The sequence below is a fragment of the Dromiciops gliroides genome, chromosome 3, assembly GCF_019393635.1.
Source record: "Dromiciops gliroides isolate mDroGli1 chromosome 3, mDroGli1.pri, whole genome shotgun sequence".
NCBI lineage: Eukaryota > Metazoa > Chordata > Mammalia > Microbiotheria > Microbiotheriidae > Dromiciops > Dromiciops gliroides.
This window is the reverse complement of record NC_057863.1, coordinates 102,569,942-102,858,299: the sequence shown is the minus strand read 5'-3', so window position 1 is coordinate 102,858,299 and position 288,358 is coordinate 102,569,942. Positions and strand designations below refer to the sequence as shown.

General features: G+C 35.3%; 1 protein-coding gene and 1 long non-coding RNA gene across 8 annotated transcripts; one reads left to right on the top strand and one right to left on the bottom strand.

Annotated features, from left to right (window-relative positions):
• Positions 1–116,736: 116,736 nt before the first annotated feature.
• On the bottom strand, positions 116,737–239,659 carry PCDH17 (protocadherin 17). 6 transcript variants are annotated; one of them, XM_043992995.1, is made up of 6 exons: positions 236,884–239,659; positions 229,090–229,134; positions 202,049–202,107; positions 201,744–201,916; positions 144,348–144,431; positions 116,737–121,433 (listed from the first exon to the last, which is right to left on the bottom strand). In XM_043992995.1, the coding sequence occupies exons 1-6, from the start codon at positions 239,470–239,472 to the stop codon at positions 120,751–120,753; spliced, it is 3,633 nt and encodes a 1,210-aa protein (XP_043848930.1). In that variant the 5' UTR covers positions 239,473–239,659; the 3' UTR covers positions 116,737–120,750. The 6 variants fall into 6 exon arrangements, with proteins under 6 accessions (XP_043848930.1, XP_043848931.1, XP_043848934.1 ...); XM_043992996.1 differs by having other exon boundaries at positions 201,744–201,913; XM_043992999.1 differs by lacking the exon at positions 144,348–144,431.
• A 3,381-nt stretch (positions 239,660–243,040) lies between these two features.
• LOC122746911 lies at positions 243,041–272,469 on the top strand. Of its 2 annotated transcripts, none has more exons than XR_006355589.1 (3): positions 243,041–243,492; positions 269,609–269,692; positions 272,402–272,469. It is a non-coding gene; the product is annotated as an uncharacterized LOC122746911 (long non-coding RNA). The 2 variants fall into 2 exon arrangements; XR_006355590.1 differs by lacking the exon at positions 272,402–272,469 and adding an exon at positions 271,326–271,432.
• Positions 272,470–288,358: the final 15,889 nt, after the last annotated feature.

The following is a 288,358-nucleotide window of genomic DNA, read 5'->3' as shown; positions in this document are numbered from 1 at the left end:
ACAACTAGTGGGTGGAGCACCATGCGGTTTGCGGAGCCCCAGGCCAGTGCACAATGAGGTTTTTCTTTCAAATTCTAGCCAAAAGATGGGGTCATAAAAACCTCAAATAATTAATTCTTTACAACTACTACTTTCATCTTGAGTGTTGCCCTGTTGTATATTGGATAGAAAACTAGCCTCAGACCAAGGAAGACCTGGGTTTATGTCCTGCCATTGGCACATACTAGTTGTGTGACTTAAATCACTTACCTTCTCCGGGCCCTAAGTCATTCTCCTAGACAAAGAAAGCAGGGGTTAAAAAAAAGAGAGTGAACCACTTTTGTTTTTATTCTATTGTCTTTTAACTATTCTGAGCAGAGTTCCTATGTTTTCTTTGATACTTCTGTTTCTCCTCATAACATTTAAGGAAACAAAACCAAACCTCCCTTGTTATCCTTTTCTTTTTTCTTGCCAGCCTCAGTGTAATCTGAGCTTGAGCATTCCTGAAAATGTTCTTACAGGACCATGACCTGATTTCATATTCAACCTCCATTACGTTTTTTTTTTCTTTTATCTTCTGTATATGTCTTTTGTAAAGTGTAAGTTGGTTGTTGAGTTCTCTCAGCAGTCTTTTTAGATAGCATTCATCTTCTCATCCTTATTCAATTGTTTCTCTTTGAGTCTTTGGAATTTAATTTATGATGGCTTCCCATACTACCTAGGCTTACTTCCCCTGGAGAATTTTAGTTCATAGATCTAACTAATCCGTTTTCTGAATGCTTTGAAATATATCTTTCCAAAACTAAAATGCAAGCCTAATGATGCCCAGATTTCCTTAACCTCTCTAACATATATTGCATGATACAATGATCACTTTTTAGTTTCCCATGATTTCCACTCCAGAAACAAATTCTTCCTAAGTGAGAATGCCAGCTCCAGAATATAATTTATTCTCCATATTTTAGGAGGGAAATTATCATTAAGTAAAGCAATTATTGGCTGTTCCTTGGGCAGTCTAAGTGACCTTCCAGCATATTTTCTTATAACTGAAGTCCTTGTCGTTCTCTGTGCCATGCTTGTAATCTTTTTTTTTCCAAAAGTGTTTATTAATTTCTTCTTTTTGTCTTGTTAGTTTATATATACTCTCAACTGAATATCATTTAGGTACTATCTTGCATTGTCCTTTATTTTACCTAAATGTTCTCCATCATGCTTCCTCTCTCTGATCCCTAAATTTCTTCACACTAGTATATCTTTTAAATCTAAAATGCTACTTCTTCCTACTCTTTTGATTTACACTATTTAATTTGATTAAGGTATTTTACACTGGAACAATATTTTAGGCTTGAGTGTAATCGATTGTACCAATGATATCTATGAGGTCAAATTTCTGTTATATAAATTTCCTTTCTTTTATATTTGAAGGTCTTTCTTGTATTTGCTTGATTATTTACTATTTGTGATTTAAATAATTATTTATAACCACTGCATGGTTTGAAGTTTGCATTAGACCTGTTTGGGTTTATTGTTGATATTGTTGTCATTTCATTTCTTTTCTTTTCTTTTTTCCTGGAGAGTATCTGTTGACTTTTTCCACTTGACACAGTCTTTTCTATGTTCAAAGATCTGGGCAGATTTCTTGAATTATTTCTTGCATTGTGTCATTGAGGTTTTTTGAATGTTCTTCTATGAGGTATATAATCCTTAAATTGTTTCTGTGTATCCTGTTGTTGTTGTTGTTTTAGATCAATATGTTTTGCTAGTAGGGATATCCTATTTCCTTTAATGTCATTTTTTTCCTTCTCTTCTAGATTTTCCTTTTCTTCTGTGTGTCTACATTCTCAATAAGTTTTTTGTCCATTTGTTTCTTTGGTTAGATTTGCCACCATGGATTCAAGTGCGTTTTTTTTTTTTGTTTGTTTGTTTGTTTTTCCTATTCTACCAATTGTTTTTGCTGTGTAAGTCATTGATTCTGCTTTCACAAAGCTTATTTCTCTCTCTCTCTCTCTCTCTCTCTCTCTCTCTCTCTCTCTCTCTCTCTCTCTCTCTCTCTCTCTTTTTTTTAGTGAGGCAATTGGGGTTAAGTGACTTGCCCAGGGTCACACAGCTAGTAAGTGTGTGTTAAGTGTCTGAGGCCAGATTTGAACTCAGGTACTCCTGACTCCAGGGCCGGTGCTCTATCGACTGTGCCACCTAGCTTCCCCTTATTTCTCTCTTAAACCATTTAGGGACATTCTACTGTGTCTCCCTCCATGCTCTAAGGAATACATACAGAGGGTCCTTTGCTTCATCAAGTATTGATTTACTTTCTTTTTTTCTTGCAATATACATTCATACATATTTTTTAATTAGATGACTTTGAGGTGAGCTGATATTCCCTTCTGTTATTAATACCTCCCTGTTGTTTTATGTGCCTTTACTCAAGATCTTTTTTTCTTCCTCCTCAGATCTTTGGTAATTTCATTTTCTCCCATAAAATACTTTATTGAAAATTATTTAATTCTTTGCCCTTTCAGTGCCGTTACCTTTATCACTGAACCTATCTGTGTCTTAGTCTGCATTCACACAGCTAATTCAGCATTCACAAGCTTCAGTCTCTGTGCCAGGTGACTTCTGGTGAGGAAGTCCTGCTACAAGAGAAAATGTTTAAGAAAGAGAGGAATCAGATTTGACAACATAGATTCAAGGTGGTGTTATGAACAAGATGGAAAACCAGATACTTTTTTTAATTTTTACAACCTCTAAAACTTTTCCAAAAGAAGAATTATGTGAAGGAGATAAAGCAATTCCAGTTGTCTCCACTAAGATATCAGGAAACCTAATAAGGTAACTCAATGGACTAATAACAAAGAAGGCCCCTAAGGGGTCATCAGGTGAATGTGAATCTGAAAATTCAACTAGTATCAATATGTAGGGCAGAGGTCATATCCTTTGAGGATCTAATCCCCCATATCTATAGAACAGCCCCATTTAGCAGTGTAGCCATTCCATCAATATTGCTGATGTGTTTGTTATGATCTATGAACCGTGCTAGGTTAGTTCTTAAGGAGAAAGAAGGGACATTAAGGCACACATTTACTGAGATATGAGTTGCTCTGGCTTCATGTTTTCCATACATGTGCATTATTACTCTAGTAATTTAAGTTTATGTTGAATCTCTCCCAAGGACACACTGTACATTTGTGTGAGAATGTGCATTAGAGTGGGTAAGATGTTAAGTAATTTTTATCCTTTCTTTGCTTTCTGGTAAGTAAATGTTTTGATTAATAATTAATGGAGTCATCTTGTCTGATTCATTAAAGGGAAATATACCAGTGAGAGGTCATAAGCTACAGTTTTAGGAGGGTATACACCTACCATGATTATCCCTAGGACCTTGAGAAAAGAGAGTTCTAGCAGCTACCTTCCAGTTGCAAATCTCTAACCTCCTCTAAAGTTAGGTTAATACTGGAGGGAGGGAGAGAGGGATGGAGGGGGGTGCTGTACAAAGCAAGGACTGGGGCAAAGATGAAAGTGAGAATTCTGACACCTAAGCTTTTAAATCTACAATGCTACTTTTCCCTGCTCTTTTGATTGATACCACTTAATTTGATTAAAGTATTTTATTCTGGATAGCCACATACACATGCATATATGTGTGTATGTGTGCACATGTGTTAACATATATTCATATATGCAATATGTGAATGCATTGTGGATTTATGTATGAATTAAGCATTAAAGGCATTTTTGCCTGGTAACTCACAGGGAAGATGGCAGAAAGCCTCTTGATGAGAGTGAAAGAAAAGAATGTAAAAGCTAACTTGAGACTTAACATTAAAAAAAAAAATCTTAGCAATTGCTCCTATCACTTCCTGGCAAATAAAGAGAGAAGAAATAGCAGTGTCAGATTTTGTATTATTGGGCTCAAGAGTCACTGCAGATGGAGATTGCAGACATGAAATTAAAAGAAGCTTGCTCCTTGGAGGAAAGGCTATGGCAAATCTGGACAGCATGCTAAAAAGCAGAGACTTCACCTTGCTGATAAAGGTGTTTATAGCCAAAGCTATAATTGTTGTTTTTTGGGGGGTTTTGTTTATTGTTTTTTCCCCAGTAGGAATGTATGGCTGTGAGAGCTGGAATATAAGGAAAGCTGAGTGCCACAAAACCAATGATTTCAAATTGTGGTGCTAGAGAAGACTTTGAAGAATCCCTAGGACAACACGGTTATATCAGCTAATACTTAAAGGAATTCATTCTGGTTAATCACTGGAAGGTTACATTCTGAAGCTGAAATACTTTGGCCACACAGTGAGAAGATAGGATTCATTGGAAAGGACCCTGATGTTAGGAAGTATTGAAGACAAGAGGAAAGGGGGATGGCAGAGGATGAGAAGGATAGATGGTATCATGGAAACAATGAAGATGAACTTGGATAGACTTTGAGAAATAGTGGAGGATAGAAGGGTTTGGTTTGCTATTTGTCACAAAGAGGCAGACATGGCTGAATAACAACTCAGAGAGATGGGGAGTAGAATAAAACAGCTGACTGGCACACCTTTTCCGTAGGAAAGGAGATGAAGCTAAGTGACATCTCCAAAGCAAACAAACCCTGCTATGGTATATTGGATAAATTTATGACTTTGTGGCAACAACTAAATAAAAATAAAAATCTGATGAGTATGCTCTCCAGAATCAATTATGCTGGTCCCTGGAATGCAGTCCATCATTTAAACTTACAGCCTATAAATGAAAGCTTTGTAGGTTCATAGATCTAGTTCAATGCTCTCATCTTAAAGATGAGGAAGCTGAATTTCAGTGAAGTTAAGTCTTAGGTCACTCTTTTTTTAAATCATAAAAGTATTTTATTATTTTCCAGTTACATATAAAGATAGTTTGCAATATTTGTTTTTTTTTAATTTTGTTTTTTTAATTTTTAATTTTTTTTTAGTGAGGCAATTGGGGTTAAGTGACTTGCCCAAGGTCACACAGCTAGTAAGTGTGTGTTAAGTGTCTGAGGCCAGATTTGAACTCAGGTACTCCTGACTCCAGGGCCAGTGCTCTACCCACTGCGCCACCTAGCTGCCCCAATATTTGTTTATATAAGATTCTGAGTTCCAAATTTTTCTTCCTCCTTCCCTTACCTCCCCCTCCCCAAGACAGAAAGCAATCTGATATAGGATATATATGTACAATCACATTAAACATATTCTGCATTAGTCATGTTGTGAAAGAAGAATCAGAACAAAAGGGAATAACCTCAAAAAAGAAAACAGCAACAACAAAAAAAGTAGAAACAGTATGATTCAATATGTGTTCAGATTCCACAGTTCTTTTTTCTGGATATGGAGAGCACTTTCCATCATGAGTCCTTTTGAATTGTTTTCTATCATTGTATTGCTGAGGAGAGTTAAGTCTATCACAATTGATCATCACACAATGTTGCTATTACTCTGTACAATGTTCTCCTGGTTCTGCTCATCTCATTCAGCATCAGTTCATGCAAGTCCTTCCAGTTTCTCTGAAATCTGCCTGCTCATCGTTTCTTACAGCACAATAGTACTGTAGCACATTCGTATACCACAACTTTTTCAACCATTCCCCAGTTGATGGGCATTCCCTCATTTTCCAATTCTTTGTCACCACAAAGAGAGCTGTTATAAATATTTTTGAACACATGGGTCGTTTTCCCTTATGATCTCTTTAGGATACAGAGCTAGTAGTGGTATTGCTGGGTCAAAGGGTATGCACATCCTCATACCCCTTTGGGAATAGTTTTAGTTCACTCTTATTTTTTTTTAGTGAGGCAGTTGGGGTTAAGTGACTTGCCTAGGGTCACACAACTAGTAAGTGTTAAGTGTCTGATTCCGAATTTGAACTCAGGTACTCATGACTCCAGGTCTGGTGTTCTGTCCACTACACCACCTAGCTGCCCTAGTTAACTCTTTTTTTTTTTTTTTTAGTGAGGCAATTGGAGTTAAGTGACTTGCCCAGGGTCACACAGCTAGTAAGTGTTAAGTGTTTGAGGCCGGATTTAAACTCAGGTACTCCTGACTCCAGGGCCGGTTCTCTATCCTCTGCACCACCTAGCTGCCCCCCTAGTTCACTCTTAACAGAAGATACCTGGCAATAATTTTTGACACATGTCCTCAGACCCCAGAATCAATCATCTTTCCACTGTATCCTGCTGGCTAATAGGATCTGCTTTAGCTTGTTTTTCCTTGCTAAAGCCTTTAGGAAGCCAAGGTCATATAGAAATCATGAGAGGGCATTGGGACAAGTATTCAGTAGTCAAATTTCTAACAGCCAGGAAGCCCCTATTTATTTGGAAAAATCCATGAAGTGATGACAAGGAAATGAAAGATATCAGAATGAATTCATCTGTGTGTAATATTTAAAATCACATTTATAGATTATACTGAATGGAAACAAAACCAACAATTATCAGCCAGAAGCCCTAAAGTTAAAAAGGTAATATTGAATAAGGAATGGTTCTTTCAAAGCCTGATAATATACCAGTGCTCTGAAGGAATAAAGAATGAACTAAGGAATGTAAAAAAAAATTGTATGATAAGGAAAGGAAAAGTGGTAAATGAAAAGAAGATTGCAGAAGAACTTAAGATAAATAATCAGACCTTTTTCAGGCACATAAGGAATAAGAGGTCAGTGAAGAAAAGAGTAGAGTTTCTTACAGGTGGCCAGAGCAATTTAACTGACTGGAAAAAAAAGGCATTTCTAAAACAAAAATCAAATGAATTCTTTGCCTTTCTGTTCTCACCAAGGTCTAGGGGTACAGAAGTCAGAAATAGACAGAAATCTCAGGGGAATGAAACATAAAATATGGAAGGACAACTGGATCATACCCAAACAAGTGTCTGAAGAATTAGAACATCTGAAAGCTAAAGAGAGAAAGGAAGGAAAGAAATAGAGCCAGAAAACATTTATTGTCCAGATGCTTAAGAAAGAGACAAAAATGTTTAAATGAAAAAGAGAAAATATTTGGAAATGGATCTGATCCCTTATTGGCAACTAAATCAAGAAAATCCAGCTACTTATATAATGTGATTTCAAGAAAAAGAGAAGCTTACCTGCTCACACAGGTTTTCCTTATTCATGTGTCCCTATTTGGGGGGGCTAATAATGATCATACTCATTTGTTTAGCACTTGAAGTTTGTAAGACAGGTTCACATTCATTATTTCATTTAAATCTCACAAAAACACTAAGAGGCAAAATCCTAGAACCTGAGGATTGGTAGGTATGTGAGATGTTTTAACTTCTACCTCCTAAATAAAGTATGGATTCCCTTTGTCTAATTTCCTGACTTCTAACAGTCATTTTAATTCAATACATAATTAATTTTCACTCTCCAAGTCAGGTGGGATATTATGGATATATAATTATGTATTTATCTATAATTATATATGTGTGTATATATGTATACTGCATATATGTATGTGTGTATAGTTTTCAAGGAACTTGGCTCGGTATTAAGGATATAATAAACAAAAGTAAAATATTCTCATCCCTTAAGGAGGTTACACTTTCTTGGGGAACACATGTATACCTTTGTAAAGTTGGGAATGTCAGTTTCCAGGCCCTACTCTTGCCTGTTTCTATTAATAACAAAGACAAAAATGGTAGAAGCCTACTTTTACATAGCACTTTGCCTGAAAATTTTGTGACTGAAGTTAATATAATGTTGGTAAGATCTTATGCTTTTCGTAGGGATACTGTAAGTCACTATCATTGCATTATCATTAATATTAGATTTACAAAGATTTTTTATGAGTAGAGCAAATCATGAATGTGATTTGAAAATAATATCAGATATAAGGTATACATGTGAAATTATATAAAACATTTCTATATTATTCATTTTGTAGCTGATGGCTCAAATTAAAAAATGAAAGCAAGAAAGTGAAAGAAAAAAAAAACAAACCAACAGCATGTTTCAGTTTGTGTTCAACCCATATCTGCTGAAAAAGAGCAGATATGGGTTGAACACAAACTGAAACATGCTGATAGTTTTCTACTTCAGGAAGGGGGGAGGGAGGGAAAGAAGGAGAGATTAAATTTGAAACCCAAAACTTTATATTAAAATGTTAAGATATAGTTTTGAAGGGACACTGTTACAGTTAGTAGTAATATTATTCTAATATTAAATTATTGATAATAGAATGACTAGGTGAGAATGGCACATGTTCATACATATACATATTGATATGTGTATATAAATATATATAACACAATACATATGTATATATTTTAAGCAAATGAAAATTGTGTAAGTTGCAAGATCATTAATTTTTGAAAACTTGTCTATTTGCAAAGCTGTTGTAAAGTCAAAAGGCTGCATCTGGTTAAATCTGACAGATAAAAACAACAACCATAACAACAAAATTGTAGACTGTTATCCTGACTTGAAAACTTTTGTGAATATAGATGGGAGTTTTGCAAGACTCAGTTCTAGAGAACAGATTATAGTTTACTAAGGCACCAAACCTTGAAGGGGGTTTCTATCTCATTCAAGTCCTTATGATAAGGATCAAAAACTTGAATTGGATCAGATATGGGATTAATAGCCAGTGCAGAGTAGAGGACTATTTCATAGTTCTGTAAGAAATATACAGTAAATGATTTCTTGAGGTTTCATTCTAGGTCAGCAGTTTACAAGCATTTTTTGCAAACCTCAAGTGAAAATGCTTTACTTCTCTGTTGATGTTAAGATAATAAATGGGACAACCTACATATTTAATAACATCTGCCTCTTAGATATTCTCCACATACCATAGTTATGAACCAGTTTCTACTCATAAACAAGCCTCTTTGAATTTCCTCTGTATCTGGGAATTTTCAACAAGGACATATTTATCAGTATGAAAACAACTAGAATGGTAATGGGTGTTTCTGATCATTTGCAGAAATAATTAATGAATGTAATAACATTATTATCTGTCCACTGGTGCAGTTTCAAATGGTCCTAATCTCTTGTAAGCAAGCAGAGGGACTGAATACAATATTGCCACTGTGAGCAGCATTTTTTGGTTGGCCTTAGGCATATTGCAGCAGTTTTATAGCAGTCACAAATTGAGACTCCATCACTGCTTACCAGGAGAGATCTGAATGTACCTTTGGACAAACGCCCTGATAAGTTTCCTAAGCGAGTTGAAATAACCTGTGTTGGAAATGAGAGCGTATCATACAAAAATGCCATGCAGAATTCAATGAATTGCATTGTACCAGTTCTCCATGATGATGGGAAAAGGAATATAATATCTGAATAAGTACTTTTCTAATAATTTATTAATGTTAAATTAAGGGAAAATAAAAATTATAAGTAAGGGTTTAGAGTACAGAATTATACAAATTTTATCTTGCCCTCTAGGGGACTATCTTCAAGGTTAAATCTTGTGACACAATGTATTTTTTATATTTTAAATATTTTATTTTCCCCAATTACATCTAATAACACATTTTAGCATTCGTTTTTTAAGCTTTTGAGTTCCAAATTCCCTCCCCATCCATATGAAATCTTAGACCAAGACATATTCCTACTTGGCCACTATTAGTGGTGTATGTTCTTGCTTTTGTATTTGTATCTCCAGAATTTAGTACAATGTCCAACATATATATCAGGTGCTTTGTTTTTCATTTACCCATGGCTGCATTGTGCAAGAGAAATGGAAGAAAGATGTTATCAAAGAGAAATATCACTAGGAAAGAAGGTGGGAAGATATTGTAGACAAAGTCAGTGATAGCTGTGGAATAAGATGTTTCCATTGCAATACCCAGAATATCAAAAGATTTAAGGGAAGGTTTATAGAACATCAGATGCCCCAACTCCAGATGATTTATGGGAGTACATGGATAAGACTAGAATATAATGAGAAAGGATTGATGGTTGTGACCTTTATCATAGAGGAAGTTCCCACATCATAGACAATACAGAATCATCAAAATATCAAAGTTCCAAACAAGTGCCAAATGTACAAGAAAGTGAAAAACTATTTTTTAATTATTTATTTTAGTTTTCAACATTTGTTTAGATAAGATTTCCAATTTGAAAAACTGTTTTTTAAAATACCAGTAATCTGAAAACAAGTTAAGAATAGTTTCACTATATTTTATACTCAAAAGTTTATAAAATTAGTTTAATTTTGATTTCATGAAAACATTTTAAATTAGATTGTTTTAATAGAAGCAGGATTTTAATAAATGCTTTTTAATTATGATAAGACCATTGAATTGAATACTATAAAAATGCTCAAATGTTTTCCCCTGATCACCATCAGTTGGTTGGTCCTATGTGATTTGTTTTAAACAGAATTAATTATTTTCTAAAGGTTGAAAAATGTTTGTTCTGTATTTGGACAGATTTCAATTTGGAAGCAGGTCAGATTTTTAACATATAATAATAATAGCTAACACTTATATAGAATTTAAAAGTTCGCAAAGCACTTCACAAATGTTATTTCCTTTCATCCTCACAACAATCCTGGGACATAACTATTATAATAATTATTATTATTATTATCATTATACACATTTTACAAATGAGAAAATTGAGTCATGCACGTTAATTTTGTCCATGGTTATGTAGCTAATCAGTGTCTGAGACCAAATTTGAACTCACAACCTCCTGACCTTAGGCTCCATTTCCCATCATCATTTTTTCCACTACATCACCATGTTGCCTATGCTCTAATGGGAGGTATATGACTAAGCAAATACTTGAATAGATCTATAACTGGCTCATAAGTGAAATGAGTATAGACTACAATTCTGAAGACACACTGTTACATATATATGTGTGTGTGTGTGTGTGTATGTATATGTATATATGTGTGTATATATATTATAGCTGCTTCGATAGCTTTGAAATGTTAAATTATCATGAATTAGCATCAATAGGATCATGATTTTAGTGGTCCTAGAAAGCTCATAAGTTTATCACAGATGAACAAAGATCAATCAATCAACAAGCATTTAAGTGTGTGTACTGTGCTAGTTATTAAGGGACACAAAAAAGGAGGGGATGAAGCAGCCTTTGCCCTTAAGGAGATTAAATTCTATTGGTCAAGAATTACAAGGTTCTTACAAGAGTGAGCAATCTCAGCAAACAATATTGACCAAACTCAGAGAATGCATAATGAAAAAACAGAGTATGTCTGTCATTGAAATATAGGCAATAGCATCTGAAATTCAGTTCAGATTTAAAAATGTATGAAGTGACTACATGAGAGACATATAATTATGCACTGGAATAGGATTTATTGAAGGGACATAGAAATTGTTAGTAACCAGAAATTAAAAATTCAATGAGTGTAGTTGATTGTTGATGTTGAATTGGTCGCATAGTCCTGAGCCATACCAGATCCTTGACTCCTGATTATCAGGGGCCATAGAAAAACAACCTTGCGTGCACTGGAAGCCGTCAAGACCACTACTACAAACAGTGAGTGATTCATCCCACACAAATAACACCAGAGGATAGAGTTCATTATGCCACCAGGAATTGAGGAGAAAAGCCCTGCCATAGGTGGATTTTTTTCATTGAAGGTAGTTCCCATAAAATGAGTGTTTACAGCCAAGCCTATGACTCTTGTCTTGGTGTTTTATCACTCTGTCAAGAGGAAATTCCCTCTTCATAGGACCATAAGAGGATAAATTGGGAGCTGTAATGGACTTTATGGACCATCTAGTCCAACCCCCCTAATTTTACAGATGAATAAACTCAGAGAGACAAAGTAATTTTTCCAGGGTCATGCAAAGAGTAACTAGTGGAGCCAACATAGTCACCTGAATCCTCTGACTCTAACTTCAATGCTCTTTTCACTCTACAACTGGTGTTGTACAAAACATCTGAAAAAAATGAAATTCTATAAGCTAATGGAATTATCTACATGTATTACTTATTTGATGGGAAAAGCAGAAGCAACAAGGAACTAATTTCTGAGAAACAGAAACTTGGGTAGAAAAGCAAACTTAAGACATGAATAAATGTCTGGCATATAAAAAGTAAAAGAATGAGGATTTGGGACTTGAAATCTATTATGACAATAATATCAGTTATTAATTAGACAAATACTACATGAATAAAATGTTTATAGTTAATATATTAATCAATTACCATTTCAGAAAATCATCATATTAGAATGCTTATGCCTATAAACATTACACATTAATACCTTAATGATCATTTGTTCTGATACCTCAATAATAATAACCTATATCACATCCTAAATAAATGGTTATCAAGTCTCTAACTGAAGACCTTTAGTGATGGGAAATTCATTACTTCTAGTAACAGTCCATTTCATTTTTGAATAGCACTGTTAGAAAATTTTCCTCATTAGATTATGACATTTACCATTTGCCACTTATACTCTTTGCTCCTAGTTCAATTCTCCAGGCTCAGGAAAAAACAAACAAACAAACAAAAACAAGCTCAGTACTCCTTTCAACACACTTCATCTTTTTAAATATATGAATAAAGTTGTACTATTGCTCTCTAATTCCTCTTTTGTAATAGATGAATATTGCTGGTTCTTTCAATCACCCCTCTTATGGTATGATATTGAGTTTGCTCACCACCCTGTTACCATAAGCTGTACAGCTATACTCCAACTTGAAAACATCCTTCCAAAAATGTTTTGTGCCTAAAAGTGGATTCAGTGCTATTAATGAGGTCTGACCAGAGAAGAAAACAATAGGAATACAGCTTCCCTTGTTCTGGCTATACTGCTTATGCTTCTCTGAACTTTTCATGTTTAACATTTTTTATACTACAACAAACCATTAAATTCATGTGCCATAATTTTGCTTAGCCATTCCTTAATCAATTTTGTTTTTTTTTCTGCCATAAAAACTGAACAGAAAACCTTTTTTTTTTTGGTGGGGGGGAGACAATGAGGGTTAAGTGACTTGCCCAGGGTCACACAGCTAGTGAATGTCAAGTGTCTGAGGCTGGATTTGAACCCAGGTACTCATGAATCCAGGGCCAGTGCTTTATCCACAGTACCACCTAGGTGCCCCCAGAAAAACATTCTTACAGAATCATGCTACCTGAACATCCTCAGTTGCTTTTAAAAAATCTCCTTCTGTATCTACCTTTTATTGATCTATGAATTACCTATATAGGTGTAAGTTCCTTCAGGCCAAGAACTGCCTCACTTTTTGTATTTGTATACCCAACACAGTACAATGCCTTGGACATAGGAAGTCCTTAATAAATACATGTGGCTTGCTTCATTCATTATCCATACTGGTATTTCCTACTTGATCATAGGAAATATTTGTAGTTATGTCACCAGAATTTTTTTTCTTCACAACTTTTAAAATGGCTACCTTCTCTGTAATAAAAATGACTCACTTTCATGTAATATTCTCAAGTTTACTGAGCAATTTCCTCCAATATACTATTCCTCCAATATACTACCTAGATAGTATATTGATTTCATTTTATATTCAAATCTCAGAAGGTCTCATGACTTCAAGATGGACAAACCAATAGAATCTTAAGCCACGTGATCCTATATATGTTTTCACTGGAAAACTTTGAAATCTCCTGAGAGCCTAAGGTAAACAACAGACTACTTCTAACATTTCCCTCTTTATCATGAATTGTAAGGTGATAGGAGCCTTATCTCCACGGATTCTGGTCAAATCTGTTCTTTGAGAACCAAGGTTGTTTGTTTGTTTCATGTCTAGAATAGTAGTTATTTTCATAACTTCTTAAGCTTTCTGGGGAGCAGAATATTGGTAGTGCTGGTCAAGAATTATCTACTGCTCTGCTTTTTGAAGAAAAGGGACTACAGCATATGTCAGCATAGTTGAAACTATCTCACATTTCTCCATCCTGCCTATGGACCATCTTTGTAATGTCCTTTTGCATTTGATTCTTCTGATGAGGGAGACTATATTATGTGGCATTGAATTACATTTTTTTTGTGGGACAATGAGGGTGAAGTGACTTGTTGAGGGTCACACAGCTAGTAAGTTTCAAGGGTCTGATGCCAGATTTGAACTCAGGTCCTCCTGAATCCAGGGCCAGTGCTTTATCCACTGTGTCACCAGCTGCCCCTTGAATTACTTTATATATTTCAAATCAAAATAAATTGTTGCTATTGTTTCCATTTCTGTTTCTCCCATTATTGCAGGGCTTCTTAACCTTTACATGGATATAGTTGAGAGGGATCAGTCAACTCGGGTAGGGAAAAAGGAAAAATTAAGTGTGTGTGTGTGTATATATGTACATACACATATATGCATATATGTACACACAAACATGTGTATCTATGTATATTCACACACATATATATGTTTCTTTTATAACCTTATGTAGTTTATTTCATTTTTTAAAATTTATAAAGATTCCGTAGGTTTCACCAGACTGACAGAAGGGTCTATGATATTAAAAAAAGTTAAGAAATCTATTTCTAGTGAACCTTGCCCAAATGTTCATTTTTCTGCCTCAACTCCTTCTGTTATTGCACTTAAAAAAAAAACACCAAATATTTTTATTTATAGTTTTGAGTTCCAAATTTCATCCCTCTTTCCCTCCCTCCTTTCTCCCCCCTCCAGGCTACAAGCAATCAGATTTGGGTTATACATGAATGCACTTCTTCATGGAAATATATATTCATATGCAAAACTGCTCATTTTAATCTAATGCATTATTTTTGAATATAGTATATTCTCGTGTTGTCATATGCCATTCATGAGTCATGTCCAACTAAATCTTATTCATGAGGTTCAATGTATGTTCTTTAAGATAAATTATCTCTTTTATTCCTGTGGGGGTGGGGGAGGAACATTCCCTCCAGTGAGGTAAATTTGACTTCTTTAGATTTCTAATTCATTTCATTTATTACCCATACTCAGCACATCTTTTTATCAGAATCTGCTTTTATATATATATATATAATAGCCATTCCATGGGTCTTCCTTTTAAAATGTAAAAAAGGGGGGCAGCTAGGTGGTACAGTGGATAAAGTACCAGTCCCGGATTCAGGAAGACCTGAGTTCAAATTCGGCCTCAGACACTTGACAATTACTAGCTGTGTGACCCTGGACAAGTCACTTAACCCCCATAGCCCTGCAAAAAAAGGGGGCTTCAGTTGTTGGGGGCAGGGGAAGACCAGGAAAAGGATTTGATTAAAAAAAGAGAGATGAATCTTGATCTGTCAGTGAATCTGATGATCAATAAATATCATTCCCTGTGATAATCATTGTGGCACATTTTTGTGACTCTGGGTCCAGTGCTCTATCCACTATGGTACCTAGCTACAGAGGGAGGAAAGAACAAAATGCCTTTGTATAGCCCAAAACAAGTTAGTCTAAACACCAGATAGTAGCTACAGTATAGGAAGAATATCAGAGAGGTGGCCAGCAATTCACAAGAGAACATATTATAACTAGTATTTAAAATAATAACAAGCATTTATATTGCACTTTAAGGTTTGAAAGGTACTTTCAAAATATTATCTCGTGTTATTCTCATAGGTCCCTTGGGAAGTAAGTGCTATTATTACTTCCATGTTGTAGATGAGGAAACTGAGGCAGACAGGGTCCATGGTCAGATAGCTAGTAAGTAAGTATTTGAGACTGGATTTCAATTTGGATATCCTGACTCCAGGTCCAGCTCTCTATCCCCTGAGCCACCTACCTGCCATATATAATAGGGGCCATAAATCCTACCTCTGACCACAGATCGTTATACACTTATGCTCAAAGCATGGATACTGGGCTAGAGGTACAAATGCCAAGTATCATCAGAAGGATCACCAAGTCTTTGTGGGATGATGACTCATGACTACGATATGGCTTAACAAGGGTATTTATTTAAAAGTAACAGGCAGAGTAAAAGGAAATGCAGGATGATCAGCATTGTATAAAGAATATAAAATCACATGAGGAAAACTAGAAATTAGAGGAACAATGGTGAGAAGCATTTTGGTGAAGATCAATAGAAACAAAAAGAGAAGTGATATTGTCATCAGGATACAGAAAACCTAATCAGAAAGAAATCAGTGAAGAATTTGGGAAAGAGATCATAGGTTAGTTAAGAATATATCATATTACATAAACATCTTCTACCATCAAAATGATATCTACTGAAGTGATTTACTACCAAAAGCAAGGAAGCTAAATTCTTCACTTTCCTTAATTTAAAAAAATAGGAATAGAAAAGGCATAAAAATCAACCTATTTACATCAGTTTGACACATGAACATTTTGTTCATTAAGGGAGTTACTATTCATCAAGACTTCACTCTTCTCTATACTATATCTGTACTATATGCCTTTTCTCCTAGACAAACCTGTGGCTCATCACCTTGGGGATTATAGTATAAATCATGGCCCAAAAACAAAGCTCTGAAGCTTGGGGGCTTCTCCTTAATCTAATTATTTGGATTGTTTCCACCCCACCCCCAACTCACCCCCCCACTGAATGTTTCCACCTAAACCATCAGAATTTGGCATATTATTTTCTGCACAGAGTTTTCCCTGGGAATATCAGAATTTGGCTTCAGTCCATGACTCTACAAACAAGAGAGAAGAGTGCTCAGTTTTCTACAAGCCCTACGGCTAACAAAACCTGAAAATAGGACAAGCATCATTTATTACAGCGACAACAACAATAGAATGCAAAATTACTTATCCCAGATTCCATAAATAGTGGCCACAAACCTCCTCCCCTCCCTTTCCCACTTTGAAAAATGCAACCTCTGCCAGGTACTTATATATTTCTTCAGATTTTAATTGCTACCTATCCTGGTGTTGATCACCTTGTTCTTATCACTCTGAGGAGAAAGCATTAAGTATTACTAGAAAGCCAAGGATTCCTCCCCTCAAGTGTTCCCCCTGTGAAGTTCTCCAGACATACATCCCTAAAAGAGAAAAGCACTAGGAGCTGCTAAAGAATTTATTCCCATACCTTACTTTACATGAGCCACATATCTCACAATACCAGTGGAATCAAGTTTCAAATTTCTGCCTCAACATATTGGTTTTATCACTTGCTTCTCCTTGACTTAAACTTGCTTTTGGTCACTTTAAGGAACTCCTTGGTCATTTAACTACTACTACATTACAGCTGCTGTCTCTCAATACTACTTTGCTATTTAGTTGTTTCAATTGTGTCCAACTCAAGGTGAAACCCATTTGTATTTTTCTTGCCAAAGATACTGGAATGGTTTGGCATTTCCTTCTAGAGCTCATTTTATAGAATAGGAAACTGAGGTAAACAGGGTTAAATGACTTGCCCAGGTTTACACAGCTAATGGGTATCGGGGGCTGGATTTGAACTTAGCATGAGGAGTCTTTCTGACTCCAGGCCCGTCACTCTATCCACTATGTCACCTAGCTGTCCTCAATACTGCAGAATTCAGTTTTTTCTAAGTAGTCCCTGCCACTAAACTATTGCCTCCATTTCTTGCTTATTCCTGAGGCTACATAGCTTCCTGGAGCTGAAGGGTTCTTGGAACACATGGTTCCCTATGGGAACTATATTGATATTCAAACTTCCTTTGAAGGAAATCCTTCTGTTTGATAGGCTTCTCTCCCAGATCCTCAATAAATTAACCAATCAATAGATAAACCATAAAATCAATAAATATTTAAAGTACATACTTAGTACTACATACTTATATAACTAAAAGGGATATAAAGACATAAATGGAACAGTCTGGGATGGTTATTTCAAGGAGCTAACCTCTTTCAAAGAGCTAATATTCTATCATGGAGAAAACATGTAAGTATAGAAAATGGTACCAAATAAATGTGTGAATTATGGAGGAGGAACTACTGGGCAAGGCAGGAGAGATCAGAAAGTATGTGGTACATGAGGTGAGTTTTGAAGAAAACAAGATATTCTAAAAGTAAGTGTTGAAAAGAAAAGCTATACCAGGCAAGGTGGACAGTCTCTGTAAACACGGGAAGATGAGAAATGGAGTGTCATGTGAGAAATAGGCAGAAGAACATTTTGGCTGGACCATAAAGTGGGAGGGGGTAAGGGGAGTAATATATAATAAGGCTGGAAATACTGATAGAAGCCAGGTTTTGAAAAGATTCCAAAGTTAAACAGAGGAGTTTATTATGTATTGCTAGAGGCAAAAGATAGCCATTGAGTTTATTGAGATGGGAAATGATATGGTCAGATCTGGGCTTTAGGAAAATTACTTAGCAGCTCTGTGCAATATGTTTTATAGTGGAGAGAGACCTGAGTCAGGCAGAACAATTAGGAGGCTATTGCAGTAGTCCAGGTGAGAGGTGATGGAGAACTTGATCTTGTGTGGTGGTGGTGTGAGTAGAGAGAAGAGAACACATATAAAAAAAATGTCATGGAGGTAGAAACTAGAAGATTTGAGGCAGCATTTCATGCCAGGTATTACTGACTCTAAGTTCAATGCTTTATCCAGTACATCAGTGTTGTCAAACTCAAATAGAATCAATGATCACTAATCCATACATAAGGATCACTGAGGGCAGCATACTGACTCAGTTTTAGAATATAAAATTGTTAATGTTTTATTGTGGTTTTATTTATTTTGTTTAACATTTCCCAATTCCATTTCAATCTGCATTAAGCCACACTGCTTCTCAACTCCACCATGCTACTTCTTCACTTTTACATCATCTTTCAGCATCTTGAGCCCTGAAGAAACATAATACTATTTTGAAAATCCCTACTAATTTCTACCATCAGGAAATTTCTAATCTAGAATAAATGGGGACATCATTTAGTCTGTGCATCAATTGTTGTTGTTCATTCTTCGTTTTCAAAGAGGACCGGTGGTGACATCACAGGATAATGTCTTAACTTGCATGTGAACTGGATTTAAGTGAAGCAGAGTCGCACAAAGTTGTCAGCTTGATTCTCTCTTCCAGAGTCATCAAATTCCAGTAGGAGGACAGAAGTCAAGATGGCTGGTGATGGTGATGGCCCTGGATACAGTAGATGACCTTGACATTTTCAATGTCATATCAAGCTCTAGCCACTTCACAGTGCCTGCTTTGGTGACTTCATGGCCATTGGAAGAAATTGTTTTCTTCTACTCATTCTGTTGGAGGAAGTCTCATATGATAAGTGTATACATCCCCCATTTTACCAATACATTTGAGGCCTATCAGTAACTCTCAACCTGGTTTAGCCCATCTGCCAAAACAGTTTTACTAGAGTTCTGGTTTTGCCACATATATATCATAATATAAAGAGAAATAGACTTGGAATAATAATACATTAATGGCTTTCGAATACAAGTTTGCTACTTGTTGCTGTGAGTTGAAGAAAATCTCTTCACCCCAAGGCTCTGTTTTTACAAAAGGAAGGTATTGAAGTAAATATATTTTAAGAACTTATAAATCTATGGAACATTGAAATGCTTATACTGCAGTACTGTGAGGAATAAAATGAGCAATCATGTTCTAGAAGACTAATGATGGGGCATGTTTCCCACCTGCTAGAAGAGAAGTGATTGACTAAGACTGCAGGAGGATCCACATATTCTGAAACATGATCAATGTGTGAATTTGTGTTTCTTGATTATAAGCATTTATTATAAGATAACTTTTATTGGGCAAGTAGAGAGTTGGAGGGTGGGGCAGTAATAATGGTGCCAAAAAAGAAGAAAAGAGCTTAAATTAAATAATTATTTTTAATACAAAGAAGAGAACAGAAGAAATTCAGAAGAAAAGACTGATGAACAGGGAACTTCTGTTATTAAAGTTTTAAAATTAATATGACTATTAAGGTCAGTATATAATTAAAATCGTGGTTTCATATACAAGCATTTATCTTCTTTAAAAATTGAATGTTTTATGTTTATTTATGTTTATAATAAATTTGAACCTTGGGGGCTTCTCCTTAATCTAATTATTCGGATTATTTCCACCTCATCCCAACTCATCACCCACACTGAAGGTTTCCACCTAAATCATCAGAATTTGGCATATTTTTCTGCACATAGTTTTCCCTGGGAATGTCAGAATTTGGCTTCATATACAAAGTCATATGAATTCAACTATTTAAAATTACTATTAAGGGAGACAGAGGCAAAATAGCAGAGTAAAGGCAAGGACTCTCCTTCAGTCTCCCAAATTACCCTTCAAACAAATATAAAATAACACCTTGAAATGAATTCTGAAATGGTATAACAAGCAAAAAGATGTGGTGAAACAATCTTCCAGCTAAAGACAAATTAGAAGGTTGGTAGCAAAGGTCTGTCTCTCACTGGAGTGAAATTGAAGCACAGTCCAGCACAGGCTACACCCCAGCAAGCCAATAAAAAACCTTGAGGCTGCAGATTCTGGAGCTCTCAGTGCACAGATGATAAAGGGTTGGGCAACTGGTCAGAAGGAGGTTAAACAGAACCCTTTGCTGGCACTGAATATAGGACCCTGTTGCATTGTCCATATGTGGTTCTGTATCACAGTCCCAGGGCAAGAAAGAGCCCTGACATATTAGAGCTTGTAGCTCACTGACCAGAGCAGAGGGCATGAGAGCAGTGACCACACTCTCTTTATAATACCACCTTGAAAGAACTGAAAATTTATACATTCCCAGAACTAGCTGTGAAAATAGCTACCAAAAAAAACCCCTAAAGCTTGGGGTCATGGCCCCCATACCCCAGGAGCACAGATTGACTTTAATATGAAGTTAAAAGTCAAGAAATAAGCTAAAAAATGAGCAAACAACAGTAACAACAAAATAACCTCGCCAGAGAAAGTTAGTATGGTAACAGGGAATATCAAGGCGCAAACTCAGAAGGCAATAATGTCAAAACAGCTACATTCAAAACGCTAAAGAAAAATTTGAATTGGCTTCAAACACAACAAGAATTTTTTTAGGGGTGGGGAAGTTAAAAAAGGATTTTTAAAACCAAATAATAGGGTAGAGGGAAAAAAAGGGAAAAAAATGAGAGTGATACAAGAAAATATGAAAAGAAACCAACAGCTTGTTAAAGGGGGCACAAAAATAAGCTAACAAAAAGAATTCCTTAAAAAGCAGAATATTAGCCAAATGACAAAGAAGGTACTAATGATCACCAAAGAAAATGATTCTCTAAAAATCTGAAATTCATAAGTAAAATCTGGTGACTTCATTGTGCATCAAAAAACAATCAAACAAAATCAAAAGAATGAAAAAATGTGAAATATCTCATTGGAAAAATGACTGATCTGAAAATTCAGTGAAGATGATTTCACAATTATTGGACTACTTGAAAACCATTATCAAAAAGACCCTGGATATCATTTTTCAAGAAAGTATCAAATGAAAAGGCCCTGATATCCTAGAACCAGGGAGTAAAATAGAAATCAAAAGAATCCACCCATATCCTCCTGAAAGAGATTCCAACATGATAACTTCCAGGAATATTATAACCAAATTCCAAAGCTCCCAGGTCAGGGAGACAATATTGCAAGTCGCCAGAAAGAACCATTTCAAATATCATGGCATCACAGTAAGGAAAACACGAGCTTTAACAGGTTCTACATTAAAGGATAAGAGGGCTTGGACTGTGATTTTCTGGAGGCCAAAGAAGCTAAGATTACAACCAAGAATCACTGAACCAGCAAAACTGATTATAATCCTTTGGCTGGATGGGGGGGGGGGGGATGAATATTTAAGGAAATAGAAGACTTTCAATCATCCCTGATGAAAATACCAGATCTGAATAGAAAATCTGACTTTCAAATACAAGACACAAGAGAAGCATAAAAAGATCAACAGGAAAGAGAACTCATAAGACATTCAATAAGGTTAAATTGTTTACATTACTAAATAGGAAAATGATACTTGTAACACCTGAGAATTTTATCACTATTAGGGAAGTTAAATGGAGTATACATAGGCAGAGGGAATGGGTGTGAATTAACTATGGAATGATATCAAAAGTATAAAATTAAGGAGTAAGGAAGAGGGATTCAATGGAATAAGGGGGAAGGGAAAGATAGAATGGAGTAAACTACATCAGATAAAAGAGTAAGGAACAGGTTTTATAATGTGAGAGAAGATGGGGAGGGTAGCAGGCAATATTTGAACCTTACTTTTTTTGGAACTGACTCAAATATGGAATAACATACACATTCAGTTGGGTAGAGAAATCTACCTTAACCTATAGGGAAACAGAAGAGGAGTGGGAAGAGAGAAGAAGGAAGAAAGCACTTATTTTTAAAAGAGCAGATTGGGGGAGGAGATGATCAGAAGCAAAACACTTCTGAGGTGCCAGAGGATGAAAGGGAAAAGAAGGATAAGCATGGGAAAAATAGGATGGAGGAAAATATATAGTGAGTAAACATAACTGTGGTGTGAATGGGATGAACTCACCCATAAAATGGAAACATATAGAAAAATAGATTAAAAACCAACACCCTACTATATGTTGTTTAGAAGAAATACACCTGTAGAAGAGAGACAAACACAGAGTAATGTTAATGGGCTGAAACAGGATCTATCATGCTTCAGCTGAAGTAAAAAGGAAAAAAAAGGAAAGCAGGGATAGCAATCATGAACTCAGTCAAAGCAAAATCAAAAAGAGGTCTAATTAAAAGAGATAAGCAGGGAAACTATAGTTTGCTAAAAGGTTCCAAAGACAATAAAGTAATATAAATACTAAACAAATATGCACCAAGTGTTATAGCATCCAAGTTCTTAAAGGAAAAATTAAATTAGTTACAAGATGAAATAGAAAATAAAACTACACTAGGGGGATCCTCAAATTATCCCTCTCAGAATTACATAGTTCTAACCATAAAATAAACAAGAAGTTATGGAGAAGAACAGAATTTTAGAAATATTTGATATGATAGATATCTTGGAGAAAACCAAATAAGAATAGAAAGGAATATCCTTTTTTTTTCTAAGCATTGCATAGCACCTACATAAAAACTAACCAAGTATTAAGGCATAAAAACCTCACAACCAAATACAGAAAAGCAGAAATATCGAATATATCATTTTCTGATTAAAATGTAATAAAATTACACTTAATAAAGGGCCGTGGAAATGAATTAAAAGCTTATTGGAAACTAATAAAATCTTAAAGAATGAGTAGATCAAAGAACAAATCATAGAAGCAATCAATAATTTTATTAATGACCTAACATTTATAACTCTAAACAATTACATTACATTGTTGTTTGTCCTTTATTCTCAAAGAGGAACATGATAGATGTCATGACTTGCATTGAATTGATTTAAGTGAGGAAGCACTGTGCAAAGTCACTAGCCTTACTTTCTCTTCTGGAGCCATCTGGGTTCAATGGCTAGACAACTAGAGATGACCCTGGATGTTTAAGGCAGCTGGGTTAAGTGACTTGCCCAGGGTCACACAGCTAGTAAGTGTCTGGGGTGAGGTTTGAACTCAGTTCCTCCCAACTTCAGGGCCAGTGCTCTATCTACTGTACCACCTAGCTGCCTCTTAAACACTTACATCAATAAAATAAAGAAAGTAGATCAATGAATTTGGGATGCAACTAAAAGTATTAGAAAAAGAACAAATTAAAAATCTCCAATTAAAAATCAAATTGGAAACCCAGAAAATCAAGGGAGAGTTAAACAAAATCATAAAAAGCCATTTAATTAATAAAGATAGGAAGTATTTTAAAAATATATAATAGGTACACCATTGTCTAATTTGATTTTAAAAAAAGAAAAAGGACAAATTACCAGTGTCAAAAACAGAAAATACCAAATGAAACAGAATTTAAAGCAATTATTATGAGCTATTTTGCCCAATAATAGAGTAATAAATCTGAAAAATTAAGCAAAATGGAGAAATATTTACAAAATTGTAAGTTGCCCAGGAAATTGAATACTTAAATAACCCTATATTTTTAAAAAGTGAACAAGCCATCAATGAACTCCCTAAGAAAAAATTTCTAAGACCAGATGCTGTCACATAGGAATCCTAACAAATATTTTAAAAACAATTAATTCTAATGGTATATAAACTATTTGGAAAAACAGGCAAGGAAGGATTCCTACCAAATCCTTTTATAACAGAAATATTGTGCCAATACCTAAACCAGGAAGAGCAAAAATAGAGAAAGAAAACTATAGATTGATTTCCCTTGTGAATTTTAATGCCAAAAATTTAAATTAAATGTTGGCAAGGAGATTAGAGCAACATATCACAAAGATCATATATTATGACCTAGTGGGATTTATACCAGGAATACAGGGATTGTTCAAGCTTAGGAAAGCTATCAGCATAATTGATTATAATAATAAAAAACCATCTCAATAGATACAGAAAAAGCTTTTGACAAAATACTACACTTGTTCCTATTTAAAAACACTAGAAAACAAAGGAATAAATGGAGCTTTCCTTAAAACGATAAATAGTATCTATCTAAAACCATCAGGAAGCATTGTTCCTAATGGGGATAAGTGAGAAGCCTTCCCAATAAGATCAGCAGTGAAGCAAGGATGCCAATAATCACCACTATTATTCAATACTGTGCTAGAAATGTTAATTATAGCAATAAGAGAAGAAAAAGAAACTGAAGGAATTAGAATAGGCAATGAGAAAATAAAACTATCACTCTTTACAGATATGATGGTATAGTTGGAGAATCCTAGACAATCAAGTAAAAATTTAGTTGAAACAATTAATTTCAGCAAAGCTGCAGGATATAAAAATAAATTACCAACATTTCTATATATTAACAATGATATCCAGCAGCAAGAGTTAGCAAGAAAAATTTCATTTAAAGTAACTGTGGACAATAAAAAATCCTTGGGCATCTACCTGCCATAATAAACTCAGCAACTATATAAACACAGTTATAAAATATTTTTCACATAAAGTCACAATGAAATAATTGGATAACTATCATTTGCTCATGAATAGGCAAAAACAATTTAATAAAAATGACAATTGTATTTAAATTAATATAAATATTTAGTGCTATCCCTATGAAATTACCAAAAAGTTATTGCATAGAGCCAGAAAAATAATAAATAAACTTATCTGGAACAACAAAAGGTCAAGAATATCAAGCAAATCAATGATTAAAACGTGAAGGAAGGTGTTCTAACAGTACTAAATCTCAAACTGTTTTACAAAGAAATAATCATTAGAAAAATCTGGTACTGGCTAAGAAAGAGTGGTGGGTCAGTGGATTAGATTTGATATATAATACTCAGTAATAAATGACCATAATAATCTAATGTTTGATAAGCCCAAAGATCCAAGCCTTTTGGACAACTCACTATTTGACAAAAAAAATTGATGGGAAAAATGAAAAGCAGTTTGGCAGGAACTAGGTATAAATCAACATTTCACACCTTATACCAAGATAAGGTCAAAAAGGGTACCTGAGGGGCAGCTAGGTGGCGCAGTGGATAAAACACCGGCCCTGGATTCAGGAGGACCTGAGTTCAAATTTGGGCCCAGACACTTGACACTTAACTAGCTGTGTGACCCTGGGCAAGTCACTTAACCCTCATTGCCCTGCCAAAAAAAAAAAAAAGGGTACCTGATTTAGACATAAAGGATAATACCATAAGCAAATTAGGGGAGCATATAATATCTTAGTTGTTAGATCTATGGATAAGTTACGAATGTATTACCAAATAAGAGATAGATGGATCATTTTGATTAAACGAAATTTAAAAATATTTTTCACAAACAAAACTAGTTGAAAAAGAAATTAACTATTTTTTTATTACTTTGATTTATTTTTAGTTTGGTTTTAGGATTAGCTTTAGGAAAAGCTAGCCCTAACAGCTAAGTCAAGTTAACTTAGATCATCTGTTAAATATAGGTTACCTATAGATTTAGTGAATAGATAGACTGAGAAGATTTTATCATTTAGTAACAGATAATTTAGAAGAATAAAATAATCTAAAGATTACAAGGTTTTTCAAAGCGCTAAACTTCCCTTTCTAGCAGACAGAGGCTGTTTCCTTTTCTAGCAGCTGGGGAAAGGTTAGTCAGAGACTAAGTTCCCCCCACCCCCTTTTTTACCTTGAGCTACATTCTAAATTGAGTAATTAAGTATTCTATGGGAAGATGGAGGGATGGGGCAGAGGTTAAGAGGTTGTAACTGCTAACCACCAAATTCTTTTTCCCCAATACACTTTTTAGGTTTCAAAAGGCACTAACTACTTGGAAGAAAGGGCATTTAGCATAGGATTAAGGAAATCTGGGAGAAGCTAAATAGTCAGGTGACCTGTCTTGTCCAATAGAACTAAGTTCAAGTAAATTTTTGTCATTTTTTTCCAATTCCTATTTTTTATTATAAAATCCATCTCAGTAAATAATTCTGTTTTTTTTTTTTTACCTCTGAGGACTTAGGTGACCTGGTTTAATATACAAATTCTAATTTTGAAAATTAAATCATAGATGGCTCAGTAACTTTGTCCTCAGTTTCTTTTTTTCTTTCAGATAATCAATTTTTATACAGTGTAGCCAAGATTAGAAAGAAAGAAAAAAAATGGAAAAAATTTACAGCAGTTTCTCTGATAAAAGCCTCATTTCTCAAATATATAGAGAACAGTCAAACTTATAAGACTGTGAATCATCACCAATAGATAAATATTCAAATGATATGAACAGGCAGTTTTCAGATGAAGAAATCAAAGCTATCTATAGTCATATTTTAAAAGCTCTAAATAACTGTAAATTATAGAAAGGTAAATTAAAACAACTCTGTCACACCTATCAGATAATCTAATATGACAGAAATGGAAAATAACAAATATTGGAGGGAATGTAGAAAAATTTGGACAGTAATACATTTTTTGGGGTAGTTGGGAACTAATCCAAATCATTCTGGAAAGCAATTTGGAACTAAGCCCAAAAGGACATAAAATTATGCATACCTTTTTACCCACCAATACCAGTACTAGATAGGTATCCTGAAAAGTTTTGTTTTGTTTTGTTTTTAAGAAACTAGCGCCGATACATACAAAAATATTGATAGCAACTTTCTTGTAATGGCAAAGAATTAAAAATTAAGGGGATGAGGGGCAGCTAAGTGGCGCAGTGGATAGAGCACCAGCCCTGGATTCAGGAGGACCTGAGTTCAAATCTGACCTCAGACACTTGACACTTAATAGCTGTGTGACCCTGGGCAAGTCACTTAACCCCAATTGCCTCACAAAAAAAAAAAAAAAAGAAGAAGAAGAAGAAAAAAATTAAGGGGATGTCGGGGCAGCTAGATGGTGCAGTGGATAGAGCACCGGCCCTGGAGTCAGGAGTACCTGAGTTCAAATCCGGCCTCAGACACTTAACACTTACTAGCTGTGTGACTGTGGGCAAGTCACTTAACCCCAATTGCCTCACTTAAAAAAAAAAAAAAGATTAAAAAAAAAAATTAAGGGGATGTCTATCAACTGGGGAATGGCTGAACAAATTATGATATATGATTTTCATGGAATAATATTGCACTATAAGAAATTTTAAGCAGAATGCTTTCAAAAAATGAGTTACATGAACTGATGCAAATTGAAGTGAGCAGAACTATAACCTTCTTAGCAGTATCAGCAATATTGTATGATGATCAACTATGAATGACTTAGCTACTCTCAGCAATACAAGCAATACAATGATCCAAGACAATTCTGAAGGATTTATAATGAAAAAATGCTATCCACCTTCACAGAGAGAACTGATGAAGTCTGAATAAAGATTAATGAATACCTTTTTTAAAATTTTGTCTTGTGGATTTTTTTTTTGACTGTGTTTTCTTTCGAGTTCTTGATATGAGGGTAGGGGAGTGAGGGAGGAAGAGAATTTGGAATTCAACATTTAAAAAAAATGAATATTAAATTGCTTCTACGTATAATTTAAAAAACATAAAAGTTTTCTTAAAAGTTCAAATGGACTCTTTTTAAATTTTTATTTTAAGGTTGGTGTTCTAGATCTATCAATGATTCCAAGGTAAAAACTTAGCTAATTTTGTATCCTATAAAAAGTCAACTTAATTTTAACCTGCCTCACTTTTTTTTTTAATTTCCCAAACAGAAGTAAGGATGTAGATATGTTTCATAGGCCAAGTGAGGAAGCAACCCACTGAAGCTCTCACAGATTTCCCCTCTAAACTGACATAAAACTGCCTCTGAACTCACTGAGGAGCAAGGAAACAATCTACTAGCCCAGCAGGAAAGGTTTGTCTTACTTAGGTGAGAGGGAAGTGAGTTCCAGGAGCAGCAGCGACAGAAACAGCTTCTGAGCTCACAGCAGAGGCCTACAACAGACCTCTGAGCCTGCTGAACAGAAGTGAAGCCCCACCCAAGCAGGTCAGCAATAGATTTCCACCCCTGTGACCTCCCAGAAGAGAGACTATTTCCAGAGCAAAACCATCCCCAAGAATTTAGCAAATCATGACAAAATTTCTATTGAAGGGCCTGTTAACAGAGTAACAGGTTACCATAATAACCCAGCAGCAGGTTGCCACCACAGGGCCTGAAGATCAAAGGGATCACTCCTCCAGGGCCTGGCTGACATGAAATGAGTAAAAAAAAAAATGAAAAACAACAATGAAAAAGTTTGACTACTGACAGCTACTTCAATAAAAGGAAATCTCAAGACTAGAGAGGAAGACAGTAACAAAATGACTACAGGTGAACCTTCAAAGAGAAGTACAAATTGGCCTCAGGCCCTAAATAAATTGCTGAAAGAGCTTAAAAAAGGACTTTGAAAATCAAATAAGAGAGGTTGAGGAAATATTGCAAGTGATGCAGCAGAACCACAAAAAAGAAATACAAAATAATAATATAAAAATACAAAAAACAACTGAGGAAAATAACTCTCTAAGGAACAGGTTTGACCAAATGGAAAAGGAATTACAAAAATCAAATGGAGAAAATAATTCTTTAAAAACTAAAATCGAACAAATGGAAACCAGCTACTCTATAAGACACCAAGATGCAGTAAAACAAAATCAGAAAAGCAAAAAAGAAAGAAAAAGAAGAAGAAAATGGAAAAATTTCTCATTAAAAAACAACTGACCTAGAGAATAGATCTAGGAAAGATAATATAAGAATTATTGGACTACCTGAAAGATATGACTAAAAAAAAAAGCCTGGACAATATCTTTCAAGAAATTATCAAGGAAAATTGCCCTGAAATATTAGAACCAGAGGGCATAATAGATATTGAAAGAATCCACCAATCACTGCCTGAAAAAGGTCCCAAAATGAAAACTCTCAGGAACATCATAGCCAAATTTCAAAACTCACAGATCAAAGAAAAGGTATTGCAACCTACCAAACACTTTTTTATGTTTGGGAGATTTAAAAAATAAAGTGAGGCAGGTTAAAATTAAGTGACTTTTTATAGGATACAAAATTAGATAAATTTTTACCTTGGAGTCATTGATGTAGAACATCAATAGTAAAAACAAAAGAAAATAGTTCATTTAAATTCTTAAGAAAACTTTTATGTTTTTAAAATTACATGTAGAAGCTATTTAAAGGGGCAGCTAGGTGGTGCAATGGATAGAGCACTGGCCCTGGATTCAGGAGGACCTGAGTTCAAATCCGGCCTCAAACACTTACCACTTACTAGCTGTGTGACCCTGGGCAAGTCACTTAACCCCAATTGCCTCACCAAAAAAAAAAAAAAAAAAGAAGCTATTTAAGGTATGATAATATTTGGAGATCAAAAAATTGTAATATAAGTGATTAGAAAGTGTATATATAGATAGAAGGTGTGATCATCAGGTGAAATTGATGATATAACAGCATAGAAAATAAAATAAGGGCTAAAAAGAAATTGCATGGAAGAAGTAGGAAGGGAGAAACTGAATGGTGTGAACACACATACACAAAGAGACATAAATTAACAAATTAATTAATAGATAAATAAGTAAATAATCATAATGGAGGGGAAGATAGGAGACATGGGTAAAGATTAAACCTTACTCTCATCAAAGTTGGCACAAAGAGAGAACAACAAATACACTCATTTTGATATAGAAATCTATCTTACCCTATAGGGAAGTTCAGGTAGGGATGATGATAATGGAAGGAGGAGGGATATTGGGGAAGGCAGTGATCGTAGGTAAGGCAGTTGTGGGAAAGAAGAAGGTGAGGGAGTAAGAATGGGAAGGATAAGTAGATAAAAAAATAGCATGGAGAGATATAAGCAGTTAGTCATTGTAACTATAAATGTGAACACATTTGAGGTAGAGTGATACACGTGGGGTGAATGTAGAGAGTTGGAGTGGAATCTATTATGCTTTAGCTGAAGCAAGGAAAATTGGGGTAGCAATTATGATTTCAGACAAAACAGAAGCAAAAATAGATCCAGTTAGGTGAGATGGGGAGGGAAACTATATTTTGCTGAGGTGTACCATGGACAATGAAGTCATATCAATACTTAACATACATATGCCAAGTGGTATAGTATCTGGGTTTTTGAAGCAGTTGAAAAAGTTGAAATATCTCTAGGAAGAGATAGATTCCCAAGTGAATTTCTACCAAATTTTAAAGAACAATTAATCCAAATACTATATAAATTATTTGAAAAAATAAGAACTTCAAAAAAGCTTGGAAAGATAAGTATGAAATGATGTATTAGGAAGTGAACAGAACCAAGAGAATACTCTACAAAGCGACAGCAATATTTTTTTATGAAAAACTGTGGATGACTTGACTATTATCAGCAATGCAATATTCCAAGTCAATTCCAAGGGAATATTGATGAAACATACTATCCACCTCCAGAGAAAGAACTGATATTGATGGAACAGACTGGGGCATACTATTTTTCACATTCTTTCATTAAGTGACAAATATGGTGATGTTTTCCATGATCATATATGTATAACCCTTATTGGATTATTTACCACCTTGGGGAGGGGGGAGGGGAGGGGGCAAGGAAGGGATAGAGATTGGAATAGAAAAATATAAATGTTTAATTTGGAAAGGTGCGGGAGGGGTATGCTGGGAAGGGTACAGGAGGTATATATGTATTTATACACACACACACACACACACACACACACACATATATATATATTGTACATTTATGAGTTATTTGGGTATTATTTATATAGTAATTGTATCTAAACAAATTTGTCATATAAATTATTTCTATAAATTGATATGTAATTGTTATCTATAGAACAATTATTTCAGGAATTAAAATACTAAATTATATGTATTAGAATATATCTAGGCATATCTAAATGTAATAATGTAGAAAATTTCCATTATATATGTCATATATGTGTCTTTGTGTACATTATATCTATGTTTGATATATGTATAAAATATAATTATATATCACAAATAAAATTACAATTTTAAGAAAGAAATATAACAGGAGATGCTGTGTTAACCATGCTTTATAAATGCAAGAAGTAAGAAAGTAGTAAATAACACAAAAATAAAGTACGTGGCATTGTAGAACTAATCAATCATAAAAGCATTGTATGAACTTTTATTTCAGGCCATCTTCAGGCCCCCATTGAAAAACAAAACAAAACAAAACAAAAACAGTGGTCATTGGTTCACAAAGTAAAGACATTTTCAGTACCACAAATAAGGATATTGTTAACTTTTGAGAACTCCTTTTTCCTTCAAGCTTGAAGCTAAAAATGCAATATACTTGAAATAAGATTCATCTAGAGCTTCCAATTCCATTTTTGTTAAAGGCTTATTGTTATTAAGACATGAAAACATAAAACAATGAATGTCTTTAGACCTTTAGAATCTATATTTAGTATTGGTTCCATTTTACACTCCAAATTGGGAGCCTAAGGAGAATTAATCACTAGGATTACAACAAACCATTTTTCAACTGCTTCAAAAGCCAATTAGAGAGCATTTGTCTGAGAAAAAATAGTGACTGGCTGATAATATCTTCAAGTTTTCCACAAATGTTGGAAATTTGGACCAGAGGCAGGTGTTTTACAGAAGCAAAGTTGTTTCACACACAAGATAGAAAGGATATTAGTCATAGATGCATTGTATGCTTGACATTGGGTCATTATCTGATGTCATGTACTCCTCAAGAAGAAATATTTGGCTATACTCATTGGCATGTAGGTAAAATTTTTTTTCTAAGAATATTACTGAGATATTCAAGGAAGAACTTGTCATGCTATATACCTTTAAAGAGCTGCAATCTTTCCCAGCACCATGCTCGTATCTTTTAGGTTGTATCCAATTTTGGTGAAAATATTTTAGTCTATTTGTCAGAGAATATTGGAAACTCCATCTTTGAAAATGCAGCATCATTATCTTTAGGGATAGTCCTATTCATTTCAGAGCAATCAAGTATACAACCAATGCATCAAGAGCTCATAAGTGTACAGATCTTGAAGTTCCCGTTTAGCTTGTCCCTGGCTTCAGTCATGGCTTCACAACTACCACTCAGAGTTTATTATTGAAGATAACAGAAAAAGAAGCAATAAATTTGTTGGAACATATACAAAGTAGTTTTTTTCCTATAAATTAGCAAAAGGTAGGTTGGGCCACAGCAGATTAAGTAGATTTTCAACTGACTGAAGGAATGTATCCTCATTATATGTCATGTCAACTTAGAAGAAGGTCTTGAATGATATATCATAGGGCTCTGCCATGAGTCATTTTTTGTTCAACATTCAATCACAAACCTTTTTGAAACCACTGGTGACATTCTTATTAAATTTATATTATGACATGAAGTGAGGAGAAATAGGCAATGGATTAGACAAATAAAGTATTCAGTAAACTCTAGAGAATTTAAGGGGCAGCTAGATGGTGCAGTGGATAGAGCAGTGGCCCTGAGTAAGGAATACCTGAATTCAAATCCGGCCTCAGAGACTTAACATTTACTAGTTGTGTGGCCCTAGGCAAGTCACTTAACCCCAATTGCCTCACTGAAAAAAAAAAAAAAGAGAATTTAACAAAATAAGATGCATCATGAAGAAGTAGGGTTCTTAGTATTTGAAAAAACTATAGTAAAATCAATTAAATAAATATAAGATAAAGATAATGTGGCTAAATGGTTTATTGATCATGTGATAGTTGAAAGCAAGAGTTCAAGCAGCAGTGTGCTATGTCTCATTACTTCCTAGCTTGTACTACAGATGTTTTCTAACATTCTCATCCTCAGTACCCTTTCCAGCCCCCTTCTTTTCAGCTTTATTTTATGTATTTTCTTGTTCAATTAGAATATAAGCTCTTTGAGGTCAGGGACTACTTTTCTTTCTATTTGTATTTGTACACCACAAAACTTAACGTGGTGTCTAGGATATAGAAAGTGCTTAATAAATGTTTGTTTACTAGTTTATTTGATATGTGGTTGTATTAATAAAATGAAAGTATTCCTAATAAGACATGATAGTCACACTCATCACTGGTATAAAGATTACTGTGTTCAGTTCAGCTCTACTTTAAGAGAGATGTGAAAGAACTGAAGTGCTTCCCATGGAAAGCAACCAGCACATTGAAGGGTATACAAAACCATTTTATATTTAGGAGAGTCATAGAAACTGGAGATATTTGTACTGGGATGAGAAGATTCATTGCTGGAATATTTCTTTTCAAACAAGTAAAAAAAATAGAAGAGAGACTGGATTGATTCTTCTGGACTCAAGAGATGGGAAGCCAGTTGGAGGTTTAGAAGACTTAAGGCTCACTCTACAGCAGAAATTTCTAATATTTGTCCAACAAAGGAATGAGGTAATTTATAATGTAGTAAGCTCCCACATACTGAAGCTGATAAAGCAAAGACTAGGAGAACACTTGTCAGGGTTGTTAGGGAGGGAATTCACAGTCAGATAAAGAATCAGGCTTAAATAATCACCAAAGTCACTTTCAACACAAAGATTGTGTGATGCTTTATTCTACCTTGACACAGGTTTTAAAACCCCTTGTCATCAGTTCCAGATGATTGTTAGAAAAATCACTTTAATTAACACATAGCATCATTTTACAGAATTAGTTCCATCTCTCACCTCACCCTCCCTATCCAACATTGTTTTGCAAAGGGGTTGTTGATTAAAAAATATTTCATGAATTAAATCATTAAAATTATATTTGAATGGCAGAGGGCTGCTCATGATTTCCATTCTATCACTTATTATGTTTAAAGACTTTCAATAATATTTCCCTTTACACTCTGTTCCAGTCAAATAAACCCCAATTCTTTATAATCATGCTTGACTAATTGTACAACATAATCTTCATTAGTCCATTTCTATGATGGCGAAATATAACATAAATCATCTATACATAAAAATGGCACTCTTTGCAAATAGAAAAGTCAATTTTTCATTGCATAGTGGTGAATACTTGTCAACCTCATGCCACCTTGTTTTCCCTAAGCATTTTTTCACATGTTCTACTAAACATCTTCTGCATGTCCAACTTTTATTAACCATCAGCTATATGCCCAACAACTTACTTTCCTCAAGAGAGAAAAGCTTTTTATGTGTTAGGGGCTTAATAATAGTTTCAATGCCTTGACAATGGTTATGAAGTAGATAAATCTTGTGGAGTACTAGGGAAAGGGAAAAGTGGGAAGTTGGTAAAAGATCACATAAAAAGTACTGTGGATAAATATCAAAAGTGGTGTCTTTGATGAGCAATGTTTCCAAACATCTAAATAGATGCATTTATTGGGAAATTTTAAAAAGCTTCTCTTGGCAAACGTTTCAATAAACTGAATTAGCTTAATCATAACAATCTTTATATCAGGTTTATAATGTATATGGTGCTTAGAGAAGAGCCAGGTAAATAGCCTGGTCAAGTTTTCTAAATATAAGATCCAAAACTTTTTAACCTGAGGTCCACAGAGCCCCACCAAGCAGGGAATCCATTGATAGATTTCAATGGGTCTGTGAACTTGAATGAGAAAAAAGATATCATTATTTTATTAATGTCTACCTGAAATTTAGCATTTCTTTGAATTATTAAAGTTGACAAGAAAACTATTATATTATCAGCACATTACTTTTCACTGATATAAATCATAGATATTTTAATACCACATAATAATTTTACATAACCTTGATACTTAATTTACACTCATCACTATTGTTATAGTTAAAATACTAGTTGTTAGAACAAACATGGTCACAGTCATCTTATTTACAGACTATATTTTAACATAACTCCTTTCCTTTGTTTTTCTATGCATTTTTGGGGGGGTATGCATTTTATTTTATACATTTAGGAACATCATTCTAAAAAGGAGTCCAGGAGCTTTACAAGAATTCCAAATGAATCCATGGCCAAAAAAAAATAATAATTATCTCTATTGTAAACATTGGAACCCATTTTTCAATTTATCCATATGACAAATGTTTGATGTCCAGAACAACTGATGTAAACCACCACAACAACAAAGATCTCTACAATACTCTGTTTCCTAATTGATGTTTAAATTTTCATTTCCAAATTCTATCCCTCACTATAGCCTCTCCTCCATCCATTGAGAACACAAGCAATATGATACCCATTATGCATGTGATGTCATGAAAAGCATATTTTCATATTAAACATATTTTTTAAAAATTGTGAAAAAACCTTCCATTTGCACTCAGTTAATTAGTTCTCTCTCTAGAAATGGAGAAGAGTGTCTATTATGATTCTTTTGGAAATGACACAGATCATTATACTTATTTGAATAGTGTGATGTTTAAAACTAAATGTGTGGTCACCTTAAATTAGAAGCATTAACACCAGTCTTTGGGCATTAAGCATTTATTAAAACATACCATGTATTAGTAAAAAAGAGAACACCTGGGTCAGAAAGTTAAGAAAAGCCCTATCTAGCCTAGAGCTCCAGCCTGGTCTAGTTCTTCCTTAAGTCCTCCACCACAAGCCTGCTTTAGCCACACACTGCTCCAGCAAACTACATGTGGAAGCTTTTTATAGCTCTGGAGGAGAGGCGGTCCTTACACACTGCTTCAAGCTGATTGGTTAGCATCATCCAAATCCATTGGTTCACTGGACTTGAGAATGGTCTCATGTTGATGTCATAGTCCACAGCCTTTGGGAACAACGCCCCACTCAGGGCCAGCCAGGGTGTGGTCTCGATTTAATCAACTAAGTAAGTTCTCAGTCAGTCTCACCCAATTCAATCAATTCGAAATCAATCTTCAGGTGGGGCCCCTGGGCATTTGCTAAATCCAATTATTTTCTCACAGTAGTGAAGTATTTCACAGTTGATCATAATTACAATATTGCTGATACTATGTACAATGTTTTCCTGATTCTGTTTGCTCCACTTTTCAGCAGTTCATATAAATCCAAAGGTTGTTTTTTTCCTGAAATATTCCTTGTCATTTCTTATAGCACAATAGTATTCCATCATAATCATATACAACAATCCCCAATTAATGAACATCCCCTCAATTTCTACAACTACAAAATGAGTTGCTATAAATGTTTGTGTACATATATGTCCTTTTCCTTTTTCTTTGATCCCTTTAGGATACAGAACTAGTACTGGTATTGGTGAGTAAAGTTTTCATGTTCTATCCAGCATTTGTCATTTTCCTTTTCTGTCATATTAGGCAATATGTAAACATGAGGTGGTATCTCAGAGTTGTTTTAATTTGCACTTCTCTAATTATTAATTTACAAAGTATTTTTCATATGACTATTGGTGACTTTGATTTTCCCTTTTGAAAACTGCCTGTTCATGTACTTTGATTATTAATTAATTGGCAAGTGGCTCTTATTTTTATAAATTTGGCTCATTTCCTTATATATTTGAGAAATAAGACCTTTGTCAGAGAAAATTACTATAAAAATTTCCCCAGTCCACTGCTTTCCTTCTAAATTTGACTGCATTGCTTTTGTTTGTGAAAATCTTTTTAATTTTATATAATCAAAATTATCCATTTAATCTTCTGTGATCCTCTCTATGTCTTGTTTGGGAATAAACTCCTCTCTTCTTTTATCCATAGATCTTACAAATAATTTATTTTCTATGATTCCCTAATTTGAGTATGATATCATACTTTATTTCAAAATCATGTACCCATTTTACCTGATCTTTGATAGTGTGAAATTTTGTTTTATACCTAATTTCTGCCAGACTGATTTACAAGTTTCCCTGCAGTTTTATCAAATTTGAATTCTTGCCCCAGTAGTTTACATCTTTTGGTTTTTCAAAAACTAGATTACTGGAGTCATTTACTTTTGTATATTAGGTACTCAATCTATTCTATTAATCAACCAATATGCTTATTAGCCAGAAGCAGGTTGTTTTATGATTACTACTTTGCAGGATAGTCTGAAATCTGGTACTTCAGACTGGCTTCCTTATTTTTTTCATTGATTCCCTTGATATTCTTGAACTTTTATTCTTCCAGATGAATTTTGTTATTTTCCCTGTTCTATAAAATAATTATTTGGTAGTTTGGTATGTATGGTACTCAATAATTAAATTAATTTAGTCAGAAATTTCATTTTTATTATACTGACTTGGCTTACCCAGGAACAACTAATATTTCTATTTAAATTTGTCTTTATTTGTGTGAAAATTATTTTCTTAATTATGTTCATATAGTTCTTGTATGTATCTTCGCAAGTAGATTCTCAAGTATGTTATATTATCTACAATTCATTTAAATGAAATTTATCTTTCTATATTTTCCTGCTGTTGTTTTTTTGGGGGGATAGGGAGTAATATATAGAACAGATGATTCAAATGGATTTATGTTATAGCTTCTAAATTTCCTAAAGTTGCTCATAGTGGGGGGGGGGTAATTTTTTAAATTGATTCTCTGCTTTCTTTAAGTATACCACCATATCTTCTGTGAAGAGTGATAGTTTTATTTTCTCATTGCTTATTATTATTTCCTGAATTTATTGTCCCATTTTGTGGATATAGCTAACATGTGTAATACAATATTGAATAATAGCACTGATAATGAAGATGCTTGCTGCACTCTGACATTATTGGGAAGGCATATAGTTTATCACCATTGTAGATAAGGCTTGTTCTTGGTTTTACATAGAATTTACCAATTTATAATTTTAAGGAAAGCTTTATTTATTTCTATGTCCTCTAGTGTTTTAAATAGGAATGAGTGATGTATTTTGTCAAAAATGTTTTATCTATTGAGATAATCATATGACTTTTATTGTTTTTGTTATTGATATAGTCAATTATACTTATAGTTTTCCTAATACTGAGTTAGTTTTGCATTCCTGATATAAATCCCACCTAGTGGGATTTATAGTAGTGTTTTTAGGAGCTATTTTGTCCAATTATATGTTAATAAAACTTAAAAATTAAATGAAATGGATATTTACATAAATTAAAGAGTGGTGAGAAATTTATTTACATAAATTAAAGAGTGGTGAGAAAGTGAAGTCAATGAGTGTAGATTATTCTTTCTAGGAATCTAGATGTCAAAACCTTTCTTATATCATTCTTATTTCATTATAAAAATGAATTTTTTTCATCCCTTTCTTTGGTGCTTCCAGGAATTCTTACTGGGCTTATATCCGGTCAAAATTTTTCACTGAGGTTTTCCTTTTAGTAATTTTCACATTGTTATCTTTTTTGCAATGTATGCCTTGAATTTCCCTGTTACTAAAATAGATTTTAGTAGTAAGAATTTTTTTTGTTGTTTGCTCAATTTTCAAGCCTGTTTTTCCACTTTGAACTTTATGGTAGAGTTGGGCTCTGCTCACCTTAGGATGATCAACGTCCCAAGCTTTTAGCTTTTTTGTCCTTCTGTTTTCACAGTTAGTATTGGGAATCTATTTCAGAGTTTCCAAGGTATTGTGATCCAGGGTCATGACTCTCTTCTTCTACTCTCTGGTTTTATCTAGGTCAGGGTATTGCTTCTTTGCAAACATAAGTTTTACTACTCTTCTCTGACCTGGAACTATTACAGGAGCTGCTATTCCTTTGTGACCATAAGCACTCCCCTCTGCTCTGAAATTGCAGTCTGAGACTAGGTGATGAGCAATGGAGTTGTCAAACAGGGCCTGTCCTGCTTCAAGTCTTATTGTCTCTGAGGGATGAGAGCTCTGGAAACTGCTTCATCTATTGTGGTTGGCTACAAGGCCTAAAGATGATGTAGCTGCACTGTACCACAGGCCAGCCCTCACTTCAGTATCACAGACATCTCCTTTTCACCTCCTAAATCTTCATGGGATGAAAAAAATGTCTCACCTTTACCTTTTGTTGTCTATGCCTCTCCAGAAATTGGTTTGACACATTATTCTAAAGTTACTTGGAGAGGAATGTTGGGCAAGAAACTTCTGCCATCTTGGCTCTGCCTTGTGTAATTATAGACTTAAAATCTCTTTCTTTATATGACTTTCACTGAGATGTGTAGGGGGTGATGATTCTATTTTCAGTCAGTTATAAACCTTTCTCCAATACTTTTTTAAAAAATAACTTAAATAATTATCCATTCTTTGTACAGTGGTCTGAGGTATGAAGACATGCAGTTTTCGAAGTTATGTAATTTAGGAAGCTTCATCTAGTTACATATAAAGACAACTAAAATTCTTGAACTCATACTGATATACACTAAAAACAATATGCTGAATCAACATAACTTGCAAAAGCTCTCTGAAAATCTAACAGATTGTTGTCTGCCAGGTATTTCTCCCTGGGATAAACAAAAGTAGAAAGTTGGGAGTAATTTAATGAATGTGGTCAGTTTATGAAGCCAGATGAGATAATATAAGTCCCAAATTATTGGCCTTTTCACCAACCAATTCATCTTAATTGGAATTTCTTTGTAGTAGAAAAACCTGAATCATCGTGATTTTATAGAATAAAAAAATCATCCAAATTAGTAATCTGGCCTTGTTCAGACAAAGCAAGGACTCAAATAACTGAATTATTCTCTTTTCACTAGATTATTGTAGTAGCCCATATTTCTTGAGATTTTCCACATTTTCTTGTTCACGTATCAAGACTATATTAGCAAATCAATAAACACTTTATACAATAAACCAGGTATCCTGCCAAGTGCTAAGAATGCAAATACAAGCAAAAAGTAACACAATTCCTTCCCTCAAGGAGCTTAAAGTCTAATAGGGAAAGAAAATGCTTGAAAGGTAACAAAAAAGTCAGGGTTTGGGAGAGTCAGAAGTGGATATCAGCAAGGAACAAAGGATTAAACATGTTTGGCCTAGGTTCTTTCTTAAAATGATGATTCCCACAGAACTGACCAATCAGAGGAAGGGCCAATAAGGTAGAAGAATTTTCCCATGTGAGAAGACTATAAGAGAGAAGGGAATATTTCAAGTTAGAAGGCTGCTGGGGTAAAATGGCAGACTTATTTTCCAAGGTGAGAAGGTTGCTGGGGAATATGAAGAAAGATTTCCAGAGTTAGGAGCAGAATTCAGAAAGGAATGAAGGACCAAATTAACATTGAGTAAAGAAATAAAATCCATCATATTTTTTCAAATTCCAAATCAGAAACAAAATCTCAGAGTTGCAAGGGATGTCACTGTCTATTGTATCCAACCTATACCTAAAAAAGAATCCCTCATATGATATAATTGACATATTGGGTACTGAACCCCTCCAAACAAGTGTTCGTCCAACCTTTCCTTGAACTCTCCAGTGAGGAGAACCCAACAGCTCCCAAGAAATCTGATTTCAGTTTGTTTTAGGTGTAATTATGAGGAAGTTCTCCCCCCGTTCTTTCAAAACTTAATTCAAATGCTGTCTTCTATATATAGTATTTAATAACCTTTCCAATTATGTGTCCTCCCTCCATAACAATATTGTATTTATTTTAAAACATGACTACATCATATTTCTTCAATATTTATTATAATATGTATATATGTATATATACACATATAATATATGTGTATGTATATAGAATATATGTATTACATATATAATACATGCTATACATAATATAATATAATTTTTATATACATTTTTCCTTTCATAGAATCTAAGTTCATTGGGAGTAAAGCATGCATCTTTTAATTCCCTTGTACCTTCACCAAAAACCTAGTACAGTGCTTGCCCATCTTAGCTCTCCCTCCCTGTAATTACAGACTTAAAATCTCCTTAGTTAGGGGCAGATAGGTGGCTCAGTGGATAAAGCACTGGCCCTAGATTCAGAAGGACCTGAGTTCAAATCTGGATTCAGACACTTGACACTTACTAGCTGTGTGACCCTGGGCAAGTCACTTAGCCCCACTGCCCTACCAAAAAAAATCTCCTTAGTTATTATGATTTTCACTGAGTATGTATGGGGTGACAATTCTATCTTCAGCAAATTATAAACCTTCCTTCAATACTTTTTAATAACATATAATGATCTAGTCTATTTAATAAATATATGCTAATTTATATTTTTATTAATATTATCAAACTTTCATTTACCTCCTTGCAACTTCTACTTTTGAGTTTAGTCCTATCCTGTGTTGAAGCAGATGATATCTAACCTCTCTTGTCCAAGTGAAATAGCCCTATATAGAAAGAGCTTGAATTCCTCAGCATGGTGGTTGCTTTCCTCTCCATATTCTCCAGCATCTAGTTTCCATTATTAAGTTGTGGCACTGAGAATTGAACACAATGAACCATATATTGGCTCATTTGGTAAAGTATGGTGGGACTATCACCTCCCTATTCCTGGACATCATGCTTCTCTTAAAGTGGTCTATAATTTTATTATCCTTCTTGGCAATCATATCACACTGTTTACTCATACATAATTTTCAGTATATTAAAAACCCTTGAGATCCTTTCAGTTGTACTCCTGTGTAGACACACATACACATCTTGCATTTGTGAAACAGCTTTTAAGAATACAAATACAAGACATTATAGTTATCCTTATTAAATCTCACATTTACTTGGCTCATTGTTCTAATATGCCAAAATCATTTTTAATCCTGACTCTGCTATTCTATAATTTACCCATTAATCTCAGCACTGTGCCCTCAGGAAATTTTATAAGCATGCCATCTATGTCTTTATCCAAGTCCTTGATAAAAATGTTAAATGTCCTTGGGCCATATTCAGATTCTTTGGACACTCCACTAGAAACCTCCTTCCAAGTTGACATTGAACCAATTTTTTTTAAACATTCAGTCAATCAATTCCAAATCTGCCTAACTGTGCTAACACCTAGACCACATATTTTTATATTTGCCTGAGAATTAGCATGACAGACTCTATCGAATTCACCCAAATTGCTGTATCAAATTATTATTAACATATTGCAAACTCTAGCCTTCCCTTGATCTATCAGTCTACTAACCCTAAGAAGGAAATGCCATCAGGCTGGGTTGACCTTCTCTTGATAAAAGCATGTTGGTACTTTCTGATGCCTGCTGTCTTTCCTTGATCTTCACTAATCTTTTCTGGGAAACTTTCAGTAGAGCTTCAATTTGACCACAGGTGCCTGGCACTGAGTATAGGCAATGTCTGTAGTGAAAGGTATTTCTAATTTCTTATAGAAAGTGTTCAGAGAACTTCAAGGGAAAAAAGAGCTAAAGAGAGAGAGAAGAGACAAAGACAAAGAGATTTAGCATGACTCATACCTATGGGACTATTATTTGGCTTCTTTGTATTCATGCAGTGCTAATAATTTCAGATGTTGAAACAGCAGCACCTTTTGTAATTTGGGGCTTCATTAACTTTATTTATTTATGTTTCTAATATGAGAAGCAAAAGTGTCTGGACTCTAAGACTTTGCCACACTATTGTCAAGATATAATAGTATCCTAGACAATGAGTTGTCAGCATTCATCAATAGGACAAGTCATTAGCACATCTTCTTTTCCACACCTTTTAATATTATTGTTGTTCAGTTGTTTTAGTTGTGTCTAACTCTTCATGATCCCATTTGGGATTTTCTTGGCAAAGCTATTGAAATGGTTTGCCATTTCCTTCTCCAGATCATTTTTTTTTTCAGATAAGGAAATGAGGCAAAAAAAGTTAAATGACTTGCCCAGAGTCACATAGCAAGTAAGTGTCTGAGGCCAGATTTAAACCCACAAAGAGGAGTCTTCCTGATGTTGGGCCTTGCACTCTATCCACTTTGTCACCTAACCATCCTTCCCTACCTTTTTTTAAATTTTTTTTTTTTTTTGCAGGGCAATGGGGGTTAAGTGACTTGCCCAGGGTCACAAAGCTAGTAAGTGTCAAGTGTCTGAGGCCGGATTTGAACTCAGGTACTACTGAATCCAGGGCCAGTGCTTTATCCACTGTACCACCTAGCTGCCCCCCCCCCTTCCCTACCTTTTAGTCCAGGGAAGATGTGGTGAAATGGGACTGGAGACATGATAGAAGCTAATGAGGAAAACAAGTGTTGTAGATCCTCCTAGTAATTTTAATTCCTAATTTTTTTTATGTTCTTTTTCCATTCCTAGACAGATTGCAATAGGTTGATGAGATTTAATGGGAAGGGGGGGGTAGGGAGGAGAGGGGGGATACCCAGAGCAAAGGTTTTGAATAGAAGATTAAAAGAAACAGATCAAGGAAACCTGAATGTGACAATGGGATGTTCCATAGCTCTAAAAGTTTTGACAGGAATAATCAAAATCAAGCTCGTTCTCTGTTAGTTTCTAAATTCTTCTCTCCATCTTTTTTTTTTTTTTTGGGGGGGGGGGAGTTGAAATCCTGACAATGCTTACTCTTCTGTCATTCTGAACCCTTTTCATTCTTCACAACCTTTCATAGTGTGGTAAAAAAATATGAAAGTTTTTAACAGTCGGTTAGGATAACTGAAAGATGCCAGTTTTTTTTTAAGGACCACCCTTTTGGGGAGGAGACCAACGGCATGAGCTACGCACTCGACTTCCGGGGTGCAAGGTTAAAAGACAAGGAGAGAACGGAAGTAGGGTCTTTTTCCTGCTCTGTTGGTCTCCTGACTGCGCTGCACAGACGGTCTCTCTCTCTCCAAAGGTGGCCTTCGGTTTTGGTGAGTTTTTATAAGGAATATAGACTAAGCTTAGACTTAAGACGATTTGTATTGTGTTTCTACTTTCCTATCCTTCTAATCAACATCACCTTGTGACTACCATAATAATAAAAGGTCTATCTACAAAACCAAAAGCTTCTTCCATTTACTAGTCTGGGAGATAAATTAAGGGAAAGGTTAAGTAGGGGAGATTTATGATCTAATATCCAATTTTAAATCTCACAATAGGCAATTGACAGTGGTTTTCCAATCACATCTATCATTCCTTTCAGTCCTCAGGAATATAGTTGATTTGAAACTCAATAAGTAAGCTCATTAAAGACAGCTGGGTGATCTCTTATTATCTGGGGGTGGGGCAGCTAGGGGGTGCAGTGGTTAGAGCACTGGCCCTGGAGTCAAAAGGGCCTAAGTTCAAATCTCACCTCAGACACTTGCTAGTTGGGTGAACCTGTGCAAGTCACTTAAGTCCAGATGCCTTAAACATCCATGGCCATCTCCAGTCATCCTCATATATATCTTGCTACAGAACTCAGATGCCTCTAGAGATTGAGGTTGGTGAACCTTGCACAGCCCTCCCTCACTTAAATTCAATTCAGTGTAAGTAATGACATTGTTGTGTTGTCATGGTACTCTTCAAGTACACAGGACAAACAACAACCCTATTAGGGTAAAAATTTTAAAGATCATCCCGGAGTTGCCAACCTTTGAAAGTCCCTATAGCCCAGGGCTTTTCAAAAAAAAGTAAATCTTTTGATAACTTATTTAAATAAAAGAAAAGAAATTCAAGAAACAACCTTGCATATGCAATTGATAAATAAAATAGATTATTCAATGTTTCTTTTCCAAGATTGCAACAATGATGATGGTGGTGGTGGTGGTGTTGATCTGTTGCTGCGGTTGATACTGCAATTAATAATAATGTTAAATAGAATTGCTGAGAACTGTGCTAAGCATTTTACATATATTATTACATTTAATTCTCACAACAATCCTAGGAAGTAGGTGTTAATTTTTCTTTTCATATTACAGATGAGGAAATTGAGCCAAAAGAGGTTAAAGTGACTTGCCCAGGGTCACACAACTACTAAGAATCTGAAGTTCAATTCCACAGGTCTTTCTTTCTTCTTTTTTCTACACCACACCTTTTCATCAGTGTCCTGCCTTGAGGCTCTCAAATGTTTCGAGTTTGAATTATTTTATTTAATTTTCACCACTCAGAGATAGAGGTAATAAAACTGGAAATTCGCTTTACACTAGACAAAACATTGTTTCCTGTTAGATACGAGTGAGTTCAAGCAGGAAATTTTCCTAAAAGGGTTGTCCTGGGTAAGTAAGGGAACAGGGGAGCTAGGTGGGACAGTGGATAGAGTGCTGGTCCTAGAGTCAGGAAGACTCATCTTTAAGAGCTCAAATCTGGTCCCAGATACTTACTAGATCTGTGACCCTAAGCAAGTCACTTACCCCTTTTTTGTCTCAGTTTCCTCATCTGTAATATAAGCTGGAGAAGGAAATGGCAAACTACTCCAATATCTTTCCCAAGAAAACCCCAAAGGGTGTCACAAAGAGCTAGACATGACTGAGAAAAATGACTGAACAACAACTAAGAGAGCAAAGCAAAATTTAGCATAATTATAACTTCAATATCCAATAGCCAACTTAGGAATTCTATTTTTTGACCCTAGGCTGAGAAGACTATGCAAGACTTGTCTCCCAGGAATAGCTCTTATTTGGCATGTCACAAGCCACTAGTGAGTGAAATACATATTAGGTATGTATATCTTACGTTTGCATTTACAGTAATCTGTAAATCTAATTTTACCTGATGGGTCCCCAGATGAAACAGAAAAAACAAATGAAAAAAAGAGAAGTCACAGACCAAAGCTCACCCCACAACACATCATCAAATACACTATAATATAATCCTTCTGGATATTCCTTCTTTGCCCTTATACCCTGGTGGTTTTTCAGTTCTCCAGAAAACAAAACCAGGCTTTTAAATTCTTCCCTTTTTTTCCTTATTGACCCTCAACCCATAGTTTTTAAGCAATCTGCTAAGAAAAACCCAGAAAGAAAGAAATGTGGGGGTTTCTTCTGTCAGAGTAAACACAAATGTAGGAATAGAAAAAAAATTCTCTTGAACCATGTTAAAATGTCCAACAATGTTTTTGTCAATTTTACACATATATGTATTTATGAAGTATGCATGAATATGCATGTATAAATATGTATATATTACTGTTCATTGCATTAAAAATAAAACTACTAATTGTAATTGCTATGTGTGCAGATGTGTTTAAAATGATTGTACCAAATAATAGTCCCTTACATGTTTTCCTTTTTTTTCTTTTTTTTTTTGGTGGGGCAATGGGGGTTAAGTGACTTGCCCAGGGTCACCCACCTAGTCCTTACATGTTTTCCTAAAGACCACTGCATTTGTCGCTATATAAATTGTGGTACTTTCATTGTATCTATATCTGCAGTTGGGCTCTGTAAGTTTGATGCCCCCAAAACAAAGAAATAAATAGAAAACAACAAAGTCATTGAAAAGATTAATCTATATGGCACCAACATAAATCTCTTTTTAAAAGGGCAAAATTAAATATGATAGGTATCCAGCAAATATGCTCTTGAACCACTTATTGGATCTCTAGATCCTCTATACCACCAAAAAAACATTTTCACAAACATAGTTTATTTGGTTAACTAAATTAGATTATCCAATTCAACTAGTTAATTAGAAAATAATTTATATTTCTAGACCAGCCATTCTTAATCCTACAATTGTGGGCCAGTGATGAGATGCCCTCCACAAGTAATGGCGAGAGCAGTAAGCAGGAGGTTGCCATGCAGAAGACATGCAAGAACAGCGACACTGAGAAGATCACCGAGGACTCGGCCGTGACCACATTTGAGGCCCTGAAGGCCCGTGTGCGGGAGCTGGAGCGGCAGCTGGCCCATGGGGATCGATACAAATGTCTCATCTGCATGGACTCCTACACAATGCCTCTGACATCAATCCAGTGTTGGCACGTACACTGTGAGGAGTGCTGGCTCGGGACCCTGGGAGCTAAAAAGCTGTACCCTCAGTGTAACACCATCACAGTCCCCGGAGACCTGCGACCGCATCTACTTGTGAACCCAGACACCAGGACCAGGCCTGAGCCCGCCCCCAGCCCTGTTCACCCACCACCCAAAGAGACAGACACACGTGTACACAGGCGTGCACACAGGACTCTGGAGCCAGAGTGGAGGGTGTGGAGCAGCCCAGCCCCCCTCCTGCCCCTGCCCCACCCAGCCCTGGCCAGCTCTGTCCCGCTCCTGCCCCCGTGTGTCTGCAACCGGGCGGGCCAGAGCGCTGGGTCTGGCTGCACACAGGCCATACATACAAGCACATGTAACATAGACCCTGTATGTTTACAATGTTGTGTAGAGATGGGATGGACTCTCCCTGCCCCTGGCCCTGCCCCCTCCCCAGCCCTCCCTGGGTAGTATGTTTTCTTCTTCCTCCTCCTCCTCCTCCTCCTCCTCCTTCTTCTTCGCAATGGGGATTAAGTGACTTGCCCAAGGTCACACAGCTAGTAAGTGTCAAATGCCTGAGGCTGGCTTTGAACTCAGGTCCTTCTGAATACAGGGCCAGTGCTTTATCCACTGCGCCACCTAGCTGCTCCTGTTTTCCTCTTTCTTAAAGGAGGCCCCGGCCCCTCCCCACACTGGTCCCCTGTGTCTGCCAGAGGTGGTTTCCTGTTCAGTGGTGTATAGTTCTTCATTCGGCCCGGGCAGCGGGTCCCGTCTCCATCCGTTCTGGGGCTCGCCTGCTCGCTGGTCAGTGCCAGGGACCAGGGCTCCTTGTAAGGAAGGAGTGGGAGTCCCTTTCGGGGCAGTGACCCTCCAGAGGGGAGGGGCTCGACCGCCCCGGCCCTGGCCTGCCCGCCTGCCGCCCACCGCGGATGCTGTGCTGTGATGCTGTGTCTGTATATCCTCTGCCAAGGTACTTGTCCTTCCTGTTTGTAAACTCCATTTGACATGAATTAAACCAGTGTACGCCCCCCCCCCCAAAAGAGAGAGAGAGAGAGAGAGAGAGAGAGAGAGAGAGATCTAAACTAGAAATATGAACTTTGGAGTCCATCGTGTACCATAAGTATGAATGGGAGTATGAAAAAATAAAAGAAGTAGGAAGAATAAGAGGGTGAAAATAATAAGAGGAAGGCAAGGAATAATGAAGAAAGAGGAGGAGCAAAAAGAGGAGAAGGAAGAGAAGACAAAGAAGAAGGAGGAGGAGGAGAAAAAGGAAAAATGAGAAGAAAGAGGACGACAAGGGAAGAACAAGAAGAATAAGAACAAGAACAAAAAGAACAAGAACAAGAAAAACAAGAGCAAGAACAAGAAGACCAAAAAAGAAGGAAGAGTATCAAGAGGAGGAAAAGGGAAAAAGAAGACAAAGAAAAACAACAATAAGAACAATAAGAATAGTAAGAAGAGCAAGAACAAGAAGAACAATTACAAAAAGAACAAGAAAAACAAGGAGGAAGAAGAGCATAAGGAGGAAGAGAAGAATAGACAAGATTAGGCCTCTAAGTAATGTCATGTTAGAATGAATTGAATGATTGAATTAAGAATGACTTACTTGGGCAGCTAGGTGGCGCAGTGGATAAAGCACTGGCCTTGGATTCAGGAGGACCTGAGTTCAAATCCAGCATCAGACACTTGACACTTACTTGCTGTGTGACCTTGGGCAAGTCACTTAACCCTCATTGCCCCTAAAAAAAAAGAATGATTTACTAAACAAATTTTCATATTGTGGAGAGAAACAGGTAATACACAGGTATGATATTCATAGTAACAAAAGATCTAGATTTGAATCATGGTAATATTTATTGGAATACAAAGCTTTATGAGCCATGTCTTGCCAAAAAAAATTGAATGAGTTTGTATTTTACTTGCTTCAAGATAAAATTTTAAAAGTTCTATTTCCCATCTTAATGAATTTTTGTTAAAAATGTTAATTGATACATTTTGTTTTATATCACCTACATTCTCAACATATCCCTCTCCTCTCAAGGAAATGGTACTCAAGAGAACAATTTCTGATAACAGGACCAATATAATAAAAGACAAAAAAACATTCAGCAAATATCAACCAAGTTTGACATTATATTCAGTCTTCCATATTGTAAAGAAGAGAGGGGCATGTATTCTCAAATATCTTCTTTCTAAATAATCTCAGACATTAGAATTTTATAGCAGTTGGTTTAAATTATTATTTTGTTGTTTTTCTTTATATTTACATGCTTTTAGTCATTATATATACAGAATAGTCCAAAAGTATTAGCTAAAATGATACTAAGATTTTGGGACACCCTATATCATTTTCCTGATTATGCTTAATTTATTTTTATCATGTGAATTGTTTAAAAGTAAATGCATTTATTATTTCTAAAATCCGTATTCCTTTATGAGCCAGTGCTTTTTAAAAATATGATCCTACTGTAATCATGTCTCTAATAATATAGAGATAGCCATATTCATGTGACCTGGATATCAAAGATAAGCATTTCTAAGTAAATATAATATATAAATATGATGAGGCAAAGCTGTGTGAGATTTGAAACATACATCTTTGAATGTGTAGAAAAAAACACAGGACAATAAATTCAGAAACTTTCAACAGTCAATATCAAAATCTTGGCTCATTTTGCACATCTAAGTGAACAATGCTTTAGAGGAAAATGTATAATTTGAAAAAGTTGCTAAGACATATCCTTGGCTTGTTCAGATTGTGGAGAAACATTTTGCACAATATTTTTTTCTCCAAAGTCCAAGAGGTTTCATTGTTCAAGATGTTCTGGCTTCAGCAATTAGAAAAGATATGCATCTTAGCTTTGTACTCTAAATGAACTAGTCTGTGTCCCTTCAGAGGTTTTTTGGCAACACAAGAGTATGTGGATTATGTGAGATAGGAAGTAAACAATAGAACTGCATTTCACAACCATATCACATGCATCTCTCTCACTCAGATTTGTTTTTACACATTCAGACTGTCCTAAATTTACAAATGTTTTGCATTCCAAAAGCTAATCTGATTTTTTTTAACTAGACAACAAATTTTCATGGAAAAGAAGTCATCATTTTTTTCTTCTCAGTTTAACCCGCAAAAGCCTTATTGAACCCATAATATATCTGATGCATAGCATTCATAATACTAATATATTAAAATTCAATAAACTCTATAATCAAACAGCAAATATTTGTTAAACACACATGATGCTAGGTGTTTGGGATATAAAGACCAAATGAAATTGACCTCAAAGATCATACATCCTATTGGGTGGAAGTATGCACATATATTGAGATAGGTAAAGGATTGATTAAATGCTTACTATATGTCAGGCATTGTGCTAAGGACTAATAAGGGAAACAAAATGGTCACTTCTCTAAGAAGAGTTGAAGAACTTTCAAGAAGAAAGATGAGACATAATAGAGCAAAATTTCTTAAACTGTGGGTTGAGACCCCATATGGGTTCCCCTAACAGAATGTGGGGGTCGTGAAAAATTTGGTAACTGTAAAAGTTTATGTATACCTATTTCAAATACCTATATAGCTGGGGTCACATGAAAATTTCTCTGGCGATAAGGGTTTGCAAGTGGAAAAAGTTTAAACAGCCCTGTGATAAGAGGACTAGCAGAGCCAGGGTTTGGGGGATGACCAGGGGGTTGTAAAAACAGGGTTACTGTGGCATGAAACTGGTTTAGAACATGATAAAGTGAAAGTGTATCAGAGCCCAGCTTCCCAGGTTCTGGTGAGAGGGAAATGGAGATGATTTCCAGAGTGCAGGTGGCATTGTGTAAAGATGATGCACATATATGTGTGTGTACATATAAACATGCAGACACAATAAATACAGGGTAATTTGGGAGGGAACCGCTGATTTTGAGAAAGATCAGGAAGCGTTGAGGCATTGAATGGCAAGTCTATATATAACTACATTTGTAGTTTATTGATAGAAACCAATAGACCTAGGACAAAACTATATGTTACATGAGCTGAGTTTTGAAGGAAACTAGGGATTCTAAAATGAGATGGGTAGTGAGTACATTCCAGGCAGGTTGATATCATGTATGAAAAGGTAAGAAGATGGGAGATGTATTATTATGCATGGAGAATAGCAAGAATGTATTTGGCTGGACTGCAGAATCTATGGTGGGGAGTAATTTATAATAAGCATGGAACAATAGGTCAGAGACAGGTTATAAAGGACTTAAAATGACAAACATTGGTATTTTAATTTATTGAGCAGAGGAGTGACATGGTCAGAACTATGCTTTAGGAAAAATCACTTTGGTAGTTTTGTGGGGATAGTATTGAGGCAGAAAGTCAAAATAAGGGGTTGTCATGATAGGAGATGATGAAGCTTGAAATTGAGTGATGGCTATGTGAGTGGAGAGAAGTGGATATAAACCAAAGATTTTGAGGAGGTAAAAACAATCAGATTTAACAGACTGCCTGCATGCCATGAGAGTGAATGAGAGAACCAGCAAGATAACCAACCAGAATGACTGTGAATATGGTGGTTTTCTTGACAGTAATAGGGAAATTGGAGAAAAGTGTGTAATGGAGGAAAGCTAACAAGTGTTCTTCTGGACATGTTAAGGTGGCAATGTCTTCTTTGGAACAACCAATTCAAGATGTCCAAAAGGCACCTACTGATATGGGATTGGAACTCAGGAGAGATGTTTAGTGCTAGACATATACTTCTACTAATCATCTATATAGTGATGATAATTAAACCCAGATGGGAGCAGATATGATCACCAAGCAAGAAAATATGGAGGGAAGAATAAAAACCCAGATAGAGTCTTGGAATACATCCATTGTTAGTGTGCAGAATCTTAAAGATACATTAATGCAAGTCATTCCCCAAATGATAAAGGGTCAGAGGATATGAACAATTTTCAAAGAAATCAAAGCTACCTATAATCATATGGAAAAATGCTCTAGAAAACTATTGATCCGAAAAATGCTAATTAAAACAACTCTGAGGTATCACCTTACATCTATCAGAGTGGCAAATATAACGAAAATGGAAAATATTGGATGTTGGAGGGGATATGGGAAAGTTGGATTGCTAATCCACTGTTAGTGGAGTTGTGAAAAGCTCCAACCATCTTAGAGAGCAATTAGGAACTATGTTCAAAGGGCTCTAGAACAGGCCATATCCTTTGATCCAGCAATACCACAGCTAGGTTTATATTCCAAAGACATCACCAAAAAGAGAAAAAGACCTATTTGTACAAAATTTTTGTGGTGGGTAAGAATTAGAAATCAAAGGAATGCCCATTAATTGTGGAATGGCTAAACAAACTGTGGTATATGATGGTGATGGATTATTGTCCTATAAGAAACAACAAGCAGGATGATTTCAGAAAGGCCTGGAAAGACTTGTATGAACTGATGTATAGTGAAGTGAGCAGAACTAAGAGAACATTGTGCACAGAGACAGCAACATTGTTTGAGGAAGAACTGTGAATGACATAACTATACTCAGTGTGAGAAGATAATTATTAATAATGGATTTCTTGGGTGGACACAGGGACCCATTCTTAGTCAGCTTTCTCTTCACCCCCACTTGAAGGTTTAGTTCAGTAACTCAGGCTGGTCTCTTTCAGATGCAGCCCAAAGGTGCATTAGAGATAAGACTTCCTGTGTCTAGGCCAGGGAAGTAGAGATTAAAACCACACCTATTTGAGTGAGCCTTTGCCCTCAAGGAGTCTGTCTTTCACTAGACCCTGATGTCATCAGGCATGGTACAGCTCATTTTAATATGGGCAATCTTCAGGTCATGTCAACCAATGGAACTGAATGATTCTAGCCAATTGCCTTTGAGCAGTGTGTAAGCACCGCCTCTATCTAAGGAGGAAGGGGACTGGACCACAGGAGGCTTGCTCTCTCTTGCTCCTGGGACCCTCTTGAACTAGCCACCAGGCTTCTCCTCTTGTGCTTGGCAAAATGTGCTGGGTCTGTAACTGCTCAGGCTTGTAAGGCCTGTAAGTAGTGGCCAATTCTTTAGTAATATGTGATCCTAATTAATAATAAATGCTTACTGCCAAAACTGGTGCAATAGCCTTTAATTTATAAGTAGCAATATTTTTAGGAAACCCAGCTAGTCCCACAATACTTCAAATGACACATCAGTAACACAATGATACAAGACAATTCCAAAGGACTAATGATGAAATATACTATGCACCTCCAAAGAAACAACTGATATTGATTGAAAACAGACTGAAGAATGATATTTTTCACTTTCATTTCTTTTCTTTTATTCAAGTTTTCTTTAATAAATAAAATATGGCAATATTTTACATAATTGCACATGTCTAACCCATATCTGATTGCTTACCTGCCTCAGAGAGGGGGTAGGGGAAGGAAGGATAAAATTTGGAACTCAAAACTTTAAATAAAAATGTTTATTCTTTTTCTAAAAAAAAGATATGGTAGGGGGCGGCTAGGTGGCGCAGTGGATAAAGCACTGGCCCTGGATTCAGGAGTACCTGAGTTCAAATCCGGCCTCAGACACTTGACACTTACTAGCTGTGTGACCCTGGGCAAGTCACTTAACCCCCACTGCCCTGCAAAAAAAAAAAAGATATGGTAGGAAATTTGTTTTATGACACAAATATGGTGGTGATACCAAAACCAGGCAAAGCAAAAACAGAGAAAGAAAATTATAGACCAATTTCCCTAATGAATATTGATGCTAAAATCTTAAATGAGATATTAGCAAGGAGATTACAGCAAGTGATCACCAGGATAATACACTATGACCAGGTGGGATTTATACCAGGAATGCAGGGCTGGTTCAACATTAGGAAAACTATTAACATAATCAACCACATCAATAAGAAAACCAACCAAAATCATATGATTATCTCAATAGATGCAGAGAAAGCTTTTGACAAAGTACAGCACCCATTCCTAATAAAAACACTAGAGAGTTTAGGAATAGGTGGAGCTTTCCTTAGAATAATAAACAGTATCTACCTAAAGCCATCAGCAAGTATTATATGCAATGGAGATAAATTAGAGGCCTTCCCAATAAGATCAGGGGTGAAACAGGGATGTCCATTATCACCCCTATTATTTAATATTGTCCTAGAAATGTTAGCTTTAGCAATCAGAGAAGAGAAAGGAATTAAAGGAATTAGAGTAGGCAAGGAGGAAACAAAACTATCACTCTTTGCAGATGATATGATGGTATACTTAAAGAATCCTAGAGAATCAACTCAAAAATTACTTGAAACACTTAACAACTTTAGCAAAGTAGCAGGATATAAAATAAATCCACATAAATCATCAGCATTTCTATACATGACCAACAAAGTCCAGCAGCAAGAGATAGAAAGAGAAATTCCATTTAAAGTAACGGTAGATAATATAAAATACTTGGGAGTCTACTTTCCAAGACAAACCCAGGAACTCTATGAACACAACTACCAAACACTCTTCACACAAATCAAATCAGATCTAAATAATTGGAAAGATATCAATTGCTCATGGATAGGCAGAGCTAATGTAGTAAAAATGACAATACTGCCTAAATTAATTTACTTATTCAGTGCCATACCAATCAGACTACCTAAAAATTATTTTATAGAGCTAGAAAAAATAATAACAAAATTCATCTGGAAAAACAAAAAATCAAGAATATCCGGGGAAATAATAAAAAAAATTCACAGGAAGGTAGGTTAATGGTACCAAACCTGGAGCTTTACTATAAAGCGGCAGTCATCAAAACTATCTGGTACTGGCTGAAAAATAGAGTGGTAGATCAATGGAACAGGCTAGGCTCAAGAAATGCAGTAGTAAATGACACTAGTAATGTAGTGTTTGATAAACCCAAAGACTCCAGCTTCTGGGATAGGAACTCAGTATTTGACAAAAACTGCTGGGAAAACTGGAAGATAGTATGGCAGAAATTAGGCATAGACCAACATCTGACACCTTATACTAAAATAAGGTCAAAATGGATACACGATTTAGACATAAGAGGTGATACCATAGGTAAATTAGGAGAGAAAGGAATAGTCTACCTATCAGATCTTTGGAAAGGAAAACAGTTTATGACCAAACAAGAGATAGAGTATATTATAAAATGCAAAATGGATGATTTTGATTACATTAAATTAAAAATTTTTTGTACAAACAGAAGCAATGCATCCAAAATTAGAAGGGAGACAGAAAGCTGGGAAACAATTTTTGTGGCCAGTACTTCTGATAAAGGCCTCATCTCTAAAATATATAGGGAACTAAATCAAATTTATAAGAATCCAAGTCATTCCCCAATTGAGAAATGGTCAAAGGATATGAACAGGTAGTTTTCTGATGAAGAAACCAAAGCTATCTATTCCCATATGAAAAAATGCTCTAAATCTCTAATGATTAGAGAGATGCAAATTAAAACAACTCTGAAGTACCACCTGACACCAATCAGATTGGCTAAAATGACAAAAAAGGAAAATAATAAATGTTGGAGAAGCTGTGGGAAAATTGGAACACTAATGCATTGTTGGTGGAGCTGTGAACTGATCCAACAATTCTGGAGAGCAATTTGGAATTATGCCCAAAGGGCGGTAAAGCTGTGCATACCCTTTGACCCAGCAATAACACTTTTGGGTCTTTTTCCCAAAGAGATCATGGAAAGAGGAGAGGGACCCACATGTACGAAAATATTTATAGCTGCTCTTTACATGGTAGCAAGGAATTGGAAGTTGAGGGGGTGCCCATCAATTGGGGAATGGCTGGACAAATTGTGGTATATGAATATAATGGAATACTATTGTGCTGTAAGAAATGATGAGCAGGAGGAGTTCAGAGAAACCTGGAGGGTCTTGCGTGAGCTGATGATGAGTGAGATGAGCAGAACCAGAAGAAGATTGTACACAGTATCATCAACAATGAGTGTTGATCTACTGTGACAGACTATATTCTTCTCACCAATGCAATGGTACAGAAGAGTTCCAGGGAACTCATGATAGAAGAGGATCTCCAAATCCAAGGGAAAAAAAAAAAAAAAAGAACTGCGGAGTATAGATGCTAGATGCTGAATGAACCATACTATTTCTTTTGGTTTTGGTGCTGTTGTTTTTTTCTATTTTGAGGTTTTTCATCATTGCTCTGATTTTTTTCCTCTTATAACATGATTAATGCAGAAATAGGATTAATGTTATTATGTGTATATATATATGTATATATATGTGTGTGTGTATATATATAATATAATATATGTGTGTGTGTGTGTGTATATATATATATATATATATATATATATATATATATATATATATATATATATATATATATATATAACCTATATCAGATTACCTGCTATCTAGGGGAGGGGGGAGGGAGGGGAGGGAGGGAGAAAAATCTGAAATTGTAAAGCTCGTTTAAACAAAAGTTGAGAAATATCTTTGCATGTAACAGAAAAAAATAAAATACTTTATTAATTAAAAAAAAAAGATATGGTAGGGGCAGCCAAGTGGTGCCATGGATAGAGCACCGGCCCTGGATTCAGGAAGACCTGAGTTCAAATCCGGCCTCAGACCCTTGACACTTACTAGCTGTGTGACCCTGGGCAAGTCACTTAACCCCAATTGCCTGACACCCTCCCCCCCAAAAAAAGATAGAGAAAGTAATCAGATTGGTAGGAAAATAACAGGAAATAAGAATGTCCTGAAAACCTAAAACTGGAAAAAGTATCCAGGAGAGGGTGTTGTTTGCTCTTTCTCAAAAAGAATCATGACATTGGGGTGATGTCATGACTTGCAATGAATTAGATTTAAGTGAGGCAGGGCTTGTCAAAGTCACCAGCCTCAGGCTCTCCTCCAGAGCCATCTGGATCCAGTGGCAAGGTATATATCAGAATGACTGTAGATGACCCTGGATGTTTAAGGTAATTGAGGTTAAGAGACTCCCAGGATCACACAGCTAGTAAGTGTATGAGTTGAATTTTGAACTCAGGTACTTCCAACTTCAGGGCCAGTGCTCTATCCACTGCACCAACTAGCTGCTCTACCAAAGGCTGCAAAGAGGTTAAGAAGGATCAGGATTTAGAAAAGTCTATTAGATTTTGCAGTTAAGCAGGTTTAGTTGAATGTTGAAGTCATAGCTAAACTGGATTGAAAAGCAAGTGAGAAGAGAGGAAGTGTAAGCACCTAGTAGACTTTTCTCCAGGAGTTTAGCCTATTTGTTGTTTAAGGCTCTTCAACTTGCTTAAATTCTCACTGCTCTAGATAATTTTCTAAGACTATAATTTGCAGCGGATAGGTAGGTGGCGCAGTGGGTAAAGTACTGGCCCTGGATTCAGGAGGACTTGAGTTCAAATCTGGCCTCAGACACTTGACACTTACTAGTTGTGTGAACCTTGGCAAGTCACTTAACCCTCATTGCCCCGCCTTAAAAAAAAAAAAAGACTATAATTTGCAGAGAAGGTGCCAACCTACTCTAGAAGTGGGAACTTCTTGTACTAATGAAATCATAGGCCAAGTCACCATACTTTTTGCTATTTTACATGTTTTACTTCTGTTGGGTAATGTACAAATACGTTCAATGAAATCTCCATTCCTGGGATTTAATCAGCAAAAAAACTTCCCATATCATTTCTAACATGGGTCATATCATGTCAGGGTCCTAGGGCCATGTCACTTCTCTCAAGGAGAAATTCATTGTGGAGCCTTAAAAAAGCTCCCAAGTTGCTACTTCAAATCTGCATCTTTAAACATGGTCCCTTGTTAATATGGAATGAAGAATTTAAATATTTAATTTGATCCATTTAACAATAGCATCCTATTTCTCAATATCAATCAAAGTACTTACTCCTAAGAATAACTCAGGATATTTAACAGGAAAATAAGTATATTTGTGACATGGTACACACTCACACTTTTCTTTTTCCCAGTAGTTTGTGATTTTGACCACATATCTATATACCTAATTTTTTTTTGATGATGATAAGAGAAACAAGTAGAGCTATATAGGAGGAAAGGGAAGGGACTGGGAAGGGAAAAGAAGAGGGAAAAGCAAAGGGAGGAAGGAGAGGTAGCAGGAGTAGAACAATACTGGATTTCAACAATTAACTACTTAATCTACCAAAATCTAATTCACCTAAAGCAATTAAAGGGCAGCTACAATCAGTAAGTTAATCAATCCATCAACACTTATTTTTTAAAGTGCCTACTATATGCAGTTCCTATTCTAGGAACTGAAATTTAAGAAATTGGTGTACATTGAGATAGTTTTAAATCACTTAAGGACATTTTTCAAGATCTGAAGAGGAAACCTGATAATGATTTGGACTTGATTCATGTTTTACTAGAGAGAAGCCATGGATGACTTCTGACAAGAAAAGTAATAGAGTTAGTTGGGTTCTCATCATGGTATAATGGGAAAAAAACACTGGATTTGGAGTCAAAAGATTCTGAAATCTGAAGAAACTGAGTTCTTCCTCTTAGTAGTTATGTAATCTTGGCTAGGTTATTTTAATTTTCTCCTTCTCGATTTCCTCATCTATAAAATTAGGATAATAATAGTTACAGTACCTATTGTTATGAGGATCAAATGAGATAATGTATGTAAATTGCTTTATAAACTATAAAGTACTACACATTTATGAGCTATTTTCCCAGTTTCTGATCCTGCTTCTGGAGGTTCACTATCCCTAGAATAGAGGGGGTCTGGCTCTCTACCTCATAGACTGGGCTCTCATTGGTCAGTCTTTGCATTAAATTAGAATGAATAATGATAAAAGAAATAACATTATCTTTGTAAAATAAAGGGAATATAGATAGTTATTTTCCATTTGCAGTGGAATGCTAAATAAAACCATTATTTCACCTTTTTTTTCCTATGGCTTTTGTTTTTTCTAATATGATCCCTACAATTGTACAATACAATAGTTCCTACTTAGGCAGTTCTTCTGTAAGAATGCCCATTCTGAGATGTTCACATGTTTTTCTTTCAACTGTAAATGCACTATACATGGGCAATGGCATTACCTTCACCATATCCTCAGTAGTTTAAAACCTAGAACAGTGCTTAGTTCATAAAGCACTGCAGTAATACAAAAACCAACTGGAAAAGCCAAATGGGCACTAAAATGTGCCTAAGGATATTATCCCCTTCACCAGTGCAAGTCAAGCAGCCCATAATAACTTGTTGGGGTTGAGAAAGTTCATGCCAAAAGCTGCTGATTTCCCTTGGGCCAATCAAAATGATGGAAACATTGGTGCAAAATCACAGCTGAACGGGTTTAGTCCTCTCTTCACTAGCTACAGATGGCATGTAATTTAGGAATGCCCATTTGGTGAAATTTACCAGTTCCTCTAGAGATCTCACATATGGGTTTGCATTTAAAAAGCAATTGCACCACGGATAGCTTTTTAAACAACAGATGTAAGTATTGACAGTAAAAGGATGTCCAAAAAGCAAAGTGTGTCCACATAAGAAAAGGGAAGAGTTTATGTTATCCTTTATAGCACTCTGTGTGGCCTTTCAACTTCATAAAAGAGGACAGAAAATAACTATAAAATCAATGTATACAGTGCTTGCCAAACCATCTAAATTAGATATGAGATTTTGTCTTTACACTTTATGACTTTCCAGCATTTTACTTTCCCCTCCCCCCGACTTCATATATCACAACCACAATCTTAAATCTCCTATGTGTATAGATGAACCTTTAGAAAAGTGGGAGCTCAGTACTTGCTTTTTAAATTTTTTTTTTTTTTGTGAGGCAATTGGGGTTAAGTGACTTGCCCAGGGTCACACAGCCAGTAAGTGTTGTGTCTGAGGCCAAATTTGAACTTAGGTACTCCTGACTCTAGGGCCAGTGCTCTATCTACTGCGCCATCTAGCTGCCCCTCAGTACTTGCTTTTAACAATATTGGTTTTGTTTCCATGAAGCACACAGTCAAAGAAACTGATCAAATCCTATCATCATTTATGGATTTTGTGTGTGTGTGGGGGGTCTGTTTATGCATATGATTCTGAATGAACAATTTGCTGAAGGCTACTGGTTATGAGTTGTAAAAGTAACTAACTCTATACCTGTCTTCCTTCTTTCCATCCTTCTTTCCATCTTTTACTTTTTCCCCTTTTCTCTTTTTAGAATCAATTGTATAAAATAGCCATCCTGATGGAGATGAGCAGACTGAATCAGTTGCATTGACCTAATCTAGCAGCAAAGCAGGCAATCATATCTTCAGTGAATTTTCATAGAAATACTTGATTTGTGCACCATACAGCAATAAAGTTTCCTGGAGAACTTTGTACCTAATTTCCATTCTGATATTCGAGGATAGTTTTGCTGTGTATGTCCCCTGTGGAGTACAAGCCCTTGTTGGTTTTTATTGAAGGATATCAACTGATAAGTCTCTCCTCTTCACAATAGCATACCATATGGAAAAGAACTATAATTAAAAGGTTGGTTTTGGACATAAGGCTTTTGATACTGATTGTTTCTTGATTGGATAAAATACTATGTTACTTTTTCTCCCAGCTTCACATGCAATGGACTGGAATACTAATAGCCATGCAAATGATGACATTAACAGGAAGATTCCATTTTTCCTGGCTGCTTATGAATAGTATCAGCTGAAAAATTGCTAGGGATTGGGCAGCTTTTGTTTGCGAGGTGGAAAGCTGGGCAATTGGTGCTGTCCCAGAAAGCAAGAGAAAATGAAATCGGTTCTGCAAAGCGATGAACAGATTTATATTAGTACTGAAATATTTATAACACCATTATATCTGTGTAGTGAGGAAGCAGAGTATGGAATGCCCATATTCTTCAAGTACATATTCAAATAAGAGACCTGTTATCATGCATCTTCTTCCATAGCCAGATATATTTTGATTCTGAATATTTCCATAGAAATTACAATATTGCCAAAGTTTTAATAAGTTTTGATTATTGGGCTAGTTCAAGTGGTTTCCAGTTTGACAGAAAAATGTATATCAAAACGATGAATGTGTATATGCACTACATCAATAGGCATAAACACAATTGATTATTGAGCCTCCACCTTAGGCAAGGTACTAAACAGGAGAATGAACACTATGGTATCTGCATTTTAGAAATTCACAACTATTTTTCTTATGAGATATTTAAAAAGTAGCTCTATTAGAAGTTGGAGGATTTTTTTCAGGTTTTCCTTCATGAAAGAAATGAACTTTGAGGTTAGTTTTGAATAAGGAGAAAGAGGACAAAATACAAATGCAGCATCAATCCAAAAATACAGCCTACAGAAAAAGAACTTCTCCTGCCTTAAAGAATGAAGGTTGTTCATAAAATTACTGACAATTATATAGTGTCTTATATCTACAAAGCACTTAACATACATTATGTTTTGATCATCCAAATTCTGTCATATAATAAATGTAAGTATTTATTGAGTATTAGGGAAATACAGAACAATTAAAATTATGCTTCCTGGATTCAAGAAATTAGCAATGTAGTTGGAAAAACGGAAAGAATAATATATAATTAAACAATAAATTTGTATTGCTCAGTCATTTCAGTCATGTTTGATTCTTTGAGAGCTGCATTTGGGGTTTTATTGGCAAAGATGTTGGAGTAGTTTGCCATTTCCTCCTCCAGCTCATTTTATAGATGAGAACACTGAGGCAAACAGGGCTAAGTGACTTGTCCAAGGTCAAACAGACAATAAGGTGCTTGATGTCAGGTTTAAACTCAGATCTTCCTGACTCCAGGACTAGTATTCTATCCCCTGTACCACCTAGATGTCCTAAACATTAATAACATGGTAATTTGCGTGTGTGTGTGTGTGTGTGTGTGTGCGCATGTGTGCATGCACATGTATGCACTAGGTGTTTAGATGAGGGACAAATCAATGAGCATTGGAAGCTAGGGAAGATTTTTTTAAGAAGTTGATGTCATTGGCCATAGGGCTAGACTGCTGGACACATTTTGCTGAGGCCCCCAGTGCTTCATTTCTGATGTTAGAAAGTAAAGCCCAATAGTACCTAAGGTGGTGCTACTTAGGTATGGATAGAACATTGCTTTTTCTGACAGTTCTCAGAAATAATTAAAGGCAATAATTATAAGTCCAAGTAATAAATAGTATCAGCTGGTGGTAAGCAGATACACAATCCCCCACCCCCCATCTATTAAGATATTAAAGTGTTCTCTTCAGAATGCTAGTTTTCACAGAGGTCGTTGTCATCATACCTTTGTGATAATTAGCTTGTCCAGGAACCCTGAATGTTCACTGTTTTTATTGATAGTTTCACAAGCTGTTTATGTACTACACCTGATTAGAGCTATTGACCCTTCTTCAGGGTAGGCAGATATTGTCTTTCACATGCCTCAGAGAAGGGTGTTGACTTTCTTGGTGGATGTACTAGAGGGACTTAGTCTTAGGGTAATGGAGCCATGACATTTAGGATAGCTTGTACTCAGATTCCTATAAGTTTTGAGAGTATACTCATACAAAATATATGTATGTGTGTATGTATATGTGTGTATATATATATAAATATATATATGTATGTGTGTGTATATGTGTGTGTGTGTGTGTATGCATTTATTTGTTTGCTTGCTTTTGCAAAGAACTAGAAACAAGGAAAGAGTATCTATCAATCAACCAATCAATCAACATTCACTAATCTCCTACAATGTGCTAAACCCTAGGAATACAAAAGGAGTCAAAAGAAGGTCCCTGTCCAAGGAGCTCACAATCTGATAGCAGAGACAAACAAGCAAATATATACAATCAGACTATATACAGGATAAATAGGAAATAAATAACCAATGGAAAGAACTAGAATTAAGAGGGGTTCTTGTAGTTGGGACTTAAAGAAGCCAAGAAAACCAGTATTCAGAGATAAGGAGAGAAAGCATTCCAGACATAGGGTAAAGCCTGTGAAAATCCCTGGAGCCTAGAGATGAAGTATTTCACCTATGGAACAACAAGGAGGCTGTTCTCATATCTAAGAGTATGTATGTAGCAGGAATTAATTTGTAAGAGGACTGAAGATATGGGAAGTGACTTAGTTCTAAAGATCTTTGAATGGTGGACCAAGGATTTTGTCATCCATATTGGAGGAGATGTTGTTGAGTGGGGAGGTTTGAGTGTGACATGGTCAGAACTGAGCTTTAGGAAAATGACATTGGTGGCTGAATGGAGCATAAATTGAAGTGGGGAATAATCTTGAAGCTGGCAGAACCACCAACTGATTATTGCAGTAGTCTAGGCATGAGGTGATGAGAACCCATACCAGAATGGTGGCAATGTCAGAGGAGAGAAGGAGGCTATCATAAGTGTTTTTGAGCTGGGCCTTGATGAGTTGAGAGGATTTAGAAGGGTAGGCAGTAAAAAGAAAAGTGCTCATGGATATAGGGACAATGTGAGCAAAATCATGGAGGTGAGATAGAAGTACAATCTGTTTACATTATGGCAAAGACCATCCTGACAAGCATAGACACCTCATGTTGTTGAATAGTGAAAAAGAAGGTTAATTAGGTCATTTATCTAAGACCAAATTCTCTCTATAATTTCTTATGGTGGAGTGAATATGACCTTATTGAAAGAGTAGTCTAGCAATACATAAACTCTCATGAGTACAACCAAACTGGAAATACTTTGACTATGGGCAGACAGATTATTTTTGTCATTTGATAAGCAGACTAGCCAAATTTGGAGTACCATATAACCAGTAGCTTGGAGATGACATCATCATCATCACCACTATGATCACCATCATTATTATGTTATAGAAATTCAGGAATTATCTATTAAGAATTTGAGAAGACATTTTAAAAAGTTGGAGAGAAGAATCACAAATGAAATTAGATATTTTGATGCATGGAAGTAAAGTAGGCTATGTGTGGATGTGTGTAAAATGAAACAGTGAATTCCTTATACATTATTCACACAAGATAGCCTCCAAGCCTGAAATGTTCTCTCCCTATTTCTGCTTCTTAGTGTCCTTAACTTGCTTCAAAATTCACCTAAAGTTATGGAAAATGGAACATCTGCTGATTTCCCCCCTCCCCCCTGTTAGTGATCTTCAGTTCTTTGAGTTAACTTGTATTTAAATAACAATTCTCACAGTGCAACAATAAAATGAAGCTTCCTGAGGACAGGGAGTTTTGTTGTCTACATTCCCAGTAATTACTTAGAATAGCCCTTAATATTTTTTTAACTTTATAAATAATATTTATAAATAATATTAATTCTTTTATTTTAATCTAATTCAATGGAGGCAATCATGGATAATTCAAGCTAAAATCAAATACAGAACCATTGAGGGAAAGGTTTTGAGGGAAAATATTCAATTCAACTGCCTACTTTTCCAAATTATCTAGGGAATGGCTCAATCATTCACTTCACTGGTATCCTTTGAAACTTGAGAGAAATGTACTATAGAAGAAAGCATTAGTTATTTTGAATCAGAAGATTAGCTGTAAAATGGGGATAAAATATATTTGCTATCTTTATTAAAGGACTTTTTCGAGGAAATTGCTTTACATAATTTAAAGAGGTGCATAAATCTAAGTTTTGTTGTTGTAATTGCTCATAGGATAAAATATATTCCCCTTAGTTTTGCATTTACAATCCTTTACGCTCTGGCTCCAACCTACCTGTCTAGGGTTATTGCATAGTCTTCTTGCTGTTCTAAGGTTGTTTTTCAATTGTGGCTTACTCTTTGTGACCCTATTTGGGGTTTTCTTGGCAAAGACATTGGAGTGGTTTGCCATTTCCTTCTGCAACTCATTTTACAGATGAAGAAACTATATTACTATGTTTAAAGCATAGTAAACATATTACTTTTTAAAATGCTTTATATTCTAGCTGGTCTGCTCACTGTTTCTGAAATGTGGCATTTTATTGCACATCTCCACATTTCTCCAGAGGCTGTGCCCTCCTGTTATTAGAATGCACTCCCTCCTCACCAATGTCCAATAAAATTTTTTGCTTCCTTTTAGGCTCAGCTCAAGTACTATCTCCTACAATGAGCCCATGCTAATTATCTTTCCCAACCCAGAAATTACTTAATATTTTTCATATACATTTCAAATTTATATATCTATGTTTATGTCATTTCCCTTTAGAAGACTGCAAGCTCCTTGAGGCCAGCTACTCTTTTGTATTTTTTTAATTTTTGATCTTTGTGACATATAGGCCAGTGTCAGCATGTAAAAGGTACATCATGAATGCCTGTTGAATCAGATTAAATCAAAAAAAGAGAAAAAATGCTCAATGTGGTTTTATTTAGTCCTGAATTCATCACTAATGACTCATTACCCAGATAATCAATGAATTATGCACTTTGTCTTTTTGAAATCATTATTTTTAAACATTCATAATTTTTTGCCATAGACATAAATGCTAGTTCCTGTAATCTGTCAGAACTTCTACTAAGTGCCTTGACTGGTTTCTTGATAAACTAACAAAAAATAAATAGATAAATAAATGTAGGAATATATTAAAATAATAATAATGTCAAAAGCTACAGTTTCTTGCAAGCAGATCTCAAGATGTTGCCTACTTAGATATTCTTTTGAAATAGGATCTATTCAAATATTGGGTAAGAAAGACTCTACTTCCTTTGTTGTGGAGATGGTTAAGGGTCTTAGTGTATTTGAAGTGAAATTTGTAAATGCAAGAAGAAACAAATTTTAGCAGAAAAATCTTTGGGAAATATAGCTTCATACATTGTGCAGCTGTGAACTGGTTAAACCATTCTTGAAAATAATCAGAAACTCCAAGAAAAGTGATTAACCTGTTCATCCCCTAGCTACGAGCAACTGGATATATCCCCAGGGGTGGGGCAAGTTGGAATTGAGGCTCCTCTGAAATTGTTCAAGTCTCAGGGCTCTGAAAGCACCCCTTTGGCTGCTGCTGGAACTGATGGAATGGCTACAGGGTATCATCACCCAGCCCCACCACCTGCAGCTGACATTGAATAGTAAGATTTTCTAGGTATTCAACTATCAAGGCCGTGATTAGTTCTGGCTGCTCATCTTCACTCAAAAAGATATTTGGGTCACCTTCCACAAGCCCATACTGCACCTATCCATCAGCACCAAGGTTGTTGCTGGCTGAGGGAAGTGATGCCCCCTTCACAGAGCACTGCTGTCACTATGAGACAAACAGGAACCTGTAATTGGAGATCCAGAATCAGAAGGAGCAAGTGCAAGAATTACTTTGGGACCTCACGAAGCACCATTCCATCATCAAGGCAGACATTATGAGTGACATCCTCCAGAAATCCCTGCAGGTGGATGGGAATATCACCTCCAGGTATACCTCAGTAGGAATGCTGAGGGCTGTCTTTGAAGAGACATGAGAGGAAACAGCAGATAGTGGCAACTGAGCAAGAAATTTATAAATCCCAGCTCTATGATTTTTTTTCAGCTGAGACAAGAGAACAGCTATTTGATCAATATCACCAAGTACATCACTTATGTTCCTTCCATTATTAAGGTGAAGGAATGACTAGAGCCCAGATTCCAAGAACTTCTTGATGAGTGGTCAGAAAACCTGCAAAAAATATATGAAGATATAGTGATGATCAATGAGTATCAATCCAGGAATGAGCCAACAAGTAATGCTGAAGAGAAAAGTGAAGATGCTGGTATCCAAAAAAGAGAACAACCAAATTCTGAACAGATTATCAGAATAACTCCTGAAAAATAAAGGCCATTAACAAATCCAAAAAGAAATGTGGGATAGGTACTCCCATTAGAAAAGTATTCACAGCTTAGCAAAAGGGAATTTTCTTATCAGGCTTTTTTCAAAAGCAGATTTAAAGAAAAATTTCCTTCCATTATACTTACTAAATGGAAAGGATAGTTTTGCTAAAATAAATTGTGAGCTTAGCTATTAGGGTTTTCAATTAAAAAAACAAATAAACAAACAAAAAACAGGGTATATGCTCCAAAGAGGTCAAAGACCTTCCAAAAGACTCACATTCATAGCATTTTGGTCTTCAAAAAATCAGGTAGTAAATTGTATATCCATCAGTTTGTATATGGTGGGAGAAATTGTGGAATATCAACATAATAGAATTTTGTTGCAAGAAATATGATTGCTTCAGAAAAAAAGTTATTACTTGTATGAACTGATATAGAACAAATTATAGAGCACTGAGAACAACAGGTAATTGATACAATTATAAAAGACAATACCATTGGAACTTCTAGGAGCCAACATGGAGGGGTAAGCAGTAAATCACTAAAACTTTCCCATATTCACCTCAAAAAAAAAAAACAACATAAAATAGTGCCCCCCAAAAAATCCTGGAACAGTGGAACCAGCAAAAGGATGGGGGCAAAATAACCTTTTTAGTACAAAAAACTTGGAAGATTGTCTATCTTGCTCAGTTAAAAGGGGAATGAAATCCAGCACAGGAAGCATCCCATCAAGCCTCACCTCACCTCAGCATTGCATTAGTAGATCCTGAGCCCCAGCGCTATGGAGCAGGCAAATGCCAACACCAGGGCACCCCACATAGCCAGGTGAATGAACAGAATCCAAGAACCAGCATATGCTTCAACTTAGTCCTGGGCAAACAGGCAGCAGACAGTGGCAAGACCACTGGTCTTCAGAATAGTCCCAGGCAAACAGGTAGACATCAACCCTATGGATTCCTAAGCAAACAGGTAGCAGCCAGCAGTGAGGCCACCAAATGCTTCAGTGTAACCCCAGGGAAAAGCAAAAACACCACATAGGCCTCAGCACATGCCAGAAACCAGCACTAAAACTCAGCTGACCACCAAGTTAGCTGCCAGAGTCCTCTGGCCTTCAGTAGCACCAGTCACCTTTACCCCACCCCCTCAACATGGCACTAGACATTATTGTCTCCCATGGGCCTCAGGGAAAAATCAGTGTGGCATCATGTAGACAACCAGGAACTGCAGCCCCTGGCACAAGAACTTTGACACAATGCCCACTCTGGGAGCAGAGCTCAAATTTAAAAGAAAGGGGAAAAGGCCAAAAAAGATGAACAAAAAGCATTAAAAAAAGAATCTGAACATAAAAAGTTATTATGGTGACAGGGAAGATCAGACATCAGACAAAAGAAACTAAGAAGACAACAATGTCAAAATACTGTGAGGACCAAGAAAGCATGAGGTGACCTTTCTGAGATTTCAAAAGTCAGATTGGTGTCTTAGAAGTTGCCTCTATTCATAGACTGCCTTTAAGTTATGCCAATAAATGGACTTGAATGTGACCAGCCAATTAGCTTGGAGTTGTGTGTGGGGACTGCCCTTCTTCCTGTTCGACAGGGTGCTTCCAGGGGAACTGAGTGGGCTCTTGCCTTTTGGAAGCACGGGTGGCTAGGTAAAGGAGCAGTTTTTCTCGGTTTTTTCCATTCTTTTAGAGACATGCTTTCTCTCTCTCTCTCTCTCTCTCTCTCTCTCTCTCTCTCTCTCTCTCTCTCTTTGCTTACTTCTGTTATACTTCAATAAATGCTTAAAAGCCTAAACTGTTGCTGAAGCTCTTAATTTATAAGTAATTCCTAGCTAGTTCCCCCCCCACACACACACACACACACACTGGGGATGGGGGGCAGGGAGCAGGTAAGGACACACATATTAGATTTTAATCATTACAATGCCTATGGGCAAAACCCGAAAGAAAACTGGGAAGTGGTCCCAAGCCCAGAAAGAATTCATGGTAGAGCTCATTAAAGATCTTAAAAGTCATATGAGAGATAGAAGAAAAATTGAGAAAAGAAATGAGAGTGATGCAAGAGAATTAAGGGAAAAAAGAGTCAACAGCTTGGAAAAAGAAAACAACTGATTAAAAGTAGAATTAGTTAAATAGAAAAGGTCATACAAAAATTCACAGAAGAAAACAACCCCTGAAGAAGTAGAATTGGCCAAATAGAAGAGGAAGTACAAAAGCTATGTGACTGAAAATAATTACTATAGATACAAGTTTTGGACATGCTTATATTAATTTATCAATATGATAAAAGTAAGAGATAGACCACGTGTCTCACTTTCCTCTCATGGTCCCAGGTCTAGTAGTAGAAGAGGCACAGAGAGAACTTCAGTATGCCAATTAGTGCAAGCAGAAGAAAAACAACCAAAAAGCCCTGCGTAGTGTTTTCCAAGGGTTTTTATCCATTTTGGGATTATTATACATTAATCAAAGCAAATTGGTTCACATCCCTGAAATCTATTGGTTGGCAAGATTGGAGACAAGGCTACATTAAAATGAACTCCAAAGATGACATCAGAGAAAGGAATTCAGGACCTCCACTCAAGCTGATCAGGGCAAAGCCCATTATCTAGCTGTGGTTCAATCAGTAAATTCTTGGGCCATCTGGATGAAAGGATCAGTCTTCACCAAAGACTCCTTTGTGAGCTTGAGAACTTTGACTTTTTGGAGTGGGGGCAGGGGGAGAGAGGGAGAAAGAACTAAGAAAGTGATCTCTAGGTCCCCCAATATATCAATTATTAATAATTATTTTCTCACAGCTAACTGAGGAAAGCAACTCCTTGAACGTTAGAATTGGGCAATGGAAGCTAACTACTTAATGAAACATCAAAAATCAAACAAATTCAAAAGAATGAAAAAGTAGAAGAAATATTAAATAACTCATTGGAAAAACAATTGACCTGGAAAATAGATCTAGGAGATAGAATGTCAGAATCATTGGACTACCTGAAAGTGATAATTAAAAAGAGTATCTGTACAGAATCTTTCAATAAATTAATAAGGAAAACTGTTCTTGATATCCTGGAATCAGAGGGCAAAATAGGCATTGAAAGAATCCACCAATCTCCTAAGAAAAGAGATACCAAAATTAAAACTCCAATGAACATTTAGACAAATTGCATAACTGTGGGGTCAAGGAAAAACAAATACTTCAATTGGAAAGATTTCAATATCAGTGAGTCACAATCAGGATGACAAAGACCTAAGCAACTGCTAGATCAAGGGATCAGGATTCATAACACCTGATATTCTGGTCTGCAAAGAAGCTAGAACTACAATAATCACCTACCTGGTGAGATTAAGTATAATACTGTGTTGTTTAAAAATCTAAATGTGGGTTCTAATCTGTCCCCCCTAGTTTTGGGGGGGAAACTGGCTAAAATCACTGATAAATTCACTAAGAGTTTAGGCTTTTATGGGTTTATTAAAAGATATAAGATAGTAAAGAGAGAGAAAGATTGAGAACAGAAATCGTAGCCTTCCTAACAGTCCAGGTGAAGTCCTGCCACCAAGCTGATGTCTCAAACCGAAAGAGCCTGTCTGCCAGCCTTTGCTTTCTGCTTCCTGTCTTCTTCCCAGAAATGGGAAGTTCTTCAAGTTGTTTGGCTAAGAGCTTTCTCCTGTTGATGTTGCAGACCATAGCCTCTGAGAACACACTCTCCTCAGCATTGGCTAAATTTAAATTCAAGATCTAATCACCTTTAAGTTGGTACTTAGTAGTTCCACATTCACACCCAATTCAAACACTACTAAGTCAGTCAAGTCTGGCCCCTGGGCTTCTACCAAATTCCATTATTTTAACATAATACTAAAAGGGGGGAAATGGTTATTCAATGAAATAGAAAAATTTCAAGCTTTCACAAGGAGAAGACCAGAATTGAACAAAAGATTTGATCTCCAATATCAAGACCCCAGAGAAAAACGAAAAAGGGTGGGGGGGAGGGAAAGAAAATATAAGGGATTCAATGGGACTGAATTGTCTATGTCTCTACATGGGAAGATCATGTTAGTAATTCTTAAAAATTGTAACACTAATAGAACAGCTAGAAGGAATATGCATAGAAAGAGGGTGCAGTTTTAAGCAGGTAAAGCAGATATGAGGTGAGTTTGAGGGAATAACATAGAAATAATTAAGGGATGAGAAAGAGAAGTACACTGGATGCAGAAGGAAGGGATAGATAGAATAGAGTAAATTATTTCACATGAAGAGGTACAAAAAAACCTATTACAGGGGAGGGAAAGATGGAAGGGTGGGCAGGCAATGGGTATTGCTTGAACCTTACTCTCATCAGTATTGGCTCAAAGAGAGAATAATATACACAATCAGTTGAATATATAAATCTCTCTTACCCAACTGGAAAGTAGGAAGAGAGATTTAAAGGTGGGTGGAGACTGATAGAAGAGAGGGCAAAGGGCAGACTGGGGAGGTGGTAGATGAAGACAAGGGTAAAGAGAGAGAGAGGACAAACAGGAGGAAAAATAGGATGGGGGAAAATACACAATTAATAATCATAATTATAAATGTGAAAGAGCTGAACTCTCTCATAAAATGGAAGCAGATAGAAGAATGGATCAAAAAACAGAATCCTATAATGTGTTGTTTACAGGAAATACACTTGAAGCAGAGAGACACAGAATAAAGGTAAGGGGGTGGATCACAATCTATTGTGCTTCAGCTGAAGTAAAAAAAAAAAGCATGGATAGCAATCCTGACCTCAGACAAAGCAAAAATAGAACTAATTAAAAGAGATAAAGAAGGCAACTGCATCTTGCTAAAAGGTACCATAGACAATAATAATAATAATACTAAACATATATAGACAATAATAATAATAATACTAAACATATATACACAAAGTGGTATAGCAACCACATTTTTAAAGGAGAAGTAAAGTGAGTTGCAGGTTCATGACCAAATAAGAGATGAAGAACATTACGAAATCTAAAATAGATGCTTTTAATTATATTAAAATTAAAAAGCTTTTGCACAAACAACCAACGCAACCAAGATTAAAATAAAATCAGAAAGCTGGGAAACAATCTTTATAGTATCTCCTATAAAGACCTTATTTCTTAAATATACAGAGAACTGAGTCAAATTTATAAAAATACAAGCCATTCCCCAACTAATAAATGGTCAAAGGGTATAACAGGAAGTTTTCACATGAAGAAATTAATAGGCATATGAAGAAGTATTCTAAATCACTTTTTTTTTTCGGGGCAATGAGGGTTAAGTGACTTGCCCAGGGTCATACAGCTAGTAAGTGTCAAGTGTCTGAGGTCAGATTTGAACTCAGGTCCTCCAGAATCCAGGGCCAGTGCTTTATCCACTGCACCACCTAGTTGCCCTCCCCCCCCCCCAATAAATAGTTTCTTGCTGAGGGTTTTATCTTGGTTCAGCCCTGTGGGAATTTATTGCCATGGGGGACTTAAAACCTTTCATATGCTGACTCCCTCCTACCTTTCCATTCCACTCTTTTTTTTTTTTTGTGAGGCAATTGGGGTTAAGTTATTTGCCCAGGGTCACACAGCTAGTAAGTGTTAAGTGTCTGAGACCAGATTTGAACTCAGGTCCTCCTGAATCCAGGGCTGGTGTTCTATCCACTGCGCCACCTAGCTGCCCCCTAAATCACTTTTGATTAAAGAAATACAAATTAAAACAACTTTGAGGTACCACCTCATACCTATTAGACTGGCTAATATGAGAAAAAAAGGAAAATGATAAATGCTGGAGAGGATATGGGAAAATTCAGACACTACTGAATTATTGATGTGATTGTGAACTGATCCAACCATTCTGGAGAGCAATTAGGAATTATGCCAAAAGGGCAACCAAACTATGTATACCCTTTGATCCGGTAATATCACTACTAGGTCTGAATCCCACAGATATCACAAAAAAGGGAAAAGGACCCAGATGTGCAAAAAATATTTGTAGTAGCTATTTTTGTGGTGGCAAAATATTGGAAATTAAGGAGATGTCCATCAGTTGGGGAATGGTTGAACAAGCTGTGGCACATGAATATAATGGAATACTATTGTAAAATAAGTAATGGTGAATGGGCAAATTTCAGAAAAAAAAAAAGAAACCTGGAAAGACTTGTATGAATTGATGCAAAGTGAAATGAACAAACTAGGACAACATTGTACACAGTATCAGCAACACTGTGTGATGGTCAACCATGAATGACTCAGCTCTCCTCAGCAACACAATGATCAAAGACAAGTACAAAAGGCTCACAAAGAAAGTTGCTATCCACATTCAGATAAAGAACTCATTGATTCTGAATGCAGATGAAAGCATATTTTTTTCAGTTACATTTTTTCTTTTTTTTTTCTTTTGATGTTTCTTCTTTCTGTTAAGGGGTAAAATTCTAGCTAGTCTGTCTAAAATAGCCAATGAGTGGTCGCCAATAAATTATAAGCTTTAGCAAGAGTTAGACTTTTAAGCATTTATTAAGGAGAATAAGAATTTGGTAAAGAGAGAGAGAAAGGCCTATATTCCTATCTATTAAAGGGAGAGCACATTTCTAGCTCCACTCTCCACCAGAGTCCAGAGGAAAGAGAGCGCGAGACTGAGCGCCAGTCTCTTCCTTCCTCCTCCCACTAGCCCACGTCACTTCCTGACTCCTGGTCTTGCCCTCAAAGACCTTCCCTTCATGGGCAGAACTCTTCTACATTAAGTATCCAGCAGGTGGCGTCATTCCAATCGTTACAGTCCCCCCTGTTGTTCCTCAAGAAACAAAATGTTTCCTTGACGGAACAGTAAAAACAATATAATAACTATTGCTAACTAATAATATGTGAACAACAATATAGAAAAGGAAGAGAGGAAAGTTTTGTCCAGAGGGGCGATTTTTTTTGTCCTCATGAACCGACGCTTTGACATTAGTCTTGCAAAGGGAGGGCCTCTGCAGAGAATACATGTTACAGATGGTGTATATTATAACAGAAAGAGAAAAAAACCAACAAAAAGAACAAATCAAAACTGTTCATTTAAAGTCTCTGAAAGTCTTTTCTCAGATGTCCTCTAGGTGTAGTCGTGGAATGGAAGTCTTTTCAGGGGTTGATGTGTGGATACTGGTAATCAGCCAGGAAATTTCCTACAAAATTGAGCTTAACACAACTTTAAAATAGCTTTGTCAATAATCAAATCAAACAATGAAAGTTCTCAAAAACATGTCTAAGGGAATTCAGAATCTTAGTTGTTACACATGAAACATATAATAAAACAAAAATTGAACCATTCTTTAAAATTATAATATTACTATAGTCCCCCCTTATGGAGGGTATTTGAGAAGACAATTGCTGCGATATTAATTTTTAAAAATAATTTTTATCTTTGTTTCATCACTTTTTGCATCATCTGCCTAATTATCCTCATGCCATTATGAGAAATTAGAAAATCTAATATAATTGGTAACAGGTGTCAAGGCCAAATTCAACACTGTTATTTATCATGACACCTGAGATAATTATGGGGGTTACCATAAAAGAACAGAGAAATGATGGGATATGAGCATTCCCACACTTGAGCAATATGTACTGCCCATACAGTATGCCAGGCTTAAAATAGGTGGATGGAATATATGTCCATGCCACCGAACATATTGGAAGAAACTGAGTCAGACTTAATCAGATGCATGGGATTGAGATGTCCATGGCATCAGGCATATAGGAGGGAGCATAGAAGCCAGGTGTAGAAGTGAGATGGGTGGGATGAATACTTCCAGCCATCTGTACAATATTGTGGGGAAAAAGAGAATAAAATATTAAACCAAGAGAATCCAACCTCAACATTTGTCAAAAGCTGTTCCCTCGGCCATACCTTGACTTCATGCATGTCTCCCCTCATGTGACAGTTCAGTGTCTGCTCTTGCATGTATTCCTCTTGTGATTGGATGGCATCTTGGCCAACTGGCATCTGATAACTCAGAATAAAGGCAATTAATGTCTTAAATGATAAGTTCCCATAATCCAAGTCTCATATGGATTTAAAATTGAGGATAATAAATGATTGCAAAAAATGTGAATACATCTTGACTCAAAATATAATATATAATTATGCAACAATTTCAAATAATACCCTTTTTTTTACTTAGTATACAATTACTTTTGTGAAAAATCAGAACATACTTAAATACAAGTTAAAGCACAACAGAATCTCAAAGAACTTTTTTTTTTTTTTGAAAATAGAAAACTTTTACAAATGTTCCCCTCTTTTTTTTTGGGGGGGGGGAATATGCTTATCAAAAATAATACTTCTAGAATCAATTTACACTTGCCATGGCAACCAATTTGCCAGGGAAATGCTTTAAAGAGTTTGATCAAATAATCAGTTGAGAAAAAATAACAAAAACAAACAACTCAGAATATGGGAGCACAATACTCCTAGAATTAACATTGTATAATAAAATCAAAACCATCTTGCAATGTTTCAAAATTAGATAGACAAATGAATAGAAGAAAATACACATGGAACAATAAAAGACAATGAAATTCAAACTAAGGAAGTCTAAATGAATGTGAACTTAATATTAATAAGAGTATTATAAAATATAAACTTGATCACATGACTATAAAAAGCTTTTACAAATATTCTCCTTGTTTTAAAAACTAAATATAAAACACAATCTCAAAAGCATGAAAATCTCTATGAAAATAAACCCATACCATTAATTTCAAAATGTATATATAATAGCATAGAAATCCTATGTAACCTCTGAACTGACATTATTACTCTGAGTGAATTCAGAACACTTTTGATTCCGATATCTAAAATCCCCAATACTCATATCAATACCTTGCTGCTTACTTCTACATTTCTGTAAAATATGTACCCTTCCATGGCAAAAGAAGCAGAGTCTTGAACTATGGTGATGATTGTCATTCTTATTCAGCTTAAGTTTTTCTTCTTTAACCCCTCTATATTGTCTGTCAGTCTTTTCACCATACAAATGCTTTATAAGATTACTAATTAAAGACAAAAGCAGGTTAGCAAAATTATGAACAAAACAAGCATATCTGGAATTTAAAGAGTTTTCTAAGATTGTCTCAGAAGCACAGCCAGCCTGGGGAAGGGCTGAGCCTGAAGCTGCAAATGTAGTTAGAAAAAGTTGAGCATGCGCACCAGATCTCTGGACTTCCCAGGCAGGGGAAGCTATGGGCTTGGCCATAGGAGGAGTAGAGGGTGGGGTCTGGAGAGGAGGGGAGGGACCAGAGCAATTTGAATCAGACTTGATTTTGAACTCAGGCCTGGATTCCTCTTCCCCCACTTTGCCTCCAGGTGCTAGGGGATTAAAAGCTTCTAGAGGGTGGGTCATTGCCTCCAGGCATGCAAAATTAGAGCAACAATTAGTGTTAGAACTGGGAAAAGCTGCGGGAATCTCTTCAGGTTTCTCTGAAAAAGCATGGTTGGGAGAGGGAGAGATATTTCCTTGTGTGAGTAAGTTGCTGGCTCTTTTAACAAAAATAAAAAGAAAAATAGAAAATCCACAAAAACAAAGCATTAACATGATCTTATCTCCCATTTGTCCGGTTAAACAGACTAAAATCAAAAATAGGATAATTAGGGAGTTTAAAAGGTCCATTCGAAAAAATTTAAAGGAAAACACAGCCAGTACACCAGTACTTAGCAGTTAAAAGGGTAGGGGAAATTTCTTACCCAACCGGAAGATCAGAAGTGAGGTTCAGCTTTCCTCTTCGTGGTCAGCCATCTGTTAAGGGGTAAAATTCTAGCTAGTCTGTCTAAAATAGCCAATGAGTGGTCGCCAATAAATTATAAGCTTTAGCAAGAGTTAGACTTTTAAGCATTTATTAAGGAGAATAAGAATTTGGTAAAGAGAGAGAGAAAGGCCTATATTCCTATCTATTAAAGGGAGAGCACATTTCTAGCTCCACTCTCCACCAGAGTCCAGAGGAAAGAGAGCGCGAGACTGAGCGCCAGTCTCTTCCTTCCTCCTCCCACTAGCCCACGTCACTTCCTGACTCCTGGTCTTGCCCTCAAAGACCTTCCCTTCATGGGCAGAACTCTTCTACATTAAGTATCCAGCAGGTGGCGTCATTCCAATCGTTACATTTCACAACTGTGACTAATATGGAAATACATTTTGCATGATAGCACATGTATAACCTCAATCAAATTGCCTACCATTTTAGGAAGATGGGAAGAGAGGGAGAAAATTTTAGAACTCAAAAGCTTGTAAAAATGAGTGATAAAATGAGTCTTGATATGTAATTGGGGGAAATAAAATACTATTTTAAAAAATGCCATTTAAATCTATCAGATCAATTCAAAGATTAATCTAAATATCAGGAAACTGACAGTGAAACATACTACTGTCTTCAGAGTAGAAAGGTGGGGAACCATAGATACAAAATAGAAAATTCTTTGCCAGATATCTCGATGTTTTGTTTAATTTTAGTTAGCTTTACTTTTTCATTATCTTGGAGGATTATATGGGGGAAAGGGGGACAGAAGGTTACTGAGAGATGAGAGTTGTTGCTATTCTTTTTCCATAAGAAACATCATTGAACTTGGAATTAGAAAACCTGGGTCTGAGTCCTGGTTCTTAAATTTCCTAACTGTAAGATCTTGAGTAAGTCAGTTAATCTTTTTCATGATCTGCACACCTATTTTGATCTCTGCACCTATAAAATGGAGACAATTATATTTAACCTGTCCAGTTTAGGAGTTGTGGGAATTAAGTGAAACAAAGTGTACAAAATACTTTGTAACAGTAAAACAATATATAAGCATAATTCCCACTACAAAATTGTTGCCATGTATTAGATACATGGAGAATAATCTAAAAGTAAAGCAGATTAGTCATCATTCCAAACTGTCAATTCAAAGAAATGTAAATAATGATGATTTAAAGGTGTGTGATTCCTCTTCCTACTCCACAGATACATGTGTCTATAGATCTTTTTGATGACTAACATCCAGTCCACTAGTTTTTTGTTTGTTTGTTTGTTTTTTGTTTTTGCAGGCAATGGGGTTTAAGTGACTTGCCCAGGGTCACACAGCTAGTAAGTGTCAAGTGTCTGAGGCCGGATTTGAACTTAGGTACTCCTGAATCCAGGGCCGGTGCTTTAACCACTGCGCCATCTAGCTGCCCCTCTGCACTGGTTCTTAACCTTTTTATACTTCTTTGGCACTTTTGGATTTGTTTGTTTTTTTGGTTTTTTTTTGCGGGGCAATGGGGGTTAAGTGACTTGCACAGGGTCACATAGCTAGTAAGTGTCAAGTGTCTGAGGTCGGATTTGAACTCAGGTCCTCCTGAATCCAGGGCTGGTGCTTTATCCACTGCACCACCTAGCTGCCCCCTTCTTTGGCACTTTTGGTACCCTGTGGACCTCTTCTCAGAATAATGTTTCTAAATGCATAATGTAAAGCATATAGGCTTACAAAGGAAACCAATGATATTGAAATATATCTATCAAAATTAAAAAAGAAAAAGAAAAATGTCATAGACCCCAGATTAGTAATTCTTGGTAAATTATATGCTATCTGTCAGTTGGAAAAATGGGAAATGATCATTTCTAATAATGTTTCTTTATTTTCTCATGATGAGATTTCTGTAAGGCATAAAATAAGTTAGAATATGTCAACAGAATTCTTTCTCCAGATTGGCTTTGCATTTATAATTGTATCTTCATTAAGTTTACTTGGTAATTTTATTTCCTTTTGGCCTCTCTAATCTTCAGTGTTCATATTTAAAATCAGATATCAACAACTGCACTTTAAACATTCAACATCTGGCAGTTTTCACAAATAGAACATGATCTACAGGCATTTGACCTTTGCCTTGACATTCTAAGGCTTATAGATTCATGAGGCAACCTTCAGCCATCCATCAAAATAATAAAAATTAAACAGTGCAAAAAGCATGGGACAATAAAAAGTCACATTGTAATCCCCCAAAGATTAATTCTTAAATAATGATGTTATTGTTGGGCAAATAAACATAGTTGCAAAATATTTATGACCAGAATTAATATGATTCCATGGGGAATTTTGCCTCTAAACAAAAAGACTAAGAAAAAGATAGCATAGTCTCCTTAAGGATAGTGACTGTTTTAATAATTGTATTTGTTTCCCAAAAACCTGGTGCATAATACTTGGAAAATAATAAATTATTAATAAATACTTGTTGCTTGATTGTCTTTTAATCATTGTTTAAATCTTAATCATTAATTTGTATATCAGAAATAATGCTAATATTAATATTTTTACTAATAATAGTAATAGTAATAAATAACCCTTTTTAATTCCAGCCTATTATTGGGGGTGGGGAAGGGCAGTAATGACAAATTGTCAATCTGGCAATTTGCAATTAATAATCTGATGTTACATTGTTAAATCCATGTGCCCCTGAAATCATTATAGTATCTGTGAATGCATGACAGAGAAACATCAGGAAATGGGATCTCCAGGGTATGACTAATTGGGTCATCACTTCTATCAGTGGAATGTAATTACTCCAAAGAATTCAAACCCAACTCTAAACCATTGTGATGATCAGCTTGATATGGAGGACAATGGAGTGAGTGATAATTTTTTGTTATAAGAGAAGGCTAGACTAAACACCATGGCTTTTTCTAGGAAAGATACACCAAGCATCAAGCTATCAAGGGAAAAAAAAAAGTTCTTGCTATATAAATCAAGCAACTTACTGGCAGCCCCATAGTCAAATCTCAATGGAAAGAACGTGTTTCAAGCAATCATTACCTTGACAATATCATTCTTACTCTGGAATAAGAACATGGAGTATAATGGATTTATCAAGTATTCAAACAAAAACTCACACAATATTACTGAAATGTCTGTTGCCCCTCTCCCCCCCAAAAAAAAAAAACTATCAGAAGATTAATGCTTCCTTGTCCAAAAGATGGAAGAAGACTGTTCATACTCTCAGATTTCATAATAACTACATTAACATTTATAGCCATACTTCCTGAATAAGCAGATGCAACTTTCCAGAGCTATTGTGAAGGATGATAATAGATATGCACTACTATATAGAATGTAAATGATACTGCTTTATCTCCAGATGGAGCCTGTGTGAAAGCTAAGATCCAAAAGTATAAACTAAAGATCCTCCATGATTGATATTCACATGAGTATAACCAATGATACATCAACAAAGATTCATTAAAAAGGCTGAATCAAGCAGATTCATACACTGTAATGAACTGCTTCATTATAATGACATAAGACCATATCATTGCCATCAGAAATTACAGAAAATTTATCTTTAATGACTACAACTATTAACTGGAAAAATTATGCAAGGAAATAATAGAATTTGAGCAAAAAATAATTTCAGGACACAAAAGTTTATACCTAATAAATATCTAGAATTTCATGATCACGTGGTTAGAATTTTATACCAGAAGGTTTGCTATCCTTAATAAACTAACAGTCAACAAATTACAGTACTATAAATACAAAAAATCCCAAATATAGTGGAGATAAATTGGATTAGTATTGGGGAATGCTCAAATTGTCTCCTATCAACATCTGGACATAAAACTAAAATATGATTTTTTAAAAACTAGTTTATGTAGAGATGTTTGCATGCAAAGCATTAGTAAATTCAAAACTGTGTAATGAAAAATTCTTAAAATGAAATCTAGCAGAAAAAATTAAAACTATATTGGAACTGGTAAAGGTGCATGTAAATTATTATCCTGTCTTTTGTTGGAGTTAGCCTGGATGTGTTTTCAGTGATTCTACCAATTAGCCTACAACCAAATGCTTTCATTTTAATTTTTAAAAAGGGATTGTTTTATCCTACTTTATAATAATATTCCAAACATTAACTATAAAAGAAGAATAATAGTATAGTAATTTGTCACAAGACAGTTTCTATCTGAGATTGAGTATAAAGATAAAAAGCATAGAGTCGGGGCAGCTAGATGGTGCAGTGGATAGAGCACTGGCCCTGGAGTCAGGAGTACCTGAGTTCAAATCTGGCCTCAGACACTTAACACTTACTAGCTGTGTGACCCTGGGCAAGTCACTTAACCCCAATTGCCTCACTAAAAAAAAAAAAAAGCATATAGTCCTCTGTCAAATCTTAAGTGCTATGATTCTGCAAGCTCCTTATGCACATGATATCATAGAACTAGATAGATTTTCATCTTCCAAAAATCCCCCAAAATGTGTTATACTTTGGTTCAAAAATCCATTTGTGTGTGTGTTTGCGGGGCAGTGAGGGTTAAGTGACTTGCCCAAGGTCACACAGCTAGTAATTGTCAAGTGTCTGAGGTCAGATTTGAACTCAGGTCCTCCTGAATCCAGGGCCGGTGCTTTATCCACTGCACCACCTAGCTGCCCGAAAAATCCATTTTTTAAGAGCACAGTGGGATAGGCACAGCTAGATGAAAGTTCATCTAGAATGATAGTTGACTGAAAACTCTAGATTAGATAATACTTCAATTAATTTTATTTTGAAGGAAATGGAATCTTAACATATACTAATAGATGTAGAGTGTTCTGAGTAGAGAGATGTACTCTGCCTAAGTCAAACCCAGCTTAAATTCTGAGGTTGTATTTTTTTTTTTTTTTGCGGGGCAATGGGGGTGAAGTGACTTGCCCAGAGTCACACAGCTAGTAACTGTCAAGTGTCTGAGGCCAGATTTGAACTCAGGTACTCCTGAATCCAGGGCCAGCATTTTAACCACTGCGCCATCTAGCTGCCCCCATGAGGTTGTATTTTAAGGAAAACACCAATAAGCAGAAGAGGAGGAGGAGATAGAAGGAGGAGAATTAGACAAATGAGAAGAGGAGGAAGAGGAAAAAGAAGAAAGTGGAAAAGGAGGAAGAGACGGAGGAGGAAGAGAGGGAGGAGAGGAGAATTGTTGAGATTTATTTATATGGCGCTTTTGGATTTCCAGAGCACTTTACATTAAATTGTTTCATTTAATACTTATGATACATATTGTAGGACAATCCTATTGTTTTACATTCATGTAGAAATTGAAGTTGAGAGAGGTTCAGTGATTCAGTGAAGGTCTCCAGCCAGTAAATGGCATAGTTTGAGGTCAACATATCTGTTCCACATACATATCCAGTGTCTTTCCCACCAATCATAACTCCCTACAGAATTAAAAAAAAAAATGCTGGTAGAGCAGTTGAAGTGCTTTCCTCACAACAAGCATTGTTATTCTTCTTGTACTGCTGAACCTCAGCTCAGAATTCCTCATTGGCTGTGACCTGTATTAGACTAAGCCTGCAAACCCAGTTATACAGTTTCAAATTCAGTGGTTTATTTTTCTCTCCATTAGACTTGTTTACATCTCGAAGGTAGAGTTGCATAAGTACACAAAGGTCGTACACAATTCTTTGGGATTTGGAAGAATAACTTCTGGCTCATGGGGTGGGAGGTAGTTAATGAAAAGATTCCCCCCAAAAAAGGTGTATTTGAATTAATCCTTGAAAAATGGGTAGAATTACATTAGGAATAGATGGGCTTAAGGTGAAACAATTGAACACATTTAAACTTTGAGAGAAATGAACAAAGACACAAAGGTTAGAAAGTATGGAAATTTTTGGGAAGAATAGCAAGTAATTCAGTTTGAACATAAACAATGTGAAAAAGAGGAGGGGGAGATAAAGTTGTTAAGGAAAGTCAGATCCAAAATGTGTGTGTGTGTGTGTGTTGATGGGACCAGGGAATTGAATGTCAGGCTATAGAGTTTAGACTTTATTCACTACAAAATGAGGTGGTATTGATTGAAAATATTTGAGCAGAACAGTGTTTTAAACAGAACTGCACAGTAGAAAAATTAATGTTAAAAAGTGTTGAGGATAGAGGACAAGAGAAGGGAATGAATTAAGGCAGTTAAGACTGAATAGGTACCTATCATACAATTCCAAATTAGGGCTGGCAAAGAATAAGGTTCATTGTATTTTCCCTTTCTTCACATTAGTTTTATATATATATATCCCAAGGATCATGTCAGATTACCAGACAGCAAGGTCTCTGTATCTCCTCCACCAAAAGGTAAACAAACTGCCCTTAAGGGTGAATAAATGGTTGGTTATAAAACCAACATTATTTTGTATTTTCTGTATAATATAAATACCTTTGGGAAATAGTGTATTCAGAAGCCTACTAGCTCCATAGAACTGCACTTTTCTATGTTTCAAATGCTACTTCTCTCTGACTCAGCTTGTATCTTAATCTATGAAATAAACTTTTTTTTTACCTATATACTAAATATTGATGAAGTGTCTTTTTTTTTTTTTTGCCTTGACAGAGTCATTTAGGTTTCATAGTCCATGGTTTGTAGTCCACAGATGTAGAGCTAGGAAGAGACCTCAAAGCATGTCATTTTCCAGTTGAGGAAATGAAGTCTCAGATTTTAAACTTTCCTATAGTCACACGTTCCATAGCTGTAAGAGCTTGGACTTGAACCCAGGACCTCTGAGTCCAAATCCTGTCCCCTTACCACTACTTAGCAGTACCTGTTGGAAATAGAAATGCTAAGGATGGCTTCTAACATGAGAAATCAGCCCTGAGGGTTAAAGGTGAGGGAGAAGTGATGATAATTCTAAATAAAGTCAGAAGTATGATCATTGGAAGAATGATGGCAAGAGTAACAGGAAGAAAGTGAATAAATTATAATAAATGATGGGTTTAGTTTTATGAATAATAACTAAATTTTATATAGGAGAATAAACAGGAACTGAGGGACCATCCTTGAATCTATCACAAAAGAAAGGTTCTTGGGGCTTGTTGATATTCAGTCATGTCTCCATGATCCCATTTTGGGGTTTTCTTGACAAAGTTAAGCAGTCGTTTGCCATTTCCTTCTCCAGTTTATTTTACTGATGTGGAGCTGAGGCAAATACCATTAAGTGACTTGTTCAAGGTCACATAGCTAGTAAGTGTTTGAGGCCAAAGTTGAACTCATGGGAATGTCTTCCTGATTCCAAGCCCATTGTTCTATTTACTGTGCCACATAGCTGCCCACAGTTCTTAGGACACTTAGCCCTAAGCCAGAAAATTATATCACAGGTACATTGGACAGAAATATTTTGTTGGAAAGTATTCCCTTAATGAAACAAAATGCACCAGTATGGAGTAAATATTCTCCTGAAATATTTCTTCAGGGACAACCAGTTCTGTTGTTCAAACACTACCACCCACCTCCATATGCACCAGCTTACTCTATGCCAAAATATTTTTTAGTCATTTGTATAGTGTTACTTTTTTAAATTTAGTAGTAGGGTGGGTATTTTTGTTTGTCCACTATATAGATAAGGCCTTAAGCTGTTGAGAAATGTATGTGTCATACTTTAAGGAATATTGAGAAAGTGTATGCAAATGGGGAATTATTGACATTACCCTCATTCCTCACAAACCATGGCAACCCTTGCTAAGTTACTAGGTTTCATAGCAGAACTAAGTTGAGCTTTCCAGATAATTAATACAAATAACACTTTTGTGAAATATGCCATTTTCTCGCTTCCTTTTGAGAGAAATAATTTATTCCCTAGAAAAAAAAAGTCTGTCATCTTGGAATATTTCTTTCACTGTGGTGTTAGCACATCTTCTTGGCAGTTGATTAAAGCTTCAAGTCTAAGCTATGAAGATTATTCTAAATATCTTATTTTTCCTTAACACCAGATTTCTGTTCAAACCAGAGAGATCATTACATTCATTCATCATCATTTGCTTGGGAGTCTGCAGTATGCCAAAAATAGTAAACACTTGTGGAATATATTGTAATTGAGAGAAACAGTAAATTACATTCTAAGTATTCGTCAAGGTGAGAATGAGATACTTCAATGCTTATTCTTTTGTCCTTGTTAGGAGCTTTGCCAAAGCAGAGAAAAGTGGAGTTGTGAAGTCTGAGTCATATCTCATCTACCCTTCTCTTAGAATACCATTAGTCCACATAAGCACTTTCTTTCAACACAGAATTCCCCTTGGTATGTCAAATTGGCTTTAGCCAACTGATCGACATGAGTTCTGCTTAAATTCAAAACAGTGTATTTTACCAAACCATCTTTACTTGAAAATTCTTTTGTCACTTTTATAGAACATGGTCTACTGTAATCCATGAAGTTTATGTGTTTCTTTCCTGGGGAGAATATAACTAAGGAGCAAGGAAAGAGGATGCAGAGACAGGAAGAACTGGAAGTACCTGATGAGGTCTCAGGAACTCTTTTTGGAGTATAAAGGAAACAGAATTTTTGGACAGATTTATGTGGAAAAATAAGATGAACAAAGGGACTCTCACTTTCTGCTATAGCTATTATAGCTATCTGAATTGAAGCAACAGAATTCTCTACTCCTATTTACCAGGTAATGACCTTGGCTTGAATGTGACTGGCCATTGGAAATCTATTGCAATGAAATATAATTATAACAAACAATTATATGTAACTATAATGAATAATTATATATAACTATAATTACATAGATAATTATAATTATAGGAATTAGTAATAAATGCATATCTGTGTGACTTTTTAGGTTGCAAAACTGAATAATAAACCTTTATTGGTTTGTTGAAGAAGTAAGAATGTCTGAAGGTTTGCAGGGGCTTTAGGGGCCTTCGCATTTTGCCAGAAATGTGAGTCTATTCTCATTCAATAAAATGTGCTGGTTTTTTTTTTAATTATCTCATTTTAGTTCTATCTGTAAAGGTGTTCCCACAATTTAAATCAAGGCCCTCCATCCAGATAACAGAAAGGTCATCAGCATTTTATATTATTATAATTTCTTTCTGTTTCTTTTAAAGCAGGCTTTGAAAAATTACTATGGACAATCAGTACTGGGGTCCTTATTTTTTGTTTTTTCTTTATTTTTGTTCTGTTTTCAGATTAAATGAAATTTTATTAAGTAAATATGGGGAATGATTGAATGATACTAAACCTATTCAAAATTTTAAATTATACAGTCATTGCTATTTATAGGATTATTACTATGTTTTTGGGGGTAGATATTCATTCATTTCATTTAGAGTCAAATTTATTGGCATATAATTGGGTAAAATAGTTCCTAATAATTGTCTTAATTTCCTCTTCATTGGTGGTGAGTTCATCCTTTTCATTTTTGATGTGAGTAATTTGGCTTTCATTTCCTTTTTTTGATCAAATTAACCAAAGGTTTATCTATTATATTGTTTTTTTTTCATAAAACCAGCTTCTAGTTTTATTTATTAATTCAATGGTTTTCTTACTTTTAACTTTATTAATCTCTCCTCTGATTTTCACGATTTCCATTTTAATGTTTAATTGGAGATTTTTAAATTGTTCATTTTCTAGGGTTTTGCTTTTTTTAGTTGCATGCCCACATCAGTGAGCTGTTTTTTCTCTATTTTATGAATGTAAGCAATTAGGGATATAAATTTCCCCCTAAGAACTGCTTTGGTTGCATCCCATAAATTTTGATATGTTGTCTCATCATTGTCATTTTCTTTAATGAAATCATTGATTCTTTCTATCGTTTGTTCTTTGACCCATTTGTTTTTTAGGATCAGATTATTTAATTTCTAATTGGTTTTTTATCTCTCTTTCAATTGTCTATTATTGAATGTCATTTTTATTGCATTATGATCTGAAATGCATGTGTTTACTATTTCTGCTTTTCTGCATCTATTTGTAAGGGTTTTATGCCCTAATACATGGTCAATTTTCATGTAGGTCCCATGTACTGCTGAGAAGAAGATACATTCCTTACTATTCCCATTCGGTTTTCTCCAGAGATCTATCATATTTAACTTTGCAAGAATTTTATTCATTTCCTTAACTTCTTTCTTGTGTTTTTGTTTTGTTTTTTTGTTTGTTTTGCAGGGCAATGGGGGTTAAGTGACTTGCCCAGAATCACACAGCTAGTAAGTGTTGTCAAGTGTCTGAGGCCAGATTTGAACTCAGGTCCTCCTGAATCCAGGGCTGGTGCTTTATCCACTGAGCCACCTAGCTGCCCCTTTCTTGTTTATTTTTGGTTAGATTTATCCAGTTCTGAGAGGGGAAGTTGAAAGATAGTTTTATTATCTATGTCTCCTGTAACTCATTCAACTTCTCCTTCAAAAATGTAGATTCTATGCCATTTTGGTGCATATATGTTAAGCATTGTGGTAAAATATGAAAGTTTTTAACAGTCGGTTAGGATAACTGAAAGACGCCAGTTTTTCAAGGACCACCCTTTTGGGGAGGAGATGAACAGTCCGCCTGCTGCGCATGTCAGACTGCCTGCCGGGTACAGTCCGCCTGCTGCGCATGTCAGACTGCCTGCCGGGTTTTTTTTTGACTTCCGGGGTGGAGAGAACGAGAGTAGCCTTTTTGCCGGCTTGGCGGGACTCCTGGCGGCGCGGCACAGACGGTCTGACTCACTCCAAAGGTGGCCTAAATCGGTTTGGTGAGTTTTTATAAGGAATATAGACTAAGCCTAGATTTAAGACGATTTGTACTGTATTTCTATTTTCCTATCCTTCTAATCAACAACACCTTATATACAATAAAGGCTCTATCTAGAAAACCAGAAGCTTCTTCCATTTACTAGTCTGGGAGATAAATTAAGGGAAGGGTTAAGTAGGGGAGATTTATGATCTAATATCCAATTTTAAATCTCACAGCATTGATATGGACTTCATTGTCTATGGTACCTTTCAGCAAGATATAGTTTCCTTCTTTAACTCTTTTAACTAGATCTACTTTTGCTTTTGCTGGATTATTACTATGTAACAGCCACTATACTAAGCACTGAATATACAAATATAAACAAGAAAGACACATGCCATCAAGGAGCTTACATTGTAACAAGGGAGGAAAACTACATTTGGTAAATGTCTGTCTTTAAAGATTTGAAATTTATGACCAAAAAGCTGTGTGTTGTCTCTTTTAATTGTTGGTATTGTTTTTACTAATAGTCTCTACTTTCTCATCTCTAATCCAGATAATTTCGATGTCCCCCCCCCATCCTTATTTAAAAAACAAACAAACAGTAGAGCCTCTTTTAAACTATATGGGGAAATAAGGAGTAAAATTTTGCTCCTCTTATCCTGGTTCATTTCCTGGGCTGCTATTACCTTCTCTTTTACAGTCGCTAAGTCTAATTCTTTCCTGTACACAAACAATGAAAATGACATTATTTTTTTCAAGAATTCATGGGAAAACCGTATCCTGATTTATTTTTTCTTTTGATGTCTAAATAAGATAGATAATTTCTGGTAGCTGCAAAGTGAATTCTTAATCTAGAGTACATGAACTTTTAAAAATATATAGTTTAATTGGTTTTTAATGTAAATGATTTTATTTGTAATATTATGTATCTTATTTTATGAATTTAGAAACAATATATTAAAGATAGTTTCATAGCCTTTACTAGATTGCCAAAGCACTCAGTAATACCAAAAAAAAAAAAAACCCCAACATGTTCAGAATTCTTGGGTTGCTTGGTGCCTTTATATACTAGGAGATGAAACTAATTAACCATATTATATAGTACACGGCATGAAGTCTCAATGGGAATGTGTGTTGGTTTCTTGGATGGCTTTATTCCATTCCTCCCTTCTATACTCCTTACTATTGGGACAGCTAGGTGACACAGTGCATAGAGCAGTGGCTTTGAAGTTGGGATGACCTGAGTTCAAATCTCACTTCAGATACTTACTAGCTGTGTGACCCATGGGAAGTCACTTTACCCCATTTTCCTTAAACATCTGGGCCCATATCTAGTGGTCATGACATATCTTTCCACTGGACCTAGATGGCTCTGGAGGAGAGAGTGAGGTTGGTGACTTTGTACAGCCCTCCTTCATTTAAATCCATTTCACTGCAAGTCATGACATCACTCCAGATGTCATGGGCCTCTTGAAGAATGAAGGACAAACAACAAGAACATACCATCACATTACCTGCATGGTCCACATACACCCATGGAGTGTGTTACACCATACTATGGCCTCCTACGATTGGAATGTCAAATTGCTGTTATGCTACTCCACTGTTTATTCCAAGGGCAGAGGAGAACTTGGCTCATAAAAATATAAGGAGTTTAATATTAAATTCTAAGAAGGCAGCATATACCCTTAAAGTTAGTAAAATGTTCTGTTAGCCACTTTACATAGCTAAAACTTCAGAAAGAAAAGAATTATTTTTAAAATGGAATAGAAACAGCTTTGTGAAAACAATAAAGTCCCCTAAATATGAAATTCCCTAATGGAAACAACAATGAAATCTCACAATCTTACTGTAAAAATAATTTTAACTTTTTGACTTCCAAATTTCCTCCTATTTTCTCCTCCCCACCCCTTAAAAGGCAAGTAATTTGATATAGATTATACATGTGCGTTAATGAAAAACATTTTTATATTAGTCACATTGTGAAAGAAAACACAGACAAAAAAAGAAAAGAAAAATAAAGTGAAAAAAGTATGCTTTGATCTGCATCAGTTCTTTCTCTGGAGAGGAGGATCTAAATTTTAATTATTAAGTTCTTTGGAATTGCCTTGGATCATTACATTGCTATAAATAGCTGTCATTCACAGTTGATCATGGGACAATATTTCTATTACAATGTATAATATTCTGCTTTGTTCTACTCATTTCACTTTGTATCAAATCATCTAAGTCTTTCCAGGTTTTTCTGAAAGCATCCTGCTTGTCATTTCTTATAGTATAGTAGTATTCCATCACCATCATGTAACACAACATGTTCAGTGCCAATTAATGGTCATTCTCTCAATTTCCAATGTTTCCCACTACACTAAGAACTGCTATAAATATTTTTGTACATATAGGTAATTTTCCTTTTTTTTTTTTTATTTAATCTTTTTGAGATACAGACCTAGTAGTTGGTATTGCTGGATAAAAGGTTATACATGGTTTTTAAAGCCCTTTGGGGATAGTTCCAAATTGCTTTCCAAAATTGTTAGATTGGTTCACAATTCTACCAACAGTCCTTTAGTGCCCCCAAATTCCCACATACTTTTCAACATTTCTTATTTACCTTTTCCAACATATTAGGCAATCCGATAGGTATGAGGTAGTACCTCAGAGTTGTTTTAATTTTCATTCATCTGATTAATGGTGATTTAGAGAATTTTAATATGACTATAGATAGCTTTGATTTCTTCATCTGAAAACTGTTTATATCTTTTGATCATATCTCTCTGTCTCTCTCTCTGTCTCTGTTTGTGTATGTCTCTCTCTCTCTCTCTCTCTCTCTCTCTCTCTCTCTCTCTCTCTCCCTGTCTCCCTGTCTCTCTGTCTCTCACGGTCTCTGTCTCTTTCCTTTTACCTCTCCCTCCTCAAAAGCATTTTGCTTTTGACCACCACCACCCCCAATCCTTACTCCCTTCTTTCAGTACCCCTCTTCTCTTATCCCCTTTCCTTCCTACTTCCCTATAGGGAAGGTTTTTGTTTTTTGTTTTTTGGTGAGGCAATTGGGGTTAGGTGACTTGCCCAGTGCCACACAGCTAGTAAGTGTCAAATGTCTGAGGCCAGATTTGAACTCAGGTCCTCCTGAATCCAGGGCTGGTGCTTTATCCACTACACTACCTAGCTTCCCCTAAGATATATTTCTATACCCAATTAAGTATGTTATTAGTTCTTTAAGTCAATTGTGATGAGAGTAAGGTTCAAGTTTGCTGCCACTCCTATGTTTCTCTCCACTATTAAAACTCATACCTCTTTTATATAAGATAATTTACCAGATTCTACCTCTCCCTTCCCTCTTCTCCCAGTGCATTCCTCTTTCTCACCCCTTAATTTTATTTTTAGATATCATCCCATCATATTAAATTCACAACCAAGTGCTTTGTCTATGTATGCTCCTTCCAACTGCCCTACTAATATAAACGTTCTTAGGAGTTACAAGTATCATATTCCCATGTAGGAATGTAAACAGTTCAAGCTTATTGAATACCTTAAGATTTCTCTCTCCTATTTATCTTTTTATGCTTCTCCTGGGTCTTATATTTGAAAGTATATATATATATATATATATATATATATTAATTCAGCTCTGGTCTTTCCATCAGGAATGCTTGAAAGTTCTCTATTTCATTAAATATTCATTTTTATCCTGAAGGATTATACTCAGTTTTCCTGGATAGGTGATGCTTGGATGTGATGCTAGCTCCTTTGCCTGTCAAAATATCATATTCCAAGGACCTTTTATCCTTTAATTTAGAACCTGCTGAATCTTATGCTATTCTGACTGTGACTCCATAATATGTGAATTATTTCTTTCTGGCTACTTGTAATATTCTCTCCTTGACCTAAAGCTCTGGAATGTTGCTATAATATTACTGGAAGTTTTCATTTTGGGATCTCTTTCAGGGGGTGATCAGTGAATTCTTTCAATTTCCAATTTGCCCCCTGGTTTTAGTATAACAGGGCAGTTTTCCTTGACAATTTCTTGAAAATTGATGTCAAGGCTCTTTTAAATTTTTTTATCATGGCTTTCAGGCAGTCCAAAAATGCTTAAATCATGTCTCCTTTATCTAGTTTATAGATCAGTTGTTTTTCCAATGAGGTATTTTCTTCTCATTTTTCTTCTTTGATTTTGTTTTATTGGTTGTTGTGGTTGTTTTTGTTTTTGTTTTTTTGATATCTCATGGAGTCACTCCCCCAATTCTAATTTTTAAAGAATTATTTTCTCCAGTGAGCTTTTATACCTCCTTTTCCATCTGAACAATTCTACTTTTTAAGGAGTTCTTCTCTTTAGTGGATTTTTTGCCTCTTTTAATATTTGCCCTATTTTGTTTTTATGATTTTTTTCAGTATTTTTTGTGCCTTCTTTAACAAGCTGTTGACTCTTTTTTCAAGTTTTTTTTACATCACTCTCATTTATTTCTTTACTTTTTCATTTACCTCTTTTATTTGATTTTTTAAATCCTTTTTGATCACTTCTAGGAATTATTTTTGGGCCTAAGGCCAATTCATATTTTCCTTTGAGGCTTTGGATATAATACTTTCTTCCCCATAAAGGTATTTTATTATTTTACAGTTACATTTAAAGATAGTTTTCAACACTTGTTTTTATAAGATTTTTAGTTTCAAATTTTTCTCCCTCCAGCCTCCCCAAGACAGCAAGTAATCTGATATAGGTCATATGTCTACAATCACATTAAACATATTTCTGTGATAGACATGCTATGAAAGAAGAATCAGAGTAAAAAGGATAAACCTCAAAAAAGAAAAACAACAACAAAAACAGTAGAAATAGTATGGTTCAATCTGCATCTAGATTTCACAGTTCTTTTTTTTTTATTATTTCTGGATTTGGAGAGTGTTTTCCATCATGAGTCATGTAGAACTATCTTGGACCATTGTATTACTGAGAAGAGTCAAGTCTGTCACAGCTGATCAATACATAATGTTGTTGATACTGTGTATAATGTTCTCCTGGTTCTGCTCATCTCATTCAGCATCAGTTCATGTTAAGTCCTTCCGACTCTGAAATCCACGTGTACATTATTTCTTACAGAAAAATAGTATCCCATTACATTCATATACCACAATTTGTTTAGCCATTCCTCAATTGGTGGGCAACCCTTCAATTTCCAATTCCTTGCCACCACAAAAAAAAAGCAGCTATAAACAAATTTGTACATGTGGATCCTTTTCCATTTTTTATGATCTCTTTGGGAAAAGACTTAATAGTGCAATTGCTGGGTCAAAGGGTATGTACAGCTTTATAGCCCTTTGGGCATAATTCCAAATTGTTCTCCAGAATGGTTGTATCAGTTCACAGCTCCACCAACAATACATCAGTGTTCCAATTTTTCCACAGCTTCTCCAACATTTATTATTTTCCTTTTTTTTGTCATATTAGCCAATCTGATAGGTGTCAGGTGGTTCCTCAGAGTTGTTTTCATTTGAATTTCTCTAATCAATAGTGATTTAGAGCATTTTTTCACATGGCAATAGATAACTTTGATTTCTTCAGCAGAAAACTGCCTATTCATATCCTTTGACCATTTCTCAATTGGGGAATGACTTGGTTTCTTGTAAATTTGATTTATTTCCCAATATATTTTAGAAATGAGACCTTTATCAGACATACTGGCTATAAAGATTTTTCCCATTTTTCTGTCTCCCTTCTAATTATGGATGCATTGCTTCTGTTTATACAAAAACCTTTTTAATTTAATGTAATTGAAATCATCCATTTTGCATTTCATAATATTCTCTATCTCTTGTTTGTTCATAAACTATTCTCCTTTCTGAAGATCTGAGAGGTAAACTATTCCTTCCTCTCCTAATTGTGGGGACCAATTTTTAATTGGGGAGTGCTAGCTAAGCGGCTCGCTGCAATATTGGGTCAAGGAAGGAGACTGGCAGCCTCCCTCAAAACTGAACAAGATTTATTTTAACGATAACGAACTTAAAAAAAAAACGCAAACAGGATCAGTAGGATCAAAGGAAAGGAAAGAAAATGGGGAAAGGGAAATTATAATAGCTGAAAAAATACCACCGCCCAGGAATCAGCTGAAAACAGGCAGCAGAACGCCTGTCGCTTTCCAGCTTCCACCTAGAATGCCCAATTCTCCTCCCTCAAACCTAGAAACACCCCACACAGCCCCAGCCAATGGGATGGCCGCTCTAATAGTCACATGACTGCCCTCACTAGGCTTCCAATCATTATAATTTTGCCAGGCCCATGTAGGCACTGGTGAGTGGTGATGATGTGAGGTGCCAGAGCCCTGGCAATGGCTACAATTAGTAGGTGGAGCACCGTGCAGTTTGCGGAGCCCCAGGCGAGTGCGCACCAAGGCATAAAAATCTCAAATAACAATTAATTCTTTACATAATTTACCTATGGTATCACCTTTTATGTCTAAATCATGTACCCATTTTGACCTTATTTTAGTATAAGGTTTAAGATGTTGGTCTATGCCTAGTTTCTGTCATACTATCTTCAGTTTTCCCCAGCAGTTTTTGTCAAATACTGAGTTCCTATCCCAGAAGCTGGAATCTTTGTGTTTATTACACAGCACATTACTAAAACCATTTACTACTGTGTCTCTTGTTGGATATAATTCTTTAGACTTTGTAGTCTTCTGAGTTTGTGTTTTGCTCTTTCCTCTCACCACAGAACTTTCTATGTTCAAGTTCTTTTAATTTGATTCATTTTTCCAGTATTTTTCTTGAATTTTACATTCATGTTATAGCTCGGCTCTGCTCCCAAGGTGGAGGAGGTACTTTCCCAAGTTTCAAGTTTTTGTGCTGTTATTTTCAGGAGTAACTCTGTGGGAGTGTAAGTTTTCAGTACTTCCAAGGTTGTATCAGCTGAAGAAGAACTCTTTTAGCCTGTACTCTAGTCTGTGAGTGAACAAAAGTACTCTTTTCCATCCTGGAACTATGACCTAGATCGATCACCACTACCTTTCTACTTCAGATTTTAGTTAACTAGTCCTCTTCCTCAGCTAGGACTACACCCCAGAATCATGTATTTGCAATGCAACAGAATCTTGCACCCACTGTCAGCAAATGGTTCCCTGAAGTCTCCATCTGAGCCATTATCTTATCCCTTTACTATCCATCCCCCTTCTTTTCTGTCTGTGTGATAAGAGTTCTAGAAGCCATTGCTAATAGATTTAGCTGCCCACAAAGCTTGCTTTAGGCTTTCCCAAACACTGCTGCACTGAAATGTTCTCTGCTCTCATTACAGTAAGATATACCTTTCCTGCTGACCTGAGTTGTCTTGGGGCTGTTTCAGAATTTGTTTTGAGACGTTATTTTAAAGTGGTTTGGAAGGGAATTTGGAAGAGTTCAGCTAAGTCCCTGCCTTTATTCTGCCATCTTGGCTGTGCCCACCCCCTCTTTTTCTCCTGACACATTCTCTTATCTTCTTTTTCTTTGCTCCGAGGCCTTTGAACTCTGTGAATCAAGGTGTTATAGTGATCTTCCCGAGTAGGCTATAAATCTTGGTAATGAGATGTTCATCAGTGAAATTGCTGCAAACTAGATTTTCCAATTTAACTGTTTCTCTTATCATTTAACTTCATTGGTTTTGTTTGTATAAAAACTTTAAAAATTTTTTTATGTCATCCAAATTTTCTAGTTTATCTTCTGTGATCTCTATTTCTTGTCTGGTTCTGAATGAAAGGTATTTTTTTTTTCCCCTTGCACTCCTAATTTGTTTATGATATCACCTTATATCTAAATCAAGTACACATTTAGAAGATATCTTGGTTTCCCATGGTCTGCTAGCATGCTTTTTCCTGTTTCCCCATTTTTTCCCCTCAAATAGGGTTCTTAGACCAATTGCTTGGATCCTTGGGTTTATTATGCTTAGGAATATTGTATTCATTTTCTTCTAGAAACTGTTACCTAACCTATTCTGCTGATTAATCTCTCTAATTCTTAATCCATACAAAATTGTTTTAAGATATTTCATTTGAAATATATTTGGAGTGCCTATCCCTGTTCTGAGATATTGGGGAACTTAGCTGGGATTTCTAATATATTGCTACTTATAAATTAGTCTATTGCACCAGTTTTGGCATTAAGCATTTATTAATTATATTAAATGTTAGTAAAGAGGGGCAGCTAGGTGGCACAGTGGATAGAGCACCAGCCTTGGAGTCAGGAGTACCTGAGTTCAAATCCGGCCTCAGACACTTAACACTTACTAGCTGTGTGACCCTAGGCAAGTCACTTAACCCCAATTGCCTCACTAAAAAAAAAAAATGTTAATAAAGAGAGAGAGTACATTGCTGAGAATTAGAGTCCCTACACACCTAGTTAGAGAAAGAAGAGAGAAAGGCTGCATGGCTGCCTCCTCCACAGTCCCATCCAAGGGAGCAAGAGCAAGGGAGAGAGAGGTGGTTCTTTCACACTGCTCCAAGCTAATCAGCTAGCAACATTCCAATTTATTGGTTTACTGGATTTGAGTGTAGTCCATATTAAAATGTGCTGAGGTCAGAGTCCAGAGGACAGACCTAGTGTGGGGAAAGGCTTTTGGGGAGGTGTGGTTTTAATCTCTATTGTCTCTACTGAGTTAATCTGATTTCCATTTTCTAAGGACTCTGGGCGGCTCTGAGAAACCAACCAGAGCTTCTGAGTGAGGGGGAGAGGTCCCTGGATCCCTCAGAAACGGATTATTAATAATATTTTCTCACAAAGGATTGCTGCTTTGTGATATAAATTGAAAGTTTGTAATTCTGGACTATCTTTATTCATACCACCTCCCTCCAACCTTTATTTTTCCCCCTTGGGAGTCTTGCCTTTTGTTCTACCAGATCCATTTTATTGTTATGTTTCTAGCTCTAAAAAAACACTACTTTGTTACCTTGATTGACATAACACTGATTACATAAATTAATTTAGGTTATGTTATCATTTTTTCTTGTATTTACTTGGCCTACACATGAGCAAGTTATATTTCTCTTATTATTTAGGTCTGTCTTTATGCAAAGAATATTTTATAGCCAATGTTCATATAATGCCTATATATGTCATAGCAGATAGACTCCCAAGTATTTTATATTTTCTGTAATTATTTAAATTAAAAAAATTTTCAACTAGTCTTCTTGGATTTTGTTAATAAAAAGAAATGCTTGTAATTTACATGTTTTAAATATTCTGCAATTTTACTGAAGTTAATTATTCAATTAGCTTTTTTATTTGACTAGAATTCTCTAAGTAAAAGTAAAAAAATCTCTAAATAATCTGGAGAGACACAGAGAGAGAGAGAATTTTGTTTCCTCTTGGCCTATACTTATGTCATGGGGGAAAATGGGGTATGGGGTTTTGGGTTAAGGGTTGGGGTTCTTAGGAATTCCTCTTTAACTAATTACACCCTCTTGCACACAAAAGCAGTTAGAATAAGATGGTAGTTTATTTAGGGGCAAGGGAAGGGAGGGAAGAGAAAACCATGAAAGAAATCCTTGGACTTCTCATGGGGGAGAGAGGTTTGGCCCAAAGCATGTGCTTTGAAATACCAATCTCCTTGAGCAGGACACTGGCAGGTACTTTTATAGAGGACTGATGAGGGGTAACCCATCTGATTGTGGAAAGTTCCTTTAGTGAAGGAGGACCATCCCCCCACTGGTGGTGGCTGGGGGAATTGGGTGAGGGTTGGCTGAGGATCTCCCAAACCATCTCTTCCAGACACAAAGGAAGCAGCCACCACCTAATCTTATCACCCCAGGGTTGAGGGAGACTTGAATGAAGGGTGGAGGTCCTGTCTGGAGCTAGCTCAGTCCTATCTGGTTCTGCTTATCTCTCTAGGCATAACTGTCCTCTGGTTTAGTTTCTCAAGGAGAAGATTCTTTGATGTGCCCTAGAGAACTTCTGGGGTAGTCTGGGCCCATAACACTTATTTTCTAAATTTCTTTTTTTTTTCTCCTAGCTATAGCTGCCATTTCTAGCTTTATATTGAATAGTAATCATGCTAGGGGACATCCTTATTTACAAACACACTCTACCTTATCACAGTAGAGATAATGTTAGATCTTGGTTTTAATTACCTTTTACTTACATTTTAAAATTCTGTTATTTTAATCTGGAATGGATGAGTATCTTTCAAGATCTTTTTCTTCATCCATTGACAGTCATATGATTTTTATTATTTCTTATTACTATATGGTTTGTTTATGTTTAGAGTTGTTTGAATAATAAACTATCACTATATTTCTAGTATCTGTTCTATCTAGTTATATTGTATTATCTTTGTCATTAAGTTTATTAATTAATATTTCATTTGTTTATTAGGATCATTAGGGATATGATATATACATACATACATGCATACATGCATACATATTGACTCTGATTTAGGTATCAAGAATAATTTTGTATCATAGAAAGACCTTGGCTAAGAACCTCTTCTTTTCTATTTTTTTTTCAAATGGTATATGCAATATGAAATAAACTTATTTTAGTTTTCCAAAAGAATTTTTCATAAATTCATCTAGTCATTTTTTCCCTTTTAGGAGTTAAATTATCATTAATTTTTTTCTTTGTTGGGTTCTTTGAGACATACATTTCTTCCTCTGTAAATCTGATAATGTTATATTTTTGTTAATATTTATCCATCCATTTAGATTGCCAGTTATATATGCACATAATTGGTTAAAATATTTCCTAATAATTATCTCTTATTCCCTGGCTTTGAATTTTACTATTTTTGATAATTAATTTGGTTTTCAAGTTTCTTTTGAAAAATCAATTGGCTGTACTTAGTTGTTTTATATTTTTAAGGAGATCTTAGTTTATTTTTTCAATTAGATTTTTTGTTTTCAATTTTTAAAATCTCTTGATTTTTCAGGATTTATATTTTGGTGTTTAATTAGTAGTGACTTAATCTGTTTATTTCACAGGGTTTTGTTGTTGTTGCTGTTGTTGCTGAATGTCCAATTCATTGATCTAATCATTGGGACTTCAGTTCTTGTTGTTGTTGGAAGATGCCCAAGACTGGCAAACTTTCAACATCACCTCACAACATTCTCTCCTTCATGATTGGTCGATGGCATTGGAGATCATGAAGGACACATCAGGTTGAAATAATCCAGCAGTAATGTCTACTTCCCACACTGTTTGAGATTCTTAAGAGTATCCAAATATGGGAGTATAATAGAGTTAAGTTGATTTAATCTTGAGGCTTCAATCAATGATGGGATCCACAGCCTTGATGTCTCTAGCCAGCTGATTGATTAGGTTGATGGTGGCTCAGACATTATTAACACCCTTATTTTCTCTCCCTAACCCACATCACTCACTTTGCACACTTGGTCTTAGAGCTCAAAGGACTTGTACTACAATTTGGAGATAAAATGAAATAAAAACTTGAGTTTTAAAGGGAAAGAATGAAAATATGCAATGAATACATGGGAGCTCTTTACAATGGTAGGGTGAACAAGACCAGAGAAAACACCCTAGCAGAATACCAACCACTACACAAACTTGAGTGCATAATGCCTCTCAATTTTTTTTAAACATTGAACTCAGGTGGCCAGGATGGCCCAAGTAGTCCTATCAAATGGTAACTTCCTTTGTACCCAGGAGTTTTCTAGTCTTCTGATGGAGGCATGGGTTCAGACAAGACTGTTTTTAGGGAAACTAGGTGACATGGTGCATAGCTGTGCAACCCTTGGCAAGTCACTTAACCCTATTTGCCTCAGTTTCTTCATGTGTAAAATGAGCTGGAGAAGGAAATGGCAAACTATTCCAGTATTTTTCCCAAGAACAATCCCAAATGAAGTCACAAAGAGGCAGACACTACTGAACAACAAAAAAGCTATATCCCTTGCCTTCTGGATTATGATAGTACAGATTCTCTCCACCATTAGTGGCAATCACTGCTACTAAATCATATGTGATCCTGATTATGATTCCTCAGTACCTCAATATTTCATTTCTTTCTGGCTGCTTTATATATATATATATATATATACACACATATATATATACACACACACATACATACATACATATACATATATCTATATATATACACACATACATACATACATATACATCTATATATAGATATATAGATATATATGTGTGTGTGTGTGTGTGTATATTAACCTGGAATATATGGACTTTGGCTATAATGTTCTTGGGGGACTTTTCAGTTTGTGGTTTACTTTCATACCTAACTGGTGATTTTTTTTTCTATTTTCACTTTGCTCTCTGATTCTGAGATGTGGGAAAATTGCATAATTTCTTCAAATATGATGTCTAGGTGCTTTTTTTTGTCACAGTCTTTAGCTAGTTTTAATGATTGTTTAAAATTTTCCTCAATCTGTTTTTCTAGGTCAATTGTTTTTCTGTGAGATACTTTACATTTTGTTCATTTTTTTGTTCTTATTTAAAATTTTTTTGTTATCTAATGGAGTAATTATATTCTATATGATTAATTCTAACTTTCAGGGAATTTGATTCTTGGCATTAATGTTTTGTATTTTTGGTTCAGACTGTTAATTCTCTTTCCAGTTCCCTCGCCCCCCCAACTCTCATTTTTGTTCCCCAATTTTTACTCTAGTGCTTTCATTTGTTATTTTTTTTTTTAATAATTATTAGCACTAACAAAAGAAATATAATTACTAAATCTCTTCCAGCCATTCCATTTTGAACCTGTTTCTTAGTTGTGTTTTTCTTTTAGTCTTGGCTTATAGAAATTTTGGAATCATTCTTTTTCTTTTCAGTTTATGTTTTATGCATCCCTGTTGACAAATAGGCCTTTTATGAAGGTATTTGTTTGTGTGGTTGTTGGTTCATTCTTATAGACTACTTCCTAACTTCAGACTCTATGTGAGTACTATGCTCTGCACATTTTGAGAGAAATTGTATGTTTTTGAGCTTGTATCTTTCTGGGTCCTTGTGTTTGCTTGAATGGGGTAATGAGTGTTGTGTTACTATAGATCTCAGGTATAGTTTCAGCTATGGACCTGCAAGATTTCAATGCTTCCAAAGTTGTCTTCTCCAGGGGGAGGGTTTATCACTGCTTTACTGTTCTGAGTTCTGCAACTTCATGACTTGTATTTGAGTCTATCTGACACAACTTTTGACTTGCCCCTTGTTGAAGTTTTAGTAAAACTGATGTTGGACTTAACCACTATTAGCCAATTGGCAAGCTCTTCAGGTTTAGAAGTACAGGGTCCTAAGAGTATTTTATTTTTGAGACTACTGCCCTGGTTTTCTGCTGCACACTTCAGATTGGCCTAGAGAATAGAAATGAGACCCTATTTTGCTTCTTGATTCAGAACATATAGATACTGTTTGCTTCTGAAATGACCACTTTGTTAGTATGTGGCCTAGAGCCCATGGCCTCTCAAGGAATGACTGAAAGAGCTTCTCATTCCTAGGCACAGGTCCTCTCCTCATTCTCTCTGGGATCAGTGGAAATGAATGACATGAGATGTCATTTTGCATCTATTCCTCTATCCTGCATAAAGTCCATGTCCCCTCTATAGGTCTGGGTCCACTTATTTCCCTAGGGCACAGCTTGGTTCTTTCAATTTGTAGACACTAGAATGTTCCATGCAGCACACTGCTGACCAGATCCCCATTCCCAGTGGTCTGTAGTTTTATCTGTCTCTTCTCCCTTTATCCACATGGGGTGAAAATATGACTTGACATATTTTTTTTTTCCTTAGATACCTGATCTTCCCTTAGATCTGGTCCATTTGAGATATTTGTGGAGGATTTATGCCTGGGATCTTGGCTGCAACTCTTCCTATAACTCTTCCAGCTTGATTCTGCCTCCTCCATTTTGAGTTTTAAAGCTCTATACAATCTGGCCCCAACCTATCTTTAGAGTCTCATTGGATATTCATCCTCTTATACTGTGAGATTCAGCACCACTGGCCATATCCCAGTTGCTCACTACATTGACACTGAATCTCCCATCTCTTTCTTTACATTAGCCCTCCTCCACTACTCAGAAAGCACTCTTTCCTTCCTTCTGCCTCAAAGAGTCTCTCTCTTAGTTTAAGTGTGAAGCTCAAGACCACCTTCTGCATGAACTCCTTCTGATCCTCCCTAGTGATAGTGCCCTACTTCTCAAACATTCTTCATTTAATTTAGCTGCGCTTATTTATATGTATTCTCTTTATATTTATTCTGTATAGCATCTATTTCAACAGATATCTATCTGTAGCTATAACTATCTCTACATTCCTATACTATATATATTCCTATATTCTATCTATAGATATATCTATTGTGAGAATTAGAGTGCTACCAACCTGTTGAGAATGATACTGCAGGGAAGCTCCTACATGTGACTTAGCATCCGGAAGTGACCTTTCTGGGGTTTTGAAGGTCATATTGGCATCAGGAAGTGGTTTCTGCCACCAGTAGGTCCTGTCACTCAGTGTTACCAGCCAATTAGCTTGGAACTGTGTGTGTGGACAGCTCTGTTTCCTGTTTCACAGGAGGCATCTGGGAGAAGCCGCAGAGGAGCAAGGTCTGTCGGTTCCAGACTGTGGCTTGGCAGCAGAGACAGGCAGAATAGGGAGAGTAGACAAATCTCATACTTGATCCACATTGTTTCTCTTTACTAACACCCTAATATACTTAATTAATACCTTAACGCCCAAAGATGGTGCTATACATTTCTAATTTAAGGCGACAACTTATTTAGATTTTAGACATCACAGCTAGAATTTTAGACCTTTACACTATCTAGCCATATCTATCTTTCTATTTCTATACAGATAGCTATCTACAAATGTAGATATAGATATAGACATCAGATTGGATAGGATATGAATATAGAGACAAATATGAATAGATACAATTATAGATATATATGGATATAGGGAAATTTAGATAGATATGATATATAGATATATCCATTATATATTGGATATAGGCAGATACATAAAATAGGTGTTATATTTATAGTTCTTGTCTCTCCAATCCATTAGAATGTAAGCTGATTCAAGAATGACGTCGTTTCATGTCTTGCACTTATATCCTCTTCACAGAACAAGTATCTGCCTCAGTACTTTTTGGCATGTAGTAGGCAATTAATAACTTGTTAATTAAAGATCAATTCCTAATATCAGGAAGGAAAAGCAAGCAACAAGCTGCATTTTTTAAAATCTGGCCTCTGATGGTCCATAGCATTAAAACCAAAAGCTTAAAAAGCACCTAAAATTATAGCAAAGGCTAGGTCAGGTAGTTGAAAATTCATGAAGTAACAAATGGAAATATGGAGAGCAAAATTGCACAGCATCTCTAGAGAAGTCCTCTGCATACTAGTATACTGGAACACCCTTTGAGAATTACTTCCTTGGGTGACAGCAACAAGATTTAAAGATTGGTTTAGCACTATACCACCAAACTACTTCCTATTGGTCATGTCTTTCATTTTTTTAAATACTAAAATACATCTTCATTGAATGATGACACAAAGTAATTAAGGATATTTTCCATGCTACCAAGAAAGTATGCTATAGTAGATAAAAAAAAAAAGTGCTGGATTGGGTCACAGATGTGTCCTGAATTTCAGTAACATTTCATGCATTTATTACTTGTGTGAACATGCATGTCACATTATTTCTCTGAGCCTGTTTCCATAGCTGTAAAACAGTAAAAGTAATACTCACTTTTAAAGACTGTTAAGAATAGCAACTGCCAGGTTTCAATTGTTATACTTATAATTTATTATTAACTGGATGATCTTAATGATTAAAGTAGTCATGTTCATATATAACTTCTTCTTTATGTAAAATAGGTACTCCTGAAAAAAAGTGGTTTATTATGCTGTAAATCATATCATATTACTTGGTACTTGCCATTTAAAGGAATCCTATTGAGGGTATTTTGTTAAGCAAAGAATTATTTTATAATGGGAATAATCATATATAATTTGTCTTTTGTGTGAATCAGAATTTTTAAAATAAGTTTTGCTGAAAGTAAATTACATATGGATTGCCATTGGGGGCAGCTAGGTGGCACAGTGAATAAAGCACCAGCCCTGGATTCAGGAGGACCTGAGTTCAAATGTGGCCTCAGACACTTGACACTTAATAGCTGTGTGACCCTGGGCAGGTCACTTAACCCTCATTGCCCACCACAAAAAAAACAAAGACACAAGAAGATTACTGTTTCTTTCATATATAATTTTAAAATTATCAGTATCTTTTTTAATTACCAAATTAATTTTATTACCAAATATTCCCATATATTTAATATTTAACTTCTAAATATTTTCCTTTCCCCTTCCACTATTATTTAGAAATCCACCTCTTGTGTACTATGGGGTTATCAGAAGTGACTGGTTGTCCTGGAATTTTTCAGTTCCATAGGGACAAACATCACTCTTCCAGCCTTGAGAAATATTTGTAATTATCATGGACCTTGAATCCACGAAGGATAGAATTGAGTTATCTACAAATTTCTTAAATATATATGCACAGTCTTACAAGAGATGGAGTGAAAATGTTGAAAATTTCAAAAGCTAAATAGCAGCAGTAGTTGGTCAGTTGATCAACAAGAATTTATTAAGCACTTATTTTATTAAGCATTTATTCCGGGCACTGTGCAAAATATGGAGAAAATAAAGGAAAATAAATGCAGTCCTAAACTCTAAAGGAGCTGATATTCTAATGGGGAGACAATATGCAAATAACTAAGTACATACAAAACAGATGTATGTACTTATTTGTGGTAGATGGAAGGTGATCTCTGAATAAAGATGGGCATTTAATGGGAACAAGAAAGACTTCATGCAGAAAATGGATTTAGTTAAGATTTGAAGGAATCCAGAGCAGCTAGGATCAAGGAGGTAGAGAATTTCAGGCATAGAGACAACCAGTCAGAATGTAGGGAAATGGAATGTCTTGTTCAATGAATTTCAAGGAGGTCATTGATCATAGAATATGTGAAGGGGAGTTTTAAGGGTGAGAAAACCTGTTAAGGTAGGAAGGGGCAAGGCTATGAAGGGTTTCAAATCAAACAAAACATTTTTATATTTGGTCCCAAAGGTAAAATAGAGTCACTGTTTTTTTTTGTTTGTTTTGTTTTTGTTTTTTATTGAAAAGGGTACAAAAGCCAGACTTTGCCCTTTAGGAAGTTCACTATTATAGCTGAATGGAGCATAGACTAGAGAGGAAAGTGATGAAGGCCTACACCAGGATGGTGGCAGTGTCAGAGGAGAAAAGTGAGGGGAAGGGATATTGAGAAGATAGAATCTGCAAGATTTGGCAATAGATTGGATAGGGGTCACCTAAGTCATGAGCCTGATAGAGTAGGAATGATAGTAATGCACAAGTTGGGATAAGAAAAAGTGCTTTGGGGGAAATTTCAGCTTGTATAAATTTCATTTAGGATTTCTACAGAGACAAAACTCACAAGATATCTTGGGGTTTACCTAATTGATGTCTTTTGGAACCATTCCTTAAACCTAAATAACTCTGGCCCTCAATGATGGCCAACAAGAGGTCTCAGTCCAGGGTCTCATTTTAACCATTATTTGGCCCTCTAGATGTCTCAGAGTGGGAAAATAGCAAATTGTTTCTCTTTTGGCCAGAAACCCTAACCCCTCTATTTTTTTCTTTTGACTAATAGAGGCCCTTTCTTTTGGTCCTTTTTTACCCAGCTTTAATCACTGAATGGGAATTGCCTCAGGCACACTGGGACCTATGAAAGACTTTAGCTTAAAAGGCCCAAGGTTCTCCCCATGTATCTGGACCATCTCCAGTCACCCCTGATTTAGATATTGCCACTGAATCGGTGGCTCTGGAGAAGAGAGTGAGGCTGGTGACTTTGCACAGCCCTGCCTCACTTAAATGCAATTCATTGCAAGTCATGACTATCACTTCTGGATGTCATGGTCTCTTGGAGAACAAAGGACATAAAACAGGGGCAGCTATGTGGCAGAGTGCTGGCCCTGAATTCAGGAGAACATGAGTTCAAATCCAGCTTCAGACACATGACACTTGCTAGCTGTGTGACTCTGGGCAAGTCACTAACCCTCATTATCCTGAAAAAAAAAAAAAAAGGACACACAACAACTAACATTCTGTGAGTAATAGCTGCCACTGGAGGAAAAGAAGAGAAGAAGGCCTATGACAGTCTTGTAGGGATGCTCATTGTTAGCAGGTAAAACCCTGAGTAAAGATCAAGCAAAGGAGAATAAGGACGTCAGAACTGTAGGAGGAAAATCAGGAGAGAACAGTGTGATGAAAAACTAAAGAGAAACAAATTCATGAAAAAGCATGATTCACAAGGTCAAATGGTTTTAGGAAGTCAAGAAGCTGTAGTCTGAGAATAAAGCCATTGGATTTGGTAATAAGAAATCATTGATAACTTTGGAGAATCTACTTTTCAGTTGAAAGATTGAGGTCAGAAGACAGAGCACAGAGAGAGAAAAACAGGAAAGCATGTGGAAGTATTCATTGGAGACAACTTTCTTGAGTTTAGACAAAAAAATAGGAAAAAACATATAGGATATTAAGTAGTGAAATGGAAAGATGAAGTAAGGATATTTTCCCCTGAAAGATGGGGTATTACAGAGACAGAGAAAAAACATTTCATTAAAAATAAAATGTATTAACCCAATTTGGTGGTATATATACATAATGGCCATATTAGGGTCCCTCTGCAAGAATAAAATATGAATTTGCTCATCTCTTTTTTGAGAACAAATTTTATTATATAATTACAATAGCATTCAGTTCTATTTTTGCCCTATCCATTACCATTCTCTTGTTTTTAGCTGAATGAACTATTTAAATTCTCTTGACCCCTTAGTTTCCTTATCTGCAAAATGAGAGTGTTGGGGTGCAGCTAGGTGGCACAGGGGAATAAAGCACGGCTCTGGATTCAGGAGTACCTGAGTTCAAATCCGAGCCTCCGACACTTAACACTTACTAGCTGTGTGACCCTGGGCAAGTCACTAACCCCCATTCCCCAAGCAAAAAAAAAAAAATTGAGTGTTGGCTAAGAAGACTTCTCAAGGCTAATCCCAGTGAAATTTAGGGTTTTATTGTTGTCATTTTCAGTCATGACCCCACATTTGTTTTTTGGAGAAAGATACTGGAAAGTTCTGCCATTGCTTTCTCCAGCTCATTTTAGATAAGTAAACGGAGGCAAACAAGTGTCTCAGACCAGATTTGAACTCAGGATGATGAGACTTCCTTGAACTTTAGGGCCAGCACTCTATTTGCGCTACCACCTATCAGCCCGCCACTTAGGGTTTTTCGTCTTTCATATTTAATTTGGGTAATACTGAAACTTTTATAAGACCTTATTTGAACAAGTCTTTAGTTCTTTTTTGAAAGGATACTAGGAGAGAATTGCCAAATGAAAGAATATCTTCCCCTGCTCTAAGAGCATGCTGTGTGACCTAAGGTTTTGTGAGATGGGGCTGGGGTCAAATGGGGAGTTTTTGGTGAGAGACTTTGAACTCAAGACTACATTTCCCTGACTTGTCTCTCAGTTCTCTGAGTGACTTTGTAATTTACATTTTAATTTTTCTCCTTTGAAACTTAGCTTGATATATTTGCATACTTAGTGTGGGTCTTAAGAAGCCAATGCTTAGCAAAGATCTGCAAGAGCAGAAGCTGCATTTTTTTTTCCTTGCCATAGGCTTTCTTTTCACTGTTAGTTAGCACTTCACATATTTCTTGCTTAAAAATATTTTAGCAGTTTCTCTATAATATTGCCTAAAAAATCTCTACTTCCTTTTCCAAATTAGTCTATCTGACATATAAGTACATATACACACAGTACATACACTTTGGATGATTCTCACTCTCCTCACATCATTCCTGATCTTGTAATTACAGGTACTGAATTTTACACAACGCTGAAATCAAGGATAATCAGATGCCTAATGTAACTACTTTCAGCAAACACAATTATAAATGATTTTGAGTAGAATCCGAGGAAAGGTCAATTCATATCTTAAATCAGGAATAGTTGCTGTGGAATACTTATTTGTCCTAAAAATTGCATTAAAACAATAATCTTTTCTAGTGGTTGACTTGACTTTTGAAAAATCCATAGTTTTAACAACTATCTGAATCATATAACAAGACTCAATTACACAGGTGGTATTGACTGATGTATTTAATAATGTAATAAATATGCCAACCCTGACAGAATTGTTAGTTTGGATATAGGGCAAAATGCCATTTGCCTGCTAAGTTGGCTAATGAAACATATTGCTTACAAAGTGATGAGACCTGTCAAGCAAATTTATGGTATACAATATTATAAGCTACCACATATTTTAGTAGAGGCTGGCACCATGGGCAGCATGCGTTGTGCCCACTGTATTTGCAAAGAATAAACAACCTGATGGAGGGAAGGGCTGACTAGGAAGCAATCCATATTATACTCTAATTGGACACCACTGAGGCTGTTGGTATTTCTTTGATCCAAATTTCTTCCTGTGTGTCTCCTATATTCTACATTGAAATGCAGTTCTTCACTTCAAATTACTCAGCCCAAGGAACTTAAAGAGATTTTATTCTCTTGAAGGGCTTTAACACTGCGATTCGGTTATAGTTGCTTAGGGCCTAGCAGAAATTGGCAAAGATTAAATCAGTTTCTGGGTTGCAGGATTGGTGGCCTAGAGCCAGTTTTAATTCTGAATGCATGGCATGTATGTTCTGGTCTCAATTAAGCCATATTTGTGCTTCTACATGCAAAACTCAGCGACAGCTTTATATAACATATGTGGTTACAGGTACTGGTCATCAGAGATTCATTTGAGTCCCAAAACTATAAAGCGGTATGGGTGTGTGTGTGTGTGTGTGTGTGTGTGTGTGTGTTTAAAGAGTAGGGAGGGAATAGCAGATTTTCCTGGTTTGTTGCCCCCTCCTTCTACCCTATCCATACTAAATTTTCATACAACTTATCTGATGGCGTTTTTAATAAGAAATAACAGGGAAAGAATTTGTCTCATCCTTTCAGTGGAAACTAACTAGAGAATATATGAAAATGATTGCACTCCAGTGTTCTTTGCTTCTTCCAATATATGTTAGACATAAAAGCCTTTCATAAAATCTCAATTATTCTGTTCTTTAAGCTAATTCTGAAGAGTTATAAATCAACATGTAAACTGCAGACCAGAGAAAAATGAGTTTCAGTATCCCAAACAAGGATGAGAAAGTTTGATTGGATTATCCTGTATGGGTGCTAATTTGCATCATAGTGCTGGTTTTACTAGGTGGTACCTGACTAGAATATTTTGCCCCCTAGAATCATTCTGGGAAGAGAGCAAAGCCTTTTTGGGAGCGTGTGTAAGCCTGCTGGAAGCAAACATTTTCAAATGGAACTACCGCAGTATACTAAGCCTTGTTTTGGGGGAAGAAATCAATGTATGCTTTCTTCTCATTTTATATACTAGTTTAGCGGGAAGCTAGCCAATTTTTTTTTTTTTAATGTGGTGATATTCCAATGAAAAAATGGGGGTTAGAGCAACAGGGAAACATGAGAGATGATGGACTGTCTAATGTATGGCTTGAACTCTCTGAACTTGCCTGTGAATCCACCCACAGATTAGGGAGACAAGAAGAATCAGATTCAGATGGCCGTAAAAGTCACAATAAAACAGACAACTCTTGTATATTTATAGTCTGGGAGCCCACACACAAGACCCCTGCTGCAGTAATAATTAAAAACAACCACAACAAACCTCTCAACTAAGGAGGCTAACTTGAAAAACAAGGCACAAGAAATCCTGACCCTTTTTTGTTCAGACAAGAAAGCACATTAGTTGAATGATTGATTTGTTTTTAAATTCTTAAAAAAATTTTTCTCCTCAGCCTTATTTTTGTTCCCCCCTTTCTGTTCTCTTTCTGTTCCTTTTGTGAAAATACCTCTTAAGTTAGTTTGTCTACCCCTGTATGTTTAGCTAGAAAGACTGGGTCAAGAAGGCAAGAGACCAAAGAAGAGACTTGGATTGGCTTTCATTCCTTGCTAAGCTTCTTTAACCTTCACATTTCGCCAGTTAGATATAGGAATTATCTGCTTTTTTGAAGACAGAAAGATCTCAGTCTAAGTTTGGCTTCATGCCTACTCTGCTTTTACAGTCACTTTTTTTTTCTGGAGTAAACACAAACAGAATCAAAATAATCTTCCAAAGAACAACCCAGATCTTGGAAGTGACACTAGCATGCCCTTTGAGTGGACAAGGGTTATATGTATGCACTGAGGTCATATATAATGTAGATGAGCTGGTAGGGATAGACATCTCCTTAATTTATTCATTGTACAGTGTAATGCCAGCCACCCCCTGCTTTTATTATACCAATTTAATGCCAGCCATTTCCTGTTTTCATCTAGACCATTGTAATGCTAGCCTCCTACTGTTCTCATTAGAGCAGGACTGTGTAATGGCAGCCACCTCATGTTTTCATTATAACAGAGCTGTATGGTGCCAGCTGCCACTTGTTTAACTTCATTGAAGAGCATTTGACCAGAGAGTGAATAATTCCTATGAACTAATGGCAAGCAAGGCAAAGGCCTTAGAGGTTCTTGAGAAAATGGCGGTAAGTACAGCCATGACATAGTGAGCATTTGGCCCAAAAGACCTCGGTGATCTTATTAATAACAAGAAAATCAGATACTGATATAGATGGCAAAGATTGTTCTAATGAGCATCTTAAAAGATAATTTTTACCATATGTGCTCAGAAAAATGTGCATATATGTGTTTGTATACACACCAAAATTTTTGTTTGTTTTTAATTCACTTAGGGGACATTTTCTATTAAAAACCTTTAAAAATCGTCCCTTTAGAAGTGAAACAGCCTCTACTTCCATTTACCTGGAAGCCTTAATGTTACATAGGACAGTGTCTCTTAGGAGAGGCAACTTCTTAGGACTTCTACTTCTGTCAAGTAACAACCTCTTGGGATCTCAGATTCATCATCTGAAAAATGAGAAGGGCTCATAAGTTGGCCATAATGTCCCTTTTATTGCTAGACTTCTGGTCTATCTAGAAGAATGACTATTTTACTTACATGTTTTTTGTTGCGGTGGAAACATTTACAATGTCCTATGTTATGGTTTTCTTGTTCTTATTCATTATGTATCCAAGAATATTAAATGACCAACAATATAAAAATGAAATGTATCCATTCAAATGCCTGAAGTTGTTGCTTTAGGCAAAGGAGGGAAATCACTTTTAAATGTATGTTTGTTCCACGTTTTTCATCCATTAAAAAAGGAAATGTTATAGATTTTTAAAAAGCTTTCTGTCATCCTCAGATTGCTGTATTATTAGCATTTCTGAATAGGGTAATTGACAGATGTGTATAAGTTTTGTTAAAATGATTAAAAGCTGTTGAAAATCATAACCTGACAATGTTCCCTGGGAAACAAAGACCTATCCATCTGTTAGGGGACTCTCTAAATGACTGTAATGAGTCACCTTTAAAATGACAGCTGTCACCCCAGGATTTGAACCTTGAAGCAGAAGAAAAATATAATGAATATGGTTCAATTAAAAGAAAAAAAAATATTTTCCCTCTTTTGATCACTTGTTGTGGACAGGGAACAGCCCCATGTTATAGGGTAATGTTATCTGCAAGTTCAGATCTGGTCCAAACCAAGAAAAGACAGTTCTTCAGTTGGCATGATGTTCAGATCCGATAAACCGTGATATATCTGCTTATATCTCATCACTTGTCTCTTGCATTTCACCGTATTATGATAGAGTACATTAGTATCACTTGAAAATATGTGCAATGCTGAATTTTGGCAACTTAAAAACAAAATGCCACTAAAATACTGGAATGAGAATTTTGTCTTTATGCCAAATATTCGATGACCTATTAGATTTCACCAATGAACAACAAGCTTAATACAGGTAGAGCCTGGGAAAAAGTGTGTCTTACTTCTTTTTTTTCTGATTTAGATGCCCACAATCTGATCTCCTCTATTCTGCTGTATAGTTGAAGGATGATAGGTAAACTCATAACATTCTTTGGAAAATAAAATGTGTATTCCAGTATGCAAAGGGACTATTAAGAAGTAAATTAGGTTGAACAATAGTGGTAAACCAGCAATTATGTCATTCTTGTTTTTTTTTTTTTAATAGGGAGATTACAGCACAAATAAAACTGAACAAGTTTGCTACACATGTTTGAGCTAATAATGTGAGTCACCAGAGGAAGAACAACCAGAGGAGTTGTGATGTGTACTAGTTAATCTAGTATGAGCTTTAGGATGCAGCCTTTAAAGACATGAAGTGCTGAGCAAAGCACTCCTGGTCTGCTGGCAAGACACAATATTAATTATTATTTGTAACAACTTCCATTTTTACCTAATTGTCATATATCTGGACATCCTATGCCAAATAAATTCCTTAATGTGAACTGGGAATGTTGATTAATATTTATGCTAAGCTGCCAAGGTGCATGCTTTTAACATTGTCACTATACAGGCCTATTACACTTTCAACATATTATCATTATTATTTGTAAAACAGTGTCACTTGAAGGGTAAACTCATAAAGTGTGCATTTTAACTGCCTGCCACCCCCTAAAGATTTGTAAAATGATACATGTCATCAAGAGAGACTAAGCTTAAAAAAAAAAAAAAACTTGCTAACCTATCCCATCTTTCCAATTTAACTTAGAAAGGTTAAGCTGAGGTTCTGGCACTCTATAAATGATGATCATGACAATTAACAACAAGAATTATTAACTATATTTTATAGTTGAGGAACTGAGGCAGTGAGAAATTAAATGACTTGTCAATGAGGGGAATATCATAGAATCATAGAATTTCTCACGGACATTACTCTATTTTCAATTCTCTCACTTTTTCAGAAATTGTTTCTACAGTCTTTCTCATAGTTGGTTCTTGAGTCTGTCTTTCCAGTGACAAGGATTAAAAAAGAGTCTTCCTTTTCCTATGTTGGAAATATATAATTGTTGGAAAATTCCTTTGCTGAGCTTGTGATGTGTGTGTATACACACATATTGTATGTATATGCATACAAATATGCATACATGTATGTATATACACATGAATGCAAATATAGTGTGTGCACACTTGTGAGTGTATATATTTGTATTCAAAAAACAATTTAAAGAACTGTGACATGACCCCTCTAATCGCAGTGAGAAGTGAACATGCAGGGCAAGAGCTAGTTGGTTTCTGAAGGCTGTGGATATCAAGTGCAGATTGCTAATCAGAAGGCATGGTACATGTCCACTGCCATGCCTGGGACACATGATTATGGGATCATAAATCTAGGTTTGGAGGGTCTTTGTGGTGATTGAGTCTAACCTCTTTGTTTTACAAATGAAGAAATAAAGGCAAGTTCACACAGCTAATTTGTACACTATTTTTTACCATCTTGCAGTGCTAGCATAGGGAGGATTGGTGAAAATGAGAGTAATGAGCCACATTCCATTTACAATATTCTATCTAGTCATAAAGGGTCATTCCCAAATATCTGATAGTTGAAATTGAAGCCTGGGAAGGGGCAGAAAACAACTCATATAAGGCATTAACCCTGATCATAACTAAGAATCAAATGTCCCCAATAAAGAAACAAGATTGAATTCCCATGGTGACTCTAAGCAAGGATACAAAGATGGCTGGGAGTCAGAAGCAACTGGGTTTAACAACCTTTTCTTCTATATATTGGCTGTGTCACTTGGGGCAAGTAACAAGTTCTCTGAATCTCATTTAATAGCCTCTATGCTCCTAATAATAGATTATATTGATATTGCACTTTATGCTTTACAGACTTAGTATCCTAACAAAAATCAATGAGGTTGCTGATGAAAATATCCAGTGTCTTCACAAAGAAACTTGTGTTCAGAAATTTGGAGTAATTTGTACAGATTCACTTAGCTACTGAGTAGTAGAGTTGGAACTCAATCCCAAGCTTCTCTGTGTGATTCCACTGTACTTCCTACCATACTCTCCATCAATTCAAGTATTTTTTTTTTTTGCTGGGTTGTAACTAACTCAATAAAGCCAATTAGACTTCAATGTATCCTTTATAATAGCAAAGGACTCAAACATTTTCTCCCTAACATGACCAGGGTACTTCTTTGGATATAAGGGTTGTTTTTTTTTCTAAGTATGCAGGTAGTCACCAATACACACACATGCACCTTACTGAAATTGAAAACAAATGATCAAAATTAGGGAAGATGAAAGGAAAAGAGAAGTTGCATAGGAATGCAGAATATATTTCAAAATATTCAGTTAATTCTATTATGAAAGAAGAAACATTTTGGATGAAACTAGACCTAAAAGGTTGAAGGAACTCTTTTCAAAGAAATATATTAGTTTCTCAATATTATTAGCAAAATGGAGAGTGGTTTAAAAAAATAAGATTTAAAAATCTAATAGAAAGGGCACCAAGAAATTTAGCAAGCAGTTGAACAAGATAAATCAATCAATTTATATTGCTTCTCATCAATGTAGAACTTGTTTTCCTAAACCTTAAAAGTGATTGTCATCAGTTATGGATCATTAAATTGTATTTTTGTCTTTCTTATGGATTAATTTAGTAATGCTGGGTAAATTATAACTTCTTTTAGAATAAAGGTTAGTCTATTGTTTGAAGGGATAATTGAAACCCAAGGAAGAATATTGATTATTTCTCAGTGTATCAGGAAACAACAACAAAAAAGGTCTAATACTTCTGGTTAGAGATGAGCTGAGATAAAACTGACTAAATATTTTAGTCCCGTTCAATTCAAACTTAGATTGATCATTTCTTTGATTATCTTCTCTCTGTGTATGAATATATATGTACATGAATATGAAATCCTTTTTTAAAGATTTCTGTTACTTTCTGTACTTAAATTACCTGACAGGTTGGCTATAAACCCTCAAGGAGGCAGCCATACATATTTTTTTCTTTATGTAAACATCACTAGGAACAGATTCTGTTTTCACAAGTAATGATGAGAATATAGACTAGGCTGAAAAAATGCATAGAAAATTGATTCTGTTTTCTCCAATAAGGTAAGGAATAAAGAGTAGCTATAATATTTATATTTTAAATATTAAAAAGATTCTTGTTCCTAAAAAGATTCTTCTGAATTTTTAACTACCACAAAGTCGAATTTATGAAAAACAAATATGAGTGTACAAAAATTGTTTTGTTCACATTTCTTATTTGGCAAATGAATGCTATGTAACTCTAGTGTCAATTTTCTATTTGCTTGATTTGTAAAAGAAATTCCATTTTGAGAAAATAGATGGTAATATAACATAAATTAAAAGTGGCAACTTGAAGACAGTTATGTAAAACAATCTCCACATTTTAATTAGTCTTTTTTTTGAAGAAAACACTATTCATTTTTATTTTGCTATGAAATTTGAGGAAAATAATTATTATAAACTGACTGACATGTGAAGACTAGGAAACTGCACCTTCTAATTCTGGATAGACCAGAATCCAATCACTAAAATATAAAACGAGTGCTACCTGGAATTATCAGTAGGCATAAAAAATGAACAGAAGGTGATATTTTTCCTTCTGTGAAGTCCCCTACAAGCATCTTGCGAAGTGTGTCTTAAAAGGTTTAAAGATGGTTCATTAACTTTCTGATCTATTTCGATGCGCATTGCTGATACCATCCTGACCTTTAAGAATTCAGGCTACACATCTTCTGCAAAGAATATTCTATGTTGGTGTCAAGGTAATTCAGCCTTTGGGTTCTTATAACTGAGAAAATATGCTTTAGGTGTCTTTCATATTTCGTTGACAGGGAATAAAGCTGGGATAGTAGTTGTGTAACTAACTCTCTATAGGATTTCTGAGTGAGTGAAGATCTAGGAACCTCTAGTTAATTGACTACCTGCTACATAACAATGGGCTCTCTACTGCATGGTTTTGATGTGCAAAGAATCATTCTTGAGTTGGTTGAATTAAGAGCTTCATCACACATATAGTCAGGGACTGGATTGGTATAAAATGGACCTTTCCTTTACATAAGAAATCTAGCCAAATCATTTCTGTTATACTTGCAGTTAGTGACAAGAAAAGACCAAAATAAATGCCACATACACTATGGAACATTTTGGCAGGACTATATTGAAATGATCTCCTTGATTCTTAGTTTCTAACTTTCCATGAATTAAATACTGCAATACAAAGTTCAGACAATAGAACATTTTTCTGAAAGACATATTTCCTCCTCTTCTACATTATTGTCAGTTTTAATCTTGCTACTTTGATAGTAGAAATATGGAAGGTTGGTTTGCTTAGGCCACAAATTAAAAGAGAATATGAAATATGTATTGAGATAAAGGTAGACTTGCAAAGAACTGAGTAAACCAAAATGGCAATAAAAAATAGAAACACACCTAAGGAAGTCACCGTATTGTAAGGTGCAACGTATTGGGTTGTGTGAATCAGGAAAGTTTTGTTTTTTCTTAGTTTCACTCTTGTGATTTTGGACATCACTCTATGTTACACTTGACTTCTCTGTAAAATGAGGGGATTCAAATACACAACCTCTAAGGTTGCTTGCAGCTCTAAAACTCCTAAATAAACTATTTCAGATGAGCTATGCAGATACTGACTAAAGAAAATTCCTGTTGGATGAAATCAAAGTCTCACCTGACAGGCCATAGATGTATTATAAAATGTAGGCCTATTATAAAAAATGAGGGTTAAGTGACTTGCCCAGCATCACACAGCTTGTAAGTGTCAAGTGTCTGAGGCCACACCTGAACACCTGAACTCAGGTTCTCCTGAATCCAGGGCTGGTGCTTTATCCACTGTGCCACCTAACTGCCCCCCAAAACAAGATATTTTAAAAATGTTAATTATACCTTAGCCATAGTGGTCTTGTTATTATATGGCTTAGAAAATGTTTTCTTTTTAAAATATTCTTTTTTTTAATTTTAATTTTTTTTGGTGAGGCAATTGGGGTTGTGACTTGCCCAGGGTCATACAGCTAGTAAGTCTTAAGTGTCTGAGGCTGGATTTGAATTCAGGTCCTTCTGAATCCAGGGCCGGTGCTCTATCCACTGCGCCACCTAGCTGCCCCTTTAAAATATTCTTTAAGTGACTATGTACCAGATTACAGAAGAATCATAGTTACATGTTAAATACATCATGACTAGGAAACCTTATCTGTTTTTCTCTCTTTTTCCAAAAATTAATGCCTAAGTCTACCCATTCCTTTTTTTTTTTTTTTTTTGCGGGGCAATGAGGGTTAAGTGACTTGCTCAGGGTCACACAGCTAGTTATTGTCAAGTGTCTGAGGCCACACTTGAACTCAGGTTCTCTTGAAGCCAGGGCCAGTGATTTATCCACCCTGCCACCTAGCTACCCCTACCCATTCCTTTCTTAACCCCATTAGTTACTTTTAGGTTGGTCTGAACAATGTAGTTTCTAACTTTTAAATCTGACCATAAGAGTGTGACTTTGTCATTTGATAATTTGAATACTCAGGTTTGATGTCACTAAAAGGTAGCTTTGCTCTTTCATTGATTTCTTTGAGGGTTGATCTGTTGTGGAATTTATATTATTTTGTATTCCTTCAGCCCCATGGTCACTGCATGGTTGACACTTTGATCTCTCTAAATCTACTGATTCTAAACCATCATGTTGAAAAAACACAGAAACACCACCTCTAATCAATGAAAAAGGAAGATATATATATATAGTCTTGCCCTTTTCTCTTTTTTGCATGACCAGAGAACTTGCAGTAACAGTTGCATTGCCACAAGTTGCTTTTCCAAAATAATTACCACCACGCTCCCTGTGGTATGCAGTGTTTAACACATTGCTTCCAGTGTTAATGAATGCAAGAGGAGGCAACACAACTATTAGTAATTGCTTTTTTATTCGTAGTCCTCATTTTCCAGATAGGTCACATTAAACACAGCCATTAGACAATAGCGTTGAGATAATCCATACAATGTATGCTGCTTTTGTTGTCCTTGTTCACCAATTGCTTGGTGCAGCTCAGAACGTTATGGGGATGATGAAGCTGATAAATGGGAATTGCCAACCTGTGGAAGAATGGGGCCAGGGGAATCAAGACTTGAATCAGGTCTCATTCAATTATGTTTCAAATCAACAAATCTCGATAGCCAAAACTCTCATCTGAATTAATGCTCTGATAAATGTTGTCTGTTGTCAAAAGGAATGTAATTAGACAATAATGAGTGCATGTATATTATGCCAGACCTCAGACTACTTGTTGACCTCAGCAACTTCTACTCCATTAAGCAACATTCAGTTTTGAAGCTGGTTTTAATAAAGCATCCTGCTCCATTACTAGTCATCACATGATTTTTTTATGGCCACATTTCTAAATGGGCACCATCTACAGGCTCTAATGGCACATCATAGTTAAAAAGGTCTCTGCTAATTGGGGGTATCAAGATAAAGTCAATTTTCTGACCATGAATCCAGTTAATTTATGGTGTGGTGAGTCAACCTTAGCATACTATCTACAATAAGGTTCACTAAAGCCATGAAAGCAAGACTATGACAGTATTCTTTGAAACTGTTGGAGATTCCCCTTTAGCATTTACCTTGAGAAAGACATAAATAACACTGATTCTTCTTCCTTCTAACAATATTGTATGCAATATTATTATTAATAACCAACTGTTAGAACATTATCTTTCAAAAGTTTCCACAAAATGCCATTTCTTCTTCTTGACCTTGAGAATAGTGGTTTTTAAGCAGGTGAGAAATGAGCTAATCATTAAAGTTATATGTATGTATGTGTGTGTGGGGGGGGATCAATTTAAGGGTTTGAGTTTTTTTTTCCTATTTTATATATGATGTGTGGCCCCTTCAAATTCCACTGGTTGATCATGCACTGCCTGCTGATCACAGGCTCTTCCAAAAGTGTGAAGTTGGCAATCTCAGATGGCTTCATGGGAAGCAAAGCACCAGAGGTCTATGACAAAGGTAGCTGCTGGCCAAATGAATAAAAGCAAGAATCTCTCAACTCAGCCAGAAAGCTTGGAGTCATGGGTGCTGAATTACCTCAGTCAAGTAAATAAATAATCACTACTAAATACATATAATGTGTTAAACACCTAAAGCTAGGAAATCACTAGTGACAGAGAGCCTAAAGGTAAATTCTTCTTACATTGGCACAACCAATTCTTAAAATCTCATGTTTCACGGTTCATTTGTTTTTAACATATTCAGACACATACAATGAATGATGTAGCTGTTTACTCAGGGTTAGGAGTGTTGAAAAAAAAATGAACCCTATTCACTTTCAGTTGATTTCATGTAAACACCACCTTTGATTTTTTTTTTTTTCTGTGTAGATCTCTGTGTCTAGTAAAAGAGAGACAGTGCTTGGTAGAACTAAATAGCAGAGTCACTTCTCCATCAAATTTCAGCTATCAAGCTAAATCAACCTGTAGTCTCCTGGCAAAATAATATTGTATAACAGAGACAACACATTTCAGATACATAAATTGTCCAAAATACAGAGAGCAGCTAGGTTCAACATGTACAAGATCCCTTGTATTGTTTTCTAATTTAAATATTTAAGAATAAAAACCAAGAGCAATGCTTTGGAAAAGCTATTACCAGGAACCAAAGACAATTCTTTGTAAGGTCGTAAGGCTGATGAGATTTGATCACTCTTCCCTCTGAAAACAGTTTTGCAATGAGGTACTGTCCAAAATCACGTCTGAAATTGATGGAAATAGCTTAAACAGAATTTTGTGAGGTCTGAAATTGCAAAACTGAATTCATATCATTGATGATTTTTTCAAAATGTAAGGACTTCAATACATTTATATTGTTTCTACACTGGCTTGGTGACCAAAAAGGAAGGCACGGAGTTCTCCACTATTCTTGTAATATTGTATTCTCTGATCCAGTGCACAAATAGCTTTCATCTAACTCCACAACATTTTGTAAGGTATGGTCCTGATAATCTGTCATAAAATTGTAAAATGACAGATATTTTAAAAATTCAAGGGAAAAATAGTCAAAGCACTTTCTCTTCTCCTGATTCCTCTTGAATGGGTTAATTTCATGTTTGATCATCAGAAATTGTAGGATTTCCCATTAATATTTGTAAGTAATTTTGACGTTTGCCAAAACCCACAGCAGAAAGTACAAAGAAAAGGTAGGCAAGTATTGGTCACTCTTAAGCTACTCCAACAAAGAGAGCAAATTAGCTCTTCAAATCAGAAAGAATACGATTTTTTAAAAGCTTGTAATCTTAAATAAGATTGCACATAGGAAGAAATCATAGGCAGAGACAGTGCTGGTTCCTAGACATGCACAAAAGCATTCTCATGCTTTGGAGACAGAATGGCAGCGTGAGTCTTGAAGTCCTTAAGATACTCAGAGCAATCAATCAGGGCCATTATATCTACACAAACAGAAGCTAAGTGTATTGTTGTGAGGGGAGAAAGAACCCAAAGAAGTTCCAGGTATTGGTTCAAGTGGAATTTGTGTTATTACACATGAATTTTCAATAAGAAATTTCTACAAGGACTTGCACATAACCATGACTGATGGATGTATTTTCTGACCTTTTCAGTTAGCTCCATCAGCTCACTCAAACACATTTTGAACAGATTATGTACTGTAGTACTTGCTAGACCATACATTAAACAAGAGACTTTGCTCTGAGGCACTGCTTCCCACACTCCATGGGGAAAAGGAAGCAGGAAAAAACAAAACTCATAGAGTTCGACAGCTACCGAGGCAACACTTGCCATTTACAATATAAGCCCAAATATTTTTGCAACACAACTATATATTAATTTAATAAAATACACAATATAGCTCTTATACACTCAACAATTTGGCTCATATGCACTGAATCTGCAATAAATCAATAAAAATATGTCATTTGATGTAAACACATTGAATCTTCTTACATTTGCACATTTAAATGGTCATGTGATTCATGTATGTCTAGGACATTTTCACTTTCCTGAGCTATTTTAGTGTCCACAAATGGATAAAAAAGTGTTAATAATGTTAATTTTCTCTGTATAGTACCATCCAATGGTAACTATTTTTTTTCTCTGAAAACTTCACTATATTTCAAGTTTAAAACATTGATCATTATTTATATGTTTGTTGGACACTAAAATGCTAAATAGGCATTTAAACCTTTAAAAATTTTCTTCTTTAATGAAGTGAAATAGTAAATGTGTGTGCAGGACAAAATGGACTATATTATTTTTACACTTAACTCTTATATGGCAGGAAGTGTATTACGAATGACCAGGATATGCTTTCTTGACTAATGATATGGAATGTTCTTTGTGTGTTCGTGTGTGGCAGGTAACTTTATACAGAAACGTTTACCACAAATGTGTGTTAATGTTTGGCGTAGCTTGGACTACTGCAAAGATCTTTTCAGGACTTTCAGTAGAAGCCTGTGATGACTGCTGGAAATCCATCACACATCAAAATTTGTCAACCCTGCTTTTCACAGGGTTATAGGTAAACAGTAAAGTCAGCATTAATCATGGAGGACAGTCTTACAAGGATCAGAAAGATTTCATTCCTCTCATCTTATTCCTTCTTAACAAATTGTCAAAAGATGTTTCTCCCTCCCTCTTTTTCTCCTCTCTCTTTTTTCCTGTCCTTCTTTAAGCATACTTGACTCTGTCCTAGTGTAAGTTTGGTCAAAATGAAACCAGTGTTATCTGTGAAAAAGAAACAGCAGTGAAAAGAACATACTTGTGGGCACTTCAGATGTTCACTAAAAGCCTTAAAGCAGCATTGGTCTTCGTTCATCCCTGTCAAACTGTAATAACCAGGGGGGATTGTTTCTAAATCAACAGAAGAGGCAAGAAAATGCCAATGCTTTTTTTTTTTTCTTTCTTTCTTTCACTTTCTCACAGCCACAGGGTCACTTCCCCGGCAATCCTGTAAAAGCTTATCAATTTCTCTCACAACTTCCTCCGCATCCACTGACTCTCTGCCTAGATCCCGGGTGGAATGGTCTAACTGCTCAAGAACAGAGTCCATCTCATTGGAATCTCGACTCACTCGGGAATGCACATCCGCAAAGACCCTAGCCATCTGATCGGAGGCCATGAACGCAGTGTCTCTTGACTGCTTACTAGGCGACAGATACTGACTGTCAGCGGACAGGTACTGGTTGCTTGCTTCTGCCAGAGTTCCTGGTTTGGCGTCACAACCATCAATCGGTCCTTTAGTTGAGGTGCAAGGCTCAATGCATGTCTTGGTTGGGCTGCTTGATGCTGAGGGAACCTCTTGGAGAAGAGGGCTCAGGGCACGTTTGGCTTTTAAATAAGGTTTAACATTGGCAATGAGAATAGTGTGCTCTCGCTTGTCTTTTCCAAATGTACAAAAAGTCTTTTTCCCAGTGGGATTCACAGTTTCATAAGTCTCAGTCTCAACATTAGCTTCCACTGTGGGGACAAAGAGATTTGTGCGGTAATCTGCATTTTCAGCCTGATTGGTTGTAGGGAACTGAGGCATCCAACACCTGTCGGAATGACCAAGCACTCGGCATTCATCAGTACAATTAACGCACTCTTCTTGTTCTGCAAAACAAAAGAGAAAACAAGTCCAATCATTAGCTATCCCCTTAAATTTCTATAGAGGCAATGATCAGCTCTTAGTGGGCTTGCTTGACCTCTGGTATTTTAATTAAAAAAAAGAAAATAAGGAAAACAAGACAATAATTAAAATATTTCAGTAGGGTTGCATAAACCTTCAGGCTCAGACAATGGTTTTATTTAACACAATTCTCTAGATATTAAAGAATTCCCATAGCCCAGAGGAAGTGAAAGGCTGCCACTGGAGATTCATTCTCAACAGAATTGAGAAAGCTTCCCCATAAACTAATCTGCTGCAGAAATCAGTTAGTCTTTGTTCAGGAAAACTCATCTTAGAAAACGGTGAACAGTACTTAAGCAACTCAAAAGGCATTATCAGGATTAATTTTTCAAATCAAATAACAGGGCAATGACTGGCTTTCAGACTTTCATAAAAATCTTCAAGCTGGTTTTTCATGTTTTACCTCCACTTTGCTTGTAATTGTTATTTTGGGTGACAGTCATAAAATAAAAGGTTTTCTTAAAAAGTCTACTTTTCCTGCTGAGAAAGGAGAAATGGAATTTTCTTTCAGAATGCATTATGAATAAGCTTGTCAAAAAGTGCACACTGGTATTTTATTAGATATGCGTATGGATCATGTAATCAGTTTTCTTCACTCCTGCTTTTGGTTTTTAGTGCAAGTATGTGAAAATGGATTTGCTCAAGAGATAGAGCTCAGAATGAATGACAAATCATGACATTCTGTTTCAAATGATAATGCTTTCTGCAAGAAATGTTGCTTCCCTGTTTTGCCAATAGGCATATGGAGTATCTAAATAAAACTTTTTTTTTAATGACTGCTGTTTCAAAGATGCTGAACAAGATAATAATAAAGAAAGTCTCTCTCTCCTGTGCAGTTTAATTGACCCCAATATTCTGAACTGTAACTCTGGCCCAGTAAGTTGTCTAAATTGGTCCAACTGTCCAAAATGACTACTTTTGTTCATGTAGAAAGAATAATTGATTTAAAAACAAACAAACAAAAAGAATAATTGATTTGAAAACAAACAAACAAAATAATTGATTTGGGAGCTAGTGGACTTTGGTGCTGGATAGCTGATATGCTGCTAAGTAACCTTTGCCAACTTACTTTTCCTCTCTCTGGCCTCAGTTTCCTTATCCTTAAAAGGAAGGAGTTGGGCTAAAATTTATAAATTCCTTTCCAATCCTAAATCTCATAATCTATGGAAGTGATCCTTTCTGAGCCAATGGACGCTCCTTGTGAAGTAAAGATATATGTCAACATAAGGAAACTAAGATCGTCTGTACATTTAAGAATCCTAAGAGTTACTCTTTAATTGATGTTAGGTAATATCTTCAAGTGGTAAGTACTAAGAAAAATCCCTATTAGCTTCCACAACCAGTTTTTTTTTTAAATAAAAAGTATATCCTCACCCCCTAAGTGACTCACAGAATTGGGGCGGGGGAGAAGTAATACAAAGATAGATTACAAACCTGGGTTTACATTTGAAATATACACATATTTCCAGATATAAGAAAATTACTTGTAAAATTCAACTTTATGAAGTTCTTTCATTTATAAAGGGAAGTTTCTGAAAATCTTGACATTATAGAAAATTATGTCATATTTCATAGCATGAAACATTCACACTTCTAAAATGGCAAAAGTATTTTGGAACATTGTCTCACTTTCATTTAGGTCAATTTTAAAATTTTATTTTCAGTGAATGAGCTAGAGTGTACACACATATATACATATGTTAAATATATATATGCAACAGACTGTAAAAGTAAAAGTTAGTTTGTAGTTAATATGAACAAATAAATTGATATGTTCTAAGCTATGCATAAACACACACACACACACACACACACACACAAATCTTAAGAATTCATCAGACTCTCAAAACAGTCTATTGACTGGTTGCTCATCATACTGATGTTTGTGACAACCACACTTGTTTTCTAGAAAACTTTCTCTATTTTTAAGGGATATAGGGCAAAAAAGGACAGGACCTGCTTGTTAAACTAACAAAGTTTAATGTGCACAATTTGTATTTCCTCAGCCTTCTTGACTTGAGAACCACAAATCCATAGTACTATCTGGTTCTATATCTACTATTATACTCACCTATCACAATCATGCACAAATAAACACCAATGAAAAAAGTCACTATCCATTGTGCCTAGCAATACATTTACATATTTTAGAGCTTGAAGTTCCAAGTTTTCAACAGCTACATACTCCTTGAAATAGCATAATACAATATTATATTCTAATCTTGACTAATCCTTCATTTCTGTTTAGGTAGCCTGTCTGACATTGGCTGAATTAAATATGAATAAAAAAGAAAGAAAGAAAAATAATGAAATGATCTGGGGGAGGAAAAAGAATAATGTGGTCATGGATAAAAAAAAAAAATCTAAGTTGACCCTGAATGAGAAATGAGCTCTGCCTATATGAGCACTTGAACTCTAGTACTAAAAATTGGTAGTTATTTTGTTAATTTTTTTTTAAATTTCACTCTTTATGTCACATCCTAGGAAGCAGATTTGGAGTGTCGATTATAATACATTATAAGAACTCACCTTACCATTAGATTATAATTTTGAATGCTACAGTTCACAGACATAGAAGTAAATTGAAGAGGCACTTTTGTACTAAGTAGTAGAGTCTATAAACCAAAGTGAATTATCACCACTAAGGGCAAGAATAGTATTTATTTTTTTTAAGTAGAAACAATGGAAAGGTAAACATAAAGAAGTGGATAAGCAGAAAGATAAAATTAGCAAAAGTGTATATGCTTATTACACATATGCATATTATACATACATACATAAACAAAAGGTTCTATGGCTAGTTACTATACTGGTTTCTGTTGTCTCTAGCCTTTCTGCCTCTGGTTAAAAATAGACCCTTAACAATGCATTTGTGTATAATAAATAAGAATAGTATGGAGACTTTTATCAATCTCTGGAGCTTTACAGGTAGATGATCAAAATTGTTTTCTACACCTTTGGGAGAACAAATTTTAAAACAGATGTGCTAAATTATCAGCTATAGAAAGAAAAGGAACATAAACTCTGTGGAAAATCTGTACTTGCCTAGATTGGGAATTTATAAAATCAAATATTTTTTTAAACTGTGTAGAAAATTATAGGCAAATAAATTTGATCCAAAATTGGCTTTTCTTTGGAACCAGATAGCATCAGCAATCCAGCATCTTCTTCCCTGAGACATAGGGAGCTTTCCTGACATGCTATATGACAGGGTCCAAATAGCCTTCAATTGGATTTCTTTTACCAAACATTTATTTGTTAAGCACCTATATTATGCGCCAATCATTCAGTCGAAAATTTGACTGAGTTTGATTCATGTTTTGGTGCATGCTTATCCAGCAGAATAATAACTTTGGATGAGGATCTAGGCAAAGAGAAAGTCATTATTAATTGAGCAGGATGAAGATCATGCTGTTATTCAACTACTGGGGTGCTGGACAGTTCTGTCTAATGGACAGGTTCACATTCCCCATAGAAAACCAGAGAAATTCCCCTGTTGTAGTAGTTCATGCAATAAAAATATATTTTTTAAAAATGACATTACATCTGGAAGGAACAGTATGAAAGATCCCCCATCTCTTCTCCATGCCCAAGAGGTCAGAGTCCTAAAAACTACCTTGTGTTGAGATGGGGAATGACTATTTAAATCTATGACCAAATCCCAAAGAAATATATTTATATTGTGATTTAACTCTGAGAAGAAACCATGGCTGAATAAAAGGGGAAGCATTTATGGATTCACATAATGTTATAAGTCATTCCCAATCTATTATTTCATTGAATAGATAATAATTAGAGTTCTTAGTCCCTTTGGGAGCTTTAAATATAGCTAAGTTACAATAGACTGGTTCAGAAGACTTGGAATTGTGACCCACCTGTGCAAAATATCTACATAACTCAGGTTTTCTGAGCTTCAGTTTCTCATCTGTAAAATAAGGTCAGTAATACTTGCCCTAATTATTTCACATAGTTTTTGTGAGGATATAATGACATAACTTTTGTAAAAATATCTTATAAACTCTAAAGCATCATAGATAGATAGATAAGATTGATTGTTAAGAGACATAGATAGAAACATAGATATATAGATATATGTATGGAATGACTATAATAGACTGATAATTAAGAAGCATTGTACCTTAGCCTAGAGCAAGTTGAACCAGTAATCAGGAAGACCTTCAGACAAGTCCTGCCCCTCTCTCCTCTTATCAAGCAAATAATAATAACAACAACAAAAACAACAACAACAATAATAAAACAATCTTTCCATTTCAATGAAATGAAAAAAAAATCATAATGCCTTCAGTACTTAAAGCATTTTAAAAGGTCTATTCTGATAGACTTTTCAGAGTCAAACTAGTAGAGTGTCTAAAACCTGACTCTTATGAAAAAAAATTCTGTTTGCTTCCTATAGAAGTTGGCTCATTATATGGTAAATGAAGACATATATCCTACTCCAGCTTAATCCACAAATCAAACACATTTATGGATAGGTATCCAGGTTCCAGAAAGAGTGCTTTATAAAATGTTTGATGAATATTGAGTAATTCACTAAACTCATAAAATGCTGCTGGCTATGTTATGAAATTGGGATTTATTCTAACTTTATTTATGATGTGGTAACTCCATATTATTTAATTTTGAAATTGCATACTAATTATAACATTTCTACTATTGTTTATTTTTTTCTTAGAAGTACAAAATAGTTTTTTCTAAATAGAATTAATCAGTTTTAGCACATCCTTAGCAGAAAACAAGTAATATAAGTGAATTCCTACAATTTTATAAAATTTTAAAAATGATATAATTGTTAATATGAATTCTTTATTAATTCTACAGAATCTCTTTTGAAAAACCTAGTTCTGCATATAGATGAAAAACCCAATCCATCTGTAAAAATTCACATCAATGCCTCCTTAATGAAGTAGAATAATGTAAACTATTTGAGGATAGAGACTGGTATCTATGTTACCTTGGACAAAGTTTATGTTAAATTAATTATTTTATAAAATAGAATTTTGTTGTATTATTAGCACAAATGACAATATATTAGATTTTCTGTTAATGTATTTTAAATAATTATGTGATTGGACAATGCTATGAATGAAAAGATTCAAAAAGGAGGGGGGTGAGAAAGCATTGACTTTTATTGTAAACTTTTATGTATTGGGTTATGTGATGCTTATATTTAGCTAGCCCTACAACTGTAATACATTTGATCAGAAGTTTGGATGCATTCACTTGATTTAAAAATAAGGGGATCCAAAGCACTAATTCTCTTCACAAGTTATTATTAAGTAGACCTGTTGGAAATTTGAATATTCATATTGTCTTGTTTATCTGAGACACTCATAGCTAGACTCAGCAATACGAAATGGATTGTGTTTTTTTTCTTTTTAGCTTCAGCTCATCTTTAATATTCCCTCTGGTATGAAGATTATTAGTATGCATAAAAGAATTGTTATCTTTATATTCCTTTTTTAATGCTAAAATGTATCTTCAAAAGAAATAAGTCACTGGAAAAGAATTGTGTGCCACGTCTATCCAAAGAAAATTGCATGCAAGTAAAACTTTAAGCAAATTGGCTGCTACAATATCAGGTAATTTTGACAATTTTGCAAAGGGCTACCACCATGATGGTGATGAGTCCCTCTCTGTTCTGTCCTGAGCAGAATATTTATGGAGTGTCCTATGCAGTTTTAGTCAACACATTTCAAAAAAGATATTGACAATGTAGATTATGCCCCAAAGAGGGAAGCCAGGATGATTAGGATACTTGCAAATTATGTTATATGACAATTCATTGCAGGGAATGGAATAATGGCTTAACATTCTGGTAACTGACAAGTTGATTTTAAAAAGATCACAGAGTATACCAAGAATCTAGGGATGGGGGGAGGCAGCTAGGTGGCACAGTAGATAAAGCACTGGCCCTGGATTCAGGAGTACCTGAGTTCAAATCCAGCCTCAGACACTTTACAATTACTAGCTGTGTGACTCTAGACAAGTCACTTAACCCCCATGGTCCCACAAAAAAAAAAAAAAAAGAATCTAGGGATGGAAGTTATGGGAAGGTAGCTTTCAGTTCCATACAAGGGTAAAAATAAATAAAGTTTTTATCAACTAAATCTGTCAGAAATAGAATAGGCTGTTTAAGATATCCGGTGAAATTCCTGTCACTGCCTGTTTTTTAAGCCAAAGAAAGATGACGATAAACCAAGAGAATTATTACCACTGGCAGAGGTTGGACTAGATGACTTCTACAACCTTTATGAGATGAAATTATTTCATTTATTGACAGCTAGGTCTAAAGAATATCATAACTGGCTTCTGGAAGACATGAGTTCTAATACTGCTTTAGAACTTTAGTGTCTATGTGACCCTAGGCAATTAATTAACTTCTCTCACCTTCAGCTTCTTCTGGCTAGGTGGAGCAGTGGATAGAACACCTGCCCTGGAGTCAGGAGGACCTGAGTTCAGATCTGGTCTCAGACACTTGACACTTACTGGCTGTGTGACCCTGAGCAAGTCACTTAACCCCAATTGCCTCACCAAACCAAACCAAACAAAACATCTGCTAAGCACCTACTATGGGTTGGGCATTGTGCTAAGCAAAAGGGAAACAAGAAAATAAAGTCTCTGTTTAAAATTGAGTTAATAATGGTTAATAATAGAGACTACTTATTTTACAGGGTTGTCATGAGAATCAAATAAGATAGACTGAATAAAGTGCTTTACAGACTTTAAGGTGCTTTATGATCATCATAGCTAACATTTATACAGCACTATGTACTAGGCACAGTGCTAAGAGATTAAAAATTACTTTTTCATTTGATTTTCACAAAATCCTGGGAGGGAAATGCTATTATTATTCCCATTTTGCAGAAAAGGAAGCTAAGACATATGGCAGTGAACTGACTGGTCCAGGGTCACTAAAATAGTGTCTGAGGCTAGATTTGAACTTAGGTCTTGCTGAACACTGGGCCCAATGCTCTATCCACTGTGCCATCTAGATGATGATGATCATACACCATCACCACCAACACCACCACCACCATCATCATCAACTTGTGTATCCAGCTCTTAATACAGTGGCTTAGCATGAACAGGTACTTAGTAAATGCTTATTGATTTGATTGATTCTCCCCTCCATTAATGCCATTGTTTCAAAGTGCAGTGTTTTCCATAAATTAATAAATTTAAGATTTCCATAGTGCAATGTTTCCATTTTAATATGCATTGGATAACTATTTCTTTAATAGATGAAAATTACCCCAAAGCTATAGGTAAATGCCTAAGATTCAGAGCACAGGAGGTATTACATAGGTTAAGTGATCCTACAGTAACCACCATTTGGTTTCAAAAAGTATAGGAAGGGCAGACTAGGTGCTCAGTGGATAGAGCACTAGCCCTGGATTCAGGAGGACCTGAGTTCAGATCTGACCTCAGACACTTGACATTTTATTACCTGTTGTGGACCCCCGGGCAAGTCACTTAACCATCATGCCTGCAAAAACAAACAAACAAAAGTGTTGGAGATTTTTTTGGTTTTGTTTTTGTTTTTTTCTCTACCAGTAGTCTACTATCCTTCCAGTTTAGGGGAAAGGATTTTGGACTGACACATACCATGCCCGTCTGCCCTTTTAGTGTGAGTGCACTGCTGCATCACTGTACTTTCTTCTAGCTCAGAGGCAGACAGTTAACTTAAAGAAACAATTGGAGGTTTAGACTCCTCTTCCATGTCATAGATTGCCCCTGTCCAACTCCATCTAGAGATGGATGCTAGGCAACCTGTTTTAACCACAACAGGAAACATTGAGGAACATAAAATGATTCCACTCCCTTAGTTTCTAATGCCCTGGTAGCCACGTATTTGTAAATCGGCAACCATGCATATGCTTTGAGCATAAGAACTTCACATATACATAAGCTATCTGCCTCTGCAGAACAGAATTAATTGTCTTCTTATGAAGATATAAATCTCTGTCATGGAAATTTTGAAAACAAAAATAAAACAGGACATGAATGCGGGCATTCTGCTTCTTGGTGGCTAAGGCAATACTCAATTCGAGAGGGAATTTTCTCCACTTCATGGCTGTCAACAAAATAGTTTTATTTCTGCTTTGTGAATAGCTTTAATAGAAAGAGTGCTCTTTTCTTAGCATAGTCGGTGCTGTTTCTAGCAGGATCTAAAACTCAGTGTTTGTTTCCAAGAAGAAAACTCTATAAATGGAAGTCCATTTTTTATTTGTTCTCATTTTCCCTTTTTATTTCCAACTCCCCTTCCTTCACCAACATAAGCTGTCATAGCACCTAAATTAGCTGTCTGAGAAACAGGAAGCTGTCACCTGTCTCTTTTATGGTCCAGTACCAGTGTTCAGTAGAAGAATGCTATACCTAAGTAAAGTGCCCCACCCTATGTGCTCCCCTGACAGAAAACCATAAGGTTTCCTTCAGATGTTGGAGTTTAGGGGTAATAGTAGGACTAACTAATTGCATGTTCTATGAAACTGTGCTTGTGTATAAGCACCAATGAAATGAGTAAAGCTAAAAATTAGAGCTGGAAAGAAATCCCAATTCACTTCCAATACCTAGAGATCAATTCCTGTGGAAATACTCTCTAATCTACATATGTCCCTAGAAGCCTGCCTCCTCAAGCAAAATAGGTCTTCCTGTATTGGTATTATTATTGTATTATTAATCCATATATTGTTCATTAATGATGAAGGGAATGGCTTCCTGCAACATGGATAACCTAGCTATATGCCTATATTCATCCTTTCCATCTATGACTCTGATATTACTTATTAAGTATTCTAATCCTAATATGGCTTCCGGTTTTCCTCTAACCTACAAGAGAAGAGAAAAATATATTTCACTTTCAATATCTCCATCTGTTAACACTGCTTAAAGGACTATATGTATAAAACATACAGTGGTTTGGTTCTCAGAAAAAGAGAAATAGTTCATAACATCAGAGTAAATTGTGTCCTATGCTTCATCTATGCAGTCTTTTTCTTACATCCCCACTATCCACATATTCAGTATTCACCTGAGTAGATTTAAAAATTTTTAATAAGCTAGCTTTACTCCTAGGGCAAGGGAGAAAAAGAATGGGTGAGGGGAAAATGTGACATAGGAGGAATTAAGTGACTTTATTTCAGCTGAATGATCTTTCACATATTGCATTGTATTACCCATGATTCTAGCTGTGCATGGGGAACAACAGTTGGTTAACTAATTAAGCAGGTGAATTACAGATGCAGCAGTTTGTTTTTTACTCTTCTGAAATTTGTGGGAAAATGGACACTGTTACAACCAGTACATTTCCTATACCTTCTAATAATGGCCTACTGTTAACATCACAGCTAATAATTATTATTATCATGAGTCCTGAGATTTGATTCTTTCCTTCTACTTCATTAATGACCATATGCTGATCAATGTTCAAATAATTTACTATAAGAAAAACAAAATAAATATTTATAGGCTATAGGCGACATTAAACTCTCAGAGCATTATTTGCCCATATGGTCAATTGTCTATCTTTCATATATTCATCTCAGACTTGTGTGTGTACATGTGTAAGTAATTTCTTAAAACATGGTCCCGTTGGCAATACATGGGTAATTTTGAAATGGCAAATCCTGAGGAATGCACCTGCACTGTAAAATTTTCCTCTGATACATTAGCATGAGTGCATTCAGATGCTAGAGCCTACTGGTCTATATTCTATTTGAGAGAATCCAGCAGCAGCTGGATGGCTCCACGCTGCCTCAACCATTTGCAAACCATTGCTGAGTGCACCTGCAAGCCTTCAGGGAACATCATGAGTTTCTGTGACCCTCTGGACAGAGTACAGACACTAGGATCCACGCTATTACTTTGAGATTGCATTGAAAAATGAGCAACATATTTTGGTGGTAGAAGAAACTAGGTAGCAATTGCATGGAGAAAATTTAAAGATTAAAAACAGAAGAAAAATAGATTAAAGAGAAAACAGGAATCTAAAACCAGATATTGGCAACCTATGGCATTCACAGTCCTGGAAGTGAAGAGGACCCTGAAGTATTTTTGCTGTAATATTGAGATGGGAATGACTTTCTAGTTGGACTAGGACCCTGACAGAAACTCTTGGCAGGGTGAGATTCAACCCAATCAAACCCATAAGTATAAGAACAGGCTGCAATTTAGTGGGAGAAATGCCTTGTGGTTTTTAAAAATTGCTTCGAAGCACCCTCCATGTATCCATTAACACTGACATTGCTTTAGTTACCAGAGGGGGATATGCAAAAAAACAACAACAACAGCAACTCTAAAATGCTGTGAATTTCCCCAAGGAGTTTAGACTCCCACAGAGGATTTGGACATAACATAATTGATAATGACTATAGTAAAATAGGAATTCAGAAGGAGAGATCAGAAAGGGTTTGAGTAGTTGGCATAATTTCTGATGTTCCTTGAAGGATGTAAAGGATTACAAGTGGAAGAGAAAATAAAAGAAGGCACTGAGGGTCAAAGAAAAACAACATAGGCAAGGGTAGAGTATGGCATGCATGCCAATGGAATAATAAGGAAAGATGCAGAGAATTTGTGTTTGCATAGTCATGATAAAAACCAGGCAAAGGATGTAATATGAAACTAAAATATGAAAGGCTTTTGAAAATCAGGGAGAGAAGCCTCTCATTAAAGCATAGGCCTATTACTGGGTGATGCCCAAACTGGTGGTTTCCTTGAGTTTGGGACACCACTGGTTGGTTTAAATTGGAGGACTATAAGGTCATCTAAGGAAGATTAACCAAATCAAAAGCCAATCCAGGAAAAAAGAATAGACTGAAGCTTTCAAACTGATAACAGCAGGATCAACCATGAATGGCTACTTCCAGTATGGATAAGATAAAGAGACCCAGTCTCAAAATAAAAAAACAGCCAAACCAAAATTTAAAACAAACAAATAAAACCCCCCCAATAATGCCAAGGAAATAAACATTGGCTTATTTCAGAAGACAATGAGGAGGCAATATTTGATAAAATTGTATTAGAGATTGAAGAGTGGACAGAGTGGAAGAAATAATAGTTTTTGAAGGATGTTGTATGATGAAGTACTGAGACTTTGGTGGTGGACTGAATCTTATTTATGAAATCAAATAGCTTTTGAGAACAAAAAGGAGAGGTGCATCTGAGAGAATGTTCATTCTACCCCCTGTAACACAGATCTACCAAAATTAAATTTGACTTGAGTGGGATAGCTAATGTTAATAAGTGTTGCCAACAAGAGCCATATCTTACCAAAATAAAAGGCCTGCTGAGGGGGCAGCTAGGTGGCACTGTGGATAAAGCACCGGCATTGGATTCAGGAGGACCTGAGTTCAAATCTGACCTCAGACACTTGACACTTACTAGCTGTGAGACCTTGGGCAAGTCACTTAACCCTCATTGCCCTGCCAAAAACAAACCAAAACCCCCCCAAAAAAACATGTCCGTAGCACAGAGGCAAAACTGGACATATAATCAAAAGGCTCTGGGGGGAGAGGTAGAACTAGTAATGATGCATATAAGTTGCAGATGCAAATTTATACTTGAAATTAAAGGAAAATAAATATCCTGAGATTCAGTGCTGTCTGTAAGTAGAATAGGTCAGAAGTAGTTGGTTTTCCCTCACTGGAACTGTCCAATTGGCAGAATGACCAGTTGCTGAAGATGTTTGTATAAAGGTTCTTGCTCAAGTCAACAAGTATTTCATTAAGCACCTACTATAAGCCAGGCACTATACTAAGTACTGGAGATACAAAGAAAAGAGGAGCCCACCCCCCAAAAAAGAAAATCCTTGCTCTCAAGGAGCTCAAAGCTCATCACTAATGGATTGTAATACATGGCACATGAAGTCCCTTTCAACTGTGATTTGGTGATTGAGTCTGACCACTTCCATTTTAAAATTCATGGAACTATGGACAAGTCAGTTAAACCGCCCTAAGCTTTGGTTTCCTCATTTATGAAATAATTATTAATAATAATATAATAAATACCTACCCTTTCTATGTACCTCCTAGGATTGCTTTGAGATTCCAATGAGATTTCTGCATGTACAAGTCCTTAGTAACCATAAGAATTCTATGCAAACTATGCCAATATTTGTTGTCATTTATTATTGTTGGAGAAAGCTGCACCCCCATTCTCAAAATGATATCAAATCTGCTCAGTTCCAGGCTAGTCTAACATGAAGAAAAAGAAAACTCTAATATTTTGTAGACCATTCCATCCCCCCCATTTCTCTACAACTATCACAATTGTAGATAATTAATAAACGCTCTGGACCAGGAATGAGGAGGGTATAGTTTCTAGCCCCACCTCTGCTCCTGCTCCTAATTACTTACAGCCCCTTCAACAAGTCACTTAACTACTCTGGAGCTCAGTTTTCCTTCCTCCATCTAAAATCAGGCTAGACTAGAAGATCTCTAAAGTTCCTTTCTGCTCTAAGACTTATAATCTAACTATAACTCCTGCCCAAAATTTCATTCAAATATGGAGGTCAAAAGATTTGCCTCTTAGGTTTTTTGTTTTTTAACTCTAGTGTTGTTAGTTAAATAAAAAGCCATATTTGAATAATAATTTATTTATGCTATTACAATATGGAAAGCTATGAGTTGGCCATTAAAAAAAAAACTATCAGCACATAACCATTAACTATCCTCTCACCCTGCTTTTCTACTGCTACTTTATAAAAAAAAGTGTACTAATTCTTGTGCAGAACATCTCCTTCAGTGATGTCAGTCAGAACCCCTTGAAGTTTCTCTCTGTTAGGCTACGAATCTTCATCTTAGTAATTTTCCTGCTAGAGCATTTCTACAGTACCTTCCAAAGGGTTTAACACAGCTGCCAAAAAAGTGTCTGATTTACATGCAAGGAGGAACTGACGCTTTGGCACACAGTTCACAAAGATGCTATTTGGCTTACAAGGCCAAATTTTAAATTCTAGCCATTGAAATGCTGCGATGAAATTCAGGCATAAAAAGGATGTTAACTCTATTACAGTTTTTTCAGCTTTAGAAGTGGAGAATTTCCCTTTGTTTTCAGTGTCTCTGTTTGCTAGTTCTATCTTGGGTTGATGACATGAATCTTTGATGACATGGATGAACACATCTAAAATTCAAGTCATCCTTCTGGCAAAGCTCTAATCCTGTAAGGAAGGTCAATGAAAACACGCCTATTAAGCCTAACTTGTTGTAAGTAACAAGCCAGATATTCATATTAGGAGTTTTCTCTCATCTTTACTATCGATTTCTATGGGGACATGCATCTATTTACCAGCATAAATATTGTTGTTCATATTCTGTTACTAACACATGTTCTTTGTTTCAATTGCTAGAGGTGAGTAAACAGAATCAGTGTCATTGTTAGCATTTCTCTACTGAGTTAATGCAGATGTAGCTAATGCCTCTTCTGTTTATTATTCAGTAATCAGCACCTACCAATAGGATTTGGGAGTCCCAGAAGATATAAAGATATATTTTATGCTGAAGGGTTAAATTTTTAATCTTTCATAGTATTTCTGCTGCAGAGATATATGGCTCAATATATAGAAACTAGTTCTGCAGAAATGTCTTAGGTTTCCCATGGAACTCCTTTAAACTAGATGGACATGTATGTAAAGAATGCAAGTATTATAATGCTCTAAAGGCAATGTTCTTCATCACAAAGTTCAAACTGTCAAAAAATTCTCTAAATATAGTTTTGGTTCAGCCAAGTCTTCTTATGAGCTGTGGGGAGAGGTGGTAAGGAGGAGTGAGTGGGAGAGAACGACATTTAGAGTGATGTTCCCCTACAATTCATCCAACATGAATAGTATGAGGAAAAAATAAACTTAGTGATGCTAACAGACTCCCACAAAAAAGTTAAACAATCCAAAATCATGGGTGGTAATTATTTTGTAACTGAGTTTTATGATCTGCCTCTCATTAAGTGGTGTCTTTGAGGAGGAATAGCTAGAAATGTTTACTTAGTGTTTCTAAGGGAAATCCATGAAGCAGGTACAGACAATGCAACTTAAATATTAAACATATGGGTCCTACAATTAACCTTAACCAGGGCACTCTTTGTATGTGTGATGCTACAGCTGCTATTATCATTACATGAGTGGAAAACACCTTTTGGAACCTCCAACTCCCATCCAGTTCTCTAGTCTGCTGCCAACTGTTACAAAAAGACATTTAGTGTCCTTTCCCCAAGGTCACTTTGCATTTATATTGTATATGTCATATCAAATATCTCTGTATGTCTGGGTGTTCTGACTGCCACACCAGCACTTCCCAGATTTTTGTGCAAAAATCGTCTAATTTTTGTCTTTTTACCCCTAGTGCTGTAGAGGTTTGTATGATATAGTATGTGAGACAGAAATCGAGAATGACTTGGATTCACTCCAGATTAGGAAGACCTGGCTTGTGCTCCACCTCTAATACTTGAAGGCTGCTGTGACCATATGTAAGTGACAACCTCTCAATATTCCAGAAAACATTGCAGAGAATTTGTCTACCTGAACTTGTGGAGGGGATTTGCCCATTTGGGAGATCATTAGATCACTGAAGTCACTGATCCAGTCCTTATCCCTATCTCCAACAACTATAATAGATAGTGTTTGGTACATTATAGGTGTTTAATAAATGGGAATAACATTTACTAAGCACCTACTCATTGCAATACCCCATGCTAAATGTTTATTAATTGAAGGGAATAAAATAATTGATATTATAACTTAAAAAATAAAAGCTTGAACACTACAGAAACTGAATTTGAGTACTGTAATCTAACACAGATTACCTTCTTTCTACTACATTTGCCTTACTTTCTTAGTGTAAAGAATTAATTGTGATTTGAGGTTTTTTATGCCTTGGTGCGCCCTGGCCTGGGCTCTGTCAAACCATATGGTGCTCCACCCACTGGTTGTAGCCCTTGCCGTAGCCGTTGCCATAGCGCTGGCACCTCACGTCATCACCACTCCGCTGACACCTACATAGGCCTGGCAAAAATTATAATGATTGGAAGCCTAGTGAGGGCAGTCATGTGACTGTCAGAGCAGCCAGTCAATTGGCTGGGGGCTGTGTGGGGGTTCCTGGGAATGGGGAGGAGAAATAGCCATTCTGGCTGGAAGCTGGAAGGAGACAGGAGCTCTGCTGTGTATTCTCAGCTGATTCCTGGGCAGTGGTGTTTTTCAGGTTGTATAATTTCCCTTTCCCCATTTTATTTCCTTTCCCTTGATCCTACTGATCCTGTTTGTGTTGTTTTTTTTTTTAAAGTTCATTCTTGTTAAAATAAATCCTGTTCTATTTTGAGGGAGGCTGCCAGTCCCCTTCCTTGCCCCAATATTGCAGCGAGTTGCTTAGCTAACACTCCCCAATTAAAAATTGGTCCCCACATTAGGAAAGAATAACATGTCAAGCAGAAAAAAAAAAAAGTGGGGATCACAATCCATGAGGACATATCTATCTATGTGTATGCATATATATTATATTGACTATATAGATGAAGTTTTGAGATTGTGTATTAGTAACAGTGAAATGCCTTTTTCTTGAGAACTGTTCTCATATTCTATATTCATTAGAGTACCTTGAGCCAGTGAAGAAAATGGGAGAATAAGTTAAGGGACTGACATGCAGACAAGCAGCAGATGTGACCCTTTGGGAATCACTTGCTACATAACCAAAGCTCGGCCAACAAACCATTGATGAAGGCAACCACTGAGCCAAAGTTAAAATGACAATGGTTTTTTCTAAGAAGTTTGAAAAGTCCCACGTAAAAATAGAAAATACCACTACAAACTGCTGCAGGTTTAAAACATTATGTATACTGCAGAATAGTTTTCTACATTACTGCTGATGTTAAACAAAACAGAAAAATAAAACATTAAAAATGTGGAGTAGCAGGGCAGCTAGATGGCGCAGTAGATAGAGCACCGGCCCTGGATTCAGGAGTACCTGAGTTTCAAATCCGGCCTCAGACACTTAACACTTACTAGCTCTGTGACCTGGGCAAGTCACTTAACCCCAACTGCCCCGCAAAAAAAAAAAAAAAAATGTGGAGTAGTAAAAAAATAGCATGAACATAAATATAAATAATTGAAGGCCATTTCTCATTTTAGATAAAAAACATGATCTATGGCAAAAACTTTCACAGAGAGTTGTAAGGCTTGGAGTTTTAATATTTAAGGATCTACTTTCAAACTTTTTTCTATCTAATAATAACTTTTTAGGTCCATGTTAAGCTTGAAAAGTTGAATGATGAGTCTGTATTTCTATACCTTTTATGCCCCTATTCATATTTAAATTGTTATCCAATGATTCTAAAATGTAGTCCAAACTCCTTGGCCTAGTATTCAAGGCTTTCCATAATCCTTCCTCCAATTATCTTTCCAACCAGTATTTTTTTTACTCATTTATTTCCAGCACTAATCTTTTTTTCAATCAAATTTGAATAATCACTGCCCTTTGTATTTCTAGCCCTAGGCCTTTGTTCATAGTTTTCCTGACTTAAAATGTCATGATCTTCCTCTAAATTTGTCTACCTAGCTTTCAAAATTCAGTTGAAGTCCAAATCTTACTAGAAACTTCTTTATAAAGACCTGCTATGACTCCTGATTGGTTGTACTTCTAGCATTATTGTCTGTACTACTCATTTGGCTTGATGATTATAGCTGAACATAGAATGCTTTAAACCTCCAACCAAACTGCTAATCATCTGTTAAGTTATATGTTTTATATTTCCAACTAGGCTTTGTTTAGGGCAATGGTGCCATATTATATTCCTCTTTACTTTACATGAATATAACCTATTTATAGTAACATTTCAATAAATATCCATTGATTGAATCATTAATTTTGAAAAAATCCCTGTCAATTTTGTTATCCGTAGAATTTCTTGATGTAGTATTTCAGGAACAAAAGGAAAGAAATTCTAACTCTAGATGAAACTACACTGACTAACCCAAGTTAAAAAAATGCTTTTCTATCTAAAGGTCATTCTCCTTGTTTTTAAAATTGAATTAAATTTGAAATTTTAAGCCTACTATGTGAGGCACTGTGAAAATAAATGTATCTTCTCATATTACAACAAAGTCATTGATGTGAAATATATTTAGCTCTCTAAAAAGAAAGACATATTTAAAAATGTGACTAGCATATTCTGTTGGATTTTTTAAAAACCAGAACCTTTTCTATTTGGAGATAGCAATAATTATTAGGAAGTTTTCCCTTAAGGTGAACCTAAATTCACCTTTTCTATAACTTCCACCCATTTCACCTAAGGCCTCCCTCTAATGACTGTCTCTTCCTCATAAAAACCCTGGAAGCAACTAGGTGGCACACTGGATAGGGTTGTAGGCCTAGAAGTGGCAAGAGCTGAGTTGAAATCTAAACTCAGATACTTTCTAGTTGCAGGACCCTGGGAAAGTCACTTAACTTCTTCCTACATCAGTCTCTTCAAATGTAAAATTAGAATAATAATAGAACCTACCTAATAAGGTAGTAAGGGCACTTAGTAAAGTGCCTGGTATGTAGAAGGTGCTACATAAATGCTTATTCCCTTTCTCTTAAAATACTTCAAAATAGGGGCAGCTAGGTGGCACAGTGGATAAAGCACTGGCCCTGGATTCAAGAGGACCTGAGTTCAAATCCAGCCTCAGACACTTGATACAAACACTGTGACCCTGGGCAAGTCACTTAACCCTCATTGCCCCTCAAAAGAAACAAAAAAATAATTCAAAATAACTATCGTGATTCTTCTAAGACTTTTCTTCTTCATGAAAATAGTGCCAATTTCCTCAACCAAATCTTCCTATGTACAGCGTATAAGGTCTTCACAACACTGATCCCTCTCCTCTGGAAATGTTCTAGATTATTGATGACTTTCCTCAAATTTAGCATTTAGAATTGAAAATAAAATTCTAGATGTGGTAAGTCTAGGGCAGTCTGGCAAGACCATCATACCCCTGGTTTTATTACCATGTCTCTTAAAGTCATTCAGTGTTTTAATTGTCTTATTGTACTGCTGACTAAATTGAATATGCAGCACACTAAAACCACAGATTTTTTTTTAATTGCTTTCTAATCATGTCCCCCACTATGTATTTGTGAAGCCACATCTTTTTTGAAATTGAACATAGGGCTTTACATTTCTCTTGATTATCTTTGACCTTATTAGATTCAGCCATGTGGTCTAGCCTATGAGGTCCTTTGGGATTCTTGCTATGCAGTGTTAATGCCAACTCTGTCTAATCTAAAAATTTGATAAGCATGCCATCGATGTCTTATATGTTTTTCTAAATGTTAAATGGAATAGAGACAATAACAGAGCCTTGGAACTCTATAGCAGAGTTCTTTCCAAATGTACACTGAACCCTATGATTATTCTTTGGATCCAGCTATTCATCCAATGGTATGGCCCATATCAATCCATGTTGTCCACAAGAATAGCATTAAAGGTTTTGTTATAATCCCTGTAACCTACAGTTACTGCTTTCCTCACACCTAGTGTTCTGTTAAATCTGTCAAAAAAGGAAACAAGGTTAATTTGGTATGATCTATTTTCAGTGAAGCCAGGCTAACTTTGTGTGATCACTATTTCAGTTTTCCAGATATTCGCTAACTTCCTTTGGTAACATCTGGAATTTTACAAGGAGTTGTATGCATTCTGAGCATTCTTATTACAATTCCTTTTTCACCCATGATCTTTTAAAAAGGATCATGGATAGGGGCCCAGCAATCCCATCTGCCAATCCTTTCAGTATCCTGGGATTTTTCACCTGGACCTGGTGACTGAATTCATCAGGAGTAGTTAGGTTCTCTCTAAGCATCTCATTAATCATCTTGGTTTATAAGTTTCTTTCCAAATATCAGTCTCTTGGCAGAGAAAACAGACAAAAAAAAAAAAGAGATGAGTAGTTCTGCCTTCCGTCTGATGTGCATTTTCTTTATCCTGTTCACCATTAGCAGTAATTCTATCTCTGGATCTTCCTCTTTCCCCTGACATTATCATTTTTGTCAGTCTGGGCTGATTCTCAGATTTAGTCCCTTTGATACTTTTTATAGGACCATGCTACATTTTTGCCTTCATTATGTAATCCTCACCCTTGTTTCTGTCTTCTGTGCATTTCTTTTAAAAAAATTCAAGATTGATGACTTCCTGGCACACCAATATCAGCCCGTTTAGAAAACTCTATGCCCTTTTCTCTCTGATTTTATTTGTTTCTGTTTGTGTCAATTCCCCTATACTTCATTTGATGGCTATTGTATTGGTATGTCTCCAGATATAGTATCACTCCAGATAAACAGAAATGACTAACCAAACTTTAATGTTGTCTGATAGGGAGGAAGGAATGAGTATAAATCCCTTTATTCTTGAGAGTAGGGGGGAAGGTATATTTGTCTATAACTAGAAAAGAGATACCTGACAATTATATTGTGAAACGACAGGGCCCAGATTCTGTATATTTGTGTTTAGAGAAACTGCACAATATTTTAATATTCAGAAAAATCGCAGAGATTTGATAACTATATTCTGAGATTTCTTTAGTCATAAAATAATTATACATAGTAAGCTAAATTTTATATATGACACAATCTATGTATTTCTAATTGGGATAATGAGGTCTCAGCCCTGAGGAGCTAACTGTATCAGAATCACTTTTCCAAGAATAAAAAAAAAAATTAAAAACTAAAATTTCTTATGACTTGTTAATTTGTCATCATTGTTTGTTTCAAGTCACTGATAACATTACACATAACTATTGAAATTCGTTATTCAGTATTTATGATATAAATTTTAAGGTAACTCTGATTTAAGAGAAAACTAATAAAAATATTTGTGGTAGGTGGTTATATGAATTGATAAGTTCTTGGTCTATCCTCGCCCTAGAAGAGTAGTCCAAATAACTGCTGTTATATAATCTAGATTATTTTTATTGCTCCAAATGTGACCTAGAAAACCTATCAGGTTAACAATTGTTCTGGGTAGAACATAAACTTATAGTTAGAATTCAATTTTCTTTTTATTATTAAAATAATTATATCCATGCACAATGCTATATGAAAATATAAAAGATATGTTATAGAAATAAACACCTAAGCAAAGATGTAGCTTCTCTTCCAACTTACTGATATATTTAGTATGCAAGTTTATTTATGGCTCATAAAGTAATTCAAGTGCTGCTTTGAAAAAAAAAAAACCTGCACATTCTAGAGAAAGCACTGATACTTTAACCAATGAGAAAACACGCAGGGGAATTATGGAATGGAGATCTTTAGGATAAGATTTATATCAATACAGAGTGATTTCTTAAGTTTCATCATCCTTATGCTGTAATATCTTTTAAAAGAAGAAAAAACAAGGATATTCTAATGATAAGGGATTTTTGCCATAGTTGAGCCTGATAAGGAAGAAGGAAACTATTTTTATTTTAACATTATCTATTTGTGTATACATATCATATATGTGATGAACAGAGACATGTGATAAATGGAAGTGTCTGGCATACACCTGCCTTGCTTAAGGGTAATAACTTCTAAAAACATTTATTGGTTACAATAAAAGCCCAAACCACCTTTCAACACTCTCTGTTTTTCCCTGTGCTCAATCACAATTCCCTGCTAGCTCAGCTTATCACGTTGATAAACTGCCTCAGTTAAAAGCAGGTGTGAGTGTGTGCATATGTGTGAATGTGTGTGAGTGTATGTGAAACAGATGTCAAACAAACTGACAAAACTTGTAGAGCATAGAGACTAACAAAATTTAACACTGGGGAAGTGCTAATTATTATTATTATTTTTTTTTTTTTGCTGGGCAATGGGGGTTAAGTGACTTGCCCAGAGTCACAAAGCTACTAAGTGTCTAGTGTCTGAGGCCAGATTTAAACTCAGGCACTCCTGAATCCAGGGCTGGTGCTTTATCCAGCTAATTATTTTTTAAACAAGACAATAAATGTATTGTCCATTCACATGATGTTTCTTTTTTTTTCAATCCTATAAACTCCCTTACCTTTAAATATTTAAAATGATATTTGAATTTAAAAGCATCCCTACTTAAGGTTAGCCTAATAAAATGTATTTTAAAAGATTCTTTAAAAAATATCAAACCTGTCATCCTAAAGCAGTGTAAGAAATCATGAGAAATGATTCGTCTCTCCTTCAAAGCTAATGTCTACCAGGTTAGAGTGCTTAAAATGATTTTGAGTAATGTTTTATGTAAAGAGGTTGTTTCATTTCCATTTATATTTTATCAAGTCCTGACTGACATACTTTAGCTTTGTGACCTTGGGCGAATCATTTGACCTCTTAGTCCTCTAGGCAATTCTCTAAGACCTAAGTTTCAGAGGTTTCCTCTGCACTGGCAGAGGAAAGTTGCCTCGCTCTATAGTCGCTGGTACAAATGAAATCATAGGATTTATCCTTTCTCTGTCCAAACTAGTATTCAGTTCCACCTTCTCTTTTTCTCTGACATTTAGGGTGAAAAAAATCCCATGAAACACAAGGAGTTTAAGAGTTCTGGATTTGTACATAGGAATAGGTTTTAAGCATTGCAAAAACTACTAAAATAATGTCAATTTTTTCTTCTACACAAAATCATCATTGATTCTTTTTTTCAGGATAAATCAAACACCCTAGAAAGTAAGCTTACATCCCATGTGTCTTCCAGTATAAGAAAACATTGGTCTATATAAAGGTCACCGAAAATAAAAAGAATATTCTACCATTTCATTATACTACTGTAATTCTCAACACTAATAACCTACTGGTGCCAAAAGTTAAAGTACTTTCCCAAGTTGGTTGATTTATTGAATTATTGTATTAAATTGATGAATTATTTAAAGCTCATAGGTTTTCTATGATGCCTTTCAACAATAATTTCCTCAATTCAAGTAAGTACTTTTGTTTCTGCTTCTGAACAAATTATTTCAGGGTGATTAATGCAGTTTTAAAGTAATATGTGAATAATTTCTGCTGGGGCTATAATCTCTGTCATTGGAAGGCAAACACATTGATGATATCACAGATGTATTTGGAGTGTGGGATCAGGTATAGACTTAATATAGTCACACAAACTACCATTTTGATTAAAGTTACATGATATGAAATGGCATATGTTGCAAAAGATGTTTGGCTCTAAGAAATGGTGAAAGTTGGACTCTCAGATGAACTTTGTCACATTGACAGCTCAGCTTCTAAAATAGTGGAATCTATTTTATATCCACAGGTTAAACACAAAGGGGTGGGGGTGGGGGGAGATGAACAATGCTTTCCTTGCCAAGTTTAATTATTGGGAAAAATAGTTGTTTTTCCCCTGGCTCCATCAATTTACTAATATTTATAAAACAAAGATTACTATAAGATTACTGGTAAGGTAGATTTGCAGGTGTTAACTATGGTAACTATACTCTCTGATAATTGATCAATTAGAAAAATTGGAATAAATACATTGTAAAACTGCGCACAACAGTCTGCAGAGGTTTTTTTCCTTCTTTATTTCCCCCAACCTATACTCTGAAGATGACATTTTGCAAAACACTAATGATCCCCATGCAAATATAATAAACTGATTTAATTTTAATATTATTCAGCTGAAATTCATAACAACTTCATCTGAAAAATAAAACACATTTTGACCTTGTTGCTCTTTTTTCCCCCAAAAAATCATGTTATTTATAAAACCACAGAGAAATAATTATCTACCAGTCATGGATTTAATATATATTTGTTTGTATATACATAAATTCATGTATATATGAATCTTAGCATCTAAAATGTTAATATTTTGATTACGAGAGAAGATAGCTAGCAGATGAAGTATTTGCTCACCTGGCAGAAGCAGATCAACAGACTGAAGTCTACTTGTGATGGTGTGTAGGGTGAGGATAGCAAAGGAAAGCAAAGTCGGGAATGCTTGAAAAATAAAATATTTTTAGTTAACAAATAGAAAAAAAAAAGCAAGGTGGAGAAAAGGGTCCAGCCCAATTACAAGGTCCTCCTTTCTTTTGGTCTCCACTTTAGTATTACTAGTTTTATAGATCCCAGAAAGATACAGCACTATATTTTCATAGAATCATGAGACCTATTCTTATTCTCTGAATGACTCCTTTCTGGGAAATTTCAATACAGACTAAATGAGAACAATTCATTTGCTAACCCTACATTGTTACCACAGGTAAATTCATATTCTGTAGTGGTATGGCAGTTCTTACTAAGGAATTTAAGATAAGCAGCCCCAGTCTTCAATATTGCCAATGTAAAGTGTTATTTTTTTAGGATGACAAATGAGTTCATTTTGATTTTTCCTGAGTTTAAAAAATCATCTCTTCTCATGAGTTGTGTGTATGTATCAGTATCATAACTGGTAAGAGCAACAATAGGATTTGAATCCAAATCTTGCTGATTCCAGTTTTCAGGACTCTCTTCATTATCCCAAATTGCCTCTCAGATCATATGTTACTGAAACTAAAGTAACTAACAGTCCATGGTTAAATAACTGAAATTAATAAGGCTTCCAACAAAAGGGATGCTAAAGTTCTGTTTGTTTGGATCCAGATGATGAGAAGAACTCTGGTCATGGAGACTTTCTCTGCCAACACAGACTAGAAATGCCTCTGAAACCTTAAAGCCTTGGACTTAGTTGCCTAAGGTACTGTGAGGTGAATTTCTTGCTCATGTTAACTAGTATTTGTTAGAATGAGGGTTGTGACCAAGGTCAAGGCTATTTCTGTAGCCACTATTCCTTTCTTACTCTCACTGTATTTTAGTGAGATTTATTAAATGTAAACCATGTAGTCAATATACTACTTATTAAGTCTGTACACAGGTTAGTCTGTGCACCATAAGGTTTTAAGTGCATTTTCGAGGCTTTAGGAGAAAGAACAAATTGCTATTACATCTTGTAGCAACTGGAGCCTACTTGCGATTTGTTTCATTCACACAGAGGCCATATGGCATGGTGGATAGGAACCTGGCTTCTAAGTTAGGCAGACATGGACTAAATTACTACTGAGGACTCCTCCTGGTAACATGACCCTGTGCAAGTCTAGACTGTGAGCTCCTTGAGGGCAGGAATTGTCTTTTTCCTCTTCTTATATCCCCAGCACTTAGCTTGGTGCCTGGTACATAAGGATATGCTTTATATGCATTTACTGATTGAATGATCATAGCCACCTAACTTCTCAATGCTGCATCCAACTCTCCTAGGCTTCCATTTAAAATTCTACATTTTGTAAAGGGAAGTTGCCTTTACTTGTGAAAATATAGAAAGGAAATATGTGATACAGTTTTAAAATTGGTGGAAATATGGGTGGCAAGATTAAGATGTTTTCTGGAAGTCTTATTTAGGGATTATCAGAATCATATAATTGTCCAAGTGTTTGGACTTGGAATCAGAACCCCCTGCCCCCACCCCAAACTTCCTTTTGCATTAATCTTCCTGAAATGAGCAATGAATGTGAAAGAAAAAAAAAATTATTATCTAATAGTCTTGCTTTGCCCATCCCAATAAATAGTTGTAGCTGTAAACAAGTGTTGTTTCCCTTTTAAAGTGTCATTTTCTTATTTTAAGTCTTTATTCAACATCTGTTGTTCCCCCCCCAAAAATGTAATTATGTAAAATTCCAATGTAAAACAGGTTGAGTACTTAATAACAGGCAGCTTAAACATTTCTTCGCACTGTCGCCCTGCAGATGTTTCTGTCATTTTTCTTTTTTCCTGGCTTCCTGTTTAATTTGTGTCTGATTCTCTCCCATTCTTAAAGTGCACTCCCACAACAGATGGAAACACCTGAAAATAAGTCTGGCTTATGCACATATTTATAAGACACCTATTGTGATCTTCAGCAGATTGGAAGAGAAAAAATACAAAAGATTTGTCAAATTGAAGCACAAGAATTCAACTGTGAGTCACGTTTAGATACATATTCTCAAGTGGTCCTATAACTCTTGCTAATAGCACTTAAGGTAGGAGCCCCTAGTCTTCAGTATTTAATCTTTCACTCTTTGAAACAGGACTCCCTTTGGCTTTGCTTCCCTTGGAGCAATTCCCTTCTATACTCAATATCTGTATTAAAAACTTCTCATTTTGAAACATTTCATTTTTAAATGAATTTTGTTAAATGAAAATTCACATTTAGTTTAAAATAGATAGGGCTAAAGTTGCTATCAAAGGGCCTGAGTTTGAAACCTGACTTTGCCACTTATTAGCTGTGTGACTTGCCAGAAGTCACTTAAACCTCGATAGGGCTCATTTTTTTCCATCTGCTAAAAAAGAAAAATAGGTGATTGAACTAACTAATGTCTAATGTCCCTTCCAGGTCTTGAATCTATGATCCTATGAATTGTAAAATGAGGCAGGGCTGCCAAACTGACGATTACTAGTACTAGATCTAAGAGTGTATGTTTCAGACACAGGAGAGCTCTAACTGCTTCCTTTCTCACAACATAACTAGAAGCCTGTGATGCCTATTACCCTTTTATGTCCACCCACAGGGAGAGTCTCATTCCAATGAAAACAACATAAACTGTCCTACAAGGAAACTTAAGCTCAAAAATCCTAGAGTCATAAAAGAAACCAAGGAAGGACAAAGATGCAAATTATAAACTTGATGCTGAAAAGGAGATTCTAGATGAAATGGATAATACAAATCCAGTCTTCCTTTTCATGGATCTTAAATGAAGAAAGCCTGGTATGGCTTGATAAGAACATATGCTAGCAAGATAGATGTTACTGACTACAAAGCTTAGTAAATACCTTGAGTAAGATCAGCCAGTGGAACACAAATTATTTTATGCAAGATGGATTCAAATCATACTGAATAATTTAAAATGGAGTATTTGCTTCAGAGGGTTATAAATTAATAGCTCTTCAAGCTTATGCTCTGAAGACCAATAGGGGTTCTCTTTTCATCTTGAAATAGGTTTGTTTTGTATAAAATCATATTTTAAATGCAATATGCAGAGTTTCAGTTTGTGTAATCTCTCACTCAGGCAGTTATAGAAAATATAGATTTTAATCTTTACAGTTATTTCTAAAGTGAGATTTACTTATATCCTGACTGTTTATTTTATAGTTGAAATAGATTACAATATGACCTTGGTATGGGTATGTAAGTTTATGTGTCTACAAATATATACACACTAATGCATATATTTTACATGTATTCATATAAATGTATGTTATAGTTAAAGATCAAAATATCTAAATCAGGGGGCAAGGGAAAAGGTGGAAAATCATATATTGGGGCACAGTTTAGCTCAGCCAAGCTACCTGCCAGTTGAATGTCCCAGGACAGAAAATGGTTATGAAAATGTGGATGGATCCACTAGAAAAAGATTAAAACCATATTTTGATTAAATCAGTGCATCAGCTTCACTTTAAAAGAGTATTAAATTTAATTCAATTTAAAGTTATTCAACATTTATCATGTGTAAAACTTTGTATTAGGTACTGAAGCATTTAAGGTTATAAATAACAAAGAGCCTTTCATTTCAAGGAGCACCTATTAGATGGAAAGATACATTCACAAGCCCACAAAATACAATATGAAGAGTGCAAGTGTGTCAGAGAGATATAAACAGTGCTATGAACATTTGAAAAAGGGTATGATCACTTTGTCTTGGGGGAGATTAAGGTAAGCTTGATCAAAAAGGCAACATTGAGGGGCAGCTAGGTGACACAGTAGATAAAGCAAAGGCCCTGGATTCAGAAGGACCTGAATTCAAATGAGGTCTCAGACACTTGACACTTACTAGCTGTTTGACCCTGGGCAAGTCACTTAATCCTCATTGCCCACCCCCACACCCCCAAAAGGCTGCATTGAAGCAGTGCTTGGAAGGAAGATCAGATTCCAAGAGCAAAAATGTAGGATGAAAACACTTAAAGATATGGACTGATGTCAACAGTGACATGGATATGTGTAATGATGAACATGGGGAAATACATGAGGAAGAACTTGTTTCACTAAAGAATAAGGAATATAAAGGAGGGCAGTGAATGTTAGTTAAACACTCATATTTACATGTTCCCAGCATTCCACAGAATCACGGCATTTCAAATGTATAGGAGATATTTAGAGGATTTGCCCAGTTGCCTCATTTTAGGTATCAATAATTTGAGAAATAGCTCAAGTAATATCTTATGCTTTATTACAGTTTTCAGTAAATGAAAATATTGATTTACTATGTATTCTTATGAAATGTATAAATTTACCTTATATAAATCAACTGAATAACTTTAACAATAGAAATATATTCATTATTTTCTGTGTTCTTCCTTGATTTAGTTTTTTGCAATGATTTTTGAACATTTTTTATTTAAAAAATATTTTTGAATTCCAAATTCTATCCTTTTTCTCTCCCTCCCCTCTCCAATCCCTGAGATAGTAAATAAATGTGCAGTTATATAAAGCATTTCCATGTTAGTCACTTTGTACAAGAAGACTCAAAAGAAAAAAACAAAAGAAAGTGAAAAATAGCATGCTTCAGTCTGTATTCAATCAATATTCGTTTTTCCTCTGGAGGCAGATAGTATGCTTCATCATTAGTCCTTTGGGATTGCTTTGGATCATTGCAACAAGCATTTTTAAAGGTAAAACATGTTATACAAATATTTTCTTTCTTATGATTTTTATAGCTAATGAAAGTTGAATGAAAATTTAATTCTCTAACTTTCCTATTTTCCTCATTAGCATATGCCCATTTGCCCCATCTCAAATATATTATGATTTTTATTTCTTTCAAAGGAAAACAAACAAAAAACCCATGATGCCAAATTACTGAAATCTGCAAGAGACTTTTAAAAAAGAAAAGAAAATTTTAGTGAATTATAAGTGGGTAATGGAGTAAAACTATCCTAGTGACAATTATATTTACGTGAATAGATTGCATGGCAAATCTTCCTCCCCAAAATGTAGAGTAAAATCTTTGTCAATATGATTGGTTTAAAAATATGTGTTAGTCCTTTCCCTAAACACTTGCATTAAAAAAAGGAGTACCATTGTATTTCAAAAGCTTAATGCTATTGATCTAAAAATAATACTTATAAAAGGGAGCCATGGGTTGTTCAATTTTGTTTTTTCTTAGAAGACTAGAAAACCAAAAATATTTTTAAAACATCTTCTGCTTTAATAAAGTTAGAGGGAAGTATATGACGTCCTTTATATAAATGAAAGAGAAAAACATGGGGAAAAAAAATCTTTCCTTAAGACCACAACATTGTTTTGCCAAAGCAAACTGTGAAGTTGGCAATGAGTATGTGCATTATTAATATAGACATTTCTTTTGAAATGTAAATTTAACTTCCATGAAAAACAATATTATTGTGTTTGGATTCTTTAATATGAGATATAGCTCTTTTGAATTTTATATCTAAAAAAACTTGAATATTCAGTACCCTGTTTTTCTAAGCAACCTTTTCCTATTTTGAGAAGGAAAAAAAAGAAATAGCAAAAGGAGCAGAGTGGAAATGTCAAAGAACATTAAAAGGATCTGAAACAAACCTGTACAAGAGGCTTATTTTGGAGCTACCCAAGAAGACTGAAAGAAATCTACATTGTACAAACTGCCACATGTCAGTACACAGGTAGTTATTGAGCACTCATGTGTGCCCAGAAAATGTGGAGCCTTGGAGTTGATCCAACCAGGTTATAAGTTGCAGCAAGGCTATTGAACCTAACGGTGTGTAAAAAATGACAATGGTATCTTCAATACAAATGCATGAAACTATTGGATACAACTGTGATATTGTTTATGGTAGAATTTTTCTGCCCCATTATTGCAGTTTCTTTGAATGAGAAAGCAATGCATACTGTACGGTAGCATAGCAAATTATACCCTGCTCACTTAGCTTCAAATAACCTCTTCCAAGCCCTGTGCACACATCTTAGGTTTCAAGGTTTCCTGGTGGGAATTCTATTCAGCTAAGCAGACTCCTCTATAGAGAATTACATAGCTATTTAATTTAATTTTTCCTGACATTTAGCCCATTACTCATTATGATGACCTGGAAAAAGATGCCGAATTCGATTTTTTTTAATGATTCACATTATCAGAATTATGATCAAAGAGAGAAAGCCATGATCTGTATTAGGTTTTCTGCAAAATTTCTCTTTCGTATTAGAGCACTTTGTTGAGCAGACTTTGTAATGCCTGGAAAAAAAACATCATGAAGGCATAATAAGCCATGTAATCATCATTATCTTTGACTATGGCTACAGGGAAGGGGGAAAAAAGAATTTAAACCTTTTCATTTTAATGTCAAAACAAAATGGCACACTGACAGCTACAGACTACGTTGTGATTAAATCACAGAGACTATTCAGATTTTAGGTATGAAATCAGAGGACAGGTATCCAAGAGTATAAAAATATCTACCCAGCTTCAAGCATAATGATTGTTTGACAATTTCTATCTGGATTTTCCCATATTTAAAACAGAGAAAAAAGAGAAGAAAGAAATGGCACATCTTCTTATATGATGTAGAAGTGAAAAGGGCTTTTTAGCAATCTTGTAGTCTAACATTCTCATTTTCCAAATTAAAACAAACAAAAAAACCCTAAAGCCTAGAAAAGGTGAGATGAATTTCCCCAAGCAATAGTTCAAGAAGTTAGCACAGTCAGGCTTCAAATTCAGATCTGACTCCAATTCCATTGTTCTTTCTTTAAAGAGAACTTTCTATATCAAAGCAGAAATAACAATTAATAATAAATAGCATTTATATTGCACTTACTCCATATGATACACTGTACATGAGCTTTACAATTTTCAATAGATGATATAGACATAAATTCACAGTTTTACTGTATGTTCCCAATTTACAAATAGGGTTAGGTTCAAAAGCTTTGTTTGCAAATCTGTTATTTGTATATCAGACTACATTATTCAATTAAAAAAAACACTACTATGGAAATGGGGATTAGTTTTGAGGAATGATTTTGCAACCTAGCTCTGTCATTTCTTATTAGCTATGTGACTTTGGTAAGAAAATCTTCTCTGAACTTTGTTTTCCTCACCTAAGAAAGGAAATAATAATGTGGTTTGCCACCCAGAGATGCTATGAGAATGCTTTTTAAAATCTACATATGAAGAGTAAAACCTTCCCAAGGTTGGGCCACAAAAGACTAATTTTTAAAGAGTTTCTTAAGGGCATGGACTGTTTGATTTTTAAATTTTATCTTCAAAACATAGAACAAGGCTTGGCATATGATAGGATCGCTTGTTTGTTTGATTGACTGATATAAGGTATCTGAACTATGGTATTAATTTAGGTGACAGCCTGAGTTCTGCAGGAGGCAAATTTTAGCTCTACACAAGCAAAATCATCTAAAAATAAGAGTACTTCAAAAATGGAAGGAGTTACCTGGATAGATGGTCTTTTACAGCCTATGAAGGGTTCTGTTTTGGGCCCTGTTTTTCTCTTTCTCTATTTTTTCAGTAATCTCAACTATTATGAGTTTAATCATTATTTCCAGTAGATAAGTCCTAGATCTTTATAGGCTCTTTCTCCTAAGCTTTAATTCTACATAATAAACTGACTATTGGACATTTCAAAGCAAATGTTCTATTCAACATATCAAAAACAACTCACAGGGGCAGTGAGGTGGCGCAGTGGATAGAGTACCGGCCCTGGAGTCAGGAGTACCTGAGTTCAAATCCGACCTCAGACACTTAATACTTACTAGCTGTGTGACCCTGGGCAAGTCACTTGACCCCAATTGCCTCACTAAAAAAACAAAAACAAAAAATACCTCACTATTTTTTCCTCAAATGCTACACCTCTTCTGAATTTTCCTATTTCTGTGGAGGGCACCATCACACTTCCAGTCATCCAGATTTGCATCCTTCGTGTCGTCTTCAACTTCTCACTCTCGCCCACTCCACATAACCAATCAATTCCCAAATCTTGTCATTTCCACCTCCACAACATTTCTCACATATGTCCCTTCTTGCTCTTCACATGACCACAGCATTATTTCAGTGCTTGCCACATCTTTATATTATTATAATATCTTCCTAATTATTCTCCTTGCCTCATGTTTCTCCCTATAACTACCTCAAATAGAAGATGATTTCCCTAAAGCAAAGGTTTGGCTTTGTCATTTCCCTATTCAATAAATTCCAGCAGCTCCCTGTAACCTCTTGGCTTTGATATTCGAAGTTTTTCACAACTTGGCCCCAACTCCCTTTTCTGATCTTATTTCCCTTTTTTCTACCTCATGCACTCTCTGGTCCAGTCAGATAAACCTTCTTCCTATTCTTCATATATGACAGTCCATTTCTTATCTCTGTGACTTTGCATAGGTTCCCCTTGCCTAGAATGCACTGCCTCCTTACTTCAACCTGTTAAAATGCCTTATTTCCTTCAAGACTCAAAACAAAGGACACTTTTTACATGAGGTATTTCTGGACACACACACACACACACACACATTTCCTTTTGTTTTGTATTTACCTACAAATGTATGTGGATTCCATCTGGAAAGGAAAGGGACCATGTGACTTTTGTCTTTGTATCTCTAGAACCTGCTATAATGATAGGATTATGGTACATTCTTAAATACTTGTGGATTGATTAACTGATCATCTCAAAAGACTTCACCACCCAAGTTTTCCTACACTGGATGCTCTTGAATTTCTCTATCTGAATATGGTACTATGTTATTATAGGCTAAGATGGCATAAAGATTTTAGCTGTCATGTAGCATTGTTGAGCTTGTAGTCCACCAAAACCATATCTATTTATCAAACAAATTACTAGTTAGTAAGTCAACTAGTTGGTTTTTTTTTTTTTAATTATTAAGTACCTTCCATTTTCTAGGCACTGTTCCTCTCTCATCTGGGAAAGATGAAGTTTATTTACAAATCCAAGAGTAAGATTTAATTTTAATCATAATTTTAATCTTTTAATCTATTTTATTTAGCCTATAAAATCTTTTTGAATCCCAAATCTAATGTGTTAGTTGTCCATCTTAGATTTGTCCTACAAATCTGATACACATATGATCTCTCTCTATTTATAGGTCTTTAATTAAAAAAGAAAATAAACAAAGGGGCAGCTAGGTGGCACAGTGGATAGAGCACTGGCCCTGGATTCAGGAGTACCTGAGTTCAAATCCGGCCTCAGACATTTGAGACTTACTAGCTGTGTGACCCTGGGCAGTCACTTAACCCCATTTGCCTCACCAAAAACAAAAACAAGCAAACAAACAAAAAAATAAAGATGATAGAGGACAGGGTAATGGTACCACAATGTAGACCTTCTCCAAGTAGATATGTAAGCATAAATGACCACTCTTCAGGTCTATTTGTTCATTAAGTGCATTGACACATTCTCTAATCACCTATTGATCTATCTCTTCCAAAAAAAGAAAATCATGAAATATTTTCCAGGTGCTTTGCTAAAATCTATTGATGGACTTAATAAATAATATGTATATATATATTAGTGTATATGTGTACATAAATAAAATGTTTATATTGTACATAACAACAAAATACATACATATTATGTGCATATCGTTACAAATATAAAACAATATATGTATATGAATACATTATATAACTTTATGTGTATGGGCCATTCTACCCCTCTAGAAACCTAGCAAAACTTTGAAAAGAAGTTTTAGCATGAATTACGCTTGATGGATCTATGATAGCTTTTTATTTTCACCACTTTCTTTTCTAATTGTTCATTAAACATCCTTTGAATATTATTTGTAGAATTTTCTAAGGAATTGAATTCAAATCCATTAGCCTATTGTTGGAAGACTTCATTTTCCTCTTTTCCCCCCAAATCAAGAGATTATTTACCCTTCTATAAGCATGTGATATCTCCTCCAGTATCAGGTCCATGATCTTTCAGAGATGACTGACAGTGGATGTACAATCACTGACCAGTTGCTTTAGTAGCTTAGGCTACAGTTCACCAGAACTAGATATTTTGACTTCAAAAAGGACAGGTAGGGACTCTCTTACTTTCTACTTATTTACTATCTATCTGTTGTTTTTGGACCGAGATCTTATCAGTTGCATTTATTTGACCTTCTCGAGGGCAAAGATTTTTTTCCCTACCAAAAAAAAAAAAAAATAAGTGGCCAGTTTTCCATGCTTTCTGTTACATTGTACTTGACCCATTTGCTCAGCAAAATGCTCCTATCCCTTCTTTGAGAATACTTTTTTACTCATGTAGCTTAAAATAAATAAAATCTTGTCATCCTTAGCCTTACTCAGCATATTCAGCTCATTCTGAGCATTAGTTATTCCTAACACAATTCTTAAAGGAATAAAGTACAATATTTTAGTCCTCTCCTCCCTGTCCTTACTTTATATTTTTCCCTGTCATTACTGGACTAAGATAGAGAGGACTGAAGCCTGCACAAAAGAAACATCAGTGAAAGGACTGGGGATCTGGAAAACTAAAGACATCATGAGATATAATAGTTGTCTTCAAATATTTCTGAAGGTCACAAATGGCTGGAATCCACCTTATTGGTTATTTTAATTTTATTTCCTCCTTTCGTATGAGGAAACTGAGGTATAGAGAGGGTAACTAACTTGACCAAGGTCAAACAAGTAGCATCAGGCAAGGATCTGAACCCATATTTTCTGATACCTGTGCCAACGCACCTTCCCCTTTACCACACTGGAGGGCTCGTTAGCAAAAAAAAAAAAAAAAAAAAAAGAGGGGGGGAGCTATGCTTTGTTAGTTTCTTTTTCTTTTTTTTAACCAAAAAAGCTAAATGATTTCTTAAAGGCCACACAGGTATTTACTTTGAAAAGTTAAGATTACAACACTAGTCTCTTGACTCATAGAGAAAAAAAATTATCCTGCATGATACAGTTTTTTCTTTCCATTCTTCCCTTGTTATTATGATACAGAGATAGACTAAATGTCTATGACTGTAATCAGTTTATTCTAGAAAAGGCCAAATAAATTTCTTTATATATAAACTGATAAAAAGTTTCAAATTTTTCAGAATATATAAACTTTCTAAGCCTAGGAAAAATAATTTAATTCTTGAAATAGAAAATTGGGGCTGAGAAATTATGTTGCATATGTATAAAAATGTGAAGATCATAGAATTGAGATTTAAAATTAGAAAGGATCTTAAAGATGATCTAGTCTAATCCAGAGAAGGGCATGACTTCCCAGGCTCATACACAGAGTGAGCAGTAGACCTGTGAATCAAATCCAGGTTCTTCACCTCCAAATCTAACTTTGAAACATCTCTCATGCTTGACATGAATGAAAGATAACCAAGGTAACAAAGGCAGAAAATTCATTCAAGTGATCTAGTAACAAAAAAGCCACTTGTTCAGAAAAAGAAATACAATAATGAGTGTGCTGAAGGTTATCCAAGACAAAAAAAGGAGAATTTTTAAAAATCAATCAAAAATATGTTAAAGCTTTGTCATCCTAGAAAATAGTAAAGATGGTCACTAGTGAGTAAAGGAAGGGGAAATTGGGAACTCCAAATAAAAATCCAAAGGTTTCAAGAGACAATAAGAACTAAACATGCAAAGTTAAAAGGGGTGAAATGCAATTGTATAAGTTTGATCAAGGGGCTGCAGTAGAGTTCAAATGAGTGCTAGGAAGAATGACAGACTGATAATTAGAATTACAAAGATGGCTGAGCAAATGATTTCTGGAGAAGTCAAGAACTTGTTATAACTTTTCACCTTTTGATTTTTGGCAGAACTCAAAAAGAGCAACATAGAAATGAAAATTATTCTTCATCAAAGTCACTCCAATATGCTCATGACACTCACATAGTCCACATGAGTAAAAACTCAATAATACCTGTATTTCTATATATAAACAAGAAAATTCATGTATTTTAACATGTATACCTAATCTACTCAGCTATACCTCAGATAATAATTATCTGGGACACTAAAAGATCATGGCAAAAGCTAATCTAATAAGTCTTCCATTATCCTTTAATACTTTAACTCTGTGCCGTGAGCTAAACAGTTGTCAAAATTGAGTTCTGTTTACATCGAACTGGATAACAGTGAAATAAACAGAGACCACTGCTGAGCTCTAATTATAAAAACAAATTGTTCTCTCAGTAACTGAACTGAAAAGGTTAGATGGCATTTTCTTCTGCGTTTTTGGGAGGTGTAAAAGACAGATGAACGATCATATAGCATTTCTCATGAAGGTACGTGGAAATGAGAAGACCTAATAGGAAAATGTAACAAAAAGATGCTTACAACTCTGGGCATAATATTCAAAAGTCTTATTCAATAATAATCTATGTAATTCTACTAGATAACATGGCTAATAAGTATCATAGCTATGTAACATATCAAAATAAACCTCACAATGACAAGGTCAGCTACATGTGTTTCATGAGTATATAAAAGAAATTGCCTATGAAACATATATGCATGCATATGTATAAATATAGATGTGACAATATACATTTATATTGTGAGTAATATTTTTTATTATACATTTGTATTGATTCATAGGAATGTTGTTCAATTATATTAGTATCATATGTAAACAGCCTTGAAGCTGTTTTGAGGTTAGCTTATGCCACTCCATGCAAATTACAGTAGTTTTAGGGGTCTGTGATATATATTTTTGGAAAAAAAAACTAGGCCAAGTTTAAAAATAAATCATGCAGCAGTATAATAAGAATTTAAATTGGATTTGGAAATGTGGCCTCAGTTCTATTGCTATATCAAGTTATTGTTTCTTTATTGCCACTGGAGGCAGGTACAACATCAACTGATTTAGCTAAGTATGGGAGAGGCCAGTGAAAAATGCAGATCAGAGGCATTTTAAAAAATATATATGTTTACTTAAGTGATGTAAAATCTCAGAATCTTGCAATAATCTAAAAGGAAGAAAACCATATTTTACACTACTATTCCAAAATAAGTGGTATACATCCAAACTATATTACTAAATATCCAGAAACAGACATACAGCAGTTCTGTGCATGCCATTACTATATACCAGGTAGTAACTACTTCATATCTTAAAAATTAAAATTCTAAGTCCAAGAAAAAATATAGGTAAAACATGCACACAGAAGTATAAACATACATGTTAAAATGTATTGCTTACACATGTATAGATGTACATATAGGCATGAATGAGCATGAATATATGTGTATATCTATCTATGAATGAGGCAACATTTTGAAGTGCATTGAATACTAGACATAGAGTATTGAATACCTGTTTTCAAATCTCACCTCTGACTTATTAGCTATTTGACCATAAACAAGTTATTTAGCCCTTATAAGCATCAATTTGCTCATTTGTTAAATGGGATGATAAAACCTATGATACTACCTGACAAGAGGATATATGTTTGTGTGTATACATACATACATACATGTATATATACATATATGTGTATGTTTATAAAAAATCAAGAGCACTATGCAGATGTCATCATCATCATCAAGAGAATACCCTAACAAAACTAGACTTAGATTTGTTTTACATAAATCATTATGTATTGGGGGATTGCAAGAAGTACTAAGTATATCATCATGAATCTGTTGCTTACTTGGCATCATCGTTGCAATCTTATCTCTCAGTTGTGTCCTCTAGAGACTAAACATATTAAAGTACAGTTCAAAGTAGATGACTTAAAAAAAAATAAACAGAAGAGAAGTATCAACTCTTCTAGAAAAAAAAGGCATCTTAGATTTCTAATACGGATCACTCATGCAAGAGGGCTGCTAAATTGCTGTTCTGCAACACTGCTAATCTGCATAAAAACAATTTTATTTTATGAATAAATAAAAGCTACTTTGTATACCCATGAAGGACTAGAGTAAGAATAAATACCAGGCTAAATAGCACACAGTTATCCATTTAATGAAAACAAATGCAAGCAGCTCTAGCCAGGGAAGAATGGAGTAACAGAAAACTTCACTAAGTGCTCCATTGGCGGAGAAGATTGTCTCCATGAATGGTGGACAAAAAATAAGCAATTAAACCTATTTAATTCAACAATTTCTTCAAATCGGCATCAGAAATCCTAAAAATTTTAAGGATCATTTATAACAAACCAAGTGGGCAATTAACAGCTTGTTGAAGATGTCAATCAACTGGGGATGTGGGTGGAATTTAAGTAGAGGAAAGTACTGCCAGCCTTCATGTTTGACTCCTTTCTTCTATTAAACAGGAAAAAAAGAATCCAGCATCATTTTATCTGCCTAGAGAAGTAAAAACTTTCTCTCCATTGTAGGTTTCTATTTATAATTCTTTTGGAAACCACATTTTAATACCCAGGATTTGAAGAGTTTTATACCTTGAAAATGAGAACTAGTGCCTTCCTTTATCCAGGGTAATTGATAAAAATAAAATTCAATATTACTATTACATCTCTGGAATATTTAATACATTTGACTTGCTACAATCCATAATGGCCATTATAGTGAGTTACCAGAGAACCTTTTCTGTTAAGGATAAGATACCAATTCCCTGCATTCAACATTATCCAAAGCTCTCCAAGCCCCTACACTGGTTTGTCAACAACATCAGTCTGTGTCTCATTTATTAGTGAAGGAGTCATTTTGCAGCAATGTTTATGTTGTCTAAGAGAGATTTTATTCTGGTACCTCCCTTATAAACCATTTAACATAGTTATCCTAATTAAAGTATCAGAGATAAGAAGACTTTGTTCCAAGTGAGATAGAATCTATTTACCTCAGTCTAGGGTACTTAAGCTTCCAAAAAATAAGCACTTCTTTTGAGATAAGGAAAACTTTGCTGTAAAGCATTTGCAGTTTAAGAAGAGGTATGCATTTCCAAGAGAACAAAGAATAGGATTATGTTCTTTCTGATTCCTTACCTTTTAGAAAATGGTATTTTTTGTTCTTAATGAACATTCAAGAAAACAGATTTATAGGAGATTGGCCTCAGAATTGTTATATTAGGGATAAGAATTTTGTAGTGTTTTATAATGTTCAAAATTTCTTATATATACAACTTCCTTTGACCTTCAAAACAACCCTGCAGAAATCTATTCCCATTTTAGAGATCTTATTTATAGAGAAAAATGAAGTGATTGTCAGATAGTTTAAATGATTTTCCAGGGGTCACACAGGAAGTGACAGTGCTGGAACAAGAACCCGGTTGTGATTATCAGTATTCTTTTCACTATTATATACTGTAATTTAAAATCTAGTACTAACACCACCACTAAAAGGAATAATAGTGATATGGTGATGATACTGATGATAGTGATGATGATAAAAGTGTCACCACTGCAAATACTCATACTCTCTAAACTACTGGGAATGAAAAACTCTCAAAATATAGAGACCTGATGGAAAAAATCAAAATCATATGGGAACATGATAAAGCATATGTCCTCTATGTCATCCTATCTACATTCCTACACTTAAAGTTATTTTAGAAGATAAGCTTATATTCCAATATTTTGATTGAATTACCAAAAAAGTTACTTTATCCACCTATGCAATAGTATGCAGTTCATTAAATATAAAATAATAAGAGATGGCAGTTTGTTTTAATACTAATTCTGTCAGAACACCATTAATAAAGATAAGAATGGTATAAATGATCACAAAAAGTTGAGAAGAATAAGTTCATCATCAAGATTTTATAAATGTATGTATGTGAATATAATTACAGTAAAAATAGCGGGCATTTTTATTGAAAAGAATTTTATATACATGATCTCATTTGAGCTTCAAAAGAGTGCCAGGGACAAGTGATTTAACTATTCTTCCCTTAAAGATCTTGATGTAATTCTAGAAGCATATATTAATTTCTGCCTCTATGTTTGGTAGCCTATTTTGCCCAGTTTGGGATTTTATCTTGCTTGTTCTCTATTCTAAGTCAGAACTCTAGCATCCTCACAACACCCAGGAGCAGAATAATGGCTGCTCTGGCTGCTGTGCTGACTCCTAATACTTAGAAAAAATGGCAGAACATGTTCTGAGGGTTACACTGTTGGTAAAGATGACCAAGAACAAACTCATCGTGTTTATTCACATTCTCTGGTTAAAGCTTTCACAGAACATTAATAGCGCATCCCAAAAGCTCTCTATTCTAATCTCTCAGGAAAGTAGCCAAGAGGACTCCTTCTTTCACCACTTATCTCATATTTATGTGTTAAGAGTAACCAGTGTTGAAATGCATCCAGCCTCAGCCCTATACAAGGCATTCTATACTGTAGAGAAAATGTACTTTTCTCCCCTGCAACCTCCTATCCCCAAATGCATTCAGTTTTCATTTACTTAGAAAGCATAAAAAGGGATCTTGCCTGCTTAACTTTGATTCTGAAAAGCATGAAGTCATTTTCTTTGAAATGCTATTCTCTTGGAAAGCTAACACCCTAAAGTCTGGCAGCTGCTCAGGAGCAAAAGTGTGTCCTACTTAGTAAGTGCACTGGACAGCAATCAAGTGGTTAATAAAAGAGAATATAACAAATTTTATATGACACAAAAGGAACAATATCTTTGTATTCCTCTTTTGAGAATTACGCAAACTTTATAACCTAGCTCCTTGGACACATAGGACTTGCTATACAGATTCAGACCCTTGATTAATCTACTCTAGGATAATACATCTGCAATGGCCTACATCTGATGCCTCAGAGGATTCACAGGGTGGAGAGTGGAAGAATATACTATATTAAACTTGAACAATTGCAATATCATATACAGCATATAGTCCCAAATACACAGTAGATCTTTGCAGTTTACACAAAATAAAGCATATGCAATATGACAAATAATTTTCAAGATTAATTAAATGCTGATCTAAAGGAAATATAATGTCAATTTATGACAGGCAATGGAAGAGAAAATTTGCACCTTAGTCTTTTATTTCAGGAATCAATAAAATATTCTATTTATTTAGTATCCACAGACTCATGTAACTTTCTGAAAGATAAAAAAAGAGATCTCTGAAAATTACTTCGTGCTCCAATATCTTTTTCTTAAAAATAGCATTCTCCTGACCTACATTGGTCACATACTTTTCATAAGTTCTAGGCTTGGTAGAAAAAAAATATTAATATCTTAGGTTTACAGTCTTGTTTATAGTTTTCAAATATGTATACTTTGACAGATTTGAACCCAGGAACTAGGTAGGGTGTTATCCTTTATTTATTTTTTTTGTTTGGCTTGGTTTTACAGGGCAATGAGGGTTATGTGACTTGCCCAGGGTCACACAGCTAGTAAGTGTCAAGTGTCTGAGGCTGGATTTGAACTCAGGTACTCCTGAATCCAGGGCCGGTGCTCTATCCACTGTGCCACCTAGCTGCCACCCTATTCCTTTATTTTAAATGAGGAGTATCTCATCATTTCTGGTCTATATCTGTGATCAGTCTTTGTCTGTGATATGAAGTGTACTCTAGACACTATGGTAGGCACTGGGGATACACATACACTATATACTGGGGATACATACACACACACACACACACACACACACATATATATATATATATATATATATATATATATATATAAGTTATTTAGTTTCTGGACGTAAAAAGTCTATATTCTACTTAAAAAAAATGTTTCTTATTTTCATTTCCCTGGCTATATGCAAAGGCATTGATATAATCTAGTTTCTTAGTTTCTTCAGCTGAACCAAGTTAGCCTTGGCAAAACAAAAAAGGCCCTCATTTACTTAACTTTCTTGATACATGAATCAATCTCCCTATATTAAAAGGAGTTATTTTAAATTCTATGTCAACAGAAGTTAATTATTATTGTTGTTATTTCCTGACCTCATTGAACAGGAAACAGTGTTGACTGTACAACACCAGAATATCTTAGTATTATCAAATAAATAGATGTATTTCTCAGTCTCATTACTCTAGTAATTGATTCAATTCAATAGCACTAGGTATATAAGACAGGCCTATATAGTTGAATATTTGGGGTTTTTTTCCTCAATTCTTCTAAGGGTATTTTCACCTTGGTAAGAATGTGGAAACATATTAATTCATGTTTAGGAAGAAGTTTTAAAATTAAAAAATGAGAAGGTGGCATATTTTATAAACCAGATTTAAATCCATGAAAAATTTAATTATATTTCTGGTAGAGATGCATTTTCCATGGAGAAAAAGGGCCTTAAACATTTAAAACTGTTTCAAAACCTTAAGAAGGCAAACAAGGACTTTGGTTTTGTTTAATTGCACCGAGATTGTTTAAACAATACATGAACTCCCAAAATATATATTTTAAAAGTGTCAATTGTGGCAAAAAGAAAAAAAATGAATAAAACAAAAGGGAAGGAAAAAATTCTGAGTAATCAAATAAAACATTATATGAAAAGCAAAAGTCATGTATAATGGCTTTACTCTTTCTGATGAGAGGTAATTCCCTGTGAGGCTAGGAAATTGAGATTAAGCCTCAGTTTCTGAGTTATTGTCTCCCCAAACAGAAAGTCTTTGAAATAATAAGGTGCAAAAGCTTTCAATTGACTTGCCTTTGTTCAACTTTGCCACCTAAGATAGAGAGGATTCATGTGCTCCATGACCCACCTGCAATTCCCTAAGAACAGGGTGAGCCTCTAACAAAGGACTGTGAAAAGAGGGAGAAGAGAGTTTGAATAGATTGTAGTCTTAGAATGTGAACATTTATTCTGGCTGAGAGGAGAAGAAATGGGTCATTGGAAAGACATACTGGATGCTGTTGTCATAGTAAATGGACATTAGCCATGGTGCTTTTGCATTTAAAAAAAAAAAAGGATCTCTTCTCTCCTGGACCTATAGCACAAATATTTAAATGAGGGCATAAAGAGCTTGATTTGTGCTCATTCACTAACCTCACTCCCTGATCAAACCTTACAAGTCTGAGAGTTAGGATAATGTATTAGACAATCTTTCCAACACTTCCCATCCCTTGTGATAAGCAGTCAGAAACTGGAACCTCTAACCCAAGCTCTGCTCTGGGCTAACTTTTTGGCCTTGGGTAAACTGATAAATTTATGTTTCTTCATCAATCCTTAAAGATCTGACATGGGTATTTATAGGTTAATTAGCAAGGAAGACAGAAACCATTCTGAATATGCAAAGATCTATATAAATTCCAAATCTGGTTTCATATAAGCCTAGGGCATCTATTTGAATGCATTAACTCTATTCCAAAAGAGTGAAAAAATTTGGAAATAGTTTCTAAGTCCAAAAGTATGGATGTTTTTGTCTTGCTTTATTCTGTTTTTAAATAAGAATGGGAGGTGATTCCTTTGTTATAGGGAAAACCTTACTGAGGAAACTCCTTCTTACTAATGCAGGTCAAAACTTTCTCTGCAATTTGTAGTCCAAAAATGCTGCCTGGAACACTGAGAGGTGGTGACTTGTCCAGGATCATATCGCTGGACAAGTCAAAGATAGGACTTAAATCCCATTCTTCCTAGCATTGAAGCCAGTCATCAATCCACTACAGAAAAGTAGGAGGGAGGACTACTAGAAAATGAAAAAGGAAAGAATGGTTCTGTGTGGTATGAAGAAACATAGAATACAATATAATTTGCTTTCTACTTTTCTTTTCTAGACTCCCCATCCCCATGAGTTCACCTAACATTACTTCATTTCACTGCCACTTTCCAGAAATGTATTGCATAAAAGGATATAAAATCCATATAGCATTTTAATGTTCCTTGATGTAGGTCTTTTATATTAAGTAAAACATTTAAATTACTATGGAAGTAGGTGAATGAGGGCTTATGCAGCATCTTTGTAACTTTTTATTACATAGGCTTTCACATCCATTATTTTGAACTTTAGTAAGTCTTTGCTAGTGTCGGCCCAGATAACCTCAGAGGAGGAATTAAAATATGGAAAAATTAAAAGCAAATGAATATTAACATTAAATAATGGTAGCTAAGCCTCCATGCAAGCAAATCAGCAGTAACTCACACCAGGCATCTTGCTAAAAAATGGTCTTATTCTTCCTGGTAAAATGTACTGGAGTGTCACTTACTCCATTGGTATAGAAAAGAACTAACAGTTTTATAATAGGCACACAGGGCTGTTATTTAAAGACATGAAAACACTAAATATCCTGTCAGAATCCCAGAGAAGGGAAGAAAAAAAGGTAGAGAGAAATTTTTAACACCTTGATTCATTTAAAGATTAGCATTTCAAGTTGAAGTCCTTCTTCCAGATGCATAATCCCCAAACCATTCAGCTTTTCATTGGTATTTATGAAAGCATATCACTTTATATTGGTGAATTTCTATGAAATTTTAATAAACTTCAATATGGCTCCAAAATATTAAACAGCATGTCCTGATGCTTATTCAAATGAAAATTTCATATTAATTCAAATAAGACCATTTTTATCAGATCATAGAGTGTATGCAAATCTATGGAGAATGGTAAGGGGAAATTTTTAAGGATGATATACACTGTAGTAGGCATAGAAATTATTTACTCTGGGTACTATGTATTAACATTGAATTACATTCCAAATGACTTTCGTTCCCATGAATTCCCTCATGCGCTAACCACTTCCACTTCACAATACGCAGGAGAAATTATATGTTTACTTGTAAAGGTCTTGGGTTTGGAATTGACATACACAACATTATATGACATCTAAGAATGGCTAAAAATAATCTCCATATACTTTTTGAATTAATGTGTAAACTATAAAGCTATAACTTTTTCAAGGAAGGTCACAGGGATACAAAGTTCAAAAATTAACTATGTTTTTACTCTGGAGCTTTTTTTCTCTTTTTTTCACTTTCAATTTACTGTACACAACCTGTTTGTAAAATCTATAAGCAAGCCTAGGGATGCTATGGAGGTAAAAGAGATTGGGAAATGAAGTAATGAGATTAATTTCAAATTGTCAAGTTGAAAATTTTTGGGAAAAATTAATAAACTACATGAAAGTTACTATGCTATGAAAATGTATCCTCTTCTTGAAGATGAGGAAACAGCATGAAAGAGGTGAAAAGAATTGCCCAATTGCTAGGTCCTGGAAAAACTAGGGATGGGGGCAGCTAGATGGCACACTGGATAGAGCACTGGCCCTGGAGTCAGGAGTACCTGAGTTCAAATTCGGCCTCAGACACTTAACACTTACTAGCTGTGTGACCCTGGGCAAGTCACTTAATCCCAATTACCTCACTAAAAAAAACCAAAAAAACGCCAAAACTAGGGATGAAACCTAAGTCTTCAATCTGAAGCCCTTACATGCACAAATATATATGAACATGCTTACATTTATACTAAGCAGATACTCTAGAATTTTGGCCCAAATTATTAGATATTTGGTTTCAAATTAATAGCTTTCATTAATGTTGTATGGTTACTCAAAAAATAATAAATTCCCCTAAGTACAAAGAGTACACAGCACTGAAGTCACCTACTCCCTTCACAGGTATTTTTCAAAGGATGCAATTTATAACAGAAGACATGTAATGTCAAGTTTCTCTTAGATTATTCTGCCAAAATGTTGATAAGTATACTGAAAATGACAGGGGATAATATTTTCAAAGGTCATATAGTTACATATCAAATGAAAAGCATAAAATTTAGCCAATAGAAGCAATGGATGCAATTGGTGAATATGCCACCATTGGATTATTTTGGAAAATTAGACCTGACATTAGGTAAAGACCTAATTTGATTTATTCATTAGACTTCTATGCCTAAACATAAATAATACACAATTACAGATATTTAATGATTTTATTTGGATGGGTAATCTCTACATAACTAAAGAAGTTATTGATCCTATTTTGTATTATTCATAACTAAAGTTAACAGTGTTAACTTGGTCATCAGTAGTCTTCCTCAATTTAAAATACATAGAAATTAACTTAACATACAATAATGTTAAACCTTGTTAGAAGACTTGAGGTTTATAAAAAGAAACATATCCAATGTATCTCCACATCTATAATTTATATGGCTCTTCCTTTGTGGAAATCTTCACATTCATGGTTACTTTCTTTAAGTCATTCATTGTACATCCAAATCACATTTGTATAATTGAATGCACTATTTTAATTGCACAATAATCTCATGGACCCATACTGTTCTGTACTTGTTTTTGTTCAGTCATTTCCTATTCTCTGACCCCTTATAGAATTTTCTTGGTAAAGAAAATGGAGTGGTTTTCCATTTCCTTCTCCAGCTCATTTAACAGATGAGGAAACTGAGGCAAACTGGGTTTAGTGACTTGTTCAGGTTCACACAGCCAGTTAAGTGTCAAAAGACAGATTTGAACTCAGATTTGAGTCTTTTTAACTCTAGGCCCAATACTATCTCCACTGCACCACCTAGGTTTATTAATAGTATTAAAAAATTTTCTAATTCCTATATTTGTTATGGTTGATTCTCTTGCTTTTGAACATCACTATAATATTATATTGTAAGCATATCTCATCAATTGTTTATCATGATCTTTATGCATCTTGAAATAAAACTCTTCTTAGCACTTGCTAAAATAAAACAAAACAAAACAAAAAACTTGGGGAGGAAATACACTTTTTTGATATGACACCACCAAAATAAAAATCTATATATGGAGGACTCTGACATGAAAGTTCTATATATTAGTATGTATTTGAAGTGATAATTATGTCAAATACAGTCATTGTTTCTAGTCCAAGGGAAATATGCAGCATGAATTCAAAGAATGTGACCACTTTACAGGATTTATTATTCACACTAATCAGGACCTAAATGGCAGTTTTATAACTCTATAAACACTCAGAGTAAGTTTAATTTTTTTTCCCAAATGCAATGGACTTTATTTCTACCTGCTTCTTTTATTAGCCATAGGTTTGCATATGTTAACATATATCAAAATATAGCTCTTACTTAAGGATGTCGAACAGTGACAACCATAGAAACTGAGATATCCTACATAATACTTCCATAAGGATTTGAATGTGTAATACAGTTTGCTTTTGGCCATAACCCCAAAATTCTTGTTTATGACTTTAATTAAACCATAATTCTATAATACCTCTTTCTTGCTCATCCCTAAAAATATCATATCCACAATAATTCCAAAAATCCTAAAAGTAATTTGGATTCTAACAAGATTACAGAATATATCTAAAAACAGAGAATCTATTTTTAGTGAGTTTTTTGTGATATCATATAAATTAAAATCTGATTATTACATCATATCCTTTCTTGGACAACTCCCTCCCTGCCAACAAATCTTGAAAGAAAGAGGACCCATCTTGAGGGCTACCTTGTCCAATATATTCCTTAAACAGGAATGTACCTGCAAGTGGTCACCTAACTGCCCATTTAAAGCCTCTAATAACAGGGAACAGATTCACTTCAAATCACCTCATTTCTCTTTACAAAAACTCTAATCTTTTGCAAGTTTTTTCCATACTTTGAAACAAAATCCGCTCCTCTTTAACCTAGACCCTTACCCTGACCTTTAATTGGCCTTTTAGTACCAATCACAAGTGCCCCACTCATCTGTCCCAAGTTGATCTCCCCATCACCCTTACCCCCGCCCCCCAGCCTTTAGCCATTTTCAGTCCAGCATGATCACCATCACAACCTACCCTTGTCTCAGTATTCTGGATACATTCTAGTTAATCAATGTCCTTCCTACAATGTCACATACTAAACACAATCCACCAAATGTCTTTAGCATGTCTCTTAACTCATCCAAAGATATTTGTTTTTTGACTTATAGCTCACTCTTTCAGGCCACTGAGGTTCTCTCTCTTTCTCTACCCATATATACATACGTATGTGCATATACACACATATATGCATGCATACATACATGTATCAAAATTCAGTTTAACAACCATTTATTAAATTCTTCCTACTAAGTGATGAGAATACAAAGATTAAAAATAACTTCTTTCTTTCCTTCACTCAAGGAGTTTCTTTTACTGAGATGGTATGAGGTACACAGGCCAGAAAATATAAATTATATTCAAAATAATATGAATTGCTTTCATATGAACTTGTTTCAACACACCTCCTCTCTTAAATTTCCTCATTCATGATGATTTGTCTCCATATTCTCTCCAATTAAATCTTTTGGAATCCTGACTGTGTGTCCTATGTTTGCTATCATTAGGCAGTGAAACTAGTCCCTGGGCCTGGAGTAAGGAAGACTTGAATTCGAATTTGACCTCAGACACTCGTTAACTCTGTGATCCTGAGAAAGTCACTTAACCTCTGTCTGTCTCAGTTTTATCAGCTAATAAAATGGGGATAATAATAATAACTCCTAGAGTGGTTGAGAGCATCAATGAAATAATATTTGCAAAAGGCTTAGCATAGGACCTAGCACATACTAGGTGTTATTTCTTCTTCCTTCTCTTCCCTTCATCTGCATCCCACCAATATCTTACATTGAACCAATATTTTTTTTCAAATAATGTCACTTTTTGAATACTGCATTATGATAGCATGTTCTTAACAGGAGACAGAGAATTAGGGTGGCTTCACAATTTAGCAAATTCCCTGGGCCCTTTGTGAGCACTATATATTTTGAAACATGTAGAAGATTCTTCCAAGTCAACATATAAATGTACTTGGAGCATTTAAAAGTCTCTGAGAAAGGCACATGACCATTCTAATCTAGAGATTCCTATATTCTGGAAGAGTGTGTGCCTGCATGCTCTAGTATGTGTTTACACAAACACAAATACATATAAATACGTAAAATAAGACATGGCAACTGCTCACCAACTATTCTGCAGAGTGGGCACTGTGCTCAGATTAGAAATATTTAGTTCATGAACCAACCTGAACAAGAGACACCTATCACATAAGCTAAGTTTTCCATTTACAGTGTTAAGCCAGAAAACTGTACTTCTACTTAGACTACAAACCAAATATGTGTTCTCATTGTGAACACCTCAAACCAGTCAAGAATTGCATTTCCAAGGGCAGCATGTCCTCAAAAGGCTGTCAGGCACAATGCTGTGCAACTAGAACTTCAAATTTGAAAAAGTCCTAAACTAAACTGAAAAAGAAAAAAAAAAGTCTCAAATCTCTTATATATTTGGAAGACATGCCTAACATGGAGATTAATTTAGTTTTCTAAGGAGTTTCAATAATACCACTTACTGATCATGAGAGGGTACTAATAACAACATAGCTGTTCTATGAACTCTTAAGTGACCATCATAAGAGAGGACTAGTGGTTTGACCATCAATATACAACTGACAGCAATGGAATACTGAAGCTGCTGTGGTAAAAGGTTGTACAAGCTGATATCAGGTTTTCATGATTCATAATCTAAGCCTAATTTCTTTTTTCTTTTCTTTTCTTTCTTTCTTTCTTTCTTTCTTTCTTTCTTTCTTTCTTTCTTTCTTTCTTTTTTCTTTTTTTTTTTTTGCTGGGCAATGGGGGTTAAGTGACTTGCCCAGGGTCACACAGCTAGTAAGTGTCAAGTGGCTGAGGTCAGATTTGAACTCAGGTCCTCCTGAATCCAGGGCCAGTTCTTTATCCACTGCACCACCTAGCTGCCCCATAAGCCTAGTTTCAAGAAAAGTGTCATAGCTAGGAAACTTAGAACAGTTGACCAAACAATCTTGGTCCTAACATAAGGCTACAAAGAAGTCATAACAAAACTAAACAAAAACAATTTTTAAAAATCAAAATGTGGAGGTTATAGCTTCATACACAAATCATAAGACCAATCTCGTTTGTATTCCCCAAGGAAAGGACTATTTCTGATACCACATTGTTCTTTTCAATCAACTATCACATAACACCTTTAACCCTCCACTAAACAGACATCATAGTGTAATCATAAGTATATTGGCATCAGAGTCAGCAGAAACCTGGGTTTGAAACTCACTTTCAATATTCACTAGCTTTGTGACTCTGGGTAGTCATTTAACTTCTCTGATATTCCATTTCCTCATCTGTAAAATGAGAATAATAATTCTTTTACCAACTTCTGTGGCTAGTTGTGTTGTTCAAAAGAAATAATGTGTGTAAAGTACTTAGCAGTTCTTAATATGCTTTATAAATGTATGCTATTATTGTTTCTTCATTAATAGCAGCACTGTTGAAAACATGGGTCCACAATGAATATTTCTTATGCTAATGACTTCTGAGTTGTTAATATTTTTGTTTCCGACGCTAATGAATTAACAGGTCCACCCCCACTTCCCAATAAAAAAAATCATATAAGAAGTTATCCATGTGAAATTTGGTACTATCTTCTATACTGATAAATTAAACACTAAATTTTTAGTCTAGTCATTAAACCAGTCTGACAAAGCTTTACAATGACGATAGCTACCCAATAGTATTCCCAAGGCTTCCCAGAGTGTTTGATAACTACTTAAGAGATACTTGATGATTGACTGATTGAATTACAGAATTTTAAAGCCATCACTTATTTTAGAGATCATCTAGTCAAGGTGTCTTATTTTTTCAGATAAGAAAGTAAATACTAGCGAGGTTACTACATTTCATAGAAACAGATTTAGCAATAGAATAGACCTTAGAGTTTATCTAGGTCAATTTTCTCATTGGAGGGATGAGGAAACCAAAGTTCAGAAAAGTTAAGGTACTTGCCCAAGATTACACACAAAATAAGTGGTAAAATCAGGATTTGAAATAAGGTCATACATCCCTAAGCTTTTATCTAATATCCATATTCCCTGGGTATTAGCCTATGAGTCACACACCATGGCAGTGGTGTGGCAATATTTTCACAAATCCCTTTTCATATACCTGGAGACATTTCAATAATCGCCAATTCCTACTTAAAACAAAAAGGAGAAGAATTCACATGGTTAAAATCACTTTTTAATTGTTTTGGGAAATAAAATAAATTCATGGAAATGTGCAATATGAAAAAGACATGAACCCCTCTAATGCCTCCCAAATGTTCTCAGTATATTCTTCCTTTGATGAAAAGGGATACTTGCTGTGTAGGCATTTAAAAATAGCTTTCTAAGTCAACTTGCTTGTTAAAGATTAACAGCTGCTTCCAAGTCAGTTGATCTTTGATGAACATATGATAACTGTCTTATTAAATCTGAGGAGTCAGATTTAATAGTACTGGGAATTATTTCAAGTCAACTGATGATAAAATGTCTTTATTAAGGATTAACACTAAAATAGATACACATGTTTTATGAAGTGGTTAACCTTGAGACTAATACATTTTTAATAAAAAGGTGAGATTTAATTAATGAACCTATCTTATCGAATGTAAGGGTCTTCACTAGGGAAGGAAAGTGATTAGTATTGTTAAAATTTGGGAATGACTATTTTGATTTTTCTCACTATAGTATATAAATTAATTTCATGATCTCAGAATGCAATTTCTGAAAAAGAACATCCCATTAGGATAAGAAAAGTAAGAAAAGACCACCCTCTTTTCCCTATATATAGAAATATTGCTACCAGGAGAAGGCAGCTATAGGGGGCAAAAACAAATAAATTTGATTTTTAAAATTTGAATCTTTTTTTTTTTCAGTATACAGATTTAATATGGGGAAAAACCATGAAAATAGTTCATTTAGGGGTTCTTAACCTGGAGTCTGTAAACTTTCAAAATATATTTTGACAACTATGTTTCAAAATAATTGATTCCTTTTATAATTAAATATGTATGTATATATACATGTATATATGTATGTATGCATGCATGCATGTGTGTATCTATGTATGTATTTAGTTGGCACATCTTCATAAATTGAAATCTGGCCTCAGATACTAGCTGCACAACCCTTGGCAAGTCACTTAACCCTGTTTGCCTCAGTTGCTCATCTGTAAAATGAGTTGGAGAAGGAAATGGCAAACCACTCCAAAACCTTTGCCAAGAAAACCACAAAATGAGGTAACAGAAATTCGATAAGACTGAACAACCAAAACAATAAGTTTTAAAATAGGATTCTAAGAAGAAATCCATAGGTTTTATCAGACTGCTAAGGGGGTCTTTGATATGCAAAAAAGAGCTAACTTCACATCATTTGGAGGATTATTTTTTGTTTGTGTTTTCACAAGCCAACTTTGGCTAGGATAAAAACAAATTAAAGTCATTGTTCAAAGTCCTTTAAAGACCTCATCACCTCGCAGACTACTGCAAAAGCTTTCTAATTGGACTTCCAACTTCCAGTCTCTCTCTTCTTTTCCCCTCCTCATCTTCCAAACAACCACAACAATAAATTTCCAAAAGCATAGTCCTGACCTTGTCACTTCCTTGGTTGGTGATCTTCAGTGGTTACCGATTGCTTCCAGAATTAAATATGAGCTCTCAGATGATTTTTAAGGAAAGCCCTTGAAAGTCAGGATCCAGTCTACCTTCCCAGGCTTGTTTCACTTGACCTATCTCTGCACATTATATACATCCCAAGTCCAAACGGCTTGCCTCTTGTTCCCCAGAATTGACAATCTATCCCTTGCTTTAGTACCTTTGTGCAGATTGTGCCCTTCACTATCTCTTCTCTATTTTGCAAAACCCTAGATTCCCATAAAGTTTATCTCATTTTCCACCTCTTAGGTAAATTTGTTTTTCTTCCTAGTACAGTCTGGCATAAAATAATTATTTAATAAATGTCTGTTAGTTAATTGATTTCCTAATCTCCCAGTTGCTAATGCTATATCCCTTCTCAAATTATCTTGCCTGACAAAAATATCAGATCAAAAATCTCTCTCCTCCATATATCTAAACATGTAATTCAAACATTGTCATCTAGGTCATTTGGACATCACCAACATTCTCCAAAGGATCCAAAGACACTCCTGAGATTATTAATATATTCCACATCCAAACTATTCAAATAGATAATTCACTTTTCCTTTTGTGGTAAAATATGAAAGTTTTTAACAGTCGGTTAGGATAAGTGAAAGACGCCAGTTTTTCAAGGACCACCCTTTTGGGGAGGAGATGAACAGTCTGCCTGCTGCGCATGTCAGACTGCCTGCCAGGTACAGTCCGCCTGCTGCGCATGTCAGACTGCCTGCCAGGTACAGTGCGCCTGCTGCGCATGTCAGACTGCCTGCCGGGTTTTTTTGACTTCCGGGGTGGAGAGAACGGGAGGAGCCTTTTTTTGCCGGCTTGGCGGGACTCCGGGCGGCGCGGCACAGACGGTCTGACTCACTCCAAAGGTGGCCTAAATCGGTTTGGTGAGTTTTTATAAGGAATATAGACAGCCTAGATTTAAGACGATTTGTACTGTATTTCTGTTTTCCTATCCTTCTAATCAACAACACCTTATATACAATAAAGGCTCTATCTAGAAAACCAGAAGCTTCTTCCATTTACTAGTCTGGGAGATGAATTAAGGGAAGGGTTAAGTAGGGGAGATTTATGATCTAATATCCAATTTTAAATCTCACAGTTTGGCGACCCCGAAGGGACCTTAAGGACCCTCCCACCCTCCCTAGTTTGGCCATAAGCCGGCTAATTCGGTGGATTTTCCAAATACCCCCCCCCCCCCCCCCCCCCCCGCGGACTTTCCCTTTGTCTAATCTCCCTTAAAGACTTTAAGCCTCTAAAAGTCTTGCTTTAAACAGAAAAGCCAGCCCAGTTTAAAGGGCAAGATGCTCGAATATTCTACCATCCCTTTGATTTTTCTCATCGGAATGTATTGGGACAGCATAACATCCCGACTTAGAGGAATAGTTTATTCAATGGTCCTTCATAACATTATTGGTTTTTTCCTCATTCAGGCAGCAAAAAGTTTTTTGTATAATAGTATACGTGAGAATCTTTGGGAAAATACGTTTAATATAAGTAGAAATTTTATGCCTGCAATTGAAATACCTTTTAATACCACATCCATAGTTCATACGACTAAGGATTTTATTTTTTTTTGTTGTTTTTTTTTTGTTTTTGTTATTATCATTGTTTTTGTTATTATCATTGTTATGATGTGGGGGAAACTCTCACATATGGAGAGAGACCTCAAAATGGCTGTTTCTACTAGAGATGATCCAAGTTCAGAATCAGATCAGCAGAAACTACTCCCTCTGCAGGAAGCTATAGAACATAGTAAGAAGGGAGTGCCAATTCAAGTCAGAAAATATAGCCCCTTTAGACCAAGTGACTTGAGCGCATGGAAATCAATCATCCCTAGTTTTGAGAAAAATCCAAACACTGTAATTTCACAGTTAAGGACTATATTTAATGCATATCAACCCAGTTGGGCTGATGTTACTTGCCTTTTGGAAACTTTACTGTCCCCAACTGAGATTACAGATATTATCTCAGCAGGAAATGCCCTTGTTGCGAAAGGTAAGGCCGATGTGGAATGGCCTCTAAAGGATCCAGAGTGGAATTATAATGATGATAGGGATTTCCAAAGATTAAAAGATGCTAGAGAAACACTTCTGAAGGGAATGGAATCTTGCTCTAGAAAACCGGAAAACTGGCAGAAATTTTTAAGCCTACCTCAGGAGGCTAATGAAAGACCAAACAGATTTTATGATAGACTTTGTGAGGCCGCTAGACAGTACACCAGATTGGATCCAGTAGATTTAAGAGATTCCTGTATCATTCTCAACACATTTGTTTATAATTCACTGCCAGAAATACGCAGATACTTTCTGAAACAATGTCCAGACTGGAGAAATCTCTCAGTAGATAGAATTAAGGAACTTGCAAATTATGTCTTTGACTCACGTGAGGAAGATCCAGATCACCCTAAACAGAGCATTCTGGCACCAGCGATTCCTAGTCAGCCATGTGGACACCGGAACAAGGACACTAAGGTGTGTTGTTACTGTCGTAAGGAGGGGCATGAATTGAGAGAATGTAGGACTTGGAGAAGAAATTCTAATTCTAATTACAGGCGAAATCAAAATAGAAATAGATCTTTTTGGAGGAATACAGAAAGGCAGTACCAGAATAATGGTAACCAAGACCCCCCTCAGAAGAGGACACAGGAATGATGGTGTCTTGGGGAGGAATGGAACATAGATAATGAAAGCCATATATTCCCAGATCCAGATTTTTTGAATGCACTTGTGCCAGTCCATTCACCTCCCCAGAGTAATGAACCACATGTCACCTTAAAAGTGGGGGAGACTTATTATGATTGTCTGCTAGACACAGGAGCCTCTAAATCAGTATTAGTAAGCAAACCAGATGCTGGGTGTAGACCTGTAGGATTTTTGAATGTAGTGGGAGTCTCAGGAAAGAGCCAGAGAGTGGCAAAATTGAATCCTCGCATGGTATCTATGGGGCCCTTAACAGTGGAACATTCATTTTTACTCATGCCTGATGCCCCTGTAAATTTATTAGGTCGTGATCTCCTTTGCAAGCTTAGAGCAACCATATCTTGTGCTCCAGATGGGGCTGTCTCCTTACAATTGCCAGAGGATACTGTTCATTTATTACCAATTTTACTTACAGAAGCTCAAGGAACAGCAGGGGAGGTATCCAAAATCCCCTCTGACATTCCTGAGTCTTTATGGGCCTCATCCCCTAATGAGGTGGGGCTCCTTAAGTCTGCCATGCCTGTTACCTTTAAAGTTAAGGGGGGACCACCCCCCTCCATTCCACAGTATCCATTGTCTAGGGAAGCAATAGAAGGGATCACCCCTATAATTGAGGCTTTGAAAAGCCAGGGTATTATTATTCCATGTCATCACTCTCCATGCAATACTCCCATTTTGCCAGTTAAAAAACCCAAGCCTGGGCCAGATGGTAAACCTGTTTATCGCTTTGTGCAAGATCTTAGAGCGATTAATAATTATGTTATTCCTAGACATTCTATAGTCGCAAATCCGGCTATGATAATTTCCTCAATTCCCTATGAAACTACATGTTTCACAGTGGTAGACCTTTGCTCTGCCTTTTTCTCCATACCAGTACATGAGGACTTCCAATATTTATTTGCTTTTACCTGGAAAAATAGACAGTGGACCTGGACTAGACTCCCACAGGGATTTGTAGACAGTCCCACATTATTTTCCCAAATTTTACAGCAGGATCTGGCCTCTATTACCTTTAAGGGCTCCACACTAGTACAATATGTAGATGACTTACTTTTGGCCTCTCCTAATGCTGAAATTTGTCAGGAAGATAGCCGTCACTTACTGCTGGAGCTGCACAAGAGAGGACACAAGGTTTCCAAGACAAAGGTACAATGGTGTTTGCCCCAGGTAGAATATTTAGGATTTATTTTGGCTGCTGGAACTCGCTCTGTCTCTTCTAAGAGAGTCCAGGCCATTCAACAACTCTCTGCCCCCACTACTAAGAGGCAGTTGAGAGCCATTCTGGGAGCAGCTGGGTACTGTAGACAATGGATACCCTCTTTTGGTGAAATTACTAAACCCCTCATAGCTCTTACAAAAAGTTCTGTTCCAGACAGTTTACAGTTGGATCCCCAGCATCTCTCAGCCATAAAAGAATTAAAACGGGCCTTGTTATCAGCACCTGCCCTAGGACTGCCAGATTATAGTAAGCCTTTCACTCTCTTTGTGCATGAACAAAGGGGGGTGGCTTCTGGAGTCCTGACTCAGTCACTGGGGCCTAACCAACGTCCTATAGCCTACTATTCAATTCAGCTGGACCCTGTAGCGGCTGGAGCGCCACCTTGCCTTAGAGCAGTGGCGGCCACAGCGCTTTTGGTAGAAAAAGCCTCTGATTTGGTCCTAGGTAACCCTCTAACTGTGCAATGCCCTCACGAAGTGGAGGCTCTCTTACTACGTCACAGGACACAAGCCTTTTCAGATCAAAGGCTGGCTAAGTATGAAATAACCCTGTTAGGTAATGAGAATATCACTTTAAAACGCTGCACAGTTCTTAATCCAGCAACACTACTCCCTAACTTACCATTCTCGGGGGAACCGTTGCATGACTGTGCTTCTTTAGTTGATATGGCTGAAAAACCCCGTGATGATCTTTTTGATACACCTTTAGAAAATCCTGATCTTGTCCTCTATACAGATGGTTCCTCATTTATGAGAGAGGGAACCCGTTTTACTGGAGCTGCTGTAGTTTCTGATTATGACACCCTCTGGGCAGCTTCTCTGCCTTCCCATTTTAGTGCACAGGCTGCTGAACTTGTGGCTCTTACACAGGCCTGTAATATAGCTAAAGATAAGAGTGCCACCATTTTTACTGACTCGAAATATGGCTTTGGCATATGCCACTTTATTGGTATGATTTGGCGTCAACGAGGCTTTCTAACATCCTCGGGCAAGGCTATTGCCAATGGGGACCTTATCAAGGACCTCTTAGATGCCCTAAAACTGCCTTCTTCCCTAGCCGTTGTACATTGCCCTACCCACACAGGGAATAGTGATCCTGTTTCAAAGGGAAATGCACGAGCCGATTCTGCAGCCAAGCTTGCTGCATTAGAAGCTCCTGAACATGTATTTAACCTTTCACCTTCTGAGGATATTCCTTCCAACCTAACCTATGACGATTCTGAAGTAGAAAAGTGGAAAAAGAAATTTAAGGCGAAACAGATCAATGGCATCTGGGTGTCTCCGGAAGGTAAGCCATTTCTTCCCCGGAAATTCTACCACCAGGTATGCCTCTCTGTTCACAGAAAAGGCCATTTTGGTACACAAGGCATTGTAGACTCTATTAAGAGAACCTGGATAGCACCAGGTGTGACTAATACAGCATCTCGAATCTGCTCGGGCTGCTCCACATGTCAGTCTTATAATCAGTATGCTTTTAAGGTCAAAGCTTATGGAGGGCGTCCTCTAGCATATACACCTTTTGAGCACTTACAAATTGATTATATTACTATGCCAAAAGCAGGACATTATAAATTTTGCCTTGTTATAGTTGATCAGCTCACTCGGTGGGTGGAGGCCTTTCCCAGCCCCCGAGCCACAGCTGCCTTTGTTGCCAAAATTCTTCTTAAAGAGATAGTACCTCGTTTTGGCCCACCAGCCCGCATCGATTCTGACAAAGGCACACATTTCACTGATTCGATTTTATCCCAAATCTACTCTTTCTTGGGAGTGACTCCAAAATTCCACACGCCCTACCATCCACAAAGTTCAGGCCAAGTCGAACGTATGAATAAAGAGCTTAAGAGTATGATTGGCAAATTATGTACTGAAACCCATTTGAAATGGCCTGATGTTCTACCATTGGCATTATTCTATCTACGAAGTAGACCAAGAGGAGAACTTCATATATCTCCTTATGAAATGCTTTTTGGTCACCCTCCTATCCAAGCTAAAACTTTTTCCCCAGTTTATACATCACTGGTGGGAGGTGATACTTCTGTTGCTTCCTATATACAGGAATTACAGACCAGGCTACGTGAACTCCATGAGGCAGGAGCTGTGGTCCAGGCAGGACCATTAGACTTTTCATTGCATAACTTCAACCCAGGAGATAAAATATATGTAAAGAATTTTCAGAGAACCAGTGGAACTCAACCTGCCTGGGAAGGACCTTTTCAGGTATTATTGACAACTCCTACCGCCATTAAAATTGGTGAAAAAGACTCATGGATTCATTGCTCTCATATAAAGCCTGCACCATTCATAGGTGAAGAGATTTCAGATAGACCTGAGGTAGACGCTAAAGAGGTAAAAACCCTAACGATAGCAACTGTTAAAGAGCAAAGAAAGTTCAGAGGAAACAGGAAGTTCCCATTTAAGAATCCCACTGATCAGTTAAATGCTTTGGGACTCAGTCTTCGTAAAGTATCAGGAGACGGAAATTGCCTTTTTAGGGCTTTAGCAGACCAGCTAGAAGGTCACTGTAGAAATCATCTCAGACACAGACAAGAAGCTGCTTCTTATATGATTAACCATAGACAAGAGTTTGAGTCTTTTATAGTAAATGACTCCCCTTTTGAAGAATATGTTGATGAATTAAAGAAATTTGGAAAGTGGGGAGGAAATGATACAATTGTAGCATTTGCTAAGCAGCATCAGCTGAATGTTGTGGTTCATCAATTAAATCAGCCTTTATTGAAAATCAGTGGCACAGACAAAACTGATGCTACAGAACTCCACATTTTCTACCATAAAGAACATTATGACAGCATTAGAAAGATCAATGACAATTCAGAAACCCCTGCCACTTTGGCATGCAGAGAATTGGGGAACCAGTTAAAACAATGTGGCATACCCCAAACTCTAGCAGCTTAAATACCTTATAATTTAACAAGCATTTCCTTCTACAGGCAAAAGCACTGAAGTACATGGCCTAGTTTTCTGGCCTACCTCAACTATTTTTTTTTTATTAATTTTTGGGTTTTTTTGTTTTTGTTTTGACTTTTGAAAGGCACTGAAAAGACCTGGAATTGACTGCACCTTTAAGTTCTTTAAGAGCACAAAAGGGTGCTTAGCGAATCTTTTGCTTTTTATTTTTTATTTTTGGTTTTGCTTTGGTTTTTTTTTTTACTTTTGTTTCTTTTGCTTTTCTTTAAAACTAAATTTTGTAAACTAAGTGATTATTCAAAGACATTTTAAGTATATGCTGTGGGTGAGGCTATCGGGCCTCAGAAGCTACCAGAATTCTTCTTTTTTTTTATTTACTCTTTCTTTTTGAGAGAACCATGAGTTCTAATGAGTTTTGTTTTATTTATTTATTTTTCTCCTTTCTCTTGTATGTTGTTCTGTTTAACTAAAAAGTACCAGAAATTGCTTGATACCTCACTGAAAACATTGAATATTGAATCTTGCTAATTGAAGTCTTATTTCTTTTTGATGAATTAATCACCACTTTAAGTATCTGCTACTGTTATACCAGAGAATTCATGTATAAGATGATGTGGTCTACTTGCTAAAAGAAGATTATGTAATAATGTCTAAAAGAAGATTATGTAACAATGTCTAATATAATCAGCTATTTACATTCGTTTATTATTTATATGTCATTATACTCTGGGTATGGTTTGGAATTATTGTATATATCACTAATATATTCTCAGTTATGCAGCATAGCACACATTTTTACCATCATATTGTCTTTGGTGAAATTAATGAGATTTCAGAAATATGGAAACTTATCATTTCAGAGACTAACTTGCTGTGAACTCTGACGCAGGCCCTGGAGAGAATATATGTGCAACAAAAGGAGAGACAGGTATACGTAAGTCCATGGTTTGCTTATGATGGTGACTATGTAGAGCACAATTACTAGGCACAGTCCAGTATTCATCCTCTCTCCCTCCTAATTTAACCTAATTTAACTGAACTTATTTATCTTTTTATCTCACTCAGTTGAATTCACCTGTGGCCTAGCACAATCACTGGCTGTCTCAGAACCATGAGATATGGTATGATAACCTTTCCATAACATTTTCAGGTGTCATGAACACATACTAAATTTGGCTTTGATCCAGACACATGGTGGTAAAAAGTGTTACACATTGCATAACTACCTCAACCCTCTATTACAAGTCTAACCATATAAAGGAGGGAATGTAATGGAATTTATTAATTTGATCATTGACAATGCTATGCTAAGGTTTTAAAAATACAGCAATTCAAACAGTTAAAGAAGATAATCCAGCTTTCCAGACCAGAGTCCAGAATCCAGTTTTCCAGACCAGAATCCAGTTTCCTCCTGATGACATCTTACCACTTCAAGAAGACAAGAGAACTCAGAGACTTTATATGAACTGTTTTGCTTTATTAGCTTTTACTATCTCCTTTCTGTTATATACTATCTGTAACATGTACTCTCTGCAGAGGCTCTCCCTTTGCAAGACTAATGTCAAAGCGTCGGTTCATGAGGAAAAAAAAAAATCGCCCCTCTGGACAAAACTTTCCTCTCTTCCTTTTCTGTATTGTTGTTCGCATATTATTAGTCAGCAAAAGTTATTATATTCTTTTTACTGTTCCATCAAGGAAACATTCCGTTTCTTGAGGAAGCAAAGGGGGGAAATGTGGTAAAATATGAAAGTTTTTAACAGTCGGTTAGGATAAGTGAAAGACGCCAGTTTTTCAAGGACCACCCTTTTGGGGAGGAGATGAACAGTCTGCCTGCTGCGCATGTCAGACTGCCTGCCAGGTACAGTCCGCCTGCTGCGCATGTCAGACTGCCTGCCAGGTACAGTGCGCCTGCTGCGCATGTCAGACTGCCTGCCGGGTTTTTTTGACTTCCGGGGTGGAGAGAACGGGAGGAGCCTTTTTTTGCCGGCTTGGCGGGACTCCGGGCGGCGCGGCACAGACGGTCTGACTCACTCCAAAGGTGGCCTAAATCGGTTTGGTGAGTTTTTATAAGGAATATAGACAGCCTAGATTTAAGACGATTTGTACTGTATTTCTGTTTTCCTATCCTTCTAATCAACAACACCTTATATACAATAAAGGCTCTATCTAGAAAACCAGAAGCTTCTTCCATTTACTAGTCTGGGAGATGAATTAAGGGAAGGGTTAAGTAGGGGAGATTTATGATCTAATATCCAATTTTAAATCTCACACTTTAGAGATGTCAGAGAAGAAAAAAAGATTGCAGAATTTCACTGTGAGAACCATCTCCAAAGAATTTGATACCATTTGAATATTCTAACAGATCATTCTCTAGATCTATCTCCTTCATACCTCTTCCTTTCTCTTTCCCTGCAGGTATTACTATTTACTAAGAACTCTCATAGGCTTTTTTATTGTCCCTAATGTATTTGCACCTGACGGAAAAAATTCTATCATGTTCTAGGGACTTCTTGGTCCTCAGGGAAATCACTTTGCAGCTGAAGCCTTTAGATATCTGCAATTATGGTGATGTGGAAATACATTTTAACCATGTAGAAGTCTTACCAACATTCCCTTGTGAGTAGAGGCATGGCCACAATACTTATGGTGTAGGCGCTGAACTTTGTTGTTCACAGTCTCTACTCATCCACCTTAATTTAACAATAGGGCAAAGAGACTGTCTGTCTGAATGTAGTTTGCAAATTCCCATGTACTTAAGTTGCCAAAAATACTGTCAAAAGATATTATAGCAAGAACAATAATAATAGTTCACATTTATATAACACTTTGATGTTTGTCAAGTGTTTTACATGTGTTAATTAATTTGATCCTTAAAATTCTATGAGGTAGGTGGGTATTATTAACCCCACTTTATAGATGAAGAAACTGAGGCTTACTGAGGTTTGAATGATTTGTAGTAACTTTACTCAGCTTCTAAATCTCTAAGACTGGATTCAAACCAAGGTTTTCCTGACTTTTAAGTGTAATTGTGTCAAATACACCTCAGTATTTCTAAAAGTATTGTGTCTAGTTTGAATGTCTTTAAAAAAGAGGTTTAAAAAAGATTATGGAATAGAATAAGCATGAAATGTAAATAAAATGATAATATCTACAATATAGAGGCAAAACCTAATTTGGATGACATTACTTGGGAAAAGAATTGATGAATATCTTCAGGTAATAAAGAATGAGATGGAAAATAATTAGAGATTTTTACATATTAATACAGAGACCATAAGTGAAGAAAATTAACTTGAGGCAGCTAGGTGGTGCAGTGGATAAAGCACCAGCCCTGGATTCAGGAGGACCTGAGTTCAAATTTGGCCTCAGACACTTGACACTTACTAGTTATGTGACCCTGGCCAAGTCACTTAACCCTCATTGCCCCACAAACAAAACAAAACAGAATAAAACAAAAAACAGAAAATTAACTTAAAATAAAAGCAGTTTAAGCAAAGATTCTGCACTTTAAATTATCACAATACAAAAGGAAATTCTGAAATATTTATCATTAGACTATTAAGATTTTTAAAAATAATCAATAATTTTTTAAAAAATTAGGTAAAGTATTAGTAGTCTAGTAATAGAGGGATGTATTATACAGGGTGTTCCAAAACATTAATAAGGTTTTAACCTAATAACTTAAAGATTTTGAGATAGGCTATAGCCTAAAGTTCCTTCTAGCACAAGGATTTTATAATACCATGTATCCACATTAAATTTATTATTTATACTTTTCAGAACTCTAACAGAAGAAACTATACACATAATTAAATAGGATGCATTTCCCCCGCCCCCTCAAAGAGTCCACTTGTGCATAGAATCATAGATCTAAAGCTTGGAGTGGCATTAAAGTTTCAATCTCTTATTTCTACAGATGAGAAAATTCATGTCCAGAGGTTAAGAAACTTATTTGAAGCAAGTGACAGAACTAGGATTTGAATTCCAGCTTCTCTAAAGTAACAGTTCTTATTATGAAATTTTAAATTGACTGTATTAGAAAGAATAACCCTAAAGAGCCATTCAGGTCTAAGAAATCATCTTATCTTTTTAGATGGAGTGTTATTTGGCCATTGGCCCAGTTTATTTACAGCATTTTACAAAACTTAATGTACTATCATAAAAAAGGGAAAAGGACCCACATGTAAAAAGATATAGCTGCTCTTTTTGTAGTGGCAAAGAATTGGGAATTGAGGGGATACCCATCAATTGGGAAATGGCTGAACAAGTTGTGGTATATGAATGCAATGGAATACTATTGTGCTGTAAGAAATGATTGAGCAGAAGGATTTGAGAGAAACCTGGAAGGACTTACATGAACTGATCCTAAATGAGATGAGCAGAACTGGGAGAACACTGTACACAGTATCAACAACATTTGTGTTGATCAACTGTGATATAATCGACTCTTCTTAGCCAAACAATGGTCCAAGATAGTTCCAAAGGACTCACGATAGAAAATGCTCTCCAAATCCAGGAAAAAAGAACTGTGGAATCTAGATGCAGATTGAACCATACTATTTCTACTTTTTTGAGGTTTTCCCCTTTTGCTCTGATTCTTCTTTCACAGCATGACTAATGCAGAAATTTGTTTAATGTGATTGTACATATATAACCTATATCAGATTGATTGCTGTCTTGGGGAGGTGAGGAGGAAGAGGAGGGAGAAAAATTTGAAACTAGAAATCTTATAAAAACAAATGTTGAAAACTATTTCTACATGTAACTAGAAAATAATAAAATAGTTTTATGATTTAAATGAAAAGGAAAAAAGAAAAAACTTAAGGTACTATATAAATTTAATTATCATTATTATAGCAAATTTATTCCTCAAAATTTTTCATACATATCACACACACATATACACACACACACACACACACACACACACACACACACACACACACGGCCTGACTTTCTGAAGAATCATTTCAAATTCATGTTATTTTCATGCTTTTCCAAAGTTTAAAAAATATGTGAATTTTTAATAGCAATCAAGGTTCCCAAGATTTATTTTTTAAACAACAATTGTGTTGGCATAACATAAATTTTCACTATATTTTTATTTCCTCAAACTGATCAAAAGTGTTATTTTTTTCTTCTGTAAAGGAATAGATTACACTTATCTACCACTTTACAAAATCTCAACCCTTTTTCCTCACAATAACCCTATGAGGTTCCTAACACAAGCATTTTTTTTAAACTAGTTCTGTAATTTCACTCTAGTATGGAGCTCTATGAGAAAGAACTAGAATAATGGAAATCCACTCCTCTGCAACTATATAACTTCTTAGGAACACGTTAAGGTTAAGTGAATTGGGTAGAATTAAAGAGCCACAACATGTAAGGGATGGAAACCAGGTTGTTCATGGCTTCAAGGCAGTGTATCTGTTTACTAATTGTCTTTCAACATGTGCATCATTTATTCCCATAGATAGAGATGTCATCTCTATGGAGGTGATTCACAAGTATGAAAGGACTGAAAATTTTTCAAGATATCTAGACCTGTGTCTACAACAATGTATAACTATTTCAACCTTGGTGTCTCACTTGCACCTCCAACTCAACATGTCATCAAGGAGGATTTTCTTTTCTCCTAAGTATCTTTATGCCACCTGACCTCATACTATTTTTTCAGTGGTCCCATGTTTAAAACTTCATTATAATGTATGACTGTCCCCTCTTCTCTAAATCTAATATTTAATTTTATTATCAATTGCTTTCAATTTGAAATCACAGAGTTCATATTGCCCTCATTGTTTTTTTTTTTTATCTAGACCTGCAATTTTGTGAATTTATGGTCATCTTGGCAAGGAAATTACATTTATCTATGCAGATGAGGAACTTTTCTGCAAATTTTAGTCTTAGAGAGTTGCCCATGTCACTGAAAGATTGTCATGTACAGGGCCCATACAAATAGTAGTCGGATGCAGGCCTTAAATAGACCTTCCTGACCTTGAAACTCTTTATTTGCTATATAATACTTCCTCACTTTTAAAAGACCTAGCAATGGCAAATTTTGCAAAATCAGAAACTAGGAAGAAACAAATGTTATCTACCTGTCTAAAAAATTTACCCTTTTGGGGCAGCTAGATGGGACAGTGGATAAAGCACCAGCTCTGGATTCAGGAAGATCTGAGTTCAAATTCGGCCTCAGACACTTGACAATAGTGACCTTGGGCAAGTCACTTAACCCTCACTGCCCTGCAAATAAATAAATAAATAAATAAATAAATAAACAAACAAACAAATTAATTAATTAATTAAAAATTTAAAAAGTTACATTTACCCACTCTTGGAATTAGAAAGAATATTGGTGTTTGAGGAAAACTTTGAAGTATTGCTTATTAATATTTCAAAATAAGTTATTGCTAAATTTAATTCAATTCATTTGTTCCTTTTAAATACTTAGAACCATGAGTACAGAGATAATTATTATTCCTACATTACTGTTCAGTTGTATCCAACTCTCTGTGACCCCATAGATCATACTATCCAAGGGGTTTTCTTGGCAAAGATACTAAAGTTTGTCATTTCTTTCTCCAGTGAATTAAGGCAAACAGTGACTCACCCAGGATCACACAGCTAGTAAGTAACTGAGGTCACATTTGAACTCAGCTCTTCCTGATTGCAGGCCCAGCCCTTAATCCACTGAGCTACCTAGCTGCATCTTAAAAGTATTCCTTATTAAAAGCTATTCCTATAGTTTCCCATAATCCAGAAAACTATGTTTACTGATACCATTCTTTTGAAAATAATTCCATGGTTAAAAGTAATTTGCTGCCCTTCCAGTTCTTGATTTCATCTCCTCTTCCCTATGCTTTCCATCATTCAGTTCCTTTATTTCAAATAAACATTTGGAAATCACATCTCAATCCCTTTGCCATCTCATACAGATATTCCTACTTCACTTGGAGTCTTTCCCTAAATCAATCACTTTCCTATGCCCCATTTCATTTGTGTATTTCAAATGAATGCATATCATCTGATTATCCAAAACTGATTAATGTATTGCAGATGTAAGTCTTCTCAGTCAGGTAAAAATGAACTATCACTTCCCAGTTCTGTGAAACCTTTACATACACAACCAAAAATAGCAACAGCCTCTTTTCAGGCTGGAAAATTTGCATCTAGTTTTCTACCTGCTAGCTCCCCATAGAAACATTTCTAATTTTGTTCATTTTGCACTCGATTCGCAATATCAATTTAATTACTTTTTCTAGAATGTACATATTCCCTGAAACATTTGCCTATACATGCATTTAATACTATACACTAATCCTCTTTAAATCCTTTATTAGTTATAGTCATTCAAAAGAGCATCACTACACTGTCATCCATCTTTCCCTGACGTCTCCTTTCAGGGGTTTTTGGTTCATGATACTAGTGACATGGAGTGGAACCAAAAGTAAAAATGTTGGTGGCACTCTACTTCATGCTCTATTAATTTTTTTTATTTTCTTTTTTCTTGCTTCTCCATTTCTCTTCTCCAACTATGTCAATTGCTTTTTTTCTCACCTTGCTTTTTCTTTTTTCTTTCCTTGTCTATCCCTTAGGCCTACCAACAATGCCCAATGACCCACAGGAATTATTTAACACTGAATTTGGCACTTAAAACTTAAGGGATTGCCAATGCTAGAATATTCATTTCTCAGCATGTATTAAATCTTTCTTATGTATGACTTAGTTTGTGATCTCCAGAAAGACCATTTTAACTCTGCATGTAACAAATGAATCCATCATGACAAATACTAACATGAAAACCTATAGTTATTCCTATATGGAATAGATTTAGGATGTTCAAAATCAAGAGATACCACTGTGGCAGTTGAAAAAAAGGAACAGCAGATTGGAGAATTTTTACATGTTTATCCCTACAAAGTCATATGATTATGTGGTCCTATTCATTATAAATGAAGATGAACTACGATAGTGATAATGTGACTGATTTTTTTCTCCTCCTTGTAATGGTGATGATCTTATAATAAACCATGTTGACTCTACTCTATAGTGTATTCTTCCTTTTGGACCATGTGGAAAATGGCTGAACATAGTTAGTCCCTAGCTATCAAACCTAGCTGTTCATTAAGTAAGCCTAATCACTTTGTAGAAGAATCAAAAAAGTGCTTGACTTCAGCACCACTCTCTTGGGAAATGAAATATTCAATAAATCAGTGAATCATCAAGCATTAATCTAAGTGCCCACTGTGTGTCAATGTTCTGAGTCTAGGGAAAATAAAGCCAAATGAAATAGTCCCTACCCTCAAGAAACTTACATTCCAGTTATGATATTTACATATAAGTATATACAAAATAAACATAATGAATACATAAACAAACATGCATGTGCGAGCATACATATGTGCAATGAGAGGGCATATAGGTAAATCTGTATTATTAATTTGCACCCGAGTCCTAAAAAATTAAATGATGTGTTCTACAATGGATTTAAGAAAAATATACAGCCAAAATTTCTAGGCAAGACATTTTCTTCAATGGCGCGTTTAATAACTCTGACTTAAATTCCCATATTAACACAGATTTTTGTCCATTTGTTTCAGTTGCATTCAACTCTTTGTGACCACATTTGGCAGCTAGGTGGCACATTGGATAAAGCACCAGTCCTGGATTCAGGAGGACCTGAGTTCAAATCTAACCTCAAATACTTGAAACTTACTAGCTGTGTGATTGGGCAAGTCACATAATCCTCATTGCCCAGCAAAACAAACAAACAAACAACAACAACAACAACAACAACAAAAGGCAAACATGACCACATTTGGGATTTTCTTGGCAATCACACTTCAAAGGCTTGCTTCTCCAGTTCATTTTGCAGATGAGGAAACTGAGGCAAACAGGGTCAAATGACTTGCCCAGGGTCACACAGCCATTGGACAGATTTGAATTCACAAAGATGTCTTCTTGACTCCAGACATTACATTCTATCCATTGCACCACTTAGTTGCCCATAATAACACAGATAGGAACTAGCAAGCAATCAATCAAGGAAGGAAAGGAGAGAGGGGGGAAGAAAGGGAAAGAGGGAGGGAGGGAGGGAAGAAAGAAGGAAGGAAAAGCAAAGTAAAGCAAAGTAAAGAAAAGAAAAGAAAAGGTAAGGAGGGGAAAAGAAATAAGAAAGAGTAGATCTACATGTGAACACATGAACCTCCATGTTAATCACAGTTTTCAGAAATAATATGGCCACTACTTAATTAGAAATATGTAAGTATGATAAATACTGCTCAATCTTTAGCATTATTATTATTATCATGGCTTATAAGACCAACACAGGTGCTGGTATGTGAATGAGTATATCGACTATCTTATTTGCTGTATGTTTTTAGACTTATGTGTCATTTTTGTATTTCAGTATGTTGAAGTGTAGGGGGCAGATGGACTATAAGAGAGTTGTAATATGGAAGGGAATTTTATAATAAGTCTCTTAGTTTCTCTGGTTTCTATGAAGTCTCACCTCAAAACTCACTTTCTACAGGAGCCTTTTCTCAGTCCCTTTAGTGCTAATTGCCTTCTCTTTCAGATGACCTCATATCTACCTTATGGATAGATCTTGTATAGCCCAAGTTATTTATATCTTATCTACCCCGTAAGTCTTCATGCTCCTTAAGAAGAGAGACTGTGTGGGGGCAACTAGGTGGTGCAGTGGATAAAGCACCAGCCCTGGATTCAAGATAATCTGAGTTCAAATCTGACCTCAAACACTTGACACTTACTATCTGTGAGACCCTGGGCAAGTCACTTAACCCTCGTTGCCCTGCAAAAAAAAAAAAAAAAGAAAAAAGAAAAAAGAAAAGAAAAAATGAAAGAAGAGGGACTGTGTTTTGTTTTTGTTGAATCCTCAGTGCTTAGCAGCAGTGTCTGGCATACTTTAAACACTTCATAAATAAATATGAATTGACTTGTTTGTTCAATGATTGACACATAAAAACACTATATGGATGTTTTCACATTGAAGGACTCTTATTCCCCCCTAGTTTCTGTTTACCTATTCAGATGAACTATGAACAGAATGGATCCAATCATAGTTTTTGACTGAATTGTCCTTCATCACAATATAAAAGGGAGCAATTGACCATATTTGAAGTCATGAGACATGAATCTATTACACTGACTAGCTATCTGACCCTGGACAAAGTATTCTTCCCCTTTTCTTCCTTCCTTCCTTCCTTCCTTCCTTCCTTCCTTCCTTCCTTCCTTCCTTCCTTCCTTCCTTCCTTCCTTCCTTCCTTCCTTCCTTCCTTCCTTCCTTCCTTCCTTCCTTCCTTCCTTCCTTCCTTCCTTCCTTCTTTGTAGGCTAGCCAAAAGAACAGCTAAAACACAAAACAAAACATTTTGAAGGACCATATATAAAGAGGATCATTAAAATTAAAAGAGACATAACCTACACAAGGAGGTGAAGTGTCAGGGGAGGTACTTCATTTTATAATATAAATTTCCCAAATCTAGAAAAATGTTTCACATACACAAATACAAAAGTAAGAAAATACAAAAAAAAATCCTTTCAAAATATAGAAATAGAATTTATGCTATTTGCTATTTTTATTCAAGGTTTTTTTTTTTTTTTTACATTCCATGAACTAAAAAGCTAACTCTCCTGCAGCTTGTAAAGATTTTTAGATAAATGTAAGTAGGCAGAAATTACAAAATTAAATGTAATTTAATTAGTCTTTAGGTTTTGGGGGTCAAATAATTGCAACTCCAAAAACTAAATCTGTTGGCCACTATGTTATAAAAATGGAAAATCCAGTATTTCTAAGTCAGCAGCTATGTTTGTAGGGTATTCTTTATGCAGATAAGTGCGATAATTCATAGTTTTGAAGGATTTCACATGCTTTTTTATTATAAGCTTAAAACATTTTATTTGTCTATTCCTGGTTAGGCAAAGGTTTATCAGGTTCAAGTTACATAAAATCTAGTATATACTTTATTTACATGATTAACTAAAAGGAACAAATTATTTTTATTAGTCAGCTAGTTGGTACAATGATTAGAGTGTTGGACCTAATGTCAGGAAGATCTAAACTCAAATCAGATCTCAGACACTTACTAGCTGTGTGATTGTGAACAGTCACTTAATCTCTGTTTACCTCCATTCACTATACCAAAAAAAAAATCAGGATCATAACACCTATCTCCTAGGGTTATTATTATAATCAAATGAAACAATATTTGTCAAGGAAGTAGTCAGCATAATACCTGATACACACAAGTGCTATATAAATATAAATAAAAGCAATTATTATTAGTTGTGTGACCCTAGGCAAGTCATTTAACTTCTGTCTACTTCAGTTTCCTCACCTATAAAACAGGTATAACAATTAGCACTTAACTCCTAGGATTGAAGTGATAATCTAATGAAAATATTTTTAAAGTGCTTTGCAAACTATGAAGCATTATACAATGTTAGCTATCATTACAATTATTCCTCAAGGTATTTACTGCTTCATATATGAACTATTTCAATTAACTCAGAAGTGGAGCAAGTTTACAACCATCAGTGAATAAAATGAGATATTCTTCTGAATTTGCAAAGCTATTAATATTATCCAGCAATGATAGCTTTTCAGTTCTGTGGAAGGCTGCTAACTGTTCAAGGAGACTTTTTAAAGTGCAGAAAGGATTTCTTTGTTTTTCCCTGTCTCACTTGAGTAGGGCAAATCGTTTACCCCCTCTCAAATTCAAATGGGTGAACTGAACATGCCATAGTTAGAAGGAAGACATATTCTTCTAATACGAGTGATTTAATCCCATGGAGCAGTGATGGACTCTGAGCTCAGGACACAAAATAAAAACATTGGCTACATTTCTCAGATTGTGAGTCCTTCTGAATTAAAGCTCAGATGCTGCATCTAGTACCATAATTGTTAACCACATAGCAAATGTGAAATAAGACTCTCCCTATCTCAGGAACATAGGTAAAGTGTTTAAATAATTTGTTCTTTGATACAATGCTGCAGAGATGAAAAGGTTGGGTTGCAATTGCAAAGGATTCTTGTTTACAAAGACTGGACTTTTCCTATATTAGATTTTATGCAGGAAATCATAAACAGAACACCTACTTTCATAGGAAAAATATGCCCTTTGTTCTTTAATAATGATGGGAAATATGTGATATAGTACAATTGGTTTGGCTTGATATCTCACTTTCACTGGAGATTTTCCCCTAAAATGTTTCCTAACCTTGTATTTATGAACTGTCTTTGTATAATACAATATAAACATTATACTGTTTAATACATTGGTTTCTTCCTATGATTAGCTATTAAAAATACCAAATCAAAACTTCTGAGTCAGGGAATAGAAATAAATTAATTCAGTGGACTGAGGTAACAACTTAGTATTTAAGTTGTAGGGGTTTTCTGCCCATTACATCATAAATTCATGAAGAATGAGAATATCTCTACCTTCCTCCCTACTTATGCATATAAGACAATAAAAGTAACAATAATAATAATAGATATGTGTTATATTATGCAGAAGTAGCATAGCATGGTGGAGAAAGTCAGGCTTGAAGTCACAAAGACCTCTATTCAAATCCTGCATGCATTTGATCCTGAGCAAATATTTTGAATTCTCAGTGCCCCAAGGAATTAATATTGTAAATATCATCAATGTTGATGCTCTATATTAATGGAAGGAGATTCTATGCCACCAGCCCATCTCTGCATACAAATGATGCATATGTCTGTGTGTGTATCCACAATGTGTATATACTACATACTATATATATATAGTACACATACCCACACGTACTATATATAGTATACATTATATATACTAATATATAATACATGTGTGTATATATGTATATATATATATATACACATACCTATATTTAGGTATTTTATTGTTAGTTTAAGATTTATGACTGATGTTGATAAGGGATTTATATAAGACTTTAAGGTTTGCACTTATAATATACTATCTCTTGATCATGATACCAGATAAACTGTCTCTGCTATATATTTAGAAAGAAACCAGGAACAATGGAATCCTTGTTACATCTCCTTACCATGTGCATCCCATTCTTTCATCGTCAAGACATCTTTTGAATTTACTACTACTCCATGGTTTATAATTCACTAAAAAATAAGAATAAAACCCAAATTCACAGAAAAGACTTGTTTAAAAACAGTCTTTAAGGGGATCCTGATGAAAATGTTCAATAGTGGCATTTGCTGAAGTATTCCCTCCCCTTACTCTATCTGGGATGAATATGAGGGGAAAAATGAATAACCAGTGGCTGGGATTAGTGTTCTAAAGATTCCTGAACTAAAGTGGAATTGATTGTATTTGTACAGCCTCTTGCAACTCAGATTTTGTAACTGTGTGATGATAGGTGGCACAGTGGTTAGAGTTCTGAGCCTGAAGTCAGGAAGACGAGTCTTCCTGAGTTCACATTTGGCCTCAGACACTTACTGTGTGACCTTGTGAAAGTTACTCGACCCTGTTTATCTCAGTTCCTCATCTGTAAAAATGAACAGGAGAAGGAAATGGCAAGCCACTCCACTATCTTTGTCAAGAAAACTCCAAATGGAGTGACAGAGTCAGACATGATTGAAAATGACTGAATAAAACAACAAGGCATCTCTCAAAGGGGCCTTCAACATGGTACAGTAGCTATACCCAAGAAATGCAAGTTTTGGGAGTTATGTCTTAATGGTATATAATATACTCTGCCCCACTATCTCCATTACAGCAGGAGTGCAAAGTGAAGATATATAGGAAGCATGCTCAGTTGAGGCTAGAGAAGAAAACACCGGAAAAAAAGCATGGTTCTATTCAGCTAAAAAAAAGGCAACTGTAATGACTCTCTTGATCAATATAATATATAACTATCTTTACCTGGAATTTATGTAATGTGAATTTATTTATACACACTTTATTTTTAATGGAATTAAATATCTCTGCCTCTTGCTCCTCTCTCTCTCCAATTTTTAATCTACTCCCTTATTGCTCTCCCCATATTTCCATTTCTCTCAAATACATAGAAAAAGCAAAATCATTAATTAATTATAATTAAACTAATTAATATTAATTTAATCACTGAACTCATATTAATCACTAATATAGACTACAGTGTACATCTATAAAACTGTACAATGAGAATTGCAATAGAGAGTGAGAATACTGCAGCACTATTATACCTTATTCACTAAAGAAAGATTTAATTGTATTTATCATCCTATACTTACTGAAGCAATGAATTACACATCTTGTAAAAGTTTTTCAACAATAAACTGTAACACCCAAAGAATTTCCTTCTTAACACTCAGCTAACTACAAAATTCACTTAATGAGAATTCACTGTTCTTTGCAGATTCTGGCTGACTAAATTCATTTACTGTAGCTCTACTGATAGAGAAAGTCTATATTCATTTCATATGAGATCCATCATCTAAATATATTGAACTCTAACTACTCTAGTATTCTTTCATTCAGCTTATCTAATTCTCTGCTGTACCTTAAGGAAAGAGTAGAAAAAAAGAATCACAAATTTTCATGGGTTTCTATATTAATGTTAAAAGGTATAGTAGACATTTCCTCCACAAATTCCAATACGAGCATTACTGTAAATGAAACAATCATTTGACTCTTTAGGCAAGTTAATTTACCATCACCCTCCCTTGCTCCCTTCATATCAAAGAAAACTAAGTAACACACTGTAATTATTTGTTTTTGTTTTTTTTTTTTTAGTGAGGCAATTGGGGTTAAGTGACTTGCCCAGGGTCACACAGCTAGTAAGTCTTAAGTGTCTGAGGCTGGATTTGAACTCAGGTCCTCCTGACTCCAGGGCTGGTGCACACTGTAATTATGATCTTGATAATAAATACACACACACACACACACACACACACACACACACACACACATATCTGTCCTAGAATTTCAGAGGAACTGACAAGTATTACTTCTTACAATAGGTACTCAAGATCTAACAGTGAGATTCTCTGGCAAAGTGTATCTCTAGCATTTCAACAGAGAAATACTAAGCCACAGAATCGCTCATCTCTCCAGAGGTTTGGATCTGAAAATGAGTTGAGGCCTGTCTGGGATTCTCATGGCAACAATCAAAAGGCACACATGTTCCCAATGAAATTGGTGCAGATCCCAAAGCTAAATATTTTAGCTAGAATCTAACCATACTTGAAGAACTATGTCAGCACTCTCTGAAATATTATTATTGATTACAAGAAGATGGCATTACTGAACTGAACCAAAAGATTTGGTTTGGTCTAATTAGATTGCAAACAGGGATATTAGACCAAGTTCCCAAAGACTTTCAATTCCTGCAAGCCTTAAAACTGTTTTGATTTAGAAAGACCACTACTGTGTTTACTACAATAAATAAGGCTTGAAAACCACTGCAAGTCTACTATAAATTATGAAAAACCTTACAGAATCCTGAATAGTGAGGAATAAATGTGATAGTAATAACAACTCTTTCCATTTTGATGCTGCTGGCTGCTGAATTCTACAAACAGATGTTTTTAGTCAAATGAGAGTGTGTCATTGAAACTTTTCAGATGGGACACCCACAAGCAAGTTCTAAAATTTCTTCATCATTCAGTACCAAGAATTGAATATGAAATAAGATAGAAATTCAGAGCTCCTATGAAGGACCTATAAACAGCATTTGATTAAAAGAATTGGAAATAGGAATGTTAATGTGCAATTAGGTAAGAACCTGAGTCAGAATTCAGCAAATTCAAAGAAGATGAAACATTATAGACATTTAATAGTAATCACTTATTCCTAGACATCTAAGTTTATATATTATCCCAAGAAAACTTTATTTAATTATATGTATATATACACAGTACATATGCATATAGTATATATTATAATAAAATTTTCTTGGGAAAATATATACAATTTATTTTTATTTTTACTTTTTTATATACTTATATTTATTTTTACTTTATAGTTAATTTATTGTACTATGTGTGTGTGTGTGTGTGTGTGTATGTATAGCACAATAAAGTTTTCTTGGGATGTTCCTAGGAATCTTTAAAAAAATATTCACTTAAAGATTTGTTTGCTACCTGACTTTTAAAGCCCTATACAATTTATCTTCAGCCTATCTTTTGAGATTTACTTGATACTATTCCCCATTATAAACTCTATGTTTCAGTTAGCTTTTACTATAACTTTTCCCAAAATTTGATCCTTCATCTCCTAACTACAGGCATTCATAGCAAACCATCTCCCATCCCTTTAGCTAACTGATGGCTCACTTTAAACGCTATAAAATTCTTGCCTTCCTTCAAGGTTTGTCAGCTAACCACTTCTTGCATAAAATCTTCTTTGATCCCTTCAATTGTTGTGCACTCTTCCTCCTAAAGTTTTTTTTCTGTATGCTGCATACCATCACTGCTACCACAACCACCACCACCAAGGAATATATGCTCAGAAAAAGCAGAAGCAGATTACTTCATTTTCTCTTTGCTTTCCTAGTATCTCATACTATGTATGAATGTAGTAGGTGCCTTATAAATATTGTTGAATTTAATTTAGCTTAGAAAATTGTCCACACATACCACTAGTGTCAGATTTGAAATTCCAAAGGATAAGGCTGTTCATCATTTTCCTCTGTCTTCCTTGATTAATGACACTTCAGGTTGTTTGAGAGGAAAAGATATTTAGCTGAAAATGGCAAAGGAATAGGAAGAAAAACTGAGGAAAAGGATTGGGCCTGAAAGGAAGTTCACGAAGAGCAAAGATTAGGATGTGGAAGACCTTTAAAAAGATTCTTTTTCTAGGTTATGCTATTGCTGGACCAAATGGTGAAGTAGTATTAGGTATTACTCCAAGCTTCCTAATTCTGGATCATCTTCCATTTTCAGAGATGATTTCTTTCCAATACTCACAGTAGCAACATCCTTGGCCTTTTTCACCAATCTTCTCACCAAATTGTATTCTTAAATCCAACTTTCATAGTAAAGATATCAGTTTAAAGTATCATATTTTTCAAGAGTATCGGAATTAATGGTAATGTCAATTATCATATGGTCAGTGACAGAATATTTGGAGGGACAGTTTGAGGATGGAGGACATCAAGTATTCCCAATTCTACTAAAATCATATCATGGGCTACCTGTAATAATAGTAGTCTTGCTATAGCTATGAAGGAACACAGGCCTTGTGATTTTTGTCTACTAGCTGACCATTGTTTGACCTTAAAGAAAAAAAAAACATATGTATATGTATATACACATACATAATATACATGCTTTTGTTTTCATGACTAGAATGTGATTTGGAAAGAAGATAGAGAAGCATACATATATGATGCATATAAGTGTGTGTATATAGATATAAACAGAAGCAATATATTAAATATACATATGTATATACATACACATGTATAAATTTAGTCATATAATTCTATAGGTTACTTGTCATACTAAGATTTCCATCTATTTTAGTTTTATCGGGTTTTACTTAGTGATCCCATTCTCAAAAGTTGACAATAGGAATTTATATAGGAATTTAAGGGTGGAAAATGCTTTACATGTGTTATATCATTTGTCCCTCATGACCACCCTATGAAATAATTACTCTTATTACCTTCATTTTACAGATGAGAAAACGGAGGCAAAGGGAGATTAAATGACTTGCCCAAGTGCCACAGCTAGTAAGTGACTGAGGCAAAATCTGAACTCATATCTTCCTAATTCCAAACCCAAAATTCCATCCACCATGCCATATCACTTCCCAGTAATGAGAGATAGAGCCAGGAGAATGACAGAATAGAAAAGTAAGTGAAATAAAATGATAATGGAAACAGAAGCTGATGGCAGGATCTCCCAATGACCTGGTCATTGTCCTGGACAGTTCTGAGAATCCTCCCAGAGGAAAAAGCTAACGACAACCCATCAAGGGTGTGGAAAGCTGAGGAAAGCAGCCCTTGTACTTTCTGGGATTAGAGGACAATAAAAATAAAAACTTAGAATTCTCTTCCACTGGCTTCAGGCTTCAAGGCCCCTATTTCAGTCAATTATACAGATATTAGAAGACTGATTATGTGTGGGGAAATTGAGAGTTAAGACTAGGTTATCAATGAGGAGCTCACAGGACTCCGTCAGTCAACATTTCTAAAGACTGAACATTTATTATTGAAGAATCAATGAAGAGTGCTGACTTTCAGTCAGTGATTATTGAAATCTTGCTTAGAAAGTAAAAAGTATCAAGTGGCAGTCAAAAGCCTATAATTTACAGTGCATGGTTAGGAAATAGAGACTCAAATGTAAAGAGTTTCCTTGAAGAAATGAAATCCATAATAATGTTCAAAGGTGTATGAACTATATAAACTTGATCCATTTTTATTCTTCATTTTTTAAAGTAGGAGTTTTTATCCTTCATAGAAATAGCATCTTATGTTTTATTTATATTTGTTGATATATTTGATCAGTACTTCAAACTTAAATGTTCACTGACCCCCACAAATAAATATATAATTAGATAAATATGTGGGGAGGAACTTTTTGATTCATTTTTTGTGATCCTCTGTTCTCATTTTTTAAATAGGAAATATATTTTAATAATTTTTAAAGAGAAATCTTCATTTCTGTGACTTATTAGAAAAATTTAAACATTGTGCTTTTAAAGAAGCAAATTATCCTTATATTTAAGGTATATTATTAATAGGCACTAATAAGTTAAAATTACAAATTCAAAGTTTTTATTTTTCTTGGGGGTGGATGGGGAGGGGCACAGGCAAGGGATGTAGAGAACTTCCAAACAGACCAATTAAAAAAAATTACAATCAAACAGCATTTACAAAGAAATGAAATTGAATTGACAAAAAAACAAGCAAAACTAAATAACTGCCAACACTTCCCCTTCTGGCTGCAGGATTATAGGGATTATTAGTGAACCATTCTTGTCATTATCTAATAACCTTTCAACAACAAAAGTATTTCAGTTATACCCCATCCTCAATTTAGCAGTGATGATAAAGTTATAAAAAATTCCTAATTTTTATCATTTGGTCAAGATGACAAAAACCAAACACTATCACAAATGAGGGATATTGATAGGCAAATAAACTAAAGACAACACAGACTCAAAATAAATGATGCTTCTCTTGTAAGACAAGACCCTGTGCATAGAAAATCCAGGCATTTTAGATATTGGCTACTTCAAGACAAATTCATTATTTTAGAACAAATTTTAACAACAGTAATGAAGCTGATTCTATGAACAAATACAAACTAAAGATTCCATGATTTAATGTAAGCTAAGGAAAATCTTACTATTTCCCTAAATATATAAAAAAGTTCAAGGTAGAATTTCAAGAATCATTTATAAATATGGACATTTAATCAAGAGTAATAAGGCCATTTGTCCAATTCAAGGATCCGGAAAAAAGTGGGACCATACTAAAAACTTTAAAATATTAATATAACATAGGAAGGAGTACCAAAGATTTCTTAAGGTATAAAAGGAAGTTAAACTTAATTTCTAGAAGATTAAAAAATAGGAATAAAAATGTGTAGCTTTATATTAGGTGCATCCTACCTAATATACATGTAGGCCCTAAATATGTCATTAATAAAACAGTTATTCTAATTAGCACCTAACATACAAAGGTGTTAAGTCAATTTAAAATGACATTTTAAAATATTATTAAAAATGGAAGAGTAGTTGTTAATGCTTTTAAAACAGCCTGTTGAGAAAATGCATAATGTTATATAAGTCAATACAATGCAATCATACAATTTCATATAAAGAGAGGACAATTATTAAGTGTGAATTCAGCTCCCTTATAAGTTAACAAGCATTAATTTTCTATTATGTGGAAGGAAGTGTGCTTTTTTCTTCCCCTAGGGGTTCAACCTGGTTATTCAACCTAGTTCAATATGCTGGTCAGTAGACAGCAGCACATACTTAAAGCCATTTTCTTAAAATGTTCTCCCATTTTGCAGGTTTGTATAATGATACAAATTCACTCATTTATTTTTCATATGTAGTCAAAAGGTCCTAAGAGTAATGACTCTTAAGAATTATTTGAAAGTTTCCTTTTCTTATTGTACTTTATTTTGAAAACTTCTCAAACACTGAACTCCAATTTATATAATTTTCTGTCCCATTTGTAGGTTAGGCCCTGAAATAACGATTTGTTTTAAAGGATCCATGTATATTGATATTTTCTCTCTTTCATAAAAGGATGCCTTTATTCTTAAAGGGAAAACAATGTCCAAGTCCATTTCATCCTCAGTTGATTCTGTAGACCTTGTTTTTGCACATTTGAGTCTTGAAAATAAATCAATAAATTGCCTATACATCATTATATCTCTGTATCAATGCTGGAAGCAGAATTTCAGTTCATATGGTAAAATTACATTGTCAGGCAGAAAAGATGCTCTGCCTTCTTCCCACAGTGATTTTTTTCCTCCTGGTACTTGCTAGCTCCTCTTAAGAGACTTAGAGCTCAATTTATATATATATATATATATATATATATATATATATATATATATATATATATATATAAAAGAGAGAAATTTGTGTGAATAAATAGCATGAAATGCTTTTTGATAAATCAAAATATGCTGATGAATGCAAACCTTTCACTGGTTTTGCAATTTTACAAATATGAGTAATAGGAATATTTGGTGAAAAATGCTCATGTATAGTACCTGAATAAAACAGTGCAAATATATATCATTCTACATATGCTATCAGTCAAACAGTTCATAATTTAACCCTTTTCCATGGAAGCCATCTATTTAATTTAGAACAAGTTATATCTCATATCTCACATAATATTTGAGCCTTTTTTCATATCAACATCTGAAGACACTTATAAGTCACCTATGAAGAAACTTAAGAAACTCTTCAATACTTAAATTATTTCTAAAAGGGGGGAGGGGGAAGCATTGCATCTTTCTACAGATCAATGTCCATTTATAATTAGAGTCATTGTGGTAAAGAGGCAGGAAAAAAATAATCATTCGGGCACTCATTACTTGGAAAACATGATCTTTTATGAGATTAGCCCTTACACCATGGAGAATAATTTCACTACAGCGTTCTAAATATTCTACCCAGCAAAAAATAAAGTGTAACTTCAACTTGAGAAAAAATGAGTGTTACATTTGCTTATGATTATGATTACAAATCAGACACTACTAAAAATAATCTGGTTCCAATGAATACTCAATTAATAAATATTGTTCCTCAGATTAAAGACTCAATTTAAAATATTTTTTAACTACCACAAATCACTTACTAGATAAAATCTTATATCAACCATGAAGTATTCCAAAGCCTAAGTCAGAATAACATAAGTACACTTTCCCTTTTTTCCTAGTAAGTCAAGAAAATCAGAACCACACACTCCCAAATCATCTTAATTAATCTTAATGCCTTAATTATATTTATGTCATTGTAGTCAAATGTTTAGCTCTTTTTAAAATTAAATGTATTAAAATTAATAAAACCTCATTTTAAGAAAATGAATGACATTGACTTTTAGAAAGAAAACATTTATAATAAAGAAAGATTATATTACCTTTGTCCAGTGTGTACTTTAATTCATAATTTATGGAGTTTAAAAAAAGTTCTCTTGGTTGTAAATGGATGTTTTATTGGTCATCAGATTATGGCATTACTTTACACTGCATTTCTTAAGTTATTAAATATTTCAGACAAGAAAATTCTGATAGAATATGTTTTGGTTTTTGCAGTACCGAATTTAGCAATATTAACAGAATTTGCCGTGCATGTGCATGTTTATATTGTGCAAACAAATGCAGATATATTATAAAATATGTATTTCATATATTCCATGTTTGCCTCTACAGAAACATAGCACATGTTGTACCCAACTTGGTACAACATGGATACTTTGTATAAGTGTTAGGGGTTTCTTGATTGTTTATTTGTTCTTGTTTTAAAGAAGAATTCGGAAGAAGATGAAGGGCTAAGGACCTTGGAGACTCATATTATGTTGTTACTGAAATATTTAATAAACTTGTAGTGGTTGTTGTTTTTCTGGGACAACTGCAAGACTGACTGTTTCCTTTCATATATTATCAATGGACCATTCCACAATGATAAACTGGATTGCAGGTCTAATTGGTTTATTATGATTGCTTAAGCTTTCCTTTACATTTTATAGGCATTGGGAAACTTCACTCACCTTGTTCAAGTGGTTGGCTTTTAGTTGAAGTAGTTTTCATTTTGAGTGCTTCCCTAACAGACATGTCACAGCAGGAGCCTTTGTTAGTGTCTTGGTCACTGTCAGCCTGATCACTGTCCCCATGCCCACTGTCTCTCAGGCTGGCTCTTTCTGGGTCCTTGAACGTGGAGCTACTGTAATAGATAGAAGAAAAGATGACAAAAGTGTTGTTTCTACTAGTTTCAATCTGAAGTGTAGTGTCTAGCAAAGCAATTTTGACAAGAATGCAAATGGGGAAGCTGAGAAAGTTATTTAATAGGCCTTACCTTTGAACAAACTGCTGCCTGCTGCCCATGTAATTGGGCTCTGCGGGAAAATTGTCTGTCTGTGAAAAAGAAGGAAAAAAATACGTATAGTTGTACACTGGACAAATCTCCTGCAGAGCAACAAGATTTCCTAGTGGAGAAATGATTAATAATTTAAAAATTCCCTTAATCTTCAGATTTGTACATTTTAATTAAATTGGAAAATGCTGGCATGTAATTATGTACTCGGAACAATTAAATGATTCCGGTCCACAAATTACCTGCTAAAGTAAACAATGAGGCTGTCATAACTGGCATTCTCTGTTAGGAACCTGATGGATGACACTGTTTATGTTGTTTCATTAGTCAGATATTAAGATTGAATGTTTGTGGGAGGAGTGGGAAAATGACCTAATTTCTGCATATTAAAAAAGTGAGTTGTTTAATAATGCTGGTTTTAATCATAATTATATCATCTGTGGGGATTCTGATGCCCTTATTGAGGTAATATAATTTGAAGTAATCTACTGCATTGGTCTTCAGTGAAGAAAAATGGGGTGATCTTCCAGGAGTCTTTTCTTCAAAATGTGCCCATAACAAGTACAAGTACTGTACATATGGTTGATCTCATCTCTACAATTAATTCTCATTCTTATTAATAGGCATGCTCAAAGTATTGAAATGGCATCTGAATGATGCCATTGGAATGCTTGCTACTATCAACTTCTAAATAATATATATATGTATGAATTCATATGTTAATAATGAATATAATACAAAAATAAGGGGAGAATACATGTAATTTCTAAAGTATAACTAACACTTCAAATGACCAAATTGTGGAGCGACTACTATTTTTTTCTTTTCATCTTTTTTTTTTTAATAGTATCCAGGCTAACGTGGAGATCTGCCAAAAAGAACTGAATTCTCCTTGTATCATCAACCAGAGTCCTTTTGGAGAAAGAGACTGGATCTTTCACTGCACTCCCTATACTGTACATTCATACACATCATTTCTCCTTGCAGCTGACTCTGAGACAAAGTATCTCTTGTTTTCTGCATCACTTCATATCACACCATTATGCTCTGAGTAGCTATGGCTTTTTAAAAATCTCCCTCAGCACATAAGTACTGGTAATGTGGAAAATGTACACTTTATTGAAGCAAAAGGCCCAAGGTAAAGCTAAATATTGTATACTAAATATTTTAATAAGCAACTAATTTCAAATATCATGATACTTTTTACCTCCCCATAAAGTACTGTCTTGGCATTTGACATCCTGAGTTATCTTGCTGAAAAGAAAAGGCCTCAAGGAACAAAAGTTTTAAAGCATTCCCATAGTTTATTCTTGTCTTAGAACTTGGAAGAGGTAGGAAGGAAATCACCCAATGGCTAATCTTAGCTATACAATTTTTCTCTTTGCCTAGTTGCCTATTGCCAAGGATGAAGGCAATGAAGAATGCTCTGTCTTATTTTTTTTCACTTTAGCCGTTGGCACTGGCCTTTAATATTTCGGGCATGTTTTCATTAACATACTGCACTGAGTTCTAATTTTGGAGGTGCATCATTAGCTGTGTCTGCATAATGAGAAAATGCAGGCTTTTCAGGCAAAACCTGATGTGTCTGTAAGAAAAAGCTGTGGTAACCAATGCCAAAGGTAAAACTGTCTGTGCAGAGTACAACTGATTTCATTAATATAATTAGCTTTGAGAAACTCCCTATTTTGAAGGTTTTTCACAGGTCTTTTTTGATCGTGTACACAGGCCAACACATTAAAGTAGTTGGTGAAAAACTAAAATTTGATGTTAGCAAGAAGTGCATATTTACGAAGAATTAAAGTGCAAATAAGAGCCATGTACTGCAAGGTGAGGTTTAGGCTAGCCCTAGAATATTTTAGGTTACCAGAGCTCTAACATTTTAAAGAATTTCAGATATGGGTCAATCTAGACTAGGATCCCAAACTTTCTTCAGGTCAGAGGGAGAAATCTGTCAAACATCTACTTATCAGACTAGTATGGGTAGGAATTCAGAATCTTTTCTTTATAATTAAAGTTGTAGGTATGATAGTGAAATGGGGATCTTAAACTGACAATGCAAAATAAAAACAGAAAAGTAGTTCAAATTTTAATTGAATGGTTATAATTTTAGACCAAATTTTATATATAAATCTGTGAATATATGTATATGTGTGTATAGACACATATATCTTCCCATCTACTGCTTGCATCAGAATCTGCGAAAAAGGGAAAAGAGATCTTATGCTATTTTCCCTTTACAACTTTTTTATTTCAACTGCCTTATGTTTACTATTAATACTATATGTTTACTGTGTAATACTATTCACAGTGTTCAAATATTCCAGAGAACAAAGAAAAAATCCTCATAAAAAAGGCTCAGGAAACAGAATTAACAAACAGAAGAAACTGGAGGGAAGGAAAATAGGAAGAAATTTTAAATAAAATTGTAACTGAAAGAAGTAAAAGTAACTAAATAAGAGAGAAGTATAAAATAGTTTTTAAAAGGGAATGTACCAGTAAATAAATAATAAAACAAAATTCAAGTCAAGGAAATAGCTGCCAATGAAATTGAAATGTAAAGCTACTTTCCTATTTTCACAAAGATCAGGCCGGTGGGCAGATTTTTAAATTGTTTTCACAGGGTATTTTTATTATGGCTAATGTTGGTTGCCACCCAGAAGTTTAGCAAATTATCTTGTAGATTGTAGATATAAATGAACTGAAGCAAGCACCTAAGAAGCTTTCACCCAGTTTTATAGAAGCACTCTGTCTCTTTCTGTATGTCTCTCTGTCTCTGTCTCTCCTACACTACAGTAGAGATCATCTATTTGAACAAACTACAAATATTGTCAATATAAAAGGCGATAAAACACACTAGATGACATAGGTAACAACACTGTCAGAAATTCATCTTTAAATGCAAATTATTTGGTTAACAAGAAATTTGTTTCTTTTAAGGATTTCCATTGTAAGCAGATTCCTTTTACTTAGCAAAAAAATTAAATGCCTTAAGAGAGGATTTCAGAATGACTTTTATTTAAAAAAGGTAGCATTTCTTTCAAAGCAGGGAACCAAGAGATCTCTTCATCACAAGAAAACTTGAATCTATCTGAAACAATGGTAAGAGTTGAAAGTACAAAATGAAAATATTTACAATTAATTCTGATCTTGAAAGAGCATAATGCCATGTATTTGCTGAACAATCAATAAAACATTACCAAGTATTGTAGAAGCTGAAATGGTGCATGCAAAATGTTATAGGACCTTTAACAATAATGATAAAATGACTAAATGAATGAGATCAGTTCAAGAGGAAAACTTGACTTTCTATAAAAATAATCAAAAATACAGACCCAGAAAAAGGAGAACAGATATTCATCATTGTGAGTTTCTAATATAAATATTAATCTCATTATATAATTTTAAAGGGGATTCTTTTAATAAATTCTGATTTAAGGAAGTAAGAGATATGCCCAAGAAAAATTGTATTCTATGGTCAGTGATGAAACGAATCTGTGTCAAATTTTATGTCTAATTTAACACTGCCAGAATTCAATCTGCTGACAACAATCATTGGATTCAAGTTGTAGAACTCTATATATTCCTACTTTAGCATTGATCCCCCTCAGCCCCACATACAAACAATGACCCCATAAACATGTATGCTGGTTGTCAATTTTTATGTTGTATCTTTCACTTTATACCAACTACACTAACACATAGTAAACAAGAGAATAGTCCCTCTTCCTGCTGCTTTGAATTCTACTGCAGCTTCTTTTCTGCCAATGCTGTCTATTTCCATTTGTAAGATGCTAGATAGAAAGGAGATATCCTTTGTAATTTAGAGCAAGAATTCTTATAATTTGGAAATATAAACAGGTTCAATATATTAGTAACTAATGGATCCATTCTGGGGCATAGTGGGGGAAGTTAAGTATAAATCCAAGTCACTGCAATGAATAGGCTGCATAAAGTGTCCTTTATATCCACTATCTAAGACAGTCTCTAGGGCCATATCAAATCTTGGTGTGAATCAAGACAATTCTAATAATCCTAGGTTGTGTTTTTGTTTGGTTTTGGTTTTGTAGCCAGCTTCAGTCTCACGGTCACTTAATAAATGCCTCTAATGACAATGCTGGAAGGTACTATTATGTATGATAACAGCCTCACCACATACTCAGGTGCAATTATGTTTAGAAAGAGGTTCAGACTGTTCCTACAATAGAGGGAGGGGAGAAGAGGGAAGGAGTGTCCTTCTGAAAAATGCCAATGGTTACAGATAGCTTTGATTGCATACACAGGTAGCATTAGGTAGGAAATTGGAGTGAACTTTTCCCTTAATTTACAGGTTCTGCCTTCTGCACTGATAAAAAGTATTCTTTTTGCCAGGGAGTGAACACAAGGGAGTGTTAAGAGGTGAATAATTCACTTTAAGCCTTTTCATACTGACATAATTTCTGATGGTTTTGCCTTCGATGGAATATATGGTGTGCTTCTCTCTACACAGCTAGAGTAAACAACAGCTTTGTAAGCCACCACTTATAAAAGTATCTGACAGCATCTATGGCTTTGGAAATATATTTTAATAAAACATGAAAAGTGGCAATAACTATATTTATCTGTGATTTCTAAAATAATACATTTTGCGCAAGTATAGTGTAGTCAACATTTGTGTGTACGTTTTTGTTTGTTTTTACTAAAGGATAGATAAAAATCTGAAAAAAAATCTTTCCCCACTCAGAATGGAAAAATAGTTTCCTCCAAACTAAAATTGGTACATAAGGACCCAATGTACTTGGAGGGAGCATGGGGTTAATTAGCCTAAGATCCATCAACAGTAACACATGAATTTCAAGAAAGTTAGTGACAGATTAAAAGCCTTCCCAAACTGAAAAATCATATCTATGCCACTAATGCTGGTTATATCTTAAGTGTTCCTATTTAATTGTGTAATTCATGAATCATAAAGAAAAGACCACTTTACAAATACAAAAGAAATTAAGAAAATCAAATATATGATTTGTCATATATAAAAGCAACAAATAAAGGAACTCTGACCAAACATTCCCAGTTATTCAGTATGTTCCAGGCCAATGTACACCATCCCATAGTGATTAGGCCCTTGTTTTCAGATTTTAAAAAATCTCCAAGGATTTTAAGTTTTATAAATATAAGAAAAGTAAGATTATAGCTGCAATTTGCAATACAATGTATTTGCTCACTTTCATTTTGATATTACCTTGCTTCTACATTGTATATATAGTGCATGTAAAAAAATTTATATACTATCTTCTCCATTGGAATGTGACCTCCTTGAGGTTAGGGCTATGTTTTTGTCTTCCTTTGTAGCTCTAGCACTTAGGGCAAAGTCTGAAATATATTAAGCACTTAACAAATACTTGTTGCCATATACCCATTTTCCCTCCCAAACAATGTAAATTCATTGTGGAAAAGAAATTATTTCTTTTCTTTTTGCATGTGTATCCCAGTGCCTAGTATATATAATTGCTTATTAAATGTTTGTTGAATGATTAGTTGAATGGTGATTTCACACATTTTATTTCTGGAGACCATGTGGGAGAAAAAATGTGAAAGGAGAAGAATTACCCTTTCAGGAAAAAAGTAATTCCAAACTTATTTTTAGATAAACTTTATGAATTTATTACTGCGATGGATCAATTGCTTTATTAATTAGAAAATGAGAGGGGGCAGCTAGATGGAACAGTAGATAAAGCATTGGCCCTGGATTCAGGAGGACCTGAGTTCAAATCGATCTTCAGACACTTGACCCTTACTAGCTGTGTGACCCTAGGCAAGTCACTTAACCCTCATTGCCCTACCAAAAAAAAAAAAAAAGAGAGAGAGAGAAAGAAAAAAGAAAATGAGAGTGAGAGCTTGGAGTTTGATTGGAGAAGAGAAAGTATGAGGGGTACAACAATCAAAAATATTTATTGAGCATATATAAAATATATATAAAGTCAATACAAGTCAAGTGGGAGGACTTAGCACCTGGAGGATGAGGAATCATATTGGAATTCAGGGAACTTTAAAGGAATTCAAACATGAGTTGTTTGTGTCTGGTAGTATGAGGACATCAGTCACTTGTTCTGTAACACGAAAAGACAAGAGAGGGGAAATTGGTTCAGATAAAAAAAAATTGGCAGAGCCAAAGAATTATTTGAAATTTTGCTTAGAGAACAGCTGGAAGCCAGATTGAATTGAAAATTATTTACTATGCTGCCTTGGGCATTTAGGACAAATGACAGTGTCTGGGGCTCTGAAATGATTTTTTTTTTCAAATGTTAGTTCATTGTTCTCCACTAAATCACTACTTTCATATCCATTAACATTATGGAAGTAACTTTGTTTTCGAAGAATCTGACATTTCTCCAAACTGGAAGGATCTGGGGTATGGACTCTACAAGAAGCAGACTGTTTTTCTGTCCTCTGAAGACTTGCCTGATTATGTTTGGAAAGGCTTATCACTAGAAAATTCATCGCCAGCTATGACTACAAACTTTGTTGGTAGAGGGAGGACATATGAATAAAATCACAGATCTTTGAAGGGTTGAAGTAGTAAGCTAATATTTAACAATGTAAGAATATTTATGAAAAAAATTACCATACCTAATTTTTCATATCTTCAGTGTAGAATCTGGTGTATTCATATGTGTTATTCCTGAGAGCCCACATGTCCTGCATCCCATTCCAGCTCCTTTCAACCCATCCTCAACATGGTTTATGCATATGGATCTTCCTTCAAGCATATATTTTCATCAGTACCAATGCCAAAGTCATACTTGCAATGGACAAACCAAAACAGAAGGTTTATTTTATTCTCCAGGTTTGAGGTTCCCGGAATGTGGCCATATTAGAAATCATTTTTAAGATAGACCCGGAAGAACTCCTGGGCCCAGTCCACCATGAAAGTGCTTTTTAAGCCCCCAAAATGCTACTAAAATTCTAGTTAGTATTGGGAAGAAAATATCTTGTGAAAAATGTGGCTATCTAAAAATAGGTTTTGTGTTTTGGGACTGAAATGGAGTATACCTAACGAGGATTAGTAAGAATGCATTTGCCTCTAGGTTTACAAATTTGTTCAAAATTGGATTTAAACAGAAAAGGAAAGGGGGGAGGGGACACAATGTTCTACAAATTCTGATCAAGTCAGATATTAAAGAGAATAACAAAAATGTAGGAAGAAAAATAGCAGCATAAATAACCAGAAATTCATAGGAGAAAAAGTCCAAAAAGAAGCACTTATAAAACCCATGATCTCAGATGGCCAAATACCCAAATATCCAAAGATTATGTCAGTTGATAACAGGCAAAGTGAGCTATCACAAACAGGTAAATTTAATCTCAAATTATTCTGAGAATTGGTAGCATGATGCCTATAACTGGAGTATGGTTTTGGAGGTATATTCTAGATGTGGGAATGTATTAGTTATTCTAATAGAAAATCATCCGGAATGAGAATAGGAGAGAATGGCACAGTATATTAGGGTGAAAATTAATAAAAATAAAATTATAAATAATATTTTCATCAGAGTAAACAGGGATACAGATATATATCACTTGGACAGAAAGAGGAAATAGATGAGTCAGGTCAGAAGCTTTATATGGAATCATGATATAAAGGGAATTTCAATTATCTTGATATCTACAAGAATTGTGGAGCAGCAAATAAATCATGGGCTTGCTTTAATGATAATTTCATTTTTCAAATGGTGAAGGAAGTCATTAGAAGGGCTACCATGGACTTGAATCTCCCTATCAAGGAGGAAGGAACTCATTGACCAAGTAGAAATGATGAGAATCTGGAAATTGAAAAAAAAAGTGACCACTATCTTTGTGATAGAAAAGAGAAAGGCTGGGTATTGTCTCATGAGTACCATAGGTTTGTGAGAGCTAATTTCAAATGGTTCGGAAGAAAGATGGTCTTTATCCCATTGCATAAAGTTCAACTCAAGAAGTCACCCCAGAAAAATGGTAAACTTCCAAGTATTAAAATCCAAAGTCCCCTTCAACCTCTCCCCGCAAAAAAGGGCTGAAACACTGAGCTGTTTAAAGAGACCAATATGGAGGTATAGGTAACTTACTGACAAACCAACCAATTTTTAAAAAGACATCTACAACTTCACTTTTTCAATGTGTTGGGTAACTGTGCTGAAGCTTTTTTATCTTTGTTATAAGAAATATCTTGGTATTTCCAATCTCTGTTAAGGGCAAATGTAAAAATACATTGGGAAACATAGTGATACCAAAACATAAGATATCAATGAAATTTTATTTTAAAAATATGCATGTATGCCACATGGGCATTTGCCACAAGGGCACTTAACAAAGGATGAATGCAAACATGCGGCATGATCCTTTAAGAAGTAACTAAAAAAGGGGGCAGTGAGGTGGCACAGTGGATAAAGCACTGGCTCTGGATTCAGGACCTGGGTTCAAAGCCGGCCTCAGACACTTAACACTTACTAGCTGAGTGACCCTGGGCAAGTCACTTAACCCTCATTGCTCTCAAAAAAAAAAATTAACTAAAACACCAGTGTCAAGCTCAAATAAAAAGAGTTACTAAATTGTACCTACAGACCCCAGAAGGTATATATTGATTTCGAAAATCACAAATTATTATTTTCTATGTTTTGTTGTGTTTTATTTATTTTGTTAAATATTATCTATATTTTGTTGTATTTTTTATTTATTTTGTTAAATATTTCCCAATTACATTTTAATCTGATCACAACAAGAGCGTCGTGGACAACAGTCAGCCTGTTTGAAATCTCTTAGCAAGAAAATAGAACAATTTGTTATTATTCAGCCTTGTCTGACTCTTCATGACCCCATTTGCGATGTTCTTGGCAAAGATATTGGTATAGTTTACTATTTCCTTCTCCAGCTCACTTTACAGATGAGGAACTGAGACAAACAGGGTTAAGCAACTTGCCCAGGGTCACACAGCTAGTATGAATCTGAGGTCACATTTGATCTCAAGAAAATCAGTCTTCCTGACTCCAGGCCAGGCTGCTCTATCCACTTCACTACCCAGCTGCCCTAGAACAATGGAACAATAAAATAGATTAAAAAAAAAAAGAAACGGTTGAATGGACAAAAGTAACCTGTCTCAATTCACTGTTCTATTTAAAAGTGAAATGAAGTCTTTAGTGGAGTGCCTCCAGTACATGTTCTTAGCCCTGCACTAGTTAATATTATTATCATTGTCTTGGATAAAGGTATAGATGACATACTTTTAAAATATGTAGATGACACAAAGCTAGGAGAGATAACCAAAATGTAGTATAACAGTCACGGTTTCAAAAGGTCACGAGAGGCTAGAACTTTGAGCCAAATCTATTAAGATGAAATGAAAAGTATAAAGCCTTATAGTTGGGGGAGTGGGAGTGGGGAGGGGACTTCCCAAGCTTAATATGGTACACACAGTTAGAGAACAACTTGCCTGAAAACGATATTTCGTTTTAATTGATTTTAAGAATAAAAAGTTAATAATATGACACAGCAACAAAAACAAAGAAATAACCAATGTGAAACTTATGTTTTGTTAAGAAAGATATAATATCCAGGATAAAGGATGTGATGGTCCTGGTACATACCACCCTGATCTTATTCAATATAGACTTTTTTTTTTGGTTAAATTAACATCCTCAGATTTTAAAAATGACAAGGCCAATAATGAATTGGATAGTATCTAGAGTAGGGAGTGACCAGGAGGACCTAAGGCCTCAAGATCATGACTTATGAGGAACCTTCTAAGGGGGAAAATGGGGTTAGGATGTATGTAAGATCTGTCTTCACTAATATTTGAAGGCCTACCATGTAGAATAAGTTTGTCCTTCTGAGCCCCATATGGCAAAATTAGGAACAAGAGTAGAAAATTGCTGAGGGATAGATTAAGGATTGATCCAAGTAGTATGAACATTTATACCTTGGAAATCAGTAATACAAATCAGGGCTTGATTTGTTGCTTGGTTGATAGTCTCGCCCTAAGAAAGTGACAAAGAAAATATTAATGATGCAGGTTGAATTTTTTTTGTTGTTGGTTTGTTGTTGGTGGGGTTTTTTTTGTTTGTTTGGTTTTGGTTTTTTTGGTGAGGCAATTAGAGTTAAGTGACTTGCCCAATGTCACACAACTAGTGTCAAGTGTCTGGGGTTGGATTTGAACTCAGGTCCTCCTGAATCCAGGGCCGGTGCTTTATCCACTGTGCCTCCTAGCTGCCCCTTGCAGATTAAATCTTTGTACCACATAGCTTTTATCTGTCAGAGACAACTCCAAATCTTCCTGAGCAGCTAGTTGGTGAATAGTGAACCAACCCTGGAGTCAGGAAGACCTGAGTTAAATCTGGCCTCAGACACTTTCTACATATGTGATCTTGAATACATCACTTAAACTTGGTCAACTTCAGGTTCCTCAACTGTAAGATGGCGATGATAAGACTACTATACCTCATAGGGTTTTTATGACGATCAAATAAGAAATTTGTTAAATGCTTAGCACAGTGTCTGGAACAAAGTATCTAATAAGTACTCAGCTCTTGCTTTCCTTCTTTCATTCTCTCTTTCCTTCTTTCTTTGTTCCAAGTCCAGCCCTCTATCTACTATGGCATGCTGACTCTTTCATTATCTATCGATTGATCTATCTGTCCAACTATCTCTCTATCATTCATCTAAACTGGGAATTGATTAAAATTACAAAATACTTTAAAGTAAACATTTGTAAAATTGTGGAAAATTAAATTATTTTAATCAATGTTTATTAATTCATTTGCTTTTCAACATTTTGTATTATTGTGTATAAGATACCTAACATTAAAAGTAACTTAACAGGCCCAGCGAGGTGGCACAGTGGATAAAGCACTGGCCCTGGATTCAGGAGGACCTGAGTTCAAAGCTGGCCTCAGACCCTGGGCAAGTCACTTAACCCCAATTGCCTCACCAAAACAAACAAACAAACAAAAAGTAAATCAACAAATTTATCCTCCCAAAAGAAAATTAATAGGATTCATTATTGAAAGGAGATAGAGCTGAACTTATTGTTTAATAGTTCTGTTTTTTTCTCATTTCTCAACTTAGGTCCTACCTTCTGCAGGCATTCTTTCCTTCTGCCCTAGTTGTTAATGCCTTCCTCCTTCAGATTACCTTAATATAGTCTATGTATATCATATATGTAACATGTTATCTCCCTAATTAGAATGTATGCTCCTTGAAAGCAGAGACTGCTTTCTAGATGTAGAGGAATGAAAGCCATTCTGCTAGTTGATGAATCATTTATTCAGCAACTAAGTAGATGTTTACAACTAATGTCTAGGTCACCTGAGAGAACTCTGACATTTAACAAATCTGAAGAGCTTTAGGGCTCCAAAAGGTCCTACTTAGATCTGAATTTTAGCCAGAAGCTTTGGTGAACTTGCTGGAATAAGTTAAAAATCCTAACAAAAATGAAATAGAAAATTTCAATAAAGCATCCCATTTTTTATGGGTTATGAGTGGGGGAAAATGTCAAGAAGACAATTATAGAAATTTGGAAAATATAAAACACAAACATTTGAATAAATTGCTCTGAGGAATAACTCATAAAGGAAAATATAATCATAAATTAAGAAAAATTAAATATTGGTCACATGTCTGAGTATTTAGGCTACTAAAATAATCATTTTTTTCCCTGAATTATAAGAATAAGTAAATTCAACTTCTAAATATAGGAGTCAATACAAGTCTTTTTATGTAGGCGTTTTTACCTGAAATTAAAGTGAAGTAAAATGTTTTTACCACCATTAACATCTTTTTTTTGGGGTGGGAAGGGTAATGGGGGTTAAGTGACTTGCACAGGGTCACACAGCTAGTAAGTGTCAAGTGTCTGAGGCCGGATTTGAAATCTGGTACTCCTGAATCCAGGGCCAGTGCTTTATCCAGCCTTTAACATCTTTTAAATTAAACATTTGTAAAAAATAAAATGAACCATCTCTCCTCTTTATCAGACTGTCATTTAATATGTAATTGAAGCATCTTCTACTGCTTTCTTTTCCTGAAGACCTTAATTCTAAGTATTTTTCTGCTCTTGTGAAATGAGTGATCTTACGTAATGGCAATCATTTTACCAAACAATAGGCCTATATCTTCCCAAATCTAGTTTTGGAAGAACAGACAATGGTCTTGATTTTGTTAGACACTGTTTATCATCTACATGATACATTTTTTTATAAAAAAATATGAAGGAGATTTTTCAAAGGAGACAGATTCCTTGAAAAGACTGCTTCTCCTAAGTGCCTCATCATACAACTTTTTTCAATTCCATTTCATAAACCTAGATATGAAATCTACAACTAGCTTTCTATAAAGGAATATACTTTAAATAAATGATTAATGAATGCATTGCCTATTTGTAAAGCTAAATCACTTAACAATTTAGGGAGCAAAACAATTCTAGGATTATATATATATATATATATATTTTTTTAATTATTCATTTATTTTTCATGCTGGGTCTTTCCTCTTTTGCAAAGTACTAAAGTGTGCCTTATGCAATCAGTTCCTGGGTTAAAAATCTATGTGAACATACTTTTAAAGTGGGTTTTACTGTTAGACAATTTATAACATATTTATATTCAATACCATACCATTGAAACTATAAGAGAGCTCACTACCACCAGGGAAACACCAGCAAGCAGAATGTGCTTAGAGACATTAAGGGTATTGGCATTCTAGTATTTACAATATAGTATATTTAAAATGAATTCCAGTGACCCAGTCTTGTCCAGAGAGATATCATTCTGGTATTGGCCTAGAGATTGGCCTCACTCCTACAGAATTTATGTGTTGATCTTCCCTCTGTTGTCTTACCTATTTTCACAATGTGGTATCACCATGACATCTGAATACCCACAGGCTCAGCAGGTGACACAAGGAATATCTTGCGCTTGTACATGACCCAGCTTTTATTGTACCGTTGTTTAATATTATTCTCATTCTAAGAAACTTGCCCATACTCTGGGTTAAAAGTGTGTATTTGGGGCATAAAACTAACTCATTCAAGATATTCAAGCCACTTTATATGTTCTAATTCCAAGCCTCCCACAGATTTCCATGTGCCTCTTTGAGAGGAGTAACAAGAGAAGAGGACAGACTGAACACTATGGTTTGGCTTTGAAATTATACATATTGGCCCAGGGATCTCCTAGGGTATCATTATTGCTTTTAGCAAGTTCAATAAGACTCCTTAGTTTGGGAAATCTACTCGGGACACAGGTTCTTACTACAGAACTATTTCAAGCCAAAAGTAGCTTCTCATAAGTATTCACCATAGTAGTGTTTTATTTCTAGAGTCCAGCAGGGATTTTAACATGTTTAGGGTATATTTGAAGGCTCTCTACCATAAAAATATGGAAGCAGACTGGTACCCAGTTAGCTCACATGCTTTTTGGTTTTCAAAGTTCTTCACACATCTTATTTGGTCCTTCAAACAATCCTCTCCAAGGTATTTGCAATTAGTAATGTCAACTCAGAGATGAGAAAATTGAGGCCCAAAGCGGCCGAGTAACTTGCCAGTCACACATCTAGTAAGTATCTAAAGATGGATTTCATTGTAAGCCTTTCTGACTCCAAGTACCGCACTCTGTCCATCACACCACACTGATTCTAATAAGATCCAATTCTTTTGAATTGGATTATCTGATTCTGTAAATTAAATTAATTTCCCATCACAGCTTTGGACCTGAGAAGGTTGCACAGGCCCACTTTTGAAACCTAGTGAGTCATGATACGAGGTCAAAATAATAACAAAAACTATAACAGCATTTATATAATGCCTTAAGATTTGCAATGTTCTATATATATTGTCTTATTTGATAATATATCTGAAGACAGTACATTCCATAACCAATGTACAGCAATTAACTATCCCATACAATGTTATAGAATCCTATTTTTCCCAAAGCACCAGGATTTGATAAAATCCTATAAATCATAAAATGTACTTTGGTTTGCTAGAAGAAACATTAGATTTGGGAGTCAAAAGAAATTAATTCAAATATCAGCTCTAGGGGGCAGCTGGATGGCACAGTGGATAGAGCACTGGACCTGAAATCAGGAAGACCTGAGTTCAAATCCAGCCTCAGACACTTGACATTTACTAGCTGTGTGACCCTGGCCAAGTCACTTAACCCTCATTGCCCTGCAAAAAAAACAAACCAAACCAAAACAAACAAAAAAATATCAGCTCTATCCCTAATTAACAGTGACTCTGAGCAAGAATTTCTTCATATGTAAAATGAAAGGATTAGACTAAGATCATCTCTAAGGTCCCTTATGGCACTAAATGGTCAAGGATCTATTCTTTATTTCACTCCTGCTTTACTACTCTTTCTCAGTTACCTTTAATGCTTTCTTCATTGTCTAGTGCTTCTCTTTCCTAATTACCAGTGTAGTCTAGATAACAACATAAAGCCCAACTTCCTTATAGGAGAGTTTAGCATTAGAAGCCCTTCATTATATTTTAAATCATTAGTGAAATTAGTTCAAGGAGGTCTCTAGGCTTACTGAAATCTATAAATGAGGAGATATCACTGTAAGTACAGACCATTATTTATCTTGTCTTCTTTGTACCTTGCCCACGTATTTCTAATGAGAATGATCAGCCACAGTGGAGGCAGTGCAATCTGTTTATGTAAGTAATAAGGATTCACGTGTAAGGACAAAGGGTTGTATATAGTCAGAAATTAGGATGGCAGGAACCAAATAATTTCCTTGTTATTTCTTTCCTTTGGAGAATCTTTTTATCTATGATGGAGGTCTGCATTTTGAGATCCTAAAGATTAAGTTGGACACTGATTGGAACAATAACAACAGCAACAATCTGGACAGAGTGCTAGGCCTGGAAGTCAGGAAGATTCATCTTTCTGAATTCAAATCCATCCCCAGAAACTTAGTAGCTGCATGACCCTGGGCAAGTCACTTAACCCTGTTTGCCTAAGTTCCTTATCTGTAAAATAAGCTGGAGAAGAAAATGGCAAACAACTCCAGTATCTTTGCCAAGAAAACCCCAAATAGGATCATGAAGAGTGAACACAACTGCAACAACTGAACTGAACAACAATAAAACAGCAAAGATTAAGTTATCACATAATGTTACCTACCAATTGGTCTGAATCTAAATTCTGTTAAGTATAGCATACTGAAAATAAACAGCAGCTTCCTTTGGATGAAAAATGCCATGAGATTTTGTATGTAGGGATTTTTTTTTTTTTTGCTTTTGTTTTTGCCAGAGGGAAATTTAGTTTTGGAATGGGAATATGGACTTGCCAAAAAACAAAGCCAATCAAGACAAATGCCTAAGGGTTAGGAGAGGAATAACAGCCTTGAGGTAGCAGACTACCACACAGAAGCATATTCTCCCTATGGAGGCTATGACCTTCCTGCTGACCTAGATAACTATTAAGCTTAGGAAAAAAAAAAAAGACTTTCTGGTACATCTGATAGAATACTAAGCTTCCTTAATTAAAATCTGGCCTCAGACACTAACTGTGTGACCCTGGGAAAGTAACTTAACCCTGTTTGCCCCAGTTTTCTCATCTATAAAATGAGCTGGAGAAGGAAATAGCAAACCACAATGGCTCCACTCCGTGCCTAACTTAATCTTTAGGGTCTCAATATGCAGACCTCTATCCCAGATAAGATTCTCCAAAGGAAAGAAATAGCACAGAAATTGTTTGATTCCTGCCATCCTAATTTTTGACTATATACAATTCTTTGTCCTTACTCATGAATCCTTATTACTTGCATAAGCAGATTGTACTATGGTTGATCACTCTTGTTAGTATCTTTGCCAAGAAAACCCCAAATGAAGTCATACAGAGTCAGACATGACTGAAACAACTGAACAACAAACAACAACAAAATCTCAATTAAAAGTACCAGAAGCAGAGAGTTTTCAAGAGTGCCATTATTGGGGCAGCTAGGTAGTGCAGTGGATAAAGCACCAACCCTGATTTCAGGAGGACCTGAGTTCAAACCCAGCCTCAGACACTTGAAACTTATTAGCTGTGAGACCCTGGGCAAGTCACTTAACCCCAATTGCCTCACAAAGAAAAAAAAAGTGCCATTATCTCTGAAATACCAGAGATGGCCTAACAGACTTGTGGTCCAATGGCTAATTTTCTCATCTAATTTCGACCTGATCAACTACTATTGATGATATTATTGATGGGCAGTACTGGTGTCTGCCCTCTATTTGCTATCCAATCTATAAATCTGCTCCACCTTAATATCAAATTAACAAACAATTAACAGTAGTTATCCAGAAAGAACATTAATGACAAATGTAGCAGTTCATATTTCAGGATAGTTTGTTATTTCCTCCACCTCTTCAACCAAGATTATTTCACCATATTACCTTGAATTTTGAAAAAGAATTATTGCCCTCTGTTTTTCCTCCTCTCATTCCTCAAAGCTTATTCCAATAAATTTCACATAACTTAAAATTTTAAGTATTTGCTCCAAAGAATCCAAAGGACAACTTTTTTTTACCTTATTTTACTCTGATTTATGTATCCAGCATTCTAATTTTCTTGAGCCATCAGAACACCTTCCATGTTCAAGTGTCCCCAGTATCATAGTGCAACATTAGCTCTTATTGAAAGCCTAGCAATAGTTCTGCCTGTTATTGCAAAGCCAATAAATAAACATAATGAAAATCATGACACATTATTACATTACTCTGAATTGCCTCTATTCATTTAAAAAACTGATGAGCACATTTAAAATAATTTCACAACATGTCAAATTCCAGGAAACCTTTGCATTTGAGATGCTTCTAAGACTGCAGGTTGGAGATCATGTGTATAGCCTCTTTGTGCCCTATAGCAAAATTAAAATGAAGTCTGGGATACCCAACAATAACCCCCTCATTTTGACATAGTAGTAGCCGCACAGTATCTAAAATACATTTACATCATTCACCAAAGGTAACTACTGACACAATATTGTCAATAAAAACCACATTAAAAACCTTTTGAAAGAGCTTCCCTGTCAATTAGCCTGCAGATGGATTCTATCATTGTATTTTCCATTGTCAATTTAATATACTGAATCATATTAACAGCACTCGCTTGTCAATAAGGCAGATCTGAATCCTATTAATGGAGTTATGCTGCCAATATAATCGGCTTCCTATTTATTGAGCTCCCCAGTATTTGGAAAAGCTGTGAAATGGGATTATAAGGTTATGTTGTGTACATCTGGCTGTTCACTATATAAATATTTCAAGAAATTTGATCCCACAGGCTGAAGAAACACCTGTCTAATCACTTTCCTTTTCCCATTACACAAATTTCAGACAACAGACCAGCAAACCAAGACTTGGAGAAAATCAGACTTCCTTAACATAGCCCATTTCCTTTTTATCCAAGGAATCCTTTCATTATTCTAGATATTCCAAACATGTACCAAACAGTTAAAAGAAAAGACAACTCTACTAGGGGATGAGTCTCTGCTCTACTACATGTAAGACATAATGTCTAGGCCAGAAAAGAAATGAGATATGGAATTTTTTTAATTAAGAAAAATACTTGAAGTACTCCATAATTTTGTACTTATTTTGTTCCTCTGTCATGCTATATAATCTTGGTGTAATTGTAGCTTGTAAGTATAATTTTAGTGTCACATGGACCCCTGGAAATAATTAATGAGAAGTAGTAGTTCGTGCATAAAATAAGAGTAAAAAGTTCAGCAATCCTTCTAGTTAATAGAAGCCTTAATGAAGTTGAACATTAGTTGCTTTTAACCACATCCAGTATTAAATAACTACTTTGACTGGATTAGTAGAATATACAACAGCCCATTAAGTCTGATTATATTTTTTAAAAAAATCTTTGCTTAAAAAAGTAATTGCATTAAAAACGTACTGGGTTTTGCTCCAATCAAATTAACTCCAGGAGCCTAACTTGAAAATGCAGATTTTAAAAACTGGTCCAAAATGACAGTTAAAGGTCAATGAATCAAGTTACCAATTATATTCCCTGGTAGCAGATGGGTGCAATGAAACCTAATGATTGAATTTGAAATGCTTTAATGCACCTTTTATCTATGTTTTCCACCATGTTGATTCTACCTTAGTATTCCTAACAAGATATTATGTTTATTGCAATTAGCTGACTGGAATGGTATCTACACTCTTCCATCATTCATATCATATTACTTTGGAAAAGAACTACCACTTCCTGTCTCTCCCTTCATCCATTCCAACCCATCCCTGCCAAACGTACCAACCAAAAGCATTCTGCCTTATGATATTGTAACATTACTTTATTTGCAGTCATGATTTCCATAAAAAAAGCCATGACTTTTAATCAGTGAAAATGATAGAAGTTACTAATACAAAAGCACTTATTGCACATAAAGGGGTGATTAATATATATATATATATATATATATATATATATATATATATATATATATATATATATATATCAAATTGAAATCAAATTCAAATTATAGAGGAAAACCAAACATAAATCCTAGGAAATTAGAAATGAAATAATTATCTTTGAAGGTGATTTTCCATGCAGTAAACTGTTTTCAGCTTGGCTTCCCTTATATTATAGCCTGTGCTTTGCAAACTCAAAACTTGTACCTTTTTTATTCTACCCTGATCAAAGAGAATTTGCTTTATTTTCTTACAGCAGATTAAAGGTCCAGGTGGCATAAACCTGTAAAGAGGCTTTTTTAGAGAGTAAAAGAATTCAGCTCTCCCTTTGAGGAGTAGCAGATGGAAGTTTTTATTCCCTAAAGTATCTTAAGAATGCATATTGTTATGCCCTGCAGAACAAACAGGAAAGGAAAAATTAGGCTGAGGAGTTTATTTTATTGCTTCTTGGATGAATCAAACTGTCAGAATTTTATTTACTTCTTAAAATTACATTTAGGCTATTATGAAGTAAACAAAGATTCCCCCAAATTGATAAAAATGGTAATATATATATATATGGATGGATACATATGTGTGTATTTATGTATATATACATATATACATACATATACATATATATACAAGTTATACTACTTTCCAGTGCCCTACAAATCTCCATTAACAACCTCCCCCCCCACCCCCGACGCCTTTCAAATCCATGGAATAACTAGGCCTAAAATAAAAATAAAAATAAATGATAAAGATTGGAAAAAGATCAAGAACACCCTACCTATCATCATGTTCGATCATACTTTCAGTGAGTCTATAGAAATTAAGGATATATTCTAATGCTTTTATTACAAAAAGCAATCATTCTGTATACCTGTTCAGTATTCAGTAAATATAATAATAATTTCAGAATACTGTCTTGTCCTAGGACAGTTTCTATCTTAACTCTATCAAAAAAGACTAAGGGAATAAGATAATAATTAAAATAATAAGTATTATCATTTCTGTTGTTATCACTCCTTAATAGCAATGTAAGTAAATGTAATAAGTAACGTAATAATAATATAAGTAAACCCTTTAGAAGAGTCAGTGTACATATTATATATTTTATAAATATAATATTACATAAATCTGCATGCATGTACACATATATGCATATAATATGTACACATATATACACATCAACACATAATACATTTAATATATTATGCATGACTTTTCTAAAGTGCTTTACTTACATTATCTCATTTAAACCCTATAGTAACCCTATGGGACATATTTGTTCCAACAATCAATCATATCCACAATTTCAAAACTCATGTTCTCATAACTCATTACCTAAAGTTATATAAATAGGAGTTATATAAAGTTATATAAATAGAAACAAAACTCTGACAAGACATTCTCTTCATATGTCAAAAGTAAATTAAGATTCTTTAAAAGATATAACAATAGAGATAACCTTCATTGGTGACCCTCTTATAATCAATATCAAATGAGAAATCAATCGGATCACCACCCACGCTCTTCCTTGTCATGGCAGAGCGTAAAAAATTCAAGTCAAAAGAGGATTGCTTGCCTAAAGAAAGTGGGATCTTCGGGGCCGCTAGGTGGCGCAGTTGATAGAACACCCGCCCTGGATTCAGGAGGACCTGACTTCAAATCCGACCTCAGACACTTAACACTTATTAGCTGTGTGACCACCCTAGGCAAGTCATTTAACGCCAATTGCCCCCCCCCCAAAAAAAAAGCGGTATTCTCCAAATAGTCCTGTTTGCGGATGACATCGTGCTTACTTTACCAAGGTCTAGAACCCTGCAGTCTCCAAAATGAAATCCATAATCGCTCAAACGTTTACCCTGGCTATCCACAAAAACAAACATAATCATGTTGAGATAATTATATGCAGTTGAAAAGACGATCCAACCTGTGACCTGTGGAGCATTGATACACATGTGTGTATAGAGAAATAAAATGTGTCTATAATATGTGTGTGTGTGTGTGTGTGTGTGTGTGTGTATACATAGAGAGAGAGGGGGGGAAGGGGGGAGAGAGAGAGAGAGAGAGAGAGAGAGAGAGAGAGAGAGAGAGAGCGCGGGAGCTCTAAAAGGGAGAAGAGAAGGAATGGCACTAAGATGAACTTAAAGCCAGAATAGCTGGGCTAAAGTCTTGTTTCTGACACACATACACACGTGTGTATGGATATATATGTGTGTGTGTAGTGCATACATGTGTATAGCTACACACATGTGTGTACATACGCATACACAAATCTATTGTCCTGCATGTAATTTAACTTTTCAGTGTTTTAAGTACTAAGTAATGCTATGTTACATAGAAGTTGTTGTCATGGACAGCTAAAAGAGGATATTTCCCTTTATCAATGAAATCACGGTTTTAGTCTATGTTCTCTCCCTAGGGAGGAAACATGGTGTTCTGCTGAACATGAGTTTTGGACTTGGAATCATAAAGGTTCATATATGTGAATGACACCAGTATTGACTAAAAGAATCAGTCGATCAAAAGACGTATAACCAGGAAAGCATATACCTAGATGACAGAGAAATTCCTTGCTCAGACCACAGCCTTCTCTATTTCTTTTCAGAAACAATATTTAAGGACAGCATCTAGCATTAAACTTATTCATGATAACTGGTTATTACTTATCTTTCAAACATTCAAATACTTTAGGGTAAAATTATAGATCGCATTGAATTACAGTAATTAGTAGTATACTGACATAATGCTACAAGTAAAAGAGAATTTGGGAGAGCAGGGGTGGGAAAAGGTATAAAGTTGATAAAATACAATATTCTCCCTTTCACATGTATTTTTTAGAGATTCCTTTATCTGAATTTCATGCAGTTCTTCAACTGGTGACTCTAAGCCTTTTTAGTTTTACATGTCTTTGCTCCACATCATTTTTAATTCATTTTAAGCCCCCAAAACTTTTAGGAAAGTAAAGGAAATTCAAGTGTAATTATTCTTCTCTAGATCAATCTGAATTATAACTTCTATGTTTATATAAAATCATATTCTTGTCTCCTTACTAAAACAAAATTTTAGGACCATATTATATTCAAAGTTCAGTTGAAATTTAGAGTCAATGTAAGAAAATATCACTTCAGAGAGTTTTCTACAGGCTGAGCTTCCTTCCTTCCTTCCTTCCTTCCTTCCTTCCTTCCTTCCTTCCTTCCTTCCTTCCTTCCTTCCTTCCTTCCTTCCTTCCTTCCTTCCTTTCTTTCTTTCTTTCTTTCTTTCTTTCTTTCTTTCTTTCTTTCTTTCTTTCTTTCTTTCTTTCTTTCTTTCTTTCTGCAGGGCAATGAGGGTTAAGTGACTTGCCCAGGGTCACACAGCTTGTAAGGGTAAAGTGTCTGAGGCCATATTTGAACTCAGGTCCTCCTGAATCCAGGGCCAGTGCTTTATCGACTGCACCACCTATCTGCCCCACTGAAATTTTTTCAATAATTATTTTAATTATTTATTTTAGTATTTTTATATTGTTTTAAGAAATTGAGTTTGTTTACCTATGCTGGCTTCCGAGCCATTATTATTTAGTACATAGTTATTATGCTTTGTGGTCATTCCGTACATATATGGATTTTTCATAAACCTGAATGTAAGCTAATTACTGGGGAAGCTAGGTGCCATAGGGCCACTGGGCCTGGAGTAGGAAAGACTTATATTCCTGAATTAAAATCTGGTCACTGACACTTAATAGCTGTTTGGCCCTGGGCAAACCCTCTTTGCCTCAGTTTCCTCATGTGTAAAATGATGTGTAAAAGGAAGCTGCAAACTATTCTAGTATTTTTGCTAAGAGAACCCCAAATGGGATCAGGAAGAGTCAGACATGACTGAAATGAATGAACGACAAAAAAAGCTGATTAGCATAACTATATAATGAATTTTGGGTGATGGAGGTAGCACTGTTGAAGCTTAACTATCCAGTAGCAAAATGGCAAATGGTGAGGTTTATAGCGTTCTTGTCATCAAATCAAATCAGGAACTAAAATGAAATGATATTATAGAACTTATTTATCTTAAATTTGTGAATTCAGAATTCTTTGAATTATTGGTTAAGCAACAGTCTCAATTCATTTCATAAAATGTACACAGAGGGGCAGCTAGGTGGCACAGTGGATAAAGCACTGGCCCTGAACTCAGGAGGACCTGAGTTCAAATCCGACCTCAGACACTTGACACTTACTAGCTGTGTGACCCTGGGCAAGTCATTTAACCCTCATTGCCCTGAAAAAAAAAAGTACACAGAACCACCCTTTAATGCAATCCTAGAACAGATTTAAATAATACCAAATAAAATCGATGACATCTATAGAACTAGAACTAGCACCTTGTTTCCTTAATTACTGACTACATAAGGCCTCCTCACAAAATCACAGTACTTAGAAAGTAAATTATACTTGAATTTTTAAAAAATCATTTTATAACCCCCAGACAGGAAGGCTGGTTATTATACTACAAACAACAATATATCTCCTGGATAGACTGTTTGCAAGGTGAAGCCACATGTTGGATACCTGGTTTAAAGCTGAGTATTATAGACCAACTCAATTGTGTTCTAATAGATGACTCTCACTGTTCAATGATTTTCATGTATAATTGGAAGTAAAATTATATTGAGATATTTGTGTATATTTTTAAAAAGCATCCACTTTTTAAAATGTGATTTTTGTACTCCAAATTACTGCAAGATACATCTTTCATTGCTAAATTACAATGTATAAAATGATATGCAAAGTATTAGTATTATGAGGAGTGTTTTCCATGGAATATATGCTTGTTATAACTCAATATCTAATATATTTTTAAAAATCTATTTATGGAAACAATCCTCTAAGAAACTCAGTTTTAATCAATTCCATTTCCCCTAAAATACTGTAGAATTCATATATTAAAAACTGTTATTTTTTAATGGCCTCCATGAGATTATAGTATAGGTACATCTTATTAAATGGGGTGGGTGTTAGAAATATCCTTCAATTGATAAAGAAACATAAATCATTTCTCTCCCCCTCTCCTTCTCTCTCTTTCCCAGTATCAAAGACAAATTTTTTTACACTTAAAATCAGGTACCATTTTGGCACGTTAAGAATTTATAGAGCTCTTGGAGAATTATTTCCTGGGCACATCAATTCCTCAATACGTATCTATAAGAAAAATGGATAAACAGAGGTGAACAGGTTTCCCTATTCTAATTCCTTTTAAAAAAATCAGAAATATTAAATAATTTAACTTTGGGTAAAAATCAGATCACAGATATCCCTTAAGATGTTCTCTGTAGGGATGTTTTACTCTCTAAAGGGCATCTTAGCACTTGCCTGCTAAACAATTCTGACTGTCTCAACATTGGCAGTTAGCCCAACTTCGTTTTCTTCAGATTTGAAGGGGGCAATGGGAAAGGTTGGGGGAATAAGGGAGTTAGAAGTGAATCTTTACTCCCTTATAAGACCTTCTTTATATGTCAACTTTTGCCTAGAGCAAAATTTAATAGGAGATTTGTGGATCTCTATTTCTAGAGATTTACTATGGAAACACTGACATAACCTTTAACCATAGCAAACAGTGCTACTCTAATGAGTAGGCTATACCAAACCACTTGCAAACTGAAAACTATACAAGGAACAGACAGATCCTGGCAGGAATTAATCTGCCATTTTCACACATCTGCCCAAGGGAGGTATTGTAATTGCAAAAATTTACTCTTAGACTGCTGAGACTCATAGTAATTATGTTTCTTTTTTTAATAGAAATAGCCACAGGTGGTAACAAATTGGGTTTTGAGATGGGAAACTGGGCATGCATTCTAACCCAAATTACTATGTAATTGTCTTGATTATAAAATACTGTGGAAAGCCTATTGCTCAAAATTTAAATCAGAACAAAAAAAGTATCTTTTAAATGTATTCCCCTCCTCCCCCAGCTTCTCAATATGTGGGCCTATTGCCTCATTTGTTGGTATAGCCACATCTAATGCCAGTGCAGGCAATTTACAATAGATTTGCACCAATAACTATCCCAAATTCCTGTGGTTTATATTTGTTTAACATCACAGATTCTCTATTTCCTCTCTTACTCTCATCTGGGGATAAACAGTAGCTTCACTAAGAAGGTCAAGATCTAGAAATTTAGCTAATAATTATCATGGATGCAAATGCCAAAATTCAAGGTGTAAAGTTGTATACTTTAAATATAAGTTGAAATTAAAATCCTATTTGGTCATTTGTAAGTCTGTTTGACATAAATGTGCACTTTTTCTTTATGCAATGATTCAGAAAGATATATTATATTTACATGTCTATAAAATTTATATATATACACATACATATATACATTTATATACATATACATGCATGTATATACATACTATATATACATATGCATGCATACATTTCTATGCACGTGTGATAATTTACTGTTATTAGTCATCTAAACTTGCACAGTATGTATAATATTTATAATGATGACTGATATTGATATAGTATTAATACTTTTGGTCAATTAAAAAAAAACAGCTATTTTATCCATTTGGACAACAGCATATAGAAGAGTAAATATAAATAATAATGGAATGATACTTTGCCCCAGTACCATTGTTCCATTGTAAGAAAACAAAAGGAGTGAGATTTATTTTGTTATTGTTATTATTATTTCTTAAGATCACAATTTCAATGTAATCATACCGTGCATAAAAAGAGATCAGAAGTTGGCTTAAAACTAAAATAGCCCATTTATAAAACAGACAGAAGACTGGGGGAGACTTGGAAAGAGCAATCAGAAAGCAAACAATTACCATCTTCTACCCACTGGCTAAACAGTTGACTGATTAGTACCTTACCTTAAAGCTATGTGAATTCAAGTTAATGTGTACTTTTTAATACCCACTGCCATTAATAAAAATGATGGAGGGTTGATTACTCTGCACTCCACATGAGTTACACTTTTTCTTCATCATTATTCTCAATCCTGAAGGCTGACAGTGGGACATGTAAGTTTAAGGAAGATGTATATCTATAGCTCCATAGTAGAAATTGAAGCTTTGCTGCTCTACTGCCGTCCCAAGAAAACATGACAGCAGAATTCATCTACAATTAGGTGACTTCTTCTTTTAGCTATTGGTAGGCTACTGAATATCTAATAGTGTTTTAAAGTCCATTTAGAAAATCTCTATCTGTGTGTTTACATATACATATTTGTGTGTGTATTATGTATATGTACATGTATACACACATAATATACATATATACTCAATGAAACTAATCAGAAACATATTGTTAAATATTAACCTTACTGTAGTCTTCCTTTAAAAAATAAAATCCTTTCCATTTATTTGGCTTGAAGGGCAGCATGAATATTGAAATAATTCATCAAGATTTTTACAGCAATATTTTAGGCTTTTCAACTTTTCCCCCAAATACTAAAAGTTATGCCTATTCTTCTTATTTTTGATCTACTGAAATGATAAGATCACAGTAAAAAGTGTACTGACTAGATACTGTACAGTTGGATCTAGATAATCCTGCTTATGATCATTAAAGCTGGATTGTTTTTATGATCTTCAAATCTACATATCAAATTATACAAATGTTATGCAAAATAGCAAATCTATCAAATATTCAATCATCACAATTAGCTTAATAGACTACTATCAGATGCACTATGAAGCTAAATGAAATGAACAGATTCGGGGCAATATATTTGTTTGGCCATTTGTAGAAAATGGAGAGTTACTGTTTAGGTGCAGTAAGCTATATGCTTTGAATATGAGTAGGCTCTGAGCACAACTGTTTTATGCTAAATGGGTTCAAATTTTTAGGCTTCTACGATGTTTTTACAGAATGATGTTGGAATAATTTAATAAGAAATATTCTTTGTACCTTATGGAAGTACACATCTGCATACATTTAAAAACCTGTAGCTTGACTACTTTACTGAGTTACATTATTGGCACTTGGGATGCTTCTTAATTCAATTTTGTGTACTTCAGCATGTATTATTGAACAGCAGGCCACAATTTTATGTTTAAATGGATGCTTAGTAATCTGTAATGATGCAGGTAGAAATGTTATAAGTAATGATATTGATTAATATGTCTTATATTTGAGTTACCATGTTTATTTTTGTAATTACTGACAAGAAAAGTTATGAAAAATCTTTAAAAAGGGAATACTATTGTAAGACATAGTTGGAAGGCTTCACAGTGTGATTCTTAAGTTACTTTTGAAGATGTCATTAGCTATCATTAAGAATACATTTAAATCTTTCACAATTATGACAAAGCCATTATTTACTGTTTATTTTAATTTCCTTGACAAGCATGCATGCAATGGTTTTTAAAACAGTATATATCTACAAAGCAAGTAAGAGTTTATAGCTTTGAAGACTTGAAATTGATTTTTAATGCTTCAGCTTTCAAACAGTACAAAGGCTGCTTTTAGCTGATAAAGACAGTAAACAAGAAATTGTCCCTTTAATGTTTTTCTTTAATTAAAAATCAATCAAAAAGCCATTTCAAGTTTTTAAAACGTTACATGTTTTGGACACACAATGTGTTCAAAAACTGAATGGAAACTTATGAAATGGTATTTTTGTTTACCTGAGCTGCTTCACATCGTCCTTCCACCATCAATAGTGTTCCTGGCTATTGAATTGAATAGAAATTTAAGAAGAAAAAAAAAATAAGATGGTGTAAGTCTTGATGTTATAAAAATGACTGAAGCAAAATGTTTTTAATACCACTAAATTATTTTAATATATTCCTTTCCTCTAATCAGACCAAAGCCTATTTATGTAGATTAGTTACATCTAGAGTCTCATTTTTCCAACCTGTATTTATCCTTTGATCACAAAGCTTGTTAACTTAAATGGTCTTTTATTGTTATGATTCGTTTTCCCATAATTATGCAGTTTAACTGCCTGATTTTTTTCAAATAAATATATGCAAACGCGCCAATCATATTCAGCAATGTTATGCTGGATGCTCAATGAACTGTAAGAGCCATTTCAATACAATAAAACTGCCTGGAAGAATTCCAGGGCAAGGACTGCAAATACCAGTAATCATAGTGTCACTAGGACTGAACAGACAAATAAAAGTATGTTACACATATATCAATAGATTTTCTCAAACACAGTCTGAAACTCATTTCATATGTCTATCAGTGAAAGAACTTATGGTACATCAAGGAATGATGCCACCCACACAGAAAAATGGTGCATTTAATTTTTGATCATTTTTTTTTTCATTTTACCTTGAAAATACTGGGTTTGCAGTTTTGCAATAGAAGACAGACGAGAGACTCCAGCACATTTTTGCTTAGTCACAGCAGAGATTGTTGATACCATTATAGCCTTTGCTATTAAAGGTAATTTATTTTAAGTAACTGGAAGACCATGATATGTCAATGTCAAAATCACCAGTGAGGGTTGTGAGTAACTGAAAAATACTATATTCACTGGAAAGACATACTTGTCTGTATCATCATGGCTAAAGTGGATTATCAGTGGATCAGGGAAGGACTGATTAACTATAACTGGGGGAAGGGTAAGAGTCATCCTATATTCAGAGTGACAGTGACAAGCCAATAGATCTTTGTGTTATGCTAAAATGTGAAGGCAATATTTAAGGCATACATGTTTGCATACATCCATGAATGCATCCATACATGTGTGCACCTGTGTCTGCATGTACGTATATATATGTAATGGCATTTATCTTGCTAAAACATAATTTGGTGGTAGTGTACTATGGAATTTATTAAACAACAGTATTGGGGTATAGAATGTATTCTAAAGCAATGAAAAATATAATTAGCTGGGGATTTGTAAGAATTTGCTCACTACTGAGTATATTGCACAGTTGCTAACATTCTTAAGGAGCTAAATTGTCATTTATAATTGTCAGGAGTCTATGTCTAGTGGTTTATTCCTTCTTTACTTATTCTAACAATAGTTTTATCTCCATGTATGGGAATACATACATGCATACATACAGGTATATGAATATACATATATGTGTACATGTGCTTATGGATATATACATACACGTATATTATATATGCGTATCTATAGTTGGTCTTTATGTATTTATCCTTAAGCTACTTAAAGCACATACATATTTTACCATTACATACAGAGTTCTCTTGATCTTTATAGCCTTCTCCCTTCTTCTAAGTTATCTAACTTTAGGATTTTTTAATGTCTCACATGTCATCATCACATTAAGTTACCAAACTATTTTCTGAGGTGTGTAGCCTGTGGGATGGGAAAATATCCTAGTAGCTGCAGTGATAAAATGAAATCATTTATGAAATGAAGAATAAGCATAGGAGTGTTTTCTTCCTGTAATTAATGTGTGTATGCATTATATACACACATACAAATATATACATATTATATATCAAATCAGTGCTTCATTTCCTTAAAAAGTAAAACACAATTTAATGCTTTACATTATATTTAGCAATGACTTTCTTTTTTTCACCAAACATACAAGCCATCATAAGTTTAGATGCTGTCTGTAAATATATTCTGATAATTTTTTTTGGTAATGTATATACTTACAAAAAATTGTGATGGCATATTATATAGTATATATAATTTATGCATTGCCAATAGCAAAAAATAGATTATAGTCTTGCTTAATCTGTAGAAATGAAACATGGCAAAATTGTGTTTTAAATATTGTAATTGGGAAAGTGTTAAATGTTAATTTCAGAATTTTTCCTTGAATATATGAAATTGACTTAGTCCTTTAGTCTGCTCGATAATTAAGATTGCTTTAAGAGTAATATGTTATATATGTATACAAATATATATCTTTAGTATAAGATGTGTAAACTTTAAGATTGTACCAATGTTTGCCTTTGAAATAATCCTATGCACTTACTACATGCACATTGTTGAGAAAATAATTTTTAAGTATATGTTTCTATAGCCTCTCCCAAATGAAGTCATATTTATTCACCAAGTTGTACCTCATACAACTTAAAGAATCTATGTGTTAAATTCTCAAAAATTTGAATTTTTGATAGGATTAATTGAAATTTCAAAATTCTTAAAGTGAGATTGAAAACATTTCATTTTCTTTAGAAAAAGGTTATTGTATTTTCACCTGGAGACTACATATGGTTCACATGTTAAAATATATAAAGATAGACGTAAATAATATTTTGCTAATTTTATTAAAGGCTGTACCTAATCGACAAAGAAAGTTTTTAATCATGTCAAGTCATGCTATCAATTTAAATATTTTAAAAATTAAATGTTTCTCTATAGTGTTTTACTTCCATCACAATAATTTATTTCTATAATTTCATATTGTACTAAAAATCACATTTTATAGGATTATTAAACATTTGAAAAACACTGATGCACAGTCCTGATTCTCAAATGATTAATAATAATAATAATAAATAATGATTTAGATTCACTCTAAAGTTCTTTAAGCAATTTTGCAGCTAATACAGCATTTTGCCTGAATTTTTAACCTTATAACCTTTTTCCTCTGTGCCATTTTAACTCCTTCTTTAAAAACTTATTTGTTTGAAGCACTTCATTATACCAATGACCAAGCTAGGGTCTATTTTGAGATTTATCAAAGTATATTTGCAGCTACATCAAGCCCCAGATATTCAAAATAAGAATGTACCTGAGGCTTCAGGGTTTTGGTCTAAGAAATGCTGGACTAGGAATGAATAAACTTAGGTTCTGTTCTGAGCAATGGCACCAGCTAGCAATGAAACCTTTGGCCTGTCACAACCTCCCTGGCTCTCAAGGTTTTTTGTTTGTTTTTATGAAAAATGAGGTGATTCGACTTTATTATTTTTGAGATCCATTCTATATTTCCATAATTGTTATGAGGGGGGAAAAAAAGTCAGGTTGTGCATGTCTATGCAATCTGAATATTCACCAGCATAACCAGTGAGTAAATTTTCTAGTTATCCTGTCTTTTTAACAGCCAAACGTCTGAGATATTAATTTAATGTATTGAAAAAAATGAAAAAAATATTTTACATGAATTTGGTATAATTAGCACAGTATGAATCCAGTGAATCTCCAAACTCAATCTTTATGGCTCCTGAGAATTTGGAGGGGATGAATACGTATACATGTCCAGCAAAGTTGGCTGTACAACACCAGGTTAGCTTCTAGAAACTCAAAAACATTAATTTGTCTCATGGGTTGCATTAGGCATTGTCCAATTGGATCATTAAAACATATAGGAGTTTCTCCATACCTCCTTTCACTCAAAAGTGCTAAGGCTACCTGTGAGCCTCTTCTTTCCACACATTTCATTTACCTAGTCCTCACTCATGTTATTCCATTTAGATCTTTGTGCAAGCTTTAGAGAATACCTCAGCTAAATGTCTCGTGTTTCAAGTGTGCATTATCCCTCTGAAAGCACGTACTTCACTTTCTTTGACTGAAAAGTCCATGAACATAGATCAATATGTTACTCACTTTCTGCAAAGTCTATAGTTAAAGTTAATGAGAGTTGTTTGAAATTGGAGGTTTAAAATACTGAAAAGAGAATGTTGTTGCTTTTTTTCCCTTTTAATTATTTCGGTTATACTAAAAATGTAGACTCTGCACATTTCCTTCTTTGGGTGCACATAAAAGCTACTTGTAGTAACATTATGGAAAGTCTGAAGACATTAGAGAAGCATGAAAAGTGGGGATTCCCCCAGCTACTCCAGGACTATCTTCCTCCCCCTCCCCAAATCATCTCCTGATGAAGTTATTCTGAGACTTATTACCTTTGTTGACAGAGCATGAACAGTGGCTGCTTTCAAGTAACAATAATGATTGGTGCTTCATTTTAGCATGCCACATGAGGATTCCCTAAATTATGCATATTCATCAGACTGGAGAAAAGAAGATATTTAAAGCTCCATTTTATCTTTTCTAGTAAAATTGTTATCTCAGGCCCAAATTCCTTTTCTCTCATCAATGTTTCTCAAAGGAAGTGGCCATAGTATGTTTCCTAATAACATACTTTAAATTAATGAAATATTTAAGCACATGTTAAAAAGTATCTCTGCTTCTTGTGTATGCTGGCTAATCTTTGGACTATAATTAGATAATATGGAAGCTGTATTTCAATTTATCCACCTTTAGTCGTCATACTTCTCCGTGAATAATTTGTGAGAAAATCATACCTGATAATCAAATGCTGTTCCACAAAGTCTGTTTTTTTAACTACTCTAGCTGACAAATAGATATTAGAATTTATCCTAATGTTAACAAGGGATACAAAAATACATTATTTTGGGTGTGGCATGAATAGAGTTCTTAATGTTGTGTTTGAGTTCAATTAAAGTATGGTTTTGCCGCAGATGTGCCTACAAAATATAGCCATAATTTTTGGAATCAATGAAGCTCTCATATTAGTTTTATATTATGCTCTACTTTGTACAGACATAAAATGTGAGTTCTGTTAGTCCTTAATATACTCTCATGTGTACCTCAGTGCAAGTACTGAACTTCCTTTACTTTCATGAATAAATCAAAAACATATTACACATAGTTATAATATCTCCCCAGAAGTCCATGTCAAGTTTTTATTCAGAGTTGTATATTTCTGCCAGGTCAGTTTAAGAGCATACAACCAATTCATTGACCTGAAATAAGACAATGGTGTACCTAAGTGCTTAAAGTGTTATACTTCATTTTAAGGCATTTGCAAAATAATAACTAAATTAAAAGGATCACTCATTGTCCTTAATTTAATGCATCACATGCATTATATTTAGGGTTAAACCATATACATGTAGTAGTAGGTGTGCAATGAGGGCTGAAGTGTTGGATCCTGATCAGATGAGTGATAAAAAAAGGCAAGTCCCCAAGGGTGTTTTTGAAGGCATTCCAGGCTACTTATAGAAGCACCAGAGAAAGGAACACTTTGCAAAAAAAAAAAAAAATGATGAAAGTGAAGATCATGTTGACAAAAAATATTATGGGAGGATAGAGGATAGGCCTCAGAGTTCGGAAAGACCTGAAAGACTGAGTCCAAGTCTCCCATAGCATCTAACTACTTTTATTCTGACTGGGCAACTCACATAACCTCTCAGTGCCCAGTCTTCATCCTAGATAAAGTGTCAAAGTATATAAATTACTGATCTGCTTTAATGGAGGTCCCACACCAATGAAAGCTATGTTTGGACCAAAATGTATTTTAGGTTCTAAATCTAAAACTAATTCTCCACGAACAATGTCTGTTATATATTTTGCTGAAATGTATTATGATGGAAGAGGAGGGAACAAGGACAGAGCTGAGATGTTCTTTACTTTCTGCAAACTAAATATGAAAATTTCTGTGTTGGAACTGATAAAAAAAGAAAATAATTCAATCTATTAATGGCTCTAGTTTAGGACAGATCAAGGCCTTCCCAAGTGTTTATGGAAACACTCGGAACCTGTGTCTTCAAAATGGTCTGGCTGATTCAATCCCAGGTGTATCCTGCCCGTTCTGACTAATGCCTCAGACTGTTTAGGTATTCTCTTATTCCATTTCCACAGGAACTCCAATAAGAATTTGACTTGTGGAAATAGATGGTAAGAACAACCTTTTAGGCAAGGGAGTTTAAAAAAAAATAAAGGCAATGTATTTGTGCATTTATCTGGTGACTACCTACATATAATTTTTTTTTCTTTCAGCACAAAACTCTTTCTCTTAGAGATGTAGATGACCATGAAAAGCAGATATAATAGCCACAGACTTTCATAGAAACCACAAAACACCTTTTTAAGGGAGGAATTTCCTCTTTCAGTTTTATGTAGATCTCCAAAAAAAATCATGATTAAGTATACAGTAAACACTGTAAAAAAAAATCTCCAACCAGTGGGATTTAACACTACAAATGATAGCTTCATATTCAGTAGCATTAATCAGTACATGTATTGGTTACTTTATGGAGACATTACATTGATTGTGGGAAAATATAATTTTATGCTTTTTAGTAACTATTACAGTTGTATTCTGAAGCAAAAATGAGTGGACTTAGCATTTGAGCACTCAAGTTTAACAATAAATTAAAAAAAAAAAACTATCCCAAACAACTACCGTCAAAAGTTATTTGACTTTTAAAGCATATAAGTCTAAATCAGATTATCTTGATTTTACCCCCACATTGTTCATCTTCCTTAACTGTCACTTTCTGATAAGTTCAATTTTTTATTTCAAGTATTTCTCCACTAAAGTAATTGGAAGCAATTCATATGCATGATAAGCATAAAATGAAGTTGCTGCTGTGTTACAACTCCACAATGGCCTGAGGAATAGCTCCAACTGACTGGTGCAGAGGGAGTTTCCCTGCAATTATCAAAATACATACCTATGCTAGATCAAAGATCTGGATTTTCCCCTTTGCCATGTGTAAATGGCTTTTAATTTAAAGTGTAGGATATATATTTGTGTATATATGTATTTATATACACATATTTATTAAAAGTATTGGGGGATTTGAAATCTCTGTTCATATCAAATATACAGTTCATGAATTTAAATGCATTCTAAATATCTTTTTTTTTTTTGGTACATCAAGTGACTATAGTGCAACTTTTCCCTCCCATTTTCAGGGAACACAAAATGAGTCTGTCACTTCTTTCTGATACGCTCAGTTCACTTCTCCAAAGACTCAGAAGAGAATATTAATAAAACAACTGGACAACATTTCAAATATAGTAATAGTCATTATCCAGAGCCTTTCTTCATTCAAACTTTTAAAAAGTAGTTTGAAAGCATATCTGTTATTTGAAAGCTTAAACTACACTACTGAATTAAGATGTAGTTCAAGCTGAATATTAAATTAGATTCATGTATTTTTAAAATGTGCTTTGCTAAGACTATATTTAAATATATTAATGTAAACAATAGTTCACACTGATTCAGGCTACTGGAAATCTGACTGCTGTTTCTGTTGTTCCAATATGACAACATTTTCATTTTGTAGCATAACATTAAATTTTTTTTTTTTTTGCAGTGTTAACAAAGAACCACTAACAAGTCAAACTAAAGTTCCCAAAGGTGGGAGGGTTCTTTGTTGTTTGTTATAAAGTGAAATATGTACTAATAAAAAATAAAACAAACCAAGCCACAAACACTGAACACTGCTCAATGATTTTTAAATGAAGTCTATTAAAAAAAAACCACGTTAAAATAAGTCACAGAAACAAGACATTTACATCTTGTAATTTTTGTGCTGTTATTTACATACATGGATGATACTTCTGTGTATATCTTATAGTATGTACACACACAGTGTTCAGAATGTAAACCAGAGGGTTTCACTGCTGCTGGCAGTGTCTCAGTCCTGTTCGATAGGTGTCAGGACAACTCCAAAAACAAAGCTTTAAAGTCAAGTCCCAGGTTATGCTAAAAGTCTCCTACCTGAATTATGGACATCCGAGTGGAGGGGGTCTCGGTTGCATTAGTCCCTTGTCCAGTGAAGCTGGTGTGGCAGCCCCCATGCCCCTGAGGAACTGTCAGGTTGTTGGAGGCAGGTTTCAGGTACATCACCTCGGACCTGGGTGAGCTGAGGGGCAGGCGAGTCTGATAGTCAAAGTACATGGGGGAGGTGGCCAGGGAGGGGCTGCTCACCACATTCATGACATTCATGGCGTTTCTCTCCTCCACCTCGCTCTGCACTAACATGATATCGTTCTTGTTAATCTTCTTCTTTTTGCCCTTGCCCCCGCCCAGCTGAGGGTGACTGTATTCTGCGATGCGGCAGTTGTAAGTCCGGATCTCCTTGTTCTCCCTCTTGCACTTGACGGCGATGGTGATCATGGCCGCTAGGAGGATAATGGAGATGGTGCTCAGGGTGACTATCAACGGCAGGGACATGTCCCAGTGGTGCTGCTCGCCATTCACCCGGGGCACACCCTCGGGAAGAGAGCCGCTCACCGAGCGGATGATGAGCTTAGCCACGGCTGAGAGGGTGGGCTTCCCGTGATCAGTCACCTTCACCACGAGCTCCACCACCGGGGTCACGTCTTCCCAGAAGGGGTGCAGGGTGCGTATCTCGCCGCTGGACGGGTCGATCTCGAACAGGTTGTCTTCATTGCCGTCCACAATCTCATAGGTGAGCCTCCCGCTCTCCCCGAAGTCGCTGTCCAGGGCCCGCACAGTGCTCACTAGGTAGCCCAGCCCGGCATTCCGGGGCACCTGCAGCTCGGCTGTGTCGTTTTGCAGGGTGGGCAGCACAATCACAGGTGCGTTGTCGTTCACGTCCAGGACAGTCACTCGCACCGTGGCATTGCTCTCTAAGTGAGCTGGGGCGCCTGAGTCCTTAGCTAGTACTTTGAACTCGAAGGCTTTGGTCTGTTCATAGTTGAAGGAGCGCAAAGCATAGATGGCCCCGTTCGTGGGGTTCACAGAAACGTAGGTATAGATGGACACGTCCCCGATATGCGAGGGTATTATAGAGTAGGACACAGTGCCGTTTTGACCCAGGTCGGGATCGTGTGCCAGCACAGAACCCAGGTACTCACCAGGGATGTTATTCTCATGTACCTGCAGCACGTAAAGTCCCTTGGTGAAGCGGGGCGGGTTGTCATTCTCGTCCAGGATTTTCACAGAGAATGACTTCGTAGAGTTGAGAGGGGGAGAGCCTCCGTCCCGGGCCACAATGGTGACATTGTACTCATCCTGAGTCTCCCTGTCCAGCGGCCGGTCAGTCACCACGGTGTAAAAGTTGTCATAGTTCTCTTCCAGTTTGAAGGGCACTGAGCCTCCGGCCCCGCTCCCTCCAAGTCCTCCTCCCGCCCCTCCTCCGCCCAGGACGCGACACTGCAACTGCCCGTTCTTGCCTGAGTCCCTGTCAGTGACCCGCACCAGGGCGATGACAGTGCCCGGTGGGGCGGCCTCGCTCAGCGCCCCCTGGCGCACCGAGACGAAACCTATGGAGGGCGCATTGTCGTTGCGGTCTATCAGCTTGACCGTGACCTTGCAATGGGCCGGAATGGGGTTGGGCCCCAGGTCCCGGGCCTGTACGTCAATCTCCACCAGGCTGTTCTCTTCATAGTCTAGGTTACCCTTGACACGGATCAGTCCCGTTTTGGGGTCAATGGAAAAGAGGTCCCGCACCCGGTCAGGCACGTAGCTGCTAAAGGAGTACAGCACCTCGCCGTTCGGGCCCTCATCGGCGTCGGTAGCATTGAGGTCAATAACCACGGTGCCCAGAGGGGAATTCTCGGGCAGCTCCACCAGGTAGGAGGGAGCCTCGAACACCGGACTGTTGTCGTTGGAGTCGATCACCTTCACATTGATCTGCATGGTGGCGGAACGCGGAGGCTCTCCGCCGTCCAGGGCGGTCAGGACTAGGGTGTGGTGATTCTGCTGCTCACGGTCCAGTGCCTTTTGGATCACCAGCTCCGGGAACTTGGTACCATCTCCCCGGGACTTGACGTCCACGGCGAAGAGGCCGTGGTCGTCGCGGGTAAGCAGGTAAGTGCGGAGCCCGTTATCACCGGCGTCGGGGTCGTGGGCGCTGGTGAGTGGAAAGCGAGTCCCTGGAGCTGCGTTCTCTGAGATGTCCATTTCAATCTGGTCGGAGGGGAAGGAGGGTGAATTGTCGTTGATATCTTGGATTTCCACCTTGATCATGCAGATCTCTTTGTCGTTGGCGAAGACCTCTAGGGAGAGCTGGCACTTGGAGTTGTGGCGGCACAGGGACTCACGGTCAATGCGCTGCTTGGTATAGATGAGCCCGCTGTCAGCGTCCACGTCCAGTAAGTGCGGCGCCGAGTTCTCCAGGACCCGGTAGCTGCCGGATTTGCCGCGCCCGGCTCCGATGCTGACACCGCCGCCGCCTCCTCGCTCTGGGGGCAGAAGCCCCTGCTGCGGCAGCCTCGCATCTTTCCCGATGTTGCCGATCACGGTGCCGGCCCCTTGCTCCTCCGGCACCGAGTAGTTGAGGTTCTTGAGCGTGAGGGCGGGAGCCCAGAGCAAGAAGCAGCAACAGATGGAAAGGTACATCCCAGACCAACGGGGTGGGGGCAGGAGCTGCAGGACTGTGTGTGTCTGTGTGCCGCGAGCGTGCAACACAACAGGGCTCTGTGTGTGCTCCTGTGTGTGTGCGTGCGTGAGAGAGGGTCTGTCTCTCTTCTCCCTCTAGCTGCTTTTGGATTCAGGCTCTTCTTATTTCTTCCCCAAGTTCCTCGAACCTGTTGAGCTACAGCATCTGCCCAGAGCGGCGAGCAGCAAATGGACCGTAGCTTAAGGGTCACTGAGTGAAAATAAAAGCAGCTTCCGAGCGCAGGGGTAAAACGAGTCCTTCGTATCTACAGGAAAACCCCAGCTCCAGTTCAGGCTCCACAAACTTCAGCGATGAGGTGGATGATAAGAAGAAAAAATCGTCCGGGGAGGGGGGAGGCGGGGAGGGAGGAGGCAGCGTTAATGGGTTTTAAAAATACGCAGGGTTTTTCTTTTCTTTTCTTTTTTCCCCCTCCACCAGTGCGCTGAAAAGCCACTCTCACACGCAGTCTCCGAAATACTATTAAAAATAGAGGCGGAGGGAGATAAAGAGAGCGGGGAGGTGTGTCTCTAAGCAGGTTTGTAAAGTGAAATCCTTACTTGTTACTCATCTCCAGTGATGAGATTGACGGGGATAAGGGAAAGGAAACAGACGAGTCTCGGAAATAGATTTGAAGCCCTCCCTTGTGTACAGAGAAATGTCTGGTGGCCCCGCGGGCTTGTTGGTTTTCAGGGAGTGTTTTGCTGCATTTAGAGATCTAATCTTGCATTGCTTGCAGCGGCGGCGGCGGCGGCGGCGGCAGCGGCAGACTGCATCTCGCTGGCAGGCGTAGTTCTCCCTTTCCTTTCCAAGCAACCCCAGGGAGGGGGGGAAATGCAGAGCAAAGAACTAGTGTCCGGATTTGTAGTTTCCTCCCTTTACCAGCCTCCGCCCTCTCGTCTTGAAAAATGCTCCCCCGAAACCAGGAAACCCCCAACCGGATCAGCAGCAGCAGTGTGTATGCGTATGTGTGTACAGGAAAGAAAAAAAAAATCAGTCTATGTTCATTCGCATATACACTCTTGGATTTCTCTGAGACAGGCCAGTAGCAGCCGCCACCACCACATCCTCTCAGGGAACAGCACTTTGCTCGATGCAGTTTAATTCCAGTTTGCTTTCCTCTCCAATAGAAAGGAAATCAACAGGCAACCCATGGTTGAATGCTCAGAATTGGGGGAGGGGAAAAAAAAGAAGAAGAAGGAAAAGCGAGAAAATCCACCCAGTACTCACACACATACATACACTCTGTGGCTAAAAGGGAAACAGTCTCTGCATTCACAGGGCTGTGCTGTCAAGTGCTTCTTTTTTCTTTCTATTCAGCATCTCCTTCCAATGGCACTGCCGCCTCCCAATCCTCTTCATTTAGAAAAGAAAATCTTGGTGATGAATAAAAGTGGTAAATATTTTAAGCGAACAAAGTATGTCCTTTTTTGTGTTGTTTTGAAGGGGAATGGATTAAACAAATACAAATTAATGTTTGGTGTAATGCATTCTGCAGTCTCAAGCTCAAACAGTCTTTCTGGACATCTTGGTATAGGGAGTAGCAACAGCAGCAATAAACCAAGTCAGGACGATTTACCTCTCGAGGGGGGCAATTAGAAGTGTTTTTTTTTTAATTCAGGTTCTCAAAACACCCCCAAAATAAGTGAATGACACATCCAGAAATTCAGGTGTTCCAATCTGCTGGATGAGTCAGATCCAGCGGAACAAATCGCATTCACTATCGCCTCATGTACCTCCCTTCACAGACATTAGTTGCAGCTTCTTCCTAACGCTTCTCTGACTCACTCTATAGATAGAAAAATCAGATTCATGTTTTGAAGAAGAAAAAGGAGAAAGGGAGGGGGTGTTGAATCCAGCTGCACTTTTACTATACCTCTTTCTCCAGGAGGCTGAGGATCAGGAAAACAAGGCTGTTATCCACAGCACCGAGAAGGCGTCTGCTTTGCTGGGTATATATGTATTTTTTTTATCTGTCCTCTATTTTAGGCGTGAGCCACCCCGAGATCTTTCTGATTTTTAGGGAAACAAAATATACATATATAGGAGGTTTCCAGTAACTCCTCACAGCTCAGTCTCGGCTTTCAGTTCGATCCCCCCCCCCCAATTGTCCTCTATTCATAAAAGTCCAGACCCAATGTGCATAGTTAATTCTGCAATCTGTTGTAGTGGGGTATTACCCCCCCCTCTCTTATTGGTGGGTGGCCTCTTTGAATCAGGCATTCATCAGGATCAGCCAACAGCATGCAAAAGATGTGCTGATTTCAGAGAAAATAAATCCATCTCCGAAACCGAGTGAGTGAAGAAAATTAAAATTAATAATAATAAGACGAATTCAATTCAACAGTTGGAGTAGCGTCTCTTCAGGCTCCCTTCTGCTGTTGCTGCATTTGCTGGGCTCCCAGCCCTCTTGCTCTCTCCCAGTGCCTCTTGCTGACTGACTCTATTCACCTCACGCCGCTGCTTAAACATTGATACTGATTCCTTGCCAGCCAATCAGAGTTAAGAACAAGAACCTGCCTCCTTTTCCATTTTCCAATGAAAAAGAGGTAAAAGGCTTGGGTAGGCGGTGCTAGAATCCCCAATGCTTCGGTGTCATTGATTAGATCAGTTAGATTGGAGACTAACAATGTGAGAAGGGCTTGTCGCTTGTAAACTGCAGCGCCTCATTTCTACACTGCAGAGTCTCTCTGGCCTTTTAACTACATATAAAAAGCTTTCTCCATGGTCTTCCACTAGAAAACGGGAAGGGGGGAGGGTTGAAAGCAATTTAATTTTTCTCTGTGTCAAAGGCACACAGGAAAGCGGAATCCCAGGGTGTGTGTAAGATTCGGAACCTTGCAGTGGATGCTGGATTTTCTATTAGGTATCTATTTCTCTAATACACACACACACACACGCGCGCGTACACACACTCATACTCACACTCAAGGATGCACAGACGTTCTCAGAAAAAAACACATACAGACACCCTTCTTGCCCACACTTCGGTTGTTTAATGTGGCTTACTCTGAAAGCAATGCAGTTGTGTGGGGTGTGTGTGTGTGTGTGTGTGTGTGTGTGTGTGTGTGTGTGTGTGTGAGAGAGAGAGAGAGAGAGAGAGAGAGAGAGAGAGAGAGAGAGAGAGAGAGAGAGAGAGAGAGAGAGAGCGAGCGAGCGCGTGACTGCACGCGTGAACGTCTGCAGCTTGTAACAGGAATCGATATGCAACTTTCTTCAACCTCGGGGAAAATCGGCTGTCCCCATGTATCCGGGCAATGAGAGTCCCTCGATTATTAAAGTGCTTTAGAAGAAAAGCAGAACCGCAGTGATAGATATACGGTATCGGCAATGTAAAACCGCCTCTCTATTAAAGAGACACACTCATCATCGATACCAGCTTAGACTGCCACAAATTAAATCAGGTTTATAATACTCAAGGACCAACGCCCCTCGGTTACCCTTATTTCAACCCAAGGTTCAACAGTGATCTCCCTTCCTAGGTTTTCCAATGGGCAGCGCCCTCCCGGCCCCCATACGTTAACTATGGAACTTTCCCTCAACCCTCCTTTTAAAACCTTTACAACGTAATTTCAACTTCTGTCTTCGAAAGAGCATATAACCTTTGGTGCTCATTTTTGCAAGTAGCTTCTACGTTCTTCCTGCATATATATTTCAAATGATAAAAAGGAATGTAAACCCCAGTGAAAATAAGTTTCTCTGCTAGTAGCTCTCGAGTGAGAGTGCTTTGGGTTGTTTTGATATTTTCTTTAAGCCCTCTGTTTTCTAAGTAGCACCACGGTTTAAAAAAAAAAATCCTGCTTCATTTCATCTCACTTCTGTACGACTGTGCTTCATCCCCGAATCATGGAGACTGCCTCGCTTTCCAAACTCTTCGAACATCAACATGTGGGGACTGAGGGATGCTGAATTTGTTTGAGATGCTGCCATCCCGGGGAAAGGTTTAGTGCAAAAAGAAAATCGGAGTATTGAAATATAAAAAGGTGAGTGTTTTGATTGCGAGAGTATTAATCTGGATTCATAAATATAAAGTTGAGTTGCCATTTATAAATTGTGAATGACGAATGTACAAACCTGTAACACGATTCATTCAGGATACAAAGAAAAAAAATACAAACCTATTACAAGTAAGATATATATGTATATAAACACACATACACACACACATATATATACACACAAACACACACATATAAATGATTGTAGGGGTAATTGTTTCAATGTTCAGGTAAAAAGAGTTGTTTTTATTTTGCTTTGTTTTAAATTTCTCTGAGGGCTTTCCTTCCAAGGGATAACCTTTAGCCTGGAGTTAGAGTCAGCATTGTGTCCATATTTACATACTAGGGAACCAAGAGCCCCTCTTATAGTTTTATAAGTTAAAATCAGTGTTCTTTGTAGTAGGATTTCAAGTCCTAAGATGTCTGTATCTTTGAAATGGGTAGTTTCTCCTGGGGTAGGATCTCACAACAAATCATCAGGAATGCAATGCTTTGTGAAAGCTGGGCTTGTTTTGCAAATAAGTTGGATGCATGAGTTGCCTGTAAAGTATAAATGAAGGACATCAGGAACTGTAGTGCTAACGTGTACAGGGCTGTTCTTGTACCAGGAACATGGAAGATGCTGTTTTATGGATATTAAAATCACTAGATAATTTAATTATAAAAAGGGATGGACTAAATACAAATTAATTAATTAATTAGTAAGCATTCTAAACCTTTATCTTATGGGGCTACACAGTAGTTCAGAGATAGTCATATAAAACATTTTAGATATTCATACACTCCCTTGGTGTTTGTGCTCTTCCCCCTTTCTAGCAAGATATGGAGAGGCATACATGTGGTCAAAATGAGCTGTAAAATAGCTGTTAAACCCAGGAAGATTAAGTCCCTGAGAACAGCTAATAAAATGACAACCTTATGTGAACAGGCATGCATATATGTACTTATACTGATATATGTGTGTATGTAAAAGCCCTTATGTAATTATGCCCTGACTCCCTCTAGTGTATTGAGCAGGAATATTGTGTACTCATGGCATATGCTGATGGAAGTGAGGCCAACTGGAGAACAAATTAGATTTATACTAGATATGCTGTACTTTCTATCTAATCTGTATAAATGAAGAAAGTTTGTTGTGTACTGAAATGAGTTTCCTTCTTCATCTACTTGTTTTAATTTATTTTAAGTGGAAATTTTACTTTTCTGAAGTGGTAGTTGAGAATTACTGGCCTCCCTTCTGTGAGTTTTTCCTTCCCTATAGTTACTCCTTGCTTGGAAAAATCATATCTTATGCTCTGCCTTCTTTTCCCTAACAGGTAATTTCCCCCATGGGACTTTCTGGGATGATTCCTGAAGGATTACTCCTGATTACCTTAGTACTATACATTCCTCAGATTCTAAGGTTCATGAAAAATGTGTTATGAAAAATATGGGCATGTAGTCTGATTCTCTCATTCCTCCCCCACTCCTAAAAGCATAAATTAGGTTATGCTGGGGACCAAATTGCAGTATAGTGACAGTTTGCTTATGTATCTAACTCCTGATTTAACCCCATACAATCTTATGTAGCTGAATTTACAGTCAGAAAAAGAGTAGATTCAAACTGATTAGTAATAATTACAAACAAATGCTTCAGCACTCTAATGAAATTATATTACCACCATTGTTAATAAATATTTATTGAAAATCCAGAGTCCTGGGTGGTTTACAGAACAATGCATATACATGTTCACTGAGAATAAACAATTTAGGGTTTCTTAGAAGAAAACTGCTATATAAATGAAAGGGTTTTATATGTTAAAATATGCTAATCTGGGGAAATTTCAAGTATGGATTGTTGACATGTGTTAAAATTGCTTAGACCATAGAGTTAGTAAAGCTTTCTTTTTTTGTAGGCTCTTATATTTAGATAATACAATTAATACTCCTCCTAGTACTTTGATTACTGACATTAATATGGAGAATGTTAAATAAAGGAATATCCTCCCCTCCCAGGAGAAGGTAATGGGACTGTATTTCTTTACAAAATAATTTGAAAAAATGTGTTTCCTTGTGAAGGAGGGGGGAAAGATTGAAGTAATATTTCTATATAGAATTGTGTTGCTTTTCTGAGTAATTGAATTAAATGTTATGCCTCAGACAGTCACTTCATAAATACACAGTAGAGAAGTGCTGATAGTATGGTCCTTCCTAGTAGTCTTAATAGCTACAGTAGTAAATATGATTCAAAAACTTGTCCTGCTAGAGTTCTTCCGAAATAAGATGTCTTCCTTGAAAGGGAATGTTTGGTGCCAGTTTATTTTTCAAGTCAGCTAGTACCCTTTTTCCATTTAGCTGAAGCTATGAAGAGTGAAAAATAATGTTATAACTGAAATGCAGCATCTACCTTATTTCATTCCTTGCCTTTTCTCCAGTTAAAATTTCACCTCTTTAGAAGGGATTTTGGTTTTCTTTTTAAAGGAGCTTTTCCTAATACCTAAATAGTCTTGGGCTTTATAATTATCAAAATAGGTGTAATCATTTCACATCAAATATTAGAATGACTGAAATGTTTTGGTAGGCTGGCCCTGAAATTTATTAGGTTCAATATTTCCCTTTGTCCAGCATAGGCAGTTTTGAGAGCATTCCTATGCTTCCCTGATAAACATACATTTTCCATTTTTGGGGGGGAGGGGGGAGGGGGGGCAGTTAAATTAAGTTCTTTCTCCTTAGCAAGTGATCAGGTCACTGGTATCACCAGGATGACTGCTAACAGGAGTTCCTTTCTCCTTAATGTTATATTTGAATTATGACAAGAGATCACATTTGAATGCAACTTTTAAGGAAAATCATAGCACTTAAAATTTACTCTTAGAAGTATTGTCTTCTCTAAATAATTTCCTCTTTTAGCACACACACACACACACACACACACACACACACACACACACACATGCACCCCTCCTATAACCGAATTTGAGATCTCACTCTCAAAGATAAAACTATTTTTTTATATCTCAACTATACTCTGATTTTAATATTACTTCTGGTTTTTAAAGCTTTTGTTTTTAATTATTGGAATCTCAGATGAACTATGAAGGTTAGGTCAGGCTATGTCTGGCATTTCTGCTACAGAATATGCTATAATATTAGCATATACATTAACATATAAATAAAATCATTAAATTGAAGTTCTTCTATTGTGAAATTGTTCTCACAGAATTCCTAGACTAAAGGAGATTCTCTTTAAATAGCAATGAAATTTACACCTGGAAGGTATATATCTTTTATTTTATTGTAAAGATACAATCACTATGGATCCAAGATGCATATTGTTATATTAGTATTTCCAGCTTGGAAATCAGAAGTAATTTTTCCTGATTAGTTACCAGTTACTGACTCATTTAATGACTTATCTCAGGTGATGTATCCTAGAAGTCAGTTTTTAACCTTTAATAAAGTTAAGTAATCTACTAGTTGTAGGTTATTTAATAAGTAAACTATTATCACTAGATATACATATGTGTTTGGTGTGTGTATGTGTGTATTATAAGAATTTAGAAGTTGAAACTTTGGAAACAAATATATCTGTTATGTTGATGAGGATACAAAGAGGAGTTGTTTTACCTTAATTAAAATTATTATGTAGATAACTTTTTAATCCTTAGTTTTACAAAGCCTATTGACAAAGTATACAGGTTCTCCAGTGTTAGGTAGAATCCAGAAACAACTGATATTAGTCAACCCTGACTTCCTTCGGAAGATACCCAACAACAAGTTACATGTTAGCTCCCCCTTGTGGGTTGATAGTAATATGCAGATAAGGTGAGAATGGGGTGGGGTTATTTTTCAGGCAACAATCCATTTGAAAGACTTTGTGCACATCCATAAATATATTTCTTTTTAATCCAAAGGGATAGTCATGAATCAAATGCATTTATATAACAAAAATGGATTTTTACATCTTTAAAATAAGCTTTAAAAGATGGTAGGTGAGTCGTTATAATCATAATGCTGCCAGAGGTTGCTATTCTGGAAATTCTTACCAGGAAAACAGGATAGGACAGAGCTGAAATTGGAAGACCAGCCCTCATAGGCACACCCGGAAAATTTGATTCAGTAGGTGGCACTCTTCCCTCAGAGTCAGTATTGAAATGATGACCTAGCATGATATTTCCAAGGGCTGTGTCACTGGAGGTGCTGTCTTTCAGGAGAGGCAAAACCAACAACCTGACCACTTGTGATTATAACAGATCCTACATTACTTTTCACAATAAGGATGCATTTTATACTGCCTATCTGTCATATAGTTCTCTCACAGGGATAAAGGAGAAAAATATCCAAGGAGCACATTGAGCTTCTTAGGAAGCAGATGCTATAGAAAGCCATTGTACATTATTAGGGATCATAATTATTAACCCTCCCCAGTCTCAGGGATAAGGTCTCCCTTGAATAATTTTATTTTCACTGTATGAGTTCTTCTTTTTCAGGCAATTAAGCATGCTATTTTCTCATGTTATTTTTTTTCTTAAATTGCAGTTCAATTGAAAAAAAGAAAAAAAAAGATAAAAAACAAAAAAATAAAATCCAGTGGTTGGATATCAAACTAGAAAGAATAAAATTTAGTGCTACATAAAGCACTTGCTTTATCTTTCACCTAAAATACATCATAAAAAATCTTCCTTTATTATAGTGCTGTGAGAGTTGTGGCTGCAAACCCATTTCACTTTCCAAATGAAGGAAATTACAGGAAAAATATTAATTTTGCCTGTATTGATTTAAAGTTAATGGAGATTTATTTCTGTCAGGTTTGTAAACTGAGTTTGTGGTCTATATTTCCCCCTACATTAACACATGTGCACACACACAAACACACACACACACCAATTTAGAGCCCATTGACCATAATTTAAAAATATAAAAAATGCCTTACACATAATAAGTAACTTGATGCACATACTTTGCACTGAATTTAATACATAGAATAAGAAGTGAAGAACCTAAAATGTAGACAGTAATTGGGCAATGATGATTCGTCTATTCCTAAAGTAGATATAGTAGTATATTTTCACAACTTCTTCAATACATTTCACAAGAGTGTAGAATTAGGCAAACAAGGCCATTATGCCTATGATGAGAATGTACTTAACTATTGGACACCAAGTTTTATTTTAGTAAGTTAGAATTCCAGAAGATAATGTCAGTGACATATATGAGTAAAGTTTCCAATATTTACTAGGTTGAAGATTCTGGAAATTTCTTTACCCTCTCTGAGCTTCATTTTTTTCTCTGTAAAATAATAGGATCTGTGATCTTATACTAATCAAATAATTGGGGGGAAGCTTTTTGTAGGGGAGAAATATAAATTTTTAAAAACACTTTTCCATAATACAAAAAGTTTAGCCTCAGATATAAAATAGAATTTCTAAATAGCTATAGTCATTGAAAATACAGTTTTGCATATATCATTTGCATTAAATTTGTGTGTAAATGTGTGTATGTGTATATATTTGTTTATAAACACACAGATATGACAAATTAAAATTGTAAAATTTGACAAACCATTTGAAGGCTACTTTACTAACATCAGAATATTAGAACAGTAAAGGTTTACACTTTTAACTCTAGGATCCTAGCCAAAATGCCATTGAAAAAATTGAATAATGGTCATTTAAAAAACACAAAAATCTCTCTAAAATTGTAAAGAGTAGCATATAATGCTATAGTATCGAGAAGTTACAACTCAAGTAAACCTCTTAAGAATCAAAGGAAACATAAGACTGACCATGCTATAACTTATTCACTTCATTATTCAGGTCTATAGTCAACATATCCACTGAGAAATAGAGGTCTTTCTCTTTTCACCTGTTGGAAGATTGATGTGTAATTCTGTCTAGTTAGAGGTGAAGGGCAGTGTTGATGTGATCAGGGTATAGTATTCTGAGAAAGGAAGAAAAAAAAGGGGAGGAGCATAAGTTGATTATACTACACAGCAGTTTCCACACATAAGAACTAACCCTGTTGCCTAAAAGCAGATTAAAGAGAAAGGGATGGACAGTTTGAACAATGTTGTAGACCACCATGGAAACAGAGCTACAACTAATGTTGGCAACTATAGCTTTGACTCAGTGTTCTATATTTGATAGGAAAAAAGGGGGGAGCACTTACTTTCTCCTCCCAATTCCTCTCTCCATCTATCAGTCTTTGTTGAACATTCTACAGAGACAATTCTTCCCCCTTGCCACCTTCCTAAAAAACAAACTGAATTTTCCCTATGGACCAGTATCCTTAATTATAATTTTGAATGCTAGATGAGTCAAGGCTATAAATGAAAACATTCACTTGATTATTTCAAATAAACAAATATATTAATGTATTTTCCCCTTATTTAAAGAGTAGAACAATGCTTAGAATTTGGCCCCATCTGTCTTATACAAGTAAGACAGCTAGGTGGCATAATGGATAGAGCACTGGGTTTGGAATCAGGAAGATTCATCTTCATTTTCATGAGTTCAAATGCAACCACAAACACTAGCTGCGAGACCCTGGGTGAGTCACTTAACTCTGCCCCAGCTTCCTTATCTGTAAAATGACATGGAAAATGAAATGGCAAACCATTCCAGTATCTTTGCCAAAAAAAAAAAAAAAACCAAATGGGGTCATAATGAGTCATATATGATTAAAATGACTCAAAAAGGATTTATATAAATTTATTTCCCATGATTCCTCTTGTACTCTTCAAAGTGAACCTTCTACCAGAGCAGTCATTGACCTCTCTACATACAGGAAACTTGTTCTACCTTCATGGCTTTGCTCATATTGGACTGCTTCCCTCATAATTCTGTCTTCTCTCACCTATACCAGTTCAAAGCCTACAGATTGCCAAGACACAGCTGAAATGTACTTTCCTCCACAAAGACTTCTTTAGCAATTATAGCCCATATTTCTCTCTTCTCCATAAAAGCCCCTATGGTGCTGCAACAAAATTTAATATGATTATGCTGTCTAGTGTCTTTTATTATTACCTGTATATTAGACTTCTCTTCATAATTATAACTTAAGGACTCTGAGCAGGGACACTCTCCCCACCCAAACTGTACTTTCTACTTTTCCCACATCACCTACCATGGTGCTAAGAACATAAGAGATTATCATAAAAATGGTTGATAGATGCTAAAGGCACAGCACTTAGTACCATTAAATAGATTGAACTGGTTGGCTTTTACATGTCAATCCTGTGAGATCAACAAAATCTCTGCTTAGAATTTCTCTCTACATGACATCATTTCATAGATAAATTAATGTTGAAATTAAATTACATATAATGTAAAAGTCAATTATCATCATCATTGTTATCACATCCTCATCTGTTTTGATGAAATCCAGATAGATATTGTCTATTTTTCTTTTATGTTTAATATTCCGTAGACTGAATAAAATAACTGCTTTTTAAAACCAATGTTTTATTATTTTGATTATTTTATTATAATTTTCTATAGACTCATTAGAAAAGCATTTTCTGAATAATTCTAATAGAAGACAGTATGAAAGAGATGATGTTCCTTGTTCTTTCCTTAAACAATTGTAATTTCTTCCTCAAGATTTCTATATAGTGAAAGCCGTCCATTCCATGTACTGCGTAGAATATTAGTATGTTTGCGTCTATTTAAAACATTGCTCTAAGCTTTTTTTGTGGATTGTTTAACCTGAGAGTTTGAGGACAGCACTTCTGTCCTCATAATGCTTCAGTTCCTAATTAGTTTATTTGTGGTATTCTCAAGTTTACTTGAAGCTTAAATCCTTTGGCCAACTAATGAGAAGAGAAGACTCATGGGAGGCTGGGGAAGATTGAAGACAAAATGAAAAGAGGATGGCAGAGGATGAGATGGATAGATAGTGTCATGGAAGCAATGAACATGAGTTTGTACAGACTTTGGAAGATAGTGGAAGATAGAAGAACCTGGTGTACCAGGGTTCATGAAATTGCAGAAAGTCAGACATGACTATTTACTTGGTTCTTTGTATTTGGAGTGTGAGGATTATCATTGCTGTAATCCTCAATTATACTGAAAAAAACATTAATTTGTTTTTAATGTGGGTAGAATGAAGTCATACTGGCATAGTGTAGGGGAAGTTTGCCTCGGTCATCTGGATAAGTACCATAAGGGTTGCAAAATGAAAGTAGGCTATTCTTCCTATCCAAAGGTATCATTACTGACCCCTCTTCACATCATACATATTTTGTCCCTTACTATGAATCCTTCCAATTTGTACAAATGCCTCCCTTTCCTCACATTTATTCCATTTTGTCAAAAGTAGTATGCATTCATGACTGAAAGAGATGGCTAACTGGTGTTCAATAGATAGTTCTTGGCTAGTTACTTCATAGAGCCTCATAAGCACAAACTAGCATTGTGAGGACAAATTGCATATATACCCCAACCCACCTATTCTAGTAGGGGGAAAAATCATGGTATGGAGTGAGAAGATCTTTGATCAAATTTCAGATGAATAACTATATGAATTTTGACAAATCAGTTCATCTCTAATAGCTTTAGTTTCCTAGCACTAATCACTGTGTAATTTAAGATTCTAAATGTGGATTCTAATCTGTTCCCCCAGTTTTGGGGGAAACTGACTAAAATCACTGATAAAATAAGTTTAGGTTTTTAAGGGTTTATTGGAAAATAGAAAGAAAAAGATTGAGAACAGAATTCCAACAGCCTGGCATTCCTATCTTTCCTCAAATTTCCTGTGAAGTTCTCTGCCACCACCACCATCAAGTCAGGAACCCCAAAAGCGTGAGAGCTCTCCACACAGGCTCCTTTTCCTCCTTCCTTTCTCCTCCCAGAAAATAGAAGGCTCCTCAAGTTGATTGGCTGGTAGCCTTGATAGACAGCATCAATGAGCAAACATCATTTCCTGACGCCAAGGAAAAGCCACAATGCCTCTGAGGCATTTTCCTCATGGTGGAGCTTTCCCACAGCAAGTCTCCAGTAGGTGGCATCATTCCAATCATTACATCACCAAAGATCCTTCAAGACCCAAGTTTTATCATATCCCACTTTACTTTGTATATTATAGACATGATTTAGTGGCATTGGAAAGTTTTTCAAAGAAACAATGAAAGTAAAGACAGTTTTACTGAATGACTGATGGTATAGTATATTAGGTAACTGTAGTTGAATTATGGAAGGATGAACAAAATGCATCATCAGGAAACTACAAATTATTTTGCACCAGAAGAGAAAGATACTGTACTTATTTATTATTCAAATTCTTTAGTCATTCTTTTGTGCTTGCTTCAACTTCAATAGATATTACTGTCAAATATTCCTCAAATTAAAGGGTGGCTTTTTAGGCTGATAATATCTTATTTGATTAAGACTTTTGCATAGTTGGCAATCATTTCTTTCTGATTTATACATTTATCTGTTACCAGCCAATTAGGTCAGTATTTTGCTTTTGTGAACTCTTTTTTTTATTTGTGTGTTTCCAAATGTGTGGCAGCATAAACACAACTGTAAAGAACATAGATAAGCTCTCAAAATGTTATGTGGCATTTTACCCAAATCTCTGTCAAGTAAAGGTTAGGAATTTCACTTTTTAAAGGAAAACATATGCCAATTAGAAGCTGTGCTCTGCTGCCAAACGGTTGATTTGGGGAAGGGTTTGAAATGATTTTGATACAATAAAAAGGGGTCTACTCCTAAACTGATATTTCTGTGACTGATATATGGTATGTATTTTAAAATAACATCTATATAAGTTACACTTAAGGTAGGATTATTTAATAAGGCACATTATGATTCAATAAACACATAATAAATTTCACTACATATTGGACCCATTATCACACTATTTAATCGTCCACTAAATTATCATTTGACACCATAATATTTATTTTTAAAAATTTACTTATACAACAGAAACTTATTACCTATAAAGCTAGTGATCCAAATTCAATACATTTCTTCTCATGACTGTAAGGAGGCCACCTTATTAATTTATATATAACCACAACACTCAGGTGAATGCTACTTGTATACTATATTCTAAGCCCTGAATTAAAAAAATTACTCCTAAGCTTTTGAAGTAGTTCAGAAGTCACAAATTATCCAAAAGAAATAGTCTCCTAGAAGAACTGACAAATAAAGAAAACTATTAATCATCTTACCTCACTTAAGGAAGGGTTATCCTTTCCCATTCATAACCTTTAAGTTTGCTATATACTTGGATGATTATTGAATTACTAACCTATGTAATAATTCACCAAAGAGGTGTTTAGTGGATAGAAAATTGTACTGAGTGTAGAAGGCCTTGGATCAAATTTTATGTCTGAAAAAATCAGGGCTATGACCTCACACAAGTGATGGAGCACTCCACCTCCTCCACCCCTTCAAAGTAGGAGAAGATATCCAGATATCTTCTATTTTTGCCATTCTAAATGAGGAGTTTGTACTATATGGTGACCAGAAGACTTAAGCTTGGATAATACAGAATTGTAAGTGTACAATAAAATTATACCCATCTTAAAATTATATTTGAAGGATTTGATGATGAATAATTAACTCCTGCTAAGTTTCTGTTCCATTTCAAATTTGGGAGGTCTCATCAACCCTTGCACTATACTAGAAGATACTTATTAAGTCTTAAACCTTTCTTGGCTTTCTGTTCCCTATTCTGCAAAACTCTGATTCATTTTTTAAATTCTATTTAAAATTTTAAATTTAATTCAACTTCTTGTTTGAATTGGACTGTTTTGTGTCCTCTCATAGTTCTACAACCAGCATTTCTTTAAGTTCTTGTACATTCTGTGGGTGTCCTCCCTTTAGTGTACTCTAATAAAAAAAACTCTAATTACATTGATGTTTCTTCATGCTTTGCTCCTATTTATACACATATAATATAAGCATGAGGAACAGAGTCTATTTCAGATGAGTCATAACTCTCAAGAGAAGCACTACTTATTGATGTCATATTAAGCTTTAATAAATAGATATTTTTCCATCCTTACACATACTCCCTTCTTATCTTAGATTGCTATCTTCATTACACTATTGTTCTTGTATTTTTTATTCTTATTTTAGTCTACACATTTCTCAAACTGTTAAAGGTTATTTTAAAGTCCATTCAAAGGTCATAATACTATTTTTTTTTTAGTGAGGCATTTGGGGTTAAGTGACTTGCTCAGGGTCACACAGCTAGTAAGTGTCAAGTGTCTGAGGCTAGATTTGAACTCAGATACTCCTGAATCCAGGGCTGGTGCTTTATCTACTGTGCCACCTAGCTGCCCCTTATAATACTATTTCTTAAAGCTGTTTTTCAGTCATGCTCAACTCTTCATGATCCCATTTAAAGTTTTCTTGGCAAAGATAACTGGAGTGATTTGCTGTTTCCTTCTCCAGCTCATTTTATAGATGAAGAAACTGAGGCAAACAAGTTTAAGTGACTTGCACAGGGTCACACAGTGTCTGATGCCAGATTTAAACTTGGGTCTTGACTCTAAGCCCAGTACTCCTCCACAATGCCACCTAGCTTATTCATAACACTAATAATGATAATAACAACATAATTGCTAGAATTTATATAGCCCTTTAATGTTTACAAAGAACTTTCAAATATTAACTAGTTTTATCTTATAATAAACCTGCATGGTAGGTGCTATCATTATCTCCATTTTACAGATGAAGAAGTTGAGACAGACAGAAGTGACTTGCTCAGGATCACACAGGTATTAAGTTTCTGAGACTGGATTTGTACTCAGGCCTTCCATACTCCAGGTCTAACTCTCTATTTCTCTCTACTACCAAGCTACCAGTATACCTGTTCTCTATGATTAGAGAAATTGGGTATAATTAGAAAATCATATGAGAGAAACTTGTTCCCAATTTAGTATTGGTAAATTTATTTCATATAAAAGAAATACATCCACACACAAAAATATTCTCTCTCCATCGCCTTTTCCTTTTCCTCCTTTTTTCTTCTCCTTTCCTCTTCCTCTCTCATTTCCTTTTCTTCTTCCTCTTCCTCTCCCTCTCCTCTCCACATATAATACACACACATGACTAAATCAGTGGAGAAACATGGAAAATGAATACTTTCTCAATAATTAAATATATGACTACACATAATATATTTATATACACATATAGTTGGTTGGTGTTCACAGTTCTTGAAGAGGACCAAAAGGCCATACCAATGAGTCAGGTCACAATGTGGCTGACTATGGCTGATCAGAATGAATGAGCTCAGAAGGTTCTGCTACAGGCCAGGCACAAATAGTCCATGTGAACATTCAGGGTAGATTCTCTAAATTCTCTCTCTATATTTATATATAACATTTGTAAGTATATAAATATACATGTAGGGAGATTTTTCTGATTATTTTTACTTGAGTTCATCAACTTCCAGTGTTTCACAACTAATATTTACAGTCTTAGAGAAACATTTGGGAAAGTAAGAGGTAAAGTACCTTGTTCATGGCTACACAGCCAGCATGCATTAGAGACTGGATCTGAATCTAGTGTTGAATGTAAGGCTGGTCCTCTATCCATTATCCTCCCTGCTGATCCCCACCCCCCACCCCACACCCCCACCTCAATATTATCAAATGAAAATAAACTAACATATTTACCTTTAGGGCAGCTGGGTGGTACAGTGGATGGAGTAACAGGCCTGAAGTCAGGAAGACTCATCTTTCTGAGTCAAATCTGGCCTCAGATACTTACTATCTGTGTGACCCTGGGCATATCACTTAACTCTGTATCAGTTTCCTCATTTGTAAATTGAGCTGGAGAAGGAAATGGCTAACCACTCCAGTATCTTTGCCAAGAAAATCCCTAATGGGGTCATAAAGAGTTGGGCATGACTGAAATAATTGAATAATAACATCATATTTATATTTGCCTTGACAAACTTGGAATACATTTATCTGGTAAACATGAATTTTGTTTTAGTTATTCGAAAGTGTTTCTTTATGACAAATCTACTGAATTACTTTATCCATATGAAGGAAATATTTCATTTCCATTTAATAAATATTTATTATTCACCATTTATGTTCAGAGTACTTTTAAGTACTGAGTGAAATCCAGTAATTTAGATTGTGTTCTATTCTGTAACTTAGAATTGTTCTTGGCTATTGAATCAATGTATTTTAATTACTGAAATTTTACTAAAGATAATGTAACAAATAAATTGGTGTAGAAGGTCAGTATTTCAAGACTGAATTATTCAGGACATTGTAAATATAATTTATTTTGCAAACCTGAAATTCACCCAACACTTTAATGACTAACATTTATAAAGAGTTTTAAGGTTTGCAAAATGTTGTATATACGTTATCTCATTATGCAATTTTTTTTTACCATGACTAATTCAGACCATTTCTGCCTCATGTACTTGAACTAGAAATTCTGAGATTTGCTGTGGTTTGTGTTGTTGTTGTTGTTTTTAATTTACCTTAATGGAACATACAAATCGCCACATAGTAATTTTGATTCAGTTAGGTGACTGAAACTATCATTTTCTGACCCAGTTCTTTGTTTCAAGTGAACAATGGGATTGTGAAGCTGCAAGGCAATTGGTTCTATATTGCAGAGATAAGTCATTTCTTAGTCTAACATAACTAAATTCAATGTAGTGTAAGGGGCTAAAATTCTAGCTAAAATATCTAATGAGTGGTCCCAATAAATTATAAGCTTTAGCAAGAGCTAGACTTTTAAGCATATATTAAGGAGAATAAGAATTTGGTAAAGAGAGAAAGAAGGGAGAGAGCATTTCTCACTCCCTTCTCCACCTGAGGAAAGAGAACGAGAGCCAGCCTTGCCTCCTCTTCCTCTCACAAGCAAACTTCACTTCCTGATGCCAAAGAAAAGCTGCATGGCCTTATCCTCAGAGGCCTTCTCCTCATGATGGAGCTTTCCTACAGTAAGTCTCCAGCAGGTGCATTATTCCAATCTTTACAGTAGAATGATTCATTCATTTGGGTCAGATAAACATCACCACAATCTAAGTTAAATAGCAAGGTATAGCAGTTAAAATGGCAAATTCCATATAATAAGATGGAAATATAGGTATTAAAAATATAGCATAAATCTGAACCTATTTCAGATGAGACAAATCTGAATCCATAAGTAGAAAAAGGAAGTCTTCAGAAAAAGACACACAATGTTTAGTAGCAAATATTTAGCATTTAATACACTTTTTAAATTAAATAACTTAATAGGAATATGTCAATCTAAATTAAAATAAGAAATAGAGAAACAATGTTCATTTTGGTTATATGTGGGCATATTATACCAGAGATATACATATGCTTTTTTAAAAAAATCATCTCATCTTCAAAAAAATTGTTGACTTGTAAAATGTGAATTACCCTACCCATGTGTATCAACTATGTTGTCTCCTTGTTGTTTCTAATAATACATTAACCTTCTCCTGTGGACTCCATGTAATTAGATAAATTAAGCATTCTTTTTGTTTAGAATATATATTCAGAATCCCACCATAAAAGAGCAAAATATCAACTAAAATGATTATGTAGTTGAGTTACAATGCATCATATTTCATTTAAACTGGTATCTAAACACAGGTATTAATTTTTTTTGGATCTTATTTATGTAACTGGTATTTGTTGTCATTGGCCATAAAATATTTTATTCAAGAAGTTTGTCTTTTTTGGTTTGTTAACACAAAATGTATCAAGTGACATAGAATACAACAATTAGGTTAACATTTACACTAAAAACGTAATATTTTTAAAAATCAACATATATATATATATATATATATATATTTGTTGTATGATAATAATTTGACACAGATATCAAGACTTATGATTTTCTAACTGACAGATATATGAGAAATCATGTTTTCCAACATTAAAGGTAATATTATTAGAAAACTTGAGTTCCAGATGTAAGTGACTTGAAGAAGGTTCCTGTAGATGGTCAATGCAGAATCACCACTAGAGTATTAATCTGTAGTTAAAAGGCAGTATAATAGGGTGAGTAGAGAGTTGTATTTGTAGTCAATACTTGAATCAAATTCTACCTTTCATATGTAGTTGCTGTGGTCCTTGGCAAGTTATTTAATTTATTTAAACTTGTCTCCTCATCTACTTCACAAGGCTGTGGTTAGGAAAAGAAAATTGTGATAATACAGTGTAAATTGTTTGTACACCTCAAAGTACTATGAAATGTGAGTTATTTATAATAATTACTTAAATAGGTTTTTCTGTCTTGACATTAATTTTGTTTTATGTAATAATTTCCAGTTATGGTATTTAATTAAGTAGCTATTATATATATATATATATATTTGGTGAGGCAATTGGGGTTAAGTAACTTGCCCAGGGTCACACAGCTAGTAAGTGTTAAGTGTCTAAGGCCGGATTTGAACTCAGGTCCTCCTGACTCCAGGGCCAATGTTCTATCCACTGTGCCACCTAGCTGCCCCCAAATACCTATTATTTATGATATAGTATGGACTGACTCTACAATATGGAGAAATAAAAATTAATAAAATATTATTAGCATCATGTTTTGTCTTAAAAAATGTAATATTGAGGTGAATTGCTCTAAATGGCCCTAGTCATTTTGAGAATTATGAAGCCTTGAAGGCTAGTATATGTGTAAAGTTTAATTAATCTATTATACTTTTTAAAAGAGAGGTATTAAGATTCATGTTAATTTATATTTGTATTTGAATTTTCATTAGATGGTTATCAGTTTTGACTTCATATGTTAAACACTTGACAAGATTAATTTTGGTATTGTTTTATGATCTGTCTTTTAATGTGCTTTATTGTTTCAATTATCTTTATGAAGTTAATCCATTTTTTACAATAGTGTCAGATGCACAAATTTTAGCAAACTGCTTTAGTCATATAAGTCATACACATAAATGACTTGATGTTACATTTTAATCTGTGTTATTGTTAATTAATCAAATCCTTAATTGGGCTTCAAGAGGAAAACTCTAGTAGGCATTTTAATTTCCTCAGGTTAGTATGGTTCCAGTAAATTTTAAAAGGAAAAGGAAGGAAGGAAGGAAGGAAGGAAGGAAGGAAGGAAGGAAGGAAGGAAGGAAGGAAGGAAGGAAGGAAAGAAGGAAGGAAGGAAGGACCAAATATCAACCTTTTATTATCAGAAGGATTTGTTGTTGGAAGCTTGTATTTTTTCCTCAAATAGATTTTACTGTTTCAATAGAAAATAGTATTCACATATCCTTTAAGTTTACAAAATCATCAGTGATAAACATGCTATATAATTACTGAATCTATTTTCTTTTTGAATCACAGTCGCCAAATACTTTGGTGTGCTGGTTCACAAACTTCATAAGGATGAAGAAAAAGGGGTTAGGGTTCAGTGTCATTGTGCTTTCAAAGGCTTGGAAATAGTTTTTTAGATATTAGTCTAAAACATTAGACATTAGTGAAAAATCTCACTAGGAGAGAGATGGAACTTATCAAAGAATATTCTATAACTTTTATATTCATGAGGCCTTTTTAATTAAACTTGGCTTTAGAAACTTGCCATCAAAACAATGGAGAACATTGCCCTTAGCAGTCTCTGTTAACATGTACCGGGGATGTTGTTGTTATTTTTTTTCTATGAAACCATTCAGTTCTATATCTATTACCAAAAAAAAAAAATACCTCTTTAAAAAGAATTAATTTCTTTCATTCAAAACCTAGAAGTTATGCAATTACATTTAATGATATGATAAAATTTCAAGTATTAAGTGCTATAGAATTTAAAATAAAGAATAAAATTGAATTGGTAGCCAGTTATTTTAACATATTCCATATTTCTAAGGCAAAGACATATAAAAAACCCCAGCTTTAGACATAAAAACATAGAGGCATTGAAATACCCTAGTGGGTGAGCCATATATTCCTTTTCTTACCATATCAGCAAAGGAATATCTCTGGAAAATAATTATTTTTCTTCATGAAGGAAAGCTCAAGAATTTATAGCTATTTCCTATAACTTCTTAATAACCTGCTCAGGATCTGTTATTTGAAAGTATTTATGATTTAGCTACGTATGCTTGTTTGAAGAAAAAAATGACATGTTCATGTACACACAAGATATGTAAAATAACTTTCAACTTTTAAACAAAACTAAAATCATTTTACACAATTAGCAGATGTCAGTCAGGAGAAACAATAGATTATGTACCCAATTACTTTCCTATTTCAGACAACAGTTTGCAATCAGTAGAATGTGTGATGAGGTTTAATCAAAGATTAGAACTTTTTAATTAAATAGAGCCTTTTGTGACTAGTCATTTGACATTAATTACTATTTTACTTGGATTCTTTTTGATTTGCAAAGGGCCCTGAGCACTGTAAAAAATTATATTGCACCACAGAAATTATTGATAATTAAAACAAAAGCTTGTCTTCATCAGTCCGTCACACACCTTAAAAATGAACATAATTTCAGATGTTAAATTACTGCTTTGGATAAATAGACTAGTAGGTTTTAAAAGGAAAATAACAGATGGCATGGCCACATAGTTGCTTTGGATGGGCAGTCTGAAAGTATTTAATTGCAGTGATTGATAAGCTGTTTCTTAATGCTCAGCAAAACTTTTCAGGGGCCAGATATTCAGCATGAGGTATATATAGAGTTTTTACTGGCCTAATACCCACAGGGAATCTTAAAGCTAACTCATACTATTGTTATTAATAGAGGTCATCAATCAAAACATAAGACTGAAACAGTAACTGATCTAAAACTTCCACCAACAGTTTAATGTGTTGGGCCACAGAGAGGATCAATATTTAGCATCATTTGGACACTCTAAAATCAGGTACAATGACGACAATAGTCCTTGATTCTATTTTACTTTCTTTTATTGGCTAATACCGAATAGGTAATGCAAAATATCTTTAGGGTTAATGGAATTTTATATATATATACATACATACATATACATACATATACATACATACATACATATACATACATACATACATATATATATATATATACATATATATATATATATATGGAGAGAGGGAGAGGGAGAGGCAGAGGCAGAGGGAGAGGGAGAGGGAGAGGGAGAAGGAGAGGGAAAGGGAGAGAGAGAGAGAGAGAGAGAGAGAGAGAGAGAGAGAGAGAGAGAGAGAGAGAGAGAGAGAGAGAGAGGCGGGCTTTGGAAAGAAAATGAAAGTAAAATACTAGTTCTGGTGACAATTTAGAACAAATGTACTACCGTTACATAAGATTATCATGAAATTGACCCAGTATCAATAATATTGACTGAGTCATGTGAAATGACCACCATCATTGGTCCCCAGGAAAAATCAAAGTTCTTTCAGTTCAACTACTTTAAGAATAATTTAGGGGCAGCTACATGGCAAAGTGTATAGAACCCTGGGCCTGGAGTCAGGAAAACCTGAGCTCAAATCAGGCTTCAGATACTTACTATCATGTGAATCTTGACAATCCTTATAACCCTGTATGTCTCAGTTTACTCAAATGTAAAATGAGCTGGAGAAGGAAATGAGAAACTACTCTAGTATCTTTGCCAAGAAAATCCCAAATGAGGTCACAAAGAGTCAGACACAACTGAAAACAACTGAAAAACAAAAAAAAGTATACACTTTGAGTAGTTTGCCCAGTGTGGGGTGGGGAGAGGGGGGCAGATTTGCAAAATTCAGCAACAGTCTCTTTCCCAACCCTCCAAATGATGCATTTTCAAGCTAGCTACCAGGGCATCAGGGCTGGATTCTGGGGTGATGGAATAGAGTATAGTTAATTGCTCTACTTAGAGATGGAACTCATGACTGACTCTATTAGTCTTATGCTCTAACAACTGAGCTAACGAGCCATATTAGTAGTAGATGTTCATATAAAAAGTACATGACTTTGTATACAAGATGTATATTGCTTAAAGTCACTTATAAAAGCTTTATGATTTAAAATATTCTTTGTAAGGTTGACTAAATACCGTTAACTTAAAGAAATTATGTTAAGGGTAGAAATATACTGCTAATAACAGTTGTGGTCTAGTTCAATCCTCATGGGAATTGAAATCATGACTGTTAATATCATAAAATATGTCATGAGTTACCAAGAGATGTCAGTTTAGTTTGATTTTGATTAGCAAACAGTTCCCAGACAAGCTTACATTTCACTGTATTCATGCCCTATGGAGAATTCATGTGAAAACATTCAAGGCAGGATATTAATTGTTCATTATTTGGAAAGGCTGGAAGAATTTTGGAGATAAGATATTAGTGACCCTGATCCTCTTTCCCTCAGCCTTGGGGTGAAAACAGCTGGCACCTCTGCTAGAAGCCACCTGCAATGCCAATCTAGCCAGGAAAATCAGTAAAGGAATAAGCCATGCCTCGGGGTTATGCCAATTTTTTGCAAAACATACCCTAGTTGTTTTTAATGTGTCATCCAGCTGTCTAGGTAATGGCATAAAGAATAGCAGGGCTGGCTACTCCAGACCATTAGAGATTACCTAGTTTTTTCTTCAAACAGGACTATAGGTAAACATTTGGATAAAGATAAAAGTATTTTTAAAGACTTCTAAAGATTACAATCAAAATCACCACTGGGAATTTTAATCCATGGATTCTATAGCTATCTCTTACTGTAAGGTATAGAAACAAGGAGAATAAGAAAAATGTTAGAACTAAATTAGATATTTCTTTCAAATTCATTGGTGCTTAAAATGGGAATTTTTTGTCATTACTACATAATAATACTAATAAAAACAACTTCTAACATATGATACTCTAAAGTTTGTAAAGCACTTTACAAATATTATTTCATTTTATCCTCAAAAATAACCTTGTGAGGTAGGTGTTGTTATTACCCATATTTGACTGATATGAAAAGTGAGGCACAGAGAAGTTAAATGACTTGTCCAGATACACACAGTTAGGTGTCTGAAGCCAAATTAAACTCAGGTTTTCCTCATTCTAGGTTTGGTGCATTACCCACTGTGTGTCTAGCTGCTTCTAAATTTACAGGCCAAAGTTTATATCCCAATAACATCCAAAAAAAGAGAAAAGGACCTATTTGTATATAAATATTTATAGCAGCCCTTTTTATGGTGACTAAGAATTGGAAATCAAAGAAATGCCCATCAATTGGGGAATGGAAAAACAAACTGTGGTATATGATTGTAATGGAATATTATTGTGCTATAAGAAATGACAAGCAGGATGATGTCAGAAAAAACTGGAAAGACTTACATGAACTAATGTATACTTAGTGAACAGAGCCAGAATTTTGTACAAAGTAACAGCAATATTTTTCAATGAAGAACTGTGAATGACTTAGTTATTCTCAGCAATAAAATGATACAAATCAATCCTAAAGGACTAATGACAAAGTATACTATCTGCCTCCAGAGAAAGAACTGATATTGATTGAACACAGAATGAAGCATGCTATTTTTCATTTTCTTTTATTCAAGTCTTCTTATGCAAAATGACTAATATAGAAATGCTTTACATAATTTCACATATATAACTTATAATTGATTGCTTACCTCCTTAGAGAGGGTGTAGGGAAGAGAAGGAGAAATACAATTGGGAACTCAAAATTTAAAATAAAAAATAAATTTATAAGCCACATTTATGAAAATGTTAACAACAACAAGATGTGGGGTGTGAATAATCTTCCTATAAGTAAATGCTGCCTCTACTTAAACTTTGATTTTCAAATATCTATAATTTAATCAGTGTTGAGACTTCCTATACTGTTGCAAATCATGGCCTCTCTATTCCATAATATGTAATTTTTATCAGTTACTAAAGCCAAAAAATAAATTGTAACCTTTTCTGGTGGCTAAACTTTGGTCATGAGGCTCTAAATTTAGCTAGGTTTTGGATAATAGCAGTATCTTTCTGTTCTTCCTCTCATCCTTGAAATTCTTACATCTTTTCCCACAATACCAGAGGTTTTTGCTTCACTGTTAGCCTTAGAGAACCTAGGTTCAGTTCTACGCTACAGTGAGACATCAGAAAAGAATTTTAGTAGGGGATGTTGCCACTATTCTTGTTGTCTTTCAACATTTTATGTCCCACAGATACAAATCAAGGACCTTGGGAATAGAAATCTGACAGAAAGACATAAATTCCGAGGCAAAAGCAGTTGGAAATAGGTTTTAAATAGAAAGTGTTTGGTATGAACTCTGCATCTTCCCTCTCATGGGTAGTCGTGAAAGGAAGACCAACATAGTTGAGCAGGCAATAGATGCTAAATCACTTATATGGTGAAATGGGAAAAAAAAACTGGGACCAATTAGACTGAAGATGTAATCAGAAGAAAATTGCTGATCTTGGTCTTTCTTTCCTATGAGCCCTTGTTTACTTTTGGCTAAGAAAGGGGGGAAAAGCTGCTGACCTCGCTTTCTCTTACACTCCTCCCCAACAGCTGAGGAACAGCAGGGGCTAGGAAGATGAGAAGTAGGAGAGATTTCTGCTGATCCTGACTCCATATTACAACTAGATACCTTTGGGTTTTCTATACCTTAGGAGTGAAGATTGTTCCAATTACACAGGCAACATGAAAGATAGCTTCAAGTCCAATTTGAACATAAGATTTATGAAATTAAACAGAGAGTTCGAATTGAAAAGTACCAAGGTATGAAGCACCAGAGGGCATTTACATTTATAGTAAATATCTACATATGTAGATAGAATTATATATGCATATTATATATACAAATAGATATTATACACATAGATATGTTATGTAATTATATGTCTTCTTTTAATAAAAAAAGAACTTTAGGATCCATAATTAGTATGAGAATCTTGTTTATCATTGAAAGGAGTTATGATATTTGAGGAAATGCATTTGGAAAGAATATCAAATTAAGGTTGCATTCAGTATTCTTTGCATCAGTTATTTCCCAAAGAAAGCCTATCAGTTAAAATGATAAATTTTAACCTTTTCCATTTCTTCTAGAGAACATTCAATTTATATTCTTCAGGCTTTTTGGTACCAGTTCCCCATACTGATGTAGAAATTATTGTTTTTATAATATTTACTAAGGTTTGGTCACTGTGCCTTTCTCAAGGACATATTTCACAATCATTTTAATGTGTAATTCTTTGAGTATCACTTAGGAGAAGGGGGGAAAAAGCCAAGAAAGCATTATCCTATAGTCTTAATTGTGTGATTTAATGAATTATTATTGATTTATTCTATATTAAATATAATTAATCTCACCAATAGGAAATACAGAGGTCATGATACTAAAGAAAACTAAGGGATCAAAACACTTACAGAGAAATTGATCAAAAAATAGTCATATATAAAATGTTCTTTTGCTCAGTTTCTGATTTGTCCTTTTCAAACTGACTGCTCTAAAAACATTTAGGAAAGAAATTAATGTGATTTTAGAATTGTATGACTTTATGGGAGCTCAGGTTTGAAAAATAATTTGAAATATTTGATTTCCAGAAATAATTAGGAAAAATCATTTTGCCTATGGACATGCCCCAGATGCACTGATTTAGAAGTATAAATTTATGATCCCGCCACCATTTTTTCAAAAGCAGGGGAGGTTTTGAGTCACATTACTCAGAGAGGGTGTTGTCTCACTTATTCTGATTGTTTAAGTTATAGAAGGCTGGCTACCTGTGGAAGGGAGTTGATAGGCTATTTTCTTCATACTGAATTTTTTCTTGTGGTCCCTTTGACCCTTAACAACATATGGTTTTGGAATAAGAAAAAAACCATGTTTTTTAAAGCACAAACTTTATCTCCAGTACAATTTTTAATGCAGGATTTGGTCATTTTTAATGCATTTCTTGGCAAAAAGAGGATATAGGACACTTTTTAGCCTTAAATTACTTCAACAATCTTGTTATAATAACTCAATACTTTGGACTTTATATGCCACAATTTATCTGAGCACTTTACTGAAGTAAGGTTTAATTTCTGGGAGGGAGTTGCATAATAAATATTGATATTCCCATTTATAGATAAAGACTTCATGGTGATGATTTTTGGTAGTAACCCAGAATTTCTGGCCAAACACCTACTATAATATCTATTAATACATTTTCCTGTCCCTTCAATGGTGAGAAGCAGTATGGTGTAATGAAGATAGTACCAAATTTAGAGTCAAAAGGCAGAAATTCATATCCTCACTCTGCAGCTCACCACCTGCATGACCTCAAGAAGTCATTTGATTACAATGAGCCTCAGTTTCCTCATGGGAACTTTGGAAGTTTGGAAAGGTTATATTGCTCCCCAATGTAAAGGTATAATCCAGGGATTAAACCATTTTTTCCTTCAAAATCTCATATTTTTGTATTCTTATTGTTGGACTGCTAGGTGACACAGTGGACAGACTACCAGACCTGGAGACAAGATGACTCATCTTGAATGTAAATCTGGTCTTAGACACTTACTAGTTTTGTGACCTGGACAAGTCACTTAACTCTGCCTCAATTTCTTCATTTGTAAAATGAGCTGGAGAAGTAAATAGCAAACCACTATAGCATCTTTGCCAAGAATACCCCAAGTGGGATTGTGAAGAATCAGATACTACTGAATCAACTGATGAACATATATTAATTCATTTATGCGTGTATACTTATGTATACATATATGTATATGTATATCTATAATTACATACATCTATCTGTAGATATATGTATATGTCCATATATGTGCATATATAAATATAAAACTAAATAAAATATGTATGTATATAAGCATATATACACTTTTTTTTTTACATACACACATGTTTGTGTATCATATGTCTTCTTTGGTTTACTTATCACTCTAGCTTTAGTTTCTGAATTTTGGCTTTGTGTTAGGGCCTGGCTCTTTCTCTTGCTGCAAACTGGAGTGGAGTTGTTGGCTCTATATCTTCTTGCCCCAGGTCATCTGGGTTTTTGAACTGACCTCTATTTCCCAGGCTTCCTTCTTCCTGCATCTCTGAGAATCAGAGTGCTAGACATTGCCTTTTTGGGGTAACAGAAGAGAATAATAGGGGCAGCTAGGTGGCACAGTGGATAGAGCACCAGCCCTGGATTCAGGAGGACCTGAGTTCAAATACAGCCTCAGACACTTGACCCTTACTGGTGTTAAGGGCTAAAATTCTAGCTAGTCTGTCTAAAATATCTAATGAGTGGTCGCCAATAAATTATAAGCTTTAGCAAGAGTTAGACTTTTAAGCATTTATTAAGGAGAATAAGAATTTTGTAAAGTGAGAAGAAAAGGCCTAGATTCCTATCTATTAAAGAGAGAGCGCATTTCTAGCTCCCTTCTCCACCAGCGTCCCCAGGAAAAGAGAGCGAGTCAGAGCGCCCAGCTCTTCCTTCTTCCTCCCACTAGCAAACATCACTTCTTGACGCCAAAGAAAAGATGCATGTTCTTGCCCTCAAAGACCTTCCTTTCTTTGCAGTAAGTCTCCAGCAGATGGCATCATTCCAATCGTTACACTGGCTGTGTGATCCTGGGCAAGTCACTTAACCCCAATTGCCTTACCAAAAAAAAAAAAAAAAAAAAAGAAGAGAATGATGTGGACCTGGGAAACCCTGGGATACTAGGTTGTTTTACTCTGAATGCTGTCATACCTCATTTGTCACTGATACTTCCCAAGACTTCCAGGATTCCAGCTGTGGGTTTCTTATAACCATGGAATTTATGGCTGCTCTGGAGCTTTCTGACCATTTTGAACCTTTCTGAGTACCCATGGATAGTATGGAGGTAGGGTGGGGTAGAGGGGAGCGTCTAGTCTTACTGCCTCCAAATAAGTCTGGCAAACTATACATTTTTTGGTTTATCTCTGGCCATACTGCCTGGCTGGGGTTGGGGGCAGGGTCCCACTTAGTAGTACCTATTAGCCTTTGGATAATTTTCTATAGAGGTTTTTGTGCATTGAAAAAGTCAATTATTTTGATTTCTCATTAGAAATATTGATCTTATTTGATCTGTTATAAATTTCAAGTTTTTGCTAAAGTAGGAGACATGTCAGAACTAGATGGTATGCTTCCATTTAGGCAGCCATGTTATCTGCCAGGTATTTTATATTATATTTTGGTTTAGTTCTAGTTCTTCCAAAATGGTGATATTCCATAGCTTACATTAATATAATATTATTGGGATAATAATTACAATAATGAAGTGAGGGTTTTATTTTGGCAGTAATAAATTTGTGATAATTGAATACATTGTAAATTTTCCCATATATTTGACTTTTATTATCTTCCCCATACAATTTTGGATTCAGATCATTGTCTTTTTGTTATTTGTGCCTGCTTAACTCAGCAATCTGACTTCAAACTTCATATAATTTTCAGGGAAATGGGTTATTACTATTATTATTATTATTATTATTATTATTATTACTGTGGATGGTTAAACTAATAATCTCTTTCATATCAATCCACTAACCAATATTTATTGTGTTTTCCTATGGCCCCATCAATATGTTAGGTACATAAAAGCATTACAGAAGAACAGATTCTGCCCTCAGGGACCTTATATCAATGACTTTTATTTCCTAATCCTTTTTTAATTTTTTAATTTTAATTTTTATTTTTATTGAGGCAATTGGGTTTAAGTGACTTGCCCAGGGTCACACAGCTAGTAAGTGTTAAGTGTCTGAGGCCAGATTTGAACTCAGGTCCTCCTGAATCCAGGGCCGGTGCTCTATCGCTGTGCCACCTAGCTGCCCCTCCTAATCCTTTTAAAGAGCTCAGTGGAGTTAGTAAAATATTTTCTGTGAATGTGGAAAACTTCACCATTGATGGAAAATACAATTTTTATTTAAATTGGGCATAAGCCAACTTCTTTGACACTGATGAATACATTGAGTTGAGCATATGATTAGTAGTCATCAGATTACTGAGAAAAGTTAGCTGCACAGTCACATTCATTATGAAGTATTGCATAATTTTGATACATGCATTTAAGATACATTGTTGAGATATTATTTGAGTTACTCTATAATATCATTTTTGTAAATAATAATAAATAAATATTATCTTACATCATTTCTATCTCTCACTCATTTGTATGACAGTAAATATGTCATCTTGTATTGGAAGATTGTGGTGCAGACAAATCATAAGTCATCTTGATCTTATCATTCTTGTACATTTCTTTTTCAGATCTAAAGTCTAATAGTGATTTCTTTGAGAGGATATATTATCTCCCAAGTACAAAACATAACACTCTTTCTTTTCAATTTTAAGGTAAGTTAATTTTCATCTAAAGTGTCTACCCAATATATGCATACAAAGAGACTGATTCCATTGATGCTACTTTAATTAAATGCCAAAATCTAGGCAAGATTTGTTCTTTATTCCCATTTTTAGAGTACGAATAGGCTAGTTCCTTTTGATTCACCATTGATTTCAGTGAGAAAGTCTTCCAATATTCTGAATCTCAATATATTCAGGTAATTGTTTTCTGCAGGGGTATCTGGAGAACTTTCCTATCAATAAACACTCATTTTTTTGGTATTTCTGCTAGATATCCTCCTGACACTGGTGAGCATCATTGCCTATGTGCCTAACTTGATTTTAATACTTAGTAAGTTGTTAAAATTTAATTTCATGTTTTCATTGGTCATGATATCTTATATGGTCTTAGGAGTAATCTTATTAAAATCTTCATTTTCCTACACTGAAGCAAATTATTTGTTTGTTTTTTAATTGACAAATAGTAAAAATAAAAAATAAATCACATGTGCTCTATGTAGCCAATTGTGTGACTATGAAGGTACGATCTATTTTAGAACATTAAATTTGCGCTAAAGTGTACCTGTTCCCTCTCTATTCTTTCATTATAGATTTCACGAATGTATCTATAGGCACATTATTTTATATTAATTTTTTTTGGTGAGGCAATTGGGGTTAAGTGACTAGCCCAGGGTCACACAGCTAGTAAGTGTCAAGTGTCTGAGCCGGATTTGAACCTAGGTGCTCCTGGATTCAGGGCCAGTGCTTTATCCACTGTGCCACCTAGCTGCCCCCAGGCACGTTTTTTTTTAAATCCCTATATATGAGATAGAATTTATAATTTGGAGATTATTGATGTTTTATTAGTTACTTTTAAAATTTGGTCAAACCACTACATGTGGTCCTTTCCATTATTTTGTCATTCTCCATTCGTTGTACTATTTTGAAAACAAATTCCTGAGTGTCTTTCAAATTGTTTAGCCTCATGTATTTAATTAGTAAGTATTTAATCAGTATTTTTTTCTGAATTTATCTTCTTCAATTGTATAGGACAGCATGTAGTGAGGCGGTAGAGTCCCAATGTGGCATTTCCTTTTTTCATTGTTGATATAAGAAAATTGATATATCATCTTCTTTCAGAGCTGAGATTGCCTATTACTTCATATTTGAAATCTTTCATGATTCTCCAACTCCTCTGCTCTCATTACTTTTTACATACCTGTTTGTGTACATGTTACATCATAGTGGATATATGTGTGTTGAATATTTCATGACAGGTTTTTTCTTACCTCATGTTTCACATATAAATGCTCACAGAATCTTACTTAACTTGATCTCATAAAGAGATGCATGAAGGTTTGTTTTCTCCTGAACTGCTTCCTTCCCCCTCACCCTCCGCCCCATTCTGGCATCTTCTGTTATGCTCCATATTAAAATGACTTCATATTCAAAATGTAAACCATGTTTATAAAGCTCTTGCCACTCTCGTTATGGCTATTTTTACATTGCTTAAATGGCTCTAAAACACAGTACGAATGATATAAAAAGTCTTTACTTTTGCCTGTTTTCCATTTTTTTATTGATGCTATACTTAGACTTCCCTGGAGTCTTAAGATCCTTCTAATCCAAATCCCTCATTTTATAGGTGAAGAAACTGAATTCCAGAGAGATTAAATCATTTACAGAGCCTTGCAGAGGTACCTTGAATTTGAACCAATGTCTTCTTATGCCAGAGGAAGCATCTTTTACCTTGTAGTACTCTCCAAATTGTTTAAATAAATTGGAATTGCTCAAACCACATGCAATTTTGTCTAATCTTCATTCTTTTCATTTGTATTCCCTTTTAATTTTCTAACCAATGAGCAAACTTCATTCAGACAGTTGATTCTGATGGCTATAATCAATGATTTCCTTTATGTTTTCTTGTTCTTTTGTCATGTCTGACTCTTTTGTGACCCCATTTTTTTCACAAAGATACTGGAGTGGTTTGCAATTTCCTTCTCCAGATAATTTTACAGATGGGGAAACTGAGGCAAACAGGGTGAAGTGATTTGTCCAGGGTCACATGCATAGTAAATATCTAAGACCAGATTTAAACTCAGGAAGATGAGCTTTTCTGACTCCAGGCACAGTGGTCTATCCAGTATGCCACCTAGTTGCCCCTATGTTACTATGCAGTAAATTTTGTTATGAAAATTTAGTTTTTAATATAGTATATACACCAAAAATCAAGAATAAATGGCATTATGGTATATACTAAAGAAATTACCTTGAAATAAAATAAAGATTTATGCTTAGTGTAGCATAGAGCTCCAATAACTCCCCTTTTTTTTGTTGAGTATAATGATTTATAATATGTGCTTCTTCATCTGAATTAACTCATTCGATCCTCAGGGGGGGAACAAAACCTCTGTGAGGAAAGTATTATGACCTTTATTTTTCAGATGAGGAAACTGAGTCCAGGAGGGTTTAAGATATTTGTCTAAGGTCATCATATTAACTAATGGAGGAGCCCAGGCCACCATTCTGCACTTTTGTTGCTTTGAATGCATGCTTCATTATGAAATGAAGATATTTTAATGAAGTGTTCATCTTATTTAGCCCTGAAGTAAACATCTGGAATGCCTCTTTAAATGCCAAAAATAAACATTTTAACTACTGGCTAATGAAGTAAAGAATATCTTCTCCATTGAATAGGTTTAATCATATTTCATTTTTCAGTTGTTCCTGAAATGCATGTTGAAGAAAGGCAGTTTTGTAGAGCACATCAGGATTACAGACTATGAAGATAAGACAGAAGAATTAGGTAGGAAAATAAAAAACAACTAGCCCACTCAAATTGAAACTACACAACACATTTTAATTAGCAGAGAATTTGGACAGGAACTGCAGATGAACAAAAAGTTAGCCCAAAGTTGAATAGAAAAGGAAGAGTAGACTAAAAGTGATTCTACTAGCTTTCTCAGTGTCCCAAATTTGCAAAAATGTATAGTGATCCCACATTTTAGAGGTAGCTCTCATTTGTATTTAAAAACCAATATTCTCCCCATGATACTCTATTTATGTGAATTTCTATGAAGGATTAGTGAAGAATATGCACAGTATGAGAAAAAGAGGATAGCTGCTAGGTGATTCTTACATTTGGAAGAATGATTCATGCTGTGGAAATTCTGGATTCAAAGAAGAACAACACATTTTCTATCAGGCTACTATACACTGGACATTATTTGTGATTGGAAATATCAATAATTATCTTTAATTTTTCTTGTTCTTCATTATTCTCTTCCTTCTGCAGTTTGGTGAATATTTATGTGAATCTTTGAGAAACAGGAACAAAACTAATGAAATGTCTTTACAGACATAGAAATTGAGGTATATATTATTACTTCTTCAGTTGGCTTGATTGTTGCCTTTGTCTCTGTATCTCTTTATCTCCATGTATGTCTATCTCATGATGTCTCATTTTCCCCCTTTTCTAGCTCCTCTTCCTTACCACCACCACTGCCCCATTTTCTTCTTATTTCATCATTCTCTTTCCTATTTCTCCTTTTCTTTGTCTATTTCTCAACATCAGCCAATATTGACTATCTATTGATACCTGAAGAGTTTCCTTTGTTAGGTGGGAATGCTTCATGATCAAATCAATCAATCAGAACTATATATAACTGTTCTCTTCTTGCATGAAAAGCTTGTATGAAAGCAGGGACAAGTTTATAAACAGAAAAAAATGGTGAATTCCTGACAAGGGAGAAGAAGGAGGGAGCATACTAAGAGTTGAGGACAAAAGAATTGATAATGCAGAGGCAACTAGCAAAAGAAAAAAGAAAAAGTAGCACTAGGCAGCTATATAGCACAGGAGAGAGCACCAGGCCTGGTGTTAGGAAGACTCATCTTCCTGAGTTCAAATCTAATCTCAGATACTTACTAGCTGTATTACCTTGAGCAAGTGATTTAACGTTTTACTTTATTTTCCTTCTTTGTAAAATAAGGATAATAATAGCACCTACCCCCCAGGGTTGTTGTCTCAAATAAACTAATAGTAATAAAGAACTTGGCATTGTACCTGAAACATAGTAAATGCTATATAAATGTTAGCTATTATTAATAGTAGTAGTAGTAGAACTGAACTGTGGTATAAAAGGGAGGTAGATACTCTATTGAGCAATGTTGTTTGTCCTTCATTCTTAAAGAGGACCAATAACATTAGGAAGGTGAAGTCTTGATTTGCAAATGAATTGAATTTAAGTGAGTCAGAGTTGTGCAAAGCCATCAGCATCACTCTCTCCTCCAGAGTTATCAGAGTCCAGTGGCAAGACATAGGTAAAAACGACTGGACTTGGTCCAAGATGCATTGGGAAATGTTGGCCTTTTTAAGCTAAGATCTTTCCCTGATCTCAGTTTGTCTAAGATAACACCCATTCAGTAATTAAAAGCTAGGTAAGAATTGAGGCAAAAGATAGCCTCACTTGTCTTCTTCAAAGAATCAATCTGGGAGGGGTAGACCTTCAGAGTTTCTGACAGGGATTGGAAACAATTACTATTTACACTCACTCTGAGCCATTAAACCCCAAATAATGAGCTTCTTTTGAGGAAGATGTAGACTGAAGCCACCATTCATACTTACTTCCTTAAGTACTAAGAAAAGTTCCAAGAAAAGGTCTGTTCTTTCCCAAATCAAGAGACACTGTAATATATTCTGCTGCTTCTTTATCCAAACATTTCTAGTAACCTGAATTTTTATTGTAACACAAAGAGGCCAAGGGTTAACTAGAGAAAGATAAAAATGTATAAGGCAGACAGCCAAAGCTCTGAAGAAAAGGTTAGATATTCCTTACCTGGAGACTTGGAGTGTTTTTGATGGTGCCCCGAACTTTTTGTCTAATATAAATTCCCCAAAGTGGCAAGGAAGGAAACTCATGGGCTTGATGAAGATCATTATATTGCCCCAAGTGGAAAATATGCTAATTAGTCTAGCAGGGTGTTACATTTCTATACCACTCATTTAACTAAATGATTAGAGCTAAACAGACCTATGCCAATGCAAAAAAAATAGGGAATATAATGAAAAAGAATTCTCGGAAAAGTATCACAAACATACTTTTTCTATAGTCAAGTCAATTAGGCTATTATTAATAGCTAGCATTTATATTGCTCTTTATGGTTTGTAAAACTATACAAGTCTCCTTATTTTTGCCTCACAACTACACTGTGAATGAGCAGCTATTATTATAATACCCTTTTTCCCCCAGATGAGACCAAGGCTTAGAGAGATTAAATGGCTTGCTATGGTTTACATAGTCTTATATAAAGATCAGGGGCTGGATATGAAGGGAAAGGTAAATGTACTAAGGATTTACATAGTGCCTACTATCCACCCCAGACTGTACTAAGTGATCCTCACAATGACCCTGGGAAGAAGGTGCTTATTATTCCATCCATTTTACAATTGAGGAAACTCAGGCAGAGAGGAATTAAGTGATTTACCCAGGGTCACAAAGCTAGGAGGCATCTCAGGCTTGACTTGAACTCATATCTTCCTTATTTCAGACACACACACACACACACACACACACACACACACACACACACAATCTAGGTACACAGCCAAAAGAAGTACTTAAAATTAGATTAAGTGGGGACTTTCTGAGGACCACAGAGAGTAAGAATGAATAAAAATGCAAGAAGATGCTTAGAAGATCCTGTCTTGTCTGATGGTCCATATGTACAAAATGAGTAAGGGAAAGATTATTATTTAAAAGAGAGGGACTGTTTAGTTTACCAGAATTTTTTTTATTCATTCCCTACCTTGTAATTGGCATGTACTGTCATTTCTCCTCTGTGTCTTGAAACTGCTATTTAAATTAAAAGGACATTATTTCAGCTTCTTAAATATATGACAGGGTAATAATCATCACAATTTTATGTGAATAACAAACAACAATCAAGAACACCAAAATGTGTTTTAATGAAATAATTCGTCATTTAATCTGTCTAAGCATTGTGCATGACAAAGTTACCCTATCAACAGAAGAGTTAATTCAATTCACATGGATGAACAGTTTAAATATTAAGCAATCAATCAATCAATCACTTTTATCCACTGTGTCTAATGAATATGAATATTGCTTCAGTTGTTTCTCCTCCTAGCAAAAAGAAGAACATAAACAGAATGGTACTTTTTAGGGATGAGGCAAATTAACTTTTTGACTGAAATATACTCAAAGGTGAATAATAGTTTAAGAACATTATTAAGAGACCAAGAAGTATCTTTCAAATTCCAAATAATTTATTACAACAATCAGAAAGTATTTACCAATAGATAATCAATTATTTTATCTGATCACCAGTTTCTAGAATAAATTGATGTATGCATATTTCATGTTTGTAGCACTTTTCTCTCTTAGTAAATGTTTAGTGAAGTGACCTACCAGCTTAAAACAAAACATTTCATGAAAGAATTGAATGCTGCAAAAATCCTTTCCTATTGTAGATATATAATTATAGATTTGAAAATCTCATTAGTTGTTGTGTCATTTTGTATGATAGTGTAGGGGGAGGGATAATCATATCTTCAGCCAATTTTAAGCTCTTTTCCAAAACCCCTCATACTTTTTACCACATATTAGATGCCTATCCAGGGTTATATGGTTTCTCAGTGTCCTTGATTTTTCAAATTTTCAAAATTCCTTCATTTTGCCATGTATAATATGATTTTTAAAACATGATGATATTTAATATAGAATTTAATTCATCAATTGTTAATTTAGTAGATGTACATAGTTGCATTTTCTTTTAGCGAGAATTGAAGTCTATAAATGGAAACCAATTACCTCTTTCAGTACCTGCCCTGCCCTCCCACTTCCAAGGCAGGAGAGAACACCCTGTTTCCCTCTCCCTCTCCTACTTTTCCTTCCTTCCTTCCTTTTTTCATCTTTTCTGTTTCTTTCTCATCTTCTCTCCTGCTTTTCCTTCCTTCCTTCCTTCCTTCCTTCCTTCCTTCCTTCCTTCCTTCCTTCCTTCCTTCCTTCCTTCCTTCCTTCCTTCCTTCCTTCCTTCCTTCCTTCCTTCCTTCCTTCCCTCCTCTCTCTCTCTTTCTTTCTATCCTTTCCTTCCCTCCTTTTTGATTTATATATTCATGAATTCATTCTTTATTTGCCTAATAATACCCTAAGAAAGTTAATTTCACCTTGCATGTGACCAGGCCAAATCTCTATTTCCTTTCAGCCTAGATGGCAAACTCTTTTTTTTTTTTTTTTGTTGTTGTTTGTTTGTTTTTTTTAAGTGAGGCAATTGGGGTTAAGTGACTTGCCCAGGGTCACACAGCTAGTAAGTGTTAAGTGTCTGAGGCCGGATTTGAACTCAGGTACTCCTGACTCCAGGGCCGGTGCTCTATTCACTACGCCATCTAGCTGCCCCGCAAACTCTTTTTAATCAAGTATTTTCTCTTCTATTCCCTTATTATCTCATTGTGCCTAGGACAGAGATTTAAAGGCCCAGACTAAGTAGTACATAAATACTATTGATTTACAAACTGATGAATAAGATGTATGTTCAAATGAAGAAGAATACACAGGAGTGGAAAAAGTTAATATGAGGAAAATGGGAAGGGTGCCCTCACAGGGGCCTCAGGATACAGGGAAACACTAATCCAATCATTTTCATGGTCACACAGCATTACACAAAGTTCAAGGCCAATTAACCTCAAAATAAGTTGAGAAATGTGGCATCTTATGGTTCTTCTTTATTGTAGGTGCTATTTATCAATAGGCAGCCTCTTTACCTGCCAAAAAAAAACAGATGCTCTGTGGGCTTCCTAGCTCTAAAACCCTAGGAGATAAGTGGGATTCCGTCAGGTTAAATAAATAAAAAAATATATAAAATTAAACTCTTGCTTTTTGGCAGCTATAGATTGCCACATTAGGTATTCCACAGACTTTCTCTCCTCACTCAGCATGAAGATTGCAATTGGGTATAATATATCAAAAACCTTTGACTGCCAGAGGCGTTCGAAATGCTCCATAGAGTATACTTTCAGAATCCTCATGGGGTCTAATATGGGGTGAGCTCCCCTGTGGCTGATTAATAGATTTCCTCCTAGGAGAGTTTAGGGTGGGTTTACAATAGAAATCCATTGCAAGTAAATCTTTGTGGAATAGTTAGAAGTCTGCTAACAGGTGATGCATAGACTTCATAAAGTTGGTAGTGAAGAGACTTGTCTCAAGATACGGATCCCAAGAATTTGTCACAGAGAAACCTGTTAATCATCCAGCCCATGACAGGATCACAGAGTGGTCAAAATAAATAAACAAGCAAACAAGTGAATTAAAAAAAAACTTTTTAAAAAGACTTCTAAATAAAGTCTAAATTTATATTGGATTTCCCTCTCCCCTTTCTTCATTTTGCATCCTCCCTCCTCCCATCTGGTATCAATACTTCCTGGAAGTTGCTCCATTATTTGCTAGTCTTGCAAATCTTGCACCCCAATCTTGCACCTCTTTATATGTTATTCTTTAAAAATTTTATGTACATTTTTTTTGCAAGGCAATTGGGGTTAAGTGACTTGCCCAGGGTCACACAGCTAGTAGTAAGTGTCAAATGTCTGAGGCCAGATTTGAACTCAGGTACTCCTGGCTCCAGGGCCAGTCTCTATCCACTGCACCACCTAGCTGCCCCTTTTGTACATTTTAATGAAGAGAAAGTCTTAAAGTGGCACTCTTTTATTGCTCAGGCATCTAGAGGAAAAAGGGAAAGAAATATTTTTGATAATTTAGTTCTGTTTCAAGGAAGGCTTTTGAGAAGATGGTGTAGTAGTTTAGAAACTTGCAGGGTCTCCAAACTTCCTCCACAAACAGACTTAACATAGAGCAGCAAAAATAAGTGTAGAGCAGTTGTCCTCCTTAGACAACTTGAGAGGACTTCAGAAAAGATGGGACCTCCGGGGGCTGAGGTTTGGCCAGAGTGAATTGCAGACACCTCTAGGCCTACTCTACAGACACAACAAACAGCAGACCTTAGTGGCAGCTCTGTTGCAAAGCTGACTAGGCCTTAAGAACTTTCACCTCACAGACTTTCATATAATGAAAAGTGTGGGGATCAGATGGTTCAGGTGGGGTAGATTGAAGTACACCTCTCTATCTGTCTGTCTGTCTGTCTCTGTCTCTGTCTCTCTTACACACACACACACACACACACACACACACACACACACACACACACACACACACACACACACACACCCCCTGCTGTTTCAGAAGATGATACCTAGTGCCTAGTGGTGCAGACCAGATGTAATTTCAGACTGTGGCTATGGTCGAGCCAGGTTGGGCACAATCCCAGTGACAGCAGTACCACAGGGATCAAGAATATTTTCAGGACAGCATTTCAGGGGCTCTAACTGTGGCTTGAGGGAGGAGAGGAATGCCTGAGATTGAAACCCCAGACAGAATTCAGAGAATAACATTAAGGAGAACTTGAGGCCTGGGACACCATTATCCACAATTTGGGACTAAAACCTAATGAATTAATAGATAAAACTAGGAGCTAGTTTTATTTTTAAAAAAACCCGTAAAATAGATAAACCATTGTTTGATTTGAATTAAAAAAAAATGAGAGAAGCAAACCAGATCCCTAGTATTAAAAATGAAGAGTGCATATAAACACTAAAAGATGAAATTAAAGCAATTATAAGGAGTTATTTTGTCCAATTATATGCCAATAAGGTTAACAATTTAAGTGAAATGGAAGAATATTTACAAAAATATTAATTGCCTAGGTTAGCAGAAAAGGAAATAGGATATCTAAATAAACCCATTTTACAAAAAGAAATTTAAACAGGCCATACACGAGCTTCCTAAGAGAAAAGCACCAGTGAATTTTATCAAACATTTAAAGATCAACTAATTTCAATACTAAATAAATTATTTGGCATAATAGGCAAAGAAGGGATCCTACGAACCTTCTTTTATGAAACAAATATGATACTGATACCTAAAACAGCTAAAGTAAAAACAGAGAAATAAAATTATAGACTAATTTCATTAATTGATATGTATGCAATAATACTAAATAAAATACTAGCTAAAATATTATAACAATATATTACAAGGGTTATATATTATGACCACTGGGATTTATACCAAGAAAACAGGGCTGGTTTAACATAAGAACTATAAACATAATTGATTATATCAATAATACGAGTTTAAAAAAATCATATGATTATATCAATAGATGCAGAAAAAGCATTTGATAAAGTACAACATTCATTTCCATTAAAAACACTTGAAAATATAGGTATGGTTGGATTTTCCCTTAAATTGATAAAAAAAAAAAAAGCATTTATCTAAAACCATCAGTGAGCATTATTTGTAATAGGCATAAGCTAGAAGCCTCCCCAGTAAGATCAGTTGTGAAACAAGGATGCCCATTGTCATCATATCCTAGTAATAGCAATAAAAGAAGAAAAAGAAATAAAAATAATCAGAATAGAGAGTGAGGTAATAAAACTATCTCATCGCAGATGATATGATGATATACTTGGAAAATTCCAAAGATGAAAACTAAAAAGTTAGTTGAAACAATTAATAATTTAACAAAGTAGTAGGGTATGTAGTAAATCCATATAAATCATCAGAATTCCTATATATCACTAACAAAACCTTGTAAGAAGAGACAGTAAGGGATACCTCATTTAAATTAACTCTAGACAGCATAAAATACCTGGGAGTACACCTGCCAAAATAAACCCAAGAACTATATAAACAAAATTATATTAAAATATGTGCAAAAATCCAAAATAAAATACTAGCTAAAATATGATAACAATATATTACAAAAGTTGTACATTATGACCAATGGGTCATAATGTATATTTATTTATATTATTTATATGAATAAAATCAGATTAAAATAATTGTTTATAGGTAATCAGGGACAATATAATAAAATGACAGTTTTATCTAAGCTAATTTAATATATTCAACGACATCTCAATTAAATTACCACCCCCCTCACACAAAAATTTACTGAGTTAGAAAAAATAACAACAATTTATTTGGAAGAACAAAGGGTCAAGACTATCAAAGGAACTAATAAAACATATTTAAAGGAAGGAGGTTTATCAGTATCAGAATTTGAACTATATTATAAGGTAGTAATTATCAAAACTATCTGGTACTAGCTAAAAAATAGAAGGTACATCAATGAAACAGAATAGACGTACAATTTACAGCAACAAATAAATATAGTAACTTTGTATTTCACAAGTGTATAGACTTAAATCTTTGGAATAATGTTTCATTATTTGGTAAAAATTTTGGGGAAAACTGAATAGTGGTATGACAAATTGGGTATAGACAAATATCTTACATAATTTACCAAGGTCAAAATATATACATGACCTAGATATAAAAAGAAAGAATACAAGAAAAGTTGAAGTGGAACTCAAAATCTTATAAAAACGAATGATAAAAATGAAAAAACTAAAACAAAACCATGGTATAGTGAAAATGATTTTGTTACATTCAAATTCTAACTCTTTCCTAATTTTTGGGTTCTGTTTTGCTATTCAAGTCTTCACGAAAGAATAATAACTAATATCATGCAGTGAGTATAAAGGTATCTCAGGAATTTTTGTTTGTTTGGTTTTTTTTTGTTTGTTTTGGTTTTTTTAGTGAGGCAATTAGGGTTAAGTGACTTGTCCAGGGTCACAAGCTAGTAAGTGTTAAGTGTCTGAGACTGGATTTGAACTCAGGTACTCCTAACTCCAGGGCCGGTACTCTATCCACTGCACCACCTAGCTGCCCCCCTCAGGAATTTTTAAAACAAGAAGAAAAACAGAAGCAGAATCAATTCCTAATCACCTTCACATAGATAATCCATATTGAAGTTTAACCCCTTAACCTGTAAATAACTTAAATAAATCATATAGATTTTCAAGAGTTGAATATATACCCACATATATAGTACATTTCTTCAGTTAAATATTTGGAAGGAAGGGTGGAGAAGGATTGCAAAGGAAGTAGAACATAGGAAATAGGAAGTGAAAAGAGGCCTCTCCCCAAAACAGTCAAATGGTCATTACAAATGAATGTTATGTACATAACCAATATAACAAAAAGAACAAAATTTCCCTGCCCCAAAGGAAAAAAACAAATTTCTAATGAAATTACCAAGAAAAAGAACTACAGAAAACTACTCTGAAGTGATCACATGATTTGTTATATTAATATCAGATTTGTGTGTGTGTTAACATCAAATAGTTTAAAATATTTAAATTTTACAAAAGATCTTAAGCTGCAAATCATATTATGCCTGGAGCAGAGTATAGGCAAGAACCAAACTGAAAAAGTTCTACCTACCATTACAGGTTGCTCAATTCACAGATTATTAGTGGTTACTACTACATTTTACTCATTTTAATTACTTTGAAAACATTGTGGCTTTAATATCTTTTGATTTTCTTTTGCTAATAATGATATTATGAGAGATCTATCTCTCTAGGAGGCTGCTGTATTCCATTCAGTTTTGTGAGACAAACTTAATTTAAAAGAGTTCTTGATTCTACCAAGCTTTGTTCAAATTTCCAGTCTGACTAAATTATGGAGCTGGATTGTTTCAGTAAGGCTTGCCCTCTCCCAGCTATAATTGTTGTACTTTGTTACAGATGTTAGGGAAAGATAATCTCCAAGTGAGTTTTTTAAAAATATTTCTCTGCTGATAAATAATAGATTAACTTTCCAGTGAAATAATAAATGAACCTTGCCCTGCTAAATATTCATATGACCTATATGGGATCCCTTAAGCCTTTGATATGTTCTATATAGAGAAAGATGTCTTACTTTCACTGTTTCAATATACTGACCAATACCTTAAAATATATTTCTGTGGAATGCATTTATATATTTATATTGATTAGTATATCAAAATATTTTGATATACTGACTTTCATTTATAGTAGATAATCCCATCTGGGTTTTGCTTTGTCCTTTTTTGTTTGTTTTTGTTTGTTTTTTGGTAGGGCAATGAGGGTTAAGTGACTTGCCTAGGATCACACAGCTAGTAAGTGTCAAGTGTCTGAGGCTGGATTTGAACTCAGGTACTCCTGAATCCAGGGCCGGTGCTCTATCCACTGTGCCACCTAGCTGCCCCTTGCTTTGTCCTTAAAAAAATTTAAATTATAATATCAAAAGATACACAAGGAATTTCATTACACTTTCATGAAATGACATCTTTATCATAGTGTTGATGACTTCATTACTTCTAGACATTTTATAAGAGGTTAATATGAGAGAAATCAATACCTCCATTTGAGCTCTAGTGTTTTACCATTATTGTTCACTCAATGTTTGGGTAATTTTCAACTCATTGAAAACTTGTTGATAGAATAGATAGGTTGGAGAATAACTTTTTGTTTGTTTGTTTAATTTTGGCCCATCATATCTTGAAGTTTCAGCTCACTTAATAGCTTCTACTATTAAGTTTTTAACTGAAAAATACGCCATGAAAGCACTATGACATTCCTAGACATTCCTATATAGCATGTATATATGCATATATGTGAAATGTATGTATGTACACATCATACTCATTATAGGCTATTTCTCATGGAGTATTAATATTTGACATATGATGTCATAAATTCATCCAATAATTATATAAATTTGTACTTTTGTTCATTTGAAAAGAAGTGGCTTCCTATAAAAAACTATACCTTTTTGTAGGATATCTCCCATGTATGGAACACAATAGTATATGTTCAACTTTTGAAATCTTTCTCTTTCTTCCAGGTCCATCTGAGGTCTTGCATCCTTCATTGATTGCCCCAATGAAAAGCAATTTCTCCTTTCTTATATTTTCCTTGAATACTTTCTATTGTTCTCTCCTTTGACCCTGTCGAATACTGCTTTATGTCATACTTGTTCATTTATGTGCACTGTCCTCTTAGATTGTGAGCTTTTTGAGGCAGGGATGTATTACAATTTTATCTTTGGACTCCCAGTGTCTGGCACAGTAACTTCATTATATTTCTTGCATATACTCCTTGCTACTGAACTCTAAAGGACAATTGAGATTTTCTATTTGCCCTGCAGCTGAAACATGCCATATGTATTGTCTTTCCCTAATAGATTGTGAGCTCCCTGATTGCCCTTCCTTTCCTTTCCTTTCCTTTCCTTTCCTTTCCTTTCCTTTCCTTTCCTTTCCTTTCCTTTCCTTTCCTTTCCTTTCCTTTCCTTTCCTTTCCTTTCCTTTCCTTTCCTTTCCTTTCCTTTCCTTTCCTTTCCTTTCCTTTCCTTTCCTTTCCTTTCCTTTCCTTTCCTTTCCTTTCCTTTCCTTTCCTTTCCATTTAGTTTTCTTTTTGCACTGGTTCTCCCTATCTTGCCATCTATCTTTATTAACCAGATATATTAATACTACTATTAATGGATATGGGAAATTTAACCTGCTCCATTTTTTTTTTAACCAGGATTGTTTTTTTGACCTCCTAGGCATCCTGCTTCCACTCCCTGCCCTACATTGCACAAATTTCTACTGGAATTGATACAGACACACAATTGGCTTAGCACAGTGCAGATAAGAACTCCAAGGCTCAAACAATCTACCAGCCTGCTTGGCAGCAGGGATTATAGATGTACCCCAACATCACACCTGTCTTACTTTGTTTTATATATATTTGTATTGCCAGTACCTAGCATAGTGCTATGCACATTTTAAATGCTTAATAAAGTCTTTTTCATTGGTTCATTTACTCATGCCATGGATATGTAATGAATATTGTTGAAATAAAACATAGCAATTCAATTTATTTATTTTTTTTATTTTTAAAATTTTTTTAGTGAGGCAATTGGGGTTAAGTGATTTGCCCAGGGTCACACAGCTAGTAAATGTTAAGTGTCTGAGGCCAGATTTGAACTCAGGTACTCCTGACTCAAGGGCCAGTGCTCTATCCACTGCGCCACCTAGCTGCCCCGCATTTCAATTTAAAATGATTATTTTTTTCAAACTCAAATTTCAAATGAGGGAGCAGTGGATAAAACAACAGCTCTGGATTCAGGAAGATCTGAGTTCAAATCTGACCTCAGACACTTGACACTTACTAGCTATATGACCCAGGGCTAGTCACTTAACCCTCATTGCTTCGCAAAAAATAAAAAAATTAAAAAAAAATAAATTTAGAAGAGGACATTTTTTCTCTTTCCCTCTTTTCTAAAAATAGAATTCAAATGGGAAACTTTCCCTACTTTCCCCCCAAAAGACTCATAAAATATACTGTTGAGACACTGTAAAATGATTAAAATGTATACATGTATAAATGACAACACAATTTCACAATATTGAAGAGAAGCTAAGTTTTGCTCGTAGGGCAAGAGTCTGTGATTCGGCAAAACACTGAATAAGATGACCAAACCAAATATCAGCATTTTGTATGTCAGTTTTGTCTGGTTTGGGAGTTTTCTGGGAGGGAGAAGAGTAATAAAATATGGTATCAACATTTCATTGGTCAGTGCCAAATCCTCTTTAACATCATGAGACCTAAATTGGACCCTAAGTTCAGGTCAGTTGTACATGTCTTACTTATGAAGCCTCCCATCCTATCAAATGGTAAGGTAGGTTCAACAACAATGACTTCCTCAAACACCACGTAAAAGCAATTTACAACATATATTTGAATGATAATAATGTTGTTCTTCATATTTAATGTCACTACTGATCCTCTGTTAGCCCTGTGACTCCTAGATGAAAGTTGGTCATCAACTGAAGGGTAAAGAGACAGGATAGAAAGCACTTGGAACAGAATGGCAAGGAAACATAATAGATAGTCATGGGAATAGCAGAGACATGGATGAGGGAGGGTCAAAAAGTCAGTTGTCATGGTGAAGACAGGAATCTGGATCCTAGGTGAACAAATTAGAGGGGAAAGGAGGGACATACATCAGTACCATATAGTATACATACAACAGTGCTTCAATTTATTTTTGAAACCTCTCTTGTGATGCTACTCTGAGCAACCTGGGGTTTTGCAGTGATTTTGTTACCTAATCACTATTGTTTTTCCATCATCAACACCAAACATATTTTGCTTAAACAATTTTGGGGTAGATTTATTATTTCAAAAATATATAACTTCAACTCCCCCCCATAACAAACATTATGTATAACTGGTAGTTGGCAAGCATATGTTCCCCACTGGTGAGAGAAAAGCTGATTTTTAAAAATAATTTTTGCTTTAATTGAGAACCGTACTTCTCAGACTGATACTGCAATGAAATATTTGCTACTTTTCTATGGAAAGGAACCCTGCTGGCAAGTTCTAACATTGTCACTCAGTAAAAATATACAACTTTCCATTTGCATGCTTGTGTGGTATTGTTAAGTGACATTTAGCAGAGTTTACCTCTTGGCTGCCATTTCCTCATCTTATATAATATATTTTTTCTTACATTAAATACTGAAGCATAGGGAAATTTTAAAGTTGGTGCACACCTGTGGGATGACAGCATGATAGACATCTGTGTAATAAATGCAGACTTATGGTGTGCAAAATCAACCATAACTCTATACCCTGTGCATAGCTCAGGCTTATAGGATAAAATGTTCAACAATTACAGAAGAAACAATGTATCATGTAAAATGGTAGTATAAGAATAGACAATAACACTGTAGAGTTGCCATATGGTATGCCACAAACAGTAATGACACTTCTATCCCTTCTGGGAGGGCATTCAAAATATAAACTAGTGAACACAGCAATGAACAAATTTTGGGATAAATTTGTGATTCTATGAGCTTTTTGACTCTTTACTTTTATTCATCCCTCTCACTAAAATCTCATTTTAGTCATTTGGCAATTATTATATTTATAATAATGCTATCTTAATTCTTACTTGGGCAGCTAAGTGACACCATGGATAGTATTCTGGTCCAAGAATCAAGAAGACTCTTCTAGGGTTCAAATCTGACATCAGACACTTACTAAATGTGTGACCCTGGGCAAGTCACTTAATCCTATTTGACTCAGTTCCTCATCTGTAAAATGGGCTTGAGAAGGAAATGGCCAACTACTCTAGTATCTTTGCCATCAAAACCCAAATAGGATCATGAAGAGTCAGACATGACTGAAACAACCAAAGAATATTTCCTATTTGTCATTAGTTTAAATGAGATAAAATAGTGCTTTTCAAACCTTGCAATATTATGTTGTTGTTGCTGCTGGTGGTGGTGAACCAACAATGTAGACAAAAAATACACTACTTCCCTCAAATAACATTGGATTAACTCTTTTATTACTATAGGCACATGCATAATTCTAATAAATGTCTGGCACTTGTTGAACATTTGAAATAACAGCATTGTTCTCCATGACATTACCATGTATAACAAGAGAACAGTAATATTCCTTCCAGTAAATGAATACAGTGGCTAAATCTCACTAATATGAAGGTAGCAGAGGTCAATGAGGTGGTTATAACTGAGGACAGATACCTTTATCTTGTGAAGTAAAAAACTGGAACCACTAGCAGATTTTTCTTATATGTAGTAGGTCTAAATAATTGGGGGAGGGAGGAGAGGTATTGGTCCTCTTATACACGAGGAAAATGGATGATCTGAAAAATAGTATCTATTAATATGAACTATATATTTTAAATATTTTTATTTAAAGCTTTGAATTCCAAATTGTGTCATCCCTCTCTACCTTCTCTCCTCCCTCTGAGGCAGTAAATATGAAATATATTTAGAGACACAAAACTACAATGTGTTGTTTCCTGTTGATAAATTGTTAAAATAGAGAGGATATACATCTTTCTACTTAAGCAGCTTTTATTAGCTTTCAGACAAATCTATCACTATGTTGCTCAAATAATCTGAATCATATTCATATTTAGTAAAGCTAGTCCTTAAATGTTTTATATTTTTACTCTTATATAGAGTTAATTAATTCTAATGTGTTTTTGCAATTGACTGTTGATATGCCTGTCATCTTCCCCATTAAAATGTGAGCTTCTTGAGAGTAAGGATCCTGTTTTTAACTTTCTTTGTATCCATAGCCCTTAGCCCTTAGCCCATATTAAGAACTTGATGAATGATTGTTGATTGGTAAATCTGATTATTATTTATAGAAGATTCTGTATACACAGATATTCTTCTTGTTGAAAGCATGAAAAGTGAATAATTAAGTTTTTTGCAAAATATTTGCTATGGAAGGGCATATCTTTATACTTCCATATTTGACAGAAATTGGGAAAGGATGCAAGATCTCATTGTGCTTATTGCTTGGTGACGTTAAAAATGCATTTGATTTGATAGAAAAAAATCTTTCAACTTATAGAGCCTTCCATGTATATCTTAAAATAAATCTGAATTTGTTAAAAGTTTTAACAAAAGAAGTAATTTTGATAAACAACTTTCTAATGAAAAGTATTAAGCCAGGAGTGAAACTGTTAGACAGGAGTGACCACTTGTGGTGTTGAACTTATACACACACACCCACACCCACACCCCCCCACATATACATACATACATACATACATACATACATACATACATACATACATATATACTTATGGACCAGCTTCATGTATTATCCATTCAAAATCATATCACCTTAAGGACCATAGATATTCTTCATTCAATTCTTTTTTTAACACCCTCCACCCTCCCTGCAGATACTTAGACTGAAAT

Coding starts and splice junctions, on each gene's coding strand:
- PCDH17 (XM_043992995.1), bottom strand. CDS start 239,472: ATGTACCTTTCCATCTGTTGCTGCTTCTTGCTCTGGGCTCCCGCCCTC. Junction 202,108..229,089: donor GACGATGTGAAGCAGCTCAG/GTAAACAAAAAT, acceptor TCTTTTTCACAG/ACAGACAATTTTCCCGCAGA. Junction 121,434..144,347: donor TGTTGATCTGCTTCTGCCAG/GTGAGCAAATAC, acceptor TTTGTTTTGCAG/AACAAGAAGAGTGCGTTAAT.